This window comes from Microtus oregoni, unplaced genomic scaffold (genome assembly GCF_018167655.1).
Source record: "Microtus oregoni isolate MIOR12 unplaced genomic scaffold, Mior012 000058F_ref0000040, whole genome shotgun sequence".
Classification (NCBI taxonomy): domain Eukaryota; kingdom Metazoa; phylum Chordata; class Mammalia; order Rodentia; family Cricetidae; genus Microtus; species Microtus oregoni.
The window spans coordinates 1,596,402-1,884,759 of record NW_024543834.1 but is presented as its reverse complement, the minus strand read 5'-3'; the positions used below and the strand labels follow the sequence as shown (position 1 = coordinate 1,884,759).

At 44.1% G+C, this 288,358-nt stretch overlaps 4 protein-coding genes and 1 pseudogene across 8 annotated transcripts; 2 read left to right on the top strand and 3 right to left on the bottom strand.

Annotated features, from left to right (window-relative positions):
• The first annotated feature begins 8,392 nt into the window (after positions 1-8,392).
• On the top strand, positions 8,393-25,235 carry LOC121438899 (transcription factor E2F6). 2 transcript variants are annotated; one of them, XM_041639391.1, is made up of 7 exons: positions 8,393-8,732; positions 14,745-14,799; positions 17,174-17,390; positions 18,390-18,545; positions 20,696-20,810; positions 23,146-23,293; positions 23,894-25,235. In XM_041639391.1, the coding sequence occupies exons 1-7, from the start codon at positions 8,625-8,627 to the stop codon at positions 23,908-23,910; spliced, it is 816 nt and encodes a 271-aa protein (XP_041495325.1). In that variant the 5' UTR covers positions 8,393-8,624; the 3' UTR covers positions 23,911-25,235. The 2 variants fall into 2 exon arrangements, with proteins under 2 accessions (XP_041495325.1, XP_041495324.1); XM_041639390.1 differs by having other exon boundaries at positions 23,891-25,235.
• Positions 25,236-25,664: 429 nt separating this feature from the next.
• On the bottom strand, positions 25,665-27,712 carry LOC121438879 (annotated as a pseudogene).
• Positions 27,713-105,995: 78,283 nt separating this feature from the next.
• LOC121438936 (rho-associated protein kinase 2) lies at positions 105,996-209,075 on the top strand. Of its 2 annotated transcripts, XM_041639446.1 has the most exons (34): positions 105,996-106,526; positions 142,838-142,919; positions 144,742-144,842; positions 158,638-158,775; positions 161,034-161,294; positions 168,471-168,615; positions 170,563-170,701; positions 172,318-172,409; positions 173,058-173,217; positions 174,896-174,956; positions 175,733-175,744; positions 177,815-177,894; positions 178,053-178,101; positions 179,121-179,256; positions 179,345-179,436; positions 179,645-179,891; positions 180,632-180,738; positions 183,488-183,647; positions 187,084-187,244; positions 187,543-187,727; positions 188,419-188,488; positions 189,886-189,989; positions 190,241-190,427; positions 192,668-192,761; positions 192,846-192,940; positions 194,413-194,592; positions 194,742-194,910; positions 196,622-196,692; positions 197,268-197,356; positions 197,858-197,936; positions 199,290-199,551; positions 199,637-199,850; positions 203,950-204,046; positions 205,940-209,075. In XM_041639446.1, exons 1-33 carry the CDS (start codon positions 106,386-106,388, stop codon positions 204,032-204,034), a joined length of 4,248 nt encoding a protein of 1,415 aa, XP_041495380.1. In that variant the 5' UTR covers positions 105,996-106,385; the 3' UTR covers positions 204,035-204,046; positions 205,940-209,075. The 2 variants fall into 2 exon arrangements, with proteins under 2 accessions (XP_041495380.1, XP_041495381.1); XM_041639447.1 differs by lacking the exon at positions 203,950-204,046.
• LOC121438938 (solute carrier family 66 member 3) lies at positions 209,030-221,161 on the bottom strand. 2 transcript variants are annotated; one of them, XM_041639449.1, is made up of 7 exons: positions 220,918-221,161; positions 218,637-218,719; positions 218,489-218,558; positions 216,622-216,679; positions 214,472-214,592; positions 213,418-213,459; positions 209,030-209,445 (listed from the first exon to the last, which is right to left on the bottom strand). In XM_041639449.1, the coding sequence occupies exons 1-7, from the start codon at positions 221,058-221,060 to the stop codon at positions 209,390-209,392; spliced, it is 573 nt and encodes a 190-aa protein (XP_041495383.1). In that variant the 5' UTR covers positions 221,061-221,161; the 3' UTR covers positions 209,030-209,389. The 2 variants fall into 2 exon arrangements, with proteins under 2 accessions (XP_041495383.1, XP_041495382.1); XM_041639448.1 differs by lacking the exon at positions 209,030-209,445 and adding an exon at positions 210,883-211,077 and having other exon boundaries at positions 220,918-221,159.
• Positions 221,162-222,558: 1,397 nt separating this feature from the next.
• On the bottom strand, positions 222,559-231,011 carry LOC121438924 (uncharacterized protein C2orf50-like). 2 transcript variants are annotated; one of them, XM_041639426.1, is made up of 4 exons: positions 230,586-231,011; positions 228,397-228,436; positions 228,081-228,296; positions 222,559-222,747 (listed from the first exon to the last, which is right to left on the bottom strand). In XM_041639426.1, the coding sequence occupies exons 1-3, from the start codon at positions 230,798-230,800 to the stop codon at positions 228,105-228,107; spliced, it is 447 nt and encodes a 148-aa protein (XP_041495360.1). In that variant the 5' UTR covers positions 230,801-231,011; the 3' UTR covers positions 222,559-222,747; positions 228,081-228,104. The 2 variants fall into 2 exon arrangements, with proteins under 2 accessions (XP_041495360.1, XP_041495361.1); XM_041639427.1 differs by lacking the exon at positions 222,559-222,747 and adding an exon at positions 226,518-226,587.
• Positions 231,012-288,358: the final 57,347 nt, after the last annotated feature.

The following is a 288,358-nucleotide window of genomic DNA, read 5'->3' as shown; positions in this document are numbered from 1 at the left end:
GAAGGTCATCGCCCCACACACAAAAAGACAACCACTTTCAACAAAAACTAAAGTACAGTTGGGCTCAACATTAAACTTAATATGACCACGGTGTTGCACTAAGTGGGAGGAAGCACCCCCTCACACACAGGCTCCTCTCTCATCCCTATGCTCACATACATTTCTTCCTCTGTGCCTTTTTATCTGTGTGTACCCAGCAATTCCCTGCACACATAAATGCATGGATGCTTCCTGCAAACCTTCACTGCTTATTATAATGACTTTGAAACACTGAATGCTAACTTTGAAAATCTGTAATGAATTTTAGGAATGCATAGGCTCATACCAATTAGGCAGTAATTAGGAAACAAAATGGGGCTCACTAGAAAAGGCGTTGTTTTGTAGCCTAATGAACCATCTCCCTGTTCCGAGTTCATTAACTTAAATACCAGCACAAAAGAGAAGCGCTTTTGATTGCTTTTTCCTGGAACTGAACCTGACTGGCTGATTTTATGTCTTTATTGAACTTGAGCCAAAACTTGAGAATAGAAAAAGAAGTAGTTTCAAAATATATTCTTAAATGAATCGAATCAACCTGATTTAAAAACGTTTTATTATTGACAAGAATGGGGCCAAACCAAAACCTGTAGTGGCTGACCTCAAACTTACTAAGGAACTGTCAGTCTCCGAGCCCATTCAGTGATTTGAGGTCTTTTCCCTAGAGGCCGTGAGGTCAGCCAGGCAATTAGACATGGCTTCTGGGCACCTTTGTCCCTTTGCCCAGCATTATCCTTTCGGTCACACACACATTCACTGGCGCACACACACATTCCTCTCTGCCCCATTCATGCCCTTCGTCCCGTGCATTCCTTTCTTACGAGGCTATTCATGTGTGGCTCCATCCCTACACACATGTACACCTATAAATGTGTAAAGCACACACGGCTCTTTCCCACATACATCCGTGACTCTCCATGGTACGTCTTTCCACACACACGGGCCCTCCCTATGTAGCTTGTGACTCACACGTTTCTCCACTTGATCACAGACACGCTCTCCTTTAGCTTGTGTTTCCTGCATGCCCCGCTTCTCTCGAACATTTAACTTTCTGCCATACACGTGTTTTCACACCACTTTGCCAAATGCAAATTCATTCTCTAGTATCTTTGTGTATTTGTCTAGCTGGATGCACACGTGCCAAGTAAGTAAATAGCCTTTAAAAACTAAGTGAAAATACAGCGTTCGTTCATTTCAAGCTGTGGCGGTTATTTAAGCAGTTGGAGCTGGCATGCAAGTGGATGCAGCTTTTGGAACCCCCACTTGTGCCTGTCAAGCAGTTTAGGATCGTGTACAAGTCTCCTGCCACTTGTTTCTATACAAAGAAGGCTTTTAAATGGCTTGAGGGTCCTTGATGTTTGTTCTCTGATATAAGTAAATTGTACCCCGTTTATGTAGTCAAGTGGCATTCCCTAGGGTGAGTGTGTGCTCCCCCCATAGGGAAATGCTTACAAACAGTTTCCTTAAATGATCCCAAGATGTAAGGGTGAATAACCACTAAGGCTGCCACAAAGGGACCCCAGACTTACTCACAGGCAGGGATGAAAAAGATCTCAAGTCAAAGTGTGACCAGGTTAGGGCCTTCTCTCAGCTTCCAGAAAAAAACTGTACAAGCCCCTCTTGTTGGCTCTCTTCTCCCTATGTTTCTTTACAAAGTCTTTCCTCCATGCCCCTCTGTGTCCCAAATTATTCCTATAGTGATACTAGACACATGGGATTGGGTTCCAACCTAAGAACCTCATTTGATGTTAATTCATTGTAAATATCCCCTCTCTAAAGAAGGCCACATTCTAAGCTATTGTTATGACTGAGTTGGGTGACGGGACATAGCAGACTTTGATTTGTTTCTGCATATAGTAATTTATTAGCAAGAGATAATAATTCTAAACTCTACCTTTATCAATAATAAGTCTGGAGCTGGGATGTATCTCAGTTTATAGTGCTTGTCCAGCATGCAGAAAGTGCTGAGTCCCCAGCACTGTATTAAACCAAACCAGTGGAGCATGTTTGAAGGCCAGTCTGGCAAACGTTGAGTCTATTACAAATAGTGTACCAGTGGTCTGACTTGGCAATTCCTCATTTCAAACTTGAAGTCTGAATCTAACCGAATCTCCTCCACTCCACCTTTCAAGGGATATAGCCCAAAACACACACACACACACACACACACACACACACACACACACACACACACGAGGGCGGGGGGGGGGGGGGGGGGGGGGGGGGGGGGGGGGGGACTGGACTCCTAAGGTGACATTGCTCCACCTGGTGGCAAGCCAAGGAAATTGACGGTGCATTCACTGAGTAAGGCAAGTCCGCAGCAAGGTGCATTCGATGGACAGCTCCTGTGAAGAAATCAGAGGTAAAGCCAACATAGATATCAGAGGCAGGGTGCAGAAGATTAGCAGTTAAATGAAGCACTTTAGCAATCAACAGATCACCAAACAAACTAGAGCAAATGGAACAGAAAAAAAATTAACTCGACTCTGACAAGACATTCCTTCAAAATCAGGCTGCAGAATTGCACTTCCATAAAAACCACTCTGGGCTGAGCCAACGGGATTACAAATCCCAGAGCAACCTGGACTACACAGGAAGCTCAAGACTAGCCTGAGCTACACACTGAGTTCAAGGCCCATCTGGGTTATAAGGTAAGACCTTGTTTAAAGATGAAGAGGGGGGAGAAGTAGCAGGAAGAGGAGGAACAGGATGAAAGAAAAGAGGGGAGGAGGAAGGGACAGTGAAAGAAACAAGAAGAGGCAGGGGAAGAGGGGGGCAGGAATGGAGGAAGGGAATAAAAAGGAAAGAGGGGAAAGAGGGAGGGGAGGAGGAAGGGGAAGAGGAACAAGAAGAATGGGGAGGAGAGGGAGCAAGAACGGAGGAGGCAAGAAGGGGGGGGGGACGAGTATTGTGTGATGTTTTACTCTTGGCTTTTGGGAGAGAACCACCCAGCTTCCAAATAAATCACACACACGAATGCCTGGTCTTAGCTTGGCTTGTTTCTTGCCAGCTTTTCTTAAATTGTCCTGATTACCTTTTGCCTCTGGGCTTTTATCTTTCTCTATTTCTGTATACCTTTCTTTAGTTCTTGCTCCGTGGCCTGCTGTATAGCTGGGTGGCTGGTCCCTCATGTCCTCCTCTCCTTGTTCTCTTGCTCTTTCTTCCTTGTTTCTCCCTCTATTAATATTCTCTGCCTGCCAGTCCTGCCTCTTGTTGCTCCTGCCTCACTACTGGTCATTCAGCTCTTTATTTATAGACCATCAGGTGTTTTAGACAGGCAAAGAATCACAGCTTCACAGAGTTAAATAAATGCAGCATAAACAAAAGCAACACACCCTAAAATAATATTACTCAACATTTCTTCTTTTTTCTTTTTAAACAAAAATGAAAAAATTTAACTTGAGTATAGTAAGACAGTATGTATACAATAAGAACAATGATCACGTAAAGATTACATTCACAATGTACTGAATTCCAATTCATTTGTGTCTGGTAAATTTAAAAAAAATATTCCATTATCTATCCTATCTTAAAGAATCTAAAGTTTTGTACCTAACTTACTTTCTATCATATCTAAGAAAAAGTGCAACTATAACTATCTAGTTTTCAACTCCATCAAAAACATTAGAAGGATATTTTATTTAAATAAACAAAAGTACATTGCAAATGACTTCCAAACTCCTTAGAAAGGACAGAGTCATCTGACTGCCTGGATAGTCCCCAAAGTTCTTTTGCAATGTTGGGGCATCCATCTTCAGCCTAAAGGCCCATAGTCTCTGGAAGACTTCTCAATGAAGCAGGAAATTTGAAAGAATGTCCCACCTACATTGACAGTTTGTCAACCACTTTCTTCTGCATCCTGCAGAATGTCTGGCAGTTTCTTCTGTGAAGCAGGAATCCTGAAGGACCATCCCAACTTGTCTTGGTAAAATTCAGCAGTCACTTTCCTGTGGGTCCTGATTGTCCAGGTTTACAGAGCATACTGTTAAGAGGTCCAGACAAGAGCAGCTTCTTGCCCAAATGGCTAGCCATGCCACATTGAAAGCAAACACCATAAGGAGTTTCTTCAGCATCCATCATCTCTGAAGTAAGTTGGTGCTGCAGGAGCAGATGTGTCTCATTGTCATGAATAAGCCAAACTTAGCAAAACATCTTAACTGTTTTGTAGGTCTTTGAAAGGTTTAAAGACCATCTATCTATCTAAATTATATCTCTATATGATCTGGAAAACATACCCAGCATATTCACAAATTTGATTGTCATAAATCACTAACTACTGACCTGTGTTTCTTAATTATCCTAAATAGTTTATAATAATAATTTTCAAAGACTAGAATTTTGCCTTACATTTTTAAATGATCTGCATAGGTACAATACCTTAAACAAGAACAGAAACATACATACAATGTGTTGTAACAAAAATAACCTTAAATTTGTATCAATATGTAAAGATCCTTTAAACAAGAGTAGAAACATATATACAATGTGTTGTAACAAAAATTACCTTAAATTTGTATTAATATTCAAAAATCCTTTACACAAGAGAAAAACATATATACAATGTAACAAAATTGACTTTGAATTTGTATCCATATACCAAAATCCATGCCAAGGCAAAATGTCTGCGATTACCTATTTTTCCTATATTCCTATATTCCCCTAAACTATAACAAACATCCATGACCCACAAAATAACCAAAAGCCTCCCACAACCCACTCTTGGGAATGTGGACATTGTGTTTTCTAGACTGCCTTCTGCTGAATGTGGATCAAGGCATCTTTAGGGTCCCAAAGGGAAAATTGAGATAATGACTAAGTCCTGTGAAGACCAGCATTAACCTTTGTTGATAGATATCACCTGTCAAGATTCAGGAGGTCTCCCCTGATCAAACCAGATCCAAATCAAACTGGAACAAATCCACAGTCTCTTGTTTCCTGGGGGGTGGGGGTGGGGCGCTCCTCCAAAGCATTTTTGATTCTCATTTGTCAAATACATTTTTTTGACTTTTTTTTAAAAGTTAAGGCATTCTTTAAATATCTACCCTGGCTTATTCCACAGTCCCACTTTCAGTTCCAGGTCTCTTAGCAGCTTCCCTTAGCTTCTCAGCAATCAAAAAATTCAAAATCAACACAAGTGCATACAGGATTCAGACTCTCTGTGTATTTCCCATCTTTATGTGGCTTTTTTCTTTTATATTACTTTTACTGTCTCTTTAAAGACTTTACTAATTTTTAAAACTATTTCTTTCTATAACTGCCTATAGCCATTTTCTTTCTTAATTCTATGCACATTGTAAAACACACTGGAACTTCTTTAGAGGTTTTTTTTTTATCTGAAACTCTTTTACTGTGTATCTCTAGTCTTTTTTGACCACACAAGCACATTTTAGACTGTTAAGCTACACCTGGATCTTCCGCATTCTCCATAGGCTGATTCTGCCCACTCTCGAGCCGAAAGCCAAGAATTACATTAAACTTTCCTAGCTGTGAAAGCCAGTACCTGTGTTCCCACATGCAGTTTTTACTTACCTTGTTAGTTCTAGTTTCTATTCTGTCTGCTGAACATCAGCAACACTTAAAGGAGCCATATCCTTCCCGCCCCCCACCCCCAGTTTTCTCAGGCTCTAGATGGATATTTGAGCCCCAACTTGGTACACCAAAATGTTGTGTGAAATTTTATTCTTCACTGGGTGTCATCCAGTTTCCAAATAAATCACACACAGAGGCTTATTCTTAGTTATGAATGCTGGCCTTAGCTTGGCTTGTTGCCAGCTTTTTAAAAATTGTCCTGATTACCTTTTGCCTCTGGGCTTTTATCTTTCTCTATTTCTGTATACATTTCTTTAGTTCTTTCTCCATGGCCTGCTGTGTTGTGGATGAGTGGCTGGTCCCTCATGTCCTCCTCTCCTTGTTCTCTTGCTCCTTCTTCCTTGTTTCTCCTTCTATTTATTCTCTCTGCATGCCAGCCCTGCCTATCATTGCTCCTGTCTTGCTATTGGCCATTCAGCTCTTTATTAGACCATCAGGTGTTTTAGACAGGCAAGGAACCACAACTTTACAGAGTTAAACAAATGCAGCATAAACAAAAGTCACACACCTTAAAATACCACACTTAAAATTTTGTCACACACCTCCCAACAGACAAGGGGAGGGAAAGATGAACAGGAAGAAGGGGAAGAGGGAGAGCAGGACGGGAGGAAGGGGAGAAGGAGAAGGAGGATTAATACACAGGTTTGAATAAGAAGATTTTCTGTGTGCACAGAAACAACTCTGTACATGAAGCAACATTTAAGTACCTCTCTAATTATAACAGCAGCTACAAGAAAACAGGCTTGAATAAAACACAAAGGCTATAAACACTGCCGGTGTGGGTGACTGCTTTGTCACTCTAAGCATCATTCACCTTCCCTGTCTCCAAAGGACATTATGTCCATTACAACACACCTGCTTATTGAGTGCATCCAATTGTAACCTAGTCAGGGTCACCATTGCTGTGATAAAACACCATGACCAAACGCAACTTGGAGAAGAAAGGATTTATTTGGCCCTTTCTGCCCTCATGAACTCCAAGGTCTCACTCCAGCGGCTCAGGCACTTCCCTCCAGCCCAGAATTTCCACGGTGTGCTACCCTTTCAAACACACAGGAGCTGGAGACATGGCTCTGCAGTTAAAAGCACTTTCTGCCCTTCTGAGAGGGCCAGAGCACCCATGAACAGAGGCTCACAATCATTTGCAACTCCAGCTCTGGGGGAATCTGAAGCCTCAAGTCTCTATGGACATTGCACTCATGTGCACACGCACATACACATGCACACACACACACACACACACATAAAAATAAGTAAATAGGGGCTGGAGAGGTGGCTCAGTGGTTATGAGCACTGATTGTTCTTTCAGAGGACCCAGGTTCAAATTCCAGCACCTATATAATGGCTCACAACTGTCTGAAGATCCAGTTCCAGGACACCTGACATCCTCACACAGACATGCTTGCAGGCACAACACCAATGCACATAAAATAAAAGTAAATTATTTTGAATAAAATTAAAAAATGAATAAATCTTTTTAAAAGTATACGTGTCTTGCCAGGTGTGTTGGTGCTTGCCTTTAATCCCAGCACTTAGGAGGCAGAGGCAGAAGGATCTCTGTGAGTTCCAGGGAGCTCCAGAATGGCCAGAAACACATAGAGAGACCCTGTCTCAAGCAAACAAAAAGGTACCCATCTCTTTTTAAGTAAATTATCCATTAAGTTGTTTGACCCCCCACAGCAACTTTATGCAATAGGAACTCCCCATTTGACAAATTGAGAAACTAAGGCACAGAAAGGTTTTAGCACCTGGCATAAGACTTTCTGATTTGAAAACATGTCTTATGACTACAGGTAAATTTTTTTAAGCTTAGTTTTTGTATGCAAAGGTGTTTTGCCTGCTTGTAAATCTGTATACCGTGTGTGCCCGGTGTCTATGAAGACTAAAAGAGGGCATTAGATCCCCTGAACCCAGAGTTAACAGAGGGTTATAAGAATTGAGCTAGGGTCCTCTGAAAAGGCAGACAGTGGTCTTAAAAACAGAGACATCTCGCCGGGCGGTGGTGGCGCACTCCTTTAATCCCAGCACGTGGGAGGCAGAGGCAGGCGGATCTCTGTGAGTTTGAGACCAGCCTGGTCTATAAGAGCTAGTTCCAGGACAGGCTCCAAAACCACAGAGAAACCCTGTCTCGAAAAACCAAAAACAAACAAAACAAAAAAAAAAAAACAAAAACAGAGACATCTCTCCAGCCCCCAGTTAAAATGTTTTGTCTGTCTCCTTCACTGGAATTTGAGATCCAGTCTGTCATATTTAAAACAGTATCTTCTTGAGCCCAGTCCAATACCTGACACAATAAGGAATCAAAAGCTGATTCAGCAAATGAAAAGGTGTGGGGGAGGGGAGGACTCTGGTTTTGAGACAAAGTCTACCACAGCGAGCTTCGAATTCAAGCACATGATCTCCCCCTATCAGCCTCAATGGTACTGGGCTTAGAAGCATGCGCCTTCCGGCCCCTCCAGGGTGGCTTGTTTAAGAGCATGTGCTAAGCATCATTTGATGCGTAGTGGGAGCCCGACAGTCAATCACCCAACATCCCTGGGCGCTGAGAAGGTACAGTCCACGGGTAAGGGATTCGGGAACGCCCGTTCCGGTCCCCCGGAATCCCTACTCCGCCTCTTTCTTCTTCCTCTCCATCCCCTCCGAGGATCCATCCTCCGGGATGCCGGGATACCGAGCCGCCAGCAGCCGGCGAGGACCAGTGTGCGCGGGAGAGCTCCATAGAAGGCGGTGCGCATGTGCAAGGGCCAGCGCACTGCGCATGCGGGAAGATGGCCGGCCCGGGAACCTGAGCTCCTCCGCGGTCACCCTGGTCCCCTCCGCGCCTAAGCTCATCGGTGGGCGAGTGGGACCGCGGCGCTCCGTGGGTGGAGCCGAGGTACTCCGTGGGTGGAGCGGGCGGCCGGTCGCGGCGCCCAAAGGGGCCGTGGAGCCGGAATCGCGCGCGCCTTGCCGCCCGGGAAGGCGGGAGGGCGCGAGGGGCGCGAGGGGCGCGGGGCAGCATGAGTCAGCAGCGACCGGCGCGGAGACTGCCCAGCCTGCTGGTGGATCCGGCGCAGGAGACGGTGCGTCGCCGGTGCCGGGACCCCATCAACGTGGAGAGCCTACTGGTGAGCGCAGGCCAGGACCACCGGGAGTCACGTGCTGCGGGGCGCGCTCTTTCCGTCTGACCCTCTGCACTCTTGTCGCTTGGGTGCCCCGGGCTCTTCCTGCAGCTCCCCATCCACGGACCGCCCTCTGCTTTTTACATATTTCTATTGCATTACTTACTTTGTGGGTGGGCTGGCGGGAGCGTGGATTCCACGAGGCAACTTGGGGAAGTCTATCCTTTGCTTACACCTTTGTGGTTCGCAGCCTGGAATTTAGGTTGAGTTTGTAAAGCTTGGTGGCAAGTGCCTTCCCCGAACTGAGCGATCTCGCCCTCCCATCTGTGCTGTTTGACTGGGGCAATGAAAGAGCGGCAATTCCCACCATTCCTGGCTTCCGACGGTTCTCGGGGCTCCTGCTGGGTCCGTCCTTTGTCCGCTTCTCCTGTTCGCTGTTTTCTCTCCAAGACAAGCAATTTCCAAAGCCGTTCTGGCCAGTCCCGTGCCAACTAGTTCATGAGCATGGTCTGCTCACAATAACCTTGAGATTGTTATTCTTAGAGTTTGTCAGAACTTGTTCTGATGTTGTGTGGCTGGCTTGTGGCTAGGTAATGAGGAAGCTGGAGGAATCTCAGAATGACTGCAGGTGACAGCCTTTCCCCTAATTTCTTTCCCTTCTTTTAAAACAGTGATTTCTGCTCGGTATCCACTTGCTCTTGCATTCCCACCCAGTCTTAAGCACTCTGTAAGGTTGTTCTAAATAAGAGCTCTGTCGGTTTTTGTCAATTCTAGTATCGGTTTCACACCTTATCTTGTTTAACAACTAACCACTCACTCTTGGCTGAGAATTCTCTGCTGTGTTTTTGACAGCCACTGTGGGGGCCCCTTGTCTCCTTCTCTTCCCTTTTCAGACATGTGGGTGCCATCCAGGGTTCTCTACCCTCTGTTCATGTAGGTGGCCTGTAATATTCCTGACTTTTGGCCTGAAACCGCGGTGTTTTCCTGAGGATTTCCTAAAGCCCCTCTAAATGCTCACACTGGTAAAACAACACTTAACTTTCCATACTGCATCAAAAGATACTGCCCTCTGAAGTCTTAGATATTCTAATCCAAGCTGGTGATTTCAGTAGCATCAAGGTAACTCCCAAATCCATACATCTTCCCCAGAGCTGTCCAACTGTATGTTAGATGTACCTACTTAGATCTAAAACTTAAGAAAAATATGTCTGTGTGGATGTCATGTGTGTACTGGTGCCCACAGAGGCCAGAAGAGGGAGTTGAAGTTAGCAAGAGGTTTTGGGTTGATATGTGGTTGTTGGGAACTGAACTCAGCCCTCTGGAAGAGCAGCAAGCGCTTTTAACTGCTGAGCCATCTCTCCAGCCGCAGATCTCAAACTCTTACATCCATAGCCAGATTTAGGGACCCCTTCTTACCTAGGAAAGCATTCTCTTTCTCACATCCCACCCCAGTGGTGGCACACCTACCCTGCTGCCCAAGCCAGCACTCTAGACTTTGCTGTTGCCTTTTTTTCTTTTCCAGAATGGGCCCCTCCCCGCAAGTCTCTGAATTAACATCAGTAGAGCTACCTCTCTTCCCGTCATATACTATCTGGCACTACAGTGCCATCCTGACCTATTTCCTGCCTCTCTTGCTCCCCTCACTGTTGGTGTGAACTTCACCCGTAACCAATGATCTCATGAAAGCGTGTTTCCGATCTCATTTGCCCAGAGGAATTCGTTGTGATTCGCTGATCTCCCAGGACAGGGTCGAAACCTCTTAATATAATCTAGCTGCAGGTTTTTCTTTCTTACATTATTCTTCTATGGTTCCATACTCTGTCCAGGCCTCGTTTTCTCAAGCTGACACCCGTGTATACATTTCCATATTGTCACCAACATGTCTGAAGTCAAGCTTCACGGGTAACTTGTCTTTAGACAAGTGTCTTTACCCCTTCCTTAGCCCCCAGACCATTCTATGCTCACTGCTCCGTCCTCTGCAGAGCTTGGGTCTTTCCGCTCATTTCATGCTACCATGAAGATCTGGCCGCGCACAGAAACATTAAGCAAGAAGTTAATCAAGTTGGAGACTCTGTATTTTCTTGCCTGTAAAATAGTGACTTAACATGTCAGTGGTTTTTTAATCGACTAAAACAATGCCAAAGCTTAATAAGCCATTGCACGGAACAGTTCCATGTCTTGCTGGGTGCTGGTTGCCAGGATGAGTGGCTTAAACCTGGTGTGGGCTCTGGAGCAGGGAGAAAAATAGCACTGGAAGGAGGTGAAGTTGGTTTGCACATTAGCAGATAAGGACGATCTGGGTGGGTGACATTAATGCGGTCACCTGGGAGAGATCAGTGTTCCCTGAGCTCATGGAGTATTGTTCTGACGCAGGGAGCTGGTCCATAGAAACCTCTGCATAGAGAGAATTAACCATTTTGGAGACAGTGCCCCGGACGTTAGTCTCTACAAGTCACCTTTCATTTTTCTCATCCACCTTTAAAGCTAGCCAGGCGTGGTGGTCCTGCTCTGTCGTGCCAGTCCTTGGGAGACAGAGGCAGATGGGTGATGAGTTAAAGGCCTGCCGGGGCTGCATAGCAAGTTCCAGACCAATCTGGGCTATACACTGAGCTCCCATCCCCTTTCTTACCCCAATCCTCCAAACTGAGAAGATTCCGAAGCCGTATATAAGGGGGATGGGGCCAGGGGATGGTAATGCTTTCCTGTGTGTTTCCAGATGTGACACAGAGGTGTTTTTTTTTTTTTTTTAAGATTTATTTATCATGTACAGTGTTCTGTCTGCATGTATCCCTGCACGCCAGAAGAGGGCACCAGATCTCATTACAGATGGTTGTGAGCCACCATGTGGTTGCTGGGAATTGAACTCAGGACATCCAGAAGATCAGCCAGTGCTCTTAACCTCTGAGCCATCTCTCCAGCCCACACAGAGGTTTTTAAACGTGGAAACGGAGCATCAGGGAATTAGTTTGGAACACACCAAGTGTGTAACTCCCTCATCAAGGCCATTGCGAGTGTTCTCTGAAAGTCCTGAGGTCTCTAATTGTGTCTACTGGGGGGTGGGGGGCTTCTGCCCTCTATCCATGTGGCAGCAAGGTGGGTTGGTGGCTCTGCAGAGTATTGTGCAGGCATGGTGAGGACACTTATGTGGTCCTAGCACTCAGGAGGCTGTAGCAGAAGGATGGCATATTTAAAAACAGCCTGAGTTACATAGGAAGTTCTAGAATAGCCAGAACGTAATAACAAGAAGCTGTTTGAGAAACAGGAGGGATTTCATACAAGGGAAGAAAGCCAATGGTGGGGTGGGAACCTGTTTCCTGTGTCACTGCAGGCAGTATACAATGTATCTACGTTTATTGCAGAGTGTGGAGCAGGAGAAGGATTTCCTTTCTTATGTCTCATTGGAATGCTGTCCCTGTACCAACCTGCGAAAGCAGAATCGCTGGCCCTCTAAAGGAAACGGGCAGCCGATAGGTAGGCAGTCTGTGTACAGGGCTTGGCCCTTATCTCTGGGTTAAGAAAGGCAGCTTCTGCAGCAGGCAGCTATGAGTACGTAGTAACACTTCTGAATACTTGTTGACATGCTTTTCACATCAGTGTGAGGAGGCTGGACTTGTTACTCAATTCGAGAACCTTGCTATGAGGCGGGAGTGTGTGGCTCAGTTGGTAGACTTACTTAGCATGTGTGTAAGAACCCCAGTTCAATCCCAGGACCAAATGAACAGGCATTGGGGTACATATCTGCAATCCTGGCACTCAAGAGATGAAAGCAAGACGATCAGAAATTTAAAGCCATCCTTAGGGACAGGTTGAGTTTTGAGGTTAGTCTGGGCTATGTAAGAGACCCCCTTCTCAAAAAGCCTTGTATGCCAGCAAGATAGCACAGTAGGTTATGGTGCTTGCTGCCAAGCCTGGCAGCCTGGATTCAAACCCCAACCAAGAACCGCATAGTGGAAGGAGAGCACTGACTGACACCACAGAGTTGTCCTCCGGCCTCCACATGTACACCACAACACATACATACACAAAATACATAAGTGTAAGAAGGAGAAGAGGACCCTTGCTTCGGCGGCCAGCCTTTTCTCGTACTGTGTTTGGTGAAGGCTCTGTGTAAAAATAGCAATGACAGTTGGTCATATTTCTCTGTGGTCGAATTTCTCAGGTCTGCTTCAGAGCTCTCACGTCGGATGTCATTGCCGGCAGTGTTGAGTTAGTCCCTGCCCACAGAAGTGTCAACTTCAGGGTTGCACACCCTGTAGGCCACCTGCTCATTTTAGTCCTAAACTGTCCTAAAACTGGTTTTGTGGCAGGATGTCATCTCAAGCTACTACCAGATGTCTGTCATCTTTTTCAGAGGTGACAAGACTCATATGCAGAGGCTCTGTATATCTCTGGTGTGAGCTGCTTCTCTGTTGCCTGCCTGGGCTCTGGCTGCCCCACCCCTAGCCCACCTGGGTTCTGGCCAGCCACCCCTGCTCCAGCTGGGCTCTAGCTGGCCCACCCGGACTCTGGCTGGCCCACCTAGGCTCTGGCTGCCCCACCCCTGCCCCAGCTGGGCTCTAGCTGGCCCACCTGGGCTCTGGCTGCCCCACCCCTGCCCCAGCTGGGCTCTAGCTGGCCCACCTGGGCTCTGGCTGCCCCACCCCTGCCCCAGCTGGGCTCTAGCTGGCCCACCTGGACTCTGACTGCCCCACCTCTGCCCTGGCTGGCCCACCCTACCTTTAGCCAGCTTGCTGTCCCTTTCGTGCCATATTTCTTAGACCAAGAATGAGATTGTGTTGTGGTCTTGTTCAGAAGTCTTTGGTGGGTCTCTGCTGGTTAAAACAAGACTTTGGCATGGTCTTGATGTGCTTGGCCATCTCTTCAGGTACAAACCTGGACCATTCCCATGTGGCCATAGCGTGTACCCAGGCAGGGAACAGTATTTTTATCTCTCTATCCATAGCATTTACTGCTTGGAGTCATGTCCTAACTATCATTCTTCACCATCTTCTCCCCAGCACCTGCTGCAGTCAGTATAAGAGTGTCTGATGGAGGAAGGTCATTGGTTAAATAAAAAGAAACTGCTTGGCCCTCATTGGTTAGAAGATAGGTGGGAGGAGTAAACAGAACAGAACGCTGGGAGGAAGAGGAAGTGAGCTCAGACTCCACAGCTCTCCTCTCGGGAGCAGACGCCTGAGAGAGACGCCATGCCCCGCTCCCGGGCAGACGCACGCCATGAAGCTCCGACCCAGGATGGACATAGGCTAGAATCTTCCCGGTAAGACCGGTGCCCACAGATTATTAGAGATGGGTTGATCGGGATATCAGAATTAGCCAGTAAGGGCTAGAGCTAAAGGGCCAAGCAGTGTTTAAATGAATACAGTTTGTGTGTTGTTATTTTGGGTAAAGCTAGCCGTGCGGGCGGCTGGGGTGCTGGGGACGCAGCCCCGCCGCCCGTATTACTACAAGTGTCTGTCGGGACTTGTTTCCCACCTAAGTACCCTGTCTCCCACCCGCCTGCCTTTATCCACACTGAAGTCTGCAGCCTGAGAGGCCTGAGCCCGGGCGGGCCCTTAGAGAGGGAGTCACGCACCAGGTAAAAAGGCGGAAAGAATGATAGTTACGACATGACCCCAAGCCACACAGGGCTACAGAGCCTCTGCGTGTGATTCTCGTCACCTGACAAACTGCACCAGCTGTAGTTTGTGAGGATTCATTTTCTCTCGCTCTCATTACTTCGGGTGGAAAGGAAAATTAAAAAAAAAAAAAAAAAACAACTATCATGGCCTGGCATGGTGGTCCACGTTAAAGGTGGTCCACCTTTAATGCCAGCACTCAGAAGGCAGAGGCAGGCAGATCTCTGAGTTTGAGGCCAGCCTGGTCTACAAAGCAAGATCCAGGACAGCCAGGGCTACACAGAGAAAACCCTATCTCGAGGGAGGATGGGGAAGCGGATGAATGTATTGTAGAACAATAGTAATTCATTTGCATTGCTGTTTATAAAATGCTGTTTGTTTTTTGTGTTTTCTTTTTTTCCAGCCGTCAAAAATAACGATTAACCTAGAGGAAAACGTGCAGTATGTGTCCATGCGAAGTAAGTCGACTCCTGAGTAGGTTTGAGTGTCACACGGTGAACATGGCTAGATTTTTGTTTGGTTGGTTTTTAGTTTGGGGTTTTTCGTTTTGTTTTTCTACCAGCCTCTGCTTCCCGAGTGCTGGGGTTAGAGGCATGCACCCCCGCCACTACCCCGGAACGTGATTGGTTTTGCGCATGCACAAGGTCGTAGAACAGAAGTGAAACGATAGTGAAGGGTACCTCCGTGACTGAGTTGGGGTGCAGTGACGTTACTGTTCGTGTCACCTTCGCCTCCTTTCCACGTGGTATCTTGTGGCCCCTTCACTCTTCCTGGCTTTACTCTGTCATAGGTTCATGTCTAGGGTATCGGATGATCTTTGTGATCGATGGCCCCGTCATTGATTTCCTCCTGATTTGGTTCCTGCCACGAGGACCGTTTTCATTTACAGACGCCCAGATATAGATCCTACAGACTGTCCTTTGTTTCCCTCAGTGTCTGCCACCATCTCCCCTGTGGCTGGTCAGCAAGCTGGGTCAGCTTGACCCTTGAGATGTTTCTTTTTTTTTTTTTAATATTTTATTTATTATTTATACAGTATTCTGTCTGTGTGTCTGCCTGCAGGCCAGAAGAGGGCACCAGACCTCATTACAGATGGTTGTGAGCCACCATGTGGTTGCTGGGAATTGAACTCAGGACCTTTGGAAGAGCAGGCAATGCTCTCAACCACTGAGCCATCTCTCCAGCCCCCCTTGAGATGTTTCTTTCCACTGCCCCACACCAGCTGATTAGGGCATCTGTACTCGAGTGACTAAGCTTCAAAATACAGCTGTGGATTGTCATCCACCATGAACGAGGAGGCCAAGCCCCAGAGAGAGTAATTAAGCAGCTTGCTTAAAGTCAGTGTCCACACGGTTAGCTCTGAAGCCCACGTCTTCATCCCGTCCATGTAGACCACCTCTTAACTACCAGCTCTGGCTCTCCCAAGCCCAGCCAGGGCTCTGCTGCCTCTTCCCCTCTAGCCTGAACCCCACTGTGATCCCACTTCTCAGATGCCACTTTGTCCCTCCTTGGAGTGGGGAGCACCGTGCATCATCTTCCTGTGCTGCTCCTAGCATCCTCCTCTGTGAGCACCCAGTCAGTTCTCCACTCCAGTAAAGATGGCGCTTCTTGTTCTCAAGTGGCTTTGAATACCACTCAGCATACCATGGTTTATAGCAGATCTCCTTATCGGGTCCATGCAGTTCTCTTGGTGGGGGAGCTGTCCCCCAGCAGAGATGTTCAGTTAGATTTGTTCTTTATAAAATGGCTGACACCCTCGGAATGTGCTTAACCTACGCTAATAATAGGACTAAAACCCAATAAATGTCTAGCCAGTGAGTGAGTGTAAAATGGAAATAATGAACCCTGGCTTGTCTCGTAAGCATCATTCGATATCGTGTTCCCAAGTACCGTGATAACTCAACAGATTCTGCGTGAAGTTAAATGTTCAGCCTTTAAGAATAATGAAGTACACCTTGGCATGGTGTGCACACCTTTAATCCCAGCACTCAGGAGGCAGAAATAGATCTCTGAGTTTGAGGCCAGCCTGGTCTACAGAGCAAGTTTCAGGATAGCCAGGGCTACACAGAGAAACCCTGTCTTGAAAAAAATCAAAGGAAAAGGGGAAAGAATAATGAATGAAGTACATTTGCTCATACATCACGATCACGATTTTAAAAGATCATATTAAAAACCATTCGCCTCGAGAGATGGCTCAGTAGTTAAGAGCACTTGCTACTCTACCAGAGAACCCTGGCACCTCCATAGTGGCTCGCAACCACTGCAGCTCCAGTTCCAGAGGATCCCTTGCCTTTTTCTGACCTCAGTGGGCGCTAGACATACACACGGTGCACACACATGCAGGCAAAGCACTCATACACATAAAATAAGTAGATATTTTTAACATTAAGAGAAACCGTACCTGTGACCTGAGAATGTTGCTCGGCAGTAATGCGCTTGTCTGGCACCTGTGAAGCCGGGCTCACACCTCAACGTGCCCCAAAGAAGAAAGAATACCAACTGTATATTGACACATAAACGTGTGTTGTCAGATTATATGTATGAAATGAGGGCATTTGATTCTCTAATCATTTCTAATCCTATGCCTGAGAAGCAGAGGTGATTACAGAAATTTCTTGAAGGAATATGAAACTTGCGAAAATAGTTACTAGAGGAAACTCACTCCAGCCTTTAAGGGAACCTAATGCCTTTGCTCAGACCAGCCGAGGCCGATTTGCCTTTCATCCATTAGAGAACTGTTGCCATAGAAACTAGCGTGGGTCTCTGTTGCCATCTTCTGTGATCCTAAGGGACTGAGCATTGTCAGCTCATGTGCCGTGCTCTCGTTTGCAGAGGCTCTGAAAGTGAAAAGGCCCCGTTTTGATGTGTCGCTGGTGTACTTGACTCGCAAGTTCATGGATCTCGTCAGATCTGCCCCCGGGGGCATTCTTGACTTAAACAAGGTTGCCACAAAACTGGGAGTCCGAAAACGGCGCGTCTATGACATCACCAACGTCCTGGATGGAATCGAGCTGGTGGAAAAGAAGTCCAAGAACCACATTCGGTGGATGTGAGTTTACGTCCGTCATTCCCGTTCTTTCCCCTTCTCATTAGGATCTGTCCAGCTGCAGCAGTGTTCAGGAATAGAGAATGAGGCTTTTATGATTCTTCTTAGGCAAAGACTGGGGTTTTCTTGTCTCGTAGTATACTTAGATGTAAGTGACTACATAGGTCTAAACGGGAACATTAGGTGTAGAAGAATATCATTCAGATGGTGTGGAAAAGTTAAATGGAATAAGGGGGTTAATTAACTAATTTTCCCTATAAGATGCTAATAATGAAACATCTGATAAAAGAGGAAATTTTAAAAATGTATTTTCTTAATGTGAAATTAATAACAGAAGACATGATTCCCATGGGGCAGTAGAATACACAGCCAGAAACCCAGCCCCTTCCTGGCTTGGATTGGTTTTTTTCTGGAGAGGAGCAGGCATCTGCCTTCTTAGCAGGTTCACTGCATGGCGGTGGAGCAGGTGAGCTGACACTGCCCTGAGGGTAAACACACACTCCATGGCCTAAAGGCAGTTGCTAAAGAGTTGACATGACTGGGAAGGGTCTCGTAGAAAGAAGCCTGAAGCTAAGACACAGACAGAGCTGTGTGTGCACAGAAAAAAGCTGTATACTTAGGAAAAAGAATTCCGGCATTGAAGTACATTACAGATACAATAGGCAATGTAAAACCCAAAGGTCTTCAGATGGCTAAGGAATGGTTGAGGAAAAGCGCCTGAAGGACACTGGTTTAGGACAGAAGGCAGGCACGTTTGATAAGAACTGTGTCAGCCGTTCTGAACCTTTAATCCCAGACTCGGGAGACAGAGGCAGGTGGCTTTCTGTGCTGAGGCCAGCCAAAGCTATATTTAGAGAGACTGGCCCAAGAAAAGAAGGATGGGCATAATCACATAGATGGTGTTAAAGGAAATGCAGACGCTCTCCCTTAGCCTGCTCCCCTCCACAGGCAGCCTGCTTCCCTTCTGGCCCCTGCTGACTGCATGTCTGTTTCCTTCCGTAGAGGATCCGACCTGAAGAACTTCGGAGCCGCACCCCAGCAGAAGAAGCTCCAGGCCGAGCTCTCGGACCTGTCGGCCATGGAAGACGCCTTGGATGAGTTGATTAAAGACTGCGCTCAGCAGCTGTTGGAGTTAACCGACGACAAAGAAAACGAAAGATATCCTTCCATCCAAACCTTTGTAGAGTTTCTGCTTCCAGTGTAGATAGGATGTCTGAGAGAGACTTTGGGGGTTAATTTTCTTAATCGGGATATAAAATTAGGCCCTTAAAAGTTAGAGTAAACACAAGTACAGTGCTGTGGCTTAAACACACATGAGCAATTCATGTTGGTGTTGACTCTGCTCCCGGGCCAACTCTGCATGACGGCCGTTGTCAGAGACATACCCAGTTTGTTGTGGCTTCTTAAAATTAAGGAGTATTTGTTTGTTTGGTTGGGTTTTGTTGTTGTGTTTTTTGTTTTGTTTTTGTAATCCTGGATGGTAAATTGTTTATCAGCTATTGTGAAAATCAGGTTTTCCCTAATCTGTGAACTAGTTTCTTTCTGAAGTAGACTGTGCTACTGAAGTTTGTCTGTGCTCGTCACTGCATGTGGAAGCCTTGTGGAGCAGGAGCTGGGAGGGCCTAGGCCTAGGAGCCTGCGCCTGCTGGGCCCCCAGACCACCCTGCTGGGCCCCCAGACCACCCTGCTGGGCCCCCAGACCACCCTGCTGGCTGTGTCTCAGTGCCCTCTATGAGTGTCAGTAATTCTCCTCCCTCCCCCCCCCCCCCCCCCCCCAGCAGTCAAACCTATACCACAGGACAGATCTTAGAAAATCAAAGCCAGGGCTCCCAGAGACTCGCAGCCACGCAGAGACTCTAGTCTAAAAGGAAGAAAGCCAGAGCAACTGGACTGAGGGAGTGCAGAGTATCTGGCAGCCTCGCAGCAGGAGTTGAAGGCACTGAGTGACAGAGAGGCCGCAGGTGTGTGATCACGCCGGGAACTTGCTCTTCCTATTTTGTAGACTTTTTTCTGCCTTCTGGAGGGTTCTTACCCGAACCCTGAATGCTTTCTTCTCAAGCTCCCATAGTAAGAGCGAACCCTAGGCTCTTAACAGTGAATGAGTTCACACTGACTGTAGTGTAGGTGGGAATTTGAACATGCTGCTTTCCCCTTTTCTGTGGTTCTGCCTTCTGTAATGGCTGTTGCCCACAATCAGGTATGATCTAAAAAATATTAAGTGAAAATTCTAGAAGTAAAAACTTTCAGTGTGTTATAAATGCACTATTATTATTGGTTTGTTTGGAGGGTTTTTGGGTTGCTTGTTTGTTTGCTTTTTGATTTTTTGGTTTTTCGAGACAGGGTTTCTCAGTAGCTATGGAGCCTGTCCTGGAACTCGCTCTGTAGACCAGGCTGGCCTTGATGTCACAGAGATCCACCTGCCTCTGCCTCCCGAGTGCTGGGATTAAACGCGTGCGCCTAATTTATAGATTGAACCTCACTGTAGAAGCGTGTATGAAGAGTGTATGTAGGGAAATGCATACTATGTATAGGGTTTAGTTTTGGCTCCTGACTACTGAGGATTTGGAACATCCACCCAGCACTCCACCCCAAGGGAATTATTACCTTCGTGAGTTGTGTCTACATTCAGTATTTGGGCTTTGTTCATATCTTTCTCCACAAATTGCTCCAGTCAGTATTTGGTTTAAAATAATTCTTTGTTATAAATATTATAAAACACCATAAAAATCTTAATTTTTTTCTGGGGGGGTATTTTTTATATTTTGCTTATACGAATGTTCTGTTTGCATGTATGTATGTGCACTCCTTATGTACCTGGAGGCCCAAGGAAATGAAAAGATAGCTTCAGATCTCTTGGAACCTGAGTTAGGGTTGTGAGCCACCATGTGAGTGCTGGGAATTGAACCTGGGTCCTCTACAAGAGCAGCCAGTGCTCTTAACCACTAGGCCACCTCTCCAGCCCCAAGGATTCTTTTTGAAATAAAATTACCAGGAAGTTTTGGCTTTTCTTTGAACTGTTTACCTTCATTGTAAGTTTGTATCCCATAAAAGCCAAGCTATTTTAGTACCCGCATTCACATAAGAGGTGATCCGCCCTTGTGTGCTGGTGCGGGCCTTTATTTCTAGCCCTTTGGAGTCAGAGAAAGGCAGGTCTCTGAGTGCAATGCTAGCCTTTTCTATATAGCAAGTTCCAGGCCAGCCAGAAGTAAATAATGAGACTTTGCCTCAAAAACCAAAAAAAAAAAAAACAGGGGCGGGGCTAGGGGTGGTGTCCTGGCCATCTCGTCAGATCCTTGACCAGCTTTCACACTAGCGTATGTCACCTATCAGGACATCCACAGCATCCAAGCCTTCCACGAACAGATTGTCATTGCAGTGAAGGCTCCGGAGGAGACCCGACTGGACGTTCCGGCTCCCAGAGAAGTAGGTAGCGCTGCACTGCAAGGAGTAAAAGAGGGAGGTGGGTTAGCTTCCAGGTCTCTGAGCGCTACAGTCGCTTGTCATCTGTGTCCTTGTCAGCTTAACTGTGAGTGAGGTGAGAGAGCCAAGCACAGAGGAGTGGGTGTGCTTCGGGAACCCAGACAGTGGCCAGCAGGACCAGGCGTAGGACGGAGTTTGGCTGGCAAGTGCTGTTAGCCATGCTGCCACTGTCAGGCTGCAAAAGAAACCGCTCCATTGGCCTTAGTCTTCAGGCTCCAGAAGCAATGGCTGGTACGGCCGGAGCTCCCGGGAACTAGCTTGCTACCTACTAGCTCACCAAAGACTGAGAATGAGCTAGACACCGAGTCATGGGCGTAGAGCCTGTGTAAGGCCAGCCTTCCTGTCTGCTGCCAGGTACGCCAGGAAGGTTCGTGTTGAGAGTACTTGTCCCCAGAAGGCCACTTGATGAGGACGGAGTCCAAACCAAAGCCAGTGGCCCTTGGCATTCTGATGACTGGGTGGCCTCCATGCTGCTCATAGGCAGCCGTCACATACGTAAGGATTATTTCCACCACCACCTTTCTGACAGTGTGTCATCAGTCACAGAGGAGCACTCACTTTTCCTTCAGTCTCATTCGAATTGTGACTTGGTGACGTTCCCTGGTCGGATTTGAACTGAGACAGTGTCCGAGTAACATTTTCAGGAGGAGTTATTTCCACAGATGCTCAGCTCTTTCAATAGCCACTGATCTTGCAGAACGGCTTTTCTTTGGGGCGTGGCAATCCATTCTACAGGACTTAGTGGGGTTTGGTCTCCTAGTGCTCTGAGCTGCTTGGCCGGAATTGTTAAATCTCTGTGAACCTCTGAGCACTCCCAGTCCCATTTAGAGCTCTGTGATTCAGTCCTCCAGGCTGGCTGTTCTCGGCAGTATCCTGGATCAGTAGACTATGTACGTCTCTAGTGGGAACTGTGCACCTAGTATAGGGCTTGCACTGTGGCCTTCAACTCGCTCTGGCCTCCTACTTGTCCTTGTAAATAGTTTTGTTGGAATGAGGCCACCTCTTTAGATATCACCCATCTGCTTTCATGCCACCGTGGTAGGGTTAAATAGTTGTGACAGACAGCATAGCCTAAGAAGTCATCTCTGTCTGCTTTATAAAATGTTTTGAAAACATGGGTATGGGTATGCGCACGTCAGTGCAGATGCCCCGAAGCCTTGGTGTTGGCTCTCCTGGCGCTGGAGTCACAGGTGGCTGTGATCACCCTGACATAGGCGCTAACATCCAAGCGCTAATCCTCTGCAGAAGGAGCGCACACTCTGTTTTTTGTTTTGTTTTTTTGTTTGTTTTTGTTTTTTGTTTTGTTTTTGAGGCATGGTTTCTCTATAGCTTCGGAACCTGTTCTGGAACTCACTATGTAGACCAGGCTGTCCTCAAACTCCCAGCTGAGCACACCCTGTGAGCCGCTCTTAGTTCCCCAGGAATCCTCTTTACAGAATGACTTAGTGGCTGGTGGAGTTTGGGGAACAACATTGTTCCCATGCATTGTCTAATGATAAAAGGTTCTGTTTAAACCAGACCCGCCCTGACTTTCCAGCCACAGAGCACAGAGGTGGTTGGCCTGTCTCTCCTACCTGGTACCAGAGGACTTAAGAGGGTCCAAGTCTCTCTGAGAAGCAGAATCTCACCAGCTTGCTTGAATGAGATCCCAGAAAGGGGAGGAGCTAGAGCAACGGTGCTGTCTTGACTGGCCCATCCATGTGGATGTGGGAAGGGTGGACTTGAGGAGAGCCAGGCCAGCTCCCAATGGGAAAGATGAGGAATCGTACGAATATGCCTCTAAATATACTCAACCATTTTTTTAATTTCTTATGGGAAAGCCTTTGGAATTTGCTCCTGGGTAAATAAAACTGAAGCCAGAGGATAATAGTCATTTATTCTAGTTCTTCTCTTTGTGTCTGATGTTTCATCTTTTCCTCTTACATCTTTTAACTGAAAACTCGCCTTCCTGGGAGCTCAGTACCTCTGCACTAGTTTGGAAACCCCGACACCTTCTTGTGCAATACAATGGGGTACCCCAGAGCTCCCTGCCGCCAGAGAAGGGGAGGGGATTCCTGAGGACTCAACTGTCCATCTGACAGCTCCAAGACTACTGGCTACCTGCACGGTTAAGAGGTCTTTCCTGCAAATTGGCCAGTAGTGTAGAATGTAGTAACAGTCGAAAACATGATTTTCTCAAATGCACGGTGGGAAGGAAACCATAAGAATGAAGTTCATTGAAAACCTGTGACTAGTGGGTACCAGGGCTCACCTTGACGGTTTCTGTGTCCCTTGCTAGGACTCTATCACAGTACATATCAGGAGCACCAAAGGACCCATTGATGTATATTTGTGTGAAGTAGAACAGAATCACCCAAGTGGTAAAACAGCCGATGGAGCAGGGGCCTCTCCATCTAAAAGCAAACATCGAGAATGCCCAGAGAAAGGTAAACATTCTAATTTTGTGATTAGAGAAACTTTATAGATAACTTGAATACATATCTTTAAGGTTTTTCATGATTTTTTTTTAATTATGTCTGTGTTTGCGTGTGGGTATGTGCACATGAGGGGGCCAGTGGTATTGCCTCTCATGGAGCTGGAGTCACAGGCACTCGGGAGCCAGCAGGTGTGGGTGCAGGAAAAAGAGCCCTGGTCCTTGGGAGGAGCGATGGAGCTCTGCACTGCCGAGCCATCTCTCTAGCCTCTCCATAAGGAATCAGTACACTCCTGTAACCCCAGCTTAGGGGATGCTGAAGCGGGCAGATCCGAATTACAAGTCAGTCTCAGCTCCATAGTGAGAGTCAATTTGTGGGAGCACCAACTGCTAGACTCTTGCCAGAGAAAGCTGTCTGCACTCTCTGGCAGGTGCTTTCCAGCCATGGGCTGGAGTTCCCGTTTGTCCTATGAGCCTGAAAAGATCATTCCAAAAGAGAATTCTGTGTGAGAGAAGGTTCTTGACCAGACAGCTTCATTTCTTTCAACTCTTGAACAGCGCGCCCAGCTTCTTCACGGCCTTCACTCCATGTCTTTGTGTCTCGTTTCAGAAGACAGGCCTCCTCAGTGAAAGCCGCTCGGAGTGGGCGACCGATAGCAGTGCACAGTGATGAAGGGCCTCCTGTGTGGACGGATTATGTCCTGGTTTGATCCTCAGCAATAAGTCTTCATAGAGCGCGCTGGGTCTCCCATTCTAGATTCATAGCAGCGCTGAAGGCCAGTAGTGGTAGTGTTCTTGAGTAGCTTCCTGCTTAGGTTCCTGGATGGTTTCCACGTTCAGAATTAACTTTTGATAACTCTTCACTGCCTCTTGTCAGTGAGATGGACCTCTGCCTCCTGAAATCATTTTATCGCAAAGAATGTCACAAGGACAGACAGACGACCAGCTGGTTGTGGACTCTGCCCTTCCCTGATGGACGTTGTCAGCTTCTGAGAAGAATTGCCTTACCCTGGCTCACATTCGCCCTTAGGTGTCGTGCACTGGTGAGGTGCACACACAGGGCCAAATGTGGCGCCTTTGTACATATCTGTATCATGTTGAGATTGCTTATGAAATATGTCTGATGACACCTCTAACCTAGAACAACCAAAATAATGTATATAGGGAAAAATGACAGACAGATCTCTACTTCAGTATCGATAACTTATTAGAACCCTCTGGATGGGGTGAGTTTTCCATGTAGGAGTTCCACAGATACACTGTGCATTTAGATCCATGTACTTAAAGTGTTTTATTACAGCTCCCAGTACTATTATGGGAGTCAGATACTTCTTGATTTTAAGCTGCCTGCAGAGTCACTGTGTCCCAGTAGAATGGTGGCGTGCCTCGAAGCGTTGGGGGCACATAAAGGAATGCCCTCGGCAACGGGTCAGTTCACCCCAGGGTGAACCTGGTCCTGGTGAAAGGGAAAGCATTATCACGCTTTCTGCGAGCAGATTTTATAGTGTTTGTGTGTGCAGCCTGGCTCCTCTGTCAGAGGGGCTTCCCTCCCCTGCATTCATTGTACCCTGCCCCCACTCCAGCTCTCATCCCGCCTTCCCAAGCACCTAGCTACTTCTACCTCAGTGGGTAAGTCATTTACCTCTCTGTGCCTCAGTTTACTCAGTAACTTACCACTAGACTGTGAGCTCCGCGAGAAAGCTTTCCGTACTTGTGCTCAGCACCTCGCACCGCACCTAGTCCGGAACAAGTGCCCAATAGACGTCTAGCCAACCAGTGAGCGGGTGAGTGTGGCGTGCGGCCCATGGGACCTGGCTTGTTGTCTCAGGGTCTGGGGAGCATCATTGGTGTGTTAGATCTCTCATTTTACAAAAAATTGGAAGCAACTTGAAATAATGACCATGTATGCAAAAAATTCAAGTAGGGAATCCAAAATTAAAGTATTAAAAAGATAATCCTGCCTGGTGCTTTTGATTCACAAAGTCTCTGCTGGTATTTTTTTTTTTTTTTTGATTTTCGAGACAGGGTTTCTCTGGTATATATATATATATTTAAAGACATTTATTCAGCCTCATGATAAGACTGTTACATTTAGCAATCAACAGCATGAGTAAAAAAAGGTCTACAGTAAAATCCTTTGTTGGAATGCTTGACACTTTCCTCAGAACAGAAACTAAAATAGCCTGTTATACAATTAGCCACAAATACAGTCCTGGAGTTGTTTTGCCCGTACACATGAGTATTGTCTAAAACATGGCTTCTTTGTAGCAGCCAGGCCCTGCCACCACTGCGCTTGGCTGAGTTCACAAATCTGTTGTGACCTGTAGCTTCCCTGGCACTTCTCTGGCTCTCCTCTCCTGCTAAGCTTTGTCTCCTGACTGTAATTAGAACCTCTTGCCACTGCCATGGCTGCTGCTGCTGCGACCACCAGAGCCACCTTGGTTTCGTGGTTTAGCAAAGTACTGGCCTCCGCCACCATAAAGGCCAGAGCTTCTGCCTCCAAAGTCTCCTTTCATTGGTCCAAAAACTGAAGACTGATTGTTGTAATTGCCAAAATCATTGTAGCTTCCCCCACCACCCAAACTGCTTCCATCATTACCGAATCCATTACAGCCATCCCCACTGCCACCATATCCACCACCACCACCACGGCTGCCACCAAAGCCATCACAACCACTGACGTTTCCCCCTCAACCAAAACTCATTTTGCCAAAACCGCCTCCACGACCACCACCAAGGTTTCTCGAAACACTTGGACCTCTTTGGCTGGACGAAGCACTAGCCATCTCCTGCTTGGATAGGGCTTTTTCTTACTTCAAGGCTGTGCCCGTGTACACTATGGTATTTCTGAGTAACAGTCTTGACCACAGAGTCATGGTCCTCAAAGGTGACAAAAGCAAAAGCTCTTTTTTCCACTGCCTCTGTCGGTCATGATTTCAGTCGCTTCAATTTTCCCATACTGCTCAAAATAGTCTCACAGGTGATGTTCTTCCGTGTCTCCTTGATACCACCAGCAAAGATCTTCACGGTTAAGTGGGCCCCTGGTCTCTGAGAATCCTCTTGACACAGCTCTCTTAGGTTGCACAACTCTCGCAGCCACCTTTCGGGGTCTTGGATTCACAGTGGCATCCACTTCCTCTGCTGTGGTGGTGTGTGTAACAATCCCAAAGGCCCAGGATCACTTGGTGTTTGGGTAACCGTAACCACACAGTCTGTGAGTGTTCCCCATTTCTCAAAATAGCTCCTCGGACTCTCCCGTTGTTGTGAGGCTCAGCCCTCCAGAGAAGAGCTTCGACAGCTGTTCCTTGACGGCAGGGAAGTGAGAGCCTTCGGCGATGTTTTCTTGGCCGCATCAATAGGCAGAAAGGAGTAAGCCAATGAACGTGTCCTCTGCTGGGGTATTTTCAGATTCCTAGAAATTACTGGTAATCAGTATGTTTGGCCTCCAGATGTCCCTTCCTTTCTTGTGTATAAAATGTTATCGTTTGAAATTAGCTAAAGGACTTAGCACACAGTTGTTCTCAACCTCCCTAACGTTGCGACCCTTTAATATAGTTCCTCGTGTTGTGGTGACCCCCAACCATCAATCATTTCAGTTCAGTTCAGTTATTTTCATTGCTACCTCATAACTGTAATTTTGCTACTGTCATGAATTGCAATAACAAATAATAAATATCTGTGTTTTCTGATGGTCTTAGGCAACCCCCTGTGGAAAGGTTGTTCTATTCCCACAGGGGTCATGACCTACAGGTTGAGAGCTGCTCGCTTAGAAACTACTCCATTTCCTTAGTGGAATGATTGGGCAAGACAGGGAGCACAAGAGGAACAGCAAAGTGGGTAACAGTTACACATTTGACGGAAGGGAAAGTTCCGCCATCTGTGTGTAGTGGCCCCGGGCCCTGGGAAGAGCTGAGCTCTGTAGAGTGCACTGGCAGATGGTTCGTGTGTGCCTGTTAAACAGGAGAGGGAAGGGGCTCATATGGTGAGGGCACCTACTGCCAGAAGAGGGTTCCAGGAGCGGGCGGGTCGGAGGGTACAGAAGAAAGGATAATGAGAGGAGGGAAAGCTGTGGGCAGTGTCCCGGATTCAAAGGGATCATTAGCAAAGGGAAGCAAAGGTTTCCAAGCCGTGGGACTGGCAGACTGCGTGAAGTTTGGCATGCATGAAACCCTGTGGACGAGAACCTCTCTAAGTTGTAAATGTGTCTAAATGAAGTATCTCCATAGCTCAGTCTGCTGTTTGGCCTCCTCCTTTTAGGACTGGTGGAATGGGGTCCAATGCAGCTTAGTTTCCAGGCCTTTCCTTCACTCTTCCCCATGAGGATGCTACCCACTCTACTCCTAGTGCCTGGGCCACCCCTTCCGCGCTCTGCTTCTACTTCTGAGTCTAGACCTGTGGAGGTACGTGCCTGAGTGTCCGCGCGCATGCGCATGCTCCCGCCTTTCTCCAGTTCTCCACGAGGAGCAGTGGCTTCCTTCTTTTTTATTAGGTATTTCTGTGAAGTGTCTTCGAGCAAGTGTTCACAGTTTCCCTAGGGAAGTGGCTCTCTGTACCGAGATATATAGCAGGAGAAGGGAACGTCTGAAGAGAGAACTCCAGTGTCAGGTAAAGAATGTTTGGTATTGCTCCTGCCTCCCTGCTGCAGACACAGTTACAAGAAAAGGGCTTGGCTTCCCTATCGTCTGGAAAAGGAACTAAATATCAAGGATCCTATCACTTGGGCCGACTCTTGGAGAACTTTGTGTCTAGGGAAGTATACACTGTTGTCTTGAGGAAATGGGCTAGTCAGTGACGTGCTTGCTGCACAAGGTCTGAGGACCTAAGCTTGGATCACCAGCACCCACATGGAAGGCTGGGCATCGGGCACATCCCTGTCACACCAGCACTGGGAGTTCATTGGCCAACTGCCTAGCCACATGGAGCTCCGTGTTCAGAGAAAGACACTATCAAAAATAAAATGGAATGTGCCCAAGGGTGCTCTTGGTTGTTTTTTGCTCTTTACTCTTTGTCCTTTTTTAGGGGACCCGCCACCCAGCTCCCAAATGAATCACACACAGTCTTATTAGTACTGCTGAATGTTCAGCCTTAGCGTGGCTTGTTGCTAGCCAGCTTCTCTTTAAATTAGCCCTTCTATCTTTTCCCTCTGGGCTTTTATCTTTCTTACTTTCCTTCTTACTCCGGGACTGACGCCCCTGGCGTCCTCCTCTTCTTGTACCCTTGCTTCTACTTCTCTCTCCAAATTTCTCCTTCTGTTTATTCTCTCTGCCTGCCAGCCCCACCTAGCCTTGCTCCCTGCATTCAGCTCTTTATTAGACCATCAAACGTTTTAGACAGGCAAAGAATCACAGCTCCACGGAGTTAAACAAATGCAGCATAAACAAAAGCAACATGCCTTTACATCGTTAAACAAGTGTTCCAGAGCATAAACAAAAGTAATGCATCTTAAAATAATTTTCCACAACACAAGGGGGACACCCAGTATCAACCTCTGACCTTCACATACACTATACAACACATGCACACATTTTAAAACAGTCTCCTGTGGAGGGCAGGTACAGCTACAGTTAGTTATTACAAACTTAGACATCCAGCAAAATCTAGAATGCTTTTGGGGCATAACTAGGGTGCTGCTGTCACCTATGACGACAGGGATGTTCCATGATAAACCTAGGCAGCAGATTTACCCAGTCCAGAGTGTCAGTGGGGTTGAGGTCAAGAAGCCCAAATTAAGGTAACAGGCAGGTACCCTGTCCAGTTCACTGATGACAACCTTGTCCCCAGACACCTCCATCAGTAATGAGATTGTGTGAGACAGGGTCTCTCTATGTAGCCCTGGCTATTCTGGAATTTGTTATATAGGCCAAGCTGACCTCAAGCTAACAGAGATCCGCCTGCCTCTGCTTCCCAAGTTCTGGGATTAAAGGCGGGTGCCGCCACAGCTGTTTTAGTAATGAGATCTTGACCGATCTCAGGTTTCTGTGCTGAGCAGTTGACACTGCACATGGAAGAGGAAAAGAAAGAATTTCCAGGAAAAGGTTCTTACAGCATTGGAGCTCCACACTACTAGGAAGGACTAAACGCGGCTGCTAACAACAAAAATCTCCAACAAAGTGCCTAAAACAAGATGAACATGTGTTTATGGAATCCAGAGTGGGAAATTCACTCCCTTCAGGCCTCCTCCCAGGTGATGTCAGGCTTGTCTTCTGCTACCAGGGTCACACCAGAGTCCAAGGACACCCAGCCGGTGTACATACTAGCCAATAGGAAGGGCGAAGACAGGAGATGATGCTCCTTTGGCCTTTTATGGGGTTTTTATTGCTGTAAAGAGACAGCATGACCATGGCAACTTGTATGAGGTGGCTCACTTATAGCTCAAAGGTTCAGTCCATTATCATCATGGCCGGAAGCTACTTTTAATTAATAATTTGTATTTTATGTGCATTGCTGTTTTGCCTGCATGTATGTCTGTGTGGGGTGTCAGAGCCCCTGAAATAGGAGTTATAGACGGTTATGAGCTACCATATGGGTGCTGGGAATTGAACCCAGTCCTCTGGAAGATCAGCCAGTGCTCTTAACTGCTGAGCCATATCTCCAACCCGATAAGAGGCTTGTGATTCTGGGTGGTATCTTGAGCATAGGAAAGCTCAAAGTCCTCACAGTGACACAACTTCCTCCAACGAGGCCATACCTACCCCACCAAAGCCACACCTCCTGATAGTGCCACTCCCTATGAGCTTATAGAGGCCAATTACATTTAAATTACCAGAGGGCCCTTCTGCAGGCTCACACTGACGGCACTGACCACTTCATAACCACAGACTTAGAATGAGATCTTGAGGTGGGCTTAGCCACGTGCCGGGCTAACCAGGAGCTTTGCTCCTGAAGAAGGGAGGGATAGATCAGGATGGAATGCTCATGAGAACAGTTAGCAAGCCCCGGTTCTCCCCTTCTGGAGACTAGGAGTCTGCAGCTAGCTTCAGCCAGTTGACTGTGAGGCAGTTACAGGTTCCAAGCCACACGTCCAGCAGACACAGGAGCCACAGTTGACCTCGACATCTGAATGCCTGCCTGGAATCTGGCCGCTCTGCCAGTCCTCTCTCGGTCCCCACATTTGGGCAAAAAAGGTGTCAGATGTTTAGCTGCAATATTCTCCAACCTGTCTTAACTAGTGTGTGTACGGGGACAGCAGCTTTCTGCAGCCCAGAGTGAGAGGCTAATCCACACAGAATATCCTCATTAAGCCAGAGTTGAAATAAACCCCTTGACAAACTCAGGACTGCTGTCAGTCGCCTCTGTTCAACAGGACTGAAAAAGTGGTTGCTTAGTAACATGACTGAATCCAGTTGCTCTTGGGTAGTATGAATGGAACCCAACCCAAGACTGTGGTGGTTGCCATCTAGTGAAGAATTAATCATTCAAACAGTTTTTTTTTTTTAACCTAAGTAGATACTGCTAGAAAAATAGCTTTTTGGTTTTTCAAGACAGTTTCTCTTTGTAGCCCTGGCAGTCCTGGAGCTGACTGTAGACCAGGCTGGCCTCAAACTCATAGATCTGCCTGCCTTGCCTCCCACATGGTGGGATTAAAGAAATGCATTACTATGCCCTGCTTAGCATGGATTTTCTTTTCTTTTGTTTCTCGAGACAGGTTTTCTCTGTGTAGTTTTGGCTGTCCTGGAATTAACTTTATAAACCAGACTGGCCTCGAACTCACTCAGAGATCCACCTGCCTCTGCCTCTCCTGTGCTGGGATTAAAGGTGTGCCCAGCTTTGGTATGGATTCTCAACAGGCATTTTCAGGTACCAGTTTGTTTAATGAGAGAATTGATACGTAAGCATAGGCCATTTTTTTATTTGATTCTCGGCACCCATGTAAAAAGCCTTGTGATGGGATCCCCAGGACTCATAGCCAGCCAACGCTGTCAATCAGTGAGCCCCTAGCCAATGGAAGATCCTGTCTCAGAAAACAAGGCAGACAGCTCCTGAGGTGCGACACCATTGGTTTTCCTGTAGCCTACACACACACACGTACACGTGCACACACGCACAGAAGGGGCAGGAGAAATTGAGTGAGTATCAGATTCTAGGCTGATAAGATAGATCAGCTTCTTGCAAGCATGAAGACTTGAGTTTGGTCTCCAGTACCCATATAAAAAGGCTAGATATAGGCCCTCATAATCCTACTGCTGGAGAGGTGGAGATGGGGTTCCTTAGGTTTGCTGGCTTAGATTGCTCAGCAGCTTCCAAGCCAGTGAAAGACATGATTTCAAAAATAAGGTGGACAGCACTTGAGACATGCCACCCAGAGCTGACCTCTGCCCTCTGCCCTCTACAGTGCACACATACAAGTGCACCTGAACATGTATGAATATACACACGCATGCCTGTGGGCACGCAGGCAGTATACTGCTGTAGTTACTTGGCTATGAAATGTTTCCCATAGGCTCTTATGTTTGAACCCCTTCCTCCAACTGGTGGTACTATTTGGGAAGGTGGTAAGGCCTGGGTGGTGGAGCCTTGCTGGAGGAAACTACTAGTCACTAAAAGTAACCCTTGTAGAATTCATACCCAGCCTTACTATTCAGTCTGTCTGTGGATTGTGGATGTAATGTGTCCAGCCAGCTTCTGCTCCTGCCCTCATGCCTCCCCCACCTGCTCCATTGTAGACCATAACCCTCAGGAAACTGTAAACCAAAATCAACCATTTTTTCCCCTGAAGTTGCTTGTGCGGGGTATGTTAGGGCAGCAATGAGAAAGTAAACACATGCCTGTAAGCATTTGCTGTCTTCCACAACCTACTGCACAGAATAGAGACTGTCGGATCGGTCCATGACACTGGCCCTGTCAAACAGGAAGCATCGTTTTCCTTACATGTCTTAGTAAAACATGTATGCATTACAGGGCTGTAGATCAACCCATTCTTGGTACCAAGTACAGTCTCCCTCTACAGGAAACCACAGAGGCAAGTTGATACAAGAAATGAATTGCTCAGAAGCTGGAGGGCTGTGGTAGCCAAAAGGGACATGGAGTTAACACAAATCCAGAAGTGGCTGCAGCAAGGACATCATAACCCAGATATTAGAGGAGTCTCCACCCTGCTGGCCCTAAACTCAGAGTAGAAGCCACATAAGCCCTTGCACTTCTGCTGAGAAAAGAGTCTCCTTCATATAGTTGGTCCTCGAGTCTTTAATGGCTTCTGACATGTCTAATGTGCTTGTCACTAAGGGGACCACAGTCCGTTCTGGCACTTCCAAGGGACACCATCACTGCTACTAGCCTCCAGGAGAATCTGGAGAAGGAATTGTTCTCTTCTGTTGCCACAGGAAGGCTGATGAGAGCTGGGACTGGAAAGAGCTCCTGTGCGTGACTTCTAGTCCACCACTGCCAGGCAGTCTCCCACCGTCAGTCAGCAAGGGAAGTATAGGGGGTGTGATTTGCAGAGCCCCAGTCCCAGGGCCATGGGTCAGGAAGTAAAAGGGTGAACTTGGACGTGAGAGACAGTAGAAAATATCTGGCATTCCCTTCCCACTCAAGATCACTCCATGGAGTGGCAGTCGGCTCTGTCCCTGGCTCACTGCCACAGACTCATCTTACAAATAGAAATGATTGATTTCAATGATAAAATGCCTTTGCAGTTCTCATTCTGGACTCCTAAATGGACTTCTGAGTCCTAATTGACATAGACATGCATTGTTTCTCAGAGATCTTATTCCCATGTTATGTTTTGTTGCATGACCCTAACTGACAAATGTGTACCGTTCTCTTCCAGAATGTGGCCCCTCCGTGACAATTGGTACACGTCTTGGCCATGCTGGTATAAGGGTCCTCCATCTCCCAATTCTCGGCAGGCCTGTCCACATGCCCTCAAACCACACTCTCTTTCCCTGCCCACTGGGCTTCCTGGCAGTGGTGTCTGCAAAGGTGGCACCTTCAGCTGTTCTCACTGTCCTGAACCTCTGTGCCAAGAACACAGATCCACCAGTCTTTAAGATGGACATGTCTCGATATGGAACCACGAGGCACACAAATGCAGTGGCCATGCGGTTAGGGGCTGGGAAGTATGCCCGGGCATTTTTTTTTTTTTTTGTAGCATTCCAGTCAGGAAGCCTAGCACCTATCACGTTGTGTAGGTAGAAGCCAAACAACTGTCCACCCTACATCAGACTGGTATTCTGATATTCTGTGCTTGTGTGGCTGGCCCCTGAGGGCAGCGGGAGGGATAACTAGGATGTGGAAATCTAAAGAACAGAAGATGACTGGAGGGAGGGGATGACTTCAGGTTTTCTCAGAGGTATGTGGAATGACTTCTAAGTGTCTGGTGTCGCTTATGGCTAATTTTTCCATAAAGACAAGAATTGCGTTTGAAGCGCAAAGGTTGTCTCAGGCATCTTTTTATTGGATTCTGTTCTCCCCAGGAGTTAGCCAGCTTTCTTTGAGTGTGTCTCTGCTTCTCTTATGCTAACAAGCACACAGATTTCTGAGCTCTGCTCCAGGTCACATTCTTGATGTAGCGAAGTGGCATCCGCCATGGGAATAGGGGTAGAAGAGAAGAAGCCGGGGACTCTGTGGTAGTCACCTCATACATGACAGGCTCTGGAACACATGTAAATTGTCTTCACATGCTGTCATTTCAAGTGTCGTAACACAATTTCTTTTGCTTGCTTGGGTTTGTTTATTATTGCATGTAGGGGGAAGTGATGCATGCAAAATTACATGGGTGGGTATGGAGGCCGGGGAACAACTCTGAGGGTTCACGAATTGGACTCAGGTCACCAGGCCTGTGTAGCAAGCACCTTCACCTGCTGCACCACTCACCACTAACTAAATAGCCCAGGCTGACCCGAAACTAAGAGGCAATCCTTCTGCCTCAGCCTCTCAAATGTCGAAATGACAGGCATGGAATCACTTTGCTGAGCTATGTAACATTCTTGAAAGATTATAATTATGGATTCACGATGCTCTGCTGTGCCAGGGCACTGGGACAAGAGGAGGAGGCATGGGAAACTGGCTGTTTGGGATGAGCAGCACTGAACCTTCATGATGATGGGAACATCCTGTGTTTCAGCTGCTGCATAGTCAGCATCTGGCCTGGGATTTTCTGACTGTCCCCAGTGAGGAAGTTAGGTAGACGGTACATAGGTTCTTTCCGTATTCGTTCTCAAAACTACCTGTGACTCTAAATTCCAGAAAAATAAAAATAAAGACTTAAACAGAAAAGAAAGGAAGGAAGAAAAAAAGAAAGAAAGGAAAAAAGAAAGAAAAACTGAAGGTTTTTTGGTTTTTCCAGACAGGGTTTCTCTGTGTAGCCTTGGCTGTCCTAGAACTCACTCTGTTGACCAGGCTGGCTTCGAATTTGGAGATCCACTTGCCCCTGCGTCCCGAGTGCTGGGATCAGAGGTGTGTGCCACCATCCCCCAGCATGTTCTCTCATCTCTAATGAGACCCTCTTTCAGGTTCTCAGCCCTGTGGGTTTTCACACCCCCCCTCGAGACACTGTTCTTCTTCCTCTCACAAGAACCTGGTGTGTAATGATTGATCTTTAAAATGACCATGTCCGTCAATTTCATGTGTAGCGACTGTGTTTTCTATTTTTTTGACTAAATACAACCGGGGTCCAGAGAGAAGGTTCAGTGGGGAAGGTCACTTGCTGCCAAGTGTGACAACCCAGGCCCCACATGGTAGAGAGAGAGCTGACGCTTAAGTTGTTCTCTGGCCTCCAAGCGTGCACCACGTGTATGTCACATGTGTGACAAGGGCTGACACAACAAGACATAAGGAAATAAATAACACATAAATAAGTTGGATGGATTTTATAGGTAGTGTGGATTCCAAAGTAAAAGCATCAAAAGAGCTGAGGAAAAGACAGTGTAAAAAAGTATTTTTTCAGGAAATGGGGGCTGTAGCACCACTGAACTCCTTCCTAACATTCACGGTGCCCTAGGTGTGATCCTTGACACCACATAAGCGGTATGGTGGAATCTGTCTGTCGTCCCAGAGCATGAGAGACCAAAACAAAAGGATCAAATTGTGATGGTTGGGGCAGGGACATGTTCAGAGCTCAGATCCCCAGAACCCACATCATAAAGAGGGCACGGTGTACATCCATTACCCCAGGGTGCCTACAGCAAGATGAGAACCAGAGTCAGGAGACTCCCCAGCAACCTGCAAGCCAGCAGACCCACCACGCACAGTGCGGCACAGCAGGAAAACCCCGCCTCAAACGGGAAAGGCGGAGAGCAACCTAGAGCCAAGGTTGTCTGGCCTCCACTCATGTTCTTGTGGTGCTTGCCTATACCTTCGCTCACACTTCATATGTCCAACACACTACACACACCTACTAAAAAGTCCAGGGTCATCCTGGGCTGCACGGTTAGTTCAAGCCCAGCCTAAGATACGTGAGACCCTGTCTCTAAAGAAAGAAAAAAAAAAGGAGGAAGAGAAAGAGAGGAAGAGGAGAAGAGATCAGTCAATAATGAATGTATATTTACTCATGTGTGTTCGTGTGGGTATATGTGTATATGTATATATACATAAATACAATCATTACTTCTATCAGCCCAGCTCATGACCTCTCCCCATTGCACACGACAATGGTATCTTGATTTATTTATGATTCATTTATGGAGATGAACATGTTCGCCATTCAGGGTCAGCATCCTGCATCTACATTCCTCCATTCCCAGCTGCCCCTCCAGCCTTCTCCACACTTGTTTGACTGCTGATTACAGTTGGGCTAGCCGAAGATCACGAGCAGAAGAGGATCAGAGACTGATTACTAAGCTTTCGGATTCCCTTTGTAAATGAGGATTTGTTTCTGTCTTCTCTTTAACCACAAGCTTGGAAAGACCAGGGAGCTAGGACTTCAGAGCCCTGGAGAGCAGCTGGGGCAGGCAGCACTCAACAGTGCTTAGAGTCAGACATTCAATTTCCCTATTTTATAAAGCGACATATGCCCTGGCTATTTCCTAAATAACTTCTGGTTGACCGAGGTGATGATATTAGGATAAATGAAATGTTGTTTGCTCCTAGTGGAAAAAAAAAATCTGTCTTCAAAGGAATATTAAAACGCTGCTCTGCCGAGCCTTGTTAAATGCGTTTGCATCGAACCATGTAATGGCTTATTCAATCACAGAGCTAATGAATGGGAACAAATGCCTTGACTCCGACATGATGCTGAAAGTTTCCAGAAGGAGCCAAATACCATGTTCAGAACGTGACAAAAGTCTTCCAGATCTGCTCCCATCAGCCAAAAATACACTCACACCGCCCCGCTGTCTGCAGGCAGGCTCCGTTTCACAGCTGACTTAGAAAATCTACTTGTCAGTCTTCAAAACAAATTTATAATCATCTAGAACCAAGTCTTGGTTGCGCTGCTTCTCCATGGCCCAGGCAGATTCTGATGGAGAAGGTTAAACTGGGCTGGATTTGGAGCTTGCTGAGACAGTTTGCCCAGCATGCACGAGGCGATGGGTTCTTCTGCACCGCAAAGAAAAAGACATGAGAAGGAAAGCTGGCTCGAGGTAACACACCCTGTTTGGTCAGGTACTAGTGGTCATTTCAGACTGCAACGCAGTTGTACATTCCACAGCTGCTAAAGCTGTATCTACTTACAGCCACCACCCACGTGGATCAGTGCCCTGTTCTGCGACAGCTACTGAGCAGACAGGAGTCCATCTTCCCACTTTGGCAGGTAAGCACCACCATCCTCATTGTAGGAAAGAAGAGGCCAAGGCTCTGGAGCGTGAACAAAGTGTTACCCAGAGCTCCGTGGTTGGGGAAGACAAAGCCACAGCGAGGACCTCCAAGCAGGTAGTGTGATACACGAGCAGCCCATGTGCCCTTTGAAACCAAAGGTGACCTCTGGTCAGGCTTGTCATTTGAGGCTTTAACACCATAGAAGAAGTCTTGACTTTCAAACATCCCTCATAAGTTAGGACGAACTTTATCTCTCTAGCCCATTTCACTGACCAGTGACCACACCCATCCTCAAACCAGTAAGAATGAATATACGTAGGATGGTGGGGGCTTGTGATAAGAAGAGGTGCGCCTCACTCCAGGGCTGCTTTCTAAGTTTGGTTTTGAATGTCACTCATAATGTCATTGTATTGTCTCTCTAAACTCCTGACAGTTCATGTTAAGTGTTCAGGAAGATTAAATATGTAATTTGTAGGTAGATGATGATAATGATGATGATAGATAAGTAGATAGATAGATAGATAGATAGATAGATGATAGATAGATGAAAAAAACTCTTGAGAGCTCTATTTTCCATTTGTTTATTTGTCTGTGTTGTGCTCTGTTGTGTAAAATGTGCCAGAGGACAACTTGTGAGAGTTTATTCTTTTTCTCATTTGGGTTCTGGGGATTGAATTCAGTTTCTCAGGCTTGGTGGCAGGGGACTTAATAGCTGAATCATCTCAACAGCAAGATTGTGCGTGTGTGTGTGTGTATGCCTGAGTGTGTGTATGCAGATGTGGGGGGAGGATTCATTGCACAGGTATCTGTGTGTATACACAGAAGCCAGCACAAGGCATTGAGTGTCCTCAGCACTGCCCACATATTTCTTTCAGGCAAGGTCTCTCCCTGAACCTGGGCTCACATTTTCCTTGCTAATGCTAGAAGCCAAGAAGCCCCCAAACTCCTCACACTTCTGTCCATTTGGAACTTGGATTATAGGCGTTTGTGAGACTCCCATCTGGTTACCTTGGTCCTGGGACTGGAATCCAAAGTCTAGTCTTTTGAGTTGTTTTTTGAGACCGGGTTTCTTTGTGTAACTTTGTTGCCTGTCCTGGAACTAGCTCTTGTAGACCAGACTGAGCTTGAACTCATAGAGGTCCCCCTGCCTCTCTAAAGTCTCCTTTTTGTGAGCACACAGCAAGCACTCTGAAGTGCTGAGTCATCTCTCCAGCCCTCCTGGAATAACCTTCTACCCCAGCAGTTCTCAGCCTGTGGGTTGTGACCATCATAAACACATATTTCCGATGGTCTTAGGATCCCCCCACCCATGTATTTATTTTCGTTGCTACTTCATAACTGTAATTTTGCTCCTGAGAAGAGTCTCAGTTCCTAAGACCATCGGAATATGTGTTTTCTTATGGTCACCACCCACAGGTTGAGAATGACTGCTTTACATCTTGATCTCAGAAATTGGAAATGTTCCTCTTAATACTCAACTGGGATATTTGATTTCTGGTATTTTGAGCGACTCACAGAAACTAATCTGCCACAGGGCCAAGGGCTCATGGGGCGTGGGGATCTTAGTTAGGGTTTACTATTCTGTGAAGAGACACTCTAACTATGGCAACTATTATAAAGAAAAGATTTAATTGAGGGCTGGCTTACAATTTCAGAGGTCCAGTCAATATTGGATCATGGTGGGAAGCATAGCTGCATGCAGGCAGATGTGGCGCTGGAGCTGAGAGTCCTTACTTAGTGACTCAGAGGCAACAGGAAGGCAATTGACACCTTGGGCCATATCCTGAGAATATGAGACCTCAAAGCCCGCCTTCACAGTGACACACTTCCTCCAACAAGGCCACACCCACTCCAACAAAGCCACACCTCCTAATAGGCCACTCCCTATGAAATATGGGATTTGCGGGGCCAATTACATTTGAACTTCCACGGGGGTGGGCGGGTCTTAGGCTTAATCCCCAACACCACAAGGAAAAATAAGAATCTGCCACCAAAAAAGTACAGAGCATTTTTTTCCTCAATACTTGACAGCATCTCAAGTAGCATTCTCAGAACCTTGTGAAATACACAGTACAGTTTTGTTTTTTAAAAGCTAGAGAAATTGGGGCAAAGGCTAAAGAAGGCAGAAATTAACATGAATCCCAGAGGGCATGCTGCGTGTATGTCATTCATTACATTTTGTCCTAAAAATAACTTTCCTGAAAATGTGGCCCCTGGGGGCTGGAGAGATGGCTCAGCGGTTAAGAGCATTGCCTGCTCTTCCAAAGGTCCTGAGTTCAATTCCCAGCAACCACATGGTGGCTCACAACCTGTAATGAGATCTGGTGCCCTCTTCTGGCCTGCAGGCATACACGTAGAAAGAATATTGTATACATAATAAATAAATATTAAAAAAAAAAAAAGAAAGAAAAAAAAAAAAGAAAATGTGGCCCCTGCCTTGGGAACCATCATCTCTGTGTCAGCACAGACCCACCTGTCCCTTTTGTACTTGTTCTTTGGGGCCAGCACGGGGAAAGGTTCCCCTTGATCATGTCCCATATCAGGTGGCAGGGGTCTTGTTCTTGGTTTTTGTTCTCCTCTGAGAAACCACCTAACACAGCCTCTGGGATAACAAAGGGTCATTTGAGCTTTTTCAAACAAGTAACCGTGAGGAGCATTTGAGGATTCGTTTGTCAAGGGGAGCTGGACCATCTTCTGTGGGCAAGCTCCTGTTTCCAATTTGGGACTCAGAACAATCAGCTGCGGAGCGTCTCGTATCCGCTTGACGTCAACACTGAGCCCTGCGGTATCTTTAGTAGCTCGCTGTGCACAGTGACACCAAGGGATGAGCTGTCTCCTCAAAAACAGCTTGTTTGACATATGTTTTTGCGGCTACAACCTGGCAATGATATCGGAACTCTCTTCTAGACATTTCTATCACCGCTACACACAATGCACAAATCTGAAAGGGAGAGCTTCTGTTTCCTAATGGCCCTCCCTTTCCTGTGAGGGTCATGTGCTACACCCTCATGAACCACAACCTGGGCTATACAAACATTGACAGAATTCCTGCCGTCAGCGTTCAAACGGATGAGCTGAACATATTAAAAAAAAACCCTAAAATGCCCCAGTGTAGAGCCAAATTCTGTTTTACATGAAATATGTGCTGTTTTCGTTTGTGCTGCTGTATAAATGGAAATATTAAATACACCAAGTGTAAAATTCTAAAATCAATATTATTTTGCTTTAATGACTTTGGGATACACATACACACACTATATAAATGTGTTACACACTTGTGCGCGTGTGTGGGCATCCATGTTGAAACCACAGGAGGACCTCGGGTATCGTTCCTCAGGATGCTCTCCACTTTGTATTTTGAGAGACTCTCCCACTGAGCCAGGGCTCCAGCTGTGTTAGCTAGCTTGCAAGAGCTCTGAACTCATCTCCCTGTTCCCACCTTCTCTGCACTGTGATTACCAGTGGAGATTGTACCTGACTTCTTCATGGTGTAAGGGACTGAACTGAAATCCTTATACTTGTGGAGCAAGCACTACCCCAAACTTACCACTTTTGAAAACTTTGTTTTACGGGACTGAAGAGATAGCCCTGTATCGGACTTGCTTTGTGTCTCCTCATCCCTGCTTCTTAAGCTCCGTGGAGATACAGTCTCAGTCTGCCTTGGGCTCTTGCTTCATGGAGAAAGCCTAAAACAATGTCTGTTATGTAGAGACTGCACCATACCGTCATGTCTGTCATGATGTTTATTGACTGGGTGAGTGGGTGTGTTAACAAGCTAGCATACAGGACCCGGGGTAAACCAGGTCAGTCAGGTGGCTCAGCACTTAAAGGTGTTTACTGCCAAGCCTGACAAACTGAGTCTGACCCCCAGAACCCACATGATAGAAGGGGGAACCCTCAAGTTTCCACTGTCTTATTTAGGGTTTCTATGGCTATGAAGAGATATCATGACCGCAGCAACTCTCATAAAGAAATACATTTAATTGGAACTGGCATACAGTTTTAGAGGTTTCACCCATTATCCATAGTGGGACATGGCAGCATGCAGGCAAACATGGTGCTGGAGAAGGAGCTGAGAATTCTGCATCTTGATTCATAGGCTGCTGAAGGAGTCTGTTCCAAACTGGGAATAGCTTGAGATAGGAGACCTCAAAACCCACCCCCACAGTGAAATATTTCCTCCAACAAGGCCACACCTACTCCAACAAAGCCTCACCTCCTAACAGTGCTATTCTCACCGGGACCATTTTCTTTCAAACCATATCCTCTGGCCTCAACATGTGCGACATGGTACTAGTACACACACACACACACACACACTAAATAGATGTAAGAAAACAAAACAGAACAACAGCAAAAAAAGAAGAAAAAAGCCAATAACGGGGCAGTGCAGAATTTGTTAGATGGGCAGTGGTGAGGACAACAGTGTTTGGGGCACAGGGCTTGTGTGGAGGTGATTTTAACTGGAATGAGTTGAGCAAAGGGCTGCACAGCTCACAGCGGAGAGGGGAATCCTATGTTTATAATGTTTTCATGCCGGGAATGCACTGTGTCTTGGTTCCCTTTCCTGTTGTTGCAGTAAAACAACTGAAGGGAGAAAAAGTTCATTGTAGATCGCAGGCTGAGGTATAATCCACCCTGGTGAGGATGGCTAGGCAGAAGTGAAGGGAGAAGGGGTTTATTGTAGATCACACACCGAGGTATAATCCACCCTGGTGAGGACAGCAGAGCAGCAGGAGCTCGAAGCACCTGTCACATTGAACCCACATCAGAAAACTGGGGAGAACTGGGCATGGTGGTGTACACCTTTAACCCCAACACTCAGGAGGCAGAGGCAGGTGGATGTCTGTGAATTTGAAACCAGCCAATTCTTACAAGTCTCACCTAATTTTTTCCTTTCTAGACCGTCCAGGATCCCCCTGCCCAGGGGATGGTCTTATCCACAGTTAAGATGGCTCTTCTCATACAAATTAACATAATCAAAATAACCACCCACAGGCATGTTCAGAGACCATGTCCCGGGTCATTCTAGGTCATCGTTGTCGAGTTGACACACTAGCCAGCATGGGCTGAGAGGCCTTTGGAGTCCCTGCTTGACTCTTGGTTCCCTTGCACCATGAGCATAGACGTACTGATGTGCAACCTCAGACCTTGTACATTCCCCGGGCTGGCGGTCCCCAGCAGAATGGTGGGTAACTTTTGTACATCCCCAGGGCTGGCAGTCCCCAGCAGAGCAGTGGATCACCTCTATGCAGCCGCAGCATTTCTTCTGTAAATTGCCATTAAAGTCTCTCCAGAATCCCTTTCACAGTGGACCTCTAGGGATGTCCAGAAAGGAATGAGCCCTGTAGGGGTGCTGATGGCAAGCATCTGTTCTGGATCCCCTCAGCAAACCCAACTCCAGAAATGGCTATTTTTTCAAGTGGAGTGGATTAAAAAGGTCACTATTTTTTTTAAAAAAAATCAGTCAAAATGTTTTCTTGCTCCTAAGAAATTCAAATTCAAAGATTTTTTTGTTTTGTTTTGTTTTGTTTTTCGACACAAGGTTTCTCTGTGTAGCCATGGCTGTCCTAGAACTAGCTCTGTAGACCAGGCTGGTCTCGAACTCACAGAGATCCGTCTGCCTCTGCCTCCTGTGTCCTGGGATTAAAGACATGCACCCAAAATTCAATGATTCTTAAGACTCGAAATCTCAAATGATCAAATTGGGTTAACGCAGTTTGTGTAAGTCAGGACTTTCTCTAACTCTGGGACGACTTGCACTTCCATGGACAGATCTAGACGTCTTGTCTTTTTCAACCTTGTCTAAGGACATGGTCAAGGGGGTGGCGCCAAATTATTTAAATGTTAAAGAAATAAAGTCAAGCCTCTTCCTGGAAGAGCACAAGTCAGCTCTCAACCCCACCTGGAACCTGGGCTTGCTGAGAAGCCCAGAAATTTGCCTCATGCAAATGAGCACCACATACTATACAATGTAGTCTTTCCTATTTAGGTCTCCAAATACGAAAGGAAGTGTCAATTGTCCTCCTGGCCTATTATTTACAATGCTGGAGCTGGGTGTCCTGGCTTGGATCTACAATGCCCCCCCCCCAGAGGCTCTCTGTGTTAAAGTCTTGGCTGCCAACTGATGAACTTTGGGGAGTCACTGAATCCTGGGGGCTCTGATTTCATCAGTAGATTAACCCATAGATTGATTCGTAATTTCATGGCATTGTTGAGGAGAGAAGGAACATTAAGAGGTAGAGCTTGGTTTGGGGAGGAGGTTCCCAGGGCCATGGCTTTGTAGGATATGGTCCTCCATGAAGTGAGCAGCTGATGTGTGCCCTGCTGAGCTGGCTAGTTTTACTTCAACTTGACTCAAGCTGAAACCATTTGAAAGGAGGGAACCTCAATTAAGAAAATGCCTCCATAAGCTCCGGCTGCAGGCAAGCCTGGAAGGCATTTTCTTGACTAGTGATTGACTGGGGAGAGTCCTGCCCAGAGTGAGTGGCGTCATCCTTGGGCTGAGGGTCCTGAGTTCTAGAAGAAAGCAGGCTTGAGCAAGCCATGGGGAACCAGCCAGTAAGCAGCTCCCCTCCGTGGCCTCCACATCATCTCCTGCCGCCAGTTCCTGCCTTGAACCCTTGCCTTAGCTTTTCTCAGTGCTGGGCAACCTGTTAGTTGAAATAAACCCTTCCCTCCCAAGTTGCTTTTAGTCACTGTGTTTATGACAGCAGCAGAGGAGTAAACATCTAGTGTTCTTACACCAGTGAAAATGCTCGAGGGGAGGAATGACCAGGTGAATTCAGTTCCTCGTGGGAATACCCGCCCTCAGGCCACTTGCAGCCACCTATGTCCTAGGTCAAGGTTATCACAGCCAACTAATATAGCTCGACTAAGACAGCAACTCATTTCTTGGGTTCCAGAATGACCATCTGTCAGAATCATCTGGCTGGCTGTCAAAAAGTGGGCTCAGTTTTAGTTATATGGAATTCAGCTATGGGGAGAAGGAAAGCAGCAGAGGGAGCCAGTGTGAAATGTTGACATATAATCCCACAGCTCTGAGTTCAGAAAACACGTAAGAAATCAAGGTGGTTTGGGTTCCCAAAGGGCATGTCACCTATGTCCCCGCCAGGGAAGAAAGACGATTCACAGGAAACTGAGTGTAGATAGGAAGAAAGCAAATATCACCTGTAGACTTAAAAGGAGACTATCATGTCAGATACCCTGTTTTCTACAGCAAAGGATTCAACCAGCCTGAAACTGAAAATTGGAAGCATGTCTGAATGGGGGCTGGGGGCTGACTGTGCTCTCTCTGTAGAGTTCTTTTTGTTATTGACCTAGAAAAGGCCTCATAGTGAGTATAATACATAGCATTAGGTGTTAGGGACTATAAATATGGACATGGTATAAAGTATATAGAAGAATGCTTGTAGTATATAAGTGAATCGTAAGCCAGCTGGTAAAAAGAGACTTGAGCATCAAGGGAGATTCTAGAATCATTCTCCATGGGATCTTTATTTATTTTATTTTATGTAAACAAATGTTTTGCCTGCCCATATGTCTGTGCATCGTGTGCAGTCCTGGTACCTGAGGAGACCAGAAGAGGGGGGAGGATTCCCTGGAACTGGAGTTGCAGGTTGTTATGAGCATCCCTGTGGGTGCTGGGTATTAGTCCTGGGTCCTCGGCAAGAACAAGTGCTCTAAACCTCTGAGTTGTTTCTCCAGCCCTTTCCCCACAGCCTTTTAAGCCCTAGATGTAAAGAAATGTGTGCCATTTTGGCTTAAGCCATTTTCTTTTCTTCACAGAGTCCCTACGAAATGATGGGCATTTTCTGACCTTAACACTGTAGAGTGTATGAAATCCATTCTCAAACCTCTTGGGACTACTTTCTGGGCCCACACCGAGTCTACTTCCTCCTTTTGCCTGAGGTCCAAGGTTATCCACAGCTACACAGGGAGATAGGTGTTAGCCTGGGCTAAAAAAGCCTATCTCAAACAGAAATCAGGTTCCAACAGGGTTCAGGCTTTTGAGTTGCAAAGCTAGATTTGCATCTGGAGAATAGATAATCTATGGTGACTCATTTGAAAGGCTTTCCTGGGCCCTGGTCAACAGCTGAGTCACTAATTTGCTTAGACTGACAAATTGAACCGTGTCTCCCTTCCAAACCTTTCCTCTTTCATGTGCCCCACCACTGCCAGGCCATTGCTCACCCCAGAAACAAATGCCCAGAAGGCACCACACTAGTCTCCTTTTGGTTCAGTTCTTTTCCCCACACTACACTGCTAAAACAGTGGAAAACAAAATTTATAAATTCAGGGGTCTATCTCAGGGCTTCGGACGTACTGCACAGCAAGCTTCTCTACGTCTGCTTTAACTTGGCTTTCCTAGCTAGCCAGACACTAAGGTGGTTTGCTGAACTTCTATGCTGGCTTTGATGTTTTTCCTTCTATGCCAACAAAAGAGTAAGAAAACGTGAGTTGGGTGTTTAAAAAAAACACACCCCTGTGTCTCAGCTCTGCCCCATCCCCCCAAAACAGCCTGCTTCACTTTGATCCTTATCCACAAAGAGAAGCGGTCCTGCCTCCCTTCCTCATGCCTCCTCTTCCTCACTTCCAAAGCCTTACCAAGTTCAAATGTCAAGTTCAAAGCCCAAACTCAAGGGAGAAGCTGTGACCCAGTACTTCTTTCAAAGTCCTCTGCACCTTAGGTCTTCTCATCAAGATGGTGCAGTGTCTCAGGACTGCAGGGACGCCCACAGTGAGCATGATGCCCCGAGGTCAGATCCTGAGCAGTCACATAAAAGCCAGAGACAGCAGGAGGACCCCTGGAAATCATTGAGAAGTTCCAGGTTAAGTAAGAGGCTGGGTCTCAAAAAACTAAGGTAGAAGGACCGGAGAGATGGTTCAGCAGTTAAGAGCACTGGCTGCTCTTTCAGAGGACCTGGGTTCGAGTCTGAGCACCCATGTAGTGGCTCTCAAGCCCCTGCGACTCCAGTTCCAGGAGATCTGGTGCCCTCTTTTGGCCTCCTCAGCTACCACACATGTGCATGGCACACATGCATACATGCAGATAAAACACCTGTCCAAATAATGTGACATTAAAATTAAAAGGTGGGAGGGACTGGGGAAGAACCCCCAGCATCAACCTCTGGCCTCAATGCAGACACACAGACAGATGGACATATAGAAAAGCGGGCAGGACTATGTGTGGTTCGTAAGCAGGATGAGTGTGAACCAAAGCCTATCCAAGGCCTCAGTGGGGGACTGGGTATAAACTGTAGAGAACCAGTTAGCTATCGCTCCTCCTTAATGTTGGGGTGCTGCTCACGGCCTCACACAAGCTAGGCAAGCGTGCTTCTACCGAGACACATTCTCGGCCTTTTAAAACTGTTATTTTGAAGCAGAGTCTCCCTACGTAGTTCAGGCTAGCCTGGTACTCTGAATCACCCTGCCTCAGCCTTCTGAGCACCGAGCATGGTTTTCCACGTCTGTCTCCCAGATCTGTGAGAGAACAAAATGTTTGGGTTTTTGTTGCTGTTGCTGTTGCTTTGTTTTTTTTCAGACAGGATTTCTCTGTTTAGCTCTGGCTATTCTGGAACTCACTCTGTAGACCAGGCTGGCTTCGAATTTGGAGATCCACCTACCTCTGCCACCCAAGTGCTGGGATTAAAGGCGAGATCACCCCTGCCCAGCTGTAAATGTTTTAAACTAATTAATTTGCGGTAATTTATTATGATAGTCCCGAGACACTAACTTAATTCTCACCTGAACCTCCTGGCTTTGTCTTACAGTTGAGCCCCACCTTGACCCGCAGACCTCTGTACAGCAAATACTTCCACACAGAATGATCCCCTGGGACCTGAGGAGGGGTCTGAGGTAAAAGGATCAACACCAATTGCACCCTACAGACACACACTCAGTACCGCGTTCCCTGGGTATCCTCCATCACTCCCCCTCTCCTGACCCAGCCCGATCTTTCCAGCTAAGCTCAGTAAGCTTCGGCCTCAGGGACATCCCTGTCCTTATTTCTCTAACCCATACCCTACTCATCTTCGGATTTTAGGTACCACACTGCCTTCTATAGGAAGTATCCTTGACTCTATCCCGCACCACTGTGTTGGGTTCCCTTTCTCATGGGGGCTACGGCATTCCTGACGAAAGCAACTTAAGCCAGGGAGGGTTCATTTGGCCTTATGGTTGAAGGGTACCATCGTTGAGGCAGGAGTGTGAAGCCACTGGGTCACATTCTCCATAGGAAATGTCTGGTCTGTTTCAGCAGATGTGTCAGAGGACAAGTGTCTCCTAGAGGTGCTTATTAGCATACCAAGTGTCACCCAGTGCCTGTGGCTCCTCTCAGCCAGTCTCACCCCTCCCCACCCCCACCCCTACCCTAAACTCCAGCTCCTGGGCTTCCCTTTCCCCAGCTTTCCATCCTATAAAACCCTGCTGTTTTGATCACGCACTCTCTTGGCGCTTGGTTCCCTCTCTTGGCCCATTCTCCTCTCTGCTCTCTCTCTTATCTTCCCTTCCCTCGCCTCTCCTCTCATGGCCCGGTTCAATCTGCTGGCCTTGTCTGGTCTACTCCTTTCTCTCCCTGCTCTGGACTCTTCCAGATGCCTCTGTCTGTACTCTCCCTCATGTCTACAACAAAAATCTCTTTAACCACACCTTGGAGCGTTCATGTCATCATTTCACAAGAGCTGGCCTTCTCTTTTTTATGCGGTCTGGCCCCCCGGCCCATTAAATGGTATCGCCCATATTTATCTCCCCACTTCAACTAACCCCATCTAGGAATTACCTCCCAGACATGCCCAGAGCCCCATCTCCTGGGTGATTCTAGATCCTGTCAAGTTAATAATGTTAACCATCAACATAAGCAAAGGTGCTTTGGGTTAGAAGTACTGAAAGAATCAACTCAAACAATCGGGGGATTTCTTGACTCGTGGCCAAAAAAAAAACCATTTGATGGTTCAGGGACTAGTTTCTGTCTTCGCTCAAACTCTGCTACCAGCAGAACCTTGGCAGCTCTTTGGCCTTGTTAACAAACGCCCTGGTCTGTTTCAGCAGCCTCTCTCCCCACCCACAGTCCAGAGACCTTGATCTTCACCTCCGTTAGTCCCATTTGGAAGGTACAGTCACTTTTGAATCAAGCAGCTGCCATCGGAAGGGACAGAGCGCTCTGAACATCCAAGCCAGCCAAGAGGGAGAACCGCCTACTCTAGAACCAAGTGGTCCCTGAATAAACAGGATGTAGAGATGTGCCAACTGAACATCCATCTTGACCACACCCTCTTCTTGAGCCAGCTCCTCTGCTAAGACCCTGATCGTCCTTGTCAGGTATTTTGTTTTAGCATCTGTACCTTGCTCACAAGACTGTCAGTCCTTCGGGAGCAAAGCCTTGGTCATCACATCTAGGCTTCAAATGGACCTTCCATGTGGCTGCTGTTCAATCAAGTTTTGTTAGAGTAAATCACTGTGTGTGTGTGTGTGTGTGTGTGTGTGTGTGTGTGTGTGTGAGAGAGATGTGGGAGTGTCATATATCAATCTGTTGATTTCATTGGTTAAGCAATAAAGAAACTGCTTGGCCCTCATAGGTTAAAACATAGGTGGGAGGAGTAAACAGAACAGAATGCTGGGAGGAAGAGGAAGTGAGCTCAGACTCGACAGCTCTGCTCTCTGGAGCAGAGATGCCATGCCCCGCTCCCGGGCAGACACAAGCGATGAAGCTCCGACCCAGGATGGACATAGACTAGAATCTTCCTGGTAAGACAGGAGCTTACAGATTATTAGAGATGGGTTGATCGGGATATCAGAATTAGCCAGTAAGGGCTAGAGCTAAAGGGCCAAGCTGTGTTTAAATGAATATAATTTGTGTGTTGTTATTTCGGGGCATAAGCTAGCAGGCGGCCGGGGTGCTGGGGACGCAGCCCTGCCGCTCATATTACTACATGTGTGTGTGTGTTTGTATTCAGGTACATGATGTGGCAAGAGAAGGCCAAGTAACATGTGTGTTCATACAAGTGGAGGCCAGAGGTCAACCGCAGATGTCATTCCTCAGGTGCTGTCTGACGTGGGTTTTCAGAACAGTTTCTCACTGCCAGGAACTTGCTGATTGTGTCCCAGTGAACCTAAGGATCTCCCTGTCTCTGTCTCTGGCATCATGCCCCGGGGGTTTTGTATATGAAATCAGGTCTTCGTGATTGCAAAGCCAACACTTCACCGAATGATCGTCTCTCCAGCCCTGAGTGACATTTTAAAAAGGAAATAAAAAAGAGTTGTTTACATACTTCCAAATTCCCAAAGGATCCTGTTACCCCACCCCCACACATGATTAATCCCTTCTCCAGTAAAGGAGGCTGATCACAGGCAACAAAAAGGCTCCCACGTGCCGGAACCTGATACATTCAGAACATTCTAGTCATTTTAAAGCTAAGTCCAATGTCCCCTGCATTTTTTGTGTATGAATGTGTACAGAATTATAAATAGAAATGGAAAAACAGTGAGACTATGTGAACTCAGTTGGCGGGGGCCCTGGATCCAGACCCCCAAATATAGCCAGCTGACAGTTCACCACAAGCAGGGTTTTTTTTTTTTTGTTTTGTTTTGAATTCAACTCAGCTCATCATTTTATATATTCTGAGCAACCATCCTGAATATTTGTTCAATAGTACAGTTTTTTTCCACTTTCATTTTTTCCCCTCAAGTGTGTGGCTTTTTCTTTAAAAAGAGATGAGGATCTCAGGCAGATAAATATATACTCTGGCAGTTGGCTATAATACAATTCTCTATAGGCAGTTCTGTCTCATGTTTGTGGGGTTGGTTTAAATTTGGAAGCTTCCGGAAGGCCTTAGTCCCATGCTCCTTTTCCCATAACTTAAGTCGGTGGCAGGAATCCTGAGAAGAGAGCGAGACAGACAGAAAGGGGAGCTCGGCCCGGAGGTTCTCAAGAGAGAAGGCTTTGGGGAATCTTTATGACCCATCTAGTGATTACCACAAATAGGCAGGCAGTTCCAGAACTTTCCCAGCATCCCCACACTCTTGTTCCACCTATGTTTCTTTCCTCTGCTTCCCCACTCCAAACCCCACACAGTCCCTGGGCTAGCCCCACTGCTGGATATGATGTCTCTGATTATAGTTGATTCAGACATTCCCCAGTGTGCAGTGGCCCACCCTGAAAATGTCAACCCTATCTCGAGACTTTCCTGTGGTGTCGTGTCATTTATGAGGGGTTAGATTTCTAAGCCGGGCCATACATGTTTGTCTTGGTCTCCCTGTTGCTGCAATAGAAAACTGACAAACCAACTTAAGGGAGAAAGGGCTTTTTCTCTGACTCACAGGGCAGTCTGGGACGCAGGATTTTGAAGCACCTGGTTCACATCACATCCACAACAGAAAGCCCTGTTGAATGATGAATGCCTGCTACTGCTAAGTTCTCTTTCTCTATTTACACAGGCCAGGATCTGGCAAAGTTTGGTGCCACCCGCAGTGGGCAGATCTTCCAACCTTAATTAGCATAACCAAGCTAATACTTAACAGAGTTCCCCAGAGACCTGTCACCGAAGCGATTCTCGATCCTGTCAAACTGACAATTAATACTGGCCAATCACAGTATCCATGTTGCCCAAACGGGCCAGTGATGCCCCTAGGGGAGCCTTTAAGAAGGAATGGGCCTGACTGAATCCATGACTTTTTTCCTCAGGGCCTCTTTCTTCCCATCGCTGATGTGTTGTAGTATGAGCGTTGGGCTACGTTCACCCGGCCGCCCGCACAGCTAGCTTTATACCCGAAATAATTACACGGAAACTGTATTCTTTTAAACACTGCCTGGCCCATTATCTCCAGCCTCTTATTGGCTAATTCTCACATCTTGCTTTAACCCATGTTTAATAATCTGTGTAGCCTCACGAGGTGTGGCTTACCAGGAAAGATCTTAACCTGCATCTGGGTCGGGTGGGAGAATCATGGCGACTGACTAGGCCTCTTTCTCCCAGCATTCTGTTCTGTCTACTCCGCCTACCTAATTTTCTGTCCTATTAAAGGGCCAAGGCAGTTTCTTTATTTAATCAATGAAATTAACACAAAACAGAAGACTCTCCCCCATCACTGATGCTTGGTGGATTCCAGGGTTGAGCCACCACAAAACCAAAGGCCACACATTCCTGAGCATCTGCCATAGGCCCAGGTTGCCAATGTCTAGGTCTCCTCATAAGTAGGAAAGGAGTGTTGGAGAGATGGCTCAGTGGTTAAGAGCATCTTAACCAGAGGACCAGAGTTCAATTCACAGCACCCTCATAGCAGCTCACAGCTGTCTATAACTCCTGTTCCATGGGATCTGACACACTCATATAGACATGCATGCAGACAAAACACCAATGCACATAAAATAAAACTAAATAAAAATATTAAATATGTTTAGAAAGTAGAAAAGGAAAGAGAAACTCCTATGACTTTTGAGTGTAGCCAGACTTTCTCTGTACCACCAACTCCCAAATAATGACACGGACTTCTCCCACCACCAATACCATTACCATCATGTTCAGGAGAGCCATAAAGAGACTCTTTACAAAAGTGTGGCTAGGGTTAAGGGCATCCATGCAGGGATAGTGACGGGTCAACCAGAAGAAACAAGAAAAAGCCCTTGTCACCCACGTGCCTGCAGGAGCCAAAAGGGAGGGCAGAGTCTACCAGAGCTGTTAAGAGCTCTGCCTGCAGGACGGAGCCACTAGTAGAGAGCTGGGAGAAGGGCAAGAAAGGGTTTCCTTCCTCTCACCCCTCCCACTTCCTGCTGGTGCCTCCCATTGGCCAAAAGCAACTGGAAGCCAGTTGCATTGAGTCAGTGAGGTCAGCTTCCCACAGCCAGAAGCCTGTGCGTAAGTAAGCGTATGGAGCAGACCAGAGGAAATGGAAGGTATCCAACAATGACCTAGCATGCGCTTATTTCATGGCAGAGACCACACCAGGGAGTTTACACGGTGGTTTCCTGTCACCTTTGCCCCCATCCTGTGCCGTGGGCTATACAATCTTAGCTGCCCAACTCTGGCAAAACAAAGCCTTATTTTTCTAGAATTTTATTTCATTTCTATATTGAACCTCCACATTGGTGAGTGGTAGAAACCTTATCTCCATCCACATATTAAAAGTGTTTTGGTTTGGTTTGTTTTACGTTGTTTTGGGTGGGACCGGGGGATTAAACTCAGTGCCTCCATCCAATGTGGTTTTGCCATTAACAACATGAACGCTAAGTTTTCCCAGGAACTTCAAGTGGGTTCACTGGGCGTCCACGGGGTAGAGTCAACACTTGCTTTCATACCTGCTTCAACACCAGCAACTCCCAAGGTGTCTTTGTTGTCATCTAGATTCTTGTCATTGGGTCAAAGTCATAATGGCCTGCCTTACTTCATGACCCCTCTAGACTCCCTTCTCTTCCGGACCTCTAAGGAATTCATTTGTCTGCTGCCCATAGTGTCATGAAGATGGGAATGGTGCACGGGCTGGTGGTGGTGGGTACGGTAGAGGACACACAGGAGTAGGGTAGTGACTCAGGTTTTCCAAAAAGAGCGAAGGGGGTACAGAAGAAAGGTGCCAAGTGATGTGACTGGCCTTGAAGAAACTCATAAACAGGTGGGTGCCCTATGGGGTAAAAGCAATCAGAGTAGGGAAAAAAAAAACAACAACAACAAGAACGCCTTTGATCTGGTCTCCATCCTTAGCCTTTGCCAAGGGAGTATAAAATAAAAGCAGCACCCGTCCCAGGGATGGGGTAAGAATGTTCCATGTGTGCCCTTAAGTAACTCAAGGGTGATCTATTGTGTCTCCATTTAACTGTCTGATCTGGGCCCTGCAGAAGCCAGAAGGAACCTGCTAAACATGACCCCCATAGTGGCTTTGTAAGATCCTATATCATGGCTCAAGCAGGTGGCCTTTGACCTAATGAGTGCATTCTTTTTCACACCAATCAGAAAGGATCAGAAACATTTTGTGTTCCTATGGAACAGACAACAATACACATTCATAGTTCCATCCCGGGTCTCTCTGGCTCTCATAATCTCCGTCATAATACAGAGAGGGGAATCTGGATCAGAAGGGCCACAGAGCATCTTGTTGACCTGTTTCATTTGTTTGTTTTTGTTTTGTTTTGTTTTTGAGACAGGGTCTCTCACTGTGCACCCCAGGCTGGCCTGCAAGTCCGTAAGAAGCCCTGGCGGACCTCAAACACAGACAGTCCTCCTGCTCACCCTCCCAGGTACTGGGGTTACAGGTATGTGCCCCAACGTATCACTGATCCATTGCACTGATGGATCTTTTTTTTTTTTCAAATGCACTAATGGATCTTTCAAATTTGCCAGGAGGAGGAAAGGGTATGTAGCCTGGAGGACTGAATAATGCATATATGCTCGTGAAGACTTAGAAACCAGGATATCAATAAAGTTCTGACGGGAAGCAGGGCGGTGGTGGCGCACACCTTTAATCCCAGCACTCGGGAGGCAGAGGCTGGATCTCTGTGAGTTCGAGGCCAACCTGGTCTACAAGAGCTAGTTCCAGGACAGGAACCAAAAAGCTGCAGAGAAACCCTGTCTCGAAAATCAAAAAAAAAAAAAAAAAAAAAAAAAAAAAAGTTCTGACGGGAGCAGTGGCCAGGAGCATGCTGGGGAGCTCCTCCAAAGAAAGCCAGAAATGTTACTTGTTATAGCTCCCATCACCAAGGAATCACGATGTCCTCAGGCCGCCTGAACCCCACAGCTAGGAATATGATTCAAGGTGACACGGAAGGCTGCCAGCTTTGGGTGGCCCGGGGTAGGACAGGGTCTGTAGCAGATTCAGGCTGCAGAGCCACCCTCCTGCTTGCACTGTGTAAATGAGCCAACCCTGTATTAATGGAAGTATTAGTGACAGAGAATGCATACCTTTTGCCAGAAAGCTCCTGCTGTGTTACTGGGCCCTGGTAGGAAGCAAAGAGTTATCCATGGAATGATCCATGATCTGGTTATTTAGCCAGGTGATGGAAAGGAACAAGGGTCATCCCTGAGCTGGAAGAGATGCGTCAGGAAAGTTGTTAGAACTGGTATCCACAAACCTGTATGTGATGGTTAATGCCATCAGCATGAACGGATCTTGTAGACAGAAGTTTCTGTCCCTCTCAGTCTCACAGCCATTCAGTCCCAAACAAACACAGAAACTTATATTAATTATAAACTGTTTGGCCTATTGCTCAAGCTTATTACTAACTAGCTCTTACATCTTAAATTAATGCGAGTAAGGCATTCTCATTTTGCTTCCTCTGCATCTGGCTTGTGACTGCGTCTCTGCCCTTCCTCTTCCCAGAATTCTCCTAGTCTGGTTGCCCCACCTATACGTCCTGCCTGGCTATTGGCCAATCAGAGTTTTATTAAAAACAATGCAAGTGACAAATCTTGATAGTGTACAAAAGCATTATCCCAGAGCAGGGTCTAGAATCAGAGAGGATACAAACATCTGGGCATGTGCAGGAAGGAGTTTGGGGATTTAATTAGCCATGGTAAGAAGACCTATTGTTGATTGGAGCATTTCGTGGGCTAGGGCCCCAGACTGCATAAAAGGAAGAAAGTGGGCTGGCACAGTGTTCATCTCTCTCTGCTTCCTGACTGGGGATGACGCAGAGTGACCAACTGCCTTTCCCACCATGATGGACTACATCCTCCAACTGTGAATCAAAATAAACACTTCCTTCCTTAAGTTGCTTTTCTCGGGCATTTTATTACCACCACGATGAAAGTAACTAATATGACATGACATGCCCACAGTTATGCCAGCATGCCTCCCTCATTGCATCATCTCTATGGCCATCCATTGGCCATTGGCCGGGAGAAGAGCGGGGAGTCCCAGCAGACTGACTGAAGGATGAGGAAGACCCTGAATTTGATTTGCAAATAGGTTGGCTTTGCCTGTGGCTGCAAGCTGAAGCTGCAGGATAGTTGCCTTACAATAATACCCCTGAATGGGCCATTAATGACCTTCTGGAGTCTTTGTCCTAGGCATGCTCTCTCTCTCTCTCTCTCTCTCTCTCTCTCTCTCTCTCTCTCTCTGTGTGTGTGTGTGTGTGTGTGTGTGTGTGTGTGTGTGTAATATAGAAGGATGGAGACAGCGGGCAGCGGGTATGGGAAAGGGACATATTCATAGCTGGAGCATATGCAAATGGACACAGAGAACCTAAGTGTTTGTATCCTGTGTTACTAATCAGTAAACATTAATCATGAAAGGCTATTAAATAACCAAGTAGGTAAAATAGCTCCCCCATTGCAGAATGAGCCCAGAAACTGGCATTAGAAACACACAAACAGATGGCCGCGGCAGAAACTTGAGTGGATTAACCACATCGCCCCCACTCACCAAGCTCTCGCCACCTTTGTGGACTGAGAGCTTGCTGCTCTGCCACAAGGAACACAGTCCGGAGACTGAGGCTGAGGTCCCTGTGGTTCCCTGCAGCAACTTCCGAGTGGTCTAGCAGTGATTGAACTGGAGAGACTCTTCTGCCGCCGCTGCAGGACTCTGCAAACAGGCAGTCTGCGCTCTGCAGCTGCCTGCTAGGCTGACCATGCATTAGTCCACAGGACCTGCATGGCAGTAGGGAGCTGTTGCAATCATTTTTGCCTTCTGCCTTCAGCCCTTGGCAGGTGTCACACCAGCTTGGCTGTCTGGAGATGTTTACTGACCTCTTGGCCCTTCACAAATTTTACTCGCCAGGGAACCAACCCCCTAGCAGCCTTCCCTCTGCTCTAGCACCTGGTTCTCAAAGGCCACCACACGATACCATGGTCACGTGATCTGGGATTCCTTAGCAGTGACATCAAGAGTGCCAGCTGTTAAAGGGTTCCATGGGGGCCATTGCTCAATCTTGTCCAGAGACTAGCTCACATTCTGGTGTGCAAACCCTGTGACCTGACCGCGGGGCCAGCGAGCGAACGAACTGTAGTTAGATCTCAGACCCAGAGTATACGAGGCCCCCCCTCGGGGGTGCAAATGTGAGTCCGCTGCAAGAGAAGGAGGCAGCAGAGAGCCACAGGGAGAAGCCAGCTTGCTCATTTGACAACTTCCTCGCAGGAAATTCTGAGGATTCCGAGAATTCTAAATTTGAATCTGGCCTTTCAGGGTGTCAAGGTAGGTGGATGGAACATTATGTAACAGTGTCTTCGCTTGACTGATGACTTTCAAAGTGTTTATTTTAGACATTTAAACTCAGGCTGCAGAGATGGCTCTGTGGTTAAGAGTATGTACTGCTTTTCTAGAGGATCTGAGTTCAAGTCCCAGCACCCACATAGGGCAGCTTGGAACTGCCTGTAACTCAGCCTGGAGGAGATCTGACACTGCTGACCTACACAAGCGCCTGTACATACTTACACATAAAATATATTTTAAAAACATTTAAATTCCTGAAAATGTTAGGAGTGAGCCTCGGGATTCATTTCCTTCGGGTCTGTAGGATGTAGTGATGGTTTCAAAATTGATTCAGCTATCACTAGCCGTCCTACAGAAAGAAGGGCTTCCACGAGCCTTCCTGAGCTCTTTCACGCCCTCTCACCAGGCATACAGACAGTGCAGGACTTAGATGTCACCCTGAGATGACTGAAGTGGCATCTAAAGCAAGCGACAAATCAGATGGCCATGGAAGAGTCTCCCAATGATGAAAACAAATTCAAACTGTAAGCAGAAAATTTGTTCCTCATACACGTAATCAAGATTCTGAGACAGGCGGAGCTCTGTGAGTTCGAGGCCAGCCTGGTCTACATACAGAGTAAGTTGCAGAACAACCAGGACTGTTTCACAGAAAAACTCTGTTGCAAAAGCCAAAAAACAAAACAAACAAGCAAACCCACAAAAAACAAAACAACAACCAAAACAAAAAAACAAAAGACAAAAACAACTCAGAGATATGGGGGGAGGGGAATAAGAGTAGTTCAGTGGCAGAGTACCTGGTATCTTCAAGTCTCTTGTTCCCATCTCTAGCCCCACCAAACAGAAAACAAACAAAAGCCCACAACTTGCCAAACCTGCCAAGGCTATATAGTAAGATCCTATCTCAAAAACAAAAAGAAAGGCAGCCCTGCAGAGGCAGAGGCAGGCAAATCTCCGTGAGTTTAAGGCCAGCATGGTCTACAAAGCTAGTTCTAGGATAGTCAAGACTACACAAAGAAACCCTGTTTCAGGAAAAATAAAAAAATAAAAAACAAAACCAAAAAGAAACAGCCAAAACTCCCTAGGTCTGGGATGTGGCTCAGCTGGTAGAGTGCTTGCTCAGCATCCAGGAAAGCCTGGGTTCAATTCCTAGAACCCTATAAACTAAGCAGGGTGGCACGTGCCTATAATCCTACCGTGTGTGAAGTGGAAAGTGAACCATTAGAAGTTCAAGGTCAAAGGTTTTGAAGCCAGCGTGGTATACCTGAGACCCTGTCTCTAAATATGTAAATAAATAAACAAGCCAAACCCTCATAATTACAGATAATAAAAAACAAATTTCAACCAACCATACTGATGAAGAAACTGAATTTACTTAATTATCTAAATTAATTTTACTGTATCATTGACATATTAAGAGTCTATTGGCTATAAGCATAAGATCAGAAATGTAGGCAGAAGAGAGGGTGCTGGAGAGATGGCTCAGAGGTTAAAATTACTTGCTGCTTTTTCAGAGGACTCAGGATCAATTCCCTGCACCTACACAGGGCAGTTCATAACTGCCTGTAAGGTCAGTTCCAGGGGATCCAGTGTCTTCTTCTGGCCTCTGTAGGCTCTGAAACACAGTGAGCATACACACATAAATAATAATAATAATCATAATAATAGCCTGATATTGGCACATACCTGTAATCCCAGCACTCCGGAGGCAGGTAACAGGGGGATTTCTGTGAGTCTGAGGCTGGTCGACATAGAAAATTCCAGACCAGTCAGGGAAATATATATATAAGTGTGTGTGTGTGTGTGTGTGTGTGTGTGTGTGCGCGCACGCACACACATCTTGTCTCAATAATAACAATAATAATTATCATCATCACCTGAAGGCTATTTTTAAAAATAATCATGCAAGAGAGTTATAAACACAGTTTATTTTAGATTTTGTGATATTTGTAGTGTTTTCTAGGCTTTCTGTTTTTATTATTTTTGTATTTACTATTGTGTCAGATTAGAGTTACACTGGGGTCAGAGGAAAACCTTCTGGAGTCAGTTCCCGCCTCCCACCTTGTTTCTGAGGGAGGATCTCGTGTAGTCTTTCCGCTGCTCTGGGTACTCCGGGCTAGTTGACCTGAGAGTTGCTAAGAAGTCCTCCTGCCTCCTCATCCAGTCTCACAGTAGGAGTGCAGGGATTATAGATAGGCGCCGCCATATCTGACTTTCTGTGGGTTCCAGGGATCAAGCTCAAGTCCTCAGGCTTGCCTGGTGAGCCATCTCACTGACACCAGATTTTCTCTTTATGCTGTATTTGTTGTTGAATACCCTAAGCAAATATTCCTGTCAGGATCAGGATGGAACCTAGTGGTAGAGTACTAGCTTGCCTAGTATGTGCAAGGCAAGCACCCTTCCCCAAACAAATCTTTTTTTTTTCTTTTTTTTTTTTTTTAAATGTGCATTGGTGTTTGACCTTCATGTCTCTATGAGGGTGTTGGAATCGCTGGAACTTGAGTTACAGACAGTTGTGAGCTGCCATGTGGATATTGGAATTGAACCTGGGTTCTCTGGAAGAGCAATCAGTGCAATTAACAGCTGAGCCAATTTCTCCAGCCCTCCTCTCTCCCTCTCCCACTTCCCCGTCCCATTCCCCCTCCCCTTCCCCCTCTTTTTCCCCTTCCCATCCCCTTCCCCTCCCCCTCCCTCTCCCCTCTCTCCCTTCCCTTTCCCCCTCCCCCTCCCCTTCTCCCTTCCCTCCCCTTCCCCTTTCTCCCTACCCCTCCCCTCTCCTCTTTCCCCCTCCCTCTCCTCTCCCCCTCCCCTTCCCCCTTCCTCCTTCCCCCTCCCCTTTCCCCCTCCCCCCATCCTCTTTCCCCCTCTCTCTTGAGACAGGGTTTCTCAGTGTAGCTTTGGAGCCTGTCCTGGAACTAGCTCTTGTAGATCAGGCAGGCCTCAAACTCACAGAGATCCACCTGCCTCTGCCTCCCAAGTGCTGGGATTAAAGGCTTGTGCCACCACCGCTCGGCAACTCGTCTTTCTCTTAAAGGGCTAAACATTGGGCCCTACTAAACCTGGATCCACTCCTGAAAACCTGTTGTGATTTTGGGAGGCAGAGTGGATCGCCCTGGTTTTACAAACAAATCAAGGACCGGGGTGAAGTTACTCACTCATTCTGAGTCTGGGTTGTTTTCTGCTAGATTCTGCTATCTCCAGGCTCAACTTGCCAGTCTGTGTGTGGACCCTTCATTCACTCCAACTCCCCAAGTTCCCACAGGGAAAGCCAGAAGGGCTCTGGTGAGAAACAGGCCTCAGGAGTGAGCCTCTGTCAAGAGCATCCAGCTCTGCTACAGCCCACACAGGGAGGTGGGGATGGAGAAACACAGACCCGAGTCAAGGGACACAAACAACCAGCTTCTTCAAGAGTGTGAGACAGGTGTACTCAGGACCCTGGACCTCATACAAACACTGGTGTGGCTTCCAAACTGCTTAATCACATGATCAAGAGGGGCAAGGACAGACTGTGGAAGGATTTCATGTCTGTACTTTTGGGCTCCTGAAACAGCGCTGCTTTGCAAAGAAATGGCTTAGCTGTGTATAGCCAAGACCACACCCGGTTTCAGGATTGCTGCCAAACAGCCTGACTGACCACTCATCTTTGGCCTTGGGCCTATGGACACTCCTTTTGTTAATCAGGGCTCTTGAGAATCAATCACAGAAGCCTTGCCTATCCTGCGTAACCCCACAGAGTCAATCCCTAATCCAGCTAACAAAATATATTTTTAAAATAATAAAGTAAAATCATTAAAGCGTTGCCTCTGAGAACAAAGAGTGCCTAAATGTCACTGGAGGGTGTGAGTTGTAAAGGTTGACTCTGGTAAAGTATTGACAAGATGAAAATGTGGACAAGGGGCTGGAGAGATGGCTCAGTGGTTAAGAACACATAACTGCTCTTGTAGAAGACCCAAGTTCACTTCCCAGCATCCATATCAGGTGGCCCACAATCCCCTGTAACTCCAGCTCCAGGGACCTGATGCCCTCTTCTGGCCTCCAAAGGTAACAGCGTACACTTGCACATACACACACACACACACACACACACACACACACACACACACACATGTTTAAACTATAACCAGGGACTGGAAAGATGAGTCAGCAGTTAAGAGTACTTTTTGCTCTTCCAGACGACCAAGGTTTGGTTCCCAGACCCCATTGGGGGTTCACAATCAATCATCTGTAACTCCAGTTCCTGGAGATTTGAAGTCTTCTCCTGGCCTCCATGGCCATGCCCAAGGTGTACAGACATACATGCAGGCAAAACACCCATACACATAAAACAACATGAAAATAATTAAATACACAGACATGTTAGATAAAAAGAAATCTTTAAAAATCATATCAGTAGGATATTATAGTCGCTTTTTCCCCAAAATGAACGGTATACAACTTGAGAATCATCATCCTGGTTAAGGTTGTATCTTGTTTCATTGATATGGTTAAGATCTTCCTCTTTCTGAAGTGATGGGGACCATGACAATACTGGCCACTGGCCCACAGTTGTTGGGTGTCGCCATGTGCTGGGTGGACACTGTGCAGTGTGTCTCATTTACCACTATAAGAACCTTAAGCCGGGCAGTGGTGGCGCACGCCTTTAATCCCAGCACTTGGGAGGCAGAGGCAGGTGGATCTCTGTGAGTTCGAGACCAGCCTGGTCTACAGAGCTAGTTCCAGGACAGGCTCCAAAACCACAGAGAAACCCTGTCTCAAAAAACCAAAAAAAAAAAAAAAAAAAAAAAAAAAAAGAAGCTTAAGAGATAGACACTGTTGTTAACCCAGCTTCGCTTCTGAAAGAGCCGGCTTAGGGATAGCCGAGTGTGCCCTGTCCCCATAGCCACACATCCTGAGTCAGGATCAGTCCGATTTTATCAGGCATACTCACTGCCATTCCATCATCCTGCTGCAGGAGACTAAAAGTGATCTTAGAAGTTTTGTCTGTTATCTCTCAGGATAAAGGTCTGGACTGGGGTCGGGGGGCTGGGGGGGCTGGAGTGTTTGCCTTGTGTGCATGAGGCTCTGGATCTGTCCCCTAGCATTGCAAATACTAGACACAGTGGCACTCCAGCATTTAGGAAATAAGGGCAGGAGGATCAGAAGTTCAAGGTCATTCTTCACTTCATGACGAGTTCAAGGCCAGCTTGGGCTACATGAGACCCTGTCTTAAAGAATAATAATAAGACAGGGTGAACCTAATGTTTTCTTCACCAACTTCAGTAGTCAGACATCTGAAGGTCTGAGAGCCACGTAGGTGGATATTTTGAAGCATAGGATGCTTAAGGGGCGAGGGAAGGGGTAACCCATTTTCGTCCCGGTCAGATGGACACAGCGCTAGATAAAAAGAAGTCCCGCCGGCTGTCGGTGTTTGTGACACACAGGCATCTGGGGATTTCCCTTGGTGTAGACAATAGCTGACTTGAGGATGAATTCTGAAAATAATTCCAACCTGCATTCCTGGGGACATCCTGCCTTTGACAATGCACTTCTGTGCAGTCCCAAGAACCAGGCTGCATTCCTCCACTCGGTGGGAATTTCCAGCACTGTGGGGGGGGGGGGGGCTGGAGGCTCCACCTCCTCCCACTCAAGGATGGGGCTTCCAGGTTGGCTGTCTCCATGGTGAAGGTGAGAAGAAGAGAAAGGTTGGATCATTTCCATGACAACGACACAGGAGTGGTGGTTTCCTTGGCAACAGTGGGAAGGTAGAAGCAGCTGGGCTTAAAAGCTCCCTCCCCAATCCCAGCTCCTTCACCACAGAGACCAGGTGGCAATAAAGATGCGTACTACTGGGATAGAGGGCCAGTGTTCTGTTCTGTCTGGACTCTAGGATCAGAAAGACAATTTGGAGCACATCATTTCATTATCTGGTTTCTCATCTATAACATCTATTATTATTCTATAACAATAGAAGTGATTGAGTTGGATGGTGAGAAATGTCAACACAGAACTGGGTATGCGGCAGCCATGGCAAAGCTCAGTACCATGATTACCACACAGCCATTACCATTATTGCTATGATGCAGAGGGGGGCAAGTCAGATTTTATGAAACCATCCAAGTAACAAGGAGACTGGAGGTCAGGGGCCGGGGGGGGGGGGGGTTGTCATGCTTAGTCTTGCTGGTCAAGATCTGGTATTGGGGCTAGACGCTAAGCACTGGGGCTGAAGATCCAACCTTCTTCTTCCTCGTCCTCCTCTCCTCCTCCTCCTCCTTTTTTTTTAAATTAATTTTATATGTATGAATGTTTTCCCTGCATGTATGTCTGCTCACCATATGTATGCCTAGTCTGTGCTCACAGATGCCAAAAGAGGGTACAAGATTCATTGGAACTGGAGTTATAGATAGTTGTGAGCCACCATGTGGGTATCGGGTATCTAATGCGGGTCCTCTGGAAGAGCAGCCAGTGCTCTCAGCCACTGAACCATCTATCCAGGCTCTCAACGTTCTTCTTGCAACATACCATGACTTTTACACTACGGTCTTGCTTGCCTGAGTGGGACGCCTTTGTCTCCGTTCCTTAACCCTCAGAGACACCCCTCCAAGCAGAACTTCTACACCTGCTCCTTTCCCATACAACCCATGCTCTGCACCCTAAGTCTCAAGTTCACAGTAGAGGCCATGCATACAGCAAGTACAATAACAGAGGAGTGGACATATCCAGTGATGTGTCCCAACCCATCAACTACTGATTATCTGTTTAGACCACAGTCTAGTCTGCCCGAAGATGATCAGGCACCCTGCTGTGCTCCTGAGTGACTTGGCCATTATGAGCCTCTTGTGGCCTTCTTGAATCATACAATATATGAATTGCCATGGCTTTGTTCTGCCATCTATTTTGCTTAGAAAGTAAGGCATCATCCTGAGAAGACAAACAGCCTGAAGACCAACCTGGTGCTTAGAATACAATCCTAAATTCTGCTATGTTCTAGCAGTGTGACTTTGGGTGAGTAAACCTCCCAAGCTTCACTTTTCTGATACATAATTTTTTTGTTGTTTTTTTTTTGTTTTGTTTTCATTTTTTGAGACAGGGTTTCTTTGTATAGCCCTGGCTGTCCTGGAACTTGCTCTGTAGACGAGGCTGGCTTCAAACTCACAGAGATCCACCTGCCTCTGTCTCCCAAATGCTGGGATTAAAAGTGTGAGCCATCACCACCCAGTCTGATATATAAATTTCTTATGACACTATTTCTCCACAGATTTGTGCAGTTAAGAGATAATATATAAGGCTAATAATATATATGTATTATCATGATAATATTATGTTATTGATATGATGGTATAAAAATATATGCGATATATGATAACATAAGATAATATGAAATATATTATATCATGTATGTATTTATACATCATCTTTAATCCCAACACACCTTTAGTTCCAGCAATCCAAAGGCAGAGAAGTAGAGGCAGAAAGACCTCTATGAGTTTGAAGTCAGTCTGTGGGCATGTCTAGGGGGATTATCTTGATTATTACTTGATGTAGAATGATCCTAGGCTGTGTATTAAATAAATAAATAAAAGTAGCCTTCCTCTGTGCTTTGTGCTGCAAGTCTCTGCCTGAGGTCCTGGCCTGACTTCCTCCAGGGCTGCTATGTGACCTGGAGCAGTAAGCTGAAAGCACCCTTTCCTTCCCAGGTGGCTTTTGGTTATGGGATTTGTCATGGCAGCAGAATGAAGCTAGAGCCCACATATACATGCTCACTAATACACAGATGCAGAATCCCAGGACAGAGTGACGAGGCCTGTGGATCAGTTGGTAGAATGCTTGAGGAACATGCACGAACCCTGTCTGATCTCCGATACCACATGAGTCTAACATACCAACACCCGAGAAGTGAAAGAAGCAAGGTCATGAATTCAAGGTCAGCCTTGGCTACACAGTGAATTCAAAACCAACCTGGGCTACATGAGGCTGGGTATCAAATAAGTAAATATCAGGACAGAGACCCAACAGGGTCCTAACTGATGTATTTCCTTTCGACACAGAGGTAGAACAAGGGCAGGAAAGATGCTGAGTACTCTTGAAGAAGCAGAATTTATATAGCCACTCCCCACAGCTGACAACACCAGTTTTCAGGAGTCTTAGCAACTACCATGTAGTTCTTTCTGAGCTTTGATGCCAGGTAAATTTACACCCCTTGAGGTGGGGAGCAGATGAAGTTCCGAGTGTACATGTATTGTGTGATTATGTCAAGGATCCCAACAGCTCGGATCCGTGAGAATGGCAAAGTCCACCCCTAGTCCGTATGTGGATATTGACAGTATACAAAACTAGCAACTGCAGTTTCCTCCTCCTGAGTAACTACTACCTGATTTTCCTCCCCTACAAAGACACCCCCCCACACACACACATACATACACACAGAGTGCGATTAGCTAGGCCTGCCTTCTCATTCAGCTATAGCCAACACCTCCTCTATTCAGATTCAGAATACCGAGGTCCCTCAGTTTCCAGGGTACTAATGGTGTGTCTCCATCCGAGGCTAGGGCACACACATCCAGCCCCAACTTTTCTGTGTTGGATGGAGGTTGCTTCTTCTTCCCAGCCACCCAGCTAGCTTAGACTCGAAATAATCACACAGAAACTGTATTAATTAAATCACTGCTGGCCCATTGGCTCTAGCTTCTTATTGGCTAACTCTTATATTAATCTAACCCATTTCTATTAATCTGTATATCGCCACGTGGTTGTGGCTTACTGGGTAAAGATCCCACCATCTATCACCCGCTGCTTCATGGCTTCTCTCTGACTCTGCCTCCTTTCTCCCAGCATGCCATTTAGTTTTCCCCACCTACCTAAGTTCTGCCCTATCAACAGGCCAAGGCAGTTTCTTTATTCATTAACCAATAAAAGCAACACATAGACAAAGGGACCTCCCACACCATTTCTATATGTGTGCCTTTCGTTTCTTCATCCCCCATCGCTCCAATTTGGTCAGTCCCTAAGTCAAGTCAACAATACACATTCACTCAGGACTCCGTCCACATCCCTCAGGGGCAAGCCACCCTTGGGAAGCTAAAGCCACGAACTCATACTGCCTATGTGATGGGGTCTTTAGATTAAATAAGTTCCTGCTCTTCCTCAAATACTAGAAGCTGCTTGATGGGCAGTCCACATCATCAATGAGAAGGTCTCAGGGTCTTGGGACTGTCTCGGAACATCAGCCACCCATCCACACCAGCCCTAGGGCTGAAGGACCAAGATGGCCGCACAGTCAGAAGCCAGAGCCATGCCAAGGGTGGAGTGATTTGGAGATGGGGGAGCCTAGGGGTACAAAGCCACCTTTCCAGGCTCAAAAGGACTATGTCCTGGGGGAGAAGGGGGAGATGGGAGTTCCTACTGTTAGTTCACAGGCAAGATGCTTATTCGGGCCAGGGAACTGCCTTGGGGAGGAGCATGGTGGAAGAAGGGCCGAGCTCATAGAAAAGGTGAGGCCCAACAACAGGTGACCAGAAGCTGAGATGACCTTCACTTTGTCTAATCAGCTGGCCACATGGTTTTACCTTCCCCATCATGAGTGCAGGTCACCCCAAAGCATTATGACTTTGGACTAGCAAGCTCTCTGCTGCTGAGGCAAACCCTGGAAGGGGCAGCAGACCTCCCAGTAGCTTGGGAAGTCTGTCCACCAAGATTTCTCCTAAGAAAGCAGAGCAGCCAGCAGTCACAAAGAGCAACAGGAAGCCAAATGCTTAGCATAGCAGTCAGTGCTGGAATGCAGCCATTCGCCCTCTTGTTGAAAATCATAGATGGGAGTTCATCAGGCTGAGGCAGCTGCGGAGCCTCGTTCCTATGGAAACAAAGAAACCTGGCTCCAAGCAGAGGATAAAATGTTTTGTAAGCTCTGCCAATCAGAAAGCACCAGCCCACCTCCCTTCTCAGCTGAACCAATCAGATCTTCTCTTTGTCTCGCTTTTGCAAATACCTTATAATAAAAGTTTTGCCCACACCCCTGGGCAGAGCACCTGCAGCTGGGTGCTGCCCTGTGTGTGGATTACTAAAGGCTCTCATAAACTCTTTAAAGGTGTAATGTGCCGACATTTGTCTTTTAACGCTCCGAGCCCACTTGTGGCAGTAAAGTCCTTTGCCCAACCACCGTGCCAACTGTCCTGTCCTCAGAGGTGATCTGACATTTGAACACAGGGCAGGTCTTGATCTGTTGTGCAATGGTGATCCAGCCTTCAGAGGAGTAGGAGTTCAGGGTCAGACGGTCTCTGAAATTGCCTAGGTGACTGAAACAAAATAAATAAATAAACCAAAACAGAAACTCAAGCAAGAATGCTAGTCTAGAAATTAAAAAGACCTACATTTGACTTTAGGCTTTCTGACAGCGTGACCTTGGTAAAGTCTCTAAGCCTCTCAGAGCCAAATCTGAAAATGATCACCATGCTATTTACCTTACAGGGTAGACATGAGATTTAAAACTTAATCTACATTGCCAGGTGGAGATCTACAGAGGCAGGTAGATGTCCGTGAGTTCAAGGCCAGCCTGGTCTACAGAGTGTAGTCTAGGACAGCCAAAGTTAAATCATGAGACCCTGAAAGTTAACCCATGTAACTGGCACTGCCCTTGATAGAGAAGCAGGATGCAGAGAATGTTAGCTGTTTGCCTTCCCTGATAAGCACTCAGCCGCAGTAGATTCTGTAAAGTTATTGTTCTGATCAGATGGCCATTAACTCTGTTTGTTATGGCCTAATGAAGGCCAGACACTAAGTCCCAGACCATAGTGGCCCCATGTGTGATGGCTTTAGTTTCTGGGTAGGCTCTGGGCTCTGCTTCAGATTTTGCCAGGGTCTGTCTAGACACAGTCTTTCCAAGCGACCCTGACCACACACAGATGTGTGTGTGTGTGTGTGTGTGTGTGTGTGTGTGTGAGAGAGAGAGAGAGAGAGAGAGAGAGAGAGAGAGAGAGAAACAATTAAAGCTGTCTTGAGGGAAGACCAGCCCTCAGCAGCGCTCATAATTGGAGGAATTGAAGTCATCTTTGCCACCCAAGTTTGCTGAAAGTGGGAGGAAGCAGAATATTTTTATTCCTGGTAACCTAAAAACGCTGTTATAAACAGATTTGCTGGAAGATTCCAAGCCACAGTCTTGCTCCACAGCTCAGGCAGGAAACTGAAGGCCAGAGAGGGTCTACAGCTTGTCAAGGCAGCACAGGCCATCTGTGAAGCAGGGAAGACTCAGCCCACTGCACTAATTTGTTTTATTTACTTAATTATTGATGTTTTTTGGTTTTGCTTTTTGCTTTTTCAAGGTCTATGTTTGTTCATTTGTTTGTTTTGGGAAAGGGGGTTTTTCTTTTCTTTTTTTAAAGTGTGTGTGGGTGTGTGTGTTTTCTCCTAGCTCACAAAAAAGACTTCAGAACAGTGAAGGTGAACATGGTAGCTCTTGCCTGTAATCTCAGTTCTCTGGAGGCAAATGCTGGACAGCCATGTCACTGGCTAGAGGACAGCGTGCAGAAGGTGGCTGTTTCCTCCCACTATATGGGATTCGGTGATCAAACTCGGGTCATCAGGCCTGGCAGCAAGTTCCTGTATCTGATGAGTTGCCTCATTGGCCCTGTGGTTTTGTGAGAGACAGAGTATTACAGCCTAGGCTAGCCTGGAGCTCACTGGGTAGCCCAAGCCTTCGAAGTTATGATGGTCCTGCATCTGCGTCCTCAGGATTGGGGTTGCAGGCAAGAGCCCCACATCCACATTCACTGTTCTGAGCTCTCTTTAAACTGGGAGAAGAACACATCTGACCGTGCTCAGCAGCAGCACCAGCTCAGACAACAAGCATGTGTCCTCACTCACTGACCCAGGCTCTTACAGATTTGCGAATGATGAGGAGAGATGGGGATGGGAAATGAAAGGTGTCAAGGCAGGAAATGGAGAAACAGATCAGCAGTTAAAAGCACATGTTGCTCCTTCAAAGAACCTGGGTTCAGTACCCAGTACATACCCATGTCTGGTTTGCAGTATCCACATTCAAGTTGGGCAGCTCACAATTGTCTGCAAAACATGTTCCAAAACAGGCAGTGCCCTCTTTTACCTTCCACAGGCACCTACACTCCAAGTGTAATCCCACACAGACAGGCAGGCAGGCAGGCACTTAAGTGCACGCACACACACACAATTATAAAAATAAATTTTGGAACTGGGCGGTGGCGGCACACACCTTTAATCCCAACACTTGGGAGGCAGAGGCAGGTGGATCTCTGTGAGCTCAAGGACAGCCTGGTCCACATAGCGAGTTCCAGGACAGCCAGGAGTGTTACAGAGAGAAACTCTGTCTCAATAAACAAACAAAGAATTAATTAATTGATTAATTTTGGGGCCTAGAGGGATGGCTCATTGGTTGCAAGCATGTGCTACTTTTTTTTTTTTTTTTTTTTTTTTTTTTGGTTTTTCGAGACAGGGTTTCTCTGTGATTTTGGAGCATGTCCTGGAACTAGCTCTTGTAGATCAGGCTGGTCTCGAACTCACAGAGATCCGCCTGCCTCTGCCTCCCGAGTGCTGGGATTGAAGGCGTGCGCCACCACTGCCCGGCAGCAGAGGACACAAGTTCAGTTCCCAGCACCATGTCAAGCAGCTGACAGCAACCTGTAATTACAATTCCAGAGGAACCCACGTCCTATCCTGGCCTCCCAGGGCAACTGCACGCACATGGTAGATGCAAAGAATATTCATAAATAAAAATAAAATAAATCTTATTTTAAAAATTTATAACTGAGGGCTGGAGAGATGGCTCAGAGGTTAAGAGCACTGCTTGCTCTTCCAGAGGTCCTGAGTTCAATTCCCAGCAACCACATGGTGGCTCACAACCATCTATAATGAGATCTGGTGCCTCTTCTGGTGTATATATGTTAACAGAACATTGTATGCATAATAAATAAATCTTTTAAAAAAACAAAAACCCAATTTAAAAAAAAATTTAGAACTGAGTGGTGGCGGCACATACCTTTAATCCCAGAACTTGGACGGTAGAGACAGGCAGATCTTTGTGAGTTCGAGGCCAGCCTGGTCTACAGAGCTTGTTCCAGGGCAGCCAGGGCTACACAGAGAAACCCTGTCTCAAAAAAAAAAAAAAATTAAGTGAAAAGGCAGAGTGGAGGTAGTGAATCTGCTTTTGCCCAAATCCCACAAATCAGGGCGGTTTCATGACAGAAGGGTTAGAGACTGTGGCTGTAACTCATTGGTAGAGTGCTTGCCTAGCATCCGGGAAACTCTGGGCTCAATCACCAGCACCTCATAAACTGGATGCAGCAGTACACAGCTGCCATCCCTGTGCTCAGGGGGTAAAAGTGGAAGGACCAGATATATGGGGGGCATTCTCAGCTCTAGAGTCGACCTAGGATGTATGAGAACCTCGGCGGGGGGCGGGGGGACATGAAAAAACAACAACAACAAAAATAAAATCAGAAATGTCCTTCCTTAGAGCTCTGGGGGCAGAAGGTCTAAGATGGTCTTCAGTACAACAGGTTTACTCCTTCTGAGGGCTTGGAGGAGGGGCCCTTCAATAGCAAGGTGGAAGGTAAGAACACACTCCCATAAAGTTGTCTGATCATCACACACACATACATGAAACCAAGAGAAAGAGAGGAAGGGCTGGTAGAGAAAGAAGACGTAGAGAATGAACGCATGATCACACTCAGGTGTATACATGTAAAAATATCATGTGTAGTCATTCCTCTTAGGTAGCTGCAGCCCTGGGCCTGACAGCTCAGAGGAGGAAAAAGTCATTTTGTCACATTTCAGAGCGTTCGGCCAATGTGGTGGGGAGACACAGCAGAGAAGTCCCAATGAATCATGGGGGGGGGGGGGGTAGGAATCAGAGAAAGGGTGTGAAGACTCTGCCTGGCCTTCATCCTCTTTTATTCCAGCTGGGCCCCAGCCTATGAGGTGCTGCTGCTTGTATTCGGGTGTACCATCCTCCCTCCGTCCTCATACACCCTCCCCCAATTATTCCGCAGTTCAGATTTTCTACAACACTGTTTTAATCTACAACTGTTTTAATCATAAAAATTGACCAGCAAGATGCCTCGGTGGGCAAAAGTTCTTGCCACATAAGTCTGCTCACCTAAGTTCAATCCCTAGAATCCAAATATATGCATATGTACATATATACTACATATATCCATATATAAACATATACAGCATGTTATATACACATATGTGTACATTTGTGCATATATACATATATATAGTATGTGTATATTCACATGTATATATCATAAATAGTTGACTGTCTTCTTAAGATGAAACACAAGCCATCCTGAAGTCACTGATGGACTGTGACAAGAAGAGACCCTCTAGGACTCTGCTGAGGTCTGGCCCTGTGGGCGAGGCAAGGATTTGGCTGCTCTCTTCTCTACTTGTCTTCAGCGTCCAGGGAAAACACAAGCAGGAGCATTGCCCTTGAGCTGCGATCTTCCCCATGGCCTCTGCCTCTTAGGAAATGCCAAACAGCATGGCCCGTTTGGACAGCCAGCATCTGTGACTCTTTTGCAATACCGTGATGGAAGCCACGGGCCGTTCCATTACCCAGTGTCCTTTTTACAGGGACACTCAGAGGAAGTTTTGGCAGATGCTTCATTCCAGGAAAATGCCAGAGCTCTTGCGAATCGATTTGTATGCATTCTTTTGTCAGACAAAGAGAAAAGTTTGCAACTTAGTGCGTTCCTCCCTTCTTCTTAGCTGCCAGGAAATGCAGACCCAAACTTGAGATCCCTTTAGAATAATCAGTGGTTAGGATTGCAGGGCTCTAAAATGTCAGAGCCAAAGACCCTTCTCAGAACACGTGACCCTCGACTATACCTATAGAGGAATTAAGGCTGGCTCTTCCTGTCTGCAGCTGGCTTTCTCTGGTGTTTGCTCTTCCTCCTTCTGTGAAATAGGTCCCTCCCAGTCAATTCCTGAGTGTCTCTCTTCGCACTATGGATGGCATGACTCTCCTGTAAATCCCACTGTGTAACTTCAGACTTATGCCACTGTACCAGAGCAGACCAAAATAGGAACAAAGTTGGGTCTTCCAGCAATCTACCTCACAGCTACCTTTGATGCAGATGTCACTTCCCACTTGGTCTGCCTTTTGCTGTATTCTACATCTTCACTCTGAGCTCTTCTTGTGACGTTCACTATATCCTCACAGCCTGGGGACTCCACCTTAGGACGGTATCTTCCAGCCTCTATCCTGTGCCATTCACTATATCCTCACAGCCTGGGGACTCCACCTTAGGATGGTATCTTCCAGCCTCCATCTTGTGCCTCTCTTCTCTCACAGAGGTCAGTTTCAGTTGGCCCCTGGCATAGCAAAAACTGGCCATACATGAGGACAACTGGTCTACCTCTAGAGAACTTCCCTCGTGTAGAACTTTTCAGACAGTTCCTCTAACTCGTGGTGTTATTAAACTCACAGAATACATAGATCTGTTGGGTCTGTCATGTCCTGTGGAGATTTTATACACACACACACACACACACACACACACACACACACACACACACAAAGAATATGTCTTTGGGGTCAGGGAGTACATGCTTACATGTTTGCAGATAGAGGCCAGAGGTCAACATGGTCAACACTGGGTGTCTTCTTCAATCACTCTACACCTTATTTTTTGAGATATAGCCTCTCACTGAATCTGGAGCTCACTGAGGCTAGGGTGGCTGTCCAGAAAGCCTCAGGGATCCTCTTGCCTTTCGCTATCCTAGTTCTGGGATTCTAGGTGCACGCTAAGGCATCCGGCTTTCTTTCTTTCTTTTTTTTTTTAATAAAGTAATAAAAATTTATTAGAAAAAAATTAACACTTTATTTTTAATTGATATGTTTGAAATATACAGAAGGGTAAGATATAAAGAAAAAAGACTCTAACAAACAAAATACAAGCAAAAGTTTCTTCAAATGCCTTTAACCAAGGTCTGGCAAAAATACCCAACTGCTTCATTTTCAACTATCATATTTAAGGATCTATGCTATCTATACAAATTAAACTTGATTTTTTGAATTCCTATATTTTGAAATAATATTTACAATTATCACTTTGACTAGATGTATATAATAATGTATGTATATTTATCATGTTGTTCAGTTCAGCTGAAGATTCCTACAGTTTCAAATAAATCATAAAATAAATATTGTGAAGCCAGAACACTCTGCTAAATGATGACTATATATACAGTTGAAAAAGGCATCAAAAAGTATAATACATTCCACACTGTAAACTATCAAGTAATAATTTAAGCATTTGTATTTATTTCATTGTGAAAAAATAAAAGGCATCCGGCTTTCTTAAGTGGGTCCTTAGAATCCAAACTCAGGTCCTCTGGCTTACATGGAAAGCACTGTACTAACTGAGCATCTACTATACTGACTATTTCCACAACCCCGCTGTGTCTTCTATTCCCACAGAATCATGAAGCCTCATGGCTGAGCACACACTTGTGTGCCATTTATTGAACAAAGGAAGATAGGAGGAGTCCATGGCCTGGCTCAGGAAGTATATTCAGGCAGGATATGGGATGGGGCCACCTCCCTGGACTTCCCTCTGTAAACCATATATGAAATCATGGTAGGAGGTAGTGATGGGTAAGAGAGAGCAGGCCTTGGGCGTAGGCAAGAACTGCCTAGCTGGCTGCCAAGGCAAAGAGGCTTATAACAATGAATCACCATTCATTAAAGGGCTGATCATATATTATCTTAGTCTTCACCCCGAAAATGTAAGCCAAGGGGTACACAGCTTGCCCAGAGCTGAGTGGTTAACAGATCTATTTATTGAAGTCAGTTTAATTTTGCAACCTTCCCTGGCTCCTATTGTTCAGGACGGCCTGGATGGCACCTCTCCTAGGCCACAGAGACTCTCCCCCATTAGAGGCCTGAGGATGACATTCTCACAAGGTGCAGTGGCCACTTTGGGGAAGGGGCCATCCGTCACAGCAGACGATGTAACCATGTGCTGCTACAAAACACACAGTTATTTTAGACACAGACTTGAAAAAAAAAAAAAAACAAGGGAGGAAGGACAGCTTAACACTGCTCGGGTTTATTTTTGTGAGCAGGAGAATGACAGCCATAGATATACGACCAAGAGCTCAGGAGGTGCTGGAAAGAGAAATGTTTGTATCTTATCACCAGACCCAGAGTCTCCTGCAGAGTTCTAGTCTTTGATGAGTTCTGTCTGTTTAACAGGCAAAATAATAATAATGAGAGCGGGAGGGTGGGGGACGTTTCAACACAGGACACATCAAACACCTGACCCCTGAGATGACTCCTACGCAGGCATAAGGCCTCTCTGGCTTCCGACCCTGAGCACAGTCTAAATGGGTCATGTTTGTGACACAGCAGCAAAGCAGGGGGACATAGAGTCCTCCAGGGCCGTCGGTGGCGAGGCGCCTAACCAGAAAAGGAATATGCCTTTCAACAGGCCACATTCTTCCTGCCTTGCCAAATGCTCTCATTCCCTTTGGTATTCTCCCGGTCACGAACAACTCAAAGTGTGGGCAAAGATGGCGCGCACATTCAGAGACTATTACCGAGCTTTGGCCAAAGGGATCAAGGGGAAGGAAAACTGAAAAGGTAGAAGAGGTTCCTGGACCAGGGAAGGCTCTGGAAGCCATGGATTACCCCCAGGATGGGAATAGAAAGTCTCAGAGGCTTGACTATTTTTTCCAAAGGGTTTTTCAAACATGGCCTTCTAAAATAAATGAGCTGCAATGGCCAGCCAGCTACAGTTGGCACTCTCAAGAAATGCAAGGTCCTGATTCTTCTCAACAACCTTGCTCCTGAGGAGATTGTAAGGTAGCTGGAGGCAAGGAAGGCAGGAACGGGGGTGGGGTGTGTGTGTGTGTGTGCGCGCCCCCCCCCCATAGATTGGAGTCCCACAGATGGAGACAACTGATGGGGAGAAGGGCCTAACAAGGGCAAACACCCCTCACCCCTACTCCCCACCCCACCTCTGCCCTCACCTCTGTCTCTGACCTCGGTTTGTGCTTTGATCTCTCCATTCCCTGGCAAATCTGACCCACAGCTTTCCCAGCTTCCTGGCGGCCCTTGAATAGAGACCCTGAGCTTCTGAACAAAGGAAAGGCTTCCTGCGCAGAGCCAGAACCTCTGAGATACAGCACAGTCTATCAAGGTTTGCTGGGTTTCTTCTCCATTCCGGCACCATTGTTTATTTCTTTTCATAGGTAATATGCTAAATGAAACACATGTAGTTAAGTTATACCCTCCTCAAGTGTACCATTTAGTTGTTATGGAGTTAACGATCACTGTTTAATGCCAGAGTGTGGAGATAGATGGTGGTGGTGTGTGGTGTGTGTGTGTGTGTGTGTGTGTGTGTGTGTGTGTGTGTAAACACCTACAAGCCGGTGTGCTTACCTGAGCTGTTATGTGTGGAGGTCAGAGTATGGGGGTGGGGATGGGGATGTGTGTGTGTGTGTGTGTGTGTGTGTGTGTGTGTGAGTGTGTGTGTACATACACCTACGTGCTGGTGTGCTCACTTGAGCTGTCATGTGTGGAGGTCAGAGGTCAACTTCTTCAGGCATCTTCTATTGCTCTCCACCCTAGCTTTAGCTTAGACGGGATATCTAGTGTTCCTGCATCTTGCCTCTATTTCAGCCGACCTAGCAGGCCAGCCAGCCCTCTCTGCCCTGACTCTCTCAGTGAACACTACCATACCCACCTTCTATGTGGGCCCTGGGGACCCAAACTCGGTCCTCATTCTTGTACAACAAGCCCTTGACCCACTGAGTCATTGTCCCAGCCCATAATGCCAGAATTTTCATTGTCCTGTAAAGAAATGCCGTACCTATTCAGCAATCCCTCACCACCACACCCCTTCCTGGGCCATCTTTTTGATGGAAACAGCTGATTCTACATCAGGTCAGTACAAGGAAGGTTTCTGGTTTTATAAAGACCTAAGTGGGAACTGGAGCCAGTGGAGATGGGGACCAAGGTCTCATCAGCCACTAGTGGCAAGGAAATGGGGACATGCTTTTAAGGTCCCCAGCCCCAGGATCTCTGTACAAAGTCTAGCTGGTAAAGCACCTGCTTAGCTTTTGCAAAGCCCAGCGCCTTATAAACTCGGCTTGATGGCAGACCTATAATCCCAGCATTCAGAAAGTGGAGGCAAGAGGATCAGAAGAAATTTAAAAGGGAGAGTGACAGCCAACATCTCAGCTCTCTCAGGTACCCCAAAGATGTCGACAGCCCCAGACAACAGGAAGCAGTCTAGAGAACATGGCACCCCATTCCCACCTCACAAGCTACCCCTTCCTGTTTCCTCACCTTTTTATAATAAACAAAAGGGAAGAGTGTTAGTTCCTGCCCTGGCAGCCGACTGCCCCTGCCACGAAAGCATTTATGACATATCCCTGACCCCACCCCCACCCCGCCTTTCCACCTTCAGCTATGCAACATGTGCTCCCCTTAAAAGTGTCCCCTGGGCACAACTTGCTCTCTTACTTCTCCTGCCTCTCTTCTTCCTCTTGTCTCTGCTCTGTCTGTCTGTCTGTCTGTCTGCCTGCCTGCCTGCCTCTCCCATGTCCCCTTTCCGACAAGGTCTTTAGCTCTTTCACTTTCTTCCTCTCCCTGAATAAACCCCTTGCACCAACTCCGTTGTGCACGGTATGTTTTCTTAGTGTCGTACCTTGGCAGGGCCCAAAAGGTACCCACTTGGCCTTTCTTTTTTTAATCTTTTCAGTCCTCAGCTACATAGTTTTCAGCCAGTCTCGGGCCACAGCTGCAGAGACTGTTGGGGTTGGCGCTGAGGTCTCAAAGGTTGGCCAGAGAACTCTCACATTGGAACAGATTCAGAATTCCAATAGAGATCACTTTTTCTACCACACTCCCTGGGTGCAGATGCCAGATCCTTGCGGAGCTGCCAGAAGTGCAGAGCTGTCTCACTAAAGGCAGGTTCGCCGGAGTGGGCAGAAGTTGAAAGCCCTCCCTGCTCAACACCCCTATATTTTGAATGAAACAGCTCTGAATCCCGACTCAGCATGCCCCAGCTCTCTCAACACAGTTCTTTTGGTCACAGCCAAGATCTCTCACATCGAAGGGAAGAGGACAGGAAGGCAGTAGTCTAAGCTAACAAGGGGTTACTACTAGTAGTAGAAGTGGGGAGTTCACTTTAGAGCTTGAAGCCAGATGCCAGGAGACAGACAAACTCTGCTTCGTGAAACCCAGTGGTTTCTTCTTCTAGTCCCCAATGCTGTTTGGTGGTGTGGGCAGATGAGGCTGGGAGAATGAGACATTCAGCTCACTGTCCTCACCTGGTTATACGGACACCCACAGGGAACTCCTAGAAGCTCACACAAAGCATCATCACTAGACCACTGTCTCTCTGTGGGATGCAACTGTCTTGCCTGGCTTTCTCTGACATTGGTTTGGGCAAGTTGGTCCTCAATAGCTGATCCTGTCTCTTTATATTAGGGGAAGGGGTGGGCTGCAATAGGGAACCCTTCCCTTTCGGAGATATTTGAGCCACTCTGCAAATGGACTCTCTATTCTCAAAGCTCTACAGACTACCAGGGGTGGGGGCGGGAGTTGGCTGTGTGAGCCAAGGTTTGCTTGTGTTCAGTGTCACCGTGAGACCACTCAGGATCTGGCCCATGGTGACCTTCCTTTGTCTCTCCACATAGCTGTTTCTAGAAATTCTCATTAAATTTTTTTTTTCCTTTTTAGAATTCTAATAGGGTATTATGTTACATAAACTTAAGCCCCAAGAGAACATTCTGTTTCAGAAAGATAGCAGAGCACATATCAGGGACCCAAGGGCCTCAAGAGTGATTTGAACAAGAAACAGGGAAGCTGTCAGAACTTCTCTGGTGCCTGGGGGGTTATTGTGTGCTCTGCAGACAGGCTTCTGGGGCTTGTACACATCTAGCTGACTCAGCTGCCTGGCTTGACTAGCGTCCCCTCTTAAGGGCCTGAAAGAAGCAGAGAAACAAATCACAAATCAAAAGTTGGTAACAAATATCTGATGAGCAAGCTTGGCTCCATCTCTGGTCCAGTTTGCTAAAGTGGAGAGAGGGAGGGTGTTCCACTACAGACCTGAGTGGTGGATGGAGCTAGTTTTGAGAAAGGGAATCGGGGCTGGGAGACAGTCTAGTTGGTAAAGTGCTTGCCATACAAGCAAGAGGATCCGAGTTCAATCCCCCAGAATCTATAATCAATCAATCAATAATAGATATCATCTAGTGTAGTGATATTTCATTTGCAGTTTAATAAATAAAGCTTGCCTGAAGATCAGAGAGTAAAACAGTCGCACTGATCAGCCTTACAGACCAGGCAGTGGTGTCACACACCTTTAATCCCAGTAGCCATGCTAGCTTGTCATAGAAACCGGGCAGTGCATGTCTTTAATCCCAGCCCTAGAAAGGAATATAAGATGGGAAGAGACAGCTCTCGCTCAAAGTCTCATTCTAAGATTCCTGGAGGCAGGATCGCCATTTCAGACTGAGGTAGGAGTAAGAGCCAGTGGCTGGCTGTTTTGCTTTTTTGACCTTCCGGTTGAACTCCAGTTTCTGTCTCTGGGTTTTTATTAATCGTGCTACAATCTAGGCATTATATTTCATGCTTGTAATCTCAATTCTGGAGAGACAGAGACAGGAAGACCCCCAGAGTCTGCAGGTTGGTATGCTTAGCCTACTTGGCAAACTCCAGGCCAATGAGAGACTATCTGAGGGGGGGAAGGGTGGACATTGCTTGACAAACGACAGCTGAGGTTGCTCTGGCCTCTGCCTGCAGACAAATGCATGCACACACAAGTGAAGGCAACAGAGCAGGGAGGCAGATGAGCCACTGTTGTCTAGAAAGGTCGGTTGCCTTCCACACAAGCTGCTGCGGTGTTTGGGTGTTCCCATGGTAACACACGCCTCTGTTCCAGGGAAAACTAGTTGTCCGTCCATAGCCCTCAGATTCCCCTTGGGATCCTGGGGACTAATTACCTCTGGAGCCCCTCTGAGAAGCCCCCAATAGCTGCAGGAAGAGATGTGAGCTCTGTACAGCCTTGCCCAGGGCAGCTCTGTGCAGCCAAGTGCGGAGAGGGTGCCAACTCCACTTCCACACCATGGAGGGGTGCCAGGCAATTCACAGGTCGTCCCTGCAACAGTAACAGTCATAAATACTTAGCTATGAGATGTGCTCTCTTGGCCCTGGGAGGCTTAAATGGGCCTCTTTATTTCCCAGCCTTCCTGCTAAAGGGAGAGCAGAGCAGAGCTGGGAGGAAGGACATTCCAGAAATGCCACAGAACCCTCAGTGAGCCTGCAAGAGGAAGCACTTCAGCAAGAGAGATCTGCAGGAAGGGGCCCAGGCCCCAGGGCCAGTGGCCACCAGGGTGAGGGGAGGGCCAGACCTTGTTCTCAGAGGAAGCACTGGTGCCTCCGGGCAGGGCTGGCTGCTCATCCAGGCCAGTTTTCCACTACATTGCATCTTCTTCATTTGAAATGGGTGGAATGTCACCACACTATGGCATCCGAGTGAACCCCAAAGATGTTGTGTTGGTCAAAGAAGCCTGCAGGAAGTGGCCAGGATTAACTTTAAACCAAATCATTTTCAAACATGCTCCACCCAGTTCTATCAAGAGTGAAGTCCTGCTTGTTTACTCAGTGGAGGGGGGGGGGACGCCTTTTTCAGGCCTGCAGCTGTCAAGGAGTCCGCTGTGAGCACAAGGATAAAAAGGGAAAGGGAAAGCACTCTGCGAGCAGACAGTTCTCCAGACTGACATCTTTTTGTTTTCAAATGGCGGAGTTAGGGATGGAAGCCAGAGCCTCAAATATGCTGTGTGAGTCCTCACCTTCCAGCTCTGTTCCCTCCCAGTCCTGAGTTTAGGGCTCGGTTAGCTATCACTGGCCACACAGAGAGTCTGCGCTGTTCATGCTACAGGGAGAGCTCGTTGGTAAAGTGTTTGCTTTGCAACCATGAGGAACGAGTTTGATCCCACAGAAGCCACATTTTTATAAAAGGCCATGCTTGGTTGTGTTTCCTTGTAATCCAGCACTGGGGAGATAGAAACAGGGTCAGCCGTACTGGGGATCTCCAGGTCAATGAGAGACCCTGCCTCAAAACAAGATGAGGTGGAGTCCCTGAGGAATCCATATACATATACACTTGCGCGTAAACACACACACACACACACACACACACACACACACTTGAATACAAAGGAATCATGGGCAGGCAAGATGGCTCAGTGGGGAAAGGTGTTTTCCACCAAGCCTGACCTGAGTTCAGTCCTTAGGCCCCACATGGTAGAAGGAGAGAACCAACTCTTGAAAGTTGTTCTCTGACCTCCACATGTGCATACGCACAATAAAAAAATAGAAAGAAAAGAACAGGAACCCCTAGGCCATTTTGTTTTACATTTTGTCATCCTGGGAATCAAGCCACTGGACAATACTCTCAGCCCCTGACTGGCATTTCTGTATTAGCTCTTTCTGTTTGAGAAAGCTGAGAGCATCTCCTCAGGTGAGCTTTCCCCAGTTTGCATGACGTAAACACTCATGCACACATGCACACGCATGGGCTGTCCTCCTAGCTGGTCACAGTGAATTGTAATTTTCTCTTCATCTCCGTACTGGTTTGTGGGGCCTGATGTCCTTTGGGCAAGAGGCTGCAGCGGGAGAGAGCTCTTCCCATTACAGTGGCTTCATGCCCTGTCACTTGCAGAAAAAAGAATTTGGGCTTATGTCAGACAGTCCAAGAAGGGGACTACAGCTTGTGTGGGCAGAAATTTCAGAAATGGGACATCTGAGTCACTATTTAAACTAAACACAGGTATTCCCAGCAGCTCTCTGCTCACTGTCTGAGGGCCCCAGTGAAGAAACTAAGAGGGCCAGACTGGGAGGAAAAGAACACAGACGCTTAGGATGGCACCTCCCAACCGACATCATGGTAAAGACATTGTGTAGATGTTCTGTGGTAAAGTCCAGTTTCAAATTCTGATCCAAAGTCAGATGTGGTGATGTATGCCTATAATCCCAGCGCTTGGCAAGAGGAGGCATCAAGAGTTAAGGCTAGCTTCAGTGAGGCTGGGCTACATGAGACAAAGTCCTCATAGTAGAACATTCTACTCTTTCATATACAGGACAGCTCATTTATCTTAGTTTCATAGTCTATAAAATGATACAATGATTCACAGATGACAAGGCCATTATCAAATGACAGATGGTGACCATTCAACAACGAGTGTGTATGGAGGAGACGTTTAACAAAGGTATGTGCTGCTGCTGACATTGTTCTCTTAATTATCATTACCCCATCTCTCTCTCTCTCTCTCTCTCTCTCTCTCTCTCTCTCTCTCTCTCGTCTGTGTGTTTTCACCCGTGTGTATTGACATGTTTCTGCCACAATGAATGTGTGAAGGTCAGAGGACAACTTTTAAGAATGTCCTCTCCTTCCACGATGTGGGTCCTGAAGATCAAACTCACTCATGTCACTAGACTTGGCAGGAAGTGCCCTGACCTTCTGAGCCATCTCTCAGGCCCCTGGAATTCATTCTTGAGTTGTCTTCTGTATCAGCTGTATTTTCCAGACCCTGGATCCACATTTGGGAAGACGAGGACTAATTCTTTCGTCTTTGAAATTCTCCAAGAATGGGAAGTGTGTAGAGAGTTGTCAGCAAACCCCCACCTGCTCCTGGGACCTCACCCCAACCGTGATTCAATGTCTTGCAGGTCCAGACATCTGACCCACACAGTAGTCATCGTGCAAAGGCAGAGATAAGAGGCAAGGGGAGAAGCCAGCACTGAAGATGCGGAAGACTCAGCAGCGGGCAGGACAGATAGTGGACGTGGAGAAGTGGAAGAAGATGTGAACTGAAGATTCCAGAGGAGTCAGAGGAGTGAGGTGTGGGGCTCAGAGAGGTCAGCATGAAAGCGTGTCTGCAGGTCTGGCAGGGCAATCTCACTCACTCCAGTTCACCCATGAGTCACTGCTGAGGACCTGTGCCATGCAGGCCCTGGGCTCCAGGCTGCAGCTACCATGGAGAGTGTGACGCGGTTCCATGGGAAACAGGTCAAGGAGAGCTTCTTACATGGTTCCATATGGCACCAGGAGTCAGGGCCAATCACAAGAACCCAGAGGCTATTGAGGAAAGAATGGGAGGCAGTGATAGCCCAGCCAGACCTGGAGGCCAAATAGAGGACTCAATTTGACCAGAGGAGAAAGAACTACAACAAGAGAGGGGCCCTTGGAAGATCCAGGGATGCTTGGCTTAACTGGGGGAGTTGAAGTTTCCAGAAGCCTGTGGCACAGTGGGATCAAGCAGTAGCGTTTTGGAACCTTCTTTCTGCAGGTGACATATATTCAGCACCCAGCCAGGCACAGAAGAAGAAAGTAAGAAATGTCCCAGAGATGACAACAGAAAACAAAGCAAATCAAAACAAAACAAAACAAAAAACAAAAAAACCCACAGGAATGAATAGCTTCACTATGACAGGTTTGGTGCCAGCTAGCTCTAGCTTCAGTATCTTGTTTGCAACTTTGGGCCAATAAAGGAGGAAGCTGAGCCTTTGATTTGGCTGTCCCCTTGGCAGACTGGCAGCTAATAGATCAGATTATGTTCCAAAGGTTAATGGTATGACCTCATTGCTGGCACTGCCTCTGGAGCCAGGAATGCCCAGACTCAGACTCTGTGGCAAGAATATCCAAGTTCTCCTGGGTCTCGGTCTTTCTCAGGCTCTGTGGGTGTTAGAACAGGTCAATGGAGTGGTGCCTGCTGGGCCCAGTACAGTAGCTGGCAAAGGACAACACGTACCAAGTGTCCACCCTTGAAAGTGAAAACACACACACACACACCATCTGTATACATCCTCTGTCCTCTCTTGAGTAGTTGGAGAACATGGTACATTGTGATGAAAAGAACACTGAGTTTGTGGCATGGCCCTCTCTCTGCGTACACAGTCCCCCAGCTGGAGTTCTATCAAGTGGTTCGGAACCTGTCTGTGTGGGTCATGAGGTTCGGAGGATGTGGGCAAAAAAAAGCACAGCTGTGAGTCTGTATGCTCCGTGTAAGGCAGTGCTTCTCAACCTTCCTAACTCTGCAACCCTTTATACAGTTCCTCATGGTGTGGTGACTCGCCGACCATAAAATTATTTTCATTGTTACTTTATAACTGTAATTTTGCTACTGTGAATCATAACAGAAATGTCTGTGTTCTCCAATGGTCTTAGGTGACCCCTTTGAAAGGGTCATCTGACCCCAAAATGCGTCACAACTCACAGGTTGAGAGCCCCTGGCTTAAAGGGTTCCAGATGCCCAACGTCTCCAATTCAGGAAGGCTTTTATGTCCCTATGACACTAACTCCAGGCTGCAGACACCATCAAGGTATGTCCTAGGGAAGTCAGGGCCAGGAAAGTCCCTGCTACCAACTCTCTGCTTGTACAGGGAGCCAAAGTGGCCACAGTTGGCACTTGCTACCAGGGTGGGGTTCCCTGGGGTCAAAGTCAGAGAAGGGCGGAAATATGGGGCGCAGGACTGGGAGGGTCCCACGATGAGACTAACTGTTTATTGTCTCTAGTATGTGCCAGGCACTGAGCCAGATGACTTATATACGTTAAACAATTTAGCTCCAGGACAACCCTGGGACAGGGGCATTCTGTTATCTTCATTACACAAGTTCTGATGGGCTTGGTGATGGGCCTTTGTGCCCATGGTGCCAGTGCAGGTTCTCCCACTACTTAGGTCTTCCTTAAACCATCACCTTCTCAAGCAGGACTTCTGGATACTGTTTCGAGCCTAGCTCCCCCTTAGCCTTTCACTTTGCACGATGTTTTTGTGGTCTTCTAATCTTCACATATATGCCATGGCATGAGAACACCACATACATATACCACACACACATATGCACAGGTTGAAAAAAAAAGCAAAAGAACAATATCCTCTCCTGTTGCAACTCTTCTTAGATATACTATGAGAAATGAGGCTTTTCGAGGAGCCACTGGATGACTCGTGATCTCAAGCCTAAGGCTATGAAGTGATTGGGACTCACAGCCAATTTCCTATTTCGTAACTTTCACCATGGCAGGTGTTTGAAGAGGGCTCATTGTAACTGGGGAGAAAGTCCTTGAAACCTGTTCCTTAGTTGTAGAATGCACACATATCACATCTGCTACTTTGTTGGAGAAAAATATATTTTGTCTACACAGGCATCTGATTTTTATTTTTTAAATAAAGAGGGTTTCATGGATCCTTGAACAGTCTTAGACTCACTGTGTAGCTGAGGCTGGTCTCCATTTCTGATCCTCCTGCCCCTATTTCCCCAGTCCTGGGATTACAGGCATGCACCCTCATGCTTGGCTCAAAAGCACCACACTTGTGAGGCAGACACAACCACAGCTCAAATCATACCAACCATGTAAATACTATACCTACACCACTTCTCTGCTCTGCATGCTACCCTTCCTCCTCCTTCCCCACCCCAGTCCTAATAATCACCATGGGCCATGAGTCATGTCACTAACACTGACACATAGTAGATCCTTGGTCACAATTGCTCCCTGGGTTTCTCCATCTCTCTAAGGTGTTGCCAGAGTCACACACTCTCTCCAACTAGAGCTTTGGGATGGAGGACCCCTTCTGTTGATTCTGATAGCCTATCGTCCTTCCCTGCCTTGGGCATTAGCCCAGCCAACTTTGAAAGGAGACATTTCTCTCCTGAACATGCACGTATCCAAACCCAGACTTCAAGCTCCTGGGAGAGGTGGAGTCCACCTCATGCTCCAAGGCCTTGCCATTCTTACCCACCAAACGTCGTGAACTCTAGAGCTGGCATTGATCCTAGCAGACCTGCAATCAACAACGATCATGCTTAAAGGGATGTGTCCGGCCCTTTGATAACAGGTCACATGTTGTCATCTACAAAGCTCATGCCTGATAACAACCAGGAAAAGAAAATCACAAAAGAAGCTAGTAATATTTTCAGTAAGTTTTGTGCTGGGCTGGATTCAGAGCTATCCTTGGCTACCTGAGGTCCGTGTGGATGGACATAACTGATAGAACTCTTTGAAGACAAGACACAATGGCTATAGAGCAGTGGTCTCAACCTTCCTCATGCTGTGACCCTTTAATACAGTTCTTCATGCTGTGGTGACCCCCAACCATAAAATCATTTTCGTTGCTACTTCATAACTGTAATTTTGCTACTGTTATGAAATGTAGTGATGTAAATATGTTTTCGCAATGGTCTTAGTATCCGATATGCAGGATACATGATTATGTGATCCCTGTGAAAGATTCCTTGGACCATCAAAGTGTTTCACCCACAGGCTGAGAACCGCTGAGATAGCGCAAGCTAAGCAAGAAAGCAGCACTAAAATGTGAATCAGCTTGGCTCTGAACTGGACTCTCTGTAGACCTTGGCCTTGTAGACCAAGCCTAGGCTCCACCTCTATAATACTGCATTCCCTGCCCAGAGCATGGCCTGAGCCCATGTGGCTAGGACCGGAGTTAGTCACAATGTCAACAAAGGCTGACTTAGGGGCAATGTGGGTCAAGGGTCATACTAGGAAAGCAGACCCCTTAGGGTATCCAGCGTGTTGGAGCCATAAGGTGGGAGATCTTCCCTGAGGTTCTCAGGGGACAGCAAGCAGGAGGAACTGTAGGACAGCCTGGGCAGCTGAAACTGGCCTTACTAACACAGTGTCCATATTGACAGCTCTGGGAAGGAAAGATCCAGCCTTAGGCATCCCCAGCTCGCATGGACTCACTGGTGACCAGACAAAAGGAGAAGCAGCAGTGAGATTTCAATTTCCTGTTTCCTCACCGTTGTGTGGAGTGTCTTTTCCCTTCACATTTGGGGTTCACAGCAGTATCCAGGGCCTACCATCTGGCCCCGTGCCAACTCACAAGACTCCAATTCACTCCGGTGGGAACAGGGTTAGACTTTTGTCAGGCTTTCTACGGTTGGGTCAAACTACTCAGGAGATCTGTGCCCACAATCTGCCAAGGCTTCGTTTTGCAAAACTGCCCTCTCTGCAGAAAGCACAACCTCAGTGACTGTCACCAAGAGTCACTGAGGAGAACAAGGAGAGCCTTCACTCCAGACACACAGATGTGGACCCGGGAGCCCCTCTCTAAAAAGGCTGCAAATGTTTTTTTCTCTATGACAGAAAAAGTCTTGAATGAGCATTTGGGTTTTCGAATCAGATATGCAAATAAGCTAATAACAATTTTTAAAATGCAAAACAATCTTCAGTGATTTTGGCAAAGCCTGTGATTTGTGAGTTCCTGCTTCCAGGAGGAAACAGATTTACAAGGTAGAAGGAAGTGGGGATGCTGACTCTCAGGCCTATTTTCATTTTCCACTGAAGTCCTGTTTCCTTTTGATTTCGTACACACAAGGAAAGGCCAGTCCTGTTATTGCAGATAACCTAGGTCCTCGGGGGTACATTAATTTATCTAAATAGGTCTCTAATAAACCACTCAGCGTTCCCAAAATATTGCTCCCCAGCTAGTAACGAGGATAATAGTAGATAACACTTTATTGAGCAGATGTTACACAACACTTACTAAGCACTCGGCACACAGCAGGACTGTGAGGTGTAGCTCAGCATGCCCTGGATGGAGAAAAGGCATGCCACTGGCTGCCTAGACCTGCCCCACGCTAGACTCCTACTGCTGAAGAAAAGACAATCATCAGGATGACAAGGGGGTTGTGTGAATGTGTGTGCATCCAGTATTATTTCTGGTTTTGTTACCAAGGACAAAAACTAGACTACAGTCACATATAGGAACAGATGAAAAGTTTCTGTACCCTGATAAGCCTCTCCGCCAATGTGATAATCTGAATCAGACCAAATTAGAAAAAAGCCCAGGTTTAATGGATACCAATGCTCATGGATGGCTTTCTAGCCCCCCACTCCCCAGAGAGGAGCCGTGGAAGGAAGACTGGAAAACCATGTGTTTGTTCTCTGGGGTGCAGTTTAAATACCCTGTGGGAGTACTCTTGAGAATCTCTGGGGAGGGGTCATTGTTTGGCAGACTTTCTCAGGGGTGGAGTCTAGACTGCAGCAACTCCCAGGGAAGGGGACTTGGGAAGGAACTTCCATCTGAACATTCCAGACTCTGGCTACGTGGATGCCAGGGACTGGGGTGACACGTCCACCCAGTTACATTGTTTCCCAATTCTGGAATATTGTATAGTCATGAAAATCAAGCTTGTTAGGGGTCTGGGATTGGATTCCCAAAATTGTTAAGAAAGTCAGGATGGAGTCAGACAGTTATGGTGTATGCCTTTAATCCTAGTACTCGGGAAACAGAGGCAAGAGGATCTCTGTGATTTCGAAGCCAACCTGGTCTTCAGAGTGAGTTCCAGGACAGCCAGGACAGAGAAACCCAGTCTCGAAAAACAAAAGAAAACAAGCAAATAAAAAAGTCAGGATGGAGCTAGGGATACAGCTCAATTGAGGGTGTTTATTTATCATGCACCAAGTCCTGGGTTTAGCCTCTGGTTCTGCATAAACTGGGCATGGCGACACATGCCTATAATCTCAGCACTCTGGAGATGTAGGCAGAAAGACCAGAAGTCACAAGACTGTCTCAAAAACAACAGAACACAAACAAGCAAACAAAGCCGCAAACCAATACCAACCATTGGTGCAGCAGGCCAGGCGCGTTGGCACACACCTTTACTGCCAGGACTCGGGAAGTGGAGTCAGATGCATCTCTTTCTCTACAGTGAGTTCCAGAATTGTCAGGGCTATGTAGAAAGACTATCTCAAAAAACAAACAAGCAAGCAAGCAAACAGCAAAGTCATAGATACAGCAGAGGAGGTATAGTGGAAAGAATAGCTGTTATTCTAAATAATAGCAAAACTACCACTCAAGAAGGCATGAAAAAAAAAAAACACTTTTTAAAATGACTGGAAGTCTCATGTTTCTATGAGTATGTGCTTAAAGCTCCACACCCATCCACTTCTCCTATGGTTGTGGTGCTGTGCAGGGTACATTCTCTGGCTGTATTGCTGTGCAGGGTACAGTCTCTGGTTGTGTTGCTGTGCAGGGTACATTCTCTGGCTGTGTTGCTGTGCAGGGTACAGTCTCTGGTTGTGTTGCTGTGCAGGGTACATTCTCTGGCTGTGTTGCTGTGCAGGGTACAGTCTCTGGTTGTGTTGCTGTGCAGGGTACATTCTCTGGCTGTGTTGCTGTGCAGGGTACAGTCTCTGGTTGTGTTGCTGTGCAGGGTACATTCTCTGGCTGTGTTGCTGTGTAGGGTACATTCTCTGGCTGTGTTGCTGTGCAGGGTACAGTCTCTGGTTGTGCTGCTGTGCAGGGTACAGTCTCTGGTTGTGCTGCTGTGCAGGGTACAGTCTCTGGTTGTATTGCTGTGCAGGGTACAGTCTCTGGTTGTGCTGCTGTGCAGGGTATATTCTAGTTGCCACTATGGCTGTCAGAGACACACTGTATGTCTGGCTCTGGCAGGAAGCATGCTGTCAGAAGGCCAGACTGACGGAGTGGGGTCAAAGAAGAAGCAGAGGAAAAAGGACTCTCAACACATCAGGCTACACAATACATACTGTTTACGTGTGTGAGAAATTAGGTCAGTTACTAGTAATGAAAATATTAGAAAAAAAAGCCAGGGATTTAGATACTTTTGAACACCCCTGTGAAATAGCCGCTCCTTCCCATTTTATAAATAAGGGTATTGACCATTGGCTCTTCAAGGCCACGTGATAAATCAAGGCTGTCTGATTCCAGGGTTTAAATTCTTTTCCTGAAAGCACAACACACAGTTGTGGTAAGAAAACAAAACAAAATAAAACCTCAGCTAGTCTACTGAAGTTCAATGGTGCTGATATAACCCCTGAGCACCAGAAACTGCTGTTAAAACCGGAGCAAGCAGCCCCACAGCCCTTTCTCTGTGTGTGTACACCCACTTACCTTATGGCAGTATCAATCTACTGTTGAGGTTTGGGGGTCACCTGCACTCTTAAAGGAAGCCATGTTTCCATGCTTGCTTATTCTAAAAGGTGGAAGATCCTAGACAGGAAATAAGGTTGGCCTTAGGGAGGAAGAGGCGGGCCCAGGACCTACCTTTGTTCTGTCCAGTGTGGTTCTTATGGAGGGAACCATTGAGACCACCAGCTCACCACAGTGCAATGATGAGGCCACTAGCCTCTGAAGGAACAAGCCCCAGGTCAGCTGTAGATGAACCACGTCTTCACACAGAGGTCAGAGAAGACTGCTCTGGGCAGTCTGAGGCTTATAGTGCCTGTGGTGGCCACACAGTGTCTTAGCTGTATGTTTCGATAAACACCAACCTCTTCTGTGCAACTGCAGGGTGGAGAGACAGACAGACAGACAGGATCCCCTCTAGAAAATGAAAACACAACCTGACACAACCTCTGGCACACAATAAAATCAGTCCTATGAGGAAATTTATAGCTCTAATTGCCCACCTTAAAAAAAACTATCTCAGGGAGGCCGAGGCAGGCAGAGCTCTGTGAATTCTAGGCCAGCCTTTTCTACATAGTGAATTCTAGGACAACCAAAGATATACAGAGATACCCTGTGTTTAAAAAACAAATAATAACAAGAAACAACAAAGTCTAAGAGCTCAAATAATTGGCTTTCCCACAATTCAAAAATTCTGGTGGTCCACTAGCCTTGCCACAGTTCCAGTCTCATTGCTGCGGGAGACCATCTGAAAGTGGCTCAGGATGCGGGTACCTCCCTCTTCCTCTGAAAGGACAACAGTCATATAGTCCTGTCCTAGCAACTGTGAAGCATCTAGAGGGTCCTTAAGATGCTCCCGTGATTTAGAAAGAAGGGACTTGGTATTTCTCTCTGCCCAGATTGTCTCCGCACAGAGAAGAAAATGGGCCTCTGCCCTAGGAACAGCAGAAGAAGGCCATCTATTCAGGGGTTGGCGGGGGGGCAGCTTCAAAGGACCCAGCCTTTGTTTAGAAGTGGCAGCAAGGACATGCATTGCTGATTTGCAGATCAGTCCCTCCATGCATCAGTACGGGGAATTGAACCGAGGACCTCATGCTATCGCTCTGAGCTCTATATTCCAGCCCTCAGATGAGCTCTTCTTCTTCTCTGGGTGGATGGGGAGCTCTTGGGTTAAGATATGAGTGTTAAGGAAGAGTGGCTTTTTTTGTACATCAAGCTGATGAAGTTACGTGTGTGTGCATGCGCGCGTGTGTGTGTGGTATGTATATTTAAAAGTACAACGTTATTCTTATTGGCTCCCTGCTTTAAATCTACCAGTATGGTTCCTTGCGATGAATTCCAAGCTCTTTCCCACAGGCTCCTAAAGAGCACTGTCCACATTCTCCTTTTCTCTTACACACCATACCACAGTGGCATGGAAGCCCTCCTGGTCTTTACCTGCGCTTTTGCCTAGAGTAATTCATGTGCCGGGCACCTACCTGGGCAGCTCCTATGCAGCCCAGAATCAGCTTATAATATCCCCTTGCCTAGGGAGCTTTTCCTTGCGCTCACTGTCCCCAGATTCAGTCTCTCCTACTCGGGACTCTGGATTCCCATCTCAGAGACAGGGCCCTCCCCAGAGTGCGCTTTGTCCCCAGCGGTTGGCTAATGGTGTCCATTAGCACGCCTCATTGTCTGTCAGTTGTCTGAATGGTGAAGGTGCGGAATTTTATGCAGGGGGGGTCATGCCACAGTTCCACATGCCTGTGCCTTTAACGATTATTGATGCTCACACAACAGAATTCACATCACTGCATCCCCGTGCGTGTAATTAGCCTTCATTAACCCCTCCCTACTGGATCCTGTTCCCTTTTACCTTCAGTGCCTAGCGTGCAGTAGGTGCACAAAACCACACCAAAACCTGCTTACTGTCTGGCCAAGAGAAAGGGTTCCAAGTCTTCCCACATCTTCTTTTCCATCCTTCACCCCACACCTGGCTCCTGCCCCTGTGTGGTTCATTCCACCTAGCCCCTAAGGTCCTTCTGAAAAGTTAGTTATCTCTATGAGCTGAGTGTGTCTCTCCTAGACAGAGGCAGGAGTTCATCCAGGGAGCCCCTGCACCTGATCGTTGGTGGTCCTGAGACAGTGTTTTCTTGCAAGTGTGAACTCTATCTGAAGTCTTCCCTCTCCCACTTCTCTGTGTTTAGTGAATGAGTGAGCGCAAGGACGGTTATATTTCCACTCTTTGAGACCTACCTGGTGAGATCCAAGATGAATTGCTGTCTGTCCTGCTTGACTGCTGTAGACCCACAGACTCTGGAAGTCTGGATCGCAGTCAAAAAAATCATTCAGCACACTGAAACAAGAGAGGGTTTTTGGTTTTGGGTTTTTTTTTTTTTTTTTTTTTTTTGCCTGAGATGAAACTGAGGTCCCCTTGAGAAGGTCACACAGTCAGTTGCATAACAGTAGAGCTGGCTGAGCTATCAAGATTGATACTCGTGCATTTCAAGAGCTGTGAGTCATCGAAATCATGCTCCTATTTCTGGTGTGACATAATGTACTTTTTGTTTCTCAACAAAATAATGTTGATGACTTAAAATTGTAAAGCACGGGCCTGGAGAGTTGGTCCAATAATAGCAGGCATAGGACCCTGGGTTCCGTTCCTTGGCAGGACAAAAAATAACAACAAAAAGAGAAAGAAAGAAAGAAAGAAAGAAAGAAAGATGGATGTAGTATTTTAGAGTTGACAGCATCTTGTAAAAATTTTTTTAAAAAAAGGAAAAGAGAGGAAAAAGAAAGACAGACAGACAGACATCAGAACTACTTGTGGTGTCACATATCAGAGTCACTAGGTTCCTAAGGGATGAATCGCCCCGTACGACTCCTATTTTCTGGCTCTGTATCTCTCACGCTTTCCAGGATGCATTATCTGCCTCCAGCAACACAATGAACGCTGGTTAAATATCGATTCTAGGCTCACTCATGGGAAAACACTAGCATTTCTAATCAGCATCATTGCTTCCTACTTCTAAGAACTTTCTGGAGGAGGAGTAGACCAGAATCTTAACATAAGAGAGCTGATAAGATCCAAAACAGGTTACCAGGAGAAACCCAAACATCTTGTCTGAGTGTTTGTACGCGTGAAAGTCGTGTCTGCAGCTACATGGGTACTTTAGGGCTTTCAAAAATTCAAGTGTGGGGCTGGGGAGATGGCTCTGGAGGTAAAGGCACTGGAGGGCATGAGTTCAGATCCCCCAGCATCCATGTAAATAGCTCTAACTTCAGGACTGGAAGAATCTCTGAAGCTCCACAGCCAACTTAGCTGAAAAAGAAGGCAATGCTCCAGATGCAGTGAGAGACCCTGCTTTAAGAGTAAGTCAGAGAGTGATGAAGAAGAGCATCCCTCTGTGTGCACATGCATACACATGTGCATATAGATGATTATACAGCAAACACACACACACACACACACACACACAAACTGCAATTGTGCACAAAATAAGCAAATCTCCCAAACACAGTCTCTGTGCAGACCGTGACCCTGGAAGGTATTTGCTAATAAATTAGTATGGCTTATGAAAATATTTTTGTACCGCTGCTGGTGCATGCCAATAATCCTAGCAAGAAAAGTTCAAGGTCACCCTTGGCCATCAGCCTGAGCTACGTGAAACCTTATCTCAAACAAAACAAAAGCACCAACCAAAGATTTCTCACTCGGTGAGACGGTACTCACTAAACTAAATTCTCAGTCCCAAAAGATATGTGCCTAGCATGTCCAAGAACATGGGTTTGATCCCCGACACTAGAAAACAAAAACTCATGTGGTTAGTATTTCCAGATTGACTTTAAAGCCTTACATGTCTTTCTCATAACTAAATGTTCTCATCAGTTCCTTCACTTAAGAATAGAAGTTTACCAATGCCCAGGGCATAGTTTCCCAACTATATGCCAGTGAATAAAATACACAGACAGACACAACCTTCTCATGAAGTTTACATTTTTCAGCAGCAGAAGACATGGACAGAAACTGAACATTAAGTTAATATACCAGGTAACAACTGGTGAGGCAAAACAAAACAAAAAAACCATAAGGAGAGCAGCCTGGGGTGTCGGCAGCATGGGGTTGCTGAGATTTAAGATGAGCCTAGACTTTCTGACAAGAGACAGAGATCATGAAGATCTTCTGGGCCATTTTAACCTTGGTATCATGCACATTTTTTTTTTAAAGTCCTCCCAAAGAACTGCTATGCAGTGGGCTGTTTTTAAGATGGGTAAACGGCAGGAAGTAAACGTTTTCTGAAGTCCGGGGACATCTTTGTACATCCATGTTGGTCCACAACGTAGCAATGTCTTCAGGAGCTGAGATGGGGGCAGCTCAAGGGACTCTGAACCCTTCAATGTTCTCTTGTAAGCTATTTGTTTGCTAGCTTGTTTTTGCTTTGGTTCCTGTGGCCTCTGGCAGTTGTCTGTTCACGACTCTACACTTTCCACGGTTATGTGTGTATTATTGGTTTGTGAGAAGTGGGTCCCAAATAAAAACACTTGAACAAAACCCTAAAGGATTTTTTTCCCCCTGAAGGGCTTCTTAGTGCTCTGGGACACAAGTAGGGACTGGGACAGAAGTTGCTTTCGCCAGAGTTCAAGTGCCATACTTGCGCTGGAGGAGAAGCTCAAAGTTTAAGTGTCTCTCCGAACAGCAATTCTGGGGGACAAGATGTGGTGTACGGTAGTATTTTAGGGCTGGAGGACAGGTTCGCCTCCTCAGGTCCTTTCCGTCAAAAATGACAATTCAAAGCTGGCACCGTCCTGAATGACCTCTAATAAGAAGGCCTGCTGCGTTATGTGGGCCTTGGGTCTTTGATATCAGGCCAAAGTAAGCCGATGCGCCAGCTCGGAGTGCACAGCTGCCTCAGGCCCACCGGCTTCTGTACTCCAAGAAGCCTTACTGGGGGACAGAGAGCAAATGAGCCAAACTGAAGTGATCAAATTCCCTGTGGCCTCCCAGGAATGTTGTTCTCATCAAGGGTGAAGAGCTGTGAAGTAGGAGCTGTGGCCCCGGAAGGCCTCTGACTGGACTAATCCCATGATTTGACACATGAGGAAACTGAGGCCTGAGAAGAGAAGGGTCATAGCTAAGCTTACATTGTGAGCTACATCTCTATCAAATAGCTCTCTGGATCTCACAGTGGTTTTGCATTACTATAATTTTTTTCTTTAATGATTTTATTTTTTATTAATTTTTTTATTATTTTTACGTGCATTGGTGTTTTGTCTGCGTGTGTGTCTGAGCGAGGGTGTCAGATCCCCTGGAACTGGAGTTACAGACAGTTGTGAGCCACCATGTGGGTGCTGGGAATTGAACCCAGGCTCTCTGGAACAGCAGCCAGTGCTCTTAACTGCTGAGCCATCTCTCCAGCCCTGCCTTACTCTTCGTACTGTTAATGTTTTACCCATTTTTCTCCATGCTTGCCTGAGATCCTACAGAATTATTGTTCTTGTTCAAAGCCAGGTAACATTTTCTGATGAGATGGTTTTGTGGGGAAGGGCTCTTGCTGCCAAATCTAATGATCTGAGTACAATCTCCAGGTCCCACATGGTAGAAGGGGGGAACTGACTCCTGCAAGCTGTCCTCATGTGTTCTGTGACTTCCACATGTGTACTGTGGTGCATGTCACCCCCCACCCCGACCCCCGAAGTATACACACATATACCATGTCTTAGTTAGGGTTCTATTGCTGTGATAAAGCAACTTGTGGAGCAAAAGGTTTGTTTCAGCCTACAACTTTCAGGTCACGCTCTGTCACCGAGGAAATTCAGGGCTGGAACTCAAGGCGGGAAGCTGGAGGATTGCAAACTGGCTTGCTGCCCATGACTTATTCAGTATGCTTTCTTATAAACCTCAGGAATACCTGCCCAGAAATGGCACCAACCCTGTGGACTGGTCCCAAACACATCAATCATTAATCAAAAAAATAAATAAATAAACACTACTGCCAGGCATGGTGTTGCACGCCTTTGATTCCAGCACTTGGAAGGCAGAGGCAGACAGATCTCTGTGGGTTTAAAGCCAGCCTAGTCTACAGAGTGAGTTCCAGGACAGCCAGAGCTGTTATACAGAGAAATACTCTCTTAAAAAACCAACCAACCAACCAACCAATAAACAAACAAACAAAACCAAAACAAAAAAAGAAAATAAACCCAAAAACCCAAAAAATGCATTATAGACTTGCTAATGATCTGGCAAAGGGGCATTTTCTTTTCTTTTCCTTCCTTCCTCTCTCTCTTCTTTTCTTTTCTTTTTTTCTTTTGGGCTTTCGAGACAGGGTTTCTCTGTAGTTTGGAGCCTTCTTGGAACTCTCTCTGTAGAGCAGGCTGGCCTCAAACTCACAGAGATCCACCTGCCTCTGTCTCTCGATTGCTGGGATTAAACACGTGCATCACCAGCTACCCGACTCAGAGGGTCATTTTCTCTTCCTTCCTTTCTTCCTTTCTTTTGAGAGAGGGTCTCATTATGTAGTTATGTAGCTCTGATTGTCCTTGAACTCACTATGTAGACCAGGCTGACCTCAAACTCACAGAGATCCACCTAGCTCTGCCTCTTAAGTACTGGGAAGAAAAGTATGTGCCACCGTGCTAGGCATGAAGGCATTTTCTCAATTGCGGTTCTTCCTCACAGATAACTTTAACTTGTGTCAAGTTGAAAAACTAAAATCCCACATGCTAAAAATTAAATAACAATGAAATTTTTTAGATGTATATTTGTGCAATAATTTAAAACTTGTCTTTCTTCTTATTTTCTTGCCTTTGTCATTGCTGCAAATGAACAGACTTTGCAATGCATAAGAGAATAATGGCAGGAACAAGTACTTTGCCAAGATTCAAATAGTGCCCAAAATACTCCTTACCAAATGGTTGCCTCACCCGGTAAATCTTTACCCGTTCCTAATCTGGGAAGAAAAACCTGCAAAGAACAAAATCACATAGCGAGAAGACAGCTGCTACAGGGACATGAGAAGTGAGCCCAGTGTGTGTCAACGGGGAGCAGAAGACACAGGAGCCCTCCTGCTCGCTTGCTTTCTGGGGCTTGACAGACTCTGCTCTTTGTACCATCAGTGCATCTGCCTGAATTAAGATTCTTCATCTGTGTCTTCACCCTAGAAACCCAGCTTCTTCCTTTACAGGCAGCTTTGGTTTTGGCCACATTTCTTCTGGTCACCGTAACTGTCAGTTTTCTGCCTTCCTCCCTTACTCATTCCAAATGGCTTCTCCAGGCCCACTTTTCAGTCTGTCCTATAAGATGCCCTCCCAGTTGCCCTCGGCCTATCTCATTGGAATTGTTGCGTGGTTCTCTTGAACCCTTAGTGTTCCCTCCATATGTCCTCAGTGGGTAGCCCTTACAGGTGATTGCTACCAGCTTTATGGGCAAGGAAAGAGACACCCAGAACAGAAAACTAATTTTCTCAAGGTCAAGAGAGACACAGAATGGGAAAATAACTTCCCCATAGACACGGTGGTGGCTTTTAATTGTAATCCCAGGACTAGGGAGCCAGCCTGGTCTACAGAGCGAGTTCTAGGAGAACCGGGGCTACACAGAGAAACTGTGTCTCAAAAAACAAAACAAGGCAAGAGTTCAGAACCAGCTTGGGCTACCTATTGAGTTCCAGCAAACTTTACCTACACAAAGACCCTGTCAAAACAGAACAAAACAAGTAAGCAGGCAAAGATGTCAAGTGTTGTCACGATTTTATTTCCTCCTGGTCCAAGAACAGGCACTGAGTTATTCTGTGAGTTGGGTTCCACAAGAGGGTAGAATTGACTTCCAGGCTAGAAGTGGCTTCCATGTTGGAATATTTAGTCATATGGGGAAGACTAAAGGAAGACAAGGAATGTTGAGTCCCTCGGACATCAGCAACCATGAGAAGCCTATTGGGAAGGGAGAATTCAGTGTGGTGGCCCAAGGAGAAAGGAGTGTGTGTGTGTGTGTGGGGGGGGGGGTAGAGCAAAATCGATGCGGAAGACAAGCCAAAATGCAGGCAAAGAAACTTGTTCCTCAGCCTCTTTCCAAGGAATCCCCTTAGTGGGCCAAACCAGAAGACAGGTCACTAGGAGCTCAGGAAGACAGACCATGGAAGTCATCCTGGACACAGAACAGGTGAACAGATCATATTGAAGCAAATAGAATATCCAGTGATGTTCCCAGATAGATTGCAGGGGAGTTGGGATGCAGAGGGATGCTCACTCTGCCTGTAGACCGCCCCCGCCCCCCAGTGGGGCCTTTCTAGTGTACCGCGTGGCTTGGATGGATTCGAGTTTTTATGCTCACTAGCCCTTCTTCAGACAGCAGCTACTCTGAGCTCGTACCTACTCCCCACCACATCTGTGTATCTCACTGCCCATCCCAAATCATGAAGACCATGATCTTGTCTTTCTTATCCTTAAAGTTCCTCTAACGCCGGGCATGGTCTTCTATGCACAGAAGCACTGGATCCATGTTGATAATTAATCAGTAACTACCCAGAGAACCACAGTGACCTGGCTAAACCAGGCTGCTGCCGTCACCCGCTGAGATACTAGGAAGGTGTGTTGGTGTGCTCACCACCCAGCCACTTTCCTGTAATCTTGGACTGTAAGTGGGGTCATCACGAGGCCTGGGGTTTCTTAAAGCTGCGGGATTGGCTTCGTGTCCGTGGGCGTAATGCCCTCGACCAGTGTCTCTGGCTGGCAGTTCTCAGCTTTGGCCTGCCAAGTCCCGGCTGCTGCTTCTGAGTGCTGTATGTCAAAGCTGATGAAAACAGTTAACCCTTTCCTTCATAGGCATGTCTCTCACCTGCACTGCAGGGAGAGAATCATTGAGATTCAAAGTGCCTTTACTTGAAGGGTCTGCTGGCGACAGAAAGCAACCAGTGGGTGTCTCCCAGCTGTGTGGCCCACAGCTGCCTAACTCTGCCAGTGGATATGTTGACAAGAAATCTGGGTGTTCAGAGGCCAGGGTCACTGGCTCTCGGCTTTGGAGGAGTAGTGGCTGTAGCGTATTTATAGGAAGGTTAATAGGGTACCCCTGGACCACTGTACTTCAACAGTGGGTAAAGGTTGCTCTTCTTCACTGATGGAGATGGGGGACGTCTCAGGCCATTCTGATGCCGTTCTCCTCTCCCTGCCAGACTGAGGACACAACCAGAACTGGAACCAGACAGGCTGTGGGAGGACAGACTTCTTACTGTGCGTGCATGCGCGCGTGCACACGTGTGTGTGTGTGTGTGTACTGTTTTCTCTGTGTGTCTGTCTCTCCTCTCTCTCTCTCTCTCTCTCTCTCTCTCTCTCTCTCTGCACTGTCTGTCTCTTTTCTGTGTGTCTTTCTCTCTGTATTTGTGTCTCTTGGTCTCCTTTCCATTTACCTGCTACGTTGTCCCTACACAATGGCAAACTGTCTCTCTAGTTTTTACTTTTAGTATATGTATGACTTTTTGATGGAGGAAGGTCATTGGTTAAATAAAAAGAAACTGCTTGGCCCTCATTGGTTAGAAGATAGGTGGGAGGAGTAAATAGAACGGAACACTGGGAGGAAGAGGAAGTGAGCTCAGACTCCACAGCTCTCCTCTCGGGAGCAGACGCCTCAGAGAGACGCCATGCTCCCAGCTCCCAGGCAGATGCATGCGATGAAGCCCCAACCCAGGATGGACATAGGCTAGAATCTTCCCGGTAAGCGCACCTAGGGGCGCTACACAGATGATTAGAAATGGGCTAAATTAATATGTGAGAATTAGCCTAGAAGAGGCTAGATAGAAATGGGCCAAGCAGTGATTAAATGAATACAGTTTGTGTGTTGTTATTTCGGGCATAAGCTAGCCAGGCAGCCGGGGTGCTGGGGAAGCAGCCCCGTCGCCCCTATTACTACAACTTTTATTTTATATATATCCATAATACATTATGTTTCCTTTTATTTACCTCCTACTTCCCTGTCTGTGTCCTGAAGACTGGGAGGACCTGGGGGAGGGGGACAGAGGTAGAATAACAGCAGCAAAGCTGCACACAGTGAGACAGAAGAATGCAGTAGAAGGTAAGGCCAGAATTAGCGAATGGAGGCTAGAGCAATGGTCCAACAAGTAAAAGCCCTGCTGGATGCTCTTCTAGAGAACCAGGGTCCAATTCCCAGCACCCACGTGGTGGCTCACAACTGTCTATATCCACGGGATCCAACACCCTCTTCTGGCCTCTAAGAGTACTACACACACACAGTACAGACATTTAAGCAAAACACCCAGGCACACAAAAATAATGTTTTTTTAAAAATTAGCCTATGGAAAAAACACAGTTTGGTGCTGGGCATTGGTGGCGCACGCCTTTAATCCCAGCACTCGGGAGGCAGAGGCAGGCGGATCTCTGGGAGTTCGAGGCCAGCCTGGTCTACAAGAGCTAGTTCCAGGACAGGCTCCAAAACTACAGAGAAACCCTGTCTCGAAAAAAACAAAAAACAAACAAACAAACAACAAAATAAAAGAAAAAAACACAGTTTGAAGAGTTAAAGATGAGAGCACTCCCCAAGTCTCCCCCTCATCCCTTGAATTCCTCATCAAGCCCAACATATCACAACACAAGCAGAAATGGTACATGCTGTACAAGTGACCTGAGTGTCCCACGCCAGCGGGCCTGTACAGGTGCCATTGATCATCCTACCCTCAGTAGTGCACCCCTTCTTCAGAAACCACCCCCGAAACTGGGCGGCAGTGGTGCACACCTTTAAATCCCAGCTTTTGGGAGGCAGAGATGGGAGGGAGGATCTCTGTGAGTTTGAGGCCCAGCCTGGCCTACAGAGTGAGTTCCAGGACAGCTAGAGGACACAGAGAAACTTCGTATCGAAAATAACCAAAACCAAAACAAGCAAAAAAATAAATGTCCCCGCTTTTTCTACCATTCAGGTTTCCTAGTCTAATTTCTTTTTTTTTTTATTTTATTGAAAAAAAGGAAAAAAAAGTTTCCGCCTCCTCCCAGCCTCCCAATCCCCTCCCCCTCCTCTCCCCCTTCTCCCCCTCCCCCCACTCTTCTTCCCCTCCCTCTCCAGTCCCAAGAGCAGTCAGGGTTCCCTGCCCTGTGGAAAGTCCAAGGTCCTCCCCCCTCCGTCTGTATCTAGGAAGGTGAACATCCAAACTGGCTAGGCTCCCACAAAGCCAGAACATTAAGTAGGATCAAAACCCCGAGCCATCGTCCTTGGCTTCTCATCAGCCATCCTTGTTCGCCATGTTCAGAGATTCTGGTTTTATCCCATGCTTTTTCAGTCACAGTCCAGCTGGCCTTGGTGAGCTCCTAATAGATCAGCCCCACTGTCTCAGTGGGTGGGTGCACCCCTCGTGGTCCTGACTTCCTTGCTCATGTTCTCCCTCCTTCTGCTCCTCATTGGAAGCTCAGTCCAGTGCTCCAGTGTGGGTCTCTGTTTCTATCTCCATCCATCACCAGATGAAGGTTCTATGGTGATATGCAAGATATTCGTCAATATTATTATGGGATAGGGTCATTTCAGGTTCCCTATCCTCAGCTGCCCAGGGAACTAACTGGGGACCTCGGCTTGGGCTTCTGGGAGCCACTCTAGGTTCATGTCTCTTGCCAACCCTAAGGTGGCTCCCTTAACTAAAAATTGTGCTTCCGTGCTCCCCTATCCAACCTTCCTTTATCCCAATCATCCTTTTTCCCCAAGTAAGGAACTGTCCCCTGTCTGTGGAAATCAGCTTCCCCAGAGAGGGCAGAAGCAAATTTGTTCCACTTTGAGGAAAAGCTAGGAAGACTAGAGGAAAAGGGAAAGGAGCCTGTGACTCCTGGCAGGAAAACCCGAGTCCAGGCTGAAGATTTCCTCCTCAACCCCAGGTGCCCTGATGGGGTTGGGGGCGTTGAACTCACGAGAAACATCCTGGACCCATGGCTATCTCACTCACGGCAGCGGCAAAGGGATCGGCGGCAATGACATCAAAATCTGCCAAAGTGGCAGGGCTGGACTCCTCTACAAGCTGGGCTTCCCAGGACTCCAGACACTCCTTGACACCATGATTAATTCTCAAACACTACAGGTCTGTGTTTTCCGAGTGACCTGCCATTTCCCTCGAAGGACAGATGTGAGCCTCCAGCAGCCCCTTCTCCCCTGGGAGTGATTTCCCCTGGGAAGACGCTGTCTCGGATAAGCGCTGTATCTTTCATCTGGAGATCTTAAGGAGCCTTAATAACAGCCACGCTTCATTAGTCCTGCTTTGTGGATGAGGGCACTGACTCACAGAGGGCTTCAGCGATTTTCTCATTCATGTTGGGAGTTATTGCCAGAACCATGAATGAGACTTAGGGTGAAACTCTATTTCATAAAGCTTTAAACCTGTACCCTTTATAGTAGGGGAGTTTACAAAAATAATGACCCCTTTGCACTGAGAGTTGACTCCTTTGTTCTGTTATTAAGTCTTCCTTAGGTGGGGCATGGGCATCCCCACTCCAGGACGGCTTTCCAACTTGAAGGCTTCAGTGTGAAACAAGGTGGGAAAAGCTGTGTGTTTTATTGGCAATGCCTGGACCACTCGTAGTTCTTTGTTTTCATCTACCTACCCACCCATTCATCCCTCACTCAATAACTCAGTCAAGTAATACCCAACCCAGTCTCTATGACATCACCTGTGAAATAGGCACAATGATATTACCATTGGCAAAGGCAGTTTTGGAAATTAAGATAATTTCTATGAAGCACCCTGTCTAACATATGGTAAACCCTTGAGGTAATTATTATCATTAAACAAGTAATTATAAGAGATATATCAACGCACACAAAACACAAAAATGAGTTCTTGAACAGCCCTTTGTAGGATGGAGAGGGCAAAGTTGCAGCTGAAGGGAGTTAATTCCTGGGGAACAGATAGATCTTTCAAATTAAAATACAAGAAATAAGGACATGGCCTGTCAGTAAACAAAAGAGGGAGAGTCCTGGATGCTCACTTTGGAGCCTGAAACGTCAGGCAGACTGGGAAGACAGTAATGATTGACACGAACCATTTAAAATGGGTGGAAATGTGGAGATGGAGGACAGAGTTGGGTGGAGCATTGATATCCTGGAGGGGTTAGTTATAAAGCCCTAGCCTCTCACGGGCCAGTCTTTATTTCCCCATTGTTCTTTCTTAGAACAAATATTTTTGCAAATTTTTACTTGACTCTCTCGCAGTCAGGACACCTGAAACTCAGGGGTTAAAAGGGCGACAGGGAGATACAGTTGGGGTGCAACAGGTAGGGCAGAACCTTAGAGAGGAGCAAGAGAGAACTTCGAAAAGGCTTATTTGGGAGGACCTGAGGATCACAGAAAACTGTGCACTCCTCCTAACCTCTTGCACCTCCACACTCTGTGTGATCTAAAACCTGGATGTGAAATCCTTCCCCAGCCTAGACACAAAATCTTGACGCTAGACAGAAAAGTACTCACAGGTTAGACCGTATGAAAAATAGAAGTATTTGTGTGACAACAGATACAAAAAGCCCAGAAAGAGAAGCTACAGGCTGGAAGAAAAGCTTCATAAAATGTTGTGTATTTTAAGGATATATTATAACAAGGAGGAGCATTCTCAATGCTAAGGAACTTCTACAAATCACTAGGAAAGAGACAAAGCTGAGAAAGGATGGAAACAGACAAGTTTGGAAGAAGTGGGCATCCAAAATACTCATGGCCAGTAGTAATGAAGAGAATGCAAAAGGAAACACCATTACAGTTTATCACTTCATTGATACAATTTATAATTTTTATAAATGTTATAATATTTATAAAACATTTATAATACTTCAAATTGGCAAAAGTGAAAGGATGGTTGACAACGTGAACTGATGTGTGTGTGTGTGTGTGTGTGTGTGTGTGTGCGTGTGTGTGCGTGTACCTACATATACCACGACACGCAGGTGAAGGTCAGAGGACAGTGCTGTAGACTTGGTTCTTGGAAGGTGGTCAGACTTTCAAGACACTCTTCTACCTGCTCAGCTCCTTGCTAGCACACAGCCTTTTTGTTGTTGTTGTTGTTGTTGTTGTTGTTGTTGTTTGTTTGTTTGAGACAGAGTTTCCTGGTGTAACATCCTTGGCTGTCCTGGAACTAGCTCTGTATCTATAGACCAGGCTGGCCTCAAACTCAGAGATCTGTCCGCCTCTGCCTCTGGAGTGCTGGGATTAAAGGTGTGTGCCACCACTGGCTGGCTGCTAGTCCACAGCCTTTCTGCAGTAGCTGTGACTTTGGAGGACACTTTGTTAAGTCTTCTGCTTTCAGGAACTAATCTTATCACATCTATCTCCACACAAAGGCAAAAGTACAACAGTGTCAAGCGGTGACTTGAAGACATTTATTTAAGGCTAGCACTCAGGACCCTGAGACACAGAGAAGTTAGGCAATTTACTTGGGATCACACAGGTGACATTAGAAGTGGCAGGTAGCTCAGGCAGTTGTTCTCCACAGACTGTCCTCAGCTGTTATACTAATGAATACAGCAAATATAGGATGGCATTCTCATATTGTGGGACAGAGTACAGCAGTGAGAAAATGAGGATTTTTCCGTCTACACATGTGGGCATGTACCAGGACACAATAATGGGGGATGGATTATAAAGTTGCAAAATACTATGATATGGTGCCATTCTATGTACATGAAGGATATATATATATGTGTGTGTGTGTATGCAAATAATTAATATATATAAATAATTATCTATGAGAATATGTAAAAACTTTGAGTGACAACATCAGGCATGTGAAAGAAGAGTCAGCACCAGACATGATGGTTCGCATTTGCAATTCCAGCACTTGGGAGGTTGAGGCAGGAGGATTTACTCCTGTGAAGAAATAGATCCTTGAAGTTAAAGACTAGAAATTAGTGGAAAGGAAAACACAATCAATTTTTAAAATTAAAAACAAAACGACTAGAAATGAGGATGTGGTTTTCTGATAGATAAAAAGGGAGATCCCTGTACCTTTAATTAACACCACAAAGTGTCAGAAGGTCTAGAAGGGACTCCTGGGCAGTAGATGTTAGGAATAGAATGACCGTGATCTAGAGGCTATCCTGGGCTACATAGTAAGTTCATTGATGTCTGGGTTCCTAGGTGACATTTTGTCTAATAAAATAAAATAAAAACTTAGAATAGTGTGCGAGTAAACACTAGAAGACAAAATTTCAGGTTATAGTCTATGTATTTCTGGTTTGTTTGAACTTTTAGCTAGATTTCATATGTGTGTTCCTTTTGTAAATAAGAATGATCATGCTGACCAAAAATTAATTAGAAGAGAGACGAACTGAGGATGGTTTACTACTTATCAAGAAACAAATCTTGTCTTCCAGGCAGGCAATGGTGTGGGTTGTGTGTAAATATCTTTAAACAAATTACTTATCATTGTGTGTGTCTATGCATGACATCTGTGTGTGGGTGCCTGTGTGGAGGTCAGAGCACAACTCTGTGGAATGGTTCCTGAGATGGAACTCAGATCACTAGGCTTGCTGGTGAGCATCTTTACCCTCTGACTCATCACAACAGCCCCCTCTGGTCTTCCTTACCTAATGGCTCTCCATAAAAGTATGCACATCTTGTTGTTCCTTTTATTTATTTACTTTTTTGTGTTTTGTGTGTATGCATATAGTCATGTACACATATACATGTGTGTGCTGGCATACGTGGAGGTCAGAGATTGACACCGAGTGTCTCTCTTCATTGTTCCACACCGTATTCATTTGTTTGAGATAGGGTCTCTCACTGAACCTGGAGCTCAATCTGGCTAGGCTGGCTGGCCAGCAAGCCTCAGGGATCTTGCTGTGTCTTCCTCTTCAGAACCCAGACTTAGGTACGTGGGAGACTTTTTACATGGGTGTTGGGGAGTGAACTCTGGTCCTTATGTTTGCAAGATAAGCACTTACTGACCCAGCCATTGTCACAGCTTCCTATTTTTTCTTTTCTTTTCTTTCCTTTCTTTCTTTCTTTCTTTCTTTTTTTAAGATAGGCTCTCTGGTAGTAGTCCTGTCTGGCCTCGAACTTGCTAAGTAACTAAAGATGGCCTTGAACTCCTGATCTTCGCCTCCACCTCCTGAGTGCTGGGATTACCGACGCGCACCACCACACCTAGCTACTACTATTCTTTTAAAACAAGGTTCCCAAGGCTGGAGACCATGCTACTCCACCAAAGTCCATACAAACATATAGCTGGTCATTTCAAAATTTAATTTGTAACCCTAAAGATCACAGTGTTCCTATTGAAAACCTATTATACTATCACCAGGAAAAGGACCTCTTAATCATGAATACCTAATTATTTTGCTCCAGTGCACTACTGGGAGGAGCAGTTAGCTGGCTCTACCCTCCTGCCTTGGGTCTGTGGAGGCTTGAGAGAGTAAATTCACCTACTGGCTTGAAGTTCTACTTTTTTTTTTTTTGACCAGAGGCAGTTCTATTATCTGCAACAGAAAGGGCTCTCTCTTGAGTCATCCAGGGCCTCTTCCTGCCTGAGTCCAAGTCAGAGTGACTTCACACAGAAAGAAGAGACATTCCTGGAATGATGCTATGGTAAAGCCCGGTTTTCACAAAGCCAGGGCTGGAGACTATCTGCAGGTATAGCTTTGACACCTACGCGAGCCTTACAGTCTCAGGATTTAGGGGTATTACACTTGTAGCTTCTCTTAGAGTGACCCATTCAATAAGTATAGTTTTTCAAGTTTTGAAATTCAGTACAATTCTTAACATCTTTTTGCTGCTGTTTTCCAGACAGGGTTTCTCTGTGTAGCCTTGGCTGACCTGGAACTCGCTCTGTAGACCGCGGGCCTTGAACTCAGAGATCTGCCTGTCTCTGTCTCTCAGTGCTGGGATTAAAGGCCTGTGCCACCGCCGCTCTCCTTAGCTTTAGAAGGGGGGAAAATCCCATCCACTTAGGAACAAGTGTGTTTTCATTTGTTTACTCATTTCAGAGTGTTCACGATCCCCCTTTGTATTTTTAACTTCCGGTACATTTTCTTCCTTCAATTTTAACTGGCCTGAAATACCTTCAGGATTCTTCCCTGATGTGACAGAGTTTATTTGGATTATTCAGTTAGTTGCAGGCCGATTCAGTCCACTCCCAGGGCTTTGGTCATTAGGAACATTCTGAATAGCCCAGCTGTAAACATCTCCACGCAAAGTCCTCCCCTCTTTGGATCATTTCCTTACACTTGGACTTCCTTAAATGGGCTTACTGGGTCAAAGGGGCTCTGTGAACAGTTTTATAGCTCTTGGCACATAGTTTTCAGATTGCGCCCGGAGAAGATCTGACCAATGGCTCCAGGGCAACGAGAGGGCAGGAATGCTGAGAAGCAGCCCCTCTTTCAGCCCCAAAGCAAGGCCCCTGTGAATGCAGAAGCGCTTCCCCATTGCCCTCCCGTTCCCTTAGCCTGGCCAGGGTCTAAGGTCTAGAGCCAGGCGGACACCGTGCTCAGGGAAGGGCACAAAGGGAAAGCCCAAGATCAGTGCCTCGGAGGCGGGAGCAACTCCTTCAGGCCTCCCTGCCCGGGGACTCAGAAATCGAGCAAGTCCCCGACTTTAAGCGCAGGCTAGGGGCGCGGCTTCACCGCCCCCTGAAGCCCCAGGCCACGGCCCGAGGCGAGCAGGCCCGGGAAAGGGCGCTGACCCAGGGCGCTGGAGTTCGGCGCGGCTTGCATAGTTACGCGCTGAGTCAGATGGACCAGGCGGGAGGGGGGCAAGGACGTCAGCTAGGCCGCAGGGTCCGGCCGGCGACGCGGGACACGCGGCGGGGACTACGGGGGACGGCGCTGCCACGAGTCCCGTCTCACTGCCCCGGGAACGGGCCAGACGAGGAAGCGAGACCGGCCGGGGCTGGGGGGGCGAGGGTGGGAAGAGCGGAAAAGAAGCTCGGCAGCGCAGAGCGCAGCTCAGCGGAGGGGCAGGGCCGGAGGCCAGGGGGCGGGGCGCGCTGCGGGGACGCGCCCGGGTGGGCGGGGCGGGGACGCGGGCGCGCGCGGCCGGCCGCGGGCGGAGGGGCTTGTGGGTAGCGGCGGCGCGCGGCCGAGGAGGGCCGCGGTGTGGACTGTGTGTCTGTGTGTGTGTGTGTGTGTGTGAGGGGAGCGGGCTTGTGTGCGCGCGAGGCGGCCGGCGGCGACATGCGGACGGCCGGGCGGCGGCCCTAGCGGCCCTAGCGGCCCGAGCCCCGAGGGCGGGGCGGCGCGGCGCGGGCGCCCCTTCCCGCTCCCGCCCGCCGGGTCCTGGCGAGCTCGCTACGGGCCGGGCGGCGCGCGTGCGGCTGAGGGGCGGGGACGCCGTGTGCCTCGCTGCTCCCGGCCGGGCCGGGCGGCTCCTCAGACAGCGGCGCGCGGCGGGCCCGGGCGGAGGTTCCGCGGGCGGCGCTAGGCCCGGCGAAGCGGCATGAGCCGGCCCCCGCCGACGGGGAAAATGCCCGGCGCCCCTGAAGCCGCGCCGGGGGACGGGGCGGGCGCGAGCCGCCAGAGGAAGCTGGAGGCGCTGATCCGAGACCCTCGCTCGCCCATCAACGTGGAGAGCTTGCTGGTAGGTGCCGGCTTGGGAGGGAGCTCCCCGACTTGCCTGGTCCCCCCCTCCTTGGCTCACCCGCCCCAGCTTCCCGCTACCCGGGGGGCTGGAGACCTCACCTGGGATTCCTCCGGTCCACCTCCCACTGGAGCGGGTGTCACCTCGGCCGCCCCCTTTCTTGGAGCGCGCTGGGAGGAAACACCCCTGGGCTTCTTCCCGCCTACCCAGTCGGTTTGGGGCGGAAAGGTGGAGGATTGGTTGTGCTTCCTACCCCAGACGAGCCAGTTTGAAAGTGTCACGCAGCGTGGGAGCTAGGGTGAAATCGAGGGAGAAGGAAACCCGATGCTCCGTGTTGGGAGTGCCACCTGGGGTAAATGACAAAGAGCTGCCCTCACTCCGTCTTCTTGGTCAGGAATCTGGGAACGCACAGCTCAAGTTCGCCGTTTTGAGTTGCTCTTGGACATGCCATAGTAGCTATTTAGTGCATTTGAATTTATGTAAATTAAATTTCCGGAGATTGTTGCTCCGAAGCCAAGAAACGAGTCTGAGTTGTAGGACGGAATAAATCTTCTCCGTTCATCTTGTCTTTCCCATAGCCCTCAAAATCCAAATTAAGAACCTTGGGAAGGCTGCTAGATAGATGAAGGCTGGAACTGGATTAAGAAAACAACACGTTTTCCAATAAACGCCGCGTAGAATGCTGGCATACTTCTGGTCTTGGGGGAAGCAATTATGTTTGGCAAACAAATTTGGTTCGTGTGCAGCTAGAGATGCATTTCTGGGGGGAAAATGGTGTGAACATGTATCCCTAGGAGGAGGAGTCGAAAAAGATACTCAGGTTATTAGCTTTGGAGGACGAGCTGAAGGGTGGGTGATAGGCAGCGTGTGCCAGAAAGCATGTCAGTTCTGGGCCCAGCTAGGAGAAGCCTGGTGACTGATGAAAAACTGTCTCCTCCCTTTCCACTGACTAACTTTTCTTCTGAGGCCGTTGGTTGTCCTTTGAGGTTTCTGGAATCATTTGTAGTGACTCAGTCATGTTTGGCCGCAGTGCAGGAACTGACTAGAGAGTGGGTATCTTTCTGTTGCATGTGTAGAATGTAGAGATTTTTGCATGGGGGGCGGGGCCGGGGAGTGGGGGAAGAGTTTTATTTATTTATTTATTTGCTTGGTAGAGGGTTCGTGTGTTCTCGCGGGACAGTTTTTTGGAATTCTTTGGTTCAGAGTAGGATTAGTTGCATGGAGGTCATAGCCTTTCTGTAGATAAAACAAAGCTTCTCAGGCGTCACTGCCAGCATTTTCACTTTGGCATTTTGCTAGCAAAACTTTGATCCTAGGCCAGAAAGTTCAGTTAAAAATAGTATCTGTAAACCTCAAGTTTTCACCGGGTTCATCCTCAATCCCAGATAGAAGTGGTTTCCATTTCATATTCATCTCTTGTTAGTGATGTTGCTCATCATTATTAGGGTTATTTTGAGCTTGGAACTAAGGTTTATACCTGCTGACATGGCCATTTTGTTTTAATTAAATAAATTAATTAAATTGAAATATTTCCTAAATTGTTTCATGTGGTCAGGAACAGTTTAGTTCCTTCCTTGAGTACCTAGTACAGTCAAGACCCATGTTTGTTAAGGTGACATATTGCTGTTAGGTTGAAACTAGATGCTCATTTGACAGCAAGCTTACTGCTGTTCTTCCTTGATGACATGCCATTGAGAACCAATATAGGTGTGATTCTGGAGTGCCAAGTGTTACCAAGTCAAAATGTGCTCTTTATACCTTTGGAGTGAGGTGCCTGGTGCCTCTGTTATACACAGAAAGAAGCTGAAACATCATTAAAGTGATAATATCATATCTGTTATGAATATTTTACTATGAAATACTAGAATGAATTATGTGCTGCCTAGTTTTGTGTCAGCTTGGCCCAAGCTAGAGTCATCTGAAAGGAGGGACCCTCAATTGAGAAAATGCCTCCATGGGATCCAGTTGTAGAGCATTTTCTTAACTAGTGATTGATGGGGGAGGGCACAGACAACTGTGGGTAGGGCCATCCCTGGGTTCTATAAGAAAGCAGGCTCAGCAAACCACGGGGTGCCAGCCAGTAAGCAGTTCCCCTCCATGGCCTCTGCATCAACTCAAGCCTCCAGATTTCTGTCCTGTTTGAGTTCCTATTCTGACTTCTTTGATGATGAACCGTGGTATGGCAGTGTGAGCTAAATAAACTCTTTCCTTCTTAAGTTGGTATGGCTGTGGTGTTTCATCAAACACCTAAAACAAAGTAACATTTTCATTGTATATATGTATATGTAAAATTTGCTATTTAAACCATGTCTAAGTGCACAGTTGGGTGATGTTAAGTACATTGACATTGTGCCAACCATCACTGGCATTCATCCTCACAACCTTTTCATCTCTCCAAATTGTAACTCTATAAATTAGTCTTTAAAACAATATAAATTTTTTTATAATTTTTTAAAAAAAGTTCATGAAATAATAGCTGTTATCACTTTAAAGATTTGCAAGTACTATGAGCTATATTTCACAATTACTGTTTACTTAACGTTGCAATTCTTTTGGTTTTATTCTGGAAAGTCAGTCTCGCTCTCTCTCTTTCTCTCTCTCTCTCTCTCTCTCTCTCTCTCTCTCTCTCTCTCTGTTTTCTTGAGATAGGGTTTTTCTGTGTAGCTTTGGTGTCCTGGAACTCTATCAGTAGGCCAGGCTGGCTTTGAACTCACAAAGATACAACTAACTGTGCCTCCCAAGTGCTGGGATTAAAGGCATATGCCACCATCACCCAGCCTAGAAAAAATATTTTTAATAATCTGATACAAACGCAACATGGAATTTGGTTACTATATTCAGAAGCTTAGATATAACAGGTATTGCTAAAAATGGCATGAGATGATGAAGTATACTAGAACTTTCTGTAAAATGTTTTCAGTACGCTAGGCAAACCATTCATAGGAAAAGAAGTTGCACACGATAAGATGTAAAATGTTAGCCAGTGCCTGATACATGATGTCTTTACACTCATTTCACTTCTCCTATGTGCATTTGACACATTTTTGGTAGCTTTATGTTTTCTTTGATATAGGAAATGATTTTTGTTACAGATATTCTTGTTACACAGTTTTAGATGCATGCCATTTTCATTTTGAGCGTGACATCATAAGTAGTACTAATCATTGCTGTGCATATATAGGGCTGGATTCCAGGACACTATCAGTGTACAGACTAAATTATCTCTTTTCTTTGCAGAGGCTAGTTGCTTTATTTGGCTCCAAAATAAGCAGCTCTTTTGAAGTTGCAGATTGTGAGCTGCTTTATATTATATAAAAATAGTTTTCAAAGCCGGGCGGTGGTGGCGCACGCCTTTAATCCCAGCACTCAGGAGGCAGAGGCAGGCGGATCTCTGTGAGTTCGAGGCCAGCCTGGTCTACAAGAGCTAGTTCCAGGACAGGCTCCAAAACCACAGAGAAACCCTGTCTCGAAAAACCAAAAAAAAAAAATAAAATAAAATAAATAAATAAAAATAGTTTTCAGAGAGATTTGCTTCTGTAATTTTAAAAACAAAACAAAACATTTAGTTTGTGTGAGTTTGACGATGTGTGCCCTGCTTTGGCACCCGTGTGGAGGTCAAAGGACAACTTTTGGGAGTCAATTCTTTCCTTCTATTATGTGGCGTTCTAGGGACCAGACTCAGGTCATGGGGTTGTCAAGGCTGGATGAGAAGTACCTTTATCCACTGAGCTTTTTTTGAAGGTCAGTGTTGAACTATTTTAAGGGAGGACCTTAAGTGATACTCATTTGTAGTGTTTGAAACCTTTAGGTAAATAATTTGTGTCGTGTTGTCGGAGATCCTCACATTGCTTGCCTGTTGTATTTTAGTTAACTAACACATGTGCTGGAGAAAAGTCTTAGGGTTTGTGTTTTGGGATTTTATTTTGTTCTTTCAGAGAGTATGAAGTCATAGTAAGTAACCTGTAGTACCTAGGTTTTTGTGAATGGGTAAAGATGATCAAACATTTATTTACAATTTCAATGAGTTGAAAAACAAAATACCTATTCACCTATTAAATTAATTTACATTTTATTTATTTATCGATTTGTCTGGTTTTGGGTGGGACGTTGTGTGTCGTGGCATAGGTACGGAGGTTAGAGGACTGTCTGTAGGAGTCAGTTCTCTCCATCCCCCATGTGGATTCCAGTATTCAAACTAAAGCTGCCAGGCTTGGCAGCAAGTGCCTGTAGCTGCTGAGCCATCTGGTTGGGCCCAAAACACCTATTAGGACTGGTACCTGCCAACTATATGAAAATATTTACAGAAATTTTATTTTTGGTAGTTCTTACACATGCTAGGTGAATAGCCACAACTCCATGAAAATACTTATCACAGTGCTTAGGATCTTTCCATTTAGTGCTGGCTCCTCACACAATTCAAGTAAAATTGCACGTCTTTACTCCTCCCTACAAGTAATGACTGAGACTTTTGTGAAGATGCAATAAAAATTAAATAGAATAAAAGATGAAAAACTTTTTGTACATGTTCATTTGTGAAGTAGAGGTGGACATTTATAAAATACAGATTAATTACTTTAAAACTTACATTTCCTAAAACTTCCAAACCATAGAGAAAATTAATTGGCTTTAGTGGTGTGTGAAATTTACTGTTTAGACCAAGTTGAGTCCATAATCTTTTTTTTTCTTTTTTTTTCATAATCTTTTATGTATAATTTTGGTACATAAACAACTCTGAAAATAAATTCTTACCAAAATTTATTTTTTTTAATGGCAACTTCTTACCCAATCATTTCTTAGAGTGTTTGGAGTCTGTGCACTGTACTTACTGTAAGTGATAGTAGCTTTCACTGGAGAAATACTAGTATCTTGGTTTCAGGATGCTGTCATATCCCCAAGAAGGTTCTAGGAAATTTACAGCATGTGTACTGTATTACCATTTAAAGTTTGAAGAAAAAAAATCTCTAGTTTGAAGAATCTTGGTCCCAGAGTAAGGCTGGTAGTGTACACAAAGTAAGGAAACATGCCTGTGTATATATATGCCCTTATTAGTTCCAGGGAATAGTGCAAAGCTGCATGTGATGGTACATGCTTGAAATCCTAGCGTTCTGGTGGCTGAGGCAGGAGGATTGTAGTGAGTTTGAGATCAGCCTGGGTTATATAACAAGTGCCAGGCCAGTAGGTCTACATGTTACGACCCTGTCACAAACATAAAAGAACGGTCAGTGTTAAAGCCTGAATATTTTATTTTTGCCGACCCTTGCTCAGAATCTGAATCTTGCTTTCCCTGTTGAATTTGTCAGTATTTCAGATACAGCATAAAGATGTGAATTTTGAAGCATCTTACATTATAGTCACCTCTATCAGTGTTGTCGCTTGATTCAGGCCTTGTTTTTTCTTTCCCACAGCTCTGTTTTACATTTTAGATTACCACTTTATATGTATCTCTCAATAATACTAATTAGTTTTGCTTGTCTTTTAAACTTCATAAGATATTATCAATTTTATGTTTTCATTTTTGCTCTATGGGTGCTAGGATATTGAAACTAAGACAACACACATGCTGGTCAAGGTCTCTACCACTGAGCCATCATATGTTCTCATTCTGACTTGGGTTTTTAGTTGTGTGATTCTGAGAGTTGCCTCCCTGTGGTTTATTCATTTTCATTGCCATAATAAGTTAAAGTGTAGCTCCACTCTGTAGATAGAATTCTCATCGGACCACAGGTCATCTCTGTCCTGCCAGTTGTAGCTGCTGAGCCATCTGGTTGGGCCCAAAACACCTATTAGGACTGGTACCTGCCAACTATATGAAAATATCTACAGAAATTTTATTTTTGGTAGTTCTTATACATGCTAGGTGAATAGTCACAACTCTATGAAAATACTTATCACAGTGCTTAGGATAACCACACAGAGACTTAATATTAATTATAAATGCTCAGCTAATAGCTTAGGCTTGTTACTAACTAGCTCTTACAACTTAAATTAACCCATATTTTTATCTGTGTTCTACCATGTGGCTTGGAATGTACATCTGCTTCCTCTGTGCCTTTCTCTTGACTCCTTAGACTCCGTCCTCCTTCCCAGCGTCCTCCTAGTCTGGCTTTTCTGCCCAATCTCTTTCTGCCCAGCTATAGACCAGTCAGCTCTTTATTAACGGTTGAGAGTAATAGATGTTTACAGTGTACCACCCTATTTAAAGGATATATAGGTAGTTCTGTATGTTCTGCTGTTATGGGCTCCTGGAACCCACACAAAGAATTTCCACAGACTTCTGTTGGGAATAGAGTTGTAAAAATTGACAGTGGACAGCCATATACCACTGTACCAAATCTTCTCAATTCCTCTTATACTAAGTCTTCTCAATCATCTCTTTACCCATTTATCACTACAGTTCTGGGTTCCGATCCACTAAATTTAAGTTAGGTACTTAAATTTCAGCATGCGTTTCATTAGATCAGAATTTAGCTGGTGCATGACTGTAATCCAGCACCACAGGATGAAGCAGAAAGGACTACTGTGAGTTCAAGGCTACATGGTGAGAAGGTCTAGCCTGAGCTGCCTACAAAACGAAAATAAGGAGGAAAAAAAAGATTAAATTTGCACAGACCTTAACTATACATAGATCTTTTTTTTTAAAAAAGTACCCATAATTCAAATCTTTAAAAATAAGGAGCATTAGTACCAACCCATGTATCTTTTAGACCAGCTTCACATTCCATTCTTTTTTATTTTTGTTTTTAAAATTACCCACTCCATGTTTGAGTGATATTTTTTTGAACTGTTACTGTTATCTCTTGTAGCACATGATACAAGTGAGATTGTATAGTAGTGCTTTCCTGCCTGTGTCTGGCTTCTTTACCTTAGCAGATGTTTTGAGATTAATGCATGATATTTTGTGTATTAGCATGCTATCCCTTTATTGCCAGATTATATTTTGTTTTATATGTAAATCACAGTCATTCAGCTATTTCCTTTTAACTGGCATGGGCTATTTCTTTTTTTTTGAGAAAGGGTCTAGCTAATTAGCCTAGACAGGGCTCTAATTTATGATTTTCCTGCTTCAGCTGCCTGAGTGCTAGGGTTACAGGTATGTTCTACCATGTCTACTTCTGGTTTTGTTTTTAATAAATATTATAAATTTATATATGTTACATACACATAATATTATAATTTTACATATATAATTATAGAACATTAAAATGTATTATAGTCAATAATAAATATAAAACACAGATTTTAAATTTAATAATAGTGTGATATAAATATAAATTAATAATGTAAATTTTCTAGATAAATTTAATAAACATTATAAGCTGGGCATGATGATAAATGCCTTTAATCCCAGCAGTTGGGAGTCAGAGGCATGCAAAGCTCTATGACTTTGAGGCCAGCCTGGTCTAACCAGTGAGTTCCAGGCCAACCACATCTATATAGTGAGATCCTGCCTTTTAAAAAAATTTGCAATTAGTGCTATGCCTTTGTAAGGGCATGTTTTAACTTCATTTCTCTTGGGTTGATATTGTGGTAGAATTGCTGTGTCACAGGGTATGTGTATATTTGCTTTTTAGGAAATGGCAAGATCTTTTTAAAATAGCTACATTATTTTAAACTTGTGTCAGCAACACATAAGGGAGAATTCCAGTTTTTCCACATCTTCCCTAACATGAAAAAAAAATCCTGTGGTGTAATTTGCATATCCCTTATGACTACCATATATATTATTTATATATAACTATATGTGAATCATCTGTTAGAATATCTGCCCTTTTGAAAAGTTGGACTGTTATTGTACAGGTTTTTTATGTGCTAGATATAGAAATGATTTTTTTGTATAAAGGGAATGCCGTGAAATTTGTTTTGTGAATGTTTTCTCAGTCTGTGGTATGTATGTTTTTAACCAATTTTAAAAGGTTATTGCTTTTTCTGCCCAAGTAATTGTTGCCTAGCCCTGACATGGAAATACCCTCTTTTGCTTTTATTCTAGAAACTGCATGATTTTGCCTTTATATATAAGCCTCTGGTATATTTCACCAAGTTTAGTGTGTGTGTTGTGCGTGTTAGGGTTGAAGCAGATTTTTTTTTTTCTTCCACATGACTATCTAGTTAACTCACTACTTTCTCAGCACTTTTTTTTTCTTGAGAAAAGTGTTTTTCCTTTTTTGCTGGGCTGCTTTAGCATCTTTGCTAAAAATCAGTACTAATATAGTGTGTTTTCTTAATAGACATCTTCAAATCCTTAGTCATGGTTATGTTGTCTAATCAAGCTTTGTTTAAAACCCATTTCTTTTTAGCTTTTTTGTGGAAATGGTTGGTAAGACAGGATACATCTTATACTTTGAATGATTCTGTACTGTTTGTGATGAGGGTTGCTGGGGAAGAGAAAGTTGATGACTTAAAGGCCCAGGATGACTTGTCACTGAGAACTTAGAGGGCTGGTGGGATAGCTCAGTTGGTGCTTGCTGCCAAGCGTAGTTACCTTGAGCTTGATCATTGGAGCCTACGTGGTAGACAAAAAGAAGGGAGGAGAGTGGAGAAAAATGTATAACTCAGGAAAAACAATAATAAAGATAAAGGATTGACTCCCACAAGTTGTCCTCTGATCTCTACATGTGCACTATGGCATGCATATACACAGTAAATGTAAAAAGCAAAACCCACAAAAGGACACTTACCATTAGTGGACTAGTTTATTATGTGGAGCTTAATGTGCAAGCTACAGTCAAGTCATGGTGGCTGCCTGTTCTTTATCCTTATCCTTACATATGTGCTTCCTGCTCCTTCAAAGTGTGATTCCATAATGTAGATGTTCTTGGGCAGGGCTACAGTTGGCTGGTTATAAATGACTTCATTTACCTTCTTGGAAAGTGTTCTGTTCTCCCCATTCTCATATTCATTTATTCTCCTCTTCTTTCTCTGGGATATTAGGGCTGATTTTGGTTCATTGGTGTCAACTCTTGAAGAATATTTCTAAGTTCAAGGGGACTTTATGGCTTGTTTTCCAGGTACCAAAAGTGCTTTACAGTTTATCACTTTATATTTAATGCCGTAGTTTACTTTATTCTGGAAAAGATTTTTGGGCAACTTTAGTTATGATGAAAGTGATAGAAAATTTATTTTTAAGGGATTATAAATTGGGAACTAGTTTCTAAAACTTTATTATTGAAGTTAGTTTTTAGCTCTACAGATGAGAAGAGCCTTCTTTTGATGGAAGCAAGCCTGCTTTAATACTTAGGTCATGTTTCTTCGAGACAGGGTTTCTCTGTAGCTTTGGAGCTTGTCCTGGAACTAGCTCTTGTAGACTAGGCAGGCCTTGAACTCGAAGAACTCTGCCTACCTCTGCCTCGCTAGTGCTGGGATTAAAGGCATGCTCCCACAACATGACCCCGAGTAAACGTTTTGGTATGTTTTTGCATTTGGCTCTAGTCTATCCATAAAAAGGAAGATAGGCAACCATCTGTATGCTGAGAGGATAGATTTGGTCAGTTAGAACAGTTGATATTGTAGGAAATGTAAATTGTAATATAGGCATTTTCTAACTGTCTAGAGAAAGATAAAAGCTAATTTTATTCTGTGTTTTACGTGAACACCATGTGGGTTGAACAGCCCTTAATCATTTGTGTGTCATCTGTTCCCCTGCACTAGCTTCTTTCTAGTTCATCACATCTAGCTCCCTGTGGAGGCAGGTGATTCCTATGTTAGTCAGCATTTCATGTTCAAGAACAGGTGAAATGCTGGTGGTGTCTTTCAGGTTAATCCTTAAGAGTATATTGGCTGTTAGTAGTAATATTTGCTTATTAACAAAGTTAAAAACAAAAGTCTCAAAGGGTGTAAGAGATTTTGATCAAGAATTCAGATGTCTCCTACTACTAGGGAGACACCCAGCCAGGGCTACACAGAGAAACCTTGTCTTGAAAAAACCGAAAAAAGAAATCTAGATGTCCTTACAAGAAAAAGCTTTCAGACAGTAAGCATTCTGTTTACTTTTATTTCAGAAGAACTTTTATTACATGTCATATTCATTCATGTATGTGGACATGCCACGAGAAAGTCAGAGGACAGTTTTTGGGAGTCTCTCCTTCTACTAAGAGATTAAACTCAGGGTATCAGACATGGCAGCAGTACTTTTACATACTGAACCGTTTTATCAACTCCATGATTACTAACATTTTTATTTGACTTTAACTAATGTTTTAATGTTTTTCTAATAAATGTAAATGTTTGTGCTATATTTAAAGTAGTTACAGAAATGAATTTTGAATTGTACAAATATACATATATATGTATACACACACAGGTAGTGTGCAGTTAGAGAAAGGGAGTAATATATAATACTATATTTGCTTGTAAATCCTTCCTAATAATTCATTGGATATATGAATATAATTTGCTCGTATAGACGGTGTGCATGCTTCTATCTCTTTGTTCTTAGAATTAGGTCTGAAATCAAACTCTCACTGATTGTTCACTAGCTTTTTATTTTCATCAGGCTTTTTTGTTTTGTTTTGTTTTGTTTTGTTTGGGACAGGGTCTCTATTATGTAACTCTGGCTGTCCTGGCACTTGCTATGTAGACCAGGCTGGCCTTGAAAGCTCACCTGCCTGTGCCTCCTGAGTGCTGGGAATAAAATAATGTGTTATTATGCCTAGCTCCTCAGCTTCTTTGAGGTGTAGTGCTTAGCCTATGAATTAACCCATTTTAAGTTTGTAATTTAATAAATCTGTCACCACAACATGTTATCTTTACCCCTAAAATTCTATTGTGTAGGTTCTCAGTCAGTCCTTACTCCAGGCCTATCTCTAGATCTGCTTCTATAAATTTGTCTTTTTTGTAAATTATACATAAATGGTATCATAGAGTGCATTAGTTATTTTTCTGCTGCTGTGATAAAGCACTATGGCCAAGGCAACTTTGTAGAAGAAAGTTTATTTTGGCTTACACTCCCAGGGAATAAGGGTCTATTATGGCAAGGAGGTATAGCAGTAAGGGACAGGCATGGAAGCAGGAACAGGAAGGTGAGAAAGCTCACATCCCCAACCACAAGCAGGTAGTAACAGAATAAACTGGAAGTGAGGGAAGGAGGCTACTCAAAGCCTACTCCCAGTAACATACTTCCTCCAGCAAGGCTGCAATTCCTATAGTTTTACAGCTTCTCCAAACAGCACCACCACCTGGGGTTGTTCAAATATCCACACTTGTGAGGCACATTTCTCTTTTAAACGATAGCAAAGAATATTGTATCTGGCTTCTTTCCCCAGCATAATGTTTTGAGGTTCATCTGCATTGTAGCATGTGTTAGTATTTTGTTCTTTATTATTGCTGAATGTTATTGCATGAACTATATATTGCATTTTGTTTATGAATTTATAATATGTGAGGACATGTTTTTATTTCTCTTGGAGAAATTCCAAGGAGTGAAATTGTAGTTATGTGGTAGCTTATGCTTAATTTTTGAAAAACTGCCAATATTTTCTAAAATGGCTGTACAATTTCACATTCTTTCCATCAGTGAATGATAGTACTTGTAGTGTACCTTGCTAGTAACAAGCAAATTTCAGTTGTATTCTTTGTTTAAAAAAAAAAAATCTCCCTGTGTTGGCTAGGTTGACTTTGAACTCCTAAGCTCAGGTTATCCTTTGGCCTAAGCTCCTGGTTTAGGCAAGACAGTGGGCGTGTTCTACCATGTCTTGCTTGCTTTTTCTTTTGAATTTTACTAGTGTACTATGAATGTGGTCTAGTTTGAATCAATATATTTAAGATGTTTTTATGGAAGGAGATGCTAATCTAATACTGAAGAAAGTTTTTTGTTTTGGTTTTTTGTAAACTTTGGATTATGGAACCTTTTACTTCTGAGTAATGAATAAATCGTTTTGAACTGTGTAAACTCAGGTACAGGTAGTAGACTCAACTAGTTGGACTCTCCTCCCCTCCCTCTCCTTTCCTCCTTTCCCCTCCCCTCCAGAGTTTCCATGTTGTAGCCCAGGATGGCCCCAAATTGTCTTTTATCCTTCCTTAGCCTCCCCAGTGCTAAGATTGATTATAGGCACGTACCACCATATTTTGTTTAGTTATTTTTAAATAACACATGTTGAGGACTCTGAGGTAAGCATGGCCTTTGTACTCTTTTGGCTCTGTTTTGGGTTCATTTTAATTTTATTTTAAACTGTGTTAGAAATAAGTTTATAAACATTCTGTGATCTTGACTTCAGTTAGAGTGCTATACCTTCCTTTTCTACATAAAGATTAAAAACAGTTCTTTTGGCACTTGCCTTTAATCCCAGTACTGGGGAGGCAGAGACTCACACATGGACCTCTGTGAGTTCAAGGCTAGCCTGGTCTACAGAGCTAGTTCTAGTATAGCTAGAACTGTTAAACAAAGAAACCCTACTTGAAAGACAGAACAAAACAACAACAACAACCCCAATTCTTTTGTTACTTTAGTAGCTAGTTTCCTGTAGAATGGTAACTGCCATGTTGTAACTATTGCATTGTTCTGTCTTTGGCATTGAAGACTGCAGATTAGTCTACAGATAATGTATCTATTCTTGTTCATGGGTGGCATTGCATGCTGATTTGTGGGGTTATAATATGTATTTTGGGGGTCTTTTCAAGATACAGGTTTTTTCTCAGATACTGCCCTATTTGAGGATTCTGTGTCTGCATAGGACTTTAGGGTTTTGCCCTTGCTTTAGGCATTTCTCATCTAGAAGTCACACTCATTTTTATTGAAATTCCAGTTTGCCCTTTTAGCTTTAGCTTAGATGATTGTAGTTGCTTCATTCTTTTGTTAAATATAACCCTTGGTTTTATTAAGATCCAGAGGGAAATTTTAGCAAAGAATTTTTTATTTAGATTTTTCTTTCATGTTAAATTCATGTTAAAGATAAATTTAAATTATTTTTGGTTGTAGTGTAGTTTTTTTTTTTTTTTGAGATTACTACTCAGATATCCTCTGCCTCCCAAGTGCTGTATTTAAAAGAGTACCACACCTCCTTGGTTTGTTTGTGGGGGGTATAATATCTTAAATATGTAAGATATATTAGCATAGTTGTCTTGAGCTAATTCTTTCAAGAGCTACTGAAAATAAATTTTGGTATGTTCAAATTCTTGCAAAACTCAAAGTATTAATTGTGGCAATACTCCTGTGGGGATCCTAGTGTGGAATTTCCCTGTGGAAATCCTTCTGCGGACATCCCTGTGGGGGGTCCTTCTATGGAGATTCTCCTGTGGAGATCCCTCTGTCAGTCAGGTCTCCTGAAGTAGATGGACCGAGGTAGCCAGGGCTTTGCATTAAAGGAACATTTTTAGAGTAGTGATGCAAGTAGTCTTCAGGAAGAAGATGAGAGGTACTGTGTATTTTTTTTTCCTTGTACTAAGTGAAAAAAAAAATCAGACACAGATTCTTAAAATCTTTTTAGAAGACAGAACTGTGTATGTGGAAAATGCTGACATATCCAAGTATGCCAGTGTCATCACACTTATCTTTTAGGACTCCATACAAATTGGATTGATTAAGGCTAGCCCACTTCTCTGCCTATTCCTCCTTCTCTCCCTTAATTTGCTGGGCTTTCCTAAAGGGAGTATACATGTAAAAATAAAAAGAAATATGTTGTGATAAAGTATTCATGAAATTAAAACTAACATTACACTTTATCCTAGGTTGAAAATAGTATGCTTAAAAACTTATTTGTAATAAGTTAGAACCTTACATTAATTTGTGTGTGTGTGTGTGTGTGTGTGTGTGTGTGTGTATGTATACCCGTGTAGGTGCATACATTCCTACAGTGCATTTGGGGAGTTGGTTCTCTTCTTTCCACCGTGTGGGTCTCAGGGTTAGAACTCTCAGGTCTTCAGGTTGGTGACCAGTGCCTTCACTGGATAAGCCATCTCATTGGCCTCCAATGTTTCATTTGTTATGTGACAGAGAATGATCTTGAACTTCTGATTTTTTTTTAAACATTCTGCTTATTTCTTGAGACAAAATTTTATGTATTCCAGACTGGCCTGAGCTTGCAGTGTGCAAAGGGTGGCCTTGAACTTTTGTTCTTCCCACCTCTACCTCCCCCAGGTGTTGGGCTGAGGTTATGGCCCAGTTAATGAAATACTTGCTTCATATACAGTGCTAGAGACTAGAGCCAGGGCTTTCTTTGTATGAAGCAAGTATTTCATTAACTGGGCCATAGCCTCAGCCCAAACTACGTCATTTTGACATTTCACATTTAATGAATAGGTAAGTGGAAAATAGTGGTGACCATAGTTATGGACTCAGCTTAATTCATGAGGAAAACTTAACTAGAAATTTAAAGTTGAATGTATGTTCCTTCAGATTATAGCTTCTAATGCAGGGTGTTCTGTGTCTATTCTGTGATTATTACTGTGTTTAAAAAAACAGAAGCATTCAAATATTCTGTTGTAGTGGCACAGAGGCAGGCAGATCTCTGAGTTCAGGCCAGCCTGGTCTACAGAGCAAGTTCCAGGACAGCCAGGACTGCACAAAGAAAACCTGTCTCAAAAAACAAACACACAGAAGACCAAAACAACAACAAGAAAACAAGAATAAAGTGTAAATATAATCCTTATTTTTAAAACAATTTTGTAATTTTACATACAAAGCAGCTTTTAAGTTATTGATTATGCCAAGCAATACTGAGCTGAGCATACTGTTTAGAATTTTAAATGTATGCTTGAAATTATTTTCTCAGCCAGGCATAGGTGCTCGTGCCTTGTGAGGCAGAGGCAGGTAACTATGAGTTGAAGGTTATCTCTGTCTACAAAGGAAGTTCTAGGACATCCAGGGCTGTCTCAAAAAACCAAAACCTAAAATAAATGAATAAAGCAATAAAATGATTTTCTCCATAGAAAATTAGAGAAAATAGTTCATTAGTAGCTTGTATGAAGCCCATGTTTTTTAGTCTTCCAAGGACATTTTGTGTGTGTGTGTGTGTGTGTGTGTGTGTGTAGTATTTTGAGACAGGGATTCTCTGCAACAGTCCTACCTGTCCTGGAACTCGCTCTGTAGACTAGGCTGGCCTCAAATTCAGGAGATCTGCCTGCCTCTGCCTCCTGAGTGCTAGGATTCAAAGCATTGACCACTACCACCTGGCTCTTCCAAGTGCTTTCAGTATCAGGTTTTCTGCTGGGTGGCTCTTTGGTTTTTGGTTATTAAGGAATATGTATATATTGTCTTGTAGAAATTTGAGAATATATTGTAGAAATTTGTAAAATTGTGTTTATTGATTATTTTTTACGTGTGTGAGTATTTTGTATGCAATTATGTCTGTGTATCATATGTGTACCTGCTGCCCTTGGAGTTCAGAAGAGGATATTGTATCTCCTGGAACAAGGTAGCTCTGAGTTGCCATGTAGGTGCTGGGCATCAAATCTGTGTTCTCTGGAAGAATAGTTAGTGCTCTTGATAGTTGAACCATCTCTAGACTGTGTTTATTGATTGTTTTGAGATAATAATTATATAACTTGTAGAAGAATGGTAGCATTTCTTCTTTATTACTTGAGTTATCATGGCTAATAAAACAGCACACACACCTGGCCAATGTGTAATTAGTGTTTATGAAGTGCTGAGGTGGCATAGTAAAAGACTCTTTAGAACCCTAACGGTGGTGCAGAGGATGTAGTTGACTTGGTAGAGTGCTTAGACCCCAGCACCACATAAAATCAGCAGAGGGTGGTAAACCTCTGCAGAGGTGGGAAGATGAGAAATTCAAAGTCATTTTTGGCTCTGTAACAAGTTTGAGATCTGGCTGAGCTGTATGAGATGCTATCTCAAAAGATAAACAAATAACAAAGCCCTAAATATTTAACTAATTTTATAGCCTGGTCCACATTGAGAGTTTCAGGCTAGCCAGGACTACATAATAAGACCTATCTCAAATAAATCAATAAAATAAAATAAAATAGAATAAAGAAAATATGATTTTTTTTAAAAAAGACTAAAGTCATGAGGTTTGGAGTCTTCTGGAAAACAAGTTGTTTTCCATATTTAAGACATTTCCATAATAGGAGAACAGATGATAAAAAATAGCTAAATTTAGAGCCAAGAAAATGAAACTAGCTCAAAATTTATTTATGATAGTTTTTTTCTGAAAAAGTTATGGAATATTATATTTTTAAGAATTTACTTCCCCCCTTTTTTTGAAGTGGGGAGTTGTTGGAAGTTTTGTCTCTGAAGATGCTATGAGTATGCCAGCTTCTTGGCAAAGTGTTCTTAGGGACAGGCTTATTCAGTTTAATTTACAAGACTTCAAAAGCAAGATAAATAACATTTTAAAAAATTACAGAAGTAATACATGCCTGTCTTAGTTAGGGTTTTTATTGCTGTCAAGAGACACCACAATGACCATGACAACTCTTACAAAGGAAAACATTTTCTTGAGGTGGAGTTTTACAGTTTCAGAAGCTCCGTCCATTATCATGGCGGGGGCATAGTGGCATACTGGCAGACATGGTGCTGGCTACATCTTGATCAGAAGGCAACAGAAAGTGGTTTGTAACACTGCGTGATATCTTGAGCATATGTGAGATCTTAAAACCCGCCTTGTTCGAAGGTAACACAATTCCTCCAACAAGACCACACCTACTCTTTAAGGCCACACCTTCCAATACTGCCACTCCACGTGGGATTATGGGGGCCAGTTACATTCGTACTACCACAATACCTATTTAAAAAATTATAAGACATGTAATTAGATAAATCCCCAGCCTTTTTACTGTGGCCTGTGCTATTGAGGCAACAGCCTGTGATTCCAGCACATCCCTCTTGCTGTTTACATTTAATAGCCATAAGGCATTATTTTCCTTTTGATCTCATGCATATAAAATGATGACTGCTTTCTCAGATAGTTTTAACATGTAGATTTTTAAAAGAGCATTTATTAACTTTGTGTGTGTGCACGTATGCATGTGCACACGTGTGCTTGAAGGTGCACATGAACCATAGCACGTATTTGGAGGCCAGAGAACAACTTCTGAGAATCAATTTTTTCTTTCCACCCTCTGGGTTGAACTAAGGTCATCAGGCTTTGTGTGTCACAAGGATCTTTACCTATTGAGCCATCCCACCAGCCTTAGAACATTCTTTCTTATCTCCTATTTACTATGTAAACTTATTAATATTTGAAACACTCTAATTTACACAGTTAAAGTCTGGGGCACTCTGGATAGGAAGGATGTGTGGGAATTGACTCTAAACTTGATGGCCTCTGTTTATTTTTATTTCATATATGAAGGTGTATGTCTGAACCTTGTGCCTGCCTGGTGTCCATGAAGGGCAAAAGAAAGCATTAGGTACTCTGGAACTGGAAGTTACATACAGATGTTTGTGAGCCACCGTGTGGGTTCTGGGAATCTAACCCTGGTCCTCTGGAAGAGCAACCATTGAGTCATCTCTCCATCCCTGCCAGCACATGTTCATTATCCAACAGAATCATCTGGATTTAATTTAGCTCTTTACAAAGAGCATGAAATTTTTTTTTCCCTTTTCTTTTCACACTGGAAACAGACAGACCCTTTCCTAATTGCAATTGTTCCAGGCACTGGCTGATTGCTGAGGTGCTGTCTTCTTTTACAGAGAGCTCTTGGGACCTGTTGTCTGAACCACCAGCTTCATTTCATAGTTGCTTCATTCTGTTTTATATGTAAGACCCTTCTGTGGTTAGTCTTTTCCCTCACTGTTCTTCCTTTCAAAACAGTCTTTTCTCCTTTGTTCTGGGGTTGATACATTTGTTTATTTCTTTAAATTCTTTCCCAAATGTCTCCTTTCCCATTGCCATAAGCACCTGTGTGTTTCTTTTTTTTTTGTTTTTTTTGTTTTTTTTTTTTAAAGATTTATTTATTTATTATGTATACAACACTCTGCCTACATGTAAGCCAGAGGAGGGCGCCAGATCTCATTACAGATGGTTGTGAGCCACCATGTGGTTGCTGGGAATTGAACTCAGGTCCTCTGGAAGAGCAGCTAGTGCTCTTAACCACTGAGCCATCTCTCCAGCCCCCACCTGTGTGTTTCTTAAGGGAGAGCCCTCTTACAGAACTTGCAGCTTCTGCTCTCAGTGTGTGTATATGTTCCTTCTTTCCATGTTTCATTGCAGCATCCTTGATATCTTTCTCTTGGAATTCCTACTCTGATTGATGTACCTGGGCCATACATCTGGTACCTCTCCTCACGGCTATCAGTTGTTGGTGACTTTCTTGTCTGTATTTTATTTGTTAAAGGTATAGGCATCTGGTACAGGCTTGCCATAAGTGTTTGGCACTGCTCTTTAGTATGAACTTAGTGGTTACGTGGACAGAGTACTCAAGAGTTGTCTCCTAATTCCATCACCCCTCACTGTCTTTCTCTTTATTTAATTCACTCACTGAATCCCATGATCTGTTCTGGATCTCACCATTACCTGAAATCCACTTTGCTGTTTTAGATCATGCTTCCAGTCCTGCTCTAAGCTTCTTTATTCTTTCACTAACTTACTGTTCAGACTTCTGAGATGTAAGGCCTGAGCACCCCTAAATGTTCCTTCACTAGAAGGCAAGCGTGCAATGTCCATCAGTTCAAATCTCTTTTATAACTCTTGTTTCCTTGCACCAGTGAATCTCTACTATATACATCTGGCTCAATGTAGGTTCCAGCTCAGTTTGTCTCAGCTCTAAACAAAAGGTGTTTGTTGAGTAGTGATGGAGAACAGTCAGACAACTAACTGGATTAGCAACACTGAGACTCTTGGACTCCAGTCCCTGAGACTGTCAAGGCCCTAGGGTAATTCTTGTTAGGACTTTCTTTCAACTTAGAAACAAAGTCTCCTCTACAAATGATGTTCCTGTTTCCTGGAAAATAGAAGTCATCAAGAAGAGAGAGAGCCCTTAAATTTCCTGTTTCTTGGCACACCAGTTTATCTTCTTAGTACCATTTGCTCTTCCTTTCCTTCTGTTTCACACGATGTTCTGCCTATCATCAGAAAGATTCCTCAACTGTCCTTTGGATCTCTCTTTCTTTCTAGCTGACAAACTTATTGACTTTAATTTCTCTTAGTTCTCATTTCTAATTTTGTTAATGATGTCCAAATGTCTTGTAAACAAAATAAGTAACCAAATGACCTTAGAAAGAACCCGCGATTACTTCTATAACTTACCTCAGATCTGTGTATTTGCAGGTGCTTGATCGTTTATGTGTTGATGACTTATGTTTTATTCACGTGCTTGTGTTGGTGCTTTAGACTGAGATGGATTCATCTGCTGGCATCTCTACGTGGTTCACTATAGTCTGTCATAGGTTAGATCACAGTTATATTACTTCTCCTCCTCTTGCAAATCTGCCTCTTTGGTCTCAGTATTTCTTCTATCATTTCTCCTGGGTCAAGCCAGAAGTCCAGTCCTGCTAGTGCACCTCCTAATCATAGTTCATGTTTCTCTCTTGCTGCCCTGCTTGCTCCTTTCCTGCTCAAATGACTGTCCTACCATTTCTGTATCATTTTTTTCTTCAATGGTCGTTGCTCCAATTTTTGTAGTCCTATAGTTTTCTATTCACCAGATGAAGTACTTATTCTAAAATGCTTGACTTAATGGACTCCTTAACCTAAAATACTTAAATGATAAATTTCCCATCCCATACATTTAGGAAAATTTAAGTGTGTTTCTCTGGACAGAGCAGATGGATACTTCGTTTAGATTCAGGTTCTTTTTTGTTTTTGTCTTTTGAGACGGGATTTCTCTGTGTAGTTCTGACTGCCCTGGAACTTGTTCTGTAGACCAGGCTGTCTTCGCACCCACAGAGATCTGCCTGCCTTTGCCTCTTGTGCTGGGATTTAAGGCGTGTACCACCACCTCCCAGCTTGGTTCCTGTATCTTGCTTCTCCCCTTTTCTGATTATTTTCCTTCATACTTAGCTGTCAATTCTTGGAGTGCTTACTATGCTCAATGTAAACATTACATTAGCTTGTTAGGTTCTCACAAGCGTGGAGGTAATTTCTGGTTTTATAACATTTTTGGAGCATTCTTTTTTGAATAGTGCCCATTCTTGGGTCTTAAGTGTCCTATTTTGGGTAAATTTGCATGATTGCACCAAAAGAAAACACCTTACCTAAAAAGTGTGGAGAACAAGTAGCAGGTGCCACTCTCCTCTTCCTTTGTGGGGATCAAATTGGCACATTACTGAAAGATGGTGCTTCAGCTCTGGTTTCTTCTGTTTGCTGCTCTGTGATAGGTTCCCTTGTCTTTTTCAGTCTCTAGTCTTCTTTTAGTCACATCTAGTGTACTGTGTGTCTCACACATGGTATTTTTTTTTGTTTCTAACATTTTGATCTGTATCCTGTACCCTGTATTACATATTTGTATTGGACATTCTAAGTGTTTCTTGAACTTAAAAAAATGTATTGTCAGATGCACATGAGATAGATTTTTCCATTTCTGTCACTTTAAATGTGCAATTCAGTGGCACAACACATTCATAGTATTGTGCAGCCATCAGCATGATCTATTTTTAAATTTTCATTACATAAAATAGAAGTACCTATTAAGCAGCAACTCCCTATCTGCACTGTAACCTTTGCTATACTTCTCTGCAAATTGTTCACATAGACTCATTCAATATTTGCCTTTGTGTCTAGTTTATTTCGAGTCATCTATTTGCATTACTCTTTTTGCTTGTCTTTTGAGACAGGGTTTCTCTACGTAGCCCTGACTGTCCTAGAACTCTCTCTGTAGACCAAGCTGGCCTTGAACTCAGAGATCCCCTTGCCTATACCTCCCAAGAGCTGGAATTAAAAGTGCGTGCATCATCACTTGGCTTGCTCTTTTTGTTCCATATCTTTTACATATGTAAGGAATATAGTTATTCCTTTAATGTTCTTAATCATTATTTGTGTGGTATCTTGTCATTTCACAATCAGTTTTACCTCATATTCTGTTCAATGTGTGTTAAATTTTCCCACTCCTTGGCTTACAAGTAATGTTTTATGAGTTGACTGAATGCTGCTAATTTCAACAGTGATTTGTTATAAGGAACTTTGGAAGGAAAAATGAATGATATTTTCCACCTGTATTATTTTAAACTTAATAGATTTGATGGTATGTAAAGTATAGCAGATATTAGACCTCATTTTACACATGTAAGTATGATATGTGGTATGTTGGAAATTATAATGTGTTGGTTCCCACAAATGTACTTTCCAGTAAATCAAACTTTATACCATTCATGATAGTATTTTCAGTGCATTTAATAAATATTGTGTTTGAGTGAATAATGCTAACAGAAAAGGTAGAATCGCTTTCTTTATAGGACATATAGATAGCACATAAATCATAGTTACTGTAAGGAGATATCAGATGAGAGACATTCACTGTTGCAAAGTGAAATGCAAAGGCTTTTGTGGCCAGTTTTGCTTTTTTATTTGTCATAATGCTTTATTCATTCAGCAATATACCATTTTTTCCTATTAATTAATCAATTAACCAGCACAACCAAGATATACAATGCTTTTCTCCCTCTATAAAGTTTCCTGATTACCTTTTACAGTGAGTCTAATCTCCAATGTTCTCTAACAACTTAATCTTTTCTGTCATAATAAAGTGTTTCTTCTAGAATTTCTTAGAAATTAAAACCTACACTCTAAAAGCATATATTTTTGTGCAATTTTGCATAGTTTTTTTCCCTCAATTCATCCATATTGTTGGATTTGTTTGTCAAAGCTTGTACTGGGGGTCAAAAGAAAGTGAAGCATTTTATCAATTCTGGCAAAAGACATGGCATTATTAACCTTGGATACAGTAGCAACTAAAACTGCATGTCATTCGTTCCAGGTATGTTAAAAAGATTAGTGCAGCGTACTGGCTTTGTGGGAGCCTAGGCAGTTTGGATGCTCACCTTACTAGACCTGGATGGAGGTGGGTGGTCCTTGGACTTCCCACAGGGCAGGGAACCCTGATTGCTCTTCGGGCTGATGAGGGAGGGGGACTTAATTGGGGGAGGGGGAGGTAAATGGGAGGCGGTGGCGGGGAGGAGGCAGAAATCTTAAATAAATAAATAAATAAATAAATAAATAAATAAAAGATTAGTGCAGGTCATTGTGTTGTGTTACAGAGCATTGAACTTGGGGTTGTGCTGTGTGTAAAAGTACATGATGTAGATAAGAGAATCAGCTCTTCACTACTGTTTTTGCTACATTTTGCTTTTATAAGGAAGCTATATATCTAGCCCTTTAAAATTTGAAACTCGTGGCTCAGTGTGTGATCATTTTCTATACTGTGTCCTTTTTTAAAAAAAAGATTGTCTCTTTGTGTATTTATGTTTCTATGCTGCGTGTACGTGTGCGTGCATGCGTGTTTGTGTATGTGTACATACCTACTCTGAGGCTAGAGGAGTGTGTGGAATCCCTTGGAGCTGGAGTTACAGAAGGTAATGAAACTGCCAGACATGGAACCGAAATCAGGTCCTCTGCAAGAGCAGCAAGTTCTCTTAACCACTGAGCCATTTCTCCAGTTCATTTTGTACATGTTTTATGAAATTAAAAAAAAATGTATACCTGGAAGGCAAGGTATGGTAGCTGTTGCTTTTAATCTGAGTACTTTTACTCCCTGTACAGAGGTAGAGGGAGGCAGATCTCTGAGGTTGAGCACTCTGGTCTATAGGGCAAGTTCTAGGCCAGCCAAGGCTAAATAGTGAGACTGTCTTAAAAAATAAAACAAAACAACAGGGTGAGTGATGGCTCAGGGGTTAAGAGCACTTACTGTTCTTCCAGAGGTCCTGAGTTCAATTCCCAGCAACTACACGGTGGCTCACAACAGTGTAATAAGATCTGGTGCCCTCTTCTGGCCTTCAGGGATACACGTAGGCAGATGCTGTACACATAATTAATAAATAAACCTTAAAAAACCCAAAACAACAACAAAACCCCATTTTGGCTGAAGAGATGGTTCAATGGATAAGAGTGCTTTTCAGATTCCAGCACCAATGTCAGGCAGCTTCCAACCACCTGTAACCTGCTCTAGGGGCTCCCATGAACCCTACAAAGACTTCTGGCCTTTGTAGGCACCCCCACAAAAATGCCATGTACTCAGCACACTAGCATACACACTCATAAATAAGAAAATAAAAATAAATCTTAAAATATCTTTAACAGTTTTTGAAGATCAAGTTTGTTGATGATTTTTACTGTCTTACATTTGCTCCTGTTGGCTACTGTTTCTTTGGCCAGGAAAGGTTTATTGCATTTGTCTGTCATTTATTAGGTTTTTTTGTTTGTTTGTTTTTCTTTGCTTCTATCAATTCTGCTCATATGTATTTAGGAACTGTATTTAGCATCTTCAAGTAGAGTCATTATATTATGACATTTTCTTTTATCTATTTTCTTAAAGTCTGCTTTGTTTGATGTTTGCGCCTATTTTAATTGGTTACTTTTTCTATTCATAACAAATGTAATTATTGGGGTTTAATTTACCATTTTAGAATTTACTTTTTTTGAAAGTTGTGTGTGTGTGTGTGTGTGTGTATGTGTATTTCCTTATTGTGCTTGGGATTATTATTTATGATTATTTTATCCCCTCCCTCACAGTCTTGCTTATTATGCATCTTTTTTATTTTATTGACTTATCTAAACTTGTTATTTTGATTTTCTAATTCTTATACTCTTAAAAATACAGATTTTTACAAATTTTTTATATTTTAAAAAGTTGTTTTGCTTTAGAGTTGTTACCACCCCATCCCCATTTTATTGTGCTGCTGCCCAAACTGACCTTGAACTCAAGTGCTAAATGAATTCTTCTCTCTCAGATTCTTGGGTAACTAGGTCTACAGGTGTGCACCCCCTTACCTGGCTTATGATATTTTTTTACTGTTGTGATTCTGACAGTTATGCACATGAAGGCCAGCATTATTACCTGGCAGACCATGAGAAATGAGCATTTGTGAAATGAAGCTACTGATTTGAACGCTTTACTTTGTGTATAGAAGCCGTAGAATTTTTGGATTCCCCTTGCATTAAATATAGATTATTTAGTTATAATACTAAAACTAATTGAAACCATTGTGGTTATTTTAATTATAACTTTGGTAGTTTTCCCAGGCAATATGATAATGAAATATATAAACCTTATTTATACATATCTCTTGGTTTACACCACTTTCATTCCCTAGCAAATTCTGTGTTATCCTGTTTTCTGTCGAGGAATTTCTACCTGCATGTACTTGTATTTTGTAATCAAGTCTGATGTAATTAATTCTTGTTTATTTTATTTTTTTTTAATGCTGGGAATTGAACCCAGGGGTTCATACATGCCAGCCAAGCCGCAGAGCTGCATTCTCTGCACAACTCATTTGTTTGTTTTTAGTATACTTTCATGTAGCCCAGTCTAGCCTTGAAATTCTCTATGTAGCCTAGGCTGGCTTTGAGTCCTCTTGACTCTCCTTCCAGTATTAGAGGGTGTACCATCATACCCCGTTCCCTTTTTAAAACTTTATTTGGATTCAAGAGCTCATTAATTTTTCCCTCACCCTTCTAGTAGCTGGAATGCACTACTATGCCTAGCCTTATTTGGTGTTTTAATACTGAATTTCATGTGGTGCTGGTATTCTCTTGCTGTGTTAGCTGGCTTCAGTACTAGCTTTCGCATGGAAGTAGGCTTACTCACTAAGCTCCTTGGAACAAGACTATTAGGTCATTCATTCCTGTTGTAGAGTTTTGTAGAAAAGATATACCAGAGCATCAGTGGAGTTAGGTTACCTGTTTCATAGTGCATTGCATTTTATTGAGAAAGTGAACCTATTTTTTGATTGAGTGTTAATTTATATCCCAATAATATGAGTTATTATTTATTCCTTCCACCCCAGCTTAACTCTGAAGTTGAGTCTTGGAATTGTTGCAATGACCAAAACATCAACATTCTCTTTCCGCCAGTTTATTTTTTATATAATATGGGAGCCATATTATAGTAGTTGGTATATAAGGTAAGGGGAAAGAAGGACCAGGACACAGTGTTTAAAGTTTAGAAAGTAAAATCTTGAAAAGTAGAGATCTGGCTGGGAAATACAGTACAGTGTGAGTCCTCTGGAGGGAAATAGCTTGTCTACAGTCTGAGCCGAGAACATGCCTGGCATAACCCACTTTAAAGGCCTTTCTTTTATTTTGAAACAATTGAAAATAACTTTTGTACACCCTTTACATAGAGACCCCCTTCAAATATTGTCCAAGTAATCTTGATTCAAAGTGATGGTGATCTAGTGTCAAGCATTTCATCTAATTTTCATGCCTCTCTAAGTCTTTCCATCTGGAACAGCCCTGATAAGCCTTTCTTTTGACCTTGCTGCTCTCCAAAGAGTTTTGAAGATTACAACTTGCTATCTCTGAACTTGGGTTTTCTAGTGTTTCCTGTTGGTTAGAACCTGCTGGTATTTTTGGCTGATATCACAGAAATGTTGCTGTATTTTCAAATCTTTTAGGTGGTTATGTATTTGGTGTGATCGTTGGTGATGTTAGTGCTGACCACTTGTTTAAAGAGAATCTCTGCTGTCTCTCAGTTTTTCTTTTTCGTGATTAGTGAGTATGTTGTGAGCTGCCATGTGGATGTTGGGAACAGAACCCTTATCTTCTGCAAGAACTGCACATGCTCTGAATACCGAGCCTTCTCTCTAGCCCCTGCTACTTTGTGAGGAGGTACTTGGAGTATGTAAAAACCATATTTTTATTTTACTTTTACTCACTAGTTTTAGAATCTATTGAAATTTCTCCCAATTTTTAATTTGCTGTTATCAGATGGCGGTTTTCTAGTTTATTTATTCCTGTACATTCATTAGTTAGTATTCTTCTGCAAGATTTTATTCTGGGGGAGGGTAACGCTCCATTACTATTATAAAACACTGGCTTCTGCAGCATGTAGGGTAAGACTAGAACATCTGCCACTGCTTACTTTCTAACTAGCTCTGGTCAGAGCCCAGATTTGCCACTAGAGGCCATTCATCCCATGCTAGCCTTCATGCCCCCTTTGAATTGTCACCATCAGTCACTATGCATAGAAGAGGGAACAGAATGATTCTTAAGAGCCAGAATATGAGGACGTCTGCTGTGAAACAGTCTCTCCAAAAATGGCTGCGTAAACAAGACCAGAACTGTGACAATTGCAGTGAGCATGTTAACATAGAAGGGAGAAGGTTTTGTGGGGCCCCACCCCTAGACAAGAACTATAGGCAACTGATAACCACCAGGAGGACAGTTAACTTCTCCCAGGCATGAGCGCCCTTTTGGTTTTCAATCCAAAGTGGTCAGCCCTGAAACCATATGCAAATATGCAACAAAAATAGACACAGCAAGTTGTACACAAATACACTCAATAATAATAGTGATGATGATAATGATGATGATGTTGTTATAAACCTGAAACGGTGTGGGGGAACATGGAAGAGGCTTAAGGCGGGTAACTGGAGGGGCCCAAGGGAGGAAAGTGGTATTTTATTTCAATTAAAAACATAGCTTCAAAAATACCTCAAGTAAGCTAGGTGATGGTGGCACACACCTTTAATCCCAGCACTCGGGAGTCAAAGGCAGGCGGATCTCTGTGAGTTCGAGGCCAACTTGGTCTACAGCATGAGTTTTAGGACAACTAGGGCTGTTACACAGAGAAACCCTGTCTTGGGGGAAAAAAGCGTCAAGTAATTTTAAAGCCTCAGAAAGCTTGCAGAAATAATAAGAATGGTCTTATGTGTTCCTCACTCAAAATTCCCTTAATTTTCTATAACTATATTGGCTTTAAAAGTATACAGTGCATGTGAGTAGATAATGCCATTTTATGACTGCTATACTTTTCTTTTTGGTAAAAGATACCATGGAATCATCTTGTCATTTTCTTGCTTCAGCCTCGGAATCAGCCATTTCCTTAAGGACTTTCTCCTTGTTGGGAGTAGTATTTCAAAGCCAAGATGAATGTTAAATGGGCTCATGGCTGTTGGAGTATCTCTGTAACTAGACCCTTTTAAACCAGAGGTTGTCAACCTTGTTAACACTGTGACCTTTTAATACAGTTCTTATGGTGACTCCTAGCCATAAAATTATTTTTTGTTGCTACTTCATAACCTTAATTTTGATGCTGTTATCAGTCACATTGTAAATATCTGATATGCAGGATGGTGTTAGGTGACTACTGTGTAAGGGTTGTTCAATCCCCAAAGGGGTTGTGACCCACAGGCTGAGAACCTCTACTTCAAAAAGCTAAATCCAGGGAAAAGATCTGGGTATAGATCCAGGGTGTAGGGTAGAGAGAATGAGGGAGAGAGGAAGCAGGCCTGCACAACAACTGGGTTCACATTTCCATGTCTGTCTTTAGATCTTGAGATCCACAAATTCACATCGACACTCCCTGTTTCACTCCAGTACTGTTCGTTATTCCAGCCACTTCTTCTGTGTTTGCACTTCTGCTGCTGATGTGAAGTAGACTCCTGTTGTTTTATGGTTAACTTGTCTGGTTTCTCCATATGGAGCCAGTCTCTTAACCACACAGGGCTATGGGTGCTGCTCACATATCCCTTCTTGATAAGCCCCTAGTTGCTGATCTATCATCTACCTATCTATTCCAGTTTTATTCACTCCATGCATGAGGCTCCCTTGGTGACTCTAAAACTTTTAAAAGGTCAGTTTGGCTGCGACAGAATGAGTAAAAGTAATAGATAAGTTAGTTCATAACTGGGAGTTTGTGCTTTACTCACATTGAAGTAGGAAGATATTGGATATTCTGAGTAGCAGAGTGACAGAAGCATTCTTGGCCATTTTGTTAAGTAATCTTAGAGGAGGGGAAGGCAAGACCACAAAAAAGCTTGGTAGTAGGTGTTTACAAGAACTCAAGCTTGCAAAGTAATGGTGACTTGTAGGGTTGGTGCAACTGGAGGGGCTCCGGATTCACTTCGAAAGCCATGCTAGCAGGATTTGTGTGTGTTAAATTTGAGCTTAAGAGAGAAGAGGTCCGGCTTGATACCCAAATGGTCTGAGTATTGGGAGGGGTGGGATTGCTATTCATTGAGATGTGTAAGACTGAGTAGATGTGGTTGTAGTGAGAAGAAATAGGACACAGCTTTGGATGTTGTTTGAGAGACTTGTCATGGATTTGAGGGTTTTTTTTTTCTTTCTTTGATGGGAAAGACAATGAATTTAGAACCCATTAGCACACAGATGGCATTTGCAGACATGAAATAGAATGAATGCTATAGAGCAAGTGGGTTTAAAATGCAGGAAGCCAGCACAGGAAAAAGCCAATGATGGAGACAGATGGGACAATGGGAAAGATACTAGAAAATCATTTGTATTTATCAAAGCCAACTGAAGAAAGATTCTCAAGAATTGCACAGAGACTACCACAGATGTGAGCAGATCTGGTCACTGAATGGTGTGTAGGTCATTAATGAGCTTGAACTGTTCTGTTATTGTAGTAGGTGGGGGTAGAACTCATTGGATTGAGGCCTAAATTGATGGGAGCACCAGAGCTGATGACAGCTACTGTAAATATTTCTTTCAAACAATTTTCTTTTAAAGATAAAGGGCTGTGTAGGAAGTGGCTTCAAGAGCCTTTGTTTTCCTACTATAAAAGGAGTAATGTATTTTAATAATAATGAAAGGAACAAAAGAGAGAGAATAAATATATGAGTGAATGTGAATGAGAATTGAGTAGAGAAAGAATTGGGCCATCAATGTTGTCAGTCAGAATAGTAGGATTGAGAGACCAGCTGGGACATAAGTGGAAGGGTGTGATTGTGATGATTGGCTGTGGAGTTTACGTTCTATGAAGAGTATGGGAAGGAAGAGGATGAAGCAGAGTAGGAAGAGACAGAATCTGGATTAAAAGTTGCTGTTGAATCAAAGGAATATTGGAATTGTCGACTTGTTGAAGGAAGTGTATTACTGTGGAGACAGGCTTTGAGGTCTCTTTGGCATAAGGTTTACTCAGTGTTGCAATCATTTCCTGTGGCCTGATCAAGAGGTGGCCAGCACCATGTCTGCTGGCCATGATGATAATGGACTGAACCTCTAAAATTATAAGCAAGCCATCCCAATGTTTTCTTATAGGATTGCCATTGTCATGGTAGCAATAGAAACCCTGTGGTGTAGGAGGTCCTTCTGTTTATGTGTTGCTTTCATTGGTTAATCAATAAAGAAACTGCTTGGCCTGATAGGGCAGAACTTAGGTAGGCAGAGAACACAGAACTGAATTCTGGGAGGAAGAGTCAGAGAGCCGCCATGGAAATGCCAGGCCAGACATGCTAAATCTTTCCCAGTAAGCCACGACCTCATGGTGAACACAGCCAATAGGAGGCTAGAGCTAATGGCCTGGCAGTGTTTTCATGAATACAATTTCTGTGTGATTATTTTGGGTGTAAGATAACCAAGCGACTGGAACAAGGGGCCCGCTCCCTGTAACAACCCTGACTAAAAGAGAGGCATTTAGAGTCGTGCTTTTCAACCTTTCTAATGCTGTGACTCTTTAATACAGTTCCTCATTTTGTGATGACTCCAAAATTATAAATTTTTTGTAGCTACTTCATAATTGTAATTTTGCTATTGTTATAAATCATAATGTAAGTATCTGATATGCAGGATATCTAATATGCAACCCTTGTAAAAGGGTCATTCAACCCTCAAAGGAGTTGTTACCTACATGTTGAGAACCACTGCATTAGAGTACACTAGAAAGATAAGATGGTGCTTAAAGTAGAGACAAAGTATTTAAAATTGAAATTATGGAGGTGTTGTGGTTATTGGTGATATTATCATGGGAATGAATGTTTAATTATAAGATTAGTCTTGGACAGTGTAACAATGCACAAGGGCATTATAGAGACTGAGATTAGAGAGCCTTGGGGGGTTGCGGGTAGCATATTAAGAAATGGTAGTGAGTCATAGGTGATCTGATGTAAAGCTGAATTCTCAGAAAGGGATGAAGAAGAATGGTTATGGAGAACCGGGAACAAGGAGAAACACCTACTCCTTGTATAGAGTCCGAATCTTGTGACCTGTTAGGAAGGAATTTTTAAAAATATTTGAAAATAGATGTTTTGTTATTTATATAGTGCATTATACATAAAATAGAAGTTTTAAAATGAAAGGTATATTTCCAAATAAACATTTAAAATATTACTTGATTTTACTAATGTATCAATCTTTTTCACTAAATAAAAAATACTTTACAGTTTTTAAAGTTTGTCTTCATATCATTGCAGTGATTTTGAAAATCAGGTTCTCACTTGAATTTACTTTGCTCCTGGCTGGACTGTCATAGTTTCTGTTTTTTGTTTGTTTGGTTTTTGTTTCGTTTTTTTGTTTTTTATAAAGATACAAATGAAGGACGTAGTCCCCCTCCCCTTTGTTCTTTGGAAGCCTGCCACTGAGCTCCCAAATAAATACAGAGAAACTTATTACTTATGAATGCCTGGCCTTAGTTTGACTTGTTCCTAGCCAGCTTTTCTAACTTAAATTATCCCATTTCTCTTTAACTATGTTTTGCCTCTGGGCTTTTTACCTCTCTTTAGTCTATATATCTTTCTTCTCTTCCTACTCCATGGCTGACTGTGTGGCTGGCCTTTAGTGTCCTCCTCTCCTCCTTTTCTCACTCTTCTCTCTTCTCCCTTCTCTTAGATTTCTCCTCCTATTTATTTTCTCTGCATGCCAGCCCTGCCTGTTTCTCTCTTCTGCCTAGCTGTTGGCCATTCAGGACTTTATTAGACCAATCAGGTGTATTAGACAGGCTTTACAAAGTTAAACAAATGCAACATAAAAGAATGTGACATGCTGGGTGGTGGTGGTGCACGCCTTTAATCCCAGCACTCAGGAGGCAGAGGCAGGCGGATCTCTGTGATTTCGAGGCCAGCCTGGTGTATAAGAGCTAGTTCCAGGACAGGAACCAAAAGCTATGGAGAAACCCTGTCTCGAAAAATCCACACACACACACACACACACACACACACACAAAAAAAAAAAGATTGTGACACATTTTTGCATTGTTAACAAATATTCCATAGCATAAATGAATGTAACACATCTTAAACTAATATTCTACAACACTTCCCCCTTTTTGTCTAACTTAAATGAAAAGTCTTAGCTTTAACATAGTAAAACTGTATACAAAGAAAAGTTTTCAAGTAAGAATTACATTTACAGTATTCAATCCATTTGTATTTAGCAAATTCAGAGAAAATACTCTGCTATAGAGATTTTCATTGGTATGGGTTGGTTTATTGATTACAGTTTTGTTATGCTGTGTATATGTATTTCTGATCTTGATTAAGGTATTGTGTTTGTGCAGCTCATTTAGAAATGTAATGTATAATTAAGAAATATAGGTTAATAGATAATTATCTATAATAGTCAAGCTTATAGTCATGTTAGTTAGATTTTCTAGATGCACAGAGATGTATTTCAGGTGGACAGACATTCTTCAAACTTTCAAAGACCTTCAGAATATGGCATTTAAAATGTTTAAGAATTTAGGACTTTTCATGACAATGAGACACATCTGCTCCTGGCAGCACCAATTACTTCAAGAGGAAGATGGGCATTGAAGAGGCTCCTTCTAGAGTTGATTAGCCATTTGGGCAAGAAACTGCTCTTGCCTGGACTGCTTGATGAACTGGACATGCAGGACCCACAGAGAGATGACTGCTGAACTTGCCTAAAGGTGAGAAAGGGCCTGCGGGGTTCCTGCTTCATGAAAGAGTCTGCAAGACATTCTTCAGGGCACAGAAGAAAGTGACTGACAAACTGCCGATATAGGCAGAACTGTCTTTGAAATTTCCTGCTTCATGGAAAACTCTGCCAGATACTATGGGCCTGTAGGCTGAAGATGGATGCCCCAACGGTACAGAAGAACTTTGGGTGACTGTCCAGGCAGTGAGATGTCTCTGTCAATTCTAGAGTCTTGGAAGTTGCTTACAATGTGTTTCCTGTTTACTTAGGTAATATTATATCCTTCTGGAGTCTTTGATATAGTTGAAGAATTTATAGTTACAGTTTTCCTTAGTTACGATAAAAGAACTGTAATTCTTGCTTGATACCTGTTTTGTTATATGTAATTTTACTATGTTAAAGTTAAAACCTTCCTTTTTTATTTACACAGGAAAGGGGAGGTGACATGGGATTCCCCTCTGTATGTTGTGATTACCATTAATGAATAAAGAAACTGCTTTCGACCTATGGCAGGGCAGAACTTAGGTAGGTGGGGAAAACTAAACTGAATGCTCAGAGAGGAAAGGGCAGAGTTAGAGAGATTTCATGTAGCCCTGCCGGAGACAGAAGCCAGAACTTTAGCTGGTAAGCCGTAGCCATGTGGCGATACACAGATGAATAGAAATGGGTTTAATTAAGATGTAAGAGTTAGCCAATAAGAAGTTAGAGCTAATGGGCCAAGCAGTGTTTTTTGTTTTTTTTAAAAATAGTTTTTGTGTGGTTATTTTGGTTCTGGGTGGCTGGGACGAACAAGTGGCCTCCTACTACAGTACTCCATCATCTATCTTAGTGATTCCAAAGTTTTATACCTGACTTACTTTCTGTCATAACTAAGGAAAACTAAAGCTAACTATTTAGTCTTTTAATGCCATCAAAGACCCCAGAAGGATGTAATAGTACCTTACAGCAGAGACATCTGGCCTCTAAAGGAAACTTTATCTAAATCTCTATCCTTCTGTAGATCAGGATTCAAAGGTTGAGGTAAAATCCTGCTAGTGCAGTAGCTAACCTCTCCTTGTTCCTGTTTCCCACTAAAGAACCCTCTCTACACTTAGTTCCTCCTGTCAGTTAGTTGCTGACTCAGCCTCCTGACCCCAGGTTAATTTTATTTAATCAAACAAATGTAACAGGTCATTGCATGGGTAACAAAAGCAGCAGAAACAAATGTTAACACACCTTTACATAGTTAGAATAACATTCCATAACAGAAGGGCACACAACACACCAGGTAGTAAATTTGTTGATTCTGTTCACCAACTAATAACTTTTTTTGTGGTTGTTGAGACTTAGTAAGCCTCTGCTTTCTCTGGTGATAGAGGGTAGATTGTAAAAATGAACTAGATTAGCTGCATTTTTGTATTTTAATAATACAATTTTGTATTTTAATCCACTCAGTTGCGCTGCCTCTGTCACCACAAGGAGCTAGTTGGTGCCCTTGCCCTCAAGGGCAAGGTATCTTTTGTGTATGCTCTGTAACAGACTAGAGGGACTTTATTAACATTAGGCACTGTGCACAGCAGAACACTCCCTTCAGAGATAAAGAGGGCATTACTATATAAAGGTGGAACTTAGTTCTTCTAAAACTGTTTTTCAGTAGTTCATGTACATGCACCTAACAGTAAGCAGCAACAGCGATGCGACAAAGTAAACTAGCAAAAATAATGCAGCTGCTTTTAGTTGTAGCTGGTTTAGCATATAGTTTAAAGATTGCTTTTTTAATTTTAATTTTATTTCATATACATTGGTGTTTTGCCTGCACTTATGTCTGTATGAGGGCACCAGATCCCTGGAACAGAAGCTACAGACAGCTGTGAGCTGCCATGTGGGTAATGGGAATTGAACCCGGGTCCTCTGGAAGAACAGTTAGTGCTCTTAGATGCTGGGCCATTTTTCCAACCCCAGAATATAGTTTAAAGATTTTAAGCATGCAAGTTAACATAGTTTATTCATCCCAAGATGCAGAACATGTTACTCAGCAGTACTCACATATTCCTGGTGACATTTCCAGACACCCCTTGTCAAAATATTTCCTCTATAGCAGTACTTTTCAAAATATTAAAAATTGTTTTTTGTCATTTTCTGTTGTCCTTACTTAGACCTCTCACTAAAAGTATTCACCAGGATACTGTTGTTAATAACTTGTTATAGTGAGGCAAACTCAGTAAATTTAGAGCAATTTAATTTTTTATAGAAGAATATATAATTCATCTGTAAGTTCAATGACTTTTTGAAGTGTGTTGTGAAAGATTACCCTGAAAACTTTTGTATAAAAGTAGAAGCTTTTGTGGTAGTTTTTCAGCTCACCACAAAGGATTGAAAATATTTTCTTAACACTTTCACACCCTTATTTTTATAAAATTTTAGTGTTAGTGAGATGATGTATTACAGCGTTCTGTGCCTTGGTTGTAAAAACTTGTTCTTTGAATGTGTTTAGCACTGTTCGTAAGTTTCTATGTTCTCTGATAGAGGACAGATCTTAAAAGTATGTGGCGTTCAAGAGTTTTGTGTTTCAGCCATAGAACCACCTCTGCCCTGCTGACTGTTAGAAAAGCTTTCTTTAGTATTAGTATTAAAGAAGTAATTTGATCCTGAGTATGCATTTGTCTTCTTTGGTTGTTTCTGTTACAACAGTGGCCAGCATGTATTTGACGGTAGAGTAGAACATGTGAGTGCTTTTCTCCAGCTGTCTAGTAAGTCTGTCAGTGCAGTTTCCTTGCTCTTCTCGTTTCTTATTCTTCAGCACCTTCCAAGGCATATGATGTCAAGAAAACTGCATTTTCCACTAATTGTTTCTGATATATATCAGTCAAAACAAAGCAAAATACTGGGAGAACTGATGTTTTCTGGCACTGTCTGGATTTTTAGAGTTGCTCCTTTGATGTAAATGGAGCAAAACAGAAAAGCTAGATTTTCCAAATCATTATCATTACATTTAATGAAAATTGGTTCAATGCTTGATTCAATTCAGGACAGTAACATCATTGTCTGGGTTCTTAAATGACTTGTTGGATGATGATTCGTTTTTAATGTGTGGGTGTTAGTGTATGTGCACAAGAAGTCAGAGAACAACTTGGGAATTCTCTTTCCTATTATGTGGGAGTCAGAGACTGAACCAGGTTGTCAGACTTGGTGGTAGATAGATGCCTTTACCCATCTTGCTGTCCTGTCAGCCCCAAAATATGTGTTCTGAAAAGCCATGCACATGAATATTGGAGAAATTAGAATAGGATCAGACTTTTAACCAAAAGAGTAAGAAAATTTGTGGTAATTAATAAAGTTGTGATCACTAAGTCTCTTGGCAGTTGTGCCCAACATCACAAACATGTCCGCACTTGCAGCCTTGATTGAATCCCCAAGGCTTGATTTTTTTTTTTCTTTGAGATGGCCTAACTCTGCCTCCTGAGTGCTGGAATTAAAGGCCTGTACCACTACTACCTGACATGTATAATTTTGTTTTGTTTAATGAGTTGCTAATATGTACTTGATGGACAAGAAATCCTTAGTCCTGCTCAGGGGAGTGCCAGAAATGAAGGGATGGTAAGCAGCAGTTATAGGTGGCAGTGGTTACTAACCACTTTAAAAGCTACATTTGTACATATTATTTGGCTTTAGTATTGCTTCCTTTTAAAAACCTCATTTAAAAAATCGGTTAATTTTTATGTGTTTTAGTGTTTTGTCTGTGTGTATTTCTGTGTGAGGGTGTCAGGTTCCCTGGAACTAGAATTAAAGACAGTTGTAAGCTGCAGTGTGGGTACTGGGAATTGAACCCAGGTTCTCTGAGAGAGCAGTCAGTGCTCTTAACTGTTGAGCCATCTCTCCAGACCCTGTATTGCTTCCTAATAGTGGGAATTTCCTCCCTTTCCAAATAAAATGTTATGGGCTACCAAATGTAAAGTAGAACAGAGAAGTATGAATTAGATTCTCCTTAACCATCCATATCCATCCATAATACTTACGCATCCACCTCCCTTTTAAAAGGTAAGTATGTGTGTGCTGGTGGGGGTAAGATGAGGCAGATATTTGATACCCCCCAAAGTGTTTACCAAAAAAAAAAAAATCCCTGAAGGGCAGATTTTTCTGGGTGAAATAGAAAGCAGGCATTATTGTGAGACAATATAAGCCTAGGCTGGCCTCATAAATCATCTATCTGCATTTATTCTAGGATATGTGCTCACTTCTGAAAATTTGGGACTAGGGGCCTCCGATGAGAAAACATGCAGTGTTTGTCACCTGGGTCTGGGTTTCCTTAGTATGATTCTTTCTGGTTCCATCCATTTACCTGGAGAACAATGTCATCGTATTTATTTTGGTACTTCCTTCCCCTCCTTCCATGGGCAATAAACAAAATTATTTTAAATGAGCAAAAATTTATAAGCTACATTTATCTTTCTTTGCTTTACTGAGTACCAAACTCTGATTTTGTGTGTATTCCCAGCTTCTCAGCTAACATTCTCAGGTTAGAAAACTTGTTCAAGCTGTTGGGAATGGAGAGTCAGTACAATACATCAATGTGGGTTCGTATTTACTCAATGGGAATAGCATATATAATATTTAAAGATTTTTGAATGCTTCAGAATTATAAAAACTTGCTTTTTACTTTTTATTTTTTAACAGGATGGCTTAAATTCCTTGGTCCTTGACTTGGATTTTCCTGCTTTGAGAAAAAATAAAAATATAGATAATTTCTTAAATAGATGTAAGTATATTTATTTTTACTATTAATGTTTGGACACATAGCTGAGCTTTAAATGAGATGTGTTTTGGTACTTATATCTCTTAACTTTGTTAACCTATGACCTAGTCACCACTCTATTACTGTGAAGAGATACCATGATCTCTTGATTACAGTTTCAGAGATTTAGTCCATTATGGCAGGAAGCCAGATGATACACATTATGCTGGAGCAATAGCTGAGAGTTGCATCCTGATCTGCAGGTCAAAAGAAGGACATTGGGCCCAGCATGGACTTAACCCAAAGCCTAGCTCCGGTGACGTGTTTCTTCCAATAAGACCACACCTCCTAATCCTTCTAATCCTTGGAAATAATGCCACTCTCTCGTGACTAAACATTCGAATATATGAGCCTATGGGGTCATTCTTCTTAGCTTATTGAACTTGCTTGTATTAAGTGTGCTTTTTGTTTCATTTAAAAATATTTTGTATTTTCAAAGTAAGTTTGCTAAACTAACTTACAATATGTAAATTAAATAAAATTTAAAAGATTAGATTTATAGAAATTGTTAAGACCCTATAACTCTTGTTTATGCTTGATCTAAGCAAAATTTTAAATTATTGTAATTCTATGACATTGCTTTTATTTACCCAGAAGACTTTGATAAGCTTTGTTTTAGTCTTGTTAAGGAAAAATGATGTAATAGCAGTTAGTGTGTGTATATATATATATATATATATATACATATATATATGATTATCCTTAATGTTTGTTAGTATTATGTTGAAATTAGTAGATTCTGAAAATATATTCTCAAAGTGAGTTGGGCATGGTGTATTATGCTTATATGTAGCAATCCAGGAGGCTGAGGCAGGAGGACTATTGCGCATTTAAGGCTAGCCTAGACTACAAAGCAAGGCAGTCTCCAAAAAAGGAAAAAGTTAATCCAAGGGTCCTGGAGATGGCCCAGCTGTTAAGGACTTGAGTTCAGATTCCAGCACCCAGGTCAGGCAGCTCACAACCACCTGTTACTAACTCCTGGGGAATCTGATGCCTCCTCATCTGGTTTCTGTGGGCACCACACTCATACAGACCCACACTCTTAAATATATAACACAGAAAATTTAAAATTCTAAAAATGTCTAATGGGGGGGAAGTTTCAGAATGATTAATGCATCCTCTTTATTCTCGCAGCTAAATCCTTTCTTTTGGAATAGTCAGTACTAGGGTATTTTTCAATTTAATATTGACTGTAGTAGTTGATATTTTTGAAATATGATTGCTGCCTTTTAAAGCATCATTACTAAATTTGGAATTACAAGTAATTTTATTCCTTCCTTTTCTCTTTTGAGATGACATCTAGTAATATCACTGAGGCTGCCCTGAAATGTATAGTCCTTATGTTTAGCCTCCTGGTCCTGGGTGACATGCCTGACTTTGTGATTGCTTTCTGCCATGATTGATAAAGAATCAAGATTGCCTGGGTCCTTGATGTCTCTTGCATACAGGGGGATGAGAAGCAGAACAGCTTTAGCAGTTAGTGGTCTTCATGGACATGTGCCAACAAATCACAGAGCTTTGGTTCCTTGATGCAGAGATAGCATGCTTCTTAGAGTGTTTATTTTGATTCTGGGGATAGATCCTAGGACCTCACATGTTAACTAAGCAGTCTGTCACCATACTACACCGATTCCCACATTTTAAAGTTTTAAAATAGGATCCTTTAAAGACTAACAGAATCAGCTGAAAATTCTAGAATCTAGAAGTAAAAAATGTTTACAAATACTTGACTATTTTTGAATATTTCTAATGATTGCTTTAAAATATGGTGATCTTTCTATTATAGATGAGAAAATTGTGAAAAAAATCAGAGGGTTACAGATGAAAGCAGAAGATTATGATGTTGTAAAAGTTATTGGAAGAGGTGCTTTTGGTGAAGTTCAGTTGGTAAGGATTTGTTTGGTTCTTACTACCTTTTTTGTTTTGTTTTTGTTTGTTTGTTTGTTTTGAGACAAGATTTCTCTGTGTATCTTTGGCTATCCTGGAACTCAACTCTGTAGACCAGGCTGGCCTCAAACTCGCAGAGATCTGCCTGCCTCTGCTTCTCTAGTGCTGGGATTAAAGGCGTGCACCACCATGCCCAGCTGAGGAATTAGTTTTATGTCTTTGATGAAGTCATTCTATCCTTCTGAGCCTCAGTGCTCCCATCTTTCAAAAGAGGTAGCCTGTTACTAACAGTATTCCACCTTTAAAACACAGTGATTTGGAATAATACCAGTTTGGTTTCACATGTGATCTGCCTATAAATTAGTACTATACTATATTATACCCTGGCATTATACTGTATGAAAGCTGTAATAATTATTAAGAAAGGTCATGATGGCAAATGTCTTTAATCCCACCCAGCATTCAGGATATTGAGGCAGACCAATCTCTTATTTCAAGGCCAGCCCGGCCATACAGTGAGTATGATATATATGCATGTGTGTGTATATACATATGTATGTATGGTATGTATATATCATATATATACACATATATCACAATGAAGAAACTATTTCTGGAGGTAAAAGTGTAAATATTATAACTCTTAACATTAAATTGTGTATTTATATTAAACGAGGCATTATAATGGTTATTCTGTTTTGAATTCTTAAGCATGAGGTTCAGTGTTTGTTCTTAGATTCTAGTTCTGTTCTTTGAACCTTCAGTGTTTTATCCTCTTGATGGCAATGAGAAACAGTGATCACTTTAAGTGTAAGTTCTTCTCTAAGTTCTGACCTGAAGAACAGAGACAGGAGCACCTATTTTATGAGGGTTACTGTGGAATTACTGTGGATTAAGTGAATTACTAAGTCATGCTGCCTAGAGTACTTCCTAAGGGCTGTTTTTTTTAATTTTATTGCTTATTTTATATATAGAGCTAAATCACATTTTATACAAAAATATTGTTTTTTTGCATACTTAAAATTTATTCTACTTATTGAAGAGATACTAGAATTTAGACTTGGATTTTGAATAGATCTTGACTTATCCTTGTTTTTCTTTTAGTTGTTTGCTTTTTGGTTTTGTATTTTTTAGATAGGATCTCTTACATTCTAGGCTGGCCTAGAATTCAATATGTGGTTGCTGATGACCTTGAACTTTTGATCTTCTGCTTTCCAAGTTCTGTACTTACAGGCATGCTTCCTCATGCTCTGTTTTACATTGTGTTGGGGATCTAGCCCAAGGCTATGCATAAGCTAGGCAAGTGCACATGTATTAGCTGAGGCACATTTATTAGTCAAACTGGTCATTCTTTGTTTTAAGACAAGATCTTTCTGTGTAGACCAGGTTGACCTCCCAGCTCAGAGATCTGCATGCCTCTGACTCCTGAGTACTGGGATTAAATGCACATGCCACCGTGTCTTGACCCAGCTTTCCATGTTTTAATGTTAGAGTAGTTATTTAGGGAGGAAAGAGGGCCTGCTTTTTGTCCCAGCCACGCAGCTAGCTTAACCCCGAAATAATCACACAGAAACTGTATTCATTTAAACACTGCCTGGCCCATCAGCTCCAACTTCCCATTGTCCAACCTCCTACTTCCCAGTTCAACCCATTCCCATCAATCTGTGCATTGCCACATGACTGTGGCTTACCAGCAAGATTCTAACTGGTGTCCGTCCCAGGCAGGAGATCCATGGCATCTCGGCTCTGCCCTTCTTCCTCCCAGCATTCCGTTCTATCTACTCCGCCTAAGTTCTGCCCTATCAAAAGGCCAAGGCAGTTTCTTTATTCAACCAATGAAAACAGCACATAGAAGGACCTCCTACACCATGTTCCTACTAATGTTATTATGATGAAGTGTGTCAAAGGAATGGGAGAAAAATATGTAGGTATAACATTTTATTTTTGTTGTTGCTGTTAACCAAAATCATTTGTTTTTAAAAATGAAAACGACATTCTATGAATCTGGTGCCTGACTCAAGAGTTTGTATCTTATTTACTTTGGCTTTGCCTTTATTACCTTAGACAGATTCCTAAAAAGAAGTAAGATTGTAAAGGAAACATCTATGTGTTTCTTTCTTCTATTTTGAAGATTAATTTGTATGTAGTAAATTAGTATGGTGGGTATAGGGGGAGAATATTCCAATTTAACACATCTTTGTAATGTGTTTTGTTTTTGCAAGTTAATTGAAGGAAGCTTCATAATAGCACAGATTTTTCTTTCCATATGAAATCTTTTTCTGGTTAAGTTGAAAGTAGGGGTTAGGTTACCACAGAGGACAGTGTTAACTAATTTATAAAAATAGTTCCATTCTAAGGGTAATTGTGTTATATCACTGATATGCCATAGCATATAAGAGCATTGTTTCTGGAGTCATAGCAGTATAGGGCTGGAGAGATGGCTCAACAGTTACGATTACTTGCTGCTCTTCCATAGGACTCAGGTTCAGTTTCCAGCATTGCATGAGGTCTCGAGTAACTGTCTGTAACTTGAGTTCCAGGGGATCCAATGCCCTCTTCACCTCTACAGGAATTGCATACATATGATTCACATACATACATACATGTAGGCAGGCAAAATACTGATATATGTAAAATTAAAAAAAAATATTGGGGTTTGGGGAGGGGAGGCTGGAGAAATAGCTGAGTAGTTAAGAGCATTGGCTGCTCTTGCAGAGGATACAGGTTTGATTCACAACACTTAAATGGTGGTGCACACTGTTCATAACTCTAGTTCCTGGTATCTGACACTCTCTTCTGGACTCTGCGGGCACTGCATACATGTGGTGCACAGACATACATGCAGGCAAACCACCCATACACATAAAAACTTAAAAATTATAGTAAAAAAAGAATAAAGAACAACAAAAAGCAGTAGCTTCCCCACTAGGGCCTTTGACCTTAGTAGTAAAACTTCAATAGAAATTTTTGTGTGCAATTAATTTCTGGTACTGTGGGAGAAGAGTCGGTGTTGACTACTTCTGTTTCTAGCCTACAGGACATTGGTTTCCTGTCACCCAGGCTAAAGCTCTCTCATCTTGGAGTAGCATTAGTAACAACTTAACTTTAGAATATTTTTGTAAGTACTATATTGGATTGCACATACATGTCTCTTAGTGTGGTTCTGGTTCTGCGTAGTGGGACTATTGCCAGGCTTCTTGTCAGATATTTAAGTGGGTTTTACTTTTGAATAATCAGATCTTATCTGAGTTTTAGATGTACATATGTATATTATTTTTGTGGGGCCACCATGGCAATACAAGGCTTCCTGAAAAACAACAGAAATTTCATATCAGTTCGTGTGAAGTTTGGGAACCAGCTTATTGGTATTCTTTATTTCGATGATTAAAAACATTTGAGATTATTTGACACTTGCAAAAGTATCAGTTAAAATCTTCCCTGGCAGCCTGGTGGTGTTGGTGGCAGCACACATCCTTAATCTCAGCACTTGGGAGGCAGAGGTAGGTAGGTTTTTGAGTTCGAGGCTAGCATAGTTTACAGAGTGAGTCCAGGACAGCAAGGGCTACAAGGAGAAACCCTGTCTTGAAAAAACAAAAGCAAAAACGAAACAAAAACAAAAGCCTGGCTTGCAAGATAGCTCAGTAGATAAAGCTGGTAACCTAAATTCAATCCTTTGAACTTGTCTAAAAATGGAAGCAGAGAGGCTTCTTAACTTATAAGAAGTTGCCTTCTTATCTCTGCATGTATATAGTGATATTTTGTTTATGTTTTAATAAATAAAGCTTGCCTAAAGATCAGAAGGAAAAAGCTAAGCCACTAGAGGTCAGGCAGTGGTGGCACACATCTTTAATATCAGGATTTGTGAGACAGAGGCAGCTGAATATCTGTGAGTTCAAAGCCACCCTGGGCTACACAAGATCAATGCAGAAACAAATCCAGGTGGTGGTACCTCACCCCTTTAATCCCAGTACTAAGGAGTCATATACTTTTAATCCCAGCGCTAGAGGGAATGTAAAATGGGAGGAGAGAGAGGCTTAGTCTGCTTAGTCTGCGGTCACCCAGCCTTGGTAGAGGTAAGACTTCTCTAGTGGCTTGGCTGCTTTGCTTTTCTGATCTTCAAATTGAACCCTAATATCTGTCTCTGGGTTTTTATTATTCGTGCTACACATATGTGCTCTGGCACCCTCCCCCCACCCCAAAAACATCGCACAGTAATAATAATTAAAATAAAATAGTGACCGAAGAGATGGTTCAACAGTTAAAAGGGTACTTGTTTCCCTTAAGACATAGAGTCACAATTAATGTCTCTTTTCCTTTCTCCCTTATGTTTATCTTTTTTTTTTTTTTAAGAAAATCTTAGTTTCTGCCTTCATACTACTTTAGTCTACACTTTTCTTTTTTCGGTATTCATTGCTTTTCAAAGCTACTTTCCCATTACTCAGTCATATATAAATACCTGCTCTCTATTCCACTTTTGCTCAGTGTTTCACTGGAGTAATGATCTCAAGTTGTGAAATGCTCATGGGGAGACTATCGAGACCATGCTTATTAAATGGTCTGCATATTCTTCTGTGTATGCTCAGCTGGACTGATAGTACTATTTGGCAGACATTTCCTCATACTTTTATACCCTTATATTTTTAGGTACTATGTCTATTCCCACTCCTGGTTTGGGCACATTGAGTAAGCTTAGGGGCTATATATATATATATATATATATATATATATATATATCTTACAAGTTGGTTTTTCTGCCTGTCCCTATGTTGAGGAAAGACAGTTCTAGATCTGATGTAACTAATGCAGATACCTCTAAATGGACCCCTTACTGCTTAGTTGACTAAATTAGTATGACTCCTTTATTCTGGCCTGCTAGGATCTCTTGAAATGCCAGCATTCATGGGGCTGGAGAGATGCTTAGCAGGTGAGAGTGTGGAGTGTGAAGCTGAGGATGCCCCTTGACTCACAAGCATCTGTCACTCCAGCTCCAGGAGACCTGATGCTCTCTGCTGGCTCTGGAGGTACTGCAATCACTTCAGTGCTTCTTTATACATAGATAATTAAAAAGAAGCACCTTTAAATGCCTCCTTTCTCAGGTTCATTCTAGGCCAGATGCTCAGAGCATGCTCTGTTTCCTGTATGCCTTTTCATCCTGTAGTTTGACTCTGTGTCTCAGTGCTCACTTTAAAAGAGAACTTAGGTAGTTACCATTTCTTTTGTTTTAACCTTCTATAAGGGTGAAATTTCTTCTCTGTGGCTTTAATTAATGTTGCTTTATTTATCATATTATGGTTGTAGTTGATATGTTGATATTTTGATTCCTTATATGTGTGTGTTTTAAAGAACTGTGTCTTTCAAGTATTTTGGCCTTCTTGCCAGTAATTGTAAGATAGCTATTCATCTGAAAAGATTCATTCATACCTGGGGATATTACCTTTTTTAGTAAAGTACACAGCGGATGTAGAATATCCTTAGAGAAGCATAGAGAAGAGAACAACCCTTCCCATATAGCCATTGGCTGCTCATTATTGCATTGTATGCATGTGTATGTGTTATTGGTTGCTTTTTTACTTTTTGCTCTTTTGGGATCCTGCCACCCAGCTCCCAAATAAATACACATGGAGGCTTATTCTTTTGTATGAATATCCGGCCTTAACTTGGCTAATTTCTAGCAAGCTTAATTTATCTCATCTACCTTTTGCCTCCTTTGTCTTATTTCTATATAACTTCTTTCCTTCTTACTCCATGTCTGGCTGTGTAGCTGGGTGGCTGGCCCTTTCTTTTCTCATTCCTTGATCTGTTGCTTCCCAATCCTTCTTCTTCTATTTGTTCTTTCTGCCTCCAGCCCCACCTATCCTTTCTCCTGCTTTGCTATTGACTGTTCAGTTCAGTTCTTTTATTAGACCAATCAGATGTTTTAGACAGGCAAAGTAACACAACTTCACAGAGTTAAATGCAACATAAAAGAATGGAACACATCTTTGCATCATTAAACAAATATTCCACAGCATAAATAAATGTGATACACCTTAACATAATATTCCACAGCATGTATGTGCGTGTGTGTGATTTTCTAATACTCTTCATGTAAACTCAGATTCTTGATTTTTTTAAATGTAACGTTGGACCTTTACTCTTCATAAGGTTATTTCTGAGCTGCAAAATTTATCTCTCTGCCTCTGATGTTTTCATAATTCTTGTATCTGCTATTCAGTCTTGTCTGCTATAACACAAAGCATGAGGACATTGTTTTACTTGCACTTTAGTGAAGGCTTCATTAATATCAGGCTAGTCTAATATACACAATGGATTTTCTTATAAAATGTGATTTTATTTTATAAAAATGAAATAAAAATAAATTTGATAGCATCAACTGACGTGCCCTAGGTAGAGTGATTTTCAGAATTGTTTACAGGGTTCCAAGAATATCCTAAGCATGCTCTCTGGCTTCGTTTAGCAGCACTTCACCTGTTTAAGTCTGTTTGTCTTAAAAAGAAATACATCTTAACTATAGAATATATAAGGGGGAGAAAAGACCCTTCTTTTCTTTTATCTTTTAAGTTAAGATATATTTCTTAAACTTCATCAGCTAGGGTATAACCATGGCTAGTTTCAGCCCTCCCATCCTTTTTCTTTAGTGTGTGTGTGTGTGTGTGTGTGTGTGTGTTTGTGTGTTTGTTCCTCCTTCATACATATACACTCAGTTGGATGGTGTTTTATACTCATGTATTTTTAAGATTAAAAGTGAGGAATTTAACAGTCTTTTCTGTAACAAATAGAACTGTTGAGCCTTATTTCATTTGTCCGTGGTAAAGTTAACTAATGTTGTTATTGACTGTATTCTGTATGCTAAATTTATAGTCATTATCTCTCATTTTGTCTTTGTTGTGAAATTTAGAGGAATTTAGTAAATTGGCCATCTAGCTCATAAATATCTCTCTCTTTGCCCAGGTTTGATTAATATGAACCCATGTTTTTAAACATTACTCTGTTCAGCGTGATAATGAATAGCTACTATGTCTGACTGTTTGTGTATCTGTCCATCTATATTGAATAGAAAAGGAGCTGGAGAATAAAGGGGAATCTACAGAGATGCTGAGGGAAATTATGATAGAATAACTCAGAGACATCCTCAAAGGAAGATAAGTGGAAACCATCTTTCCTAAAGTAGCAGCACTTTATTGTGCTCCTTTGTCACATCACTGCTAATGAATTTAAAAGGTATGGTGTAGACATTCGGCATGAATAAGACTAATGTCTGTGAGTTATGTCAGAGATGAGAAGCTACTGGTCCCCATCCTGTACTGTGAGCCAGCAATCGTCCTAGTCAAGAATTTAAATGAAATTCAGCCTGAGAGTCAAAATATTTTTAATGTGTTCATTCCAAGTCTTGTGATACTGCATGGTTAGAGATAGCAATGTATTGAATTTGTTGAAGTGAACAGTTCAGCATTGTGCCAACCTTTGGACACTTCATAGTAAAGTCATGCTTCTGTTGAAAGCTGCAGGCAGCACATGTGTAAGACCACCAAAGCTTGCAGGATTTTAGTAAACTGGAGAGTAACTTGCACCAACCAAAGATGACCTCAGAAGTCATCTATAGTGTAGCCTTTTTATTCAGATGAACGGTTATCCACTTTCCACCAGTTAATGGATCCCTTTTAGCCTCTGTTCTTAGCTCCACGAGACAGCAAAATTCTCAGAATTGTGGATGTCATGGTCTTAAGTATAAATAATAAAAAAAATAGCAAGTTAATTGACTCTTAATGCTCTTTGTGTTGCTTTCTCTAAGGAAGTTAGAGAGCATTCAAAATTCAGTTTGTTTTTAGAGTAAATGAAGGCTTGAAAAATGGCGTAAATTTGCGTAGCAGGGAGTGCCTTAGCAACTTCTAAAAATTTGTTCATAGTTTTTTATGTTTATTTACTTCGAGATAATCTGGTGATTGAACACAAGCCGGTTAAAAAGCAACGTCCACTGTGGTAGTGTTTCTAGCTTTACAGCTGTCATTCTTTAATCCTGAATTCTGCCCTTTATTTCCATATTTCTTTCTGGTGCATTTATTTTCAGTGTTCTATAAATTTTATATCACTCTGCAGATCTTGTAAAGAATTATTATTACAGCCTAAGAACATGATACAGAAGATAGATATAAGCTACAGTAATTGTTATCACATGGTTGGCTCATTGCAGTTAAATTTTTTTATGTACAGTTATAGCATTTCAGAATACTTCAAATTTCAAAACATTTTAAAAGGAGAAATGATATAGTAATGTTTTATATATTCTATCAAATTACTGACATGGAGTATTAAATCTTTCAGCTGAAAATAGATTTGTAGTTTTCTTTCTCTAGTTCTGTTAGTTTTTGCTTCATGAATTTTTCAAGTTCATATATTTAATATGCATACATTTTGAATTATGTCCCTCTTCCCCTATTAGTGTGGGGCTCAATATGTATGTAGTGCAGGTTGGCCTGCAACTCATAAAGACCACTCTGCCTCTAGAATGCTGGGGTTTAAAGGTGTGTACTAATACTCCTGGCTCTCTTATGTCTTGATGTATTATCTCTTTTATTCAGATAAAAGACTGTCTTTGCTGTAAATCTGCTTCCCTATTTGTTGACCGAGATTTTTGTCCCACCTGGTCCTGCAGCCATTCAGTCCCAAAGAAATGCACAGAGGTCTACATTAATTATAAACTGATTGGCCTATTAGCTCAGTCTTCTTATTAACTCATAACTTATATTAGCCCATAATACTTGTCTGTGTTAGCCACATGGCTTGGTACCTTTTTCGGCAAGGCAGTTACATCTTGCTCTGCATCTGGGTGATGACTGCAGACTGACTCTTTCCTCCTCCCAGAATTCTCTTGTTCTCATTGCCCTGCCTCTACTTCTTGCCTGGTTGCCCCTACTATACTTCCTGCCTGGCTACTGGCCAATCAGCATTTTATTAAACAAGCACAAGAAACAAATCTTCACAGGGTAAAACCATTGTCCCACAGCAGCTATTTACATTTCTATTATAATTTTATCCTTGCTGTTTTCCAGGACAAATTAACTTGCCTTTACTTTAATCTTCAGCCTATCTGATTTATATCTAAACCATATAAGTTTATACTTGCTTTTTAATTTTTTGACAATTCATTAATGAGTATATTTAGTCCTTTATATTTTTACATATATTTTAGACAGCTTAAAATTACCTTGGATGCCACTGAGTCCAATCTCTTTAATTTACTCATTTTGTCTTTATTTTTCAAATTTACTTGTGTTCAGAAACACTGAATTTATCTCACTCTGTCTTCAATATTTTGAGACATGGTTTCTCTGTGTAGCCTTGGCTTTCCTGGAACTCTGTAGACCAGACTGGCCTTGAGCTCAAAGGATCTACCTGCCTCTACTTCTCAAGTGTTGGCATTAAAAGTATGTGCCTGGCTGGAATTTCTCATTTATAAATCAATGTTTGTTAAAACCTTCTGAGTTTTCATTTGTTACTGTATTTATTTTTCAGTGATAGAATTTCTAATTTATTTTTATATTTCTATTACATGCATTTTTTATTTAAGCATATTTCTGAGAGCTGTTTTTGCTTAATTTATTTTTTTAAAAAAAAAAAAACTTAAACCTAACCTAACACCTTTGGGAGTCATTTCTTTTGGCTGCTTTTTTCTTTTTCTTTTTAATATTTATTTATTTATTATGTATACAATATTCTGTCTGTGTGTATGCCTGCAGGCCAGAAGAGGGCACCAGACCCCATTACAGATGGTTGTGAGCCACCATGTGGTTGCTGGGAATTGAACTCAGGACCTTTGGAAGAGCAGGCAGTGCTCTTAACCTCTGAGCCATCTCTTCAGCCCCTGCTTTTTTCGTGATAACAAGTCATGCTTTCCTTTTTATCTCTTCCTAAGTTTTAAGTTGTTGGCTAGATTTTATGGACATGGGGTAGAGTTTTTGAGGCTTGAGTTAATTTCTTTGAAGAATGTTGGTTTTCATTCCTATGATCTGTTCAGTGGCTTACTGGTTGGTCATCATTAATTTGTGCAGACTGTTTTAAACTTTGTCAGAGTAGGTGTGTGGAAAGAGCAAGTATTGTTGCTTTTTCCTGAGTAGGGCTCAGCTCAACCTCTAGCTAAACTGCTCCCTTCTGATGGTTAGATTTGCTGTTAGGTTTTGTTAAGTAGTAGTAGAACAGGCCTTTCTCAAACTGTGGGTTGCGACCCTTTGGGGGTTGGATGACCCTTTCACAGGGGTCACATATCAGATATTTACGTTACAATTTGTAACTAACAGAAATTATAGTTATGAAGTAGTAAGGAACATAAATTGTGTGGTCGGGGTCACCACAGCATGGCTAACTATATTAAAGGGTCACAGCATAAGGAAGGTTGACAACCACTGTTCTGTTTGTTTGTTTATAGTTTGTACTCTAAGGTGTATCAGCTGCATGCATGCTCAGGAAATTTGCAAGGTATTCTTCAGTTTGCTTGTGTTTTTGTCCTGCTATCAAACCTGTCAGAGTTGCTCTAGTAAACCTGGGATATTTTCTCTCAGGTGACTTCTGTGCTTTACCTACAGCAGAACCCAGCTCCTCATTTTATTTGCTTTCTAATCTTGGTGCACCAGCCGCCTCCCTTTTGCCACTTCTCCACAATTCAGCAGTGTCACTATGCTCTGCTTAGGAAGCTATTGCTGTACACCAATTGAGATGTTGTTTTTAAACTGTTTGTAGGCCATTATAGAGTAGACTTAATGAGTTAGTTAATTATGTGCTGCTCATTTTACAAAGCGTTGGTGGAAACTGTTGCCTTAATACTATTTGATGGTAGTTTATAGTGGGAGGGCTAGCTGGTTCCTGCTGTGCCATTATAATCAGAAGGATATGATTTTAAGTGATGATTGCTTATATTGATTGTGTTAGGAATTGTCATTTTATAAGAGATTTGTTAAAACTCAAATAAAATTACTTGGTTTTGTTAGGAGAAAAAATTTTCTGTATTAAAATAGAACATTTTATGATTTTTAAATTTTTATTATATTTATGTAGTATTCGATTTGCAAATTATTCTATTTTCTTCCCAGTTTCTTCTGGGAAAGATGTGAGCATTCTTTTGATTTATTTCACTTTTAATCAATAAAAATATGATTCTAGATGTAGATAATATTTAGCAAGAGTTAGCTAGAATATTACTATTGAATCTTCCTTAAAACTGGAAAATCAACTGGCAAATGTGGTATACACTTTTAATTCCATCACTCCATGAGGCAGAGGCAGGTATATCTCCAACTTCAAGATTATCCCGCTCTGCAAAGAAGTACCAGACCAGCCAGGGCTGTATAGTGAGAACTTTTCTCAAAAACAAAACAAAATCCTGAAATTTTAGGCGGTCAGTCATAAAGTCAAGGAATTATTTTTTATATATCCACTCATCAGGTATCATTTTAGTATCTGTTTTATTTTTGCCAGCACTGGCATTGAACTTATCACTGGGCATTAGAAGGGGACAAAACAGGCACAAAGAAGCTCTGTCCTTACTAAGTCCATACTGGGGAGCCTGCAATAAGTAACAAGCATCAAAAGAAAAAAAAACCCAACAGATTGTAGGAAGAAAGCAAATGGAGTTATGAGGCAGTACTGAGATCCTTTACAGTTTTTAAGAAAATATTTACTGCCGACCTTCATTGAGGTTCTTGATTTAATTGAATTTAATTAATGAAAGCCTCTTTGAGGAGATTCATATTTCAGCTGAGTGGAGAAGAAACTAGTGTCCATGGGTGAGAGGTGGAGTCAGGGACAGTGATGGGTTTTCTAGTGAAAAATATATAAAGAAGAAAGGTTCATTCTTCTGTTAGAGGGACTAAAGGACAATAATTGTGCTTCAACTATAAACAAGAACATAGGGCAAGGTTTAAGTTATGAAATGGCCCTAGGCTAGTCAGCACTGTGGTCAAGAGCTTCTTTTCTTACTTCTTCCTTCAGCCCTAAGACCAGAAGCTGGTGAGCTTCTCAGAAGGAAAGAACTGCAGGTGGACTTGGGTATTGGGGGCATGAAACCATGAAATCCACCTCTTTGAGGCAGGTTATGCTAATTGCGGGTTTACAGATATAAAAGCAGTATAGACTCTGGATGCAGAGTGCATCTCATTCAGTCCGCAGGCAGCTTGAATTCTCTGCCTTATGTTTTCCATTTTGACAGGTACAAAGGATAGCCCACTGGGACTAAAACAGAAATTGAGGCAATGTATCAAACACATAGTGCTTGGCACATACTTTGTAATGGTATTTTATCTTCTATTGGATTAAATTCTGGTGCTGAGAGATAGAGGACAATAAGATTTTTCGTTTTGTTTTTTTCTTTTTCTTTGAAACTTAGTTTCTCTGTGTTGCTGTGGCTGACCTAGAACCGGCTCTGTAGACCAAGGTGGCCTTAAACTCACAGAAATCTGCCTGCCTCTGCTTCTGCCTCCCAAGTGCTGGGATTAAAGATGTTCACCACCACCACCTGGCAAGTTACGTTTTTTTGTTTTTTTTTTGTTTGTTTGTTTGGTTTTTTGTTTTTTAATGTTAGATTAGTAAGTGAAACAGCAAAATAAGGCAGAGAGAATGAATTAGGGACAACTAGCAGGAGAGGGAATCAGTGACTCAAGTACCTTGATCAGAGTTGGTGTTGCTGAGAAGGTAGTATTTGAACTGGGGTTTGAAGGAAGTTAGGAACTGAACTCAGGGGAAAGGACTCTTCATATGAAAGAGGCAAGCTGAGGAGTGACCAGAATTGTTTTTTTTTTTTTTTATGTTACTCATTAGACTGAGTGAATGTAAAAGAGGAAAACTACTGAGATTTTGCTGGCAATTGGAGTAAAAGATCTTGAACTCTGTTGGCATTAATGGGAATAAACAGACATGGCTGGATGTAGAAACAAGTTAAAGGCTGTACTGTATCATTTTCTGACAAAGGAATTTTTAGCTTGTGCAGCTTGAATGATGGAACAGCCATTTACCAACTTGAGAATTGCTGTAGGAAAGAGATACATGCAAGAATAAACCTTGGGCATTTTAGTTTTGTATATCAATTATTATTATCTAGTTTGTGTTAGCTGTTATATTTTAGACTGTATATTTCTTGCTTTGTGATACTTTGCTATGTTTTGGGAATTAATAGTGGTTATAAATAGATGTCATTCTTACTCTGAAGAAATTTATTAAAGTAAGAATTGATCAAATAACTATATTGGTTGTTTTTCTTAGAAATCTTTTAAATAGGATACTAAGAAAAAATAAGAATGAGTTCATAAAATCAGGTTGCAAACTAATCTATTAGATTCTTAATGTTCAGATAAGTGATGTACACACACACACACACATACACACGTTTCAGACTAAAAGAAATGTCGTGTCGTTCCCCCGCCCGCCCCCCCACCCCCCCCCCCCCGCCCCAATAAACATTTCCTGGGAATTTTCTGTTAAATAGTGTCTTTTTTTTTTTAAAAAAAAAAAAGTTAGGTTGACTGAGGGAGTGGAGTTTTATAGATTAAGCTTTACTTAGCTGAAATGAGATTATTGCTTATTTGACTAGATTTAAAACGCTGTTTCCTGAAATATTTGCCACTTAGAAATGTTCTTCCTCATAAATGTTATACTTTTGCTTTAGGGGCTGGTTTTTGAGATGGTTTTACATGCATTTACTTGGCTAAGGGTCAGTTGTCTTGCAGCTAGTTCTTAACAGTACTGCAGCAACAGCATTCTCCTCGTCAATTAAAGTATTGCTCATTTTTGGCTTTTTAAAAATCCACAGGTTCGTCATAAGGCATCACAGAAGGTTTATGCAATGAAGCTTCTTAGTAAGTTTGAAATGATAAAAAGATCAGATTCTGCTTTTTTCTGGGAAGAAAGAGATATTATGGCCTTTGCGAACAGTCCCTGGGTGGTTCAGGTAAGCATGCTAACTTCTATAAGTCTGTGGTTTTTTTGTTTGTTTGTTTTATTTTTTTGTCTATTCAAGAAGAGGGTTTTATGTGTTAATCATTCTGTGCTTTGTTTACATAGTAAAAATGCAATTTTTTTGTTAGATCTGATTGAGTATGCTTGTTTAATGTTCATTGGTGGTATAGCTGTAGAGTCGTGGTATGTAGTGATTACTTAAATTGGTTATAAGAACTATTACTGGAAACCATTTCCTTATTAATTGCCTTATATAAAGATTTGCTGTGATCAGTCAGTATGCTGTTACATTCTCAGTCTATCTTAAATGGGAGAATAGCTTTCTACAATAAACATCTTAAACATTCAACAGTCCTTTATCTGTTTTTCTGTAATATATAATTTTAGTACACCTGATTCCACCTCATAACTAACTATGAATTAGAGAATTGACTTGATATTTGTTTAATTCCAGCATTGAAATCTACAAACAATTTTGAGCAAGGGTGTTGAGTAAGATTACCCACATTCCAATGTGTGCTCTAAAGAGCTTAAATGAGCTGGAGTTTCACACATTGCTTGAGAGAGGCAGCGTGGAGATTATTTTGTTTGTTTGTTTGTTTGTTTGTTTGTTTTCATGACAGAGATTCTCTGTGTAACAGTTCTGGCTGCCCTGGAACTCCATTTGTAGACCAAGCTGACCTAGAACTCACAGAGACCCACCTCTGTCTTCCCCCCTGAGTGCTAGAATTGAGCAGTGTGCACCACCTACCACCTGGCAGAGATTTGTTTTTCTTTTTTCTTTTTTTTCCAGCCATGTAGGTGATTAGTGCTGCTTTTAAAAATGATGTTAAGGGGTTCTGTAGAGATAAGAGCCAGGTTGCTCTTCCAGACCTGGGTTTGACCAGCATATACATGGCACCTCACAAATGTCTCTAACTCCAGTTCCAAGGGATCCAACACTCTTTTAACCTCCGAAAATACTGGACACACTCGTGTAGTGCACTTATATACATTCAGGCCAAACACCCAAATACATAAAATAAAATTAGAAATGAGATTAAATCTTAAGTCTCCTTTTGTTTTTATCTGGCTCAATGAAGCCATTGTTTAGAAATTCTGATCTGTATGGTTCAAACTAATTTTTTTTGTGTGGCAACTTACAAGCTCTGATAATTTGCTTGAGTAAAGAATGACAGTAATGCTAGCGTAGTGGACTCAGCTGTCGTCCCAGTACTTGGGAGGCTGCATGAGGGGATTCTTTCTAAGTTTGAGTTCTGTTTGATCTACATAAGGAAACCTTGTCTCAAAAATAAGGGAAAAGAGGAGAGCACTAAAGTATACCATTTTTAGCTTTAAATCTAAATTGCTCCCCTATCAGTGTGTTCATTGGCATTTACTAGTTAACCATTCTGTCTTTTGGTATCTTTTGATCTTTAGTTCTGCCGAGTAGATTCCAACTGAGAAAGAAAGGCGCTCTTGATTGACATAATCTCTGGGTTGTAGAAGGAGGCTGCTCCTTAGTTTTTCGGCTGTCCAGACCTGAAATAATTACACAGAAATTATATTAATTACAACACTGATTGACCAATCACTTAAGCGTATTGCTAGCTAGCTCTTATATCTTAAATGCTGGGAGCTACTTTTTCTGTTTGCTTACTTCTGGAGAGGGACTAGGGGTGCTGTACAGATACCCTTTCTCTGTAGTTTCAGTTACTCTATCTTCCTGGGGTCTGGTAGCAACACACTGCAGCCTGGAAGCAGGTGACAGTGCAGCTTACTGCTTATCATGAATAAAGGAATGGAGAATAGAAAAGAGGAGTTAGTTCTCTTCCAAGCGTGGCTACTGATTATTCATTCGTTTTTTTTTTTTCATTGAAATGGGCCTTATTTCTGTTAAATTGGTATCTGTTAGATGTTTCTAAGCTACCCCTGCTCCCAGCTCTCTTCTGTGTAAGGTATGAGCAATAGTTTGTTTAGTTTTCAAAAACTATTATCTTCTTTGTTATTATTATATCTTTTTAAAAATGTGTTTTCCATGAGAGGAAAACATTCGTATGAATATTTTATAGAAAATATTCTAGAAAAACACCCATGTAAAATTGGCCTGCTGTTGTTTTTTTTATTAAATGGGCCTGATCAAGAAGTAAAAGGTGCCAAAAATTTTAACTCTGTTTTAGTTATAAAGTATTTTTCACAAGTAATAATTTGAGGATTTGTTTTGTTCGTGGCTTTGTTTTTGGTATAATTTTATTCCTTCCCCTTTTCCAGCTCTTTTGTGCCTTTCAAGATGACAGGTACCTGTACATGGTGATGGAATACATGCCAGGTGGAGACCTTGTAAACCTTATGAGTAATTATGATGTGCCTGAAAAATGGGCCAAGTTTTACACTGCTGAAGTAGTGCTTGCACTGGATGCAATACACTCCATGGGCTTAATCCACAGGGACGTGAAGCCTGATAACATGCTCTTGGATAAACATGGACATCTAAAATTAGCAGATTTTGGCACGTGCATGAAAATGGATGAAGTAAGTAAGCCAGTAAACAAATGCTTGTTTTCAAAATGTATTCATATTTATTGTGTTTGTGTGTATGAAAGAGAGAGAATGTATATACACATGCTATGTTGTGCATGTGAAGGTCAGAAGATGACTATGTGGAGTCAGTTTTCTCCTTCCACCATTACATGGCTTCTGGAGACAAGGTCAGGTCACCAGGCTTGTTCAGCAAACACCTTTACCTGCTGAGCCTTCTTGCTAGTCCTTGTTTTCTGCTCTGTGTGTGTGTTTAAGAAACAAATAATTACAATTCAGGACTTTGTGGTTTTGAGTGAAAATAGATTTAGTTTTGATAATGGTGTAACAACTTCAAGACAAAACCAACATTTAGATATAAAATACTTTATTAGTGACTTACTGACTGCTAGAGTAAATCATTCCTCAGTTCATTTATCTCTTCATAGAATGTTGACAAGAATCTGTTACAATCAAAGTAATGGCCTAGGTAGGTAGTATTGGACCACAAAATTTAGGGGTATTTCTACCATTATTATTTCTGTTTTTTTTCTTTTCCCCCTTTGAGAAAGAAGATGATATAAAATAAGGAAAGAAATGGTTCGCTGCTTCCCCCTACCTCTTCTGTACAGGGTAAATAAATATGGAGTCGTCATTCATTGTGGTATTTTGCTACTAGATAGCTAATGGCTCAATAACATTAACTTCATAGCTAATTATGATACTGGTTTGTTTTGATTACATTTTTGTCTTTCTCTGTACTGTTAATTCTTGATGGAATAGGATTGTCTAGAAGATGACTTGTAGCTAGTAAGTAATCTGTCTTTCCAGGAGACTGAATTTCACCTTTGATATGGTTTTCACAGCCTTCAGAACACCTAGCACCACCAGTACATCATACAAGCACTCACGTGTCCTTAGGCATGGATTTTTTTAAAAATACCAGTATGTTGTTAAGAAACTACATGGCTTGGACCAGTGGGATGGCTCAGTTATTAAAGGCACTTGCCACCAAGCCTAACAACTTGAGATGATTTCTTGGGATTCACATGGTAAAAGGAGAAAACCAACTCCTGCAAATCATCTGCTTGTGTGTTTGCCTCCCGCCCCACTTAACAATCACTCAGTTAATAATAAGGGTGACAGAGGAAGAAAAAAACCTGTGTAGCTGTAATAAAATAATTAGTATCCATGGGAATAATAACTATGGGAATCCAGCTAGGCAAGTTTGTGCATTTAAGGGCAGGTGGAAGTTTGAGTCTGAACACTGAACTGTTTAGTTGGAACACAAGGATGGGTAACTCCTGTGCTGTGCTGGCCCAGAGCCTTAGGAAGAGGTAGGTGTACCTTTGTAGGAACAGTGCTCAGTTCCAATTCTCCAAATGGACTGGGAGGCCTGGTGCCTATGAAGTCAGTCTAGGGCCTTTTAATACTTGTAAATCTAAGAGTTTTGTTTAAATTGTTTCTACCTTCATAGGAAGCTTTTTCATTGTTTACAAGACGTCCCAAGACTTCTGATTGATGAATTTTTTAATTGATTTTTATTGAGCTCTACATTTTCCTCTGCTCCCCTCTCTGCCTCTCCCCTTCCCCTTTCAACCCTCCCCCAAGGGCCCCATGCTCCCAATTTACTCAGGAGATCTTGTCTTTTTAATTCCCATGTAGATTAGATCTATGTAAGTCTCTCTTAGTGTCCTCATTGTTGTCTTAAGTTCTCTGGGATTGTGGTTTGTAGGCTGGCTTTCTTTGCTTTATGTTTAAAAACCACCTATGAGGGAGTACATGGGATAATTGTCTTTCTGTGTCGGGGTTACCTCACTAAAATAATGTTTTCTAGCTCCATCCATTTTCCTGCAAAATTCAAGATGTCGGGTTTTTTTTTTTTTTTTTTTTTTTTGCTGTGTAGTACTCCAGTATGTAAACGTACCACATTTTCCTTATCCATTCTTCAATCGAGGGGCATTTAGGTTGTTTTCAGGTTCTGGTTATGACCAACAATGTTGCTATGAACATAGTTGAGCACATGTCCTTGTGGCACGATTGAGCATCCTTTGGATATATACCCAAAAGTGGTATTCCTGGATCTTGAGGAAGGTTGTTTCCTAATTTTCTGAGAAATCGCCACACTGACATCCAAAGGGGTTGTCCCAGGTTGCATTCCCCCCAGCAATGCAGAAGTGTTCCCTTTTCCCCACAACCTCTCCAGCATAAGTTATCATCAGTGTTTGGAATCTCAGAGTTGTTTTGATTTGCATTTCTCTGATGACTAAGGATGTTGATCATTTCCTTAAGTGTCTTTCAGCCATTTTAGATTCCTCTGTTGAGAGTTCTCTGTTTAGGTCTGTACTCCATTTTTTTTTATTGGATTATGTGATCTTTTGGTGTCCAATTTCTTGAGTTCTTTGTATATTTTGGAGATCAGACCGCGTGGGTTTTTTCCCATTCTGTAGGCTCTTGTTTTGTCTTGTTGACTGTCTCCTTTGCTTTACAGAAGCGTTTCAGTTTTAGAAGGTCCCATTTATTAATAGTTTTAGTGTTTGTGCTGCTGGGGTTCTATTTAGGAAGTGTTCCCTGTGCCAGTGTGTTCAAGTGTACTTCCCACTTTGTCTTCTATAAGGTTCAGTGTGGCTGGCTTTATATTGAGGTCTTTGATCCATTTGGACTGGAGTTTTGTGAATGATGATAGATATGGGTCTATTTTCATTCTTCTACATGTTGATACCCAGTTATGCCAACACCATTTGTTAAATATGCTTTCTTTTTTCCTTTTGATATCTTTTTCTTCTTTGTTAAAAATCAGCTGTTCGAAGGTGTGTGGATTAATATCCAGGTCTTCAATTCGATTCCATTGGTCCTCCTGTCTGTTTTTATGCCAATACCAAGCTGTTTTCATACTGTAGCTCTGTAGTAGAGATTGAAGTCAGGGATTGTGTTGCCTCCAAGTTCTTTTATTGTACAAGATTATTTTGGTTATCTTGGGTTTTTTGCTTTTTCATATGAAGTTGAGTACCTTTCTTTCGAGGTCTGTGAAGAATTTTGCTGGGATTTTGATGGGCATTGCATTGAATCTGTAGATTGCTTTTGGTAAGATCGCCATTTTTACTATATTAATTCTGCCTACCCAAGAGAGAGCATGGGAGATCTTTCTACTTTCTGGTGTCTTCTTCAATTTCTTTCTTCAAAGATTTAAAGTTCTTATACAAGTCTTCCACTTGTTTGTTTCCTCTAATAGGTGTGGTTGGGGCTGTCTGAGATTCTGTTGATTAATCTTCTAGGTGCTAGTGAATCCAAAGCTCAGATGGTTTTTCCACATGGTATAGTCAGTGCCATAGTTCTAGTTACCCCGTTGGTTACTGGAGATAGCTCGGCGCTCCTGGGCTTTGTTCAGCTCCCTTGAAGTTTGCTGTCTCAGGCCTACTTTGACCTAGGTTACCAGCTTTGACCTGTTTCTGTAAATCCTGGTCTGGATCCACTCCTGCAGAAGTCCATGGCGTGGAGTTGGTCCGTCAAAGGTCTCTGGCTCTAGTCTACTGCCTTGGAGCTCTCAGGCTTGGATGTACCTAGAACAGCAGAGGATCTGGTTCAGGCTTACTCCCTCAGAGGTTCCAGACTCACGCTCAGACCTGCAGAGGTTTCAGGTTCCTGCCGATTCCCTTTGATGTCCCAGACCAGTGCCCAGACCCACAGAGGTCCTGGCTCAGGCCTAGTTCCTGGGAGGTCTTAGACTCACACCCAGACCCACAGGGGTCCTGGCTTAGGTCTACTCCCTTGAAGGTCCCAGATTCACGTCCGGACCCTTAGAGGTCTCTGGCTCTGCTCACTCGCTCAACGCTTACTCCCCTGTACCTGTTCCGGTGGCATTTGCTGTCTCTGGACCAGGTCGCTGGTTCAGTCCTGGTCTGCCTGTGTCCCAGGACTGGATTGGCTCCTGGCTCCTGCTCCCGTGGAGCTTGCTTCCTCAGGACCACTGTGGCCTTGGTAGCTGGTTCCCTGATTGATGAATTTTAAGTTTTCAGTAAACTCTCTTTTTTATTTTGTCAATGACAAAACTTCAAATATATTTAGTAAACATTTAATACATTTAAAGTAACTTTTGGGTGTATGTGTAGCATATGCATGTGTGTACAGGTTTGCTTGCCCATGAGGACATAGCTGGAAGCTGGAAGTGGATGTCAGGTGTCTTCCTCTCTCTCTCCACCATTTTATTTTGTTTAGGTATATGCATATATAAGTATGTGTATGTATATGGTATATACATGTGCACTTCCATGAGGAGCCCAGTGGTGGAGGTCAGGTGTCTTCTATCACTTGCTACTTTATTATCTTGAGACAGGGTCTCTCACTGAACTGGAGTTCACCATTTCAGCTAGGCTGGCCGGCCAGTGAACTCCCAGGATCTGCACCCATTTCCCCCCTCCCTCCAATGCTGAGGTTACATTCACGTACTGTGCTCCTACTCACAGAGCCATCTCCCTAGTCTTCCATATTGTTTCTATTTTTTGAAACAGGGTCTCTTTTCACTGTACCTGGAACTCAATGTTTTTGGCAAGACTAGCTGGCCAATAAGTAAGTCCTTGGGGTCTTCCTGTTTCTATCACTATACTTCCTTCTTTAGCCTGGAGTTTCAGGCATATACTGCCATGCCTGGCTTTACTTGGTTGCTAGGAATCCAAATTCAGGTCCTCACTTATGCACACCACTCACTTTTATCCACCTCCCCAGTCTGCAATCAGAGTAATTGTGAATAACCTTTTGAAAATGAATGCCTAATAATCTTGTTCTCCAGCTCAGACCTCTTCAGTAGGTACAACAAATTGACTGAAGTTCCAGCTTCTTAGCTGTTATGTGAAACCTCTTAAGATACGACTCTTCTTGCTGTCACCTGACATACTTTGAAGCTCCAACGTTGTGATATTTCATATTATTTAATTATTCATGTGATTTATGAACCCACGCCATTTTCAATTTACACATGTGAACTTGACTCAAAGATTGCTACTTGATGAATGCTCCCTAGGTTGGCTCCATACCCTTTCAGTAGTCCCCCTTTTAGTTTATTTGCTTTGATTTTGATACTACAGAATATTAAAAACTTGCCTGTTTTGTTCGTCCTTAGCCCTAGAGGCATTTCAAGAAGCTCTGATTCCCTTTATTAGAGAATTGATACTTACCTATAGATGATAGGGGCTCATCGCTCCTGAAGTGACATAGCTTTCAGGCTTAGTCAGTGGGTAGAGCTAGGAGGCATGGATCATACACAGCCAGTGTTAAGTATCAGACTTGATGGAGAGAGCTGGAAGGCATGGGTCACAGACACCCAGTGTCAAGCCACATGTTCTGTCTCTATAGATAGTATGTCAAGAGCCACATTGATATCTCTGCTTGAAATCTATCACCACAGAGAAGATAGTCTTCCTCTTTCCTGTACAACTCTGGCTCTCATTAGCTAGTTATAGGTTTTTTGTTTTGCTTTTTTATTTGTTTAACCCTAGTGTACGGTTAAAATTGCTTCATATTTCATAATTGCTAGACCCCACTACTGAAATGAATAGATTTGCTAACATTGATATTTGACTTGAAGATTCCTAGAAAACTAAATAGCTAGTTTTCCAAAGCTCCTTGGATTTGTTTTTTCTCCTGCCTTTCACTGTGGTTATGGGGGCAGCGTCAGTATTTCATTCACTGTTAAGTATGTGAAGCTTCCTCTGGTTGTGACAGTTCTGACTGTGTAAAGTGTGTGGTCAAGGCAGGGTAGCTTGTGTCCTGTCACCACCACCCTTTTCCCATTCTCCCTGAAGGTAAATGAGTCAGTGTTTTGGTTTCTCATTTTACCTTTTAGTAGTTCTTTAAACAAGGCCAGAGACTTGTCATAAATGTTGATTCTATATCCACTTAATTAAATACTTATCCATCAGACAGTTTAAAAATATTAAGTACCCCTTTCAAATGTTTATTTTTAAAGAAAACAGTATGCCAGCCAAAATTTGTGGATAAGCAGTGATTTTTAAAGGGAGAATGCCATTCACCATAGTCTTACAGAAGTATTTATTTTGTAAGGCATCACTGAGACTCAAACTTAGCTCCTCCTTATGATTCTTATTTTTTTTTTTCTTTCGAGACAGGGTTTCTCTGTAACTTTGGTGCCTGTCCCGGAACTAGCTCTTGTAGACCAGGCTGGCCTTGAACTCCCAGAGATACGCCTGCCTTTGCCTCCCAAGTCCTGGGATTAAAGGTGCACCACCAAAAAGAAGACATGATTCTTCTTTTTGTCAAAAAGATAACCTGAGAATCTAGGGATATGGCTCGTGGGTAAGATACTCACTTCTCAAGCATGAGGATCTGAGTTCAGATCCCCACTTCCCACAGAAGGCCAAATATTTTAGCATATACTTACAACACTAGTGCTGAAGACCTGAGATAAAAGGATCCCTGGGCTGTGCTGGCTGCTAGTTTAGCCAGTTGCTGAGCTCAAGGTTCAGGGGGAGACTGTCTCAAATAATAAGGGTAGTAGAGAAAGGTACCCAGCCTTGGCCTCTGGCTTTCCCACACACAAGCACACACACATGAGCATGTATACATTATACACATACAGAAAGTTTTGTATTACCAACAAAACCAAGCACAGGTAAAGGTGTTGGATACTTTGCCAAGTATGTTAATACAGCTACATAATTAAAAATACATAAAGCTAAGAAGCGCCAAGCCTTGATGGTCTTTTAGTTTAAATGTTTAATACATTTCTTCAGTCTACTCTCGATAAATTGTGTATCACTTCTTAACACCATGTCCAACCTGAGAGGTACTTTGCCATCGTCAAGGGCTTTTGCTTTTTTCCAAAATAGCAAAGCTGCTTTTTTCTTAATGACTCTTTTGTTTTCCCCATGTTGTGTCATTAAGATCACATTTTGTACCTCCCTTACTTTAATAAATGAAAAACAAAAATTGTCGGTTTTCATAGTCTTGGGAGTCCCCTGTCTTTTCCTTTTCTCATGGGTGAAAACTTAACTCTGGTTTCCCTCATCCAGGCATTTCTGTGCTTTTGGTGGTATTGCCTGAGTCCTGAAGCCAGGTCATGATGTTCTATTGGAAGTGATGAGTGTCACTGTCTCTCTGATAATAAATCAGTTGTCTGTATGTATTCACCTTCAACTGGTTGTTTGGCTTTGTGTTTTAATTCTACTGTTTACCCAGACAGGCATGGTGCATTGCGATACAGCAGTTGGAACTCCTGATTACATATCACCTGAGGTTCTGAAATCACAAGGTGGTGATGGCTACTATGGTCGAGAGTGTGATTGGTGGTCTGTAGGTGTTTTCCTTTTTGAGATGCTAGTGGGTAAGTCAATATTCACACCTTATAATTGAGTCAAGAATTGGAGAATATAAAGGAATTGTGTTGTTCAAGGGAGGGGTCAGAATTTCTGAAAACTGAATTACCACTGATGTAGAGCTGGTAAGATGGCTTAAAGGGTAAAAGCACTGGCTCCTGAGCTTGACCTTCTGAGTTTGATCTTTAGGATTCAGGTGCAGGTAGAAGAGAACCAATACCTGCAAATTATGATTTGACCTCCACCTCTGAATGTGACCTATGCATGTATGCGCATGCTTACACATGCCTACACATGCACATGCTAGTAAATAAGTCAAGAAAGTAGAATCTGATATAAGATTGGCAGAATGATTGAAAAGAAGTTCACTGTGTAAAGTATGTTATATGTTGTTAGGAAGTTTTCTCCAGTAGATCCTTTTATATTTTTAAGTATTTTCATATAGCTGATGCTGACCCCAAAGTCAAAATCCACTGCCTCAGCCTGTTGTATGCTGGGATTGCAGGTGTGCTGCTTCTCATCACTAGATCTTTTTAAAATTAAGGCAGCATTAGAGCAAGAACAGATTTACAACTTTTGTAGGCCTCCTTTAGTCTTCTGATGTATCCCTGGAGTTGTGGGCAACTGAAGCATGAATGCTGAGAACCAAACTCCGGAAGAATTAGTAGTAAAAGCTCTTAGCTGTCCAACTATTGCTCCAGTGCCAATAGTTTACAAAGTTGTTGTTTTAGATTACTCTGGTGTGTGTGTGTGTGTGTCCCCTGGAGCTGGAGTTACACAGTTCATGTTGAGCACCTGACACGGGTGCTGGGAACTGATTTTGACCTTTTGCAAAAGCTCTGCATGCTCTAACCACTTAAGCCATCTCTCTAGCCCCTACAGTGTCTTAATAATCCTTTTATTGTAAAGTATTTTAAATGATTGAGTAAATATTTAAGCAAATTTTAGTATTTGTTTCAATAGGTAGAGAGAACTAAGATCATTCTTTAATTCATGTAATCTTGTTATGCCATTGAATTGCAAACTGTATTTTGTTTACTATTTGTTTATCTTTCCAGGTTTTCATTTGTTTATTAGAGACACAATCTCTCTCTGTAGTCTTGGCTTCCCTGGAACTCAGCACATAAACAAATACATATTCTTCATCTTCCTCCTCCTCCTCTTCCTTCTTCTTTCTCCTTTTGAGACACCCTCTTAGGTAGACCAGGTTGGCCTGGAATTCATAAAAGATCCACCTGCCTCTTTCTCTGGAGTGCTGGGATCAAAGGTGTCTGTAATCACTGTGTGATTTAAGTCATCACAGTTGAGATGAATTATAAAATTATTTTCAAGCCGGGCGGTGGTGGCGCATGCCTTTAATCCCAGCACTCGGGAGGCAGAGGCAGGCGGATCTCTGTGAGTTTGAGGCCAGCCTGGTCTACAAGAGCTAGTTCCAGGACAGGAACCAAAAGCTACGGAGAAACCCTGTCTCGAAAAATTAAAAAAAAAAAAAGAAATATTTTCAGTTAGAGTCTTAATATATGTTCTTTCTTTTTTACTTGTTTTGGTTTTGTTTATTTTTTGAAACAGGGTCTCACTATGTAGCCCTGGCTGTCCTGGAACTCACTATGTAGACCAGGCTAGCCTAAACTCACAGAGATGCCTGCTTCTGCCTCCCAATTGCTGGGATTATATAGGTGTGTGCCACTACATTTGATCCCAAGATACACTATTTCAATTAGAGGAAACTCAGAGGCAAATTTATTTTTTTCAAGACTAAAAGGTCATGGTGTGGTTACATTTTAAATGTGTTTGTATATATATCTGTTCATTTCCACTGTGATTCTTGGCATATAAAGCCATTTGTTCTTTCATGAAAGAAAATGAATTTAAACTTAAGATACTTAAATATTATATGAAAAGTATTTAACATGAATTCTTTATTCTACTCATTGCTGTCTTTCTTTAAAATTTAGGAGACACTCCATTTTATGCAGATTCACTTGTAGGAACCTATAGCAAAATTATGGATCATAAAAATTCACTATGTTTCCCTGAAGATACAGAAATTTCTAAGCATGCAAAGAATCTCATCTGTGCCTTCTTAACAGACAGGTAATATACACAGAGTTTCTTTATGGAGAAATTCTTTTACTTTTACAATTTGCAGAAATGAAAGTATGCTTGCCTTACATACATACATGCGAGTCAACCTCTGTAGTTTAATTATGGTTTAGTCCTCCCACTCCCACCTTAAGTCTGCTGTTGGGTTACTTTCATCATCTTATGAATATAATCTAATTGTCACCTAGTTTATATCTTATTCCTCATGTCTATAAAGATGTATAAATGATTTAGTAAATGAAATCTTTGGGCGGGGCTTTGGAAAGATAAAATTTATGTCATCCACATTTTATCCTCTTACATAGTATTCCATATTACTCTTTTTTTAATATTTATTTATTATGTATATAATATTCTGTCTGTGTGTATGCCTGCAGGCCAGAAGAGGGCACCAGACCCCATTACAGATGGTTGTGAGCCACCATGTGGTTGCTGGGAATTGAACTCAGGACCTTTGGAAAAGCAGACAATGCTCTTAACCTCTGAGCCATCTCTCCAGTCCTCCCTATTACTCTTGATTGTATAACTTTGAGAGGACAGCATTTTCTATAGATAAATGCTCAATAATGTACAATCTTAAGAGCTATTTGTTTAAAGGTAACTGTTGTTTAATCCCAGCACTCAGAGGCAGAAGCAGGGAGATCTCTGAGTTCGAGCCAGCCTGGTCTACACAGTGAGTTCCAGGACTGTTAAGGCTACAGAATGAGGCCCGTCTCAGCCCACCTGTAAAAGAACTATTTGTGTAGTATGGAAGATCTTCTTCCCGACTCTTCAGTTTCATTTGTATGTGAACAAGTCTGCACTGGAAACTCTATGATTTAAAAAACTAAATAGATGAACAAAGGTGTGAAAGCTGCCTTAGAAAGAGTGAAGAAGCTATTTGATTTTTCCTTGGATTCTCTAATGATTTGTTGAAAAGAATTGTAAGTTTTGTTAGTTATATGATTGATGAACAACCAGTGTTGATAAAATGAAATAGAACCTAAAATAGAGCCTGAATAATGTTTGCTGGGGTTGCTACGGATTTCATTATAACATGTCCACACTGGAGATTCACCAGAAACACACTTACATTTGATAATTTCTATTTCCATCCTGTTTTCAGGAATGCTCCAGGGGAGTTAAAGAAATTCTTAATAATTGTTTTCATTTTATTCAGAATGAGATGCTAACATTAATGGAGAGGGAGTGCATCTAGTAGTAAATAAGGATAGTTCTTTTTAAGAGGAGAAAGGTTGGTGCTTCTATGAGAGTAGCCTGAAGTACTGTTTTGACCAAAGTTGTCATGAGCTAAGATCAGTGGGCCATGCTTGTACAGAGGGAATTTTTTTTAGTGGGTTTTTTTTATACTTTTGATTGAGAGCAGAATGCTAGTGGAAATGAAGTTTATTTCCCATATAGTTTATTGTTCACTAACTATCATTATTCCTCTTTGATTTGTTCAAAGATCAGACACATAGCTTAGTTTTAAGAAACATTTAAGCTGAAACTTTTAGTAAAAATGTTTAAATTTATGATCCTTTAGTGAAAATTGGAAAATTAATATTCTTATTTTTATTATTATCTTTAATTTTATCTTTAATATTATCTTTAACTGCATTGTTTAGGGAGGTACGACTTGGAAGAAATGGGGTAGAAGAAATAAAACAGCATCCTTTCTTTAAGAATGATCAGTGGAATTGGGAAAACATAAGAGAAAGTAAGTCAGTCAATCTATGTGTTCTATTTTATTACAGTTTGAGTCGTACAAATTGATTTCCTCTTCTGAAATAGCACATGTTTGATAGAGTGTGTCTTAAATTGAGAAATCATCTTTTCCTGTGGCAAAATTTGTAGGTAAATAGTTCATCATTCTTCTAGTAAACTAGTGTGCATTTTCTCCTGTTTGGCAATTTTGTAAATCTCAGTCATGGAATGTAGTCCTTTAACTTGAGTACGTATGTTGATAAATTAATAGTTACTTGTTAAGACCATACTCTGATAAAACATAGTAATTTATTTTTATTTTGTATATATAATGTTGATTCATGAGTGAGAAATATTTCTGCATAAAAAGTGTAGAAATATACATGTATGTGTATATATAGAAATAATATATGTATGTTTTGCTACTTGTAAATTTTAGCACCTTAGAATAATATAATAGACCTTCCTTGTTTGATATATATTAGCCTGTATTTAAAGCTGATCGAATAGCGTAATAAATTACTTGCAATGTGTTACTTCTATGAAATGGCAGATGGAAGATAGGTTGGTAGATCTTTGTATAAAATATTATATATCATAAAAAAAATTAGTAGATCTTCTATTTTGGCTGTGAGTGGAATAATATTTCCTTTCCTCCCAGCGGCAGCTCCAGTGGTGCCTGAGCTCAGCAGTGACATAGACAGCAGCAACTTTGATGACATCGAGGACGACAAAGGAGATGTAGAGACTTTTCCAATCCCTAAAGCTTTTGTGGGAAATCAGCTACCTTTTATAGGATTTACATACTTTAGAGAAAATTTGTATGTGATTTATTTATTAAAATTTATTATTATTATAGCCTAGCTGTAAGGTTTTTGCCTAATGTACTGTCTAAATTATTTTTAATTTTATTTCATCATTTGATGTTTGAATGTTACATTTTATTTATCTATAAATGATTGTAAGGCTGTCCTATATTCTTTTGAAGATATGCAGTAAGAACAAATACTTGATTTTGCTGGAGTTTATTATCTCATGAAGCATATAAGAGAATCACAGAAATATTTTTTTTTTTTTAAAAAGAAGGTAGAATGTGATATTTACCTTTAAAAAGATTATCCCAGTGGATGTTCTGCTGAGACTGGTAAGCAAGCAGGAGTCCCCGAAAACTGTTAAATATTGGAATCAAATGTTAAAAGTGTTTGAGAAACGTCTTGGTACACCCACATGTAATGATGAAAATTACAACTGTCACAGTTTGCTCAGGTTTGAGGTTTTACCTGGGATGAAATAACAAAACCAGGAAAAGCTCAGGCAAATAAAGATGGGTTGGTCACCTCCCTAGTCATAATGTTTTAATACTTTTTAAAGTTCTGAACAAAATAAGGCTAATACACTGGAGGGATGGTTCAATCATTAATTAGAGCACTGACTACTCTTCCAGAGGATCCAGGTTGGATTCTTCGTACCCACATGGCAGTTCATCACCATCTGTAATTCCAATTTTGTGGATCCACTGCCCTTCTCTGGCCTCTGTGGGCACCAGGCACACATGTGTTGCACAGACAAACATTTAGACAAAATACTTATATACACAAAATTAAAGAATATATGTTTTTTGGGCTGGAGAGATGGCTCAGAGGTTAAGCGTACTGGCTGCTCTTTCAGAGGTCCTTAGTTCAATTCCCAGTAACCACATGGTGGTAACAACCATCTATAATGAGATCCAGTGCCCTCTTCTAGCATGCATGCAGAACACTGTATAATTATAAATAAATCTTTTTAAAAAGTTTATATGTTTTTTCAAAAAGAGTATCAGGGATTAAAAAAACTTATTCATGTTTATAGATGGTGGGAAGAACACACCTGAAAGATGGTTCAGTAGGTAAGGCACTTGCTGCCAAGCCTGCTGACTCACATGGTGGAAAGAGAGAACCAACTCCCACAAATTGTCCCCGGACCTCTCATGTATCACCTGGCATTAGTGCGCATGAACACACACAATAAATGAGTATAATAAATAGTTTTTTAGAAGATTATGTATAAATTACGACATTGAGCTCTTATATTATCTTTGCAAAAAAGAAGAGAAGAGATATTTCTTTTTAAAAGAAACAATATTAGCTGGGCAGTGTCTTTAATTCCAGCACTTGGGAGGCAGAGGCAGGTGGATCTCTGAATTCGAAGCCAGCCTGGTCTACAAGAGCTAGTTCCAGAACAGGCACTAAAGCTACACAGAGGAACCCTGACTCAAAAAACAAAAACGAAAGCAAACCAACCAAACAACAAAAAAAACCCAATAGAATATAATCATTGTAGAAATGCAAGTGGGATGAAGAGGTCCGTGTCCTAACAGAGCTCAGACTGGGCACCTTCTATGCAGAGGCAGAGGTGTGGCTGCTCAGCAGCAGAATAAGTGCTGCACCTAGAATGTTCTTTTATATAAGACAAAATGAATTAAGGTGGAATGCAAAAAGGTCTTTCCTTCTGTCTTTCCAGGTTACTAAGTGACTCTCCACCCTGTAGAGAAAACGATGCAATACAAACAAGGAAGAGTGAAGTATGTATACATTTTTACTATGTTATTTACTTTAGGTATGTGTTCAAATACTCAACCACTGATTGTCTTCAAATACAAATTTTATTTTTTGTGTATGAGTGTTTTGCCTGCATTTATGTCTGTTCACTATGAGCATACACTGTTAGTGGAGGCCAGAACAGAGGGGTCGGAGCCCCTGAAAATAGAGTTACAGACAGTCTTACAAGTGAATTCTGGGAACTGAATCCAGATCCTCTGCAGGACAGTCAGTAGTCCTCTTAACCGCTGGTCCGTCTCATCATATCACTAGTTTCATCATGCCACTAATTTCTTTTTTTTTTGAAGTTCACTTTATGAATCATGAGATACCATTCTTTGAGTGTAAGGTGCTGTGTTCAGCACAACTTTGAAGTAATTCTTTTATGTGAATATGTGCTTCTAGCTTCATTTAGTAGCAAGAGTGATAAATTTATAAACAGATGTAATGGCAGGTAGAAGACGTCATGATCTCAGTGCTGTGAAAGAGTATATGTATCAAGCAGTGGGGCATAGAAGTAGGAGAGTGATACAGATCTTGAGTTCCTGTTTGCTAGTGTGTTTATATAAAGAACAGTTAATCAGTGTTAAAGTATCTTGTGACTGATACACATACAAGTCTAAGTTACAGTGCTAATTTTTCTTAAAACTTAACAAAAGGTAGAAGAGCCTGTTGAATATTTTTGGATTGATATACATTAATGAACTTTTATAAAATATAACAAGCATTGAAATGTTTTCTTTCTTTTTTTTCTGAATAGGAAAGTCAGGAGGTACGTTGTCAAATACACTGAAAAGGAGAAAAGCTCATGTTTTAATCTAGTCATAGTCTGCTTCCCATTTGGAGTACTGCGTCTACCCAAGAGACTTGCCGTCCTTTTCTCTACCAAGTACCCTTTTATTATTTTTCTTACAAATCTATTGTTTAAAATGAATTATGTAATTTTTGTTCTTATTTATCAAGGGCATGTAATAGTATGTTTAGAGTATTATAGCAGCTAAAAGTACTTATCTTGACTCACTCATTAACCCATATTTCTTTTTAAAAAAATAGTTGTTTCAAAATGGTTTGTTTGGTGCGTATGCACTAAAAAGGATAAAGATAGTTGACTTTACTTACCTGTTTAGTGTATGTGAACATTATTGGATGTGTTTATACGTATACACATGTGTGGAGGCTAGTAGTCACTATCTTCCTCAATACTTTATATACTTTTCTTTATCCATCCATCCATCCATCCATCCATTTTTGGAAAAGGGTCTCGATGTACCTGGAGTTCAGAGGTTAAGCCAGACTGACTGGCCAGCAACCCCAAAGAGCTGCCTGTCCCTGCCACACTTTCCTCCAACCCCTCCCCTCCCCTCCCCACCCAGTACTGGAGTAAGCATCCATGAGTTGATTTTGTTGTTTTGTTTTATTTGGTTGGCTGTTGCCTTGGCTGACCTGGAGCTCACCCTCTAGACCAGATTGGCCTTTGCCTGCCTCAGCCTCTCCAGTGCTAGAGACAAACGTGCCTTGATTTTCCTTTCCCATGTATGTTAGGATCCAGACTCAGATCCTCATGCTCGTTCAGTAAGCAGCTTACTGACTGAGCCATCTCCTCAGCTCTTAGCCTATACTTGTTTTGGACAATAGAGGAGTTTCTTGATTGTTTGTTGTTTTTAAGATGAAAAAAATGTTTTAAAAAAACCCAGAAAACATACTCATTAGAACCTTGGCTTTAGTGTATCATTTTTGCCTTGACCTGAATATTCACCTTTCTGAATTTCAGTTAATAAGGTGGGTGGATATAACACTACTGTGTTGAGGCCTGGCACTCAATATGCAGAGTAGGCTGATCTTGAGCTCCAAGAATTGCTCCTTCATCTTCCTCCTGAGTGGTTTAAAGGCATGTGCTGCCACATATAGGAGACATTGTCTTATGTATTTTGTTCCTGCTAATGGAACAACACTGTAAAGTGCCTGGTATTTATTGCATCCAAGGTACCATAGGATCTCAAAAAGTTAAATCCTTAAAACAGGAAGGAAGAAAAAAAAGAAGGAAGGCGTAGGTGGACATAACCTTTAATTCTGTCACTCAAAAGTAAAGCAGGTGGATCTGTGAGCTGAACTCCAGCTTGACTACATAGCATTTCCAAGCTACTCAGAACTTGCCTGAGATGTGAGATCCTGTCTCAAAAAACAAAGAAAAGGCTCTTCGGAGCTGGAAGATGGCTCAGTAGTTACGAGTGTTTATTGCTCATGTAGAGGACCTGTGTTAAATTCCCAGCACCCACATGGTGGCTTCAGTTGGAAGGGATCCAATGCCATCTTCTGGCCTCCAAGAGCTCCTTTACAGATGTGGTGCACTTAAATTCATGCAGGCACACACACAAACATATTCACATGTACATGTAAAAAGTAATAGTAAATATTTTTAAAGGGATATTTAAAGGGAAATAGTAAATATATTTAAAGGGAAGTGTGTTCTTTAGTAGTTTTTATCATTTTAACTTGTCTTAAAATAGCTAATGTAAACTAAGAGGATTTGATATAGGATTAGCTATCATTTACTCAAGATGCATTAAATCCTTAATTCTTCATAGTATTGTTCCTGTCACTGTGTAGTAAATCACAAAAGAGTTTATTCCTGTAAATGTGTTCATACCTGTATGTGTACTGTGAGGGAGAAAGTGGGAGGTGAGGGTGCTTTCCCTCTAAGCCAGTCACACTAGCAGTACCAATCCTGTGCTCTTACAGAGAGGTCAGTAAGTGGAAAGGCTAGTAGGGATCGCTGTTTTCTTTAAGCTGCTCATCTCTGTGATCAAAGCTTATAATTTATTATATTTTATATTTTTGACAGATTCAGAAAAAATTGTATGCATTAGAAGAACACCTTAGCAGTGAGTTGCAAGCCAAGGAGGAGCTGGAACAGAAGTGCAAGTATGTGCCAGGCAGTGCATTTTAAAATTGAAGTTTAAATACAGCACTGAAAGTGAAAGGCGCAAATTAATTATGCAGATGCTTTCTCAATTAATAGGCTGTATTTTTACCATAAACTAGAATTATTTTATTTACTGCTTCTTTCTAAAATTCTTTAGATCTATTAATACTCGCCTAGAGAAAACGGCAAAGGAGCTAGAAGAAGAGGTAAAAATTTCCTGTACTTTAACATTTTTGACACTAAAAATCTTTGATACCCACTTAGCTACAGAGTTCTCAGAGGCCTTGCCGTCCATATCAGTAAAACCTACTTGTGTCATAAATGAACAAGATGAAGATCACTGCAGGGTGACTTGCTATGCCAGTTTGAGTTAATTTAATGTAGGTAGTTCATGTTTTTTTTTTCCTTAAAAGTTTGAATATCTATAGGTATGTAAATGCCATAATGAAGCTATTACTTTGCATACTAACTTTAAAATTTTTAAAAACTTGCTTTTATATGATTACTAAAATGGCTGGTTGTTTTAAAAACAGGAAGTAATTTTTTTTTAAAGTTTTGATATTAATATTTTAGGTCTGTTGGATTAAATAGTGATGGTTCATTAGTGATAGAAAGTTTCAGAGAGCATGACTGTTAATAGTATAATAAATTAAGTATTAAGGGTTGTCTTAGTTACGGTTTCTATTCCTGTGACAAAAACACCGCAACCAAAAAGCAAGTTGGGGAGGAAAGGGTTTATTTGGCTCACACTTTAGCATTGCTACAGAGCATCCCCAAAGGAAGTCAGGACAGGAGCTCAAACAGAGCAGAATCCCTGTAGGAGGTGCTCCTTACTGGCTTACTTCCCCTGGCCCTCTCAGCCTACACGCTTATAGAAGCCAGGACCACCTGCCCAGGGATGGTACCATCCATCATGGACTGGTCCTCCCTCGGTGATCACTAAATGAGAAAATACCTTACAGCTGGATCTCAGGAAGGCATTTTTTCAATTAAGGCTCCTTTCTTTCTGATGACTTTTGCTTGTGTCAAGTTAACACACAAACCCAACCAGTACAAGGGTCTGATTATTTCATTGTAGTATGCTATTTTGCAAACATGGAACATTATAATTTTAACAAAACAGTGATAGCCTTTTAGGTATCTTTTTATGTTTTTGAGATCACCGATGGGTTTTGATCTGTTTTCTCTGCCTGTTTCCTTTTGATAATAATGTTAATCGTTTCAGATTACCTTTAGGAAAAATGTAGAGTCAGCACTGAGACAGTTGGAAAGAGAAAAGGCCCTTCTTCAGCATAAAAATGCAGAATATCAACGGAAAGCTGATCATGAAGCTGACAAGAAACGGAATTTGGAAAATGATGGTTCGTGATATAAAATAATAAATGTTTAAGAAAAATATTGTGTGTATTTGTTGTATTGAAGCTTGCTGCTAAAATGCTTTGTTCATAGTTAACAGCTTAAAAGATCAACTTGAAGATTTGAAGAAAAGGAACCAGAGCTCTCAGATATCCACTGAGAAAGTCAATCAACTCCAGAAACAGGTAGGTTGGTCTGTGTGTAAAGTGCTGAGTTTATCCACGCCTGTTAATGCTGATTGCAATGTTGCTAAGCCCTTAGCTCTAACACTTAAGGGGATGATACTTGGAATTTTTATTTAAGTAGTTTGGTAACAAATTGATAAATTGATGTTCTATGCTATTTATTATGTTACATCTGTGGTAATCTGCTTGCTTTTGAATTGGTTAACAGCTGGATGAAGCTAATGCTCTGCTACGAACAGAGTCCGATACTGCAGCACGGTTAAGAAAAACCCAGGCAGAAAGCTCCAAACAGATTCAGCAGCTGGAGTCTAACAATAGAGATCTACAAGATAAAAACTGCCTACTTGAGACTGCCAAGTTAAAGCTTGAAAAGGAATTTATCAATCTTCAATCAGCTCTAGAATCTGAAAGGAGGGACCGGACCCATGGATCAGAGATAATTCATGATTTACAAGGTATAAAGCAGTGGTTGCATTTGATTTGATTTTTTGATAATTCATGATTTTGAAATAACTTTAAATGAATAATGTGTTGCAGTAACCTGGGTTTGTTGTTTGTCTTGTTTTTTGTTTTCCAAGGCAGGGTTTCTCTGTGTAAACCCAGGTATCCTTGAACTTGCTCTGCTGGCCTTAAACTCAGAGATCTGTCTGCCTGCCTCTACTTGGGGTTAAAGGTGTGGGCCACCGCTCCTGGCTTGTTTTTTTTTTTTTTTTTTAATGTAGTTTTCTGTTAGTAAAGTTAGAGCCTGGGGCTAGAGAGACAGCTTAGCTGTTTAAAAGCAGTTATTGATTACTAAGTTCAGTTCTTAGCACTTCTACTGGGAGGCTCACAACTACCTGTAACTCCAACTTCAGAGATTCCAGCTCCTTCTTCTGGCCTCTTTGGACATGAAACTCACATGCACAAATCCATCCTCAGACACAAACACAGACACATAATTAAAATAAAAATTGCAAAATTAAATTAGAACATTAAAAATATATTGATTAAAATTTTGTGAGTAAAAGATGTACTTTCAAATAGTATTTTTTAAATTTGGATGGTCAGTTGAGTTTTAGCTAAATTAGCTTTTAAAGTACTGTCTGATAGGTTATAAAACTCTTGCTCATAAGTAACAACTCCAAAATATGAGGTAGATAATTCTTAATTGAATGCATGCTGAGTATGTTACTTTAAAAAATGTTTGAATTTTTAGGTAGACTATCTGGGCTGGAAGAAGATCTGAAGACTGGCAAAGCCTTGCTAGCAAAAGTAGAGCTGGAGAAGAGACAGCTGCAGGAGAAGCTTGCTGACCTGGAGAAGGTAACCACAGCACATCGCACTTTGTGTGTGAGAATAGGACAATGCAATTTCAGATAAGAAAAGTTACTAGGGCTGGAGAGATGGCTCAGAGGATAAGAGCACTGGCTGCTCTTCCAGAGGCCCCGAGTTCAATTCCCAGCAACCACATGGTGGCTCACAACCATCTATGAGATCTGGTGCCCTCTTTTGGCCCACAGGCATACATACAGGCAGAATATTGTATATATATAAAAAAGAAAAGTTACCAAAATAAGGGACTAAATAGCTAGACTGTTTTCATATATACATAGACTTTTCTATTTGAACTATATAAATAAGAGCTATAATTTTAATACCATATAGGCAGTCTTTGGTATGCTGAATTATATGAACAAAGGGACTCAGTGCTTTTTTAATGGACCCAGGGGAAATTCAAACTTTCTTCAAAAATTTTTATTTTTTTTTATATTTCATGTACAAGTGCTCTGCATGTATGCCTGCATGCCAGAAGAGGGCATCAGATCTCTATAGATGGTTGTGTGCCACCATGTGATTGCTAGGAATTAAGCTCAGAACCTCTGGAAGAGCAACCAGTGCTCTTAACCCCTGAACCTTGTCTCTAGCCCCAGAAATTCAGACTTTCTAAGATAAGTATTTTGTTCTTTGAGATTTTCATACAGTGTAAGAAAATTGAAGTTTTGACTGGGATATCTTAATATTACAATAATAATACAAAATTAAAATGTGACTTTTACTAGGCAGTGATGGCACACACCTAATCCCGGCTCTTGGGAGGTAGAGGCAGGTGGATCTCTGTGTGTTCAAGAGCGTCCTGACTTACAGTGAGTTTCAGAACTGTTAAACAGAGAAACCTTATTTTGAAAAACCTCAGGGGAAATATATGACTTGTGACATTCAGAGGCTTTTTTTTTTTTTAAATTCTGTGGAGCCAGGGATTATTTCTAGTTAATATTTTATTTTCATTTGTTTATTCATTGATCTGAATATTTAATGTTTTCTAGAGTAGAAATATTAGGATGCAGTGTTGCTTTAAATAATACCAGTCTGATAGATAATTTTAAAAGTGATAATAAGCTGGTCATGGTGATACAAACCTTTGATCCCAACACTGGGGAGACAGAGGCAGATCGATCTCTGTGAGTTCAAGGCTAGCTGCTGGGGACTACCTGGTGAATCCCAGGCTCAAATAATAAAAGTAATTAAGCCCCTAGGTCAGCGGTTCTCAGTCTGTAGATTGCAACCCATTTGGGAGGTAGAACAACACTTTCACATATCTAAGTCCATCAGAAATACAGATATTTACATTATGATTCATAACAGCAGCAAAATTTCAGTTACGAAGTAGCAATGAAAATAATTTTATGATTGGGGGTCATCACAGCATGAGGAACTGTATTAAAAGGGTTTCAGCATTAGAAAGGTTGAGAACCACTGGCCTAGGTGATTCTAATGTTTTATATGCAAACAAAATACTAGCTGTTTGTACACAGTATGCCTTTCAGGTGTAGAAAGTGATCCCTCACCTGGTATGTCAGAGAGCTGGGCAGGTAAAGAGGCAGACTCTAGCTGGAGGGTAGCCGCTTGAGCAAAGCTAAGGGTAGGGAACAGTAATGGTATGATTTGCTTGTTTTGTCAGTATTTCTGGAGTGAGTCATGAAACTAATCCTTTAAGGGTGAGATAATAAATACTTCAGGTTTTGCTGACTGTGTATACTCTGTGTTACAAATCCTGGGGCATATATTGAAAATAGACTGAGTTCTATTATCCAGGTCTTTCAAACTTAGAACATGTCTGGTTGAGCATGTAGCTCAGTGGTAGAGTGCTTACTTGGCATGTCCAAAATCCTGAGTTCAATCCCCAGCATCACAGAAAAAGACCTACTATTTGGGTAGTAGAACATCATGAGATTTGTTGTTGTTTAATGTAGCTAGATTGCAAGCAATATTCTTTTGGTGGTTGGTGGGGTGGTGTTTTAGAGATAGGGTTTCTCAGGGTAGCCCTGGCTGTTCTGGAACTCTGTAGACCAGGCAGGTCTTGAACTCACGGTGATCTGCCTGCCTCTCCCTGCTGAGTGCTGGGATTAACGTTCTAGCCACTACACATGGCTATTATTATACATTTCTAAAGTTCAAAAAATAAAGCTTTAGGAAGAGAGACCTTGTGTGTAAAGAATACCAGAGTCCTACAACTGGAGAGATGGTTCTACAGTTAAGAGGATCCAGGTTTGGTTCCCAGCACTCAGAACGTGGCTCATAACCATCTGTAATTCCAGTTTCGGGGATCTGTCCCCTCCTTCTGACTTACATGGGTACCAGACACATGTGGTAAACACACATATATAGAAGCAAAATACACATATGCTTAAAGTAAAATAGCTAATTAGAAAAAAAGTAAAACTAGCACCTGAGAAGCAGTTGGGGAACCTTGAGAGTGGCAGGAAGGTGAGACCTGGTTAGGGAGAGCCAGGGTGTCCATTGTCAAAAGCATCGGTGGGTAGTATCAGGGTTGCAGGTTATAATCAGAAGAGGAGAGCCCAAGAAGTATTGTATGGTGAGAAAAGCAATCTTGTCAGATCGTTGAAATTAGACGCTCAGTTTATATCTCAGATGGTGGCAGAGGCCAGCTGTTATGTCACAGGATACTCAGACAGAGAAAGCAAGGAAGATGCTGAACATTCTTAGACTGTTTAAAAGAATTTTAAAAGTCTTTGAAATTCTGTTAATAATCACCATGAACAATGTTTATTAGGAAAAGAGCAACATGGAAATAGATATGACATACCAACTGAAAGTGATACAGCAGAGTTTAGAGCAAGAAGAAGCTGAGCACAAGACCACAAAAGCACGGCTGGCGGATAAAAACAAGATCTATGAATCCATTGAAGAAGCTAAATCAGAAGCCATGAAAGGTATGCATTGTGAGGTGTGTTCCCATTTTAGAGTATGCACTGTGAGGTGTGTTCCCATTTTAGAGTCAGTCTTCACTTTTACAAAATATGGTATTTGTTTATATTGCCAAGTATTGGGAGCTGAAAGGAAAGAAATTATCAGGGAAACTTTCTATACTTCCTTTTTTTTAAACCTTTGTATCATTGTAACAGTTTCTAAGAAACTAAAGCCCAAATGCAGAATCATTCTACCATATTTTTAAATCTGAAAGAAAATGATGTTTCAGTGACATTGATGCCATAAGGTGTATAATGTGATGTTCTATACTGATTTGGGAAATATGTTCTTTGACATAAGTTTACTGTAGTTTGACATTTCCCTAGCTGTGGTACAAAAGTATTAATAGTTATATAAGATCAAAATTTACATAATAGCTAGTCCATCTAGAACAGTGGTTCTCAACCTTCTTATGCTGTGACCCTTTAATACAGTTCCTCATGTTGTGGTGACCACAACCATAACATTAATTTTGTTACTACTTCATAGCTATAATTTTGCTACTGTTATGAGTCATAGTGTGTAAAATATCTGTGTTTTCCAATGGTCTTAGGCAACCCTTGTGGAAGTTATTTGATCCTCAGGGGTCATAATTAAGAACCACTGAACTAGATTATTCAGTTCACTGAGTGTTTTGGACTCTGACGTACTAAAGGTGCCAGTCAGATTTTATTAAAGCCATGTCATACTAATAGATCCCAATGTTAACCTCCACAAACCAATCTTTGCCTTAGTCTTGTCTTAGGATTGTTTGTTTTCTAACTTTATTGATAGATTTGAAATTTCACAAATAATCAATATTTGAAAATATTTTTGTCCAAGTCTTAAAACTCTGGATCAGAAGTTTCACTTCTTACTAAGATACGAATAGCTTAGAAGTAGCCTTTCACTCTTTAAATATAATTAAGATTTAGATTTTCTTATTACAACCAACTTAGATTAAAGCACTAATTCAAACAAGTCGTGAACAATGGTGCACTCTATTAATCCCAGCACTCAGAAGGCAGAAGCAGATGGGGTCTCAGCTATACAGCTACACTGGGCTACACAGTGAGACCCTGACTAACAAAAAAGAGAGAGAGAAATGAGACAGGTGCTTTACTTAGGAAGATCTAATCTGAAGAGATTAAGTTAATTAAGTTAATTTCCTTGTGTATGGCGTAGAGGAGAATTAAGTTGCTTTTGAGGTTTAATTTATATGCAATAAAGTGTAAATAGTTTTGATGTTTGTGTTACACTCATGTAGCTACCACCAAAAGCAAGATGTAGAATATGTCTACCAACTCAGTAAGTTTCCTTGTGCTTCTTTCTATTCTCTACACCAATATATGATTTTTTAAATGAATATTTTTTATTTATTTTTTAGTAAGTAATTGCATTTCTTTTTTGATTATTTTTTAAATTGACAAAAATAAAACAGTTCAATATAACTTTTGTTTCCAGTGGTTCCTTGGAACACTAATACATGATATGTGATGACTTCCTTACATTTTTATGCACAGGCCTCCATCACTTAAATATTATAGATGTCTTTCAAGCCTGAATCTAAAATTCTTGCTCTTTCTACTACATGTTCTCACCTCCATAGACTAAGAACATGTCTTGAACAAGTAATTATTGCCAATATGAACTTGTCTAGTTTCCTGTAAAGGGATAATGATGGTATTATTAGGTTGTGAAAGTCAAGTGCATGTACAATAATTAGAAATACTATCTAGAGGCTGGAGAGATGGCTCAGTGGTTAAGAGCACTGACTGCTCTTCCAGACGATCCGGGTTCAATTCCCAGCACCCACATGGCAGTTCATAACTATCTGAAGATCCAGTTGCAGGGGATCTGACAACTTCACACCAATGCACATAAAATAAAGTTAAATAAACCATAAAAAATATTTTAAAAAAATACTATCTACTTACTAGCATGTAGAGAATGTTTCATTTATCTGTGCACACTTTTAAAGACCCTTCATTAAATATTTTCAGTTTTGGCCATGGAGATGGTGATATCAAATGCAGGCAAGCATGGCAGCCACCAGCAATCCCAGCACCCAGAAGACAAAGAAGGGGAATTCCTGGGGCAAGCTCACTAGCTAGACAAACCAGAATTAGTGAGCTCCATATTCAGCCACTCAGAGGCCCTGCCACAGTATACAGTGGGGAGCAGATGAGGAAGATACCCAACATCAGCTTTAAGCCTTTATACATAAGTGAACACTTTTTTAAAAAGGCCTGAAAATTAATGGATTACATTCTTACCTAATGCAACTGTAAATAATAGTTGTATGTTAAACATTCGGTGTGAGAGGGCAGAGGACTCCTACTTGGGTATGAACTGAAATACTAATCAAAAGATTAACTAAAATTTACCTTTAGAATTGAACTTACTTGGTTAGGGGTACACTTTGTTGATCACCTTAAGATGAAAAAAATGCTTTTAAAAGATTATTTTTCTGATTGATAATAGGTTTATTGCAAGTCATTTTTAAAAAATGAAGGAGAATATAACTTAAAAAAGCAAAGATTACTTACTAAGTAAGCTAATACTTTGTAAATTTACTCCATTTTCTCCTAACATTTTACTAATTCTTTAAAAAAAAAAAAACCCTGTTAAGTGTTATTCAGCACTTACCTAGTGCCTACCATATGTCTGGCAGTATTTTAAGTCCTATATATGTATCAGCTTCAACACTTTTTTGCCATATGCTGGAGGTTAAATACCATTACCCTCCTAGATGGAAGAAATTTAAGGCCAGGGGGCTGGAAGATGCCTGCTCTTCCAAAGGTCCTTAGTACAGTTCCCAGCAACCACATGGTGACTCACAACCATCTGTAATGAGATCTGGTGCCCTCTTCTGGCCTGTAGGCATACACACAGACAGACTATTGTATACATAATAAATAAATAAATATTTTTAAAAAAAGGAAATTTAAGGCGAAAGAAGTAAATGAAAGAAGTTCATTTACTTAAATAATTAGTAAGTGTCAGAGCCAAGATTTAAGATCAGAAAGTTGGGTTTCTGAGTCTATCTCCCCAAACATAATTTTCAACACCTGTGTAATAATATATGGAAAGAGAAGAGATGGAATCTGCCTGGAATGCTTTCCAGTAGGAAGAGTCACACTGTTTTTGTTTGTTTTGAAAGATGCCACTGTCTTTTACACAAAGACAGGATTATCTTTTTTTCATTAGAATAGATGTAGTATTACAAGTAGTATGATAATTTTATATTGCAAAAAAAAAACCTCCCAATTTTCTAGCCTAAAATTTATATCTCAAGTATATTTGAAATGCTAAAAATGTTCAGTTAGAAACAAATAACAATATAGGACAGTACCACTTGCTTGTAATTAAAATACTTACATTTCAGACTCTTAGTTGTGTCTACTTTCATTGTAATAGAAATGGAGAAGAAGCTATTGGAAGAAAGGTCTTTAAAGCAGAAAGTGGAAAACCTACTCCTGGAAGCCGAGAAAAGATGCTCTATATTGGACTGTGACCTCAAACAGTCCCAGCAGAAATTAAACGAGCTGCTGAAGCAGAAAGATGTGCTAAATGAAGATGTAAGTGTGCATTACACTAAGTATGAACCAATAAGAAGCTGGTTTTATTGGATACATTTAATGGTGACTGCATTATTTAATTTTTAATTTTTTTCTTGTAATTTTCTATGGAGTCTGTTGGGTTTAATGATAGAGTAAATCAGTCATAATTGAATAATTTTAAGTTACTTAAAACTTAAAGGTTATATTTAAAAATATTTGAAATATCTATTTTAATGTGATATGATTAAGAAATTATTGTTCTTGAGAAAAATCAAAATAATTTACTTAAATACTAAGTATACAATTTACTTTTTAGGTTAGAAATTTGACATTAAAGATAGAGCAGGAAACTCAGAAGCGTTGCCTTATGCAAAATGATCTAAAGATGCAGACTCAGCAAGTTAACACCCTGAAAATGTCAGAAAAGCAGATAAAACAAGAAAATAATCATCTCATGGAAATGAAAATGAACTTGGAAAAGCAAAATGCTGAACTTCGAAAGTAAGTTAACTGGTTCAGATAGTTAGATTGATAGCTTCTGAGAGGTTTTGTGTGTTTGTATAATTGTATTTATTTAAAATGAAAGCCAGGTTTGGTGATAATTCCTATAATCCCAACACTTGGGAGTGCGAAACAGATTGGAATTTCAGAGCCAATTTATATAGCAATGTGAAAGTAAAATAAACTGAAAATACAGGCACACACTGTATTAGCTATTGAATTAATGACATATGATGTGACATAGCCTCAGGAAAAGCCTGTGCACAGTGCGTGTGTGTGTGTGTCTGTTGTTTTTGGCGTTCTGTTGTTGTCACTGTTTTTATAGCTTCACTGCCTTGCCCTGGCCGGCTGCATCCTCCCAGGCATCTTTTTTCCCAGCCTCCGGAGTGCAAGGATTACACATATAAGTCACCACATATGGCTTTCAGTTGTTTGGATTTTTGTTTTGTTTTTTTGATACATGGTCTCATAAAATTCTCCAGGCTGTCTTTGAACTCACAATCCCTCGTGCCTTGGCCTCCCAGTTGCTGGGATTACAGGCTCCGCTACCAGGCCTGCAGGGATGAGAGTTTGGAAGGCAGTGGTGAAGTTAGTGTGGCATGAAAATTACTTGATTGCAGGATTCTTTGCAGAGTGAGTTTGAATGCGTATATCGTACTTTACTAAAGACTTGGACTTTCCATGTTCACAGAGAGCGGCAGGATGCAGACGGGCAGATGAAGGAACTGCAAGACCAGCTTGAAGCGGAACAGTATTTCTCAGTAAGGCACTTCCTACAGAATCAGAGAATGATTGTCTTTTAATTGAAACAAATACTTGTTTCACTTTCTGTGTATTTGTATTTTGGGTGTAGGCATGTATGTGTACCACGTGCATGCATGGTACCCTGGGAGTTCAGAAGAGGGTAGGATGCACAGCTTTTGTTTGTTTGCCCCTGCTTGCTTTGGTTTTAGGCTTTTTTTTTTTTTTCAACAGACCTGCTGTATAGCCCATGCTGGTCTCCAATTTGCAAACTGTCTACCTTCTGAGTGCTGGAATTATAGTGGTTTACCATCACACCATAAGTATTTGGTGGACTCTTACATGACTCATAAAAAGCAAACCGGGATTGGGGATATAACTCATTGGTGAAATGCTTGCCTAACATGGGAGCATGGAAAGAGGTCTGAGCTCAGTACCCAGTACCATAAAAAAGAAAAAGTGCTGGACAAAAGACTATAGATTCTCTAACAGGAATCCTTTATCAGACTGGCTTGGTAGTATGTGCTTATAGTTGTAGCTGCTAGGCAGTCTGAGGTGGGAAGAACTCTTGAACCCTCAAAATTGAAGTGAATCTGGGCAACAGAAGGGGAGACATTGTCTCAAAACAACAAATGAGGTATTGTTGCTAGAACATAATCCTAAGCATAAACTATTACCAGCCTGTGAAACTGGTTAAAAGCATCAAATTTTGGAAATTGTGCTTTTGTAAGGAAAGGAATAAAATTGTCATTTTGATATTTATGGGGGTTTTTTTTTGAGAGCACTTTAAAAATAGGAAGTATTTCCCCTCCCTCCTACCCTCCCTTCCTCTTTTAATAGCTTCCAAGACAGGGTTTCTCTGTGTAGGCCCGGCTGTCCTGAAACTCATTCTGTAGATCAGTCTGGCCTTGAACTAAGTAATTCATTGACCTGCCTCTGCCTCTTGAGTGTCAGACTTAAAGGTGTGCACTACCACCGTCCAGCAATGTGAAGTGTTTTCATGGAGTAGTTCCATTGATCTGTCACCTTAAATCAAACATAAAACAAACAAAATTAACCAGCAATGTTTTTCGCCACCTCTTCTTTTATACTACCAGCCTGTACATTTAACTGGAATTTTTGCTGTAATATTCAGTTGAAAATCATACTATATATATTATTAACTGGCTGTTGTAGGGGTTGAGTAGGAACTAGATGTAGGATATTCTATCTACAATATACTTTGGCAGATAGCCAAATATTTGCTTAATTGGTGACTAGAAAATGGGAAAACTCAGAAAATTATTAATATCTCAGGAGCCCCAAATTACTCAACATTAAGAAAATATGTGTGTATATTGAGATTTTTGCCTGGCTAGGCTTTGGATGTAAGTCATATTCTTGGTGATAATGGACACATTGCTGTTTTGCTGTTTAGACCCTTTATAAAACACAAGTTAGAGAACTTAAGGAAGAAAGTGAAGAGAAGACTAAGCTGTGTAAAGAGTTACAGCAGAAGAAGCAGGACTTACAGGATGAAAGGTAAGGGCGGGCCTTGTCCATGGGTACATGTCCTGTTCTCAGCCTCCTTTTTACCAAGTTAAAAAAAAAAGTGATAAAGAATCAAGTAGAGAAAGACTTTTGATTCATAATGAAAAATGGTCATTAAAATGCCATCTCCAAGGGATCTGGGACTTAGCTTGGGAAGACTGTGTGTTTAGAATATACGAGGCCTTGGGTTCAATCCCATTACCATATGCTTATATTTTTTATGGTCTATCTCTGAAATACAGAGACTCTTTGGCTGCCCAGCTGGAGATCACCCTGACCAAAGCAGACTCTGAGCAGCTGGCTCGTTCCATTGCTGAGGAACAATATTCTGATTTGGAAAAAGAGAAAATCATGAAAGAGCTGGAGATAAAAGAGATGATGGCTAGACACAAGCAAGAACTTACTGAAAAGGATGCCACAATTGCATCTGTACGTAAAATTCTTGGTGCTTTGGGTTTGTAATTAAATTATTGTGTATTAAAAATCTCAGAAACATCTAGGAGCTGTGTCAGATGTAAATTAAAAATTATCTGTATCTGTTAGCAAATGGTGACAGAGTTTAACTAAAGAAACATTTCAGAGAAAACTAAAACAGAAAGCAGTTGGTCCTGTGCTGTCAGTCAGGCAGAGCTACTGATCACCACAGTAAGGGGAGTGAACAGTCGGCTAGAGGGAGGTGCGTGCACAAAACCTGTGTTTGTGCAGATAGGAATAAAGCCAGTGCGAAAACACTCAGTCGGGAAGTGGGTTTGGAATAATGGGGTTTTATGTGAAAGGAATAATGGTCAATCTGACTAAGTAAATTGTACCTAGCTTAAGGACCAGATGTGAAAAATAGAAAGTTTAAGTTTTTAGAACCTAAAATGTCTATGTGACACAAGATAGCCTAAAAAAGAAAAGATACTGGAATATATTAAACAGCATTAATTTTTAGAATATATACAAAATTCCTATAATTCATTAAACGAGATGAAACAATTTAGAAGAAAATTGGCCAAAAGAGAGCGCAAATACATCAGTAGATGCTGTTCTCCAGCAAAAGGTCAGATAAATGCCATAGATTTGAAATACCCATTATGTGACTGAAAATAAGCTGTCAGCTTCAAGTGTCTGGAAAATGACATTTTTCATTACAATAAATGGAGAGTTAAAGTCAATATAATATCTGTAATTTTGTTAATAGTATGACCATTTGTGGTAAATTTTAAGTGTATGGTACCACCCAAAGAAAGTCCACACTAAGATAACTATGCTAAAGAAACTAGCACAGTGCTTAGAGACACAGAGATGCTTATAACAACAAACCCTTGCATCTCAATCGCTAAATAGGCGTAGAGGCTGGAGAGATGACTCAGTGCCTAAGAGGATCTGGGTTTGATTCCCATCACCCACATGACAGCTCATACTTGTCTTGTAGCAACTCTGTAGTTACAGGGTTTTTGACGCCCCTTTCTGGTTTCTGAGGGCACTGCACACACATGCTACAGAGACATACATTCAGGTCAACACTTATATGCATTAAATTAAAATTAAAAATAACAGATGTGGTAGTACATGGCTGTAATTCCAACATTTGGGAAGTGAAGGCAAGAGGGTCAGAAGTTGAAGAACACCCTTGTTTACACAGCAAGGTGGAGGCTAGCCTAGAATACATACAACTGTGTCTTAGCAAACAGAACCAAAATAGGTACATTAAGTATGGTAGAAAGTGGAAGTAAACAGAAGTTGGAGCTAAATGAATTTTATATATATGCAGGATAATACAATTTGTTGTTCTTTATTTTGATCTCAGAAAGACCCAGAATTCACAATCTTTGTCCTGCCTCCCCCTCCCCCTGGGTTTAGAAACATTATCTGGCATTCCCACATCTTAATTCTCACTATCCTTGGCTGCCTGGGTCTCACTCTGTAGACCACACTGGCCTTGAATTTATAGACACCCCCCTGCATTTGTTTACTGAGTTTTAAGGTTAAGGGTATACTCTACCGTGGCAAATTTAATTCTTTATTAAGTAAGTCATTATTTATTTGATTTTATTTGATTTTTGATATAGGGTTTCTTTCTTTAATAGTCCTGGCTATCCTGGAACTAGCTCTTGTAGACCAGGCTGGCCTCAAACTCACAGAGATCCACCTGACTCTGCCTCCTGAGTGCTGGAATTAAAGTTGTGTGCCACCACATATTATTTCTTGTGTTTATAATGAAAATGTGCAGTATTTGGTGGGAAAGTTGAGCATATAAACTATAATAAAACTTAAGGAAGGAAAGATAGAAATACAATCTGAATGGAATATAGAAAAAGGGTGTCAGCTTCGGTAAAAACTCATTTTTTAAAATTTTAAATAACATTTTGAAAGAAACACTGCAGTTTTTAAGCTTACTCTTCATGATTGGAACACAAGTCCTTTTTCTCCTTTTCTTGATTTATTAAGTGATTTTCTCATTTTAAAAAAAAAACTGCTAAGGATTTGTGGCAAAGGGGCAGATTTTTGGTTTTTTGAAATATGTAAGAAGTTTTGAGGGAGCAACAGTTTTATCCAGGGAAAGTCTAGTGTGGTAACACAAGGAGAGGTGAGAGGTGTTCTAGGGGTCTCAATTTGGATTACTGTTTGACAACTAAAATTTTGTAAATTAATACGTTGGTTTTCCCCCCACTTGTGTTTCTTAGCTCGAAGAAACAAATAGGACACTAACTAGTGATGTTGCAAATCTTGCAAACGAGAAAGAAGAACTAAACAACAAGCTGAAAGACACTCAAGAGCGTATGTATTAGCAGGAAGAGAGCTTACTGTGAACATACCTAGTAGCTGTAGTTATTGGTGTAATTTTAATATCTCTTTTTTCAGAACTCTCCAAGTTGAAAGATGAAGAGATCAGTGCAGCAGCTATTAAAGCTCAGTTTGAGAAACAGCTGTTGACTGAGAGAACACTCAAGACTCAAGTACGTCACCAGAATGCAAATGCAATTCTGAATTTTGTTTTCATTCCTGTCACCTGTCACTTCTAGCTCTAGAGGCAGAAACGGTGCTCATTGTAATACCAGTGTTTAAAGAATTTCCTGGTTTACTTTTGTCAAGTTAGAAGAAACTTCATATGTCCCACATTCTCCCAGCTTTTTATTATTTGCTAATAGGCTGAAAAGTGTCAGGTGGTCTGAAAGGGCACATGTGATGATTGACACCTCTCTGCCAGCTCCTACAGTTGGATTTGTAGGAAAACATGTGGGTGCTAGTACTATTCTCTGTTGTTGGACAAAGTACTTTTTAGTGCCAAGGCAGAATTCACTTCCTCCAGATAGAAGGAGGAACATTTGCCCATTAAAATCTCTCTTATAATAAAAGTTGGATTAGTGGAAAATGATATCAAGCATGTGATTTAGTGAGGAACACACCTAAGGCCTGGCATACGCTAGGCAAGCATTCTACCCAAGCTACACTCACAACCCTTCAAACACTTTCAATTATCATTCTCAAAAGTCATGAGAATAAAAAAATATTTAGAATACAGGATGGATGCCATGGACCACCCCAGTCGGGTACTGGGATCCCTGGGACGAGGGTCCTTGAGGGCTTGGTGGTTAAGGATTCGGCGATGACAAATAGAATCAAACACAGAGGCAGTTTGAATCCGAGTGTATTTTGCAGCTTTCAAACAAGAATTTTTATACATAGTGAAACAGATACTGAAATTCTTAAAAGATGTGTTTAATGAAGCAATCACGGATAGAACAGATAACATCATTGTCATTTGGCAAAGTAAAACGTAAAATCATCCAAGGCTAATGGCACATATCCAAGAACAGGTTGATAAATTTTTATGGTCAGTTATTGTTTAACAACTAGTATCTGGTCTTTGTAAATCTTCAAGATGTAAATTTAAACTATTGATTCTTTTTGCTTAGGGCTTTCTCTACTATATACCTAGGCCCATTTTTGATGACATATGTACAGTCATGAAATTTTTAATGGGAAAGTTTTAGACTTATTTTATAATTTTGAAAATAATTTATGAAGTAAAGCGCTGGTTATACGGAGATAAGGTTATGGTTACCAACCATCTCAAGGAATGGTTTCTTGCTTGAAGTCTCAGTGTAGGTTATCAGGAACATCTTGTAAATATGAAAAGAGAATAGAAGAAGATAAAACAAATGGCCATGAGAACTATGGCTTAATATTTCACTCCGGCCACGAGTTCCACAACCAGTTCCAGGAGGCCTCCTTCTTTTGAAGTTTTCACCTCAGTCTGTGGAACTTGTTACAAATTCTACTGGGGCCATTTCCACAAGCTAAAAGTGTTTTCTTTATAGCCCTGTGTATAGGAGAGGAATTATTGGTGATCATGTAGCTTGCAATTGGTGGGTTTCTGAGAAAACATCAGCATAATTATTTGCTAAATGCTTATTTTTTTTTTAAGGCTGTGAATAAGTTGGCAGAGATCATGAATCGAAAAGAACCTGTCAAGCGTGGTAGTGACACAGATGTGCGAAGAAAAGAGAAAGAGAACAGAAAACTACATATGGAGCTTAAGTCTGAACGTGAAAAGTTGACACAACAGATGATCAAATACCAGAAAGAACTGAATGAAATGCAGGCTGTAAGAACATGCTTACACTGAAAACATTTCTTTAAAACAGAATTATTTCCTTTTCTGGGTGGTTGCAGAACATTTCTATTAGCAGTTATTACTGAACTATGGCCAACACTCATAATATTTATCTCATTTGTTAATATATTTTCTTACAGCAAATAGCTGAAGAAAGCCAGATTCGAATTGAACTCCAGATGACTCTGGACAGTAAAGACAGTGACATTGAACAGCTGCGTTCACAGCTGCAGGCCTTGCATATCGGTATGGACAGCTCCAGTATAGGCAGCGGACCAGGGGATGTTGAGCCTGATGATGGATTTCCAGGTACACATTCTTGGTCAGCCCTTGTATTTGCCTGACATTTAGATCATCTGATTGCTTTTAAGTTCCATGACCTGACTTTGCTCTTGAAAAAATATTGATCATTTCTTTAAGGGAAAACCTTTTTGGAGTAGCGATTCACATGACATTTTGGACTTGTTTTGTTAAAAATAGACATGTAATGAAATTGTAAATGATTGGATGTTTAGCTCTTATGTGATGTAGTATCTGTCTTTTAAGCTTTCATTTTTTCTCTCTCTCTGCTCTGCCTTGCTTCTTACTTGTGGGCATTTAGTTCATATCACTCAGTCACACACTATGGAATCCATGTCCTTCACCTACCAACGTTCCTCTACTTCTCTCAATATTGCCACTAAGCCCTCCAGTTCTCACACGCTTCTTGATTCTGACTCTGAAGACGATTCTTTGCCTTATTTACCCATTTCATCGGAGCCTAATGGTGCAGGTGACATCCTGAAAAATCTTTCTGTCTTTGGAGTTTTCCCAGCTACTTAATTTTATCTTTTTGAAAATCTTTTTATGATATTAACTAACAATCCACTCACTCAACATACTGTGTAGATGGAGTGAAAAATCTGCTGCATGAACTGCAATTTGATTTTAAAGCATTTTTAAAATAGCTTGTGATTGTATTTGCTAGATTGTTTGATTTTTAGCCAACTTTCCAGAAACAGAATGTTGTATATCCTTGAAAGTGCATGGCTTTGTCTGTTTTCAGACAACTTTTCTGTAGTTCTGTATCAAGAGTGACAGTACAGAAGAGAACAAAATCCTATGACTGCTTCAGAGACTGCGGTCAGGCTTTCACTGAATATGTACATGCTCATAGTGTGCACAGGGAACAATTCGGTCTGGTCCTTACCTGAAAAGCCTCCCAGGTGAAATAGTGAAGAGTCCAAGAGCATCTTCTGAACTCCCAGAGTTCTCAGTGATCTCTCTAGGCTCCAGTCTCCTCATCTGCCTGTGGGTTAGAGTTCTGTTGTGGGGAGCTGTGGACATAGAGAGCTTGTGTAGAGCATCTAGTACAGTTGGAGCATAACAGTTAAAATCTGTAGTAACTTGTAGTATTAAAATATTCTCTTAGAATGACATCCCCCTTGCTAATTTCATTTGAAAAATACTAAATTTATAATAAGAGCCCCAGGACTTAAGATACTTTCTTTTGTTGATTTAAGATTTACTTATTTTGATATTTTAGAGCTTAGAAATTTTGGTTATATTGTTCCTTGTTAAACAGGTTTGCTATGTATTGTACACAATTAGAATAGTCGTTCTAAAATTCCATATTTTCTGAACACATACTCATTTAAAGAGCTTTCTACTCAACAGTGCACTTTGCACCTCTAGTCATCCCCACAAGAAGAGTGGACTGCTTGGTGTAGATGTGCAGTAAAAAGACCTCAGTGGCTCTTGTGATGCTTTTCTCCTGAATTTTGCCAGTGCATGAATTTAATCAATGGAGTATTTGATGTTATAATTTGGAGTATTTATTTCTGATGTGACCTTGATTTTGTTTTGCGTTGTGGAATGTGATTCTACTGATTATGCTTTATTATAGTAGTTTGGGTACTTTATGGTCTGAATTCTAAAGGGCAGGCTTGATTGGCTTGTGACTTCCACATTAAAGTTTTATTGAATTCTTCATTGTCGGGGAGGATCATTGTATTTATATTCATGTATTGTTTATTTACAGAATCAAGATTAGAAGGATGGTTGTCATTGCCTGTGCGGAACAACACTAAAAAGTTTGGATGGGTTAAAAAGGTAATCATTACTTTTGAATGTGGTTCTTTTAGCTTCCGATTTAACTATAGCCATTTTCCTTCTGGAGTTGTAGGGTGGACATGCCTGCATGTCCGGACACATAAAACCTGCTTATGCTTTCTGGTGTGGGTTGATGTGACTTGTTTTCTGTGTAAAAGACTTACTCTCTGGGTCATTTCTAAAATGGGTTCTGAGGTCATAATTAGAAGTTTGTTCTTCTGGTGCTTTTGTGTCCCATGGAAAACTCCTCCAGATGTGATAGAAAGACCCTTGATACTTGATACTTGTGTTACCATGGCTGTTCATGTTTGATCAAGGTGATGCGATTCTATGTGTAGATTCCAAATCTTAAAGTAGGTATGATTTCAGTTTCATTTGTTTCTTCCCCTCATTTACTTATTTAAAGCTTCTACAAATAGAAACCTGTTACCTTAAGGAAAACTTCTCTAAAACAGCATTCCTGCTTTTTATTTACTTGCATAGCATATGACTTTATCACAAATACAGAATCTCTTGTAAAAGAAAATACAGTGCACAGTAATTTGATAAGTTTCTCTCTTTCCTATTTTTAACAGTATGTGATTGTAAGCAGTAAGAAGATTCTCTTCTATGACAGCGAACAAGATAAAGAGCAGTCTAACCCTTACATGGTTCTAGATATAGAGTAAGTGTCTCATGTAGAGTCTGAATAATAGAGCCTTGTCCATCACAACAATCACAGCACACCTTTCATGCTCCTAGTGCAACAATTTTCCTTTGATTTCCTTTGTAGAAATGAAAGTTGATGGTGTTTAGTGTGCAAGACACCTGTATTTCATGGTTTAATACACTATTATTTAAAGAAAGTTCACCTTGAAAATTTATCTTAAAAATTATTTAAACAATAAAACAATAGATGTACGCCTTTAATCCTGACGTGAAAGGCAGATGCAGGTGGATCTCTGAAGGCAGCCTGGTTTACAATAGTGAGTTCCAGGACAGCCATAGTGAGATAGTGAGACTGACTCTGTCTCAAAAAAATCAACAACAAAAACCAACCTTGTCGAAGAGCATCTAACATCAGTCAATAAAATAGCTGATTTTTAACTTCTGGCATAAAATGACCAATGTAATATAATCCTTGTGTAACATTTTACTTACTCCTTTATTTAAAAACCTTTTATAGCAAGCTGTTTCATGTCCGACCCGTTACCCAGACAGATGTATACAGAGCAGATGCTAAAGAAATTCCAAGAATATTCCAGGTAAAGATAGTGTTTGTGTTCTTTATGTGACATGATGCTTTAGATCCCTTTCTTCACTGGCCTAGGACTGCTTCACACTCTCCCTTGTGTCACACCCCAGTTGAGATGCTTGGCTCTTTACAGTGTGCTGCTTCTGTCTGAGGACAGCTCTATCCTGATGGTGGTGTTTGCTAGTTTATGTTATGCCTCTGGGCTTTGTTGGCCCTTTCACAAGATGGGTGGTGGTTTTTTTAGAGCGTGAACTTACTCCTGTTTTGGTTTTATTATCAACTCTGGAAATTTTAAAAATTTCAGTTTGGAAGCAGTAGCACTTTTTCTGTTTATTTAAAGTGAAGGCGAGCTTTTACTTTTCCTGCTCCTGTTTAAAAAGCCTTCAAACCATAGGGCTGGAGAGATGGCTTGGTAAGAGCTCTTACTTCTCCATCAGAGGTCCAGCGTTCACACCAGATAGTTCACAAACACCTGTTACTCCAGTTCCATAGGATCCAATGCCCCTTTCTGATCTCCACAGGCACTGTGTGGGCACATGTGTGCGTGCACCTGTGCGTGTGCGCATGCACACACACACACCTTTTTAAAAAAGTATTAAAGTGCTCTATCAAAACCGCTGTGCCCAATCCATTGTAGGGGAGTTGTCCTTTTTTTTTTCCTTTTCTTTTCTTGAGTACTTATGCAATTTTATTTGGGCATTTATTTGCATATCGTCTCCCTTTTATCCCTTAACTCTCCAAATATCTTTTAAAATGAAAATGCATATATTTCACCCACTTTTTTCTTAAGAAATGTAAGCAATTATTGTAGTGTCATATTGGACTTTCGTTGTTTGGATAGGAGGGACACTGGAGACTGAACCTAGAGTTTTGACCTTCCACTGAACTATACTACTAGCCCTAAATGAGTCACTCCTAGAGGAGTGAAAGGGGAAACCCACCTATTCAAGTGTAAATTTGCCTTTAGTTAGCCTATCCTGATAGTTTTGCTATCAGATACTAAAGCAAAAATAAGGAGGTCCTGTTTAAACACATCAATTTTTTTAGTGTGATGCAAGAGTAGTTTATCAGAAATGTTTCTGTATAAAAATAACATAATGCAGGACCTGGAGAGACGCCTCAGAAGTTAAAACAAAACAAAACAAAAAAAAAAAACACTTGGATTTGGTTTCTAACACCAGAGTGGTGGCTCACAGCCATCTGTGTTCCAGTTCTAGGGGATTTGATGCCCTCTTCTAACCTCTGAAATACCAGGCATGCATGTGGTGCACATACAAACATGAAGGAAAAATATTAATAAAATAAAATAAATAAATCTTTTAAAAGTGTGTAACAGTCACTTCTGTCCTCTTGGTATTTATAGATTCTGTATGCCAATGAAGGAGAAAGTAAGAAGGAACCAGAATTTCCAGTGGAGCCTGTGGGAGAAAAATCTAATTATATTTGCCATAAAGGACATGAGTTTATTCCTACTCTTTATCACTTCCCAACTAACTGTGAGGCCTGTATGAAGCCACTGTGGCACATGTTTAAACCACCTCCTGCTCTGGAGTGCCGTCGGTGTCACATTAAATGTCACAAAGATCACATGGACAAGAAGGAGGAGATCATAGCACCTTGCAAAGGTGAGCTGGGAAGTGCTTGCTGTGCTTTACTTGGGCTTGGGTCATTTTAAACACATTAATTTATTTCAAATAATTCTTTTTGTAGTTTATTATGACATATCATCGGCAAAGAATCTATTGTTATTAGCAAATTCAACAGAAGAACAGCAGAAATGGGTTAGTCGGTTGGTGAAAAAGATACCTAAGAAACCTCCAGCTCCAGACCCTTTTGCCCGATCATCTCCTAGGACCTCAATGAAAATACAACAAAACCAGTCTATCCGGCGACCCAGTCGACAGCTTGCTCCAAACAAACCAAGGTAATAAGTAAAATATGGTAGAAAAGTTGAAGCTGCTTTCTTAAAAGTTGCTTTTTATAGCCAGGCGGTGGTGGCGCACGCCTTTAGTCTCAGCACCCAGTAAGCAGAGGCAGGTGGATCTCTGTGAGTTCGAGGCCAGCCTGGTCTACAAGAGCTAGCTCTAGGACAGGCACCAAAGCTACAGAGATACCTTGTCTTGAAAAAAACCACATACACAAAAAAAGTTGCTTTTTATATCAAACTAAAAACTTGGATAATTATGATTTTCCTTTTCTTGATATTTTAATGAATCATTGGAAACCAAATATTTTAAACTTACAGTGTGTATGTCTTATTCTCTGATGTGGCTAAAAAAATATATTTTTGAAGTTACAGATATTAAATTCAACCAAAATCTAAAGGTGATATTTTATTACTTTTGTATATAATCATGCTATTTTCATCCTTAATAAGCACATGGACTAATTAGTGATTTGAAAAATGGCATTAAGATTATACACAGATGTTTACGTATGAGGTGCACACACACGTTACAAACTTTTTTTAGCTAGATAATCTGAGAAGCAGAACTGAAAGCAGTTTCAATTTTAATTTACATTGATTAGTGCAAAACAGTGTGTTTTAAAGAGCAGTACAGTTCAGCTTGAGATGAACTGAGTGACATGGGCACTGCTTGGAACTGAAGTATCAAGGGTGATCTTGATATAGAGAAATGCTGAAACCATTTTATATGGCTTCACTGACTGAAGTCACATTACATTGGGATTCAGAAGTACAGTTTCTTGGCTTATTAGGTACCAGACAATTGTAAACATGGCTTTCCATTGGAGATGAAGGTTTGGTTAGCTGATGGACAGAATCTTAGGTTGGTCAGAGATCTGATTTCAGCTGCTTTGTTGCCTAACACAGGACCTTCAGTATATAATTGATAATGTGTTTTGCTTTTGTTATCAGACTTCTCATATGAAACTTCTGGAAGTAATATCTCCAGGAAATAATTTAGAATGACAAAAGTAGATTTGGTGTTTCAGTAGCAAAATGGTTGGATATTTTGTGTGTGAAATATGATAAAAATTAGCTGGGCATGGTGGCACACACCTTTAATCCCAGAATTTGGGAGGCAGAGGCAGGTGTATCTCTGAGAATTTGAGGCCAGCCTGGTCTACAGAGTGAATTCCAGGGCAGTCAGGGCTACATTGTAAGATCTTGTCTCAAAACAAAAGAAATATTAATGTAAAATACTGACTACATGATAGTAATTAAGCTAAAGGTTCTCAAAAGGTACGCACTGAGCAGGTTGGATTTAGGAACGTGAATGAGCACACAGAGTGTTGGGGGAGATAACAGCAGTTAAGAAGAGGCCAAAACAAAGGTCTCTAAAGGAGGATAGAGAGGTTGCTCAGACAACTACTACTCTTAAAGAGGAAGTTAGCTCATAGCACCTGCTTCAGGTGGCTAACAGCTGCATATAACCCCAGGCCCAGGGTTTGTTTTTACAAAAAAAGAAAATAAATAAATCTTACTTAAAAACCTTAAAAGAATTGAGAGACAAACACAGAAGTCCATTTTGTATAAAATGTCTAAAAATTAAGTTTTTATTATTAATATTGTACAACTGTTAATGCATAAATGCTGTTTTAATTAATACTTTATCTCTGTCTTCTGTGCTTATACTCTGTATATCTAATTGGGTAACATTAAAAAGTATAGGTTTATTTAGTACATGGTTCTGGAGGCTAGGACATCTAAGCAGCATGGCACTAGCATCCAGTGAAGGCTTCTTGCACCATAACTTGGCAGAGGGCTTCATGAGCGGAGAAAGTTTGCTTTGTATAACAGAACTATCCCCAAGGAACCCACTCATCTCTGAAATGACTGAAATGTCCTCCTAAGGGCCTGCTCTTCAACACTGCCACCTGGGAATCAATTTCCAACAGATAGATCTAGTGGTCATATCTAGACAGACCTGCCTTTTCTCCCTCCTAAGTGCATCAAAAAGACCATATTGCCCAAGGACCAGGTGTTTAGGTCCAAATACTCTAGACTCAATGTCTGCACTCGTAGCTGTAAAGTCTGCTGTTTGACAATGACGTAAGCAGAATTGGACAGTTTAAAGATGGTTTGGAAGTGCTACTTTTAGAGTGTGTTCTTGGTCAGGTGGTACACGTCTTTAATCCAGCACTTCGGAGGCAGAGGCAAGCAGATCTGAGTTCAAGGACTACATAGCAAGACCCTGTCTCTACAAAAAGAAAGACTCAACCTTACTGAGTTTAAGTTAAATTAAAGCCGTACTTTTTATCTGCAATGTTATGTTGTGCTGAGACTGGGGAAGGACAGAGTAACAGGCAGTAACAGTGGTAATTTGATGCTGGAGAGCAAGCCTGGATCCAATTAAAAAGGATAGATAGATTTTTGCAAAGAAGTTTGACTTGTTTTAATACCGATTTCTCACATAATTGTTTTAATGTCAGTTTCTCAATGACTTACTGACGTATAAACTGAGAACTGATAGTAAAAAAAAATGTGTAGAAGAAAAAGTTTAATAAAGATTTTTAAGTAGAAATAACCAGAATTAGGTGACTGAGTGGAAGAAAATGAAGAGATGTTTTAAGGACATAATTGCACAAATAACCTAGTATTTATAGTTTTAATATAAATTTGCAATTCTAGGGGACTGGGAAATGGCCCAGAGAGTAAGAGCACTCATGCAAACATGAGTACCAAGTAAAACTTGGGTATGGTAGTGCATGCCTGTAATGTTACAATTTGCGAAGCAGAGGCAGGAGGATTAGGAGTTCAAGGCTAAGCCTGGTCTACACAGTAAGCTTGAGGCCAGCCTAGGCTGCATAAGACTTCGTCTGAAAAAAAAACAAAAACAGAATAAAAAAATTATTCAGTTTATTTAAACATGCAAATAATGAGACCTTTCTACTTCTGCAAATCATATCCAGATCTAAGAATGAGGTCTGAGATTACTGGGTAAGTTATACACACTCAAGTTCAAAGCCACTGACTGGTATTCACAGATATAACCTTGGGGACCAGAAAGTTTCTTGGCAAAAATTCATGAGCATCATAGTTAAGAATAATTAAAGTTCCCCCCACCCCCAGTCTTAAGGTGTTGTTACAGTATAGATTATTTAGTAGGAAGAAACAGATCAAGGGTGAAGAGATAACCTACTTATTGGGTAAAGGCACCATACCTTGGACCCACATGGTAGTAGAGAAATTATTCCCACAATTGTTCTCTGACCTTCAGGCAACTTCCATGTTGTATGTATGCACACATACAATAAATAAATGAGCTTAATTTTTAAAAAGCTAAAGGTTTATATAATCTGAAGGAAGAGTAGTGTGTTAATTAAGATTTCTAATTAAAAAGACACGATTCATCTTCCTGTTTTATGTCCAATTCATTTAGCGAGTTACATGGACAATGCCTCTTCCATGTTTTCTCTGCCCTGGTTTCCATATTAGAACATAGCTGTTGGTGAGCCACTCAGCAGGTAGGGGGTCATTCAAGAGTTGAGAGATCTGTGTTCCCCTTGTTGATCCCTTCCAAAGTTTTATCTTTTATGGTGTAATTTATTAAGCAACAGGAAATGGCAACTGTCAACTGATAATGTAGTTTGTTTTATACTTCTCAAACTGAAAATCAGTGTAGCTACATCTTTATCTGGACAGTAGGAATCAGTGTAAAGAGCAAATTATATTCTTAGCCCAAGTAGTATCTGTTTTGGGTTCCCCCAGAGAGCCCTTCTTCATTGTGCCCAGTCAGCATGTTCACACCTGCCCACACCTAAAGAAAAAATTTACTGGATGTTTCCATTGGAACTGTTGGCTATGCTGCTCCTGAAGGGACACCCCTTCCTCCCCCTCCCCCCCCACTACCTGAGACAGGGTTTCCCTGTGTAGCCCTGGCTGCCCTGGAACTCACTCTGTCTGTCAGGCTGGCCTTTAACTCACAGTGCTGGGATTAAAGGCGTGCACCACCACACAAGGAAAACTTCTAGTACTCAGCACACTCCAGCTGTAGTACTCTCTACGTTCTGCAGTCTGTAAAGATCAGAGCTATAAACTTGCCAACCTCCTGTTACAGATTGCTTGATTTGGCATTTAAAGACTGGGATTGGTCATTTGATGATGTTGATGGTGATGATGATGACGATGTTTTTGATTTCTGAAGAAATAAATGGGTAAATCAAAATGATTGAGTTCTTAGTACTTCCATGTAGTGCATGTGGTTTGCACTTGGACTTTCTTTTCTTTTTTTGAACTAGTTTTGAAATTTTATAATGTTTTTAGTAGGATATGATTAAAAAGTAGTTTTCAGAAATATTTCTAACTAGAATTTCCATAGCAAATGTAAGTGAAATGCTATGTTCAGATTCTTTATTGGCTATCAATTTAATTTGAAATTAAAATATTTTATCTTTCAAGTTAAGTATGGAGAAATAAAAAAAGGAAAAAGCTCTGGTACCGTTGATTCATTCCAAAGAAGCTGTATACAGAGTATTAAAACTTTTTTTTTAATATTTACTTATTTATTATGTATACAATATTCTGTCTGTGTGTATGTCTGCAGGCCAGAAGAGGACACCAGACCTCATTACAGATGGTTGTGAGCCACCATGTGGTTGCTGGGAATTGAACTCAGGACCTTTGGAAGAGCAGGCAGTGCTCTTAACCACTGAGCCATCTCTCCAGTCAGAGTATTAAAACTTAACAGTGTTTTCAGTCTCAGACTAGTTTGTGAACATAGCATTCTTTCTCCTTCATTCTTTCTCCTTCCTTCTCCTTTCTTCTTTCTAACTTACAAGAATTAAAACCATAAAAACTATAAATCGGATAAATTCAGTGATGTATCTTTCTGATTTTTCTTTGCAATACAATGAAATGTTTGCAAGAATTTAATACTACCCTTGCTAAAATAAGAATATGAGTGACATGCTGTGAACAATTCTGTGCTTTTAAGAAATGTAAAGCCAGACATTTTGGCACACTTGTAATCCCAGCACTTGAGCAGTGGGGAGCCAAGAAATGGCAAATTCAAGGTTATCTTCGAGCTACATAGTGAATTTGAGGCTAGTCTAGGTTGCATGAGACCTTGTCATTGCAATATGCGAGGCCACAGTTCACACTCAACAGGCTGAGACAAGGCTTGTGAGGTCCATACCAGTGCAAGTGAGACCTTGCCTCAGAGGATGGAAAAGTGTTCAGAATGGTTTCCTTAATTAATAACAAGACTGAATGAAAGTTAAACCTCATGACTTTAAATCTTCAAGTAGGCAACTATTTGTCTTAACTGAGCATGTTGTGATGGCATGTACTTAGATCATGTGATACTATGATGTGACCTCTGTATATAGGCTGTGACTGTCTTTATACACACACACTACAGTGTATTTGTTCCCCTTTTAGCGTTGTTTTGTTTTGTGGCAGGGGAGAGTGGAACCCAGGGCCTTGGGCTTGCTAGACAAGTGTTCTACCCCTGAGCTATACTCTAGAGGCTAGAGTCTAGCCCTTTATTCCTATTTTATAGATATGGAAAATGTGACTTGAGGTCCTGTAACTAACTATGTAAAGCCTGTCCAGAAATCCTGCTTTTTTGGCTATATAAGGCAGCTAGTAGATCAGTGCTCAAATAAGATCCTTGTAGTATAGTGGTTCTCATGCTGTGGTGACCCCCCGACCATAAAATTATTTTTGTAGCTACTTGATAATTGCAATTTTGCTACTGTTATGAATTGTAAATATTTTTGGAGGTAGAGGTTTGCCAAAGTGGTCATTATTCACAGGTTGAGAACCACTGCTTTAGCACAGTGTTTTAACCCTAATATAACTGATTAACTGCATTAAATGTTTATGGCCGATATGGGTCTTAGAAAGTCCATTTATTTAGAAAGAATGTAATTGCATGTAATTACCTAAAACTAAGTAAAGTAATAGAATTAAGTATGTTGATGCATGAATTGAGTGTTAGAAATACAGAGAATATAGTTTAATGATAAAAGTAAAATGTTTTTTCAGGGAATTTAATTTCTCTTAACTTGGATGTATCAACTAACATTATTTTCCTTCCTTTCTAGCTAACTGCCTTCTATGAAAGCAGTTATTTAAGTGATCGTATTCTTCCAGCCAGAAGACTGAAATATGATGTCTCAAAACTTAACTAAAAAGCTGTATTCTACTGAGAGACTCACACACACACACACACACACACACACACACACACACACACACAAACATACATGTTTCCCCTGAAATCATTTTACATCATGGAGAAGTTTTCTGGGCTGTTTTGCAACAAGCCGAACAGCAGTGATTGGTGAGTAAAGGTGTCATGCAACTCTTCAAGACTTGCAAGCTCTTGGCAGTCACACTACATTGCACAGAAAGGTTGAGAAGAGCTTAAAGAAATCACATTTTGGATTCAACAGAGGGTTTCCACCAGCACATCGGCCAAAAGAATTTGGGAATGGATCCCACTACAGTGATGCTGACTGCATCTTTAAGAAGTGACCATGATGTTATGTTCATGTATGTATGTACATATGAGTTGAGCCTCATATATATACACACACACCACACATAAAAGCACATTGTACTGTAATACTGCAAGAAGGTATTTTTAACTTACCATTTTATTTTTTATACACATTAATCAGATATCATTACTTCAGTTGCAACTATGCACTTGTATAAAGCCATACTGTTGGAATTTATATCCTTCATCCGTGTACCTGATAGGAGATGCATGTTTGTGTAAACAGTTAACTGTAATAAGAAGTTTGAAGTTAATTATTCCAGTTTCCTAATGCCTGTGGTAGACAACTTTATCCATTTTTGAATGCCTTAATTTAATTTCTTCCCTGCCCCCCAAATCTCAGCCCTTTTCTATATTTAAGACAAGAAAGAACAGTGTTTACCAGCTCTTAGGCCGCGGCTCTTAGGCTTTGTGGGAAAATAGTGCACTCTTTTACACAGTAGTTGTGTCAGTGTCGGCCTATTGGTCATAGAAACAATAGCGGATTGCATTGGAACTAACGTGTGCGATCCCTTTTTACAGGCTTCAGCTAGTCTGTGACTACAAACTATCTCCTTTGCTTTGAACTTGCTGGTTACCCCAGATACATTTTTATTTATGGTAAAGGCAGTTTTTCACATTTTCATTTAAGATTCAAAAATTGTCTCAAATATTAAGAAAACTAACATGTATTGTATATATATTTTAATATTTAAATATTATCCTGAAACAAACAACTGTATGGTGGTATATCAGCTTTGATTATTTGGGAAGAGGCAGCCTCAAAAGCGCTTACTTTGATTCTCATTGTTAAATGCTGCTGACGTTAGAGAACAGGCAGGATAGATCCTGTTGTGCTGTGGGCCCAGGTAAGTGTGCTTCACCCCACAGCAGAGTGTAGCAGTGGGCAGCATCAGGCTCTGTACATATGCAAAGTTCAATATGATATTGAAATGTTTGCCTATTTCAGTGAAGCCAGGAGACAGTTTTCATTGCTTCCCTCTGGGGTCAGTGTAGAAATGTTGTAAAAAGTTTGATCCTCATAGATTTTATTATGGAATAGTGGCCTTTGGCCTACTGGTATACTAAATCCCAATCTGTGACCTTCAGGTGGCCCAGTTGCATCTTTCGTTCCATTTCTTAATAGATGTGCATGCCATTTCTCTGGAAGCAAGCTGTGCTCTGTAGCTCTGGTTGAGAACACAGCTTCCTTCCCTCCCTCCCTCCCTCCCTCCCTCCCTCCCTCCCTCCCTCCTTCCCTCCCTTTCTCTTCAGATTTAAAAATGAAAATATATAAAATTTATATAGAAGAACTATTTCCATTCATTAGAGTTGTTTAAAAGGAGACTGAATTAATATTTTATATAAAGATTTTGTTACACTATGGGAGGTTCTATCCTATTCTGAATTGGAGAGTATATATATATATATTTTTAATAAACTTTATTAAGGTGAAATAATGTCAAGTTTACAAATGAATAATTGAAGTATTTGAGTAAAAAAGGCAGGAGTTTAAATTTTGAATGCTGTGCATGTATATATGTATTAGAGATTGGAGAATCATGGTGTGATGCAACTGTACAAGGCAATTAATGTGAAGGATTCCGGGGAATAAAACATTCTGAGGGGCAAAAAACCTCTCCATGGAGAGATTTAACATAGGGATTTATAAGGTCATTTGTCCAAGTAACAGAATTTTGATTAAAAAAGCTGACCTTAGAGAAGTCAGAAGGGATTTGTTTTTCCCTGTTGTCATTTGCATGCACGTCAGTGCACACACCTGCCAGTTTTCTTCCCAACCCAATGGTCATTACAAGAGCAACCTAATTTTGTGCCAGTTTTGCTTTTTCTTGAGGCTCCCAAACCTTCTAGATAGATGGTTATCAGAGCAAATGTTGCTTCCTTTATTCAATTTGTCTCAGAGCCATAAATACTTCCAATTGGGATCTAAAAGAAAGGAATGCCAAGTTTCCTTGGTTGGACACTTTTGCTTTGTGGAAATAAAAACAGAAGTAAAAGAAAAACTAAGTTCCGGTATTACTGATGAAAATTAATGTAAAATTAATTTTTAAGCATTGCTTTTAGAAAAGCAAAAAAGAAGAAAAGTTCAGTTGAAAGTTTCAAATGCCCCAGTTAACTAAAGGATGAGTGAGCTGGTAATCCCAAGGAAAGCCTGGTGTTTCTGGCCGACCTTTGGGAGGCCATGGATCCTAGAGGAGGCTCTGCATCAGTTCATGTGTAGATCTGGTGAGAAGTGCTTGAGGTTCCTGCTGCTGCCATCAGTCTGTTAGGATTCCCGGGGTGATGTGAAGAATCTCAGATACCAACTTACCTTACAGAGAGATGCTCAAGAGCAGCATGCCGAAACCCCAAGTAGAACAAGTAGCCTCCGAGCTCTCAGGCCCCTTGACTGCTACTGATTCTCCTTTCCTGCCTGAAGGTGGCTTCAGTTCCCCTGGCTCGTGAAGGCGCCACAGCCAATGTTAGAGCACTTTGACCAGCGCTGTGTGACAGTGCTGAGTGCTGTGCCCTGGGGCCTTTTGTTCCCTTCCCTGTGGTGACTTTTGTTTAGAACTGCAATAAGTTATAAACTGCATGATTTAGAGAGTCATCTTTGATCAGCCGTCCCCCTGAACAAAAAAAAAAAATCATACCCTCTTGATTTATTTTTATTTTGTTGCATCTTTGTAGTAATGTAATTGTATTTTTATGCCTGCTTTTTGTTTAAGAAAAATAAATAAAAGAACCTAAATGTAAGCATCTTTTCCTGTGCAGTAGTTGTGCAGTGCTGCAGCTTCTTAATGTGTCTCTCTAAAGGGTGCTGATAGAAGGTGGGGTGATGTCATCATAGAGGAACGCTTCTGCCCCTGAGTCACTGTGGGCTTGCAGACTCACATATCTGGTTCCAGGTGTGGAGGGTAGAGGACACAGGGTGCCTTTCTGTCTGAAAATAGTGAGTGGTGGGCGTCTTCTAGAAGGTACTTCCTTGGTAAGCACTGGCCGTCCTCTGGTCTCAGGTTGGGTATTCTGTGAATAAACTCATCTGAAGACCGTGTCTGCCTTTCAGGACTGTCGGTTTGAAAGATGGTAGAGCATGTGAGATGGCTACAGTCACCCAGATGTTCCCTCCAGAGGTGGGATTTGCTGAACAGGTGGAGGCAGAAAGCTGAGTTTGAGGCCAGCTTGGCCTACAAAAGGGGAAGTTTTTTTTTTTTTTTTTTTTTTTTTAAAGAAGTGCTGTAAGCAGTGGTAAAAGTGCTGTTTGAATATACCTAAAACTCTTGTTGGGGTAAGACCATAATTTATATTAAACTAATGGTCTGATTATCAGTGTGTGGGAGATGAACTTGGGTTTTGTTTTCTGACACTGGTTGATGTTTAGATGTAAAATTTCTCTCCTGGGTCTAGGGCAATCGTCCTAACAAGATTAGCTAGCTTATTGAGGAGCTTTACCTACATAACTGAAAATTCATGACAGTTAAGATCAGTGGAATTCAATAAATGAAAGTCTTATTTTATACAAGAAACTAAGCATTTTCCAATAAACATCATTACTGATAGTATGGCAGAATAATGATATGCACATATAAGAAAGTGTACTTTTAAGTGTCAGGTTTATAAAACATCAGAGGAAGTACTGTGAACAGTGCTTAAGATACGTTACTTTAGTAAGAATAAAATACCCAAGAATTGGGTATGACTTAGCAACATTTTTTAATGCATATCTTGCAGTAGCTAAAACCTGTACTAAGTTCCAGCAATGTAACTGTGAGGTACAGCACCTTCTTTAAAAAAAAAAAAAAAAAAAAGCTGCATTGTGCTTAAATCTGGAAGGCCATCAAGATTTCCTCACCTAAACAGAGATCAGAGCTCTGTCTGGAACTCCTTAAGGCACACTGTTAAGTGTGGGAACACTCTGATAGCCTTGCTTGCCTTGAAGGGATGTTACAGTGCTTTATGACATACAAGGCCAAGCCCTTGGTCATGGAAGGGTTAAACTGCCCAGGTGTGACTAAGCAGACCCCACTAATTGTGGGAAAACTATTTAAGACTCTAAAAGAACTTAGTCATGACTTTAAGGGTTTCTTGGGCAGCATCCACCATTGCGGGTGTCAAGCCAGGTGTGGTCGGTTCCCTCTGTAGTCCAGCATTCTTGCTGCTCAGAAGACGGAGGAAGGAGGATCACAAGTTGAAGGGTAGCTGGCTACATAGTGAGACCCTTCTCTCTCTCTCTCTCTCTCTCTCTCTCTCTCTCTCTCTCTCACACACACACACACACACACACACACACACACACACACACACACACATACACCAGTATCTAAGTCCTACCACAATGTGGGTGCAGGGCAAGGAAATGGGCAATTTTAAACAAGTGGCTTTTTCCTTCTCTGAGTCCCATCTGCCATGTAGCACAAGCTACCTCAAACTCCCAAGTGCTAGATTGTAAGTTTGCACCTCCATATCTAGCTAAGAAGCTTTTCAAGACTGATTTAAAGTTTTTGATATGATTAACTAGTAAAAGACTTTAACTGTAGCAATGGAAAGCAACGGTGCATCCCCTGGTTGAGTTATTTGAAGTCCACTGTGTGTAGAAGGAATACATCCATCATTCAGCTTTGGTAATAGGCTTCCGGTAGTGCAGTACTGTTACTGTTACCCATATATTTAAAGCCAACATGATCACAAAACGGGTAAGAACTGAAATAAAAAGAAAGTTCCAACATTAAAAAAAAAACAACAACAACATTATACTGCTTTCAGTAGAAGCCTACATAAGGTTTGCCCTAACCCCAAACGAAATGATGAGATCATGAGACTCAAAACAAGATTGCTTTCAGACATTTCCTGGGAAAGGACTTCCCTGCAGAAGTGCCCACCTGGGCGTTTGGCCATGCGTCCTTGCTGCTTCATTGAAGTAATGTGATTCTGGCTAAGACGTGCAAGACCACTTTACTTACATCTTGAAGACATAGGTGTCTCAGAATGCTGCTTTCTACAAAGACCGTTCTAGTAAAATATGGTGGACCCTGCCTGTGGACCCATGAGAGGCTAGAGACTCCAGGGAAAAGCCAACCTGGGTGGCACGGCCAAGACTCCACATCACATGAAAGTATTCCTGAGAAAACAGCCCCGGGTCGGTACATGTTATATAATAAGTGACCATGAAAAAGTGACCGACAGACAGAACAAGGGCGTTGACATGCCCTTGAAGACTGTGTTTGTTTTATGACAGGGTCTCTCTGACTGTAGCTGACAGTGACTTTAAACTCCTGATTTCTGTGTTCAGGATTGAAGCCAGGGCTCCCCACATGCATGGGACCCACTTTATGAAATGAACTGCAGCCCCACTTGACTTTTGAGATGTCTTTGTAATGGTAAAATACAAACAGCGTACTAGCCACACTTTATTTTGGACAGGATCTCTTTATGTAGCTCCTGGCTGTCCTGGAACTTTTTACGTAATCAGGCTAGCCTCAAACAGAGATCAGCCTGCCTCTGCCCGAGTGCTGGGGTTACAGGTGTGTGCTATCACAGGCCCGGCTGGCCATACTGTTTCTAAAAGCGAGTCACTCAGAACAGGGGTGACAAGTACAGATTGCAGTGGGAGCATTCTTGGTCTTTTAAATATAAACTTTTTTTATATATGGGCCCTCTGCTTTTTAATTACACTCGTCTCCCTCCTGTGAACTCAAGTCCCATGGAGGAGACTTAGGTCTGTCTCCTTTTTTATCCCGCCACTGAAGTCAGAGCTGATAAACCTCCCAAAGGGACTTCACTCTTCTGAAGCTTGCTTTCTCAATAAAAAGCCTAGTGTTGAGGACATTTTTGGCTTTTTGAAACAGGGTTACTCTGTAGCTTTGGAACTAGCACTGTAGACCAAGCTGGCCTCGAATTCACAGAGATCCGCCTGTCTCTGCCTCCCGAGTACTAGGATTAAAGGCGAGCACCGCCACCACCCAGCTGAGGACATTTTCTAATAGTCATTGGATAGGTTTCTGTTTCTTCACTTTTCAAAGATGCTGTGTTGGAAGTTGAAAAGAGCGTAAGGGAGAAACTCTCGTTCAGTTAACCAAAGTATTTTCTTCTCTCAGCTTCTCGGTGTTTGCACACACACACCCCTGTCTACCTTCCTGTATGAGCATGTAGCAAATGGCACTACATGAGCCCTGCTTTAAAACATAGTTGGAGGTGTCTTACTACTCAAAGGTATGTCTACAGTTCTGACTTCTCTGGCCCCTGCCAGCCTCACTGCTCAGTGTGGCCAGACCAGTGTGGCCAGCCCTGGCACCTTCTTTGCTCCTGGTCACATGTGTTCTCCTCTGATCAGACCTTTATTCAGCACTGAAGGCCTCACTTGGCAGATGACTCTCTCTGCTCCCACAGAGTAGGAAGGGCTCCTCAGCCACCCACCCTGCTGGTGTCTCTTGTTTTAGAGACCGGGTCTCCCCAGCTGGTTTGGCTCTTTTGCCTTAGCTGTCTCAGTATACAGGATTATAGATGCAAGCCACCACACCCAGCTGCCCTACTCTGAAAACCCATTTCACAGCATACTTCAACAGTTAATTGTGGGAGTCCTGTCCAGTTTCCTTGTTGAAGTAGAAACTCCAAGACGAGGCCGGGCGATGGTGGCGCACGCCTTTAATCCCAGCACTCGGGAGGCAGAGGCAGGCGGATCTCTGTGAGTTCGAGACCAGCCTGGTCTACAGAGCGAGTTCCAGGACAGGCTCCAAAGCCACAGAGAAACCCTGTCTCGAAAAACCAAAAAAAAAAAAAAAAAGAAAAAAAAAGAAACTCCAAGATGAGAACTGACTCCCATGGGCATATTTCTCCCCATGGACTGCAAGGAGTGGATGCATAATAGAGACAGTCACTGTTGAAGACTAATGCTTTGTCCTCTGAATCCATAGCCCAATTGAACTAAGTGGGTCTGTTAAGCCTTATGATAGGTTCTATGTTAGACCAAAGTTACCCCCCCACACACACATACAAAAACAAAAGAAAGCAAAACCCAGGAAGTCAAAAGGAAGTTTTGCTTACTTGTGAAATCATTGGTGGTCATTAAAGTTGTTATTATTCGTGCTGTAAAAGAAAATTCATAGCAATATGTAACTTCTCATACATTTTGTATTTCTATTTAGCTCATTCCTTTCAATTTTACTACATAATATACGTTAACTTCTTGAATGACTTTGATAGGGGACCCTTGTTAATGCTGTATTGTGTAAACCTCTAATGAGCAGCCATACACCCAGGCCCTGGCACAGTCTGTAGGAGCTTCTCTAAGAAGCATTTCTGACAGTAGCGCAGCACTACCTGGGAGAGCTCCCATCCCTCCTTGTGCTCACCCCTCCCCCAAAACAACAAAAACAATCTCAAGTGTCATTTGCATATTGAGCTTCCAGTTATTTTACTTGAAGAAAGGCTCCCACTAATTAAATGTGTGTGTGTGTGTGTGTGTGTGTGTGTGTGTCTGTGTGTGTAGGTAAATAGGCTGGAGAGATGGCTCAATGGTTAAGAGCACTGGTTGCTTTTCTAGAGGAACTGGGATCACTTCCCAGCACCCATGTGGAAGCACATAACCCCAGTCACAGAGAATCTGACCCCTTTCTGGCCTCCAAGGGCACCAGGCATGCCTGTGGTACACATATATAAATTTAGGTGTAAAACACCATATGCATAAAATTAAACAAAAATAATGTTTTTAAAATTATGCAAATTTGAGACAAGGTCACTGGCAGTTCTGGAATCCCAGAGCCCCACCTGCCTCAAATACTGAGCACTGGGATTAAAGGCACACATTACCGCATTTGGCAGAAATTCTTTAAGCATTGAACTCCACCCCATTTTTCACAAGTAACAAAACTAAGACTTGAAGAAGATAAATTCTTCCTGTCTAACCAGAGTTCTTTTGTTAGCTCCTTTCTCTGTAGTGAACAGGACTCTGGGTGACAGTTGAAGCCACAGTCTGTATTACGGCCCCTTATACACAGGGGTACCTTTTTTTCATTAGCAGGTTCTGTTGCATAGTTAATTGTAAAAGTATTAGTGCACAAAAGAAGACTCTGATGTCCCTGGAGAATGGTGGCCTTACTTGCACAGGTGTAGGCAGAGAGGCCCCAGGACAGTGCACTCACGGCTTCCGAGTCCTGCACCTTCCACAGATACTGGAGCTGGGCAAACTTACTGGCTGCACTGATGACCGTGCTTAAGTTCTGTTGTGGAAAAGAAGTGAGAAAGTCAGGAGCCTGAGAGGACAGGAGCGGATGCAGTACCTTTGTAAACACAGTTTGTTCTCTACAGAAGTGAGAAAGTCAGGAGCCTGAGAGGACAGAGGAGCGGATGCAGTACCTTTGTAAACACAGTTTATTCTCTACAGAAGTGAGAAAGTCAGGAGCCTGAGAGGACAGGAGCGGATGCAGTACCTTTGTAAACACAGTTTATTCTCTACAGAAGTGGCAAAGCTTGCGAAAGCTAGTTCTGTGGTCCTGGGAATTGAACTCAGGTCATCAGGCTGGGCAGCAAGCGCCTTTAACCACTGAGTCATTGCATTAGCCCGGATACAGTGCCTTTTAAGCCACACTTTCAAGACTAGCAGTCTCCAATGTGCCAAGGTTTGAAACTTCAATTTGGTGAAGGATGACCCTCATCTGCCTCTCTGGTAGGGCATGAACTGGCCTGGCTGCAGATGCACCCTGCCTTCTACTCTCTCCCCATACTCTCTCCCCAGAATAGGTATGGTGTATCCCAGCCTATCGCTAAATAGACCAACTTCCAAACTGTTCCTCATTCTTGTCTGTTATCTCTCAGACAAGAAAGCCTTGCAAATTGGCTGTCAGCCCATCATGCTCACTGCTCAGGACAGAGGGAGCCCACTACAGTCATCTAGGCTGGGTAGAATGGCATGAGCAGCATTCAGAAGTCAGGGAGATAAAGTTAGGAAGGGCCACAGAAAGTGGTGTGTTTGAAAGCCAGGCGAGAGAATCAAGTGAATGCTATAGAGATCCTGATCTGTAGTGAAACTTCAGAGATGAGAGGCATGGGGCCTGACTGCTGGCTTTCAAATGAGTGACAAGTCACAGGACCTTTCACAGGCTCTGCTTCCTCCTTGTGTGGGCACCTGGCTGGCCTCCAGAAGTTCTTATGGGTGGGAGATGGGGCTACATGGGAAAGAATCACCGAGAAAGGAGTGTCAGAGTGTATCTGGGCAGAGGAGGGAGCAATGCCTTTGCCAGGCTTAAACAGACAAAAGTCACAATGGGAGCTGGGCACAGATGACCTGCAGGAAGCCTAGACCCAAGCAAGGAATGCTGTGAAAAAGGAAGCTCTTGAGAAATTGGGGTGCTGGATAAAGCAAAGGAAGGTGGCAGGACCAGCTTAGTGTGGTGGGGAGGGACACCATAAGTGGCTTAGGTATAGCCAGCCAAATGGACAAGTTAGTGACATGTTCGCTTTTCAAGAAAAAAACCAACTTTGAGATCAAGGGGGTGGTCTGGGAGCAGGCCATAAGAGAACCCTGGTAGTGTCAGCACACACTGAAGGGAGAACATCGTGTTATCCCACAAAACAGTCCACTGCAGGCAGGGATGTGCATCAGCTGCATGTGTCTACCAGAGAGCAGGTGCACAGTGAGCGCTTGTAGGGGGACTGAGGGAGGGGTCACAGAGTGGGAGGAAAACAGGAAGGTTATCTTAAAACTTACGCTGTCAGGGATGGCAAGGTGGCTCAGTGGGTGGGGAAGATAGCTGTGGGGCCTGATGACCTAAATTCAGTCCCCGAAACCCACAAGATGGAAGAAGATGGCTTACAAATTTCTGCATGCATCCCCACCCCCTCACACAAATAAAAGGGGGAGTTGACCTTAGTGTTCCCCTTGAGCTCCAAACCTTTCAAAAATAATGTCTTAATATTTGGCCGACATTGCCTTTTCATCCTCCTCAACATAGCTGCAAAATGCGGGTGACACCCCATGTCTAAAGCAGTGGTTCTCAACCTGTGGGTCTCTATCCCTTGGGATATCTAACGACCTTTTCACAGGAGCCACCTGAGACCAAGGGAGAGCACGGATACTTAGATTACAATTCATAACAGTAGAAAAATGACAGTTATGGAGCAGCAGTGAAAATAATTTTATGGTTGGGGGTCCCCACAATATGAGGGAGGTGAGAAACACTGCTCTAAAGCGGTCGGGGGCAAAAAGAAGGCACCTGCTTTTCCAGTTTCCCTCTTAGGGGCACCACTTACCATGGCCAGGTCGATAATCCATTTCTGCAGGCTGAGGATGAACCAGGATGACACAAATCTGGCCAAGTGCTAAGGGACCCAGCAGGGAGTCACTGACAGCCCCACCCACCCCTCCCTTCTTGTCCTATACAGGCCAAGCTAGACCACAGAGGGTGACACAGAAGTCTATGTAAAGGGGTGGGGACTGCTCTGCTGGATGGTGTCCAGTTTGGAAAAGATGCTAAGGGGTTGCATGTGAACATCTGTTCTGAGTTCAAAAGAACGGAAGCAAATTATGGGAGAAAACGCACAGATCTGTGTTCACGAACTGTGATTCATACGGCTGTAGCTACAATGCTGGTTTCCTGACTGTGCAGACTTCTCTAATGCATCATCAAAATTAAGTGCTTACAAGAAAGGTTCAAGCATGCAAAGGAGAGGTGTTCTGCAAAACCGGTGAGCTGTGTGTGACCTTTTTGTGGATCCGCACCCCTTTCCCACTAATTCTGTTGTAAAAGCACATGTACAATGGTAGGCAAGGAGAGGAACCATTTTCCATCTGACCTGTGCAGGATTCCTGATTCAATGAACAGAAACAAAAGAGCCCAACCAGGGCAGAAATATCAAACCATGAGGGCTGAAGGGAGCCATAGTCAGGGCAGGAGTGGCTAGCAGGAACAAGTTACTAACCGCTGCCTTGCCTCGGGGTTTTATTCCCTGCCCGGTCCATATCCCATATGCTATCTGCATACAGAAGAACCCCAAAGGTGGCTGAAAACAATGGTTACATTAAACTGGTGAAGGGATTAAACTAGAGATTGACCCACAACAATGGCTGGCATCTAGCTGCACTAAACTCTACTAAAACATTCTCTTTGCGAATGTAGTGGGGGCATGCCTGTAATCCCAGCGTCTGGGAGGTGGAGGCTGGGGGATCAGAAGCTCAAGCCATCCTCACCTACCAGGAGAGAGGAAGGCAAACACAACCCCTTGAAACTGACCTCAGAGCACAGCTATACTCTTTTTCTTTAATGGAGAGGGGAACCTGAGCCAGGAACTCATAGCAATCTGAGGCAGTCTGTGGTCAAGACTTACCCAAATCCTGGGGCCTCTCACTGTAAAAAGGGTGCATGGTCATGTCATGGAGGCAGCAGGATTAGCTGACTGCCGTCATGACGCAGACACTCTTGGCCTTTTTAAGGAGTTGGAAGTTTAAGAGAAGTGACACCAAATCCTTATGAAAAAGGCTGCCATGAAACTACGCTCTGCGTAGGAGACGCCACAGCGTGGACTGGTCTAATGCCTCGCCATTCTGCGTGGTAAGCCTCCAAACCAACACAGCCACCCAGACAAGGCCCAGCCTCTAAATTACAGCTTTGCATAGGTGCATGCTTAGCGGGAAACTGCCCCAGCCAGGTCTGTGCCTACTGGCAGGCACCTACCAGGTGCATCCTGCATGGGACTTGGTGCCAGGCACTGTCATGTCATTAATCCCCTGGGGACATGCTCACGGAAGGAAGGAGGGCTTGAGATAAGCACAGGTGGAGCCTCTTGCTCTTAGCAGGGTGACTACAATCCTCTCGCGTTCAGCAGAATCTAGATCCCATGTGGTCTTGGAGGGCAGGGGGGGCAATCATATTATAGGGACACCACTGGCAGCAACTGTACTATCCTAAGGACTGTAAAGACTCACAATGTATGAGTCTTTTTTAATTAAAAAAAAAAAAGATCTTGTTTCACAGTGCAGAATATTAGCAAATGACACCCCAAATCCCCCCTACCCTTTTTTGTTGCCGAGGACAGAATTCAGAGCCTCTTGCATGCCACCATGAGCCCCTTTCCTTAGCCCCCTCCACCTCCATGTCCAGCTCAGATGCAGGAAGGATACACGGCCATGTAGGGCAAGGCCTGCTTCACGTTCCCATTGAAGTGGAAGACGAAGAGCAGGAGGATGATGTCTGAAAGAAGAGACCGTGAGATGGGCAGAGCAGCAGGTTAGGCTGGGAAGGGGGGTGGGATGGGGAGTTGTCAGTTACCTTGTGCGATGAGAATGGGGTATTCCAGGTAGGTGAGCAACGGGTTCCCATAGTAACATTGGTAGCGAAAGAAGACCAGGAACCTGGAGGCAGGACATGTAGATATTCACAGCCCACCCTGAGACCCCGCCAGATCCCAGGCACATTTATCCAAGACTAGAGCATGCGGTCTTCACCATGCTTGTGACTTCCCTGAGGATAGACCTTCAGGAATGTTGCCAGAGACACAGACAGCCGGTCCAAAAGACCTTGAGTGTCGGTACTTTGCCAAACACCTTTGCAGGTCACCTACAGTGCCTGCCATATCATATGGAGAAACTAAGGCCCAAAGATGACAAGACCATGTGAGAACTCAAGGTTAAGATGTCAACTCAGGCTCTCTCCCTGAGGACTGGCTTCTGTGCTTTTAGGGGGACCCGAACACCTGTACCCTGAGGATGATGCACGAATGCTTTGCAGTCTTTAAGGTTTCTGTGTAAAGCAATCATCAACCAGGCATGAAGTCTCCGGTGTCATTGGTTCTGGCCAAGAACCAATTCCCTCAAATCAGAATTTTAGAGTTGGAGCTCTCAGGTCAAAATCCAAAGAGGGTCCATGCCCCCAAGGCAGGAGTCCAGTCCCTGGAGGATGCAGGCTGTATGATAGTGGTGGATGCCTCAGAGCCTGTCTGATTGGTGAAGGTCAAGCAGGCAACCAAGCAAAGCCCAGGCGGGTGCAAAATTGAAGTGACCCCCACCCCCAGCCATGCAAGGGGAAGGGAGCGGGGAGGTGGGAGGAGTGGAAGGTGGGAGGAGTGGAAATGGAGACAGCTGAGATTAGGCAGGGTTGCCCTCCTATCCCTATTGTTCCTAGCTCAGGATTAAAACAACTCTTCAGCTCAAACTGCTGTGAGGATTAAGAAAGGAATGCATGTAGGGTTCCAGGAGGACCTCCGGAAAGACCACACGAACTGGGAACTATTGCAGTAAACTGCCGGCAGAAGTAGGGATAAATAACTATCAGGTTTCAGTGGTGCCGCATACCCACGCCTTCTGGCCTTAGAGCTGGTCTTAACCCTGCCAAACCTAACTACAGAAACCAGTCGCAGTTGCCCGCCCACTGCCCGAAGGGAGAGAGGCAGTTGAGATTTCCAGAAAGAGCCTACTTTATCTGTACCGCGATAGACTACAAAACCATCCGAGTCTCAAGGAACATTTCCATGACCAGAGCTGCTGGGGTCAGCTGTTGGATTTGAGACGATTTCTGATTGGATTTGCGTGTTTAAAGCCAGGCAGCAAAGAGGGAGCTACAGGCAGGGGAGGAGATGGTTAGCGTTCTGTAGGCATCAGAGAACTTTCTATTCAGTCTGCACCCTGAAGCCTGAGCTTCATGCTCGCGAAGAACTTAGCATGCCAGAGGCCAAGTAACTCTCCTGACTTAAAACACCTGCATCCTCTAACCCCAGCCTGCATCCTTCAGTCTCAAGCCTTACCCATCACCTCTCTCTCTCTCTCTCTCTCTCTCTCTCTCTCTCCCTCCCTCCCTCCCTCCCTTCCTCCCTCCCTCCTTTCCTCCCTTCCCCCCTCTCTGAAATGCACATACTCTTGTTCTACGCAGCCAACGGACCAGGGACCCTCCCGCCCGCTCTCTGAAAAGGTGCACCTTGAAGCCCACCCTATCAGATGGGCGCTCTCCTCGGTGTGGATGACAGCGGGGAGGGGCTGGTGCCTGGTGCAAGATCACGCGACTCAGGGACGTGTTTCCCATTTAATTTGTTTTTCCCAAAGTTTCACGACTTTACCTCTTACTCTTAACTACTGAGCCAAAGTCACCAATAACTTGGCTCCTGCAGCAGCCATTGCCCAAACCTGCGTGTTGGACCCCAGCCCAACTTCCAAACGCCTACCCAAGTTCCCCCTCTTCGTTCCCCCTCTTCATTCCCACATGGAATCATCAAATCTTGTAACTCAGATCTCAGCCCAACCACTGGTTTACAGGCAAGGGACTCTAGGCTGGGGGAAAAAAAAAATGTGGGTGGTGCCGGGTGAGGTTAGGGGTCGTTAAGGGACCGCAGGTGCAAATGGCTTCCCCCGCGGCTGGAAGGCCGTAGCTAAGGACAGGATGGGGGTCGGGGTGACTTCGCAGAATCTCTAAGATGGGCGTGCACAGGCATTTCGTACCTTCCGGGATTTGGGGAGAAGCAAGGGAGGTGTGTGGGAGCGCCCGGGAAAGCGCCTCCCAGCTCCGCGCCCCCCGAGTTAACCCTCGGTCTCCCGGATTCGCAGGCCTCCCGGGGCCTTACCCAGCCAACTCCAAAAGTAAACTGGGGAGGCTGATGCCCCGCGCACTGCGCGCCGCCAACTGCGCGTAGATCTGCGGCAGCTTGAGTGCGGCGCAAACGCCCAGCGTGCTCCAGTTGCAGAACCACAGCAGCCCGGCCTCCATACTGCAATCCCGGGAGTGCGGGATCAGGGGGCTGCGGAATCTCGTGGGTGAGAACCAGGAGCTCACGGTCCAAAGTCCTTCCGCCTTCCCGCCCGCCGGGCGACGCCCCAACCACGCCCCGAGCTGCTGCGCTCCAAGTGCGCCCCGCCCGGTGTCGGCTGGACTCTGGAAGCTCCCCGCCCAAGTCCGCTCCGCTCTGGTGGGCCCCTCCCCTCACCCCTCCCCTTTGGACCCCTCCCCGTCCTGTGTTTGCTATGCTCAGTGCACACACCGCCCAGAATCTGCTCCGACCCTGGTGCACCCCGCCCTGAGTCTGCTCCACTCTGGGTGCGTCCTGCCCCGTGTTTGTTCCACTCCAGGTGCACAACGCCCCGAGCTTGCTCGACTCAGGATGTTCCCCACCCGGTGTCTGCTCCACTCTGGGTGCACCCGGCCTCGTGTCTGCTCTGCTCCGGGTACTCCCAGCCCCGGGGTGGTGGCTCTGCTCTGTCCTGCCCAGCCGGGTTCTGCCTGCTGCTGATTCACTTTCCGGGTTCCACCCACGGGTGCCCTTTCTAGCGGAATGGAAATGCTGGGACAGACCAGCCTCCCCAGAGGTTGGGTGGGCACAGGGCCTACCGCTCAGGCCATTCCGAGTGTTTTTCCACCCTCTGTAAATTAACCTTTGTACTTTAAACCTTTCAGAAATTAAAGCTTTTTTTTTTTTTTGGTCCAACTTCGTCAGCATTCTCCCAGACTCGGCCTGAAGAAGCCTGAGGACGCCGAGGCCCCCCGAAACCCAGCCACTCGGAGCTACCCTTCTGTTGGTTTAAGAAGTCCACCGGGTAGGCTAATCCCCTTAATGAATGAACTTGCTCCCTGAACCCGGAGGCTGCTTTTCCTGTTTTGTTTTGTTGAAACGAGGCCTCCGACCGCGCAGACTGACTGGCCTTGAACTCAAGGTGAACCAAAGCCAGCTTTCCACCCGGACCCTCCTGTTTCCGCCCTGCTTTCCAATCCAGAACCTGTAGTGGGTGGGTTGAGGTCGGGTCACAGGACCCAGACTGGTTTTGAACTTCTGTTTTTTTTCCCTCCGCCTTTTGGCAAATGCTAGGATTTCTAACTTGTTCCATCGTACCACGTGAGAGCCCGCTCTTTCCCTCCTCTTTTTATTTTTATTATTAGGGTTTTGTTGTTGTGTGCGCAAGACAAATGGACACCCTCAGGTGTCATTCCTGGAGTACCGTACACCCTCGCGGGCTTGGGACTCACTAAACAGGCGAGGCTAACAGGCCAAGGGACCCCAGTGATCCTCTTTCTTTCAACCTCCCCATCGCTGAGAATACAAATACACATTGCCTCAAAAGTGTTAATAGGTGGGGGCTGGAGAGATGGCTCAGTGGTTAAGAGCACTGACTGCTCTTCCAGAAGTCCTGAGTTCAATTACCAGCAACCACTTGGTGGCACACAGCCATCTATGAGATCTGGTACCCTCTTCTGGCCTGCAGGCATACATGGAAGGAATACTGTATACATAATAAGTAAATAAATTCTTAAAAAAAAAAAGAAAGAAAGCACCGCCTATTCCTCCAGCGGTCTTGAGTTCAATTCCCGGCGACCACGTGGTAATTCACAACCATTCACAACCATCTGTAGTGAGATCTGGCGTCCTCCTCTGGCGTGCAGGCGTACATGCTACAGAAACACTCTATACATAAAAAAAAAAAGAGTTAATAGGTAACTATTATTGAAAAGGGGTTGCCGGGCGGTGGTGGTGTACACCTTTAATCCCAGCACACAGGAGGCATAGGCAGACGGATTTCTGTGAGTTCGTGGCCAGCCTGGTCTACAAGAGCTAGTTCCAGGACTGGCTCCAAAGCAACACAGAGAAACCAAACCCTGTCTCGAAAAACCAAAAGAAAAGGGGTTGTCGTGGTGCGCTGCTGTTTCCTCCAGATTGGATTCCTGCTTTCTGGAAGGAGAGCTGAGGCTGCTGTGATCACCACTGGGAGGGGCGGGTGGGGGGGGGTTACAAACTGTAAATAGTAGGGAAACTAAGTTGCTTGCAGGGACTACAACTCCAGCGAGTGATGCAATTTTCTTGAATCAACACCCATTAAACAATCCCAATAAACTCACTGGGCGGACTCTATAATATATTGGAGCCCTGCCTGGGGTGAATTGGTGCCGCCATATATCTCCCTGGGAGAAATAACACAACTGGGCACCACCCTTTAGGTACAAGATTGGAAGATGGGGTCATTTTCCCTCCTCTGGAGATCACTAGGTTATGAGTCTGAACACACACACACACACACACACACACACACACACATGCACAGACGCACAGCTAGTCTGCAGTAATTCTGGGCTGTAAACTATGCACCAGCACACACCTTCCACCTTGCCTCCAGTCCTCACCAAAGTCCTCACCCTTCCCATGGAAGAAGTCAAAAGGCTCTAACGCTTCCCTCCCACTAGAGAGATCTTTGAAGGGTGTGTGTGTGTGTGTGTGTGTGTGTGTGTGTGTGTTTCCACGCTTTGGCTATGTCTCTCTTAAGTCGGCAATTCTGTACCTAAGTAGTCGAGAATGGAGATATGATACAGTCAGCTCTGCTCCGAGTTACTTACTGTGTAAATTACTTGTGTAAAGCCAACAGCCTCCTAGCTCAGCCTTGCCCTGAGTAACTCCATTTTACAATATAGCAGTTTGTTCCATTTTGAGGGTAAATGCTAAGACAAAAGGACTCCAAATCCCATAGAGGTAAACAACTGTCTAAACCTGTAGGTATGTGGTCTAGGCTCTGCACGTGGCTTGCCTGCCTGTATGTATTACTACACATAAGCTACTGGCCAATGTGCTGCAGACCTCAGGTGACTTAGCGGTCACCTGGAAACTACTCAGAGCTTCTTAAGCTCTTCCCACTCACAGCCCTTCTCACAGTCCCTGTGACCCTGGAGGAGAATGTAGGTGCTGTGATCAGGCAGCAGCTTGCAGAACCAGCCTGGATAACTTTCCTTTCGCCCTTTCTTTCTCTGTCTCTTTCTGAAGCATGCTTTCCCAGACACTTGGATTCCCTCCCTTTCCCAGACACTCCCCTCCCCTCACTTTTTGCATCACACCGGCTGCTTGGCTGCCAGGTGGCTACTTGCTAAATAAAGGACTTTTCCCCAAGATTTACAGTTAGCCTGCCCCTGCTTTTCTCAAACTCTAACAAAAAACATCCTTGAACTTAAAAGAAAAAACCAAACTGTATAACTCAAACACCAGCTGATAACAAATCAAAAAAATTTTTTTCAAAATAATTCTTTGGTTTACACATAGTTTTACAATTTATTAAAGATTAAAGTTAATTTGCATACTGAGGTGGTTGTGTTTATTTTTACATACAGAATTAAAATTTGATTCAATATTTGATAGGACAGAAAATAGAACATTTTCAAATTTTTTCAGAGTTGACTGATATCTTTATTTTATTTTTAAAGTTTTAAAAATTTCTCTTTTATGTGTGTGAGCATTTTGTCTGCATATATGTCTGTGTACCACATACATGCCCGATGCCCATGGAGGCCAGAAGAGGACCTTGGATCCCTTCGAAGAGCAACAATACTTGTAGCCCCTGAGCCATCTCTCCAGCCCTTTGATATTTTGATTTTATAACTTCTGATACTGAGAATGCCCCTTTACATGAATAGCTAATGCAAAATGGCACTGGATGTTTAAGGCCATTTTAGAAATTGTTGCAAATTTATCACAAGCCAAACACCTTTTTTAAAAATGAAACTTGAATCAAGTAGAGCAGCAATTGTGTGTGTGCATGTGTGTACATGGTATGCATGTGCATGTGTATACACATGGGTGTGCATGTGTATGTGTGGCATGTGTGCATGTGTACGTGTGTGTGCGTGTGTGCATGTGTGCGCGCATGTGTGTGCGCATGTGTGTACGTGTGTGTGCGCGCGCGCGCGTGTGCGTGCGTGTGTGTGCGCGCCTGTGTGTGTGCATGTGTGTGAGCATGTGTGTGTGCGTGTGTGCGCGCATGTGTGTGTGCATGTGTGTGCGCATGTGTGTGTGTGCATGTGTGTGTGGGTGCCAAGCCATGTACATGTGCCTGTGTGGACTGCTCCAGGCAGCATCTCTTGAGGTTGTGCGGTGTGACAGCCTGCTAACTACAAATCACGCACACTGTATATTCAGAGGCACAGCCATGGAGAAGTCACAGAATACAACTGGCTAGCACAGCCAGAAACATCAGGAGTACATTACATGTTTGTCTTTGAATTAATTTTTGGTCATTGCATGTCCAGCACTCTTACTGCGACCATATTTTTGCAGACCCCACATGTAGTTACCTGGCTCCCGCTCAGTTTCAGAAGCCGGGATCTACACCAGCGCAGCGTGACACCGACCTGTTCTCCACTAGGTCACGGTGTAGTGCACCCACCGGCTGCCTGTCCTCCGGCATTTATTCCCCACAGCGCTCTCTAGAGTCTCTTTGGCCTGGGCTGCCTCTCACCTGGGCCACTACTCAGCTCCCTTTGTCTTTCACAAAGAGGCAAGCATGGGCTTCTGTCCTTTCCTGGAGGCTCTCAGGTCACATGTACTCTGTCTCGAGGGAGAGCTCCTTGGGTAGCTCCAGAGTGTCATTTTGGGAGGTACTTCATGTCAGCAGCCCTTCTCCTGATGGGACTCCCTATGAATCTCTAACCTAAGGTTTCTGTGGCCTTTATTAATTCATACCTAAAGTAGTTATGAGTGTTAGGCCTAAAATGACGATATTTCTGTTCTTAATTCTGTAATTCTCAAGAGTTCAGTATTTGAAAAAAATGTAATTATATTTAATCATGTGTATGTGTGTTTGTGTGTGCACATGAGTCAGGGGTGTAGCCAGGGTTGGCCCTCTACTTTTCCTTCACGTTGACATCGACATTGTTCTAAACTTGGTGGATAGGCACCCCCAGAATAACCCATGCGTCTTTTTACACTACCTCATCATGTCTAGTACAGGAAGATGCGCAAGGGTCACTCTGTGTCTCCATGGCAAGCGGTCATTCTTTACCACTGGAAGTAGGGGTAGCGTCTACCACAGGGCAGAAGGAGGCAGAGATGCTCAGAGAAGCAGTGGTCTAGAGTGAAGGGGGCTCCTTCCTGCCCTGCTGTGGGCCTTAGCTCTCTGGACTTGACCCTTCTGGACTCCTGGTGCTGCCCAGCCTGTGGGCTCTGAGCTGCCCTAGGGATTTCCAGTGAGGCCATGGAGCTTTGGTGCTACTTCCCCATGCTTAGGCCTGGAGCCTGGCTGCCTGGCGCATCCAGCCTTCTTTGTTCTGGTCCCAAAGACAGAAGGCACTGGTGGCCGGACCCATGTCCATTTCCTTAGCCCATGGGTGAGATAGTGAAAGTCAAAGCAGACAGCTTCCTGAAGAGCCTGAAGACATGATGGGGGTGGCAGTACGTGGGGTGCAGAGTATATGTGGGGGGGGCTGGCTGCGACCTGCAGAGTCACACAGACACAGTATGGCATCCTCTCTTTCCGGCTCTCTTGGCACTCTGGAGATGAGCAGAGAGAAGCTTGTACCCCAGGAGCCTGTTGGTCCAAACAACTGAGAGACATGTAGACAAGATCTCCAGTATAATGTTCCAGCCAAGGTCTATGCATGGGAAAGGAGGCTGTGAGCTGTACTGTATTTTCCTTCTGACCAACGTGCTCTAGAGAAGACCAGCCCTGTGATATCCTTGAGATCTGTCTCCTCCTCTCTCCTGCCCATCCTCTAACTGTGGAGATGGAGGCCAGGATGGGTATGGCTGCCCTGAGTCAGACATCACAGGGAACTGACCAGTCTGCCCCAGATGCTTGCCTTGGCTTCTAGACTTCTCGGCTAGTGACAAAAATACATGTGAAGAAGGTGATTTGGGCTTAAACTTTGCACCATCTGTAAATGGCTGTGCTTGTGGCTTGGAAAGCACTCCTGGGCTCCCGGTCCCATGCCCCAAGAGACAGATTAGAGAAGTCTTTATGAGATCCTCTAGTGTGCTTGGGGGAAGCCACCTGCAGCTGAAGTGAGCCTTGACTTTTGTTTGTTTTGTTTTTAGGTTTATGTGTATGTGTCTGTATAATGGTGCATTCAAGTGCCCTTAGAGGCCAGAGAGGGCATTGGATTCCTTGGGGCTAGAGTTACAGATAACTGTTAGCCACGAGGCAGGTGCTGGGAAGTGAACCTAGGTCTCTGCAAGTCCTTTTAGCTGCTGAGCCGCCACGGCTCCTGTGATCTTGGATTGGTCAGGATAACTAGCTTTGACCTTAGACTCCCAGGAGGAAGGCTACAGCCTGGTGTGGGAAGTCCTTCTGTATATGTGTTGCTTTTATTGGTTAATGAATATATCTGGCCAGTGGCTTAGCAGAATAGAGCAAGGCAGGAACTCCAAGCAGATAGAGGAGAAAAGAAGGCAGAGTCAGGGGGAAGCCATGTAGCCTCCACCAGAGACAGATGTGCTGGAACTTTGCCGATAGGCCGCGACGTCATGGTGATGCACAGATTAATGGAAATGGGTTAGTTTAGGATAGAGTTAGCCAGAAATACGCTTAAGTGATTGGCCAAGCATTGATTTAATTAATATAGTTTCTTTGTGATTATTTCATGGTCTGGGCAGCCGGGAATGAACAAGTGGCCTCCACCTACAAATTGGCGGCGCGAACAGCAGCCTTCAGGTCAGCTGGTAGTGTGCTACCAGCTCGCCCTGCCTCCTCCCAGTGCATGAAGTCAGGTTGAGGTGCCCCAGCACCCACAGACAGACAGACAGACAGACAGAGGCAGAAACTGTGAACAACCTCATGGTTATAAAGTCAGACTGAACCCATTAAACACGCTCCCACCTTTAACACTGGGTTCCCACTTTAACTCTGGGGTCCTGAGCAGGAAGGGCTGAGTAAAGTTCTGTGGTCCTAGGGGTGTTTCTGGAATCCTCCTCCTGCCCCATATGAGACTGACCCAAGAGCACCCACACTCTGAGGGCCTCCTGGACTCTGTCCATTCCACACCTACCTGCTGGGGTCTGTCCTGAGATCCCTACACTGGCTGCAGCTCATCCTCCAGCTTCTTCTTCCTCGTGCCTTCCGTAAAGAAGAAATCCATGTGGGTGAGGGCTCTCCCCAGGGCTGTGTCCACCCTACTGCCCACCTCCTGGCTCGTGGACCTGGGGAGTGTGTTTGAGAAGAAGGGCACGTCTTCAGGGAGCTTCTCAGGCTCCTTCTTATTTCCCTGAGGAGAGGAGACATCTCAGGTCACCGGCCCCGTGGGGATATGAAGGAAGAATGAATGTTGACACCATAAGCAGTTTTCTGGAGGGGTGTGGCCTTACCAAAGGGTCGTAGTCTTTCAGAAAACCCCAATTCTCAGCCCTGGAAAGGAAAGCACAGGAATGTGAGTGGGACTGTTTGTTTATTTTGTTTTCTGGAATATTCTGAAGAATGACTTTCACCATCTCTCTCTCTTTTTTTTTTTTTTTTTTGGTTTTTTGAGACAGGGTTTTTCTGTAGCTTTACAGGTTGTCCTGGAACTAGCTCTTGTAGACCAGGCTGGCCTCGAACTCACAGAGATCTGCCTGCCTCTGCCTCCCGAGTGCTGCGATTAAAGGCGTGTGCCACCACCGCCCGGCTTTCACCATCTCTTGAAGTCTTTTTATCATCATGGAGGAGTTAAAATGCTTCGTAACCACTATAATAATGCCAAGTGCCCATGTTATATTTAGGGAGCAGCCCATAGAGTGGCCAGCGACTTTTTCTATCTGGTTTTTATAATTTTCACCAATTCTTATTCCAGATGTTATGTGTTTAACACTTCGTGTTAACTTCCTTATTTATTCATTTGTCTGTTAATCCAGGTTAGTTTAGAACTCACTACGTAGCTGAAGATGACCTTGACTTTTTTTGTTTGTTTGAGACAGGGTCTTGTTGTGATCTTAACTGGCCTGAATCTTTCTTTACAGACCAGGCTGGCTTTGAACTCACAGAGATCTGCCTGCCTTTGCCTCTGAGTGCCGGGATTAAAGGTGTGCACTGCCACACCTGACAATCTTGAACTTCTGATCCTCCTGCCTCTGTCTTTCCAACACCGGGATTACAGGCTCAAGTCACCCCCATTTGTGCCGGTCTAAATGAGAATGGCCCCTATAGGCTTATGTATTTGAAGACTTGATTCCTAGTTGGTAGAACTGTCTAGAAAGGATTGGGACATGTGGCCTTGTTGGAGGAGGTATGTCACTGGAGGCAAAAAGCCCATGCCATTCGCAGTGTATACCCACCTCTTTCTTTCCTTTCTGCCTTCTGCTCACAGATTAGGATGTGAGCTCTCAGCTACTGCTCCAGTGCCTGCCTGCCTGCTGCTGTGCTTTCTGCCACCATGTAGACCAGGTTGACTTTGAACTCAGAGATCTGTTTGCCCCTGCCTCCTAAATTCTAGGATTAAAGGTGTCAGTCACACTGCCCAGCTAAGTTTACATTTTTAAAATAAAGTCTGTGTGCAAAGCCCTGGACAGTGTGTGTATTTGGAGAGCCTTCATCTAGACTTCATGCTGTGGGATAATGCTTTTGTACGCTGTAAAGATTTGTCACCTGTATTGGATTAGTTTAACACTGATTGGCTAGTAACCAGGCAGGAAGTACAGGCGTGACAACCAGACTAGGAGAGTTCTGGGAAGAGGAAAGGCTCAGTCTGCAGTTGCCACCCAGATGCAGAGGAAGCAGGATGAGAATGCCTCACTGAGAAAAGGTACCAGGCCACATGGCTAAACATAGATAAGAATTATGGGTTAATTGAAGTTGTAAGAGCTAGTTAATTACAAGCCTGACCTAATTGGGCAAACAGTTTATAATAAATCTACGCCTCTGTGTGTTTCTTTGGGACGACCAGCTGTGGGACCAGGCGGGGCAGAAACTTCTGTCTACACTTTCACAACTGCGTGGGTGGCCGCTCTGTAGCTGTCTTCCTCCTTACTGTGCTTCCACCACTCTTAGGTTTTGTCTTACAAACTCCAAACTGGGCATACAGTTCGGAGGCATCGTCCCTCCTTGCTTAGTTTACTTACCTGCTTCTCTCGGGGTCCTAGAAGGGAGCCCCCCCCCCCAACCCTGGTCAAACCTACCCAGCTTCCCCTGGCAGCCCACAAAGGCTCATGGGTATCCTTTGTTGAATGAAGGCATGAAGGGGGCCCCCCACTGCCACCCCCAGACCAGCATTCCTCCCCGGGTAGAGCTTAGATTCCCAACACCAGCTTCCCATCTGACCTGCCATGTCCATCTGGAGAGAGTGCTGGGAGATGGGACAAGGGCCCCCTCTGTGTCTATATTCCCAGCTGCCTGCTGGGACTGAGGCCCTGGGCTCCCGTAGGGGCTTCAGACCCTCCCTCACACCGTACTTTAATTAATGTTCTCCCTGTCCTAATCTCTTTTCCATATATTCTCCCTTTCCCAGCATCTTCCCACACTCCAAGGCAGGTGGGAGCGTGGGGAGACCTGGGGGAGGGGAGGGAGGCAGGGACAGGACACTCACCAACGCTGCTGGCCTCGAACTTCGGCTTCCACAAGCTCCCTCCACAGCTGGTCCTGCTGTACATCCTGGGCTCCGGTACCCTGGCAACCACCAGCAAGACCCCTGCTTGCTGCAGGGCCATCCTGGGTCCTGGAAACTGAGGCAAGAGGCCTGGTAAGAGGCGGTCGGTACCCGGATGATGTGGTTCTTTGGAGTCGAGTGTGTTGGCTGCCCATAGGGGACTGGGGAAAGCGGGAGAGGAGAAAAAGAGAGAAAAGAGACAGAGATTCTTTTCTTAACCTAGAAAAGCCTGCACAAGGTTCCCCCACCGGATCCCGAGCTCAGAGTGACTGCAGGAAACAGAACTCTCCAGGCTGGGACCCAACTGTGTTTTGCAGTCCTGTCTGTGTTGACTGTCGCCCAGGGAACAGGCTCCCGAGTACACAAGGGAGGGGGTGGACCCCCTGAAAGCTCGCGTAGGATATCTGAGCCTCTCTGTAGGATGCAGACTGTAGGTGCTTTGCCCAGCTCCTCCCCTGGGGCGGAGGGCGGGTGCTAGGTTCCCAGGAGGCGGGAGCGTGAGCGGGTGAGCGGAGCACGATCCTGTGCTGCCCCCTGGTGGACACATCAGGCTCCCAGGGGACGCGACCCAGACACAGAAGGAATGCGAGGCCAGGGGCAGAAAGGGAAGACATCTTATCAATTGTCTTAGAATTTCTATTGCTGCGATTTAACACCACATCCAAAGTAACTTGGGGAGGAAAGGGTTTATTTGGCTTATACTTCCACATCGTAGTCTATCAATGAAGGAAGTCTGGATAGAAACTCAAATAGGGCTAAAACCTGCAGATGGGAACTGCTGCGGAAGCCATGGAGGAGGGCTTGCTCAGCCTGCTTTCTTGCAGAAACCAGGACCACCAGCCCAGGGATGGTACCACCTACAGTGGACTGGACCCTCCTCCATCAGTGACTAATTAAGAAAGTGCCCTACAGCTGGATCTCATGGAGGCATTTTCTCAATAGAGGTCCCTCCTTTCAGAGGACTCTAGCTTGGGCCAAGAGGACATAAAACTAGCCAGGACACCAAAGTTTGTTTCTTCAGAAAGCCCAGAGAGCACTGTCATTGATCTTGCCAACCACCCTCGGGCAACACTTGTAGGCACCGAGTCACAGTCCAGACCACACAGAAGTCTTTCCTAAATCCATTCTGCAGGTAAGAATCAAACAGCCGCAAGTTACTGTCAGGTGGCCTTGAGTTTAGCTCATCATAAAAGGCTCACTGAGGACTTAGGGGAGTCCTGGTGTGAACTCCCCACTTCTGTTTCTTCTCTAACCCAGAGCAGTCCAGCTCTGGACTCACCTCAGTGACACCAGTAGTTTTTTCTTTTCTTTCTTTTTTTTTTTTCAGACTCAGACACCCCCATCCCTTCTGTTCCAGGCACTCCACCCCTCGTCCTCACCATCATGGGGCTTCCTGGAAGGGATTGCTGATAGACTCCCCTCGCCCCTTCCCTGACACTCTGTGCCTGGCTCCTGAAAGGCAAGGTGCTCCATCTCTGCACCTCCAGGAGAGAGCAGAAATAACAGAGGTGCCCAAAATGGAGGGATACCTTCGTACCTGGGGCTCAGCCACTGGGTGGCACCTGGATGAGACTCTGAGACCAGCCAAGTGGCCTGGAAGAACCAGAGGCCACCAGAGCTCCCTGAAAGAGGCTCAGACCAACTGAGCCACCTGGAAAACACTCCTCCACCTGCTGAGCTGCCTGTAGGCTGTGCGCTGTGCTCCAGGTTCTCAGCTTTTGTGAGCTGTCATCTGTACAGGGGTGGGCTTTGGTGACATAACTGTCTTTGAGTCACTATCTCTGTAAGCAACCCCTCACCCATATCCCCTTAAATACCCCCCCCCCCAAACTTCAGTGGTTCACCTAGTTGGCCTTTTATGGTATCCACACTTTGGTCTATTGTAGGCTCCCTCTCTGGGCTGAACAGACATTGTGTGATAGTTCGAATGTAATTGGTCCCCATAAGTTCATAAGGAGCAGCACTATTAGGAGGTGTGGCCTTGTTGAAGTAGGCGTGACTTGTCGGAGGAAATGTGCTGCTGAGGGGGTGGGTTTTGAGGTCTTCTATGCTCAAGCTACACCTCGTGTCACAGTTCACTACCTGTTGCCTTTGGATCAAGATGTAGGACTCTCAGTTCCTCCAGCCCGAGGTCTGTTTGCACACTGCCATGTCCCATCATGATGATAATGGACTAAACCTCTGAAACTATAAGTCACCCAATTAAATGTTTTCCTTTATAAGAGTTGTCATGAGCTGGGTGGTGGTGGCACACGCCTTTAATCCCAGCACTGGGGAGGCAGAGGCAGGTGGATCTCTGGGAGTTTGAGGCCAGCCTGGTCTACAGAGCTAGTTCCGGGACAGGCACCAAAGCTACAGAGAAACCCTGTCTCGAAAAACCAAAAAAAAAAAAAAAAAAAGAGTTGTCGTGGTCATGATGTCTCTTCACAGCAAGAGGAACCCTAAGACATGTGTGTTACGTCTCCCCTTCCTTCCTTTCATTCTAACTTTCTGTTTTCTTTCTTTCTTTTCTCCCTCCCTTCTTCCTTCACACCCTCCTTTCTCTCTCTCTCTTTCTTCCTTTCTCTCCTCCTCCCCTTTCTTCTTTTTTGAAACAGGGTTCTCTGTAGCCCTGGCTGTCCTGGAACTCATTCAATAGTCTACACTGACCTCAAACTCTGAGGCAGAGGATTTTCTTTTTCTTTTTGAAGAGAATAGAGGCTGTTGCCCCCAGAAGGTCCTTTCTGTGTGCTAAGGGAAGTCCTTATCAGACTGGCATGGCACTCAGCAGTTAGGGACAGCCATGTGGTTTGCTGGGGTGCTTCAGCCCTGGTCCCTTGGTCACGTTCTCTCGTGACAGGAAGTGCAACAGCACAGGCTAAAGTGGCTAGTCAGACATTTAGACTGGCTCTCACAATGAGTGTGGAGGCTGTATATTTCCATGGAAGTTGGTTGTTTATGTTAGCATTTAAAGCTGAGGAACAGGCTCCTAAGGCAGCTGACTGGTTGGTTCTTCTTTGAGCTGATCACAAACATCTATTTTAAGGGCGAGCAGTGAGGTGTAAAGTGATACATTGCTATTTTATTGTTAAATTTCTTACTTCCAACATGATTTCTTTTTTAATGGAACTGCTCTGTGTTCCTGGCTTTACGATGACTGACTGCGGCCCCAGAGAACCAGAGGACATCATGTCTTCTGGGATCAGTTCTGGACATGGTGAGATCTGCAGAGTCAGGAGGCCGCTTACCCTGAGACACAGCTCGAGCTGCGGATAGTCATCCGATGGGCGTGGTCGTAGGACTTAAGGGCCAGGTGAAGAAGACTCGCTAGGGTCTCCTCTAAGACACACAGACTGAACCCAACTCTGGAAGTTAGCTGTTGTTAAAGTCTGTTGGAAGAGATCCCAGATGCACACTTATTAACTCTGAGCAAAGACGCACAGCTTCCTGGCAGCCTGGGCAGGGGCCAGGCCAGGGCTGACTTGAAGCCTTCTCCATGGATGGGGAACACATGGGAGCTATCTATCATCTGAAATGGTGTTCTTTGTTAGGTTTACATTCATCTATCTATTTGCAGTGTGGGGCACACGCATGCTACAGTAGGTATGAGGAAGTCGGGGTAGGGCTTCAAGCACATCATTTTTTGTGATGAGGTCATTGGAAATTATGGTTTAAAGCTTCAAAATGTACAGTCTTCCTTTTGCTGTTTCTCATGTTACATTCACAGAGCCCCCCCCCCCAACAATAATCAATTTTTTTGCGTAATAAGCCTTTGTCCCTTTGATTGGTGTCATCTAGCTCTCCCCATCCTGAACCCCTGGCAACCTCCCCACTGCTCTCTGCGTCTCTGAATTTCATTAGTTTAGATCCAACAAACAGGTGGGAACGAGTGGGTTGGTCTTTCGTGCTTGGCGTAGTCTCTCAATGAACAGAATGGCTTCCAATTCTATCCCCATCATCACAATAATGAGTCATGGAGGTTTTTTGTTTCTTTGAGACAGGTTTCTCTGTTCAACAGTCCTGGCTGTCCTGGAGCTCGCTTTTGTAGGTAGGCTGGTCTTGAACTCACAGCGATCCTCCTGCCTCTGTCTCCCATGCGCTGGGATTAAAGGGCACCATGGGATTTTGAGGAGGCTTGCACTAAGTCTGCTGCAGGGTGAACAGAACTGCGTCCATGTGTGCATGCCTTCCTCGTCGCCCTCTAGAACCTCTCTGGAAATGCCTTCACAGACACTGCCGGAGGTATCTCTCCCAGGTGATCTCAGAGCCTGTCAAGTTGACACTTCAGATATCAGGCACTTAAAAAGGAAAGAACCAAACTGGAGTCATATACTCCTTCTAACCAACTACAAAAGCCACCTTGGGTCATTTATATCATCTGTGCACCTTGGAAGTGAGTACTCTGGACCATAATTGTCTCGGGTAGGGTTCCTATTGCTGTGAAGAGACACCAGGAGCAAGGCTACTCTTATAAAAGAAAGCATTTAATTGGGGCTGACTTACAGTTCAGAGGTTTAGTCCATTATCATCTCAGTGGGAGGCATGGTGGTGTGCAGGCAGACATGCTGGAGAAGGAGCAGAGAGTTCTACATCTACATTTGTAGGCAACAGGAACAGACTTGAGCCACTGGGCCTGGCTTGAGCCTCTGAAGCTTCAAAGTCCACCCCCCCAGTGACACACTCCCTCCTACTCGGTTCACTCCCTATGCGTATGGGGACCATTTTCTCTCAAACCACCATAATGTTTAGGGGAGATATAATAAATATTGATAATAACCCACCTGTGATGGGGCAAGTGTGGGGTAAGGTGAGGACATGCATTAAACTCACCACAGCATTTTCCTTTTTTCAAAAGATGTATTTATTATGTATACAGTGTTCTGCCTGCGTGTGTCCCTGAGCACCAGAAGAGGGTGCCAGATCTCATTACAGATGGTTGTGAGCCACCATGTGGTTGCTGGGAATTGAACTCAGGACCTCTGGAAGAGCAGCCAGTGCTCTTAACCTCGGAGCCATCTCTCCAGCCCCTCCTTTTAGTGTTTTCAAGCATTTATTCTGTATAAAAACTCATTCAGGCTAATCAGTGCTGGTAGATGCCTTTATTCCTAGCACTCGGGAAGCAGAAGCAGGCAGATCTCTGTGAACTCAAAGCCAGCCTGGCCAACAAGAGCTAGTTCCAGGACAGCTAGGGCTGTTACACAGAGAAACCCTGTCTTGAAAAACCCAAACCAAACCAAAACAACCAAACAAATGAAATCCCAAAAACCAAAACCTAAAACCAAACATAACAAAACAAAGCCTCATTCATACGTGTAGCTGTTGAGACCATTCTCTGCAACAATATCTGTATTAGTAATCCAGAAAAGGAAGCAGGGGCCGGAGGGACAACTCTGCGGTCAAGCTCACTGGCCGTTCTCTCAGAGGACGCAGGTTTGGTCCCCAAGTCTTACATCAGGCAACTCACATGCTCTGTAGCTCCAGTTCCAGGTAATCCAAACCTTCTTTTGGACCCCGTGGGTACCTGCACACACATGTGGTGTGCATAGACTCATTTAGACACTCACACATACACATAAAAACATCATAAAAAGAAAATCAACCCACATGCTCCATTCACTTATGAATAGGATCCTCTTTAGCGCCTATGTTTCTGTCTGTTTCTTTTACATGCATGTTGAATGTGCAGGGAGAATGTGGACACATGACCGCCTTTATCTGTCACCGCCTTTATCTGGAGAATATTCTTAGCTGGGATTATGGGAGAACTCTCACTTCCTTCACTGCTTCTTTGAGGCATGCAAATATTTTTTCAAAACCTACATCATTTAATAATTCAAAATATACTCTTGCGTTTTTCCTTCTCAGTACAATTAATTTGGACCAACACATTTTAATCAAGTTTTAATGTCATTCTTTTTTTTTTATTGTTGTTGGAGACAGGTTTTTGCTATATAGATCAGGGTGGCCTCCAATTCATTATCCTCCTGCCTCAGCACCCCCATGCATGAATTCTCTCACCCAACTACTATGATGCCTTTTTCTCTATGTGAGTTAAAGCAAAACTCTTTAAGGGGATCTCATTAGCTTCTAAAAATGGTCCTGATGGGTAGAAGACAGAGGGAGGGAGAGAGAGAGAGAGAGAGAGAGAGAGAGAGAGAGAGAGAACGGTATTGTGAGTCCAGACAGGTGGGTTAGCCTAGGTTCTGGCTAGAACCACAGGCTCATTGTGAAGGACTGTTAGAAGGCAGACACAATCCCTTAAAGTCTCTCTTGGATTATGAATCCTTTTGCTAACCTGCTGCAACAGAATACCACATGTGGTCCTGCTGTTTGGGTCCTCCTGAGATACGTTATGAATCAGACCATCTCTTAGTCTGCTTTGGTTCATATTTCAGCCCTAGGAGGCCAAGGAAGAAGAATTGTGGATTCTAAGCCATTTTGGGACTATCTATCATGACCATCTCAAAACCAAACCGAACTAAATCCAAACTGTCCACTGACTGATTCCTACAGTGCTCATGTGTCAACTTCAACCTTCAAGGAGGACAAAGAAACATCATGGGGTTTAGTGACGTGCCCAAGGTGCAGGAGGTGGGTGAAGAGCATAAGAAGAGCTCACCTATCCACCCGCACTGACTCAGAAGGCCTTGGCTTCTTTCAGGCTGCAGGGTTGGGGTACAGCTGGGTGAAACTCCTATTGGGGACTATTATTTTAAGGTGTGTGACTTTTGTTTATGCTACATTTGTTTAACTCTGTGAAGCTGTGGTTCCTTGCCCTTCTAAAACGCCTGATGGCTAAACTGCCAATAGTGAGGTAGGAGCAAGGACGGGTGGGACTGGAAGGCAGGGAGGATAAACAGGAGAACCGAGGAAAAGAACAAGAGAACAAGGGGAGGAGGACTTCAGGGGCCACCCAGGGAGCCAGCCACAGAGTAAGATATAGCAAAGTAAGAAAGATAAAAGCCCAGAGGCAAAAGGTAGTTGGGAGTAATTTAAGAAAAGCTGGTTAGCAACAAGCCAGCTAAGGCCAGGCATTCCTAACAAAGAATAAGCCCCCATAAGTGATTTATTTGGGAGCTGGGTGGTGGGCCCCTCAAAAAGCCAAGAGTAAAGAACAAAACATCACACAGCACAGGCCCCTGCTCCTCTTGTTCCCCAGGAGCTCCCCAGATCATTGTCAGCAAGTGGACATTATATAGCTTCATTCCAATTAAGCCTCTGGAGGATGATTAACAATTCTCCCACAGTTACATTAAAGTAACACTTGCAGGCTGGGACTACCACTCAGGTGATAGAGAGCTATGGATGAAGGCCAGGGTTTATCTCCATTGTACAAACTGGGCATGGGGCACAAGTCAGCAAGTTTAGCACTTGGGGGTGGGGGTGGGGAAAGAGGAGCAGAAGTTCAGGGTAGCGCACACCTTTAATCCCAGCACTCGGGAGGCAGGTGAATCTATGTGAGTTAAAGGCCAGCCTGGTCTACAGAGGGTGTTCCAGCACAGTCAGGGCTACACATAGAATCCTGTCTCAAAAACAAAACAAAAAACAACAAAGGGAAAAAAAGAACAGCTTTAACATACTTTGGGGTAGAAATGTTCACTAGCATTTCTCACTGAAGTGCATTAATTGCTTTGTGAAGTTCAGCTGGTTACAGAGGCATTTAGGTGTGTTGTGGGAGACTGCTCGTTCATTTCCTGGCCTCCCAGAACCGAAAGATCACAGAAACTTTATTAATTACAATACTGTTCAGCCCATGACTCGGGCATATTTCTAACTATCTCTTACATCGTGAATTAACCCATTTCTATTAATTTGTGTATCGCCATGAGGCTGCGGCTTACTGTAAAGGTTCTGAGCGTCTGGTGTCTCCTTGACTCCACCTACTCTATATATCTCTGTTCGGATTTCCCTCCTGGCTTTGCTCTGCTAAACCATTGGCCGAAACAACTTCATTCATTTACCAATGGTAACAAAACATATTCCCAGCATACAGAGGGGAATTTCACATCATTGGGGGTAGACACTGGGGTTCAGGACCACAAACTACTTTGGTAACCCCAGGGAAGGAAGATGTCACCAAGATCCATCCCTCTGTCCCTGTCTCAGATAAGGAAGAGCACCTTTAGTTTTATTTTGATTATTAGTAAGAACTAAGGGCATTTCAAGTTTTGGGAAAAAAAAATTCTTGAGCATCATCGTCATTTTCCTTTACTCTTTAAATAATTTCCCCCAAATTATGTTTCTGACCAGCAGAGCGGTGGTGGGAAAGGCTGTCGGTAGTGGTTGCAGTGCACCTCTTGGGCAGCAGGGGGAGCCCGGGGCTTTGTATCCTTCACGGGGCCTTGAGTACTAGTTTCTCCCATTCCACTGTGGCCATTTCTGATCCAAGACAGAAAACAGGTTTAATGTTCCAAAAAGGTGTCTGGGAAGGACTGGGGACATGGAGCCATCAGTGAGCCCGAGGGGACAGGGGGTCACAGACTGCCCTCGCTGTCAGGGTATCGGCAAGGCGATTCTAAACATTTGCCAACAGGTAGGCCCAGCTCCAACCCTGAAGGATACCGGAGCCTCACGTGCTGTGTGAGGCGGGCCAGAGGGACTGGGCTGGGTGGTAACTGTTCATCAGGTGACAAGGAGGGGTGTCAAGATTTTAACACCTGAACTGATACACAGAGGCCAAATGCCTGGGTGTCGGCTGTGGGTGCCTGAACTGGGTGCTGGCAGGATTCCTTTTTAGCTCATAGTCTGGTTCCCAGTGACTCATGGGATTGTGGTGAGAATGTGTGACTTGACCCATTGTCTTCTCTCTTGTCCCTTTAAGCCCCTGCCCAGTTCTCAGAACAAACCCACCCCAGCTTGCTCCCAGCCTGGGCCACGCCTAATCCCTGAGGGAGCTAGCTGGGGTAATTCGGGGGTCTTGTTTGGGTGCCCCACTAGGACGGGGCTGGCCGGCCCACTCTGAAGTGCAGCTCACATCCGAGCTGATCTTGTCATGACACAGACTGGCGTGCCAACATCCTCAGGCCTCCAGATGGCTGGCCTTGGATCTGGAGGGTGGGAGTCTCCATGACCACTTGAGGCAATTCCTTATATTGCCACCCCACCCATCCTGAGCCCAGGGAATCCTCCACGCTGGGAAAACATTCCCTCCGCTAACAGGTCTGGGGTAGCTCTCTCTCTCTGCCTCTGCCATCTCCTAGTGAACTGCTAAGACCTGCTTCCGGAAGCAAGAGCCAGTGCCCAAGAGCCACCATGAACAGTGTTACCTTCAAGGATGACAACCGGGAACTGGAGGAGGAGGGGCTCAAAAAAGGGACATACCTGGTTTTCAGAGTTGCCATAGTTTGGGGGAACACAAGCCCACCTTTAGGGAACAGGGAGGCTGGAGTCTAAGGCCTGTGCCACGTGGAGGCCCTTTCCACCCTGCATGCTGAAGCTAAACCGGGGGATTTTATGCACCAGCTCAGCTGTACTTCATTGTGACCTGTGCAGTGCTTGCTATCACACCCCTGTTTCTAGATGGAGAAAGGGGGCTTAGTTAGAGCACCAAGTCTATGGCCTTGGTTAGAAAAGCCTCTTGGAGTCAAGCTCAGGGCAGGGTTCAAGGGCTGATGTCTCTTCTCCCATCCTTCACTCTCTTTCAGAAAGTCAAGTTTCTCTTCTTCCCTAACTGTGGAGGCAGGAAGCCTTGTCAAGCTGGATAGTTGTATATTGACTTGACACAAGTTAGAGACATCTGAAAGGAGGGAACGTCAATTAAGAAAATGCCTCCATGAGATCCAGCTGTAGGGCATTTTCTTAGTGAGATGGGAGAGAGCCCAGCCCATTGTGGGTGGTGCCATCCCCGGATTGGTGGTCCTGGGTTCTATAAGAAAGCAGGCTGAGCCTGGCTGTTGGTGGTGCACGCCTTTAATCCCAGCACTTAGGAGGCAGAGGCTGGCAGATCTCTGTGAGTTCAAGGCCAGCCTGGTCTACAAGAGCTAGTTCCAGGACAGGCTCCAAAGCTGCACAGAAACCCTGAAGTGGAAAACTTAAAAAAAAATAAGAAGAAGAAGAAGAAGAAGAAGAAGAAGAAGAAGGAAGAAGAAGAAGAAGAAGAAGAAGGAAAAAGAAGAAGAAGAAGGAAAAAGAAGAAGAAGAAGAAGAAGAAGGAAAAAGAAGAAGAAGAAGAAGAAGAAGAAGAAGAAGAAGAAAGAAGAAAGAAGAAGAAGAAGAAGGAAAAAGAAGAAGAAGAAGGAAAAAGAAGAAGAAGAAGAAGAAGAAGGAAAAAGAAGAAGAAGAAGAAGGAAGAAGAAGAAGGAAAAAGAAGAAGAAGAAGAAGAAGAAGGAAAAAGAAGAAGAAGAAGGAAGAAGAAGAAGAAGAAGAAGAAGAAGAAGAAGAAAGAAGAAGAAGAAGAAAGAAGAAAGAAGAAGAAGAAGAAGAAGAAGAAGAAAGAAGAAGAAGAAGAAGAAGAAAGAAGAAGAAGAAGAAGAAGAAGAAAGAAGAAGAAGAAGAAGAAGAAGAAGAAGAAGAAGAAGAAGAAGAAGAAGAAGGCTGAGCAAGCCATGTGGAGCAAGCTAGTAAAGCAGCACCCTCCATGACCAGCATCAGCTCCTGCCCTCACTGCTTTCGATGATGAACTGTCACCACATAGAACCATGAGCGAAACAAACCCCTTCCTGTCATGGTGTCTCATCACAGCCATAGTGATGCTAAGACAAGTGGGTACCAGGATAGTGGGGTATTGCTGTGGCAGGCCTGATCATATTGTCTTAGGGGGGCGGTTAAGGAAGGACTTTGGATCTTTGGGCTGGCTCAGAAAGCCATGGAGTGTTGAGAGCTCTCTGTAGGAGCCTGGCCGATAAGAGCAGTTGCTTATGGTGCTTCATCACGGTAACCCTAACTGAGACACTGATGTGGGGGCAGTGATTTGGGAACAAATGACAGGGATACAAGAGAGCATGGGGGCCACAGTCTGAAATTGGATGGGGAAGTCCATCTACTGATGGAACTGTCTCAAGTCACACTTATTATGTTGCCGGTATCTTGCCTTGTTTTGATCTCGGGGAGGGTTGTAGAGGGAGGGGTGTAGATTGCTACTTCAGATATTTGTTGGTTCTACAAACAGTGTATGAGGTGGGGATCTGTCAGTCAGGGAGGCATCCCCTGGGGCTCCACAAACAGAAGCAGCCCTGCTCTTAGGGCACGGGTGCTCAGCTGAGGGAAGAACCTGGCTCTAGAGTTATCTACGAATCGTCTATTAATTATGAGTCCCTGTGGTGAGAAATCAAGCTTGCCTGAAGATCAGAGAGCAGAGCTAGGCCACTAGAGGCCAGGTGGTGGTGGCATGCATCTTTAATCCCAATACTTGAGATCCCACACCTTTAATCCCTGCACTAGGGGAGGTGGAGGCAGGAGTGATGTGGCTGGGTTGGGAGAGGAATATAAGGTCGGAGGAGACAGGAGCTCAGGGAAGTCTGAAGCATCAGTCAGAGGACGCAGTCTGAGAAGGCAATCCGAGGACAGGATCGCCATTTTGGTCTGAGGGTTCGGTGGAGGTAAAAGGTCTTGGTTGCTTCTCTGATCTCTCAGCTTTCACCCCTGCATTTGGCTCTAGGTTTTTCTTATTAAGACCGATTAGAAGTCGTGTTACAAGTCCCTTCTCCCATGACAGTTGCTTTTCTCAGTGGGAATGAGCGTGTGTTTGCTCCCAGGCACACAGCCGCCCCTAGCATTGGAGGCTCTTGGGCCACTGCTCCTGGGGAGACGGAACCTCTCTAGGACGGTCAGGCCAGAGCAGGCCTGGAGCTAGAGAATCTCAAGGGGACGTCTCTGTCACTTCTGTGGCTACAGCGAAGGCTGCTGAGGGAGTCTTTGCTTCTCTGTTTTCACCGTCCTCTGCATGGTCCGGGGGAAACCTTGCTGTCTGTTGGCCTGCAGAGCGGCTAAGAGCAACGTTCTCAACTTTCTGTAGATCTTAGCTGTTGCATTCCGTTACTTTCTTGGTTGCGGGTGACCAGGTACCCGACAAGAAGCAATCTCGGGGAGAAAGGGTTTATTTGGGGCTTACAGTTCAAGGGGCCACAGTCCAGCATGGTGGAGAAGGCAGGGTAGCAGGTGTACAAGACAGCTGGTCACATTGTGTTTGCGGGGAAGCAAGCTAGGTTATAAACCTCACCGCCTCTGGCTCCACCTTCTAAGTGCCCTGGAATATTATTTTTAAGGTGTGTTACTTTTGTTTATGTTTTGTGTTGTGCTTTCCTGTCGCTTTAAGGGACAAGCCACGCCCACTCCCATTACCTCTGGCCTGCCCGCCGCCATCTTGGGCCCTTCCTTTTCTGCTTCCTTGACGTGCGTGCTTTTTATTATAAGGAAGACCTGGGAATGTTATGATTTTGGTCCCTTTAAGAGACAAGCCACACCCATTCCCCTCCCCATCCGCTGAGGCAGGCTGATCTTCAGCTTCTCGCCTGAGCTCGCTCTCTTTTCCATCTTCCTCTCTGAGAGGCAGAAGCCTCAGAGAGGCAGCTTCGCTTCTGCTTCTGCCTCTCTCCCCACTTCTCAGCTTCCCCCCTTCTCTGTCTCTTTCCCCTCTTCTCTCTCTCTCTCTCTCCCTCTCTCTCTATCTCCCCCTTCACCCTTCCTCCTCCATAACCCCCTGAATAAACATTCAACCTCACCCTGCATATTGTGTCTATCCATGTTTCTGTCTTCTGCCCTCCCACCATGTGTCTCCCTGCCTGGAACCAGCCATTGCTCGGGGACCAGCAGCCGACTCTGCCTGGGTCCCACTGCCTGCTGCCACATGGCCCGCCACCACTGCTCTGAGACCAGCAGCCGTCTCTGCCTGGGACTGGCTGCTCCCAGGGCCCCGCTGTCTGCTGCCACATGGCCTGCCACCATCACCGCTCGGGCCGCCGCTCTGGGACCGGCAGCCATTTCTGCCTGGGACTGGCTGCTCCCAGGGCCCACTGCCTGCCACCACATGGCCCACTGCCACCATTTGGGACTTACAGCATTTCTGCTGCCTACTGCCACGGGGATCTTAGAGCATTTTAAAAAAAGAACAACATTTTGATGCCGCATGACTCAGATGATTCGCCTGCTTCAGACTTCCACCTGGGGCCGGAGTTCTGGCTGTAGGCGCCGTCCGGGACTCTGAGCTCCCTCCTGGGGCAGAATCAGGACTCGAGGACCTTCTCTACAACGACCCATGTGTTCCATCTGCCTGGACGCAGCTCCTCCAAACAACAAATCAACTAATCATGAGTGTCCCCATCTCGGCCAGCTTAACCATCTCTTTTAACCCAAGGGACTGACTGTTGAGCTCCCGGCAACCCTTTGCGGTTTCTAGGGATGGGGGAACCTTCAACCACTGGCTTTCAGGGCCTCGGTTGTTCCCTTCGCTTGCATTCAATTCGGCTTGTCTCCTGTGCTAAGCCTGTGCCTGAGATGGCTGGCCTTAGCCAGCCCCTTAACTCACCCGCGCCTGGAGGCCCAGGGTCTCCAGTTCTTCCTCTTTTTCTCTTTTCATTCCTTTTCTTCCTTCTTTCGTCGTAACTGCTGCTACGGTGCAGCAGGCTGCTACCGTGCGGCCTGACCTTGGCTGAATCCCTCCTGCCCGGGAATCCCTCTCCCATCAGAGGCTCCAGTCGATTCAGCCAGGTTATAGCACCCCCCCTGTGAGCTCGGACGCCTGTTCACAGGGCCTGGGTATTCGTTCCATCTGCATCTCGCCTTAACGGGGAGCCATTCTCATTGTAGGCTTGAGGTGCCACGGTTTTTGTGGGTGTTTGCACGGCCTTGACCATGGGAGCCAAGCCATCCAGACCTATCACTCCGGCCTCATGCTTTAATGCCTTACACTTATCAGTTTCTGTCCAAAATGGCCCCAACTACCTTAAAAAAAAATTTAAATGGCCGTTTTTTCAGTTCCAGCCTTTTGGAGCCAGCAGGAAGTGAGCTACTTGCTTTTCAGCCTCCCTGGGGGGCAGAATTCTTCCTCAACCTTTGAATCTTGAATTCTTTAGAGGTGCCAAGGTTTAGATAAGTTTCCCTTTGCAACTTTGAAAGAGTCAGTGCCTGAGGGAACAGAATTTCCTCAGGCTGCGGCTTTTGTAGCCTAACCACTGTAGCTGCGGATGGCTGAGGAGCTGAGTTATAGTGGCTGACCAGGGTAGCTGTAGCTTAAAAGGCAACAATGATTAAAAAAGGGAACAACCTCAAAAAGTCCCACAACTCTTCCACACAGCACCACCGACTGGAGATCCTTGAGCCCATGGGGGCACATTTAACACTCAATCCACCATGGCTGTCAAACCCCGGGGCATCATTTATTATTATTTAAAAAAGATTTTTTTAAAAATTGTGAGTGCAGGTGTTGACGGTCTGGAAGGTGTTGGATGACCTGGTAGTGGAGTTACAGGTGGTTGTGAGTTGCCTGTTGTGTGTTCTGGAAACGGAGTTTGGGTCCTCTGCAGAAACAGTTCTCAGAGCGAAGGACCCCTCTCTGGGGATCTCTCCTGATTGACAGATTACCCTCCGGTTTGTAGACCCAACGCACCTGAGGAAACCCAGCTATCCACCCCTGAAGCAATTGAGATGAGGCAGAGCCTGGCAGAGAGACAGCTGAGCCTTCCCTCCAGCCATTATTATTACTTTTTAAAATATTCTTTTTTTTGTGGTAGGAAAATTTAGTTTCACTCCTAACCTTTACAGAGCTTTTAAAATTTACGTCTGTTTTGAGACAAAGTCTCTCTTTGTAGCTCTGGCTGACCTGGAACTATGGTGGCTCACAAGGGTAACTTCAGCATCAGGCAATCCCCATGCCCTCTTCTGGCCTCCTGGGGCACCAGCCCGGCACGTGCTACGCAGACATACGTACAAGCAAAATATCCATAAACAACAAAAATCTTAAAACAACAAAGCCCAAATATTCCATGTGGGCATTTTCCCCAAAATGGGTTCAAATCTTGGTAGCTTGTTTCCAGAATTTACCTTTTAACCCCTCTTAGAAATAGGAGCAATATTTCCTGTCTTCATATTTAACTAGCATTTCTGATATCTTCACACCTCTGTGTTCCTCTTTTTAAAGACCTATTTTTATTTTTAATTATGTATGTGGGTGGGTGGTGTGTGTGTGTGTGTGTGTGTGTGTGTGTGTGTGTGTGTGTGTGCAGCTGTGTTCACAGAACTGTAGGTGCCCTCAGAGACTAGAGGTGCTGTATCCCCCTGGGCTGGGGTTACAGGGATTGTGAGCTGTCTGGCATGGGTTCTGGGAACTGAATTCTGGTCTTCATGCTCTTGTGCCTTAAGCCATCTCTCCAGTTCTCCTTCTGTGATCTTGCATTTGGCCTGTAGCAAGCCCCTTGGTTTCCCTCAGGGACCCATCACTCTGAGCGGTTTGGCCCTGAGAATGTAAAATTATGGAAAGTATCTCGGAAGGTCTCACCCTTCTCTTGTTAAGGGTTTTCAGTTCCCGTAATGTGAGACCTGACACGAGAATTTATAGCTCCGAGAAGCAATATCGGCAGAACACCCCATCAGCTGCTGACGATAAAGAAATGGTCTAATTTTAAAAATAAACTTTCGGGCTGGAGAGACGGCTCAGTGGTTAAGAGCTTTGCTTGTTCTTCCAAAGGTCCTGAGTTCAATTCCCAGCAACCAAATGGTGGCTTACAACCATCTGTAATGAGATTTGGTGCCCTCTTCTGGCCTGGGGGGATGCATGCAGACAGAACACTGCATACAATAAATAATTTAAAAAAAAAAATAAAAAATAAAAATAAACTTTCTGTGTGGAGTTATGTAGAGTCAGGTGGTGTCTCCATGGTGGAGGTAGGGGATTCCGAAAGCAGTTTAACTCCTCAGCCACCCGAAGAATCAGATGTTGTCCTATGGCCTATCAGGGAGGGGACAGAAGTCTCCAGATAGTCTTGTAACTTGTAAAATTTAATTATAATTTGTTTGATAGTCATATCTGCAAGCATCAAGCTTATAAATTTTTTTAAATTACTTATTTTTATTTTTTATGCATTGGTGTTTTGCATGCATGTAGGTCTGTGTGAGGATGTCAGAGCCTCTGGAACTGGAGTTACAGGCAGTTGTGAACTGCCATGTGGGTGCTGAGAATTGAACCCAGGGCCTCTGGAAGAACAGCCATTGCCCTTAACTGCTGAGCCATCTTTCCAGACCTTGAAAAGATTTATTTATGATTATTTTTATATGGCGTGTGTGTCTGTGTGTATATACACATGTGAATGCAGTTGCTTCTGTAATCCAGAAGAGGGCATTGGATTCTCTAGACCTGGCATTACAGGTGGCTGTGGCACCACCTGCTGTGGGTGTTGGGAGCTGAGCTTAGGTCTTCTGAAGAGCAGTCCACTGTCTTAAACACTGAGCCATCTCTGCAGCCTCAGGCATCCATTTTTTTAGAATATTTTATTTATTTATTTATTTATTTATTTGTTTGTTTCATGCAGAATTTTGTCATCTGTGAAATAAAGGAAAGAGGTGGACTAGATGGCGCCTCCGGGGGCTTATAATTCTGAGCAATGAAAACAGATAGCAACCAAGGCTACAAAGGAAGGGCCAAGGTCACCAGGAGATCTGACCCGTCCTCATGTGGGGTCTCCCTAGAGGTGGTTGGGACGATTCTGGATGGTCCCCACTGTGGTCTCAGAGTTAGGTCTCATATCCGCTTTTCCAGGTTTGTTGTAAAAGTGATTTTATGCCTCTGGGCACTGAAGGCAGGGACAGCTGGACTGACTAACACAGTAGCCACTGCCCTGTCTGTGGCAGGCACAGAGGCCTCTGTGTACCCAGATGAGCGCTGGGAGAACCTGGAATGTTAGCACACTGTGCTGTTCCTTCAAGGGAAGGAATACGACCCCTGTTATCTGCCCAGAAGGCTGGGGCGGATGTGCACTCTAGCCTGGTGACCTTTGTGCTATCAGTGTGGCTGGAAATCGCACTGGACCCTCCCACAGGCCTTTGTCATAAGCTTATTTTTGCCGGTCAATCTATAGAGCCCATCTTTATGGAAGGTGCCACACGTTCTTTACCAAGGGTTTTGCTGTAGTCACGGCCGAGCTTTATTTAGCTTACTTTGTTCCTTGGAGAGATTTATGTGTGCTTTATTGTGCACACAGGATTGAAGTAATTATCACCAGAATAAGTTTTCACCCGATCGTGCTGTGCTTAAACATGCCTAAAATAAGCGACTCGGTCAGACTTCCCAAGTTTGAACCAACCCCAGCCACTTGTCGAACCAAACACCATCATGCCTCCCGTGGCTTGTCACTGCTGGCTGTGGGGGCCATCCCCACTCCCACTGCACCCCACACCCATCCAGTCCCAATCTTCCCTGTGTTCATTTGCCAGGGAGCTCAGACGCCTGTCACAAATGCACAGCGGGACGCTGGCAGTACAGGGACCAAAACACACAAATATTTCTTGTAATATTTTGGTTGGGAATTGCAGGCAGCTGTGGGGAGCTCTGGTACCGAATTCCAGCGAGAGTGAAGTGGCTGACAATCTGTAGCTGGCATTGGTTAAGAAGTTGCCTTTTCTTTTCCTAGGCTAGCTCCTTGGTGTGAGGTCTGTAGAGAGACCTGGAAGCCAGGCCAGGCCCGAGAGTATCTCTTTAAGGCATTGTGGGTCTTCTGGCAGCTTCCTGGGGCTCTTTCAGTGCCTCGCTCGCTGTACAGAGGTGGCAGGTGGTCCTGGATGCGTCTGCACACACGAGCCTGCTTTGGCCATACATCTCCTTGGTCTCTGGGCTCACGGTACTGTGAGTCCTCTCTGTGCCACTCCGAGGACAGCAAGAGTGTCCTCTGTTTCACTTTCCCCAAAGGGCACAGATTTCCTGTTGAACCATAGAACCAGTACCCTCTCTTTGTGGCTTTTTAGCTGCATCTCTACCTGCTGGGTTTGGAAGTATCCCCCAGACATCAGGTCCCAACACCACAGCCAGTGTCAGAGTGCCAGCTGGCAGGAGCTGTGACAGGCAGTTAAGCAGCAGGCCTGTGTCCTCATGAAGTGATTGGCAGTATTATTCTGAGTGGGCTTGCCATAGAGTGAGCCTGCCCCTGTCCTATTCTCTATAGATGTGACAAGAAGCCAAGCCACACCCTGACCTTCATGACCTCTGTGACTGTCAGCCACGTAAACTTGGATTGTTTAAATGTTGCCCAGAAGAGAGACTAACGTGCCACTCGCCTCCCCTTCACCCCAGCCTCACAGTGCTTTCTGTCCGTTGTTTTAAGTCACCAGGAGCAACTGTTGTGTGCTCGTCAGAAAGCCAATGTCTTTCTTCACGGCTCCTGCAGCGCTCTTCTGCCCACCATCTTGGTTTGAAGTCGTCCTCTCTTTCCCATTTCTGTGAGTGTTCTGGGGGTCGAACTCAGGACACCAGGCTTGCACAGCAAGCCCTTGACCTGTGGAACCATCTCACCCACCTAATCCTCATTTCCTTTAGAATTTTGTCACAACAAAGAGACCAACATGGTGTCATTGGATGCAGGCTTCTCTAGGAAGTGGGACAGTTATAGATTAGATTATATTCCTGTAAAAAAAGATGTGTTCATGTCTTTTAGTTTAGTTTTCATGTGTACGAGCATTTGTCTGCATGTATGTATGTGCACCATATGTGTGCAATGTCCACAGAAGCCAGGAGAGAACAGAGCTCCCTGGACTTGGAGTTAGGGATGTTATCTGACATGCGGGTGCTGGGAATTGAACTAGGATCCTCTGGAAGAGCAGCCAGTGCTCTTAACCACTGAGCCATCTCTCCATCCCCATGTGTTCAAGTCTTAACCCCGTATCTGTGGAGATGAGGGAGGCTGCAGCAGAAACCAACACTTAGGTCGTGTTTCTGCAAGAGTAGCTGTTGCTTTCCAGAACGGCAGCATCACACAGGCTTGAAAAGACACCATGGAAGAATCATACAGCTCTAGATCACCTGAGCAAAAATCTTCTATCAAAACTCATTGACACATAACCACTTACCTGTGGGTCCTTTAGATGCAATTACACAGGGAGCCCAGCCAGTAGGCAGCACCCCCTCTTTCCATGGCTGGCCTCGCCATGACAGGCAGGCCAGCCCAGCCATGGGAAGCAAGCTAGGAGGCAGCACACCTGCATGGCCTGTCCAGCCCACACAGTGGTTGTCAGGCTCACTCCATCATGGTGGGGAAGCCACGATGCTGAGAGTGTGGCATGGCTGGTCACATGGCTGTCAGGCAGGAGACAAAGGTGAACATTCCTGTTCGTCTGGACTCCATTGCACAGAATGGTGCTCCCCACATCAGCCTGGATCATCCCACTTGAGCGAACCCAGTGTAGACAAAGATGAACATTCCTGTTTGTCTGGACTCCATGGCACGGAATGGTGCTCCCCACATCAGTCTGGATCATCCCACTCCAATGAACCCAGTGTAGACAATCCTTCACAGAGACAGCTAAGAAGCTTGTCTGCTGTGTCACTGTAGATCAAGCAGACAGTCAATACCACATAGTGGCTCTTCCATCTGACCCACACTCCTCAGCATCTCCTGCTCACAGACCTGTCCCATCCTTGGTCCCTAGAGCTTTTTTTTTCTCTCTCTCTGCAGAGGACCTCAGAGAGCATGTTCTTTGTGTTCCTTTCTTCCTTCTGTAGCCTCTGGAGTGAGAGATGGATTTTAATGTCAGGAGAGGCCATAACTGACCCATGGTGCCAATCTTCATCCTGTATCAGTGTCCGCACATGGTTGGAATCCACGAATTTCACATCGTTCCTGTATGTTCCTTAAATCTCTCATGATCCTCTGTCCTCTTGATGTTTCTTTGGATGGTTCTGCCACCCACCAAAAGGGTCTATCTATGTAGCACTGGCTGTCCTGGGACTCGATGGAAATACGGCTAGCCTCGAATTCACAGACACCCACCTACCTCTGCCTTTTGCATGTTGGGATTAGAGGCGTGCACGGCCACACCTGTCTTGGATGGCATAGTCTCTCGATGGTGCTGTAGAAGGTCAGCTTGCACATTCTCTGGCATAAATGGCCAACGACAGGGGGAGGCCCTACTCTCCAAGCCCTTAGTGGTCCTCGATGCTAGCAGCTGGGCTGGTTGGTCTGTTTCTTCCTGCCTTGGGTATCCAGAGTTTGTGGTTTGGAGAGTCCAACCACCAATTTTGGCTAGTGTCTTAGCTGCCCTGTAGATATCCAGAAGTCCGGATGGTACTTTCATTGGTCCCTGGCTCAAAAGGACTCGTGGATAGTGTTCTTGGAAAATGGCTTTCTTCAATAGGCACTCATGTTAAGTTCTCAACTGGTCCTCATTTCTGGCTGTACCCCGGGGTACCTCCATGTCCTGAGGATCCTATCATTTTCTTCCAAGGAATAATCCCTGATCCACTGTGTTTCCTGAATGCCATGGTCCCCATGGAGATGGAGAGCCAGGCTATGAGGTAGGGGAACCAGAGGTGGGAAGGGCAGGTAGCCTTTTTCAAGAGTCTCAAATAAAAATTGAATAGGTTCTCTCAACTTTCTAAGATTTGTGGACTTGGAAGGAGGTGGTTGCCGTAACTCCCTGTATGTACTTCCTGCCCCTCTCCCCTCCTTTCCTCACCACCCATACGGTCGGAAGGCTCCTGGTTTTCTTCTGCTGTAGAAAATATCCCTCCTAATCTTCTACTCTTTAAGGCTGGATTTCCCCCAGCCCTGCCACCAGTGATGACTTTAGGGCTTCTGTTGTCATTTCTGCATCCCCAAGGCCAGGGATTCCTCAAGGACACATCCTGCTGTCTGTTCATCTACCCTTGGTACCAGAGAGTTCATCTAGGAACCACAGGCATGAAAACGGAAGCCACCCTCAGGCCACTGGGCAACCCTGAGGCTGTCTATGTGTGCTGGCATTTCCATCCTTAAATAGAAACACACTTGAACCCTCTCCTAGAGAATTCTAGGTACATCAACATGGCACCTACGGGAGCCTGGGGACGCACATTGAGAAACACTTGTAGATATCTTTGTGATGCTCCAAATGATTTTAGTTTTCTCCTTCATCCTAAAGATGAAGTCTCCCCTAACAAAAGCACTCATGTTGAGGGGTTCCTATCCAGCAGGTGGCGCTATTGAGAGGCGATCAAATCCAGAATGCTCTAGCAGCCATCCATTCATGAGTTCATGCCTGCAGAGAGACCTGGGGCAGGGTTGGAGAAAGTGGGTCCTTGGGGACACTCCTTTGGAGGTTTGCCCTGTAGCCACACTAAACCCCTTCTACTTTAATTTATCATGGCTATGGAAAGACAGGTGAGCACGTCCCCGCTACTGTCACTGTTATGAGTGTGACAAGCCAGATAATCTGGGTGTAAAATTCAGGTGGAGATAGAATCTGGGCATGAGTCCAGAACCTTCTTCACTTCAGGACAAGGCTTTCTTTGGGAAGAACCCTTCGTGGGAGTGAGGTTGCAGTTGGAGGGAGGGGGAAGGCAAAGACTGAAGTCATTGAAGCTTCCAGAATGGTCGACGAGATGGTCTGTCCCCTGAGCCCCGGGGCTCATCTCAGGGCCAGGAGAGAACAATTAGAACCAAGCTCTGTATCTGAGAGCAGGAAGGTGTCCTGTGAGGACCCTGGCTTCAGGATCTTCACAGAGGGGACACGTGAGCCTTCGAAAGGAGAGACACTTGACTTTGAGTCACTCTGGGCTTTCCTCATGCCCAGAGAGCCTCTCGTCCACCTCAGATGAGGGTTTTCTGGATTCTCTGCTGGAGCCTTGCGATGGAGGGCTGGTGAGGAGAAGGGACAGGGTGGGAGAAGGCAGAGAACAAGGCAGACATTCCGGGGCACTAGACTGACAAAGCTGCCACCATTCCTGACTGAGTATTAGTTGAGGAACAGTAGATGTTCCTGGAGAAGAAATACAGCTGAGGGGCTGGAGAGACGGCTCAGTGGTTAAGAGCATTGCCTGCTCTTCCAAAGGTCTTGAGTTCAATTCCCAGCAACCACATGGTGGCTCACAACCATCTGTAAAGAGGTCTGGCGCCCTCTTCTGGCCTTCAGGCATACAGACAGAATATTGTATACATAATAAATAAATATAAAAAAAAAAAGAAATACAGCTGATTTGTGAAGACAGTGGTAAGCCTCTGTGTGCCTTGAAGTAGCAAAAAGGACCAAACAAACCCAGGCTTGATGCCTGTGGCTCTGAGAAGACCCTGTATTGGAACAGTTGGATGAAGAATAGGGGAGATGAAGTGGGAGAAGTCCCAAGCACACAGCCTTTGTGGCTTACATCCCTAATCCCACAGTGGCCACAGACAGTGTTATCACATTGTGTTTGACAGGGAGGGAGGCAGAGGTTGGTTTGCCTCAGGCAAGCGGGGCCTTTGACGAAGGTGGAGAGGTTCAAGTCTGGGGTGTGAGCACCCCAAGGATGTTTTATTGCTGAGCTACAGGCTGTTAGAAATGACAGCTCAAAGGGGGACCAAGGTGCTTTCATTCGTTGGTTCATTTGTACACCCTGCACACCCCATTCCCTTGGCAAGCACTGCCAAGCTGCTCACAGAAGAGGTGCCTTGAGTCGCCCCACCCCCACCCCAGCCAGAAGTGAAGAGACTTGTCTGGGTCCAGCAGCTGGCTAGCACTGTTCCCCTTCTGTGTCTCGTAGGTCTGGACGGGCAGGCTGCATTCTGTGTGACTTCTGTGGTCCTGGCTATGCCTATTAACTGTAACATGATGACATGATTATCTTCATTTCCTCAGTCACCTGCCCTCATCAGCAACAACAGCCCCAGAGCATACGAGAAGAACTTGGACACACCAAGTCTTCATTACAAGCCAGGGCTAGCAACGAACAAAATAAATATGCATTGGAGGCTGAATGCTATAATTAGTGTTCCCATGTGGCTAACGAAAACGAGAGACGTTTTAATTCTAGACCTCTGCTTGAACGTTAAGTTGCTGCTAGGGAACAGCCCTCAAGGCTTAACCTGTGAGAGCCCGAGGGAGAGGCAGAGTCTTAAGATCCTAGGTGGCAGTCAGTGTTCAAATGGCGTGGCTATGCCGCTGGGTAGCCCAGGGCGTTGCTTACTTCCCAGAGCCAAATGAACTGTCCCGACTGTAAGAGAGGCTGGCATCATCCCCTGGCACCCATGGGCTGGTGAATCTATTCACTTACTAAGTAATGAGTGCAAGCATGTCTGTTTCCAGAGAGGTTAGGAAGCACGCTCACTGGCTGTCTTTGGCATTCACAGTAAGAAGCATGACGATTGTATCTGTTACTGACTTAAGCCCAGGGCTGGGCAACCCCACGTATCTGCCCTGCTCTGCACTTGGCATAGCCAGCCAGCCTCTGGAATTTGGGCCTTCTTGATTACCGAATGGGAGAAATTGGCATTTCTGAAAGAGAACAGGCCACATGGTCCCAAACTCCTTAGCCCAAGGGGTGATGGGACTTTCTATATCCTTATGGTTAACCCAACAGAGGGATTTGAGTTGAGTAGATAGGCAATCTGAAGGTCTCCAGCATGGAGCCCAGGAGAATCACGGAGGAGATACATCCTGTCTTCTGACTTCTGTGTTTCAGACCTTAACAAGAGCTCGGTAGCAATAGTAACATCGTGAGCAGCCCCCACATGGAGCCATGTCGTTCGGCTCCAGAATCCCACGAGTGAGCGAGTCATGCCTCAGTGGCCACTAGAGTCTTCAAGTGGGGGTTGCTGTAGCCTCATGCCAGGCAGGGTGGCTACAGTCAGCATCAGGGGGATGCAGTGTTGAACTCACAGGCAAGAGGTAGGCCATCCCATGTCAACTAAGAAGATTGTTCATGCTGGGAGCTTTTAAAACGCTAGCTTAGAAAGAACCTGAAGAGTTCTATCTTTGCTATCCAAGACCACCTTCATCAGAAACAGGTAGGGGAGTCCTGAAACACCTGCGTAACAGGCAGGGATCTGTAGTGCCCTGAAACTTCAACTACCAGCCCTGTGCCCCCGAAGGACTGCACCCTCTGTGGGACAGAACCTCAGATACAGAAGTGTTACAGATGCTCATGTCCAGAGAGAACCTGGGTATTTTGTGTGAGGCCTGGGCCTGGGTATTCACCCTGGAACTTCCAGGTAAGTTTTTTTTTTCCTTAAAGAGAATGCACTTTAAATTTTTAAATTTTGAAACCAAGTCACACTTAGCCCAGGCTGGCCTTGAACTCTCTGTGTAGCTGAAGATGACCTGGAACTTAACCCTTTCTGACTCTATTGCCCCAGTGCTGGATTACAGCCAAGCAGCTCCCTGCTTGTGCTCTTCACTAAGTACCTGTGACTGCATCACATGCCAAAGCCATGGCAATACCCAGAGGTGACCACTGATGGATGCCGTGCTAGGAGATTCTAACAGTCCTGAATCCTGGCGCCAGGAACTCTTCCCAGCCTCACACGCTGATGTCCTGTGACGCAGGAACAGACTGTCCTCACCCCACGCTGCATTCATGTTTCCTGTCCCTTGGCTGAGAAGGGTGCCACTTCAGGCTGTTGATGCTCATACTTTGGGGATGTGTTTTGTGCAGGAAGTAAGGTGCATGTGTTAGCGGGGGCGATTCTCCATCTATGCTATCATCTGGAGGACTTTTGGAACCATGTCTTAGAGCACAAGGCCAGAGAAGCTTAGCTACAGACTCCGACATGAGCCGTAGATCCTTAGTGGGAGTCCCTGAGGACTGGCTTCGACCCTGAGTTGACATCTGGTCCAACGCACCCATGCATTCTGGAGGTGGCTGTCACTTCTTACTCAGAGGCCAGATTGGCTATGACAAGAGCAAACCATACCTGTCTTCTCTGTCTTGATTTGTGACTCGAGAGGGGACCTTAAGCATCACTCTTAATGGGAAGGGTAAATTCTAGACAGTGACATGCATACTTTGGGGCCTGTGTTTGCCAGTTTGGGGTTTCTATGTACCTCAGCCTGCAGGAGGCCTCCTTATTGGACCCGAGGGAGATGAATATTAAATGGATGGATGAGGAAATGCGGTCTCTGGCGCTCAGCACGCAATTACTAACTGCTAATTGATTCAGATGACTAAACCAGGAAGCTGTGAGTGGACCAAATTCTCTAGGATAATGATTTGCCTCGATCCGTCAGGGAAAAAAAAAATCACAGGATGACTGATTGTGGAATGGCATTTCACCACAGGGTTCCCTTAGGAGTGGGCTCTTCGGAGTACATACCAAGCTGGATGCAGTTGAACTGCAGATTCTTTGTGTGTGGGGGGGGGGAGCAGGAAGCAGAAAATCTCCCACTGCACAGTGTATGGTATCCGCCAACCTCTGGACCTGCATGGCATTTCCCTGGGTGCTGCTGCGTGGGTGCTGTGAGCTCTGTCCTCCTATCTCCGACTCCCTGAGAGTGTCACCTGCTGGAATGGCTGTGGTCTGCTGTCATATCTCTGTTTTTCATCCTTTTTCAGACAGGGATTAGAGGTGGTGGTCTTTGTTTGCCTGCAGTGTGAAGTCTATCACATCTGCATTCTTCTTTTTGTGGGCTACCCTCCACTTGTAGGAGATCCCCGTCTATACACATGGGCCCGGAGCTGATGGAGGCACTGTGGGAGATCCCCGTCTATACACATGGACCTGGAGCTGATGGAGGCACTGTGGGAGATCCCCAGTCTGTGCACATGGACACGGAGCTGATGGAGGCACTGTGGGAGATCCCCGTCTATACACATGGACCTGGAGCTGATGGAGGCACTGTAGGAGATCCCCAGTCTGTGCACATGGACACGGAGCTGATGGAGGCACTGTGGGAGATCCCCGTCTATACACATGGGCCTGGAGCTGATGGAGGCATTGTAGGAGATCCCCAGTCTGTGCATGGACATGGAGCTGATGGAGGCACTGTGGGAGATCCCCGTCTATACACATGGGCCTGGAGCTGATGGAGGCACTGTGGGAGATCCCTGTCTGTGCACATGGACACGGAGCTGATGGAGGCACTGTGGGAGATCCCCGTCTCTACACATGGGCCCGGAGCTGATGGAGGCACTGTGGGAGATCCCCATCTGTGCACATGGATGAGCTGATGGAGGCACTGTGGGAGATCCCCAGTCTGTGCACATGGACACGGACCTGATGGAGGCACTGTGGGAGATCCCTGTCTCTACACATGGATGAGCTGATGGAGGCACTGTGGGAGATCCCCGTCTATACACATGGGCCCGGAGCTGATGGAGGCACTGTGGGAGATCCCCGTCTGTGCACATGGACACGGAGCTGATGAATGCACTGTGGGAGAACCCCAGTCTGTGCATGGACATGGAGCTTATGGAGGCTTCCAGGGGGAAAGAAAGTGACAATATATAGCCATAGACCCACCCATTTGAAGGGCACGAATCAGTGGCTGGTGGGAGATTTATAAAGTCATTGACTGGCATCATTTTTTAACTTCAGAGCAGAAGAAACCCTGAGCTAATGCAGTCTTTCCTCCTTGTATAATTGAGGGTGCCCTTGTATTTCTGATCCTCCACCTTCTTCTTCCCAAGTCTTGGGATTGCTGGCGTACACTGCCTTGCCCTTCTCAGACCTAAGTTTAATTTTGGAGGGTGGAATTGTTGTCTCTGGGATGATGCAATGTCAATGTTTTGAGAATGGCTTGTTAAGCTCTGCTTACATTAGTCTAGGGCTTCCCTGGCCTGCAGGGCTAAACTCTTCCACATTTGGGCAGGTTTCTCATGGCAGTGATCCCACTTCTTGGTACCGACGTCCCGTGTTAGCTCCTTTTCTCGTGGCTGGAATATGATACGTGACAGAAAGAACTCAGAGGAACTTGAAAGGACACAGTCCATCATGGCAGAGAAGGGACAGCAAAGGGGGGTTACTTTCTCCCATCTCAGCTGATCAATTAACAGCCAGAAATAAAGACAGGCGCTGTTCCCAAAGCTCCCTACTAAAAGGAGAATCGTTTATTTTTATGAATAAGGGTATTTTGCCTATACATATGTCTGTGCACAACATGCATGGCTGGTGTCCCCAGAAGGCTGCAGTTACAGACAGTTCTAAGCCATCGTGTGGGTGTTGGGAATCAAACCCAGGTCCTCTGGAAGCAGAGCCAGTGCTTTTAACCACTGAGTCATTACTCCAGCTCCCTCTACCTTTTAACCTTCTGTCCAGTCTGGGCCCTCAGCCTGTGGGATGGTGGCACCTCTCTTAAGCCTCTTTGGAAGCACACTCACAGACATATCCAGAGCTGTGTCTCTTAGGTGACTCTAAGTCCCACCTAAAAATCAACACTGAACATCGCTGATACCCGAAAAGCTGATTGGCAGACTAATCAGCTTGATTTGCATGAACTGAGGAGTCAAACATATATACCAGGACACACATGAAATGCGAATAAATGTAACATGGATTAGCATGATGTAGACCTTTGTAGTCAGGGAACTAGCATTCAAAAGACTGACAAGGGCTCAGCCAGTGTAGTGATGTGGCAAGCAGGCCTGCTTTTCATCCTGCCCAGTTCCTGCACCATTAGCTTAGCCCCAGAAATAATAACACAGAAACTGTATTCATTTAAACACTGCCTGGCCCGTTAGCTCTAGCCTCTTATTTGGCTAATTCTCACATCTTGATTAACCCATTTCTAATAATCTGGGTAGCACCATGAGGTGGTGGCTTACTGGGAAGATTCTAACCTACATCCATCTCGGGCGGGAGCTTCATGGCGTCTGCCTGACTCTGCTTTCTTTCTCCCAGCATTCTGTTCTGTCTACTCCACCCACCTAAGGGCTGGCCTATCAAAAGGTCAAAGAAGTTTCTTTATTTGACCAATGAAAATAACATATAGACAGAAGACCCTCCTACATCAAGCCAGGAACAGGTTTATGGTGCCAACATGAAGATCGGAGCAACCACATAAAAAGCTGAACATTGTGATGGACCCTGTAATCCCTGCACGGGGGAGACAGAGACAGGAAAATGCCCTGGGTTTGCTGGCCATCTAGTCTAACTGAATCGGTGAGTTCTGGGATCAATAAGAGACCCTGCCTCAGAAAATATGGTAGAGGTTGACTTGTGGCATCGACCTCTGACCTCTACATTTGCACATGTGTGTGCGTACACAAATACTCATGCGCACATGTAATCGTACACTCACATGTACACACCCGAATATTCCACAGACATACATACAAACAAACATACATACACAAACCACAAGATTGGCAAAAAGAAGGCTTTCTGCCAGGTAGGCAAGACGACTCCTTGCTGGTGATAGTGAAGTGGATGGACTTTACAGGATTATTGGTTTTGTTTTCACTTGGCCAGATGATTTACTAATTTTATTTGGGGAGAGGTAGGAAGGGAGTCATGCTCAAGTCTTGCTTTCTGGTGATTTCTATTGTGCAGATGAGAACCTGTCTCCATGGCTTAGGTACCAGGGACCACATTGCAGTTTTTTCCTCCGTGAGTTCTGGCATCGGGTATGGCGGATGGCCGTTTTAAGCCGGTTATCCCAGAATAATTCTGTCTTGCTTCCCTAAAAGCAGCCTCTCACTCTCTCCAGCATGCCCAGCTGTGCAGAGACGCTGTGGTGGCTGGGCAGCAGCACCCCTCCCTCCTGCCCAGCTCCGGAGAGAGCGTTTGAAAATTGGATGCATTCTTGTGCTAATGGCTGAAATGATGCCCTGGGAATGTTGAGCGTATTCTAGTGATTGGTTATTCTCCCACAGATGTGGGACTCTATTACTGAAAAAAGAAATACATGTTTTTAATTTCCTTCATTACCCGTCTGATGGTTTTTTCCCTTGTCTGGACAGTTTGTTTAAAAAAGAAATTGCGTTGGGGTAATGATGAGAGACGTGCTGGGTGAGGTCAGTAAATTTTAATGATGCAGAGAAGAGCTGGAGAGGCAACACAAGAGAGACAAAATAACCCCGGTGGCAGCATCCACCTAACAGCTGCCTCTACACATACCATTTGGGGGCACAGGATGTAGGGAGGGACAGATTTTAAGATTATAGAGCCTAGCGTGGCCACTCATGCTTGTAATTTCAGTCCTGGGCAGCCTAAGGCCATAGGGATCAAATGAGTTTGAGGCTAGCCTGGATTGCATAAGTACTTTTTTCAAAAAGGCCAAGAAAAGGTTGGTGAGATGGCTCAAGAGGCTGGCAGCCTGAACTGAACCTCCAGGATCTACATGAATGTAGGAGGAGAGAAGTGGCTCCTGAGCATTCTCCCCTGAACCCCACACCTCCAATGTGGCATGCCACACCTCTACATACATGTACAAGCAAACACATAAGTAAATAAATAAATTAAGTAAATGTAACTCTCAAAAATCCCAGAATCTATAACTTCTCTAGAGCAATCAGAAGAAATAGAACTTTTTCAATGTAATGCTTCCCATCCTTTGAACATTTTCTGTAAGCTGCACGGAGTGGGCAGGAGCCTGAATTCACACCTGCTGTTCTCTCCGAGGCACCGAGCATTTTCCTCTGTACAGAATTCTGGGCTAACCACAGTGAAATGTGGCTTCATGAGGAGACCTGAAGAGAATCTTGAGAAAATGAGTTTGAAATTGCATTTGGTCAATGCTCTCGGGCTAGGCGTGACTCCGCAGAGCTGGGTTCCTTGGAAATGCTTTGGGGTTAAGACAAACTCCTATTTTCATCTGAGAGTGGATGTTCAGCAAAGACAATCCAAGAGCCCACAGACACTGACACTGTGACCAGCGTGAACACAAGCTGACAAAATACAGACGTCTCCGTGACATCTTAACTGTCAGCCCTAAAAATCACAAACCCACTCACGCTTCTGAAAATGCACCTCTCTTCTTAACCTATAGCGGATGTATTATTTTGATGGATACCTGTATTGGTATCTATCAAATATTAGTATTGTTTTTCCACTGATGCAGTAAAGACCCTGATGAAAAGAAATTGGGGGCGGGGGGAGAAAGTTTTACTTTGGCTCCAGCCTGGAAGTCAGAAAGTTGGCTGACCCCATCTCATGAATAAAAGGAGAGGGAGATGGGGAGGGAAGTGGGGTCAGGCTGTCTGGCTATAGAATCTTAAATTCCCCAGGACTGCTCCACTCCCTAAAGTTTCTATAACTTCCCCCAAACAGTGTTACCAACTAGGGATCAAGTGGTCAAACATATGAGCCTATGGGGAGGGGGGCATTCATGCTTCCAGCCCCAACAATGTTCAAGCATATTTGCAGTCCTGTGAACTGACTCCATTCTCTCTCTCTGAGTTGGTATGTCCGGGTTCTCGCCAACAGTAACTACAAAGGTCTCTAGGTCTACCAAGTGGATGCCAGACTCTGGCACCTGGCCCTGAGATAGGTGGCACCAAGGTGTCTATTCTGCATTGTGGCTCTGTGATCACATCAGAACTTGTGGCTTCAGCTGGGTGGTGGTAGCGCAACCTTTAATCCCAGCACTGGGGAGGTAGAGGCAGGTAGATCTCTGTGAGGCCAGCCTGGTCTACAAGAGCTCGTCCCAGGACAGGCTCCACAGCTACAGAGCAACCCTGTCTCAAAAAACAAAACAATAACAACAAAAAGAACATATGGCTTCATCCCAAGCTGCACTCCCTCTGACGTCTACCTTTTGATGTACAACATTCTTTTTCCTCTAGGAGTAGCATCTAGATTCTAAGGCTTCAAAAACTTCCTGTTAAAATGATGGCGCCGAGAGGTTCCTGACTAATCCCAACCTTGGAGACACATGGTGGCTCTGCCTCTCCCCTGTCAGAGAGCCAGAGAGTTTTCCCTTCATGGGTGTGGCAACAGTCCGGTGTTGAAAAGAGTTACGGAAAACTGGTCTTGTCCCTCTTCTACCTCGCGAGACTAAGAGGTGGGAATCTCTTACGGGCAAACTGGAGGTGGGATAAACATGCATAGGAAAAAGCCAGGCAAACCGCAAGATGGCCAGGCGTTATTTCAGAGTGGCGCTCAGAGCCAGTCCTCTGCTGTGTTCTTGTGGCCATACTGTGTGCTGTGCAGACCCGCCTTCTCCTGTCAATGCTCTGTTCTCGTGGTCACACTGTGTGCTGTGTAGACCCACCTTCTCCTATCAATGCTCTGATCTCGTGGTCACACTGTGTGCTGTGCAGACCCGCCTTCTCCTGTCAATGCTCTGTTCTCATGGTCACACTGTGTGCTGTGCAGACCCGCCTTCTCCTGTCAATGCTCTGTTCTCGTGGTCACACTGTGTGCTGTGCAGACCCGCCTTCTCCTATCAATGCTCTGTTGTCGTGGTCACACTGTGTGCTGTGCAGACCCGCCTTCTCCTGTCAATGCTCTGTTCTCGTGGTCACACTGTGTGCTGTGTAGACCCACCTTCTCCTATCAATGCTCTGATCTCGTGGTCACACTGTGTGCTGTGCAGACCCGCCTTCTCCTGTCAATGCTCTGTTCTTGTGGTCACACTGTGTGCTGTGTAGACCCACCTTCTCCTGTCAATGCTCTGTTCTCGTGGTCACACTGTGTGCTGTGTAGACCTACCTTCTCCTGTCATGTGTCCAGTGCTACAACATATCTGTAAACTCTTTGTATGGCTGTAAACTCAGCCCATCCCTGGAATTCCCTGCCTTACCTCTCAGGTAATCTCTCTGTTGAAATTTGCCACTAAAGTGAGCCAAGATCCCAGCAACAACAGAGATGCTCTTTCTCAAGAAGCCTCACACTGCTGGGTGTGGTGGTACTCACCATTAGGCCCTGTGCTCAGGAGTTGGAGACCAACCTGGTCTACATAGTGAGTTCAAGACCAGTCACGATAACATATAAAGGCCCTGTTTAAAAATAAATAAGAAGCCTGCACCTACCCTTGGGCATGTATTACTGTCTTACCCCTTTAAAAAATTCTATATATAATAAAATACAATTTTTTATTTATCTTTTTAGCTATATATTTTTCTCCGTTCCTCTTCCCTTCCATCCCCTTCAGCTGTCTCCCATGGTCCCCATGCTCCCAATTTACTCAGGAGATCTTGTCTTTTTCTTCTTTCCATGTAGATTAGATCCATTTTGTCTCTTTTAAGGTGCTCTAGGGTTGTTGTCTAGGTTCTCTGGTATTATGACTTGTAGGCCACTTATGAGTGAGTACATAAGATATTTGTCTTTCTGTGTCTAGGTTACCTCACTCAATATGATGTTTTCTAGATCCATCCATTTGCCTGCAAATTTCAAGATGCCATTTTTTTTCTGCTGTGTAGTACTGCATTGTATAAATGTGCCACATTTTCCTTATCCATTCTTCGGTTGAGGGATATTTAGGTTGTTTCCAGGTTCTGGCTATGACAGACAATGCTGCTATGAACATAGTTGAGCACATGTCCTTATAGTACAAATGAGCATCCTTTGGCTATATACCCAAAAGTGGTATTTTGGATCTTGATGAAGGTTGTTTTCTAATTTTCTGAGAAATTGCCACACTGATATCCAAAGGGGCTGTACCAGCTTACATTCCCACCAGCAGTGCAGAAGTGTTCCCTTTACCCTACAACCTCTCCAGCATAAGTTGTCATCAGTGTTTTTGATCTTGGCCATTCTTCCAGGTGTAAAATGGAATCTCAGAATTGTTTTGATTTGCATTTCTCTGATGGCTAAAGATGATAAACTACAATTTAACTTAAAGAAAAAGTGTTGCTTCTGTTCAGAAAGATGTCTGAAGCAGACACAGATGTCAAATCTGAGAGAAGGCAGACTCGAATGCGCTGTGGTTTGAATGTAGAATGTCTTCCATAGATGCCATGTTTGAACACTTGACCTCCATCTGGCTAATGGTGTGCCTTGAAGTGTTATTCTAATTATTATTTATCAATAAAAATTCAGGAGTCAGATGTTGGTGTAAGAGCCTGAAAGATCGGAGAAACAGAGGAGTCACGAGTCCTTCCTACCTGCTGTTATGATCAAATCTGCGAAGTCCCCCAAAAGCCAACAAGGAGACGGAGTCCTGTATGTAAAAACAAAGAGCCTTTATTTTATGCAAGCTTGCAAACTCGGTCTCTTTGCATGACCAACATATTGGAATAAACGGAGAGCCTGAGGTCAGTTAGAGTTGGGTTTTCATAGTAGTAAAGGTAGGGGAGAGGGGTTTCTGAGGTTCAGGACCCCTGATTGGCTGACTTTTGTCTAGGGGTGTCCTGGTGAGTGTGTGCTGGCAGGTGATCCTATCTACAGCAGTTGAAACGTTAGGCATTTCCTTTGGATGGTCTGTTCTCGGGTGGCGCTCAGGTAATCTTAATTTATGGTTCTTCCTGCAACCAAGTGTTGCTTCAGGGTAAACTACTGAGACCCAGGCCTCCATAAAACTTACGGATGGTGGAGTCCTACTCTGGCAGGAGATAATGGCTGGCATGGCTGGCTCCTATACCTGCTCCATTCCTTCCTCTGAACAGAGCCAGACCCCTCTCTGCCCTGCCTTACTATTTCTTATCCTCTCTGTCCTCAGTCTTCAAAACCTTGGAGGTTAATTTTGGTCGGCTAGTGGCTAACTTGCCGCCCCCCTCCCCCCCCCCCCCCCAGCAAGCTTTATTTGTCAGATCAAAATACTGCACAACAGGACCTAGCTGGGAGAAGTGAATCACTGAGGCTGGGTCTTGAGGGTTCTCAGCCTTGTCTCCCCCACTTCCTGTCCTCTCTCTCTCTCTGCTTCCTGCCTACAGAGGCAATGTGACCAGCCACCACACTCACCTGCCTCCAGGCTTTCCGCACCACGACGAACTGTACCCCTTTGAACTGTGAGCCAAAACAAGCCCACCCTTCCTTAAGTTGCCTCTTGTGAAGAATTTGGCCACAACAGCGAGAAAAGCAACTAACACGCGTGCAGGTAGTGTACACATGGGAATACAAGAGTGCCGCTCGTCATAGCAACTAGCAATTAAGTGAAATCTTGAGTCAAGCAGAAGAGGAATTAATCCAAAAGCTGCTTGTATTTTTTTCCATGAGAAAATGTGTAAAGTCTCAGGAATCCTGGGAAGTGCTGTTGTTGTAAGAGTAGTGGCTCAGCACAATGTTTGATCCTGGGTGTTACTCTGCACTTCAGTAAAACACAGATCATTTTTACTTGTGCATACATATGTATATGTGTGTGTTTCTGTGTGTGTACCTACAGAGGCCCGAAGAGACCTTTCATGAGTGCTGGGAATCGAACTCAAGTCTTCTGGAAGAGCGGTGCATTCCTTTAACCACTGAGCCATCTCTCCAGTCCCTGAAGGCCATCTTTAATTGTCAGTGTGACACAACCCAGAACTGGGAACGAGAACCTCAGCAGGGAATCGTAACATCGGATTGGCTTGTGGATGTGTCTGTAGGGGATTTTTTTTATGTTTTATAATTTGTGTTTTTCTTTTTTTTTAAATCTATTTATTTATTTATTTATTTATTTATTAAAGATTTCTGCCTCCTCCCTGCCACCGCCTCCCATTTCCCCCGTCAAGTTCCCCTCCCTCGTCAGCCCAAAGAGCAATCAGGGTTCCCTGACCTGTGGGAAGTCCAAGGACCATCCACCTCCATCCAGGTCTAGTAAGGTGAGCATCCAAACTGCCTAGGCTCCCACAAAGCCAGTACGTGCAGTAGGATCAAAAACCCATTGACATTGTTCTTGAGTTCTCAGTAGTCCTCATTTTCCGCTATGTTCAATGAGTCCGGTTTTATCCCATGCTTTTTCAGACCCAGGCCAGCTAGCCTTGGTGAGTTTGTAGTTTATTAATTTAATAAGTCAGTTGGGTGTATTAACCACGCAGCATCAGCCTCTGACTTCCATGCACATATCTATGCACGTGTTCATGCATGAATGTGTATCCACAGATACACACAGTTCAAAATGTGTACTGCTTATTGCTTTGTGAGCATGCAGAGGATCTGATGCTTTTTTCTGTCATTTGTAGGTACCAGGCTCTCGTGAGATACTCAGACACACATTGCAGGCAAACCCCCTACACACAATTGTTTTAAAGTGGTTGAAGAGTGGCATAAAGAGTGTGTGTGCATGTGTGAGCTGTTTGAGAAGTCTGGCGGTGATGATGGTGGTGATGGTGGTGATGGTGATGGTGATGGTGGTGGTGATGGTGGTGGTGGTGATGGTGATGGTGGTGGTGGTGGTGGTGGTGATGGTGGTGATGGTGGTGGTGATGGTGGTGGTGATGGTGGTGATGGTGGTGGTGATGGTGGTGGTGATGGTGGTGGTGATGGTGGTGGTGATGGTGGTGGTGATGATGGTGGTGATGGTGATGGTGATGGTGGTGGTGATGGTGGTGGTGATGATGGTGGTGATGATGGTGGTGGTGATGGTGGTGATGGTGATGGTGGTGGTGATGGTGGTGGTGGTGATGGTGGTGGTGATGGTGGTGGTGATGGTGGTGGTGATGATGGTGGTGGTGATGGTGGTGGTGATGGTGGTGATGGTGATGGTGATGGTGGTGGTGATGGTGGTGGTGGTGATGGTGGTGATGGTGGTGGTGATGGTGGTGGTGATGATGGTGGTGATGGTGGTGGTGATGGTGGTGGTGGTGATGGTGGTGGTGGTGATGATGGTGGTGATGGTGATGGTGGTGGTGGTGGTGGTGGTGGTGATGGTGGTGGTGATGGTGATGGTGGTGGTGGTGGTGGTGGTGATGATGGTGGTGATGGTGGTGGTGATGGTGGTGGTGGTGATGGTGGTGGTGATGGTGATGGTGGTGGTGGTGGTGGTGGTGATGGTGGTGGTGGTGGTGATGAAGAGGAGGAGTTCTTGGATGTGTCCAACTCTCTGCAGATGACTGGTTTGGAAGAACTGAAGTCAGTGGTGTGTCAAAGGCTACTGGTTGGACTGGCACATGCCACACAAACAGCTTCCCCTTTCAGACTTGAGAGGGGGAATACAACTTCTGGAAAGTTCCATCTTCTGCTCTCCCTACTCCTATGTAGAATGGGTTGGGTAGTCTGTCTTCTCTTGTGTCTTTGCAGAGTCAGGCTGGCACACTTTGATTGGAAAGCTGTTGGCAGAGTGTTTATGTCCAGCTCTGGGCTTCTGTGGAAAACCAGCATTAAAGTGCATAAATGGGGTTGTAACTCACTCAGCACAGAGCTGGTCTCTTCCAAGAGCTGCCTGACCTGGAGAGCCTTGACCCCTGCTCTGTGGATCAAGTTTGCTTTAGCCAGTAAGATGCCAGTCTGTCTTCCACCCCCTCCCACTCGAGGTCACTGACTGCTCTACATTGAGATGTATGCCTTTAAGTCACTCCCTCAATCCTGCTCCCAAGTCCATGCCCTGCTGGAAGCAGATGGCTTGTGTATGTGCTGAAGCAGGGGAGAGGTGCCACTTTGCCTGTTATCAGTAACTGCACCCCAGCAACCCCCACCCCAACTTGGAAAGTCCAACCTCTGTCAGATCTCTGTCCCTTGCTGTGGGAAATACCTAGATGAGGCTTCTCTGGTGAGGTGGGTGAATGAAGGGCAGGATGGGGAAAATGGAACGAGAGGTTTGCAAATGCAGGAGGCAGACTGCCATGACCTGGTGTTAGGTAGGGGAAGGGAGGGTACCTGCCCGCCAACGTGAGATGGGTACAAAAAACAAATGTTATACAAACTTGGCACTGCCCACTCTTGCCTTCCTCTCTGCCTCCTCAGTACCCACAGGCTTTCTCAGGAGCCTCTGTTGGATGCATAGACTGGCATGTAGAAGGTGGCTCTATATGTCACTGGTCATGGTAGGGTCTGTGTAAGGTGGGGAGGAGGTGAGATCTGAGACAGGAGGTACAATAAGAACCAGACCTGGTATGGTGGCTGTGTTTGAAGGGTAAAGGGCCAAAGAAGAGGTATTTCCAACATTGTGAATAATTACTGACTGTGCTCTTCCCATGCATGGTTTGTGCAGGCTGCCCCCTTTGTGGCATGGCCTCGTGCCTCATAGAACCTGTTACCCCAACATTAGCCCCTCACAGTAATGAGTTTAGAGATAGACCTTGTTGGCAATTGCCAAGGAGGAGTGGGGAAGATATTGTTCATACAGAGATGCCTGGCACAGGGATTTGAATGAGATAGCCCATAGGCTCATTTGTTTGAATGCTTGGTCTTCAGTTCATGGAACTGTTTGGGAAGGATTAAGAGGTGTGGCTTTGAAGGAAGGGTGTCACTGGGGGCAGGCTTCGGGGTTTCCAAACCCCATGCCATTCCCAGTTAGTTCTCTCTACCTCATGTTTACAAATCAAGATGCGAGCCCCAGCACCAAGCCTGCCTGCCACGACAGTCATGAGCTCTCACGCCCAAATGAAACACTTTCTTTTATATGCTGCTTTGGCCATGATGTCTTATCACAGCAATGAAAAAGTAACTGAGACACCCGAGAAGACAGGCTTTTCCTGACCTTACACTTGATACTATCCCTACGGAAGGTGTCAGACTGTAGCAGCCACCTCGTCTCCAGGGAGAAGCCATGCTCACACTGTGAACCAAGCTGAACAAGGGACAGGGGAGAGGCAGAACCTCGGCTCTCCACATCATAGGCGACTTGCCCCAGAGCAGCCCCCTCGGAGCTGATTGATAGGCCGGGTAACAAACCCTTCTCCCCCTGGAACCGTTTGAGTCAGAGTTTTCGGCAGTTGAGTCAAAACTTCCCGGTGTCTGATCTAAAGACTGTGTGATGTGAGCTGTCATGGAAATAGAGTGAACATATGTCAGAGATTTTTCTTAACCCATCAGATCATCAGCACACAGGTGAGATGGAGAACGGTGTGAAGGAAAACCCAGAACCAGGCACACCCAGGGAAACAAAGGGAGCTACAAAAGAAGCTGGGGCTGGGGCTGGGGCTCCGCGGGCAGAGTGACAGTCTAATGTGCCCGAGGCCCTGGGCTTGATCCCCTAGCACTTTATAAAACCAGGCACAGTATCATAAAACTCAGGAAATAGAGGCAAAAGGATCAGACATTCATAGCAGTATAGTGGATTTGAGCCAGATTGGGCTGAATGAGACCCTGTCTCAAGAAATAAATAACTAAACAAGTTACAAGGAGATTAAGCCTGTCTTTTCACAAGGGAACACACTGTCCTTCTACCTGGGAGGTTTCATTTGCTGCTCTGTGGGCCAGGTCCATTTGTATTGACAGCATCGCGTATGCTTTGCAAAATGTCTTGAATCAAATGGCAGGCATAGACGACACAGAAGGAGAAGATTTTGGACTAGACAATGTCGGAGTTTCTTCAGAAGATGTCAAACTCATCATGTGGGTCTGTCTGTGATGGCCAATGTTGATTGTCAGTTTGATTAAGAAATATCTAGGCCACATCTTTGGGTTTCATTGAGTTGGAGAGCTGGCTCCAGATACCACTGAGCCCACTAGAGAAATCCATGCTTACAGTTCTGCTTGGTGCCACTGCTGGGGCGCTGGGAGGGCAGAGGCAGGTGACCAGCTCTGCAAGAAGAGGCCAAGGCAAGGGCACAGGAGGCAAGGGTGCGGTGTGCGGTGCTGAAGGGATCCTGGGGCAAAGGGAGCAGGGAACCCAGCAGCTATTTAGGAGTCGGAGCAGGCTGGATTTTTACAGCCACTGTCAGAGGCATTTCATAAGTTAGCTTTCGTAAAGATGCTAAATGTCATGTGTGTGGTCACTCTTCTTGTTGCTGTGACAAAAATATCTGACAAAGCAACTCAAAGAAGGAAGTTCTTGTTTGGGCTCACAGCTGGAGTGTGCAGTCGCTCATGGCAGAGATGTTGTGGAGGGAGGGACGTGGACATATTGTACCTGCGGGCAGGAAGCAGACCGAGGAAGACTGGTGCTCAGCTCACCTCTTCCTTTGTAACTCAGGCTTTGAACTCCTCTCCTTCACTCTGTCATCACATCCTCCGGCACACATCACCACACCCGGCTCACTTATTCCTTTAGATTTGGCTCAGGACCACCATTCATGGGATGGTGCCACACACATCCAGAGAGGGTCTGTCTTTCCACCTCAGTTAAATCTTTCCAGAAACACCCTCCTAGACACACCCACAGTGTGCTTCCAAGATGGTTCTAAACCTGTCAAGTCGACAATCAAGATTGACCATTGCAATGAGCTTGTTCTTTAATGGCTTAGGTGGGAGTGGAAGACAGGTGAGGGTACTCCATAAGACACTCAATCCTCTATATCAGTGTGGCTTTCCAAATAACCGGCTATACAGAACCAATAGGATATAAAGGAGAAAGTGAGTGGTAAGGATGGGGAAGAATGAATGAGAGAGGGAGGGCAAGAGAGGAGGAGGAAGGAGAACACACACAGGCAGCTCTCAGGCCACCATTTGGTACACAGTCCTGAGGACAGTGTCATTCACTCTCTTATGCCACATCCTCAGGCAGGGGTGTGCCTGGCTGGAAGGTGCTGAGCAGGTTCCCATGGTAGGTGTGGTCTCTGACCCTTGCTTTCAGACCCCAGGAAATTGGTCTGTGTTCCTACTGCCTGTCCACGGGGTTTTGGATCAGCCTAGGGTTAGGCCATGGCCACAGGCTCTTCATGTATCCTTCATTGTCCTAGAATAGCCTGAGATAGCTTCCATCTCCCAGGCAGGCCCTCTAATGCCCTTGCCTTGTCGGCAGGTTTCTGCCTTTGAGGGTAGAAAACTCGTCATGTCTAGTCTCTTGGGCCAAGACCGCAGGCTTTCCCACACACGCTTTCCTCTTCCCTGGCTGCCTCAGGTTATAGAGATGCACTGGGCCCCTCTTAGGCCTGGGTTAGATGGAATATCACATGCCTGTTGGTGGAAATACAGAAACACAATTCTGCTATGGATGTGGGCCCCCTGCAAGGGAGGAAGCAAGGTGGCTTCAGGTAACATGTGTACATACGTGTGTGTGTGTGTGTGTGTGTGTGTGTGTGTGTGTGTGTGATTTGTGTGTATGTTTGTGCTCATGTGGGCAAGTATACAGATATGTGTGTATATACCAGAGGTCAGTCTTGGGGATCATTCCTCAGATACCATGCACTTTTTTTTTTTGAGACAGGGTCTCTCACTGGCCTGGAGATTGTCAAGTAGGCTCTACTGGGTGAGCCTCTGTGTTCTACTTACCCTTGCCTCCCTGGTGTTGGGATTATAAGTATCTGTCACTGATGTGGAATTCCCCTTTGTGTGCTGTGATTACCACTGGTGAATAAAGAAACTGCCTTGACCTGTTGATAGGGTAGAACTTAGGTAGGCAGGGAAAACTAAACTGAATGCTGGGAGAAAGGAGGCAGAGTCAGGGAGAAGCCATGGAGCCCCTGCCGGAGACAGACTCCAGATGGAATTTTAGCCGGTATGCCACAGCCATGTGGTGATACACAGATTAATAGAGATGGGTTAGTTTAGGGTATGAGTTAGCCATAATTACACTTAAGATATTGGCCAAACAGTATTACAAATAATACGGTTTCTGTGTGATTATTTCAGGCCTGAGCAGTCAGGAAACAAATAAGCGACCTCCTTACAACATGTCACCATGCCTGGCTATTTTTTTTTCAACAAAGGTTCGAAGAATCAAATACAACCTTAGAAGTATTGGTTAGTTTTATGTCAGCTTGACACAAATCAGAGTCATCTGAGAGGAAAAGACCTCAACTGAGAAAATGTTTTTATAAGATCAAGCTGTAGGCAAGCTTATAGGACATTTTTTTTAAATTAGAGATTGATTAATTAGAGATTGTTAAAATTTTATTGCTTCAAATTGTGGGTGGTACCATCTCTGGGCTTGTGGTTCTGGGTTCTATAACAAACGAGGCTGAGCAAACTCTGAGGAGCAAGCCAGAAAGCAGCCATGGCCTCTGCATCAGCTCCTGCCTCCAGGTTCATGCCCTGTTTAAGTTCCTGTCCTGACTTCTTGATGATGGACTATGGTGTGGAAGGGTAAGCTGCCCCCCCCCCCAGTTGCTTTTGGTCATGGTGTTTTATCACAGCCATAGAAACCCTAAATTGAGACATAAGGTGAGCAAGCACTTCATCCACTGAGCGTCTCTCTACCTTACACAAGATGGAGAGTCGGGTATGGTGGTCCATATGTCTGGTGTATCTCTTCGTCGGAGATGGTATATGGGCCAATGCAACAGGGACACGCGGCTCTGTGTGACTTCAGAGAATGGTAAGGGGTTCAGCTGTTTGCAGTCTGCGGTGCCAGTCCATAGGAAGCTGTAGGTCATGCTGAGCTGTGCGCCCCCCCCAAACATTGATTGTCTAATGAGGTGACAGATTGCATCTGCTGCAGCTGTCTTGTCAAAGAGGAAGCTGAGTCATTAAGTGTTAAAATTGTATTGCTTCGCTGCCCCAAGCTGTGCTTGTTTCATGTAAATTGAATGACAATAAAAGGTCCCATGGTGGCTTTAAAAGTGGCCTGTCACCTCCCATGGGGAGGGAACTCTGTGGTCACAAGACTTGCTGTACTTCATATGTCCGAGATGACAAATGGACCATGCCTTCCTCCTTAATGACAGTCATCTATCTCTGCTGGTGGCAGAGGAGCAGGCTGGGGCTGTTCTTCTGCCTGCTCAGCTGAAGGCAGCTCCGTCAGGGGAGCCAGGGGCTCAAAGTGGTTCCAGGGACCTCCCGAGGTCAGAGAGCAGATCCCAGTGGGGCGGCTTCTACGAGTGTCCTCACCCCCCCCCCCAGATGTTTTCATTTCTAGTGGAATGATCAGTTGTCCCTTCTTGTGTAGCTTCCTAGGCTATGGGCTGTTATCCTATTTAGGGATTAAACTAGAGACCGTAGGCATGAGAGATGGCTTAGTTGATAAAGGTGTTTGTAGCCAAACCTAACAACCAGCATTTGATCCCTGCAACCCGTGTGCTGAAAGGAGAGTACTGACTCCCACATGTTGTCGCCTGCCATCCACATGCATGTTGTGGCATGTGTGCATCCTACACATGCATACACATATGCACACACCAAACTAAAATGAAAATATAATGTCATTGTCATGGCATGTTGTCCTTAGGTAAGATACAGTTCTGGCCTTCTTGATGTCAGAAGAGCTGTGATTGCCTGTAGAAGACCCATGCAAGGTCTGGCCCACTAATGGTCTCTGGTGGAAAGCATAGGGGAATGTCGTCAGACCACCTGAGAGTCCAGTCACTTGCTCTCTCTGCCCTCAACCCTGCCTGCATCTATTTCTGCCTAGGCTGCCCATGGTTTTTCAGGGTAGCTAGAGTATATAGAAAGTAGAAGGTTATATAAAATGGGGGTGCTCCATTTCTGCAGCTTGAGGGATGTCTTCGCCCATGCTGGAGTGAGAGCTTTTGGTGATGTACCTGTTCAGGGTCACCCACTGTGGTGATGTGAATGAAAATGGCCCCCATGGGCTCACAGGTATTGGCGCTATTAGGAAGTGTGGCCTTGTTGGAGTAGATGTGGTCTTGTTGGAGGAAGTGTGTCACTAGGGGTGAACTTTGAGGTTACAGAAGCTCAAGCCAGGCCCAGTGTCACTCTCCCTTCCTGTTACCTGCCATCTAGACATAGCTACTTCTCTAGTACCATGTCTGCCTGTGTGCCACCATGCTTCCTATCACGATGAGAATGCACTAAACCTCTGAACTGTAAGCCAGCCCCAGGGAAATGTTCTTCTTTATAAGAGTTGCCATGGTCCTGGTGTCTCTTCACAGCAACAGATCAATGAGTAAGACCCTACACCCCCTATAAGGAAGCCTAACAAACCCATTCATCCATCAAGCTGGATTTGGGTAGGATAATTTTTGCTCGTTATCAGTGTCTGGGGGAAAGATATGCAATAATAACATAATATTTATCCTTGTAATCGCTCATGAGTGCCAGCGTCAGTGCCCTAAGGACATTCACAGGGGCACATAACTGTCTTTCCTGCTTGGGCCAGAGAGCTCTCCACCGTTTCCAGCATTAAGTCTACACGCATTCCACAGGAATCCCCCTATCTGGGAGCCTCCATTTCCCGTTCTGCCTCTATGGACTCCCCTGTTTTCACTATGGTATATCATTGGAATTCCTTGGCATCTGACAAGTATCTGTTTCACAGATAGTTGTAGTTCCAAGGTTCATCATAGATTAGGATTGTATTCTTTTTTTCCGGCTGTGTGATATTTCATGCTGTGTACACTCCACTCCACTGGGTTTAGAGACACCAGGCAGCCACTTTTGGCTGTAACTGCAGAGCTGGTGGCAGCTGAAGTCTTTGGTACAGGAGCATCCCTGGGAAGGAGGTTCCATTGCTCTCAGTCCACTGTGACCCTATCTTTGCCAGCCCAGGGAATGATGAGAGAATCTCAGGGCAAGGCTCTGGACAACATGGGAAAGCAAGAGCAAGCTGGCCCTGTGTTGGAGAAATGCCAGGCAAAACACAAGACGTCGATGCTGACAAGATTCGGCAAAGGCTGCTCTTACATACAGAGGAGCACCTAAGGCTGTTGCCATGGGGACAGTGGAGGCGACAAAGGCTCAGCTAATCAAGATCCCCAGTGACACGCAGGGCTGAGAATGGCCACTGAATGCTTGCTTCCCTCTGCGAACTCCAACTTTGTGCTGAGTGACTTGTGGGGACACTGGCCACTTCAGCTGGGTTCATGCTATCACTCAACATTGACCCTCAGAAGGACAAATGAGGAAACTGAGGCTCAGGAAGCAGTGGATGGATGTCCTTGCTCCCCTGGCGCCCAGGTTCTTCCACCTACAAAACATTGCAGATACTATGTCTGAATTAACAAGAACCTGAGTGTGGGAAGGGCCCTCTCAATGAGGGGACATAGTGAGATGGCAGTGTGTGTGTATGTGTGTGTGCATGTGTATGCACTCACGTGCAGGCATGTTCATGCATATAAAAACTGGAGGTCAATTTAAGGTATTACTCCTCAGACGTTGTTCACTGTTATTTTGAGACAAGATCTCTCACTGGCTGAGGGCTGATGTATTAGGCTAATCTTAGCTGGCAGTGAACCCCAGGGTCCTGCCTGTCTACCTCCCCTGTGCCAGGATTGAAAGCAGGTGCCGCCATGCCTGGCTTTTTTACGTTGGGTTCTCGGGCTTGACGTCGAGTCCTCATGCCCATTTGATGAACACTTTATCAGTTGCTTTTGTGCTCTTAGACACGTCACTAATGTTACACCTATTAAAACCGTCTTCTGTGGCTAAATCCAGAGGTGCTAATCCGGAGGGGCATGGCGGTCCTGCCTATCTGTATTTCAGGCAGGGCTGTCATGGGATTCTTTGGTTGGGCCGTGGATGCTGAACATGAGTTGGGGACTCCTGAGAGGGTCCATGGGCTGAATTTGTGAGTGGGGGAGGGGGAGACTAGGAGTCAGAGATAAAAGCAAGACCAAGGTCCCTGGCCATCCCCCAAAGCCTCAGTACCCCTTAATCAAGGAGATAATCTTTTATGACCACATAGGTGGATCTCTGGGTGGAGGATACAGGAAGGAGGGACCATTTGCCATATCTCCAGCAAAGGACTCAACTTGTGGGTCTCAGGAGATGTGGACAGAATGGCCACTCTGGGGCTGCAGACATTAGATTGGTAGGGACTCTCTATTCCTGTGAACTAAACCCTGCCAGTGGATACTGGGTTGAGCCAGCAGAACCATCTCCCTGGCCACCAATACCCATTCACTCTTAGGGCCACTTGGGGTTTTCATCTGCATTGCCCCCGGTGGAGGGGAAGGGAAAGAGCTGATCCTAATAGAGCAGGCAGGACAGTCATAAGCGTGAGCCCGTGCAAAGCCCAAGAAACACAGGGGACATGCCACATTGGTGTGTGGGTGACCAGCGCCCTTCCTACTCCACATCTGTGTTCTTCCTGCTTGAGGGAAGTGAGGGGGCGGGGTTAATCAGTGGAGTGGCACTTGACACCAGCAGTACCACAAAACCAGACTCCCCTGTTTCTGTCTTCTGTCACACTCATCCCCCAAACTACCTCCAGGCTTTTGGGGCAATACCAGAAACACACACACACACACACACATACATACATACACACACACACACACACACACACACACACAAAACAACAACAACAAAAAAATTTTTTTCCCTTCTGGACACAAACATGACTGTTCACTGATACACATTTTTACCATCAATTTCCAAACCTCAGATGTTGCTGGCTGGGTGTGCGGGCACTGGCTGGGTGTGCGGGCACTGGCTGGGTGTGCGGGCACTGGCTGGGTGTGCGGGCACTGACTGGGTGTCCTGGCACTGGCCTTAATCCCAACAACGTGGTACGTAGCAGCTGTCAAGTGGGCAGTTCCAACTGTACACACAGAGAAACACCGTGTGAAACTGGGGTCAGGGAGGATTGAGCAGCGGCTTGTGGGGACTCCTGGGTCCTGTTTTAGTGACTTGTCTCTTATCTGGAACCTGAGTACGTGACAAAGGTCAACTCAGAGAAGGGAGGGATGGTTTTGGCTCGCAGTTCCAGGGGATGCAACCTTACCTTACCAGGGATGGGAGGGCAAGAGGAGCAGTAGGTGGTCATAGTGTACTCAGAAGGGGGCAGAGGCAAAGGGTGGAAAAAAAAATCCCAAGTCCCTGTACAGCGGCCAGCTTCCCTCCAGCGGCTCCACCTCCAAAACATCACACAATTTTCTCAAACAACGCCACCAGCTGGGGACCAAATGTTCAAACTCATGAGCCTGTGAGGGACATTTCACACTCAAACTACAGCACACCCCGGTCTAATACAGGCACGCTGATAACCAATACCAACACAGATCCCATGTCCAGAGCCCTGGGAGTGTCTGCCCATTGTCTTTCGTGTGGGGTGCAGTCACCTGTGTGAATGGCTGCTGGCCCCTCGGGAAGGACAGGGCAGAGGGAAGGATCACTTTAGTACTTGCCAATGCCATGGAGTCCTTTCCTCTGATGACCTGGCCACCCCCTTAGTTGTTGTTTATATTTTTTCCTGCATTCTGGGGATGAACCTGAGACCTGGCATGTGCTAGGAGCTAGGAGCTATCCTGCCACTGACCTAGAGCCCATCCCTCTTTTTCCTTTCATTGGGAAACATCATTTTAGTAAATTGCCTAAGCTGATCTCATTCTCTATATTCTCCACAGCCTCAAAAGTTAAAAATAACAGACAGGTTGGGAAAGAAAGAGAAGATTAAATTTCTGGGCTGAGATTAAAGCGAGGCTTAAAGAGCATTTTATGTCCTTGTATACGCACGTTAGAAAAAAAAGAAAACGACTTGAAGCAATAGTCTAAGCCTTAGGGATTAGGAGAAGATCATAGTAAATCCGAGCTGATAGACAGAAGGAGTAAAGATGCCAGGACAAATCAGTGCAAACAAGGATGGCAAATAGTGGGGCATGACCAGTGCGCCTCACGTTGGAAGGATGGGTAAGACTGATAAGCTTCTAGCCAAGCTCACCAAGATAAAAGCAACAGAGACTCAGAGCTTCATGCAGCTATTAGAGTTAATAAACTCGCTTAGAAAATAAATACTCAATGTTCCCACCGAGGAAGAGAAAAGTACGCAAAATGTTAAGTAGGTTACTCACCTTGGTTTAGACAATTCCATAAATTCCATAAAGTATAGACGTGGGAAAGCACTAACTACCAAAAGTGTTTTGTTTTTATCCCTTAAAAGTCTTTTAAAACATGCAGAATTCTAAAATCAGTAACGGAGACCAAGGGTAGAACTGTAGAACCTATAGACATTCAGGGTTTCCAGTGACAGGTATCTGTGGTGACTTTGACAACTTACATAAAATTGACCAATTCTTTGGATGACAAAGGTCTACCAAAAGATACTCAAGAGACCAGAGAGATGACTCAGCGGTCAAGAACACTGACTGCTCTTCTGGAGGACCTGGCTTTGATTTCTAGAGCTCACATTGTGCCTAGCAACATCTGTAACCCCAGCTCCAGGGGATCCAGTGCCCTCTTCTGACCTCGTGGGCACTATACACACATGGTGCAAGACATACATGCAGGCAAAACACCCAGACGCATAAAATAGACAAAAAGTTATTCAAGAAGAAATAAGATACCTGCATATAAGTAGTTATGATTGTTAAACTTATTTATAGTTAAAGTTACAGTTAAAGGACGAGATGGTTTTATTAGCAAACTGGCAAACACTGGAGGTGTTATCAAGTCAATTCTATATTACCGTTTACAGACATGTGAGGAGGAAGGGCCATCTGCCACTTGTTATGTGGCCCGCTTTACCACGATCCTAAAGACAGATAAAGTCATCAAATGAAGGTAACTGCAGATGAGCATCCTCCGTGACCAACATATAAAACCATCAACAAGAGATTGGCGAATTGAAACCAGTGACGCAGTAACAGAACAATACAGCATGGCTGCATGAGACTTATGTCTGGAACATAAAGCTGATTGAACATTTGCAATAAATTAGTGGAACTCACCATACTAATAGACTACAGGAGACAAGGCTGCAGGAGGGTCACAAAAGGGGAGGGAGAGGAAGTTACAGGATTAAATAAGCGAAGGTCTGAGTGCTCTTAAGTAAGTAAATGTTTTTAGATAAGGGGCTCAAGAGAAGTATCTCACTATTCCACTCAATGGTGAAAGGCCAAGGGCTCCTGAGCCCCCGCCCCGCCTCAGGCCATCGGGATTGGCAGCTGTCATCTTTACCCTCTGGACCACTTCACCAGCTCTGGAAACAGTTTTGTTTTTTTTTTTAACTTTATTTTTCCCTCTGCCAAATAATAACTTAAAATGGTTATTTTTGGATATATATATATATGATGTGTTTTATTCATATTCATCTCTCTAATCCCCCCTTCTCAACACCTCCCATTTCCCATGTCTTGTCTTTAATGACCCACTGAGTTGAGCAACAACTGCCTGCATACATATGCATAGGGCCTAGTTATTGGAGTTTGGGTAAGTTAGCACTTGAAGAAAAATGTCTCTGGCAGCAACCAGCAGCCAATGGCTCCTCACAGGAGGGGGCCTCATGAGCTACTCCCTGTCTACTAGAGATTTGACCGGCTTGGTCTTGTGCAGGAAGAGAGTTCAGAGTGCCATGGCCATGTGTTGTCCAGAAGACAGTTTTCCCAAGCACCCCCTCCACATTCCATGATATTCCTTGAGTTCCAAGGGACCATTGGGTCTTTTTCAGAGGTCGGTTCTATTTATCTGTGCCTTCTGAATATGTCATAATCCTATTCTTCTGTCTGTCTTGTGATGATTTCGGTTACAAACTGGGTATCTGAGTCTTACAATAGGTGACAATTCTAGAGATCATACTCTCTCCTTCCTAGGAGCTTAAAAATCAAAAACCAAGCTGGATGGTGGTGGCGCATGCCTTTAATCCCAGCACTTGGGAGGCAGAGGCAGGTGAATTTCTGAATTGGAGGTCAGCTTGGTCTACAAAGAGAGTTCCAGAACAGCCAGGGCTACATATAGAGGAACCTGTCTTGAAAAACCAACCAACCAACCAATCAATAATAAAAAACAGTCTTCATGTGTGTATATATATGTGGGTTTGTACATGTAAGAGCTCGTGCCCTTAGAGGCCAGAGATCAAATCCCTGGAGGTGGAGTGACAGGTGGTTGTGAGCCACTATGTGGGTACTGGGAACCGAACTTGGGTCCCCTTCAAAGAGCCATCAGTGCCCTTAGCTGCTGAGCCAGCCCCAGACAGTTACTCTTGCTCTTTGGTCTCGATGCTAAGGATCAGGTCCTTCTCTTTAAAGGACCGGGTCCCTCTGCCCTGGCTCCTGCAGGTGGTACACAAGGCACTGGACGTCCTCACCTGCACAGTATACAGGCAGCTGCTTAGAGCCGAGAACTGAACTTGATTATCATTAACCACGCTTACCTTCCAAGTCTTCTCCTAAAAGCTCAGCTTTGTGGGACAGACTGCTGGAGCGATGGCTGTGTAGGTGGGGGACAGACGCCCATGCCTCCCATTCAGCTGGTCTCTCAGTTTGTTTTTGTTTTTATTTTTATTTTTAGCACCATTATAATCTACTGGCTCAAACCTGTCTGATGAACTTTAAACCTTTGAAACCAGGAATCCCGTTGCTGTTCCAGCTCCTCATTGGCCAATAGGCGTTTCTTTAGGCTCACTTTGCGGCTCCCCACCCCCACCCCCACCCCCAAGTTTCCCTGATAACTTCCTGGCCTCTGGCAGGGAGGGATGCTCCAGGCTTCCTTTTACTTCCTGCCTGGAAATCGTTCTCTGAGAGGCCCTGACTCACTTAGATAGGAATTAGTACTTAGGACCCCAATTTTGTGCTGGGGTGCTTATTAGTTCGAGATGAGTCATTGTTTTCAGGGGCGTTCAGTGGGGAGAGCTAGCAAATTACAGACCCGCACAGTTTTTAAGCTCGTGGGTCGTGCACCTGCCCCTCCTCAGCCTATTCTGGAGAACTCATTTCGCTGACTCCACCTTAATCATGCACACCCCTTATCCTGCAAACCCCACACAGCGGTTCGTAATAGTTCCGTGGACAGTACTTACTGCCAACAGGATGAAGAGCGAAAGAAGGTTTAGACTTTGTTTTTCCACAGGGGGCAGCTAGCTCCTTTGTTCAAAGGTTCCACCCCTCTAGGTGGGTGGCTTAGACGAAGGACTGCTCTTTAAAACCAGGTGGATTACTGCCTGGCCTCGGGAGAGGCCACACCCTGGGCAACAGTGAGATTTGTGGGTTTCAGCTCTGCTTTCTATTTGAGAGAAATGCTCTTTGAAGTCTCATGTTACTTTAAAATATGCAAAATATTTATACAGAGCCATGAAACAGGTGAATTCAAGGACTCCTAACTTTTAACCTTGTTCTTGTCCTCCTTATAGTCCTCCTGTAAGTAACAATAGTTAATACTTATTATTAATAGTTATTACTTATCCTTAAATTTGAATAAAAGTAAGTACAGGGGGCTGGAGAGTTATGAGTGCTTGCTATTGAATCATGGAGGCTGGAGTTTGGGTACCAGCACTTATACCTGGTGGTTCACAACCATCCGTAAGTCGTGCTCCAAGGGATCTGGCCTGGGCCTACACACACACACACACACACACACACACACACACACGCATGCACGCACGCACGCACGCAGACACACACATGCACGCACGCACACACGTATATCCATACACACAGAGTCATAGACACAGGCACACATATGCATGATTAAATAAATACACACCCACGTTCCTCTTTAAATCGTCATTGTGCTTATTAACAACAGATGCTGCAGTTGCCCACTATAGGGTGTGGAGATGAGGCTGGTGCATGTCACAGCCGGGCAGCAGTCTGTGGGGTATCTGTTGAGTGCCACCCATTTCATCCGACCAGTGTTGGGGTGTCTTCCAGTCCTGCTATGACAGCGCAATAATGATGTTGGGTGTCCGTCTTGCCTTTGAGAGAGAACCCATCCCTCAAATTTATTATTTGTCTTTGTGTGTGTTTATTTACTTTAGACAGGGTCTCAAGAAACCCAGGCTGGCTTTGAACTTTCTATGTCGATGAGGCTAACTTTGAACTCCTGTTCCTCCTATCTCCCCGTCCAGGGTACTAGGATCATAGGCCTGAGCCAGCACGCCTGGCTGATTTTTTTTTTTATGTGTAAAAGATTTTACTTTTTTATGCGCTTGAATTACTCTCATTCATTGTCAGCTATTACATTTTGTTGCTTGCACAGTGTGGTTTGATGAGAAATATTGACCACAGGCTCAGACATTTGAACACGAGGTCCCAAGTTTTGGTGAGGCTGCTTGGGGAGGTTTAGGCAGTACAGCCTTGCTGGAGGAAGTACATCGCTGGGGGCCAGGCTTTGAGAGTTTAAATCTCTCCTCACTTCCAGTTCGCTTTCTCTGGTTCGTGTTTGTGAGTGAAGGCATGATCTCTCAGCTTCCATTTCCTGGTGCCAGCCACCCCTCCTCACCATGGTGGACTTGTATCCCTCTAGAACTAGAAACCAAAATAAGCTCTTTATTCCACAAGTTGCCCTGGCCATTGTTTAAAATAACATCAGAGTGGCTTTTTGTGATTTGCTTCTGGTCAGGCTTTCACTAGGTAGCCCATCCACGTGGCCACTTACACTCATCCAGAACTTGTTCCAGGGATCTGACATTGTCTTTTGGCCTCTGTAGGAACCAAGCATGCATACATACAGGAAAATACTCATAGACATAAAAATAGATCCTGTTTTTTTTTAAGCTAATCTTCTGTGTTTGGGAGTGTCTGAGGAAGTGGAAGAGGGGAAGTTAGGGGATGGATACTATCAAGATTCATATGTGAAATGACCAAAGGACAAACAAAAGGACATTATTTTAGAAGACTCTGACCCCTTCTGTTTCTCTGTTGTGCTTCTGGTACTATGGGTTCATATGCTAACAATGCTAACAACATTCCAGGAGGAGATGGGACCAGATTTGAGAACTCTGCCACAGTGTTTCCCTCTAGCCTGTGGAGAATGAGCATCTATCTCATCAGGGTAGAGGAGCACATGACATAATACTATCCATTCAGATTTTCTTCTCTCTCTCGAATATTTTCCAGAGGTTTCTTTTCCTCCTTAGGATTTGAACACTGTAGCTGTCTCAGACCTCAGCTGCTCAGATTGCCTTTCAAGAAGGGTCTGTCAGCTGAGGAAGACGGCTCAGCCAGTAAAGTGTCTGTCGCCGGCACACAACCACGAGAGCCTGAGCCTGGATCCTCTGCACTCAGGTAATAGATGGATGTCACAAGGTGTATCTGTAACCCTGGTGGTGGCGGTGGCAGTGGAGACAGGCTCTCCAGAGCTTGAGTCTGAACTGGCCTTGGCTATATAGTGAACTAGCCTTGGCTATGCAATGTAGTGAGCTCTTGTGTAAAAACCAACCAACCAAAACAAAACAAAGGAAGAAGGTGCTGGCACCAAAGCAGCAGAGTTAGCCATGGATGGATGCATGCACATGCATGCACAGCGTGAGTGTGAGGTCAGAGGATAATTTGCAAGGGGAGGTTCTCTCTTTATGTCATGTGGGCTTGGGGATGCGAACTTAGGTTGTCAGGCTTGGCAGCAAGTGCCTTTATCCACCAAGTCATTCCCCTATAAGCCCCCCCAATCGTTTTTCTTCTTAAAACGTTTTAAGTTAGTATATAAAATACTGGATTTCATTATGGCATTTTCGTACATATATGGCATTTATTCTGTTCTTATTTGCCTCCGTAATCCACTTAATTTTAGCAAGGGATGGAGAGCTGTTTTGGGTGCTGAGCAGGCAGTGTGAAAAAGATTTGCAGGCTGGGGTGGGCTTGCCCCCCACCCCTCAAAGCCAGGCAGGACCCTGGGTCTCCTGAAACGTTAGCGTTTCGGAGCAGATGAGACAAGGAGGAAGATGCGCGTGCTTCTGACTTCTCTCCACCAGAAACAGAGGCCATTTAGGGGGTGGATGATAGCAGTCCCCACAGCAGACTTCAGTTCTAAAGTTGTCTCTGAACAGACGGTCTTCGTGTACCAGTTTTCTTGAAGAAACTACGGAAAACAAGCAGAAGCATTTATATCTAAAGAATTAATGGTTAAAAAAAAAATCTTCAGGGACTGTTTTGAGGGCTGAACACTTGGTGGGGGAATTTTTTTTTTTTTCCCGAAGGGAAAACTTGCGCGTTCACTCCGAAGCTGTAAAAGCTTTTTATGACCCTGCATTAAGAAGCACGGCTGTTAATGGAGCAGGCGCGGGATTCCCCCCCTCTCTGATAATTGCCTATTATTACTAAGAAACATCTTTAGAAATGCCTTGGGCTCTCTCTGCCAGCCCCAATCCCACGGCTGATGGGACACCCGAGTCTCTCGGCCCAGTCATCGGCATTTTTAGGGACTGTGGCAGATGCACAGCCACTCGGACCTGGACACACTGAGCACTCCGAAGAGGAGGAGGCTCGGTCAAGCCCTCTGTGCTTAGAAACCTCGCTCCAGCCGGCCTTGCAAGGGGCTCCCTAGGCCTACAGCCAGATGTCCTCAGTTTAGCCTCAGGTTCCCCATCAGTTTACTCTGTGTACTTGGGCTGATCACCTACCTTCTCAGTCCAACCTTCTCATCTACTGGGAAAAAGTGTCCACGCTCCTATCTCACAGCACAGCCAGCAGGGTGGCAGACAGAGCCCTCAGCACAGAGCTTGCCATGTGGTGATCGTCTCCTGAGTTGAAACCTGTGCCCCTGGTTTGGGATAATGCCCCACCCCCTCTGCAGTGGTTCCCACCGCCTCAGCAGCCAGAGCAATGGCAGCATGGAATTTTAGCCAACCCAAAGCCCGATGCTCAGGATGTATACTCAGTAACGATGGGCAGTCACGCCCTGTCCCCGCAGCACTGCGAGGAAGTGCTCCTGGATCTTATTAACATGTATCCGATTGTCATTTGGAAAAGAGAAATATCAGTATTTTGAAGCGCTGACTTTCAAATAACTTGCAAATGTAGCCAGGTGTGGTGGCACATGCCTGTAATTCCAGCACTTAGCAGGCAAAGAAATAGGATTGCAAGTTCAAAGCCAGCCTGAGCTACCTGGCAGAGCCTTGGACAAAGAGCTCAGGGAAAAATTGCTAATAATACAGGGATATGTCAATCAGCAGCTGGATGGGGAGGCACCCTCACTGTCTGTCGGAACTGCAGCTCTGCATGGGGAGTGATTGTCGCAGGGAAATGTCTCCATGACTCACATTGAACCGTCTCAGGGATCCAAGTTCAGATGGAGCATCACAGGACAGATGTCACCTCAGTGCTACCCCGGCCTTGCATGAGTGGGAGGTGCCACAAGCAAGCACACGGCCATCTGCCTACATGCAGCCAAGCCCGCAGACTGCTAACCAATCCATGTCCCTTCTGCTTCAGCAGGTGGCCCTGGGCGGCCAGGTTCAGATTCAGGCTTTTTAGGGACTCTGGGGCTTTCTGTGGTAAGATGGCCAAACCATGCATGCAGGTCCTTGCTTCTGCTGGAACCTAGGGGAGAGATGACAACCCTCTTCCAGCAGGTCCCTGCCAATGGAACCTGGACCCACTTGATGCTCTGACAAGATGAAGGACCCATACCTGCTGGGGAGAGCTCTCACCAGTGCTTCCTTAGACACACACCAGCCGGTGTTCCCTTTAAAAGGTGGAGTTGGGGGCAGAGCCTAGAGCACAGCACCTATAGCTGACTAAAGATACCAAGTGGCAACCTGAGGTGTGGTCCAGAAAGGGCTGGGGCCTGAGCAGGTCTCCTAGATATGTGGTCACCCTCTACCCCCACCCCAGCTGTAAGGACTGTGGTCTGGGACCCAGGGCAGCACGTAAAGACAACGCTGACTATATGGTAGTGTGGGCACACAGAGAGGTCACCCAGGGCATGGGGTCCTCTCACACAGGCCAAGGCAGTGGGGTGGAGGGTGATGAATTCTGCAGATAAGCATCTGTGTTTGGAGGAGGGCTTCAGGGAAAAGTGGAGTGGACCAGGCAGAGGAGAGTGGCGGTGCCTGGGTGACCACTTAGGATACAGAGGAAATGAACGCAGAGGAGGAACAGCGTGGAGACAAGGAAGCACAGCTGGGCTTGTGGCCAGGAATGGGGAGGATGAGACTGAGGTAGGATGAGAACTTGGGAAGCCAGAGATGCTATCTGTGCTTGCTTTGTTTTCCCATCAGGAATGGGAACTGGGAGCGTTTCCCACAGGTTAAAAGATGCTGTCCCAGGAGGAGTGGTCAGCGTCCCTGGGTCAGGCACATGCTCATTCACACATAGAGTGTCGTTCCCTAGTGACATTTCACACGCCAGGTTTAGGAGACAGGATCCTATTCTGTGGCGCAGAGACAGAACTCGTTCCTTCCCTGCAAGTCAGAGCTCTCACATTAGATTTATTTGTAGATTGCAAAGAAATCCAGCCTCTGGAACTCTGTTTTTTTTTTTTTAAATATTTATTTATTTACTTATTTATTATGCATACAATATTCTGTCTGTGTGTATGCCTGCAGGCCAGAGAAGGGCACTAGACCCCATTACAGATGGTTGTGAGCCACCATGTGGTTGCTGGGAATTGAACACAGTACCTTTGGAAGAGCAGGCAATGCTCTTAACCTCTGAGCCATCTCTCCAGCCCCTGGAACTCTGTTTTTAAGAGTTCCGTCGATTCGTTGCTTTTGTAGCACCCGGAGCTTCTGTCAGGTTTTGCAAGCTGTGATGTACCAGATAAATCAATTCAGGTTCTGCCCTGGGATATGAAGGACAAATAGCCCAGAAATCCTCCCCGCGCTCCTTTCAATTTATGTTACGTAACAAGTTCATCTGAGTGCCCATTGTGGGATGAATCAGAGCAGCAGAGCCCCCAGGGGGAGCACAAGGCGGGTTTTGAATATGACTTTTTCACCAAAGGAAACACAGTGGGATTTCATTGTGGTGTAATCAGCTGCTCGGGCCTCGGCTGTTGTCATGGAGCAGCCGACTGCCTTTGTGGCAACCATGCTGTTTGCAGTCAGGCCCCCATTTCTAGTGACAGAAAATGAACCGGCATAGTGGGGCACCAGGATACCTGGGGTTGGGGAGATGGCTTAGTTGGTAAAGAACTTGCTTAGCACAAGGATCTGTGTTTGATCCCGAGAATCCATCTTTAAAAACTGGGTGCGATAGTTCAGGCTCATAATCCCAGTACCGGGGATGTAGAGACAGGAAGATCCTGGGGGCTCACAACCAGAACTCTGGATGAACTTGGGGTAAACTGAGCCAATGAGTAGACTGTTTTAATAAAAAGAAATAAAAAACAACAGCAACAACAGAAAAAAAACCACCAAGGTGGAAACCACTGAGGGATTACAGCTGAGGCTTTCATGTGCACACAGACACGCACACATGCACACACGTGTACACTGCCCACACAATAAGAACATGCACACATGCAAATAAAAATAAATTTTAAAGGAGAGATTGCTTAGGAACAAGCCATGGGCAGCTCCTTCATTCAAAGACCTTGGATCCTTTCTCCTGGCTGATGCTGTCTAGAAGTCCACTCAGCATCCCCAGTGTAGTCAGAGGCTGCTCATTCATTCCTGGCTTCCTAGACCCGGGAATAATCACACATAAACTGTATCAACTAAATAATCACTGCTTGGCCTATTAGCTCTAGCTTCTTATTGGCTAGCTGTTACATCTTAAATTAACCTATATCTATTACTCTGTGTATCACCATGTGGTTGTGGCTTACTGGTAAGGTTTTGGAGCATCTGTGCGGGTGGTTACAGGACTTCTCATTGACTCCGTCTTCTTTCTCCCAGCATTCAGTTTAGTTTTCCCATCTGCCAAGCCACTGGCTGAAATAGCTTTATTCATTAACCAATAAAAGCAACACACATACAGAAGGACCTCCCACCCCTCCCCAGGGCTCAGGAATGGTCTTATTAAGTCATTCTGGCCTCATTCCCTTTTGTTGTGCTTGGTTTATATTCAGTATGACAACAGCTCGGACAAGAGAACTTTAGCCATATTGTAGTCATGAAGTGACTAGCCTACTGCCAGGTCCTAACTGTTGAGAGGACCAAAGAGAACAAGAGAAAGAATTAGGGTCTTGGAAGATGCTGGCATGTCACTAGATTCGTTGGTCTTAGATCCTCCTTATCCTTTTTATCTTAACGTTTTTATTTAGCAGGGAGCACATTTTCCTTACCTGATCTGACAGGGTCTTCCTTCATAGAGGGGCGTGGCATTCTCCAAGCCTTCCTCATTTCTTTTCTTGGATATTTACGCACATGGCAATATCATCAGGTCACAGAGAAACGAGGGCACCCGAGTGGTCTCATTCTCTAGCCTTATGCACTTCGTCTTCATTCACACATGCGCTCTTCATAATAGAGTGATCCGACGGTCAGAGCCCTGGGCTGAGAGTCCAATGATAGACTTCAACATTCCGTGACACTGAGTGAGCTGGTGGAGGATGTGTGACTGGCTTTGGTCCTCATTCTTCCTGTTTGCATCTGCTGAGGTTGGCCTGGCAGTGTTATCCTTGGCTCTTCTGGTTGGTGGCCCCCGTACCCTTTGCTCTCTCTTTGCCATCCTACATTGCATGATATCAACACTGCTGCCTCTGACCAAGGGAGACAGGCTTTTTCTCCTATTTCTGTGCTAATGGAAGGGGCTAGCCTACACCCTCTGGACCTGGGCTAGCCTTTGATTTTAATCTCTGTCATTTAGGAGCTTAAGGTAGTGTTCACATGGGGAACTCTGCAGGGCTAAAAAGTGCATGGGTTCATAGGGCGGCAGCTGTGAAGTCACCATGGAAACCACAGGTGCAGGCAGAGTGGTGTCTGCATCCTATGTATTGTTGCAGTGCCTTTGAGGTATACACATGTGTGCTGGCTAGTTTTATGTCAACCATGAGTCTTAGGGTCATAGTGGCTTCTCACTGTGGGCTCACTGTTGTTCGAGAAACACGGGCACCTGAGTGATTTGATCCATCTGTCTCAGTTTTCAGTAATCTCCCATCTTCCTACTTCAGGGCAGCTGTGTGGGACGTGGTCTTTCCCTGCCACCCCTCCCCCCCCTTCCTGTTTCTCCCATACCACCATGTTTCAGAACTGAGACATCCAGCTACTTAAAAATATATTGGGAATTTACAGCAAGCAGAGCTCCCAGCCAGGGCTTGTGAGGCCTCTGCACCAGCCCCACCCCATCATAGACCCACCCCATTTTTTCTCCCTCAGAGTTCACCACAGTTTGGCAGAGTCTGTCAGATCCTGTGGAGAGGGCCCTAGAGCGGGCAGTGCTCTCGGAGCAGAACTGCAAGCCAGTGTGTGATAAGGACCCAGTCAATATGCTTTGAATAAGAGATTGGAGTGTTGGGAGGGATTCTGCTGTAATCTAGCCAACCTCCGGGACATGGGCTTGGGTGGGTGCCATGGTGCTAGCAGAGACTTTGGTCTGAAA

What these genes read in the sequence shown, in the direction of transcription:
- LOC121438899 (XM_041639390.1), top strand. Translation starts at nt 8,625, where the DNA reads ATGAGTCAGCAGCGACCGGCGCGGAGACTGCCCAGCCTGCTGGTGGAT. An exon ending in GACGACAAAGAAAACGAAAG is followed by an intron (nt 18,546 to 20,695) that starts ATATCCTTCCAT and finishes ACCAGCTTTCAC; the next exon opens with ACTAGCGTATGTCACCTATC. An exon ending in ACGTTCCGGCTCCCAGAGAA is followed by an intron (nt 20,811 to 23,145) that starts GTAGGTAGCGCT and finishes GTCCCTTGCTAG; the next exon opens with GACTCTATCACAGTACATAT.
- LOC121438936 (XM_041639446.1), top strand. Translation starts at nt 106,386, where the DNA reads ATGAGCCGGCCCCCGCCGACGGGGAAAATGCCCGGCGCCCCTGAAGCC. An exon ending in CAGGACTTACAGGATGAAAG is followed by an intron (nt 189,990 to 190,240) that starts GTAAGGGCGGGC and finishes TCTGAAATACAG; the next exon opens with AGACTCTTTGGCTGCCCAGC. An exon ending in GATCATAGCACCTTGCAAAG is followed by an intron (nt 199,552 to 199,636) that starts GTGAGCTGGGAA and finishes TTCTTTTTGTAG; the next exon opens with TTTATTATGACATATCATCG.
- LOC121438938 (XM_041639448.1), bottom strand. Translation starts at nt 221,060, where the DNA reads ATGGAGGCCGGGCTGCTGTGGTTCTGCAACTGGAGCACGCTGGGCGTT. An exon ending in CCCCATTCTCATCGCACAAG is followed by an intron (nt 218,559 to 218,636) that starts GTAACTGACAAC and finishes CTCTTCTTTCAG; the next exon opens with ACATCATCCTCCTGCTCTTC. An exon ending in GCCTTGCCCTACATGGCCGT is followed by an intron (nt 216,680 to 218,488) that starts GTATCCTTCCTG and finishes GCACTTGGCCAG; the next exon opens with ATTTGTGTCATCCTGGTTCA.
- LOC121438924 (XM_041639426.1), bottom strand. Translation starts at nt 230,800, where the DNA reads ATGGGCAGCCAACACACTCGACTCCAAAGAACCACATCATCCGGGTAC. An exon ending in GTTCGAGGCCAGCAGCGTTG is followed by an intron (nt 228,437 to 230,585) that starts GTGAGTGTCCTG and finishes TTTCCTTTCCAG; the next exon opens with GGCTGAGAATTGGGGTTTTC. An exon ending in TGAAAGACTACGACCCTTTG is followed by an intron (nt 228,297 to 228,396) that starts GTAAGGCCACAC and finishes TCCTCTCCTCAG; the next exon opens with GGAAATAAGAAGGAGCCTGA.